Source organism: Falco peregrinus, chromosome 19, assembly GCF_023634155.1.
Source record: "Falco peregrinus isolate bFalPer1 chromosome 19, bFalPer1.pri, whole genome shotgun sequence".
Taxonomy (NCBI): domain Eukaryota; kingdom Metazoa; phylum Chordata; class Aves; order Falconiformes; family Falconidae; genus Falco; species Falco peregrinus.
Window position 1 is genome coordinate 5,723,811 of NC_073740.1, and position 246,829 is coordinate 5,970,639.

General features: G+C 58.1%; 22 protein-coding genes and 2 long non-coding RNA genes across 56 annotated transcripts in view; 13 read left to right on the plus strand and 11 right to left on the minus strand.

Annotated features, from left to right (window-relative positions):
- LOC129782918 (methanethiol oxidase-like) overlaps window positions 1-5,628 on the minus strand; it is a 7,499-nt gene extending 1,871 nt beyond the window's left edge. Inside the window, exons 1-9 of the mRNA XM_055792442.1 lie at window positions 4,148-5,628; window positions 3,673-3,726; window positions 3,194-3,306; window positions 2,291-2,476; window positions 1,650-1,770; window positions 1,377-1,559; window positions 866-1,044; window positions 433-511; window positions 23-144 (exon numbers count right to left, since the gene is read on the minus strand). Of these exons, the coding sequence (XP_055648417.1) occupies window positions 23-144; window positions 433-511; window positions 866-1,044; window positions 1,377-1,559; window positions 1,650-1,770; window positions 2,291-2,476; window positions 3,194-3,306; window positions 3,673-3,726; window positions 4,148-4,151 (1,041 nt within the window). The 5' untranslated portion in view covers window positions 4,152-5,628. The remainder of the gene's footprint in view (window positions 1-22; window positions 145-432; window positions 512-865; window positions 1,045-1,376; window positions 1,560-1,649; window positions 1,771-2,290; window positions 2,477-3,193; window positions 3,307-3,672; window positions 3,727-4,147) is intronic.
- A 4,644-nt stretch (window positions 5,629-10,272) lies between these two features.
- LOC101913636 (methanethiol oxidase-like) lies at window positions 10,273-28,364 on the minus strand. Of its 4 annotated transcripts, XM_055792258.1 has the most exons (13): window positions 25,487-25,741; window positions 24,675-24,771; window positions 20,150-20,203; window positions 19,001-19,113; window positions 17,685-17,870; window positions 15,991-16,111; window positions 15,091-15,273; window positions 14,816-14,994; window positions 13,591-13,669; window positions 12,977-13,098; window positions 12,713-12,805; window positions 11,633-11,751; window positions 10,273-11,003 (listed from the first exon to the last, which is right to left on the minus strand). In XM_055792258.1, the coding sequence occupies exons 3-13, from the start codon at window positions 20,154-20,156 to the stop codon at window positions 10,841-10,843; spliced, it is 1,365 nt and encodes a 454-aa protein (XP_055648233.1). In that variant the 5' UTR covers window positions 20,157-20,203; window positions 24,675-24,771; window positions 25,487-25,741; the 3' UTR covers window positions 10,273-10,840. The 4 variants fall into 4 exon arrangements, with proteins under 4 accessions (XP_055648233.1, XP_055648232.1, XP_055648231.1 ...); XM_055792257.1 differs by lacking the exons at window positions 24,675-24,771; window positions 25,487-25,741 and adding an exon at window positions 28,340-28,364 and having other exon boundaries at window positions 12,977-13,086; XM_055792256.1 differs by lacking the exons at window positions 24,675-24,771; window positions 25,487-25,741 and adding an exon at window positions 28,340-28,364.
- Window positions 28,365-36,388: 8,024 nt separating this feature from the next.
- On the plus strand, window positions 36,389-73,687 carry POGZ (pogo transposable element derived with ZNF domain). 11 transcript variants are annotated; one of them, XM_027796521.2, is made up of 19 exons: window positions 36,389-36,789; window positions 39,644-39,726; window positions 47,826-47,950; window positions 59,216-59,391; window positions 60,133-60,241; window positions 61,190-61,483; window positions 62,261-62,458; window positions 63,191-63,300; window positions 63,714-64,048; window positions 64,782-64,936; window positions 65,476-65,576; window positions 66,445-66,591; window positions 67,526-67,660; window positions 68,163-68,335; window positions 68,902-69,042; window positions 69,518-69,577; window positions 69,925-70,037; window positions 70,605-70,629; window positions 70,770-73,687. In XM_027796521.2, exons 3-19 carry the CDS (start codon window positions 47,827-47,829, stop codon window positions 72,340-72,342), a joined length of 3,969 nt encoding a protein of 1,322 aa, XP_027652322.1. In that variant the 5' UTR covers window positions 36,389-36,789; window positions 39,644-39,726; window position 47,826; the 3' UTR covers window positions 72,343-73,687. The 11 variants fall into 11 exon arrangements, with proteins under 11 accessions (XP_027652322.1, XP_055648003.1, XP_005244352.1 ...); XM_055792028.1 differs by lacking the exon at window positions 39,644-39,726 and adding an exon at window positions 44,029-44,130; XM_005244295.4 differs by lacking the exon at window positions 39,644-39,726.
- Window positions 73,688-75,385: 1,698 nt separating this feature from the next.
- On the minus strand, window positions 75,386-78,165 carry PSMB4 (proteasome 20S subunit beta 4). The gene is made up of 7 exons (XM_055792426.1): window positions 78,027-78,165; window positions 77,608-77,814; window positions 77,045-77,191; window positions 76,797-76,878; window positions 76,569-76,685; window positions 75,978-76,066; window positions 75,386-75,524 (listed from the first exon to the last, which is right to left on the minus strand). Exons 1-7 carry the CDS (start codon window positions 78,131-78,133, stop codon window positions 75,512-75,514), a joined length of 762 nt encoding a protein of 253 aa, XP_055648401.1. The 5' UTR covers window positions 78,134-78,165; the 3' UTR covers window positions 75,386-75,511.
- Window positions 78,166-78,596: 431 nt separating this feature from the next.
- Window positions 78,597-93,897, plus strand: CGN (cingulin). 3 transcript variants are annotated; one of them, XM_055792262.1, is made up of 21 exons: window positions 78,597-78,670; window positions 83,770-84,804; window positions 84,979-85,079; window positions 85,299-85,368; window positions 85,593-85,688; window positions 86,006-86,157; window positions 86,491-86,632; window positions 86,715-86,927; window positions 87,301-87,449; window positions 87,726-87,867; window positions 87,954-88,154; window positions 88,395-88,601; window positions 88,685-88,942; window positions 89,455-89,625; window positions 89,736-89,897; window positions 90,373-90,462; window positions 91,633-91,716; window positions 92,607-92,725; window positions 92,806-92,914; window positions 93,025-93,188; window positions 93,268-93,897. In XM_055792262.1, exons 2-21 carry the CDS (start codon window positions 83,791-83,793, stop codon window positions 93,407-93,409), a joined length of 3,786 nt encoding a protein of 1,261 aa, XP_055648237.1. In that variant the 5' UTR covers window positions 78,597-78,670; window positions 83,770-83,790; the 3' UTR covers window positions 93,410-93,897. The 3 variants fall into 3 exon arrangements, with proteins under 3 accessions (XP_055648237.1, XP_055648236.1, XP_055648235.1); XM_055792261.1 differs by lacking the exon at window positions 78,597-78,670 and adding an exon at window positions 80,512-80,932; XM_055792260.1 differs by lacking the exon at window positions 78,597-78,670 and adding an exon at window positions 83,237-83,506.
- A 1,173-nt stretch (window positions 93,898-95,070) lies between these two features.
- Window positions 95,071-109,734, plus strand: TUFT1 (tuftelin 1). Of its 3 annotated transcripts, none has more exons than XM_055792264.1 (13): window positions 95,071-95,204; window positions 99,512-99,586; window positions 99,867-99,971; window positions 100,381-100,467; window positions 102,337-102,417; window positions 102,780-102,851; window positions 103,477-103,590; window positions 105,110-105,238; window positions 106,010-106,104; window positions 106,737-106,842; window positions 107,368-107,451; window positions 108,265-108,365; window positions 108,699-109,734. In XM_055792264.1, the coding sequence occupies exons 1-13, from the start codon at window positions 95,145-95,147 to the stop codon at window positions 108,751-108,753; spliced, it is 1,164 nt and encodes a 387-aa protein (XP_055648239.1). In that variant the 5' UTR covers window positions 95,071-95,144; the 3' UTR covers window positions 108,754-109,734. The 3 variants fall into 3 exon arrangements, with proteins under 3 accessions (XP_055648239.1, XP_055648240.1, XP_027652329.2); XM_027796528.2 differs by lacking the exon at window positions 95,071-95,204 and adding an exon at window positions 95,824-98,691; XM_055792265.1 differs by lacking the exon at window positions 102,337-102,417.
- A 1,008-nt stretch (window positions 109,735-110,742) lies between these two features.
- SNX27 (sorting nexin 27) lies at window positions 110,743-143,155 on the plus strand. 3 transcript variants are annotated; one of them, XM_055792106.1, is made up of 13 exons: window positions 110,743-111,054; window positions 123,125-123,356; window positions 126,429-126,621; window positions 127,927-127,991; window positions 128,834-128,938; window positions 130,044-130,122; window positions 132,203-132,366; window positions 133,614-133,703; window positions 136,051-136,200; window positions 136,538-136,666; window positions 136,879-136,938; window positions 138,836-138,898; window positions 139,127-143,155. In XM_055792106.1, exons 1-13 carry the CDS (start codon window positions 110,771-110,773, stop codon window positions 139,208-139,210), a joined length of 1,698 nt encoding a protein of 565 aa, XP_055648081.1. In that variant the 5' UTR covers window positions 110,743-110,770; the 3' UTR covers window positions 139,211-143,155. The 3 variants fall into 3 exon arrangements, with proteins under 3 accessions (XP_055648081.1, XP_055648082.1, XP_055648083.1); XM_055792107.1 differs by having other exon boundaries at window positions 143,022-143,155; XM_055792108.1 differs by lacking the exon at window positions 138,836-138,898 and having other exon boundaries at window positions 143,022-143,155.
- Window positions 143,156-144,718: 1,563 nt separating this feature from the next.
- CELF3 (CUGBP Elav-like family member 3) lies at window positions 144,719-154,623 on the minus strand. The gene is given in 15 exon segments (XM_055792122.1): window positions 144,719-146,511; window positions 146,590-146,722; window positions 147,009-147,152; window positions 147,535-147,569; window positions 147,571-147,634; window positions 148,086-148,151; window positions 148,218-148,367; window positions 148,926-149,064; window positions 149,590-149,733; window positions 150,116-150,195; window positions 150,577-150,598; window positions 150,600-150,706; window positions 151,121-151,169; window positions 152,682-152,764; window positions 153,882-154,623. Coding segments are annotated over 14 exon segments (1,356 nt in total). The 5' UTR covers window positions 154,027-154,623; the 3' UTR covers window positions 144,719-146,511; window positions 146,590-146,594.
- Window positions 154,624-154,923: 300 nt separating this feature from the next.
- Window positions 154,924-156,079, plus strand: LOC129782875 (uncharacterized). Its single transcript, XR_008744992.1, has 3 exons — window positions 154,924-155,013; window positions 155,796-155,872; window positions 156,024-156,079. It is a non-coding gene; the product is annotated as an uncharacterized LOC129782875 (long non-coding RNA).
- Window positions 156,080-156,090: 11 nt separating this feature from the next.
- On the minus strand, window positions 156,091-160,079 carry MRPL9 (mitochondrial ribosomal protein L9). Its single transcript, XM_055792146.1, is given in 9 exon segments — window positions 156,091-156,640; window positions 156,642-156,677; window positions 156,680-156,697; window positions 157,440-157,523; window positions 157,922-158,023; window positions 158,291-158,341; window positions 158,735-158,859; window positions 159,197-159,356; window positions 159,924-160,079. Coding segments are annotated over 9 exon segments (735 nt in total). The 5' UTR covers window positions 160,005-160,079; the 3' UTR covers window positions 156,091-156,562.
- Window positions 160,080-160,463: 384 nt separating this feature from the next.
- Window positions 160,464-164,730, minus strand: TDRKH (tudor and KH domain containing). Its single transcript, XM_055792109.1, has 13 exons — window positions 164,626-164,730; window positions 164,206-164,341; window positions 163,807-163,913; window positions 163,505-163,694; window positions 163,161-163,300; window positions 162,804-163,089; window positions 162,283-162,449; window positions 162,013-162,185; window positions 161,703-161,767; window positions 161,466-161,617; window positions 161,224-161,343; window positions 161,006-161,102; window positions 160,464-160,774 (listed from the first exon to the last, which is right to left on the minus strand). Exons 2-13 carry the CDS (start codon window positions 164,327-164,329, stop codon window positions 160,719-160,721), a joined length of 1,677 nt encoding a protein of 558 aa, XP_055648084.1. The 5' UTR covers window positions 164,330-164,341; window positions 164,626-164,730; the 3' UTR covers window positions 160,464-160,718.
- Window positions 164,731-165,084: 354 nt separating this feature from the next.
- RORC (RAR related orphan receptor C) lies at window positions 165,085-169,805 on the minus strand. Of its 6 annotated transcripts, none has more exons than XM_055792115.1 (9): window positions 169,306-169,805; window positions 168,853-168,977; window positions 168,200-168,568; window positions 167,838-167,959; window positions 167,587-167,719; window positions 166,981-167,088; window positions 166,798-166,908; window positions 166,110-166,219; window positions 165,085-165,966 (listed from the first exon to the last, which is right to left on the minus strand). In XM_055792115.1, exons 2-9 carry the CDS (start codon window positions 168,863-168,865, stop codon window positions 165,808-165,810), a joined length of 1,125 nt encoding a protein of 374 aa, XP_055648090.1. In that variant the 5' UTR covers window positions 168,866-168,977; window positions 169,306-169,805; the 3' UTR covers window positions 165,085-165,807. The 6 variants fall into 6 exon arrangements, with proteins under 6 accessions (XP_055648090.1, XP_055648089.1, XP_055648091.1 ...); XM_055792114.1 differs by having other exon boundaries at window positions 166,981-167,151; XM_055792116.1 differs by having other exon boundaries at window positions 168,853-168,994; window positions 169,306-169,387.
- Window positions 169,806-176,994: 7,189 nt separating this feature from the next.
- S100A10 (S100 calcium binding protein A10) lies at window positions 176,995-179,164 on the minus strand. Its single transcript, XM_055792159.1, has 3 exons — window positions 178,982-179,164; window positions 177,652-177,791; window positions 176,995-177,348 (listed from the first exon to the last, which is right to left on the minus strand). Exons 2-3 carry the CDS (start codon window positions 177,781-177,783, stop codon window positions 177,187-177,189), a joined length of 294 nt encoding a protein of 97 aa, XP_055648134.1. The 5' UTR covers window positions 177,784-177,791; window positions 178,982-179,164; the 3' UTR covers window positions 176,995-177,186.
- Window positions 179,165-180,001: 837 nt separating this feature from the next.
- On the plus strand, window positions 180,002-193,063 carry DEDD (death effector domain containing). 7 transcript variants are annotated; one of them, XM_055792142.1, is made up of 5 exons: window positions 180,002-181,431; window positions 181,509-181,686; window positions 186,866-187,244; window positions 190,594-190,701; window positions 191,249-193,063. In XM_055792142.1, the coding sequence occupies exons 3-5, from the start codon at window positions 186,920-186,922 to the stop codon at window positions 191,854-191,856; spliced, it is 1,041 nt and encodes a 346-aa protein (XP_055648117.1). In that variant the 5' UTR covers window positions 180,002-181,431; window positions 181,509-181,686; window positions 186,866-186,919; the 3' UTR covers window positions 191,857-193,063. The 7 variants fall into 7 exon arrangements, with proteins under 7 accessions (XP_055648117.1, XP_055648118.1, XP_055648116.1 ...); XM_055792143.1 differs by lacking the exon at window positions 181,509-181,686 and adding an exon at window positions 186,199-186,410; XM_055792140.1 differs by lacking the exon at window positions 181,509-181,686 and having other exon boundaries at window positions 180,003-180,229; window positions 180,703-181,431.
- Window positions 189,480-191,564, minus strand: LOC129782874 (uncharacterized). The gene is made up of 2 exons (XR_008744991.1): window positions 191,459-191,564; window positions 189,480-189,688 (listed from the first exon to the last, which is right to left on the minus strand). It is a non-coding gene; the product is annotated as an uncharacterized LOC129782874 (long non-coding RNA).
- NIT1 (nitrilase 1) lies at window positions 192,966-195,476 on the minus strand. 3 transcript variants are annotated; one of them, XM_055792138.1, is made up of 7 exons: window positions 195,350-195,444; window positions 194,774-194,857; window positions 194,417-194,671; window positions 194,215-194,318; window positions 194,007-194,140; window positions 193,738-193,863; window positions 192,966-193,542 (listed from the first exon to the last, which is right to left on the minus strand). In XM_055792138.1, coding segments are annotated over exons 1-7 (984 nt in total). In that variant the 5' UTR covers window positions 195,352-195,444; the 3' UTR covers window positions 192,966-193,263. The 3 variants fall into 3 exon arrangements, with proteins under 3 accessions (XP_055648113.1, XP_013160234.2, XP_055648112.1); XM_013304780.3 differs by lacking the exon at window positions 194,774-194,857 and having other exon boundaries at window positions 195,350-195,476; XM_055792137.1 differs by having other exon boundaries at window positions 194,417-194,857; window positions 195,350-195,440.
- A 30-nt stretch (window positions 195,477-195,506) lies between these two features.
- PFDN2 (prefoldin subunit 2) lies at window positions 195,507-196,560 on the plus strand. Its single transcript, XM_055792157.1, is given in 6 exon segments — window positions 195,507-195,605; window positions 195,917-195,931; window positions 195,933-196,006; window positions 196,086-196,116; window positions 196,118-196,210; window positions 196,307-196,560. Coding segments are annotated over 6 exon segments (459 nt in total). The 5' UTR covers window positions 195,507-195,539; the 3' UTR covers window positions 196,487-196,560.
- Window positions 196,561-197,334: 774 nt separating this feature from the next.
- LOC101914658 (V-type proton ATPase catalytic subunit A-like) lies at window positions 197,335-201,871 on the plus strand. The gene is given in 15 exon segments (XM_055792422.1): window positions 197,335-197,419; window positions 197,616-197,747; window positions 198,084-198,142; window positions 198,144-198,299; window positions 198,401-198,538; window positions 198,629-198,780; window positions 199,341-199,503; window positions 199,577-199,685; window positions 199,905-200,027; window positions 200,137-200,251; window positions 200,327-200,390; window positions 200,459-200,662; window positions 201,300-201,394; window positions 201,461-201,632; window positions 201,710-201,871. Coding segments are annotated over 15 exon segments (1,860 nt in total). The 3' UTR covers window positions 201,803-201,871.
- Window positions 201,872-202,562: 691 nt separating this feature from the next.
- NECTIN4 (nectin cell adhesion molecule 4) lies at window positions 202,563-216,092 on the plus strand. Its single transcript, XM_055792162.1, is given in 13 exon segments — window positions 202,563-202,617; window positions 211,205-211,558; window positions 212,215-212,505; window positions 213,062-213,176; window positions 213,811-213,847; window positions 213,849-213,975; window positions 214,768-214,915; window positions 214,998-215,019; window positions 215,021-215,077; window positions 215,338-215,355; window positions 215,357-215,453; window positions 215,674-215,831; window positions 215,833-216,092. Coding segments are annotated over 13 exon segments (1,605 nt in total). The 5' UTR covers window positions 202,563-202,565; the 3' UTR covers window positions 215,962-216,092.
- On the plus strand, window positions 206,424-207,336 carry LIM2 (lens intrinsic membrane protein 2). Its single transcript, XM_055792153.1, has 3 exons — window positions 206,424-206,612; window positions 206,779-206,914; window positions 207,081-207,336. The coding sequence occupies exons 1-3, from the start codon at window positions 206,498-206,500 to the stop codon at window positions 207,316-207,318; spliced, it is 489 nt and encodes a 162-aa protein (XP_055648128.1). The 5' UTR covers window positions 206,424-206,497; the 3' UTR covers window positions 207,319-207,336.
- A 7,777-nt stretch (window positions 216,093-223,869) lies between the features above and the next one.
- USF1 (upstream transcription factor 1) lies at window positions 223,870-228,625 on the plus strand. The gene is given in 13 exon segments (XM_055792145.1): window positions 223,870-224,024; window positions 224,981-225,050; window positions 225,265-225,314; window positions 225,574-225,692; window positions 225,937-226,038; window positions 226,117-226,309; window positions 226,408-226,495; window positions 226,729-226,787; window positions 227,526-227,620; window positions 227,716-227,778; window positions 227,780-227,845; window positions 227,933-227,956; window positions 227,958-228,625. Coding segments are annotated over 12 exon segments (933 nt in total). The 5' UTR covers window positions 223,870-224,024; window positions 224,981-225,042; the 3' UTR covers window positions 228,024-228,625.
- Window positions 228,626-229,358: 733 nt separating this feature from the next.
- On the plus strand, window positions 229,359-234,141 carry F11R (F11 receptor). The gene is made up of 10 exons (XM_055792163.1): window positions 229,359-229,496; window positions 231,534-231,590; window positions 231,894-232,007; window positions 232,103-232,246; window positions 232,428-232,630; window positions 232,707-232,809; window positions 233,264-233,368; window positions 233,453-233,462; window positions 233,656-233,704; window positions 234,036-234,141. Exons 1-10 carry the CDS (start codon window positions 229,424-229,426, stop codon window positions 234,069-234,071), a joined length of 894 nt encoding a protein of 297 aa, XP_055648138.1. The 5' UTR covers window positions 229,359-229,423; the 3' UTR covers window positions 234,072-234,141.
- A 198-nt stretch (window positions 234,142-234,339) lies between these two features.
- Window positions 234,340-241,915, minus strand: KCNJ10 (potassium inwardly rectifying channel subfamily J member 10). The gene is made up of 2 exons (XM_005244301.3): window positions 241,779-241,915; window positions 234,340-236,929 (listed from the first exon to the last, which is right to left on the minus strand). The coding sequence occupies exon 2, from the start codon at window positions 236,927-236,929 to the stop codon at window positions 235,787-235,789; it is 1,143 nt and encodes a 380-aa protein (XP_005244358.1). The 5' UTR covers window positions 241,779-241,915; the 3' UTR covers window positions 234,340-235,786.
- A 1,325-nt stretch (window positions 241,916-243,240) lies between these two features.
- Window positions 243,241-246,103, plus strand: KCNJ9 (potassium inwardly rectifying channel subfamily J member 9). Its single transcript, XM_055792126.1, has 3 exons — window positions 243,241-243,376; window positions 244,308-245,203; window positions 245,725-246,103. The coding sequence occupies exons 2-3, from the start codon at window positions 244,321-244,323 to the stop codon at window positions 246,039-246,041; spliced, it is 1,200 nt and encodes a 399-aa protein (XP_055648101.1). The 5' UTR covers window positions 243,241-243,376; window positions 244,308-244,320; the 3' UTR covers window positions 246,042-246,103.
- Window positions 246,104-246,829: the final 726 nt, after the last annotated feature.

A 246,829-nucleotide genomic window follows, 5' to 3' on the forward strand; every position in this document is an offset into this window, starting at 1 on the left:
AGCCCTTCCGCTCCCGCCTTACCTGCCCCACCAGCCTGGGCTTGCAGGTCTTGGAGAGCTCATACTGGCGGATGTCTCCGTGCAGCCAGTTGCTGAGGTACAGGTACTTGTCATCCGTCGAGATGACGAGGTCCACCGTGAAGGCTAGGGCACACAAACAAAAAGCTCCAGAGAAGGCAGCGCCCACAGAGAATGCGCCTCTCCCTGCCACCCTGGACGTCGTGCCTATGGTGCACGAGAGCCGCCCGAGTGCGCAGGCTGCAGCTGGGGCAGCGGTGCCTCCTCAGGGCTTGCACAGCCCCTGCCCCCTCCGACAAGCCTTCTGCCATCTTTGCGCGGCACGGCGCCGCGGGTCAGTGAGGGGTCTCTGCCGGGCTGCACGACACAGTGCTCTGGGAGGGAAAATATAAACACCCCTCGGGGCACACAGACCTGGCATCTTGGGCATAATCCATCCTGTCACGTCCTTGGCCGGTATCCGAATCACCTCCTCTACGGCCCATTTGTCTCTCTGCACAAGGAATATGGGCACAGCACTGTGAGTGCTCCAGGCTGCTCAGGCGAGAGCGCTGCCCGGCACTCGCACGCCTGCGCAGCCGGCAAAGCTGCCGGAGGAAAGCTGCCGCTGTGCCCAGCTACGGCGAGCAGGCACGGCTGGGGCGGCACCGGCCAACAGCAGCAGCAAGGCTGAGCCTCCTCGCTCAGATGAATCCCCCAGCCTAAGGGTCCGGAGCTGGCTCCGCACGCTGCCCTCTCCACACGCCTCCTCCTTTCTCCCCGCCACCCCGCGTTTCTTCGGTGCCTTTCCCAGTCGCCCTGAAGCTCCCCACGGCCGGGTCTCCCCGGCTGCTGGCAGAACACTTGCCTCGCACTTGTAGAAGCGGTAGACAATGCCGCTCAGGGCACAGCTGACGTATCCCTCGGCAGCATCGGGGTTGTGGAGGAACTTCACGCTCAGGGGCAGAGAGTCCTCCCCCAGGTCGAAGCACTGGGTGAGGGTGTGGCAGGACAAGTTCCACACGTTCAGGCGGCGCCCAAAGACCCCTGCGGAAAAGGAAGACCACATCAGAAGATGAGGGGCCACCTGTGGAGACTAATCCCTCCCCAAATGCTCGCACTCGGGGACAGCCCCAGCAGTGACCAGCCAGAGCCTGCAGAGAAGCCGCCGCGCTTGAGGGAGCAGCGGGAGAGGGCAGGGACTAGCCTGGGGTAAGGACAGGCGCTGCACGTCCTGCAGCCGTGCCTCTAGGACGGGCCGTTCGTGGGGACGTCTGCCTGTCCCCCCTCTCCAGCTCCGGCTCTCGCTCTGACGGCCCCGGCACCCTCCCACCACCCCGCTGAGCTCTGGCTCAGCACTTGCATCCTCATTCCCTCACCTTTCTTCAAGTCGTCAGGATTAAACCCGCGTCCCGCGCGTTTTGGGACCAGTCCGGCAGAGCTGATGAGAACGTTGTGGCGCGGCTGGTACCAGAAGTCGTATCCAGTCGGGGGGGCTTCACACTCATTCTCCCAGTTCCCCTTCAGCTCAAAGGTCTCTCCATCCAGCACAATGAATCCACCTGGGGCACAAAAAGGGGACGCACGATCAATCGCGTACTCCGCTTCCAAAGCAGCCCGTTTCCTTGTGGAGTCATCGCCGGGCAAAGTACCTTTCCCGTTGCCAGCTGGGTCTCCCATGTTGGCAATCAGGATGTCACCATTAGGCAGGCTGTGCACTACGCTGAGGTATCCCTTGTTGCACTTCCAGAAGACATCCACTGGCTCAATCATCTGAGAAAAGGTCACACAGACACACACACCTCAGCCAGCGACTGCTCGGCTCATTTCACGCTCCCTGGCAGAGCCTTTGGCCACCAGAGACTCCTGCAAACCTCCGATGCTTGCGGGAGCTTTCGTTCCAAGGACTCCCACTTGCCAGGGGCTGCTCCTCCTTGCAGAGGAGCACAGAAGCCCCTGAGCTGCCCCTCTGCGCAGAGGAGAATGCAGCAACACCAAACCCATCACAGCCTGTCTGTCCACCGCACTGCTGGGGCGGCAGGTGTGGTGCGGGGCGTGACTGCCCACGATTAGGCTCTCTGAACGCAACAGGCGGAGAGAGAGGGACGCAAGGATGAGCAGAGCCTTCCTTGGTCTGGAAAGGAGAGAGCCGAGCGGAAAACGTGACCCAGCTCCCTAAAACCGGGGTGGAAGAGGAAATGAAGACAGAACCCTTCTTCCCTGTGTATTATCCCAGAAGCACCAGTTCCCAACTCCTTCCCAGAAACTTGTCCTTGCGTCACCTGAGGCATACCTTACACAGCTTGGGAGCCCGGCACTGGGAACCCACATCCACCACGTAAATGCGGGAGGAAATCAAACAGGGAAGAATCAGCTTGTTCCTTCTCGGTGTGGCAGTGTCAAAGCAGGCGCAGCCAGCGCTCCACCCCGAGGAATGCAGCTCGTCTTTGAGGTTGGGCATGGGCAGGCGGTGGATCACCTAGGCAGCCAAGGCAGAGTTAGGGTTCGCACAGGGAGGCAGGGAGAAACGGGGACCCTCACGCTGGCAGATGCTTCTGGCTTGGCAGCCTCCACCTGCGCGCCTGGCACTGCCTGCAGAGCTCCGGGACGAGAACACTGCTCCGTGCACTGGCTGCTGCTCCGCGTTAGGGCACGGCGTGCCGCTGAGAGGAGACCGTTCCCCATGCCGAGCAGCCACCCACAGGCTGATCCAGAGCACGTGCTCAGGAGCTCACTAGCAGCACCAAGACTCTCGGGAAGTGAGTTGGGAAGTGAGTCAGAGCCGACCTGTCCCCAGGACACCGAGCCGGAGACGACTCAACCGCAGCCAGGCACACACAGGACAGCGCAAAGACAGCAGGAAGGTGAGTTTGCAGGCAGACAACAGCCCTCTCTCACACGTACAACCGCGGAGAAGCAAGAGAGAGACCTGTTGTGACAGAACTCACCAGGGGTTTCCCAGATGGGTCTTGGCAGGGCATGACCAGGCAGCAGGAGGGAACGGTGGACAGGAGAGAAAAATGCCCAAGACAAGAAGGTGCCAGGCATAGAGAGACGCCTGGCATCCCAGGGTGGCTATCAAGCAACCTGGAGTCCCAAGCAAAAAGGAGGAAAGGTCCCGAATGCCGAGGCACCATGAAGCACAGAGCCAGCAGCTGGGCACCATCCCAGGCAAGCGCTGCAGGGACACGGGTACCTGGCAGTAACAGGGAGATCTGGGGTTGAGGTCAATGGTGGCCAGGAAGTCAGGCTGCTCCACGCAGGTTTCCCTGTAGGTGCAGGTCACGTAGGCAACCTCCTCTCTAGGAGCTGCGTAGAAGGAAAGCTTGTGTTAAAGCACGCCGTGAACCAGCCAGGCGGGAAAAGAAAAGCTTCAGCAGACCCTCAGAGAAGACTGAACTCACTTTTCTGGATGCCAAGACCTTCCTACAGGCAGCTGAACGCAACGACCTGCAGCTATTCCATCCCTTCCTCCTTGCGCACTGACAACTGCCCAACCCTGGCTCCGTTACCGACCCAGAGGCACGAGAACAACCACAGCGGAGAAGATCTCCACGGAGGTACCGTCCTGCCCCTTTGGGGGAGGGGACTCGGCACACGTTCACGGGGGTCTCCACTAACAGGGAGCTCTCTCCCAAACACCACCCGCTGCACGACACGCTCGAGAGGACTTGCCTTTCACAGCCTCCGGGCAGGTGGGGTACTCGTAGCACTGAGCTCTGCATCTGTCTGGGTTGGGGAGAAGAATAAAATGAGAAACATCCACGTCCCAGACGGTGCCTACTCGGAAGCCTCTGTCCCACCCAAGGGACCTTCTCCCACCCCAGCTCTCAATGGGGACCTCTGTGACCGGCCCCTGCTCCGCTTATGGCACTGACGACCCCCCGACCCAGGAGAGGAATCCTCCCTGAAGCGCCACCAGGGCCGTCCCAGAACAGAGAGAACCTTCGGCCCCAGCCGGACAAGGTGCCACACTCCAGTGCCACCCCTCTCCTCCCTGCAGCGGAACAGACCTGCCAGTCCCCAGCGGGGACTCGGGTCCAAGGGGGGATGTCCGCAGCCCCCAGGCAGTGGCTGCAGCCCGGTCCAGGATGGAGCCACAAGGCTCGGAGCTGCTGTGGGCTGCGGGAGGCTGCAGAGCATCTCTTACCCATGCTGACGGCCTTCTGGTTCACTCTCCTGGAGCAGAGGTGCTGGGACTGGAGGTGCGGCTCGCTGTCTGCCTCGCCGGAGTGGGATGTGCTGTGCCGAGGCTGCTCCGAGGGGGCCTTATATACAAGGCAAAAGGGTGGGGGGAGAAAGCAGCTGCCAAGGGAGGAGCCATCGCTCCTCGGCGTTTGGGAGGTGCCAGACCAGCGCTGCGGCTTCTTTCCGCCTTGCTAACCACCAATCTAGAGGAAAAATCTGCTGGTGCGTGCAGGTCTTTTCCCTAAACACAGCCTCCCGTATCTGATCCTGGCGCTCTGGTGATCTCCAGTGGACTTCTTCAGGCTCTGGAGGCCCCCATGCCCCGGCCGAGAAACAAGCTCATTGCAGCCATCCCCCGTGCCCAGGTGGCTGCCACACAAATGTGCAGCGGCTGCAAATTCCGCACGAGGGATGAGAAGCCCATCTAGATCAGCGTCCCCACCAGCAGGCTCCTGGAGACAACAACGTGTAAACGTAGAGAGGGCACCAAAGGCACCTCTGAAATCCAGACCCCGAGAGAAGGCACGTCTGTCTGGGGGCGAGCTGAAGGCATCACGGGTTCCCTGGGCTCCGCTCAGCAAGCCAGCCCAGAGGCGCCTCTACCCAAAAGAGGCTTCTGGAGCCCTGAGGGCTGCAAACTGGGATACAGGGCTCACAAGAGGAGGCAGGGGGCTCCAACAGTGCTGACGGCAGAAGAGACTGGAGGAGCTGCCGGCATCTCCTGAACAGCGAAGGAACACACCAGGCTGGAAATGGGTGCCTGGGCAAACGCCATCTGCGCCCCTGCTGATGCAGCACCTGCAAGGTCAAGACGTGCCCGTCGCCTCGCAGGTTGGCATCTCCACGGGGGGACGTCAGCCCACCTGTGGGAAATCGGAACCTTTAGGACTCGGGGCAACTCAGCAGAGCAAAACAGTGCCTGGCCAGTAGCTACGTACCCTCCCCACCAGTCTGGTCAAGGAATACCAAAGCCCCACAGCAGGCACCGACACCACAAAGGGCCTGGCACCGGTGCGGCTGTATTACATACAAACTGGACAAAACTGCCACAAAACACCCCTGGGAAGAGCAGAGATCTCTCCTAAAGGGCCTGAGGTGCTGCAGAGAAGAATTTTGGAAGAACGGTCCCCTCCTGAGACCACCAGCACCCTGGCTGCCACCAGCTGCCAAACTAAAGCAGGAAGAAAACACCAAGCGCCACGGAACGTGAATGAGTATCGTATCTTGTGGAAGAACGCCTCAACCAGTGGGCAAATTACACGGGGTACGTAATTGCTCCACATAGGAATGCAGACACATCTGACAGCGCCATTAAAGCAGCCCTCAGGAGATCCTCATCAGAAGCGATAGCCTGTCTCACTAGGGCTGTAATTAATGGCGCTCTGCTTCCAGAACAGCGCTTTTAACGTGCAACAGGCAGACACGGGAGCAGCCTGGCACCAGCGCCCAGCGCTCACGCACTGCCCAGAGGCAGGTGAGACCAGCTGGCCAAAGGCCTTGTTTCAGGCAGCAGAAAAGGAGAATAATGGGAGCCTTTGATGCAGGCTGGTGCTCACTCATTCCACAAAGAGCGGACACTTCATTTTCCAGGCTGACAGGGTGCACGGCCTCAGCGTAGGCTCCAGGGAACACGGACCAGGGGATGCTGCTCACCGAAGGACACCCAGGCCTGACGGGAGGATGCAGCGGCAGCTCTGGTCCAGCAACGAGACCTGTAAGTCCAGCAGCTGAGGCAGGCCAAAGGCAGAGCAGAACACAGCGCGCACTAGCCTGAGCTGAGCTGGAGGCTGAGCGGCCAGCAGGGATCCTGCAGGAATGAGGGGCTGCCTGGCGTTTGCCTAACACCATGGCAGCAAGCCCTCGGTCCGGGAGCAGCTCCACAGCTCGGAGCAGCTCCACACGGCGTCTCCCTCCTCTCTGCTCACCACTGCTCTGAGCTGGGCACAGCTGCCCATCCTTCTCCAACCAAACCCAACAGAGAGGTTCAGGCAGCGTCCCCGAGGTGCTGCCGCCCTGGTCTGCCCGGCTGGTGGGAAGCACGACCCGGGCCAGCGAAGCACAAGAAGCTCCTGCTCCATCAGGGGCAACTTCAAGCACGCAGCTGGTGCCTTTAGCGCAATGCTTCTGCTGTCACGATGTGCATGTCTCACTGCACCTTCTTCTCACCCCTGCACACCTGCTAATTAAAAACTTCATTAGTCTTCCGCTCATTAACAAAGTGCACTGGTCATCCTATTTGGCTTTCCTCGGTGACGTCTTTGGCATCCCTCGCAAAACCAAGCTGCGGGGTGTAGAGTTTTCTCATTAAAACTGATAGTAGGAAGGATAAGAGCAGGCTCAGCAACACCGACGAGCAAGCAAGCGATGGTTAGCAGCGAACGCAGTCGGTGCGGTCTGCTCTCGGCCCAGGAACAGCTCCCTGTGGCAGGCACGGATGGGAAGCCGTGACATGGAGGAGCAATCAGGGGCTTCGCTGGACAGCCCACACGGAGGCGGCAACTGCTCCCCTCCTCCCGACCGTCTCTCCCAACCCTGATAGGGAAGAACACGCTGTAATTTTGATAATGGGCAAGACCAGGTGGCGCAATCTGGCGCAGGCTGGCACAGCACACAAACGCGTCAGGAGAAGACCCTGCCACACCAAGAACACCAAGTCTGCTCTGGATGCCCAGGCAAGAACTCCCCCGACGACAGGAGCACTCTCCAACCTTCCCCGCCTTCCCCAGGGAAGGCGTTCGCTTCCCGACTCACGTTGCATCACAACACACGTCCACGTGCTGCCTGCAAGGTTGGCTGGAGGCAACGTCAGCGCTTCTCCCTCGAGGCGCCTCTCCGCCTTCGCCCCACCGCGGGGCCGGCCACCCCTTCCCCTCCAAACGCGGCGGTTGCTGCTGCTGTGGGACTCACTGGGGAGGGGGCAGGAAGGTCTGGCCACAAGCACGGCAGCAGCGCCAGCCCCCTCCCCAGCACAGCCCACAGCTACGACTGCACAAACCCATCCAAAAGCCACGTCCTTAGGTTGTCATTTCAGACACCGTGGAATGACAAGTGGCTTCAGGCGGCCACCAAAGGGCCCTGAGTGTGCAGGTGAGTCACTTGTCTGGCAGCGCGGTTTTCTGCCGGATCAGCTCCTTCTCCCGCAGCCGCACAATCGCTCCATCTGGCACAAGAGGAGTGCAGGAGGAGTGGCAGCCCCACGCAGCTGGGGAGGACGGACGAGCAGGACCTGCTCTTTCTCCTCTCCCAGGCCTCTGCCTAAAGACAGGCATTAGCACCTTCCCTGAAAGGTCCCTGCGAGCACTGCAGATCCGACCCCAGGCTTACACAAATGAAATAAAACCCAGAACGGTTGACTTTCCTCCGCTGATGGAGAAGGAAATGCAGACTGGGAATACAAACACCGAGCAGAGCAGTTTAACTAAACATTTCAGGTTACACTCCAAGGACTCATGTACGCTTCTCTGTACGTAACAACACTTCCCTGCACTCGTGGACTCAAAAGCAGGAGCTCAGTCCTCACCAGAGAAGATAACTCAAGGTAGCAGACCAAGAAATAGGGGGGGTTTGGTGGTGACTCTCATCACAACTGCTCTGGCTTCACTTCAGCAGTAAATGTTCTCCATTCTATAAGTTTCCCAGCTACTAATTGGGATCCAGATGCTGCTGTCCTCTCACACTTTTTGAAAATATTACAAAGAGAATCTCTTTTTTATATTAACACATCTACTAGTCTTTGATATGTCCTGGTAGCAGAAATATAAATGAACCTGCTATCTCAAATTAACAATCAGTGAGTGAAAACCAGTAAACTGTAACTTGGGAAGGAACAGACAAGCTGCACTGTGCCCTCCTGTGGCCACATGGAAGATCATCTACCACCTTTAAAGCCAAAAACAAGTCACACTGATGCACTCGGAGGCAGTTTGGAAGTATGTGGACTGCAGAAGGCTAGTTTAAACATGGAGAAAACATGTTTACAGGTTTCTTCACAGTCCTACCTACCTCCCAATAGATCATGATTTCAGCAAATAGTACGAAATAGCGTGTGCAGACCCAGAGTTTTGTGTGCCTGTGAGTGAGGATGGGTTTTGGCCAGTGCGTGAAACCTCTACAGTACTGCTGAGGGAACATCTTTTTTGACCCACCAGATATCTGGACCTGCTCTGTGTTCACCAAATTATTTTGTTCCACTGCCTGTGTTTCTTCCACTTTGATAAGTGTGAGAGAGGCAACGGTCAGTCATTGGGTTAAGGTCTCACAACCCCTTCAGAGACTCCCCAGACAGCAGGCATTTGGCTTAATGACTGGAATTCTGGGGTCTGTTTCCAATGGCCTCTGACTGCGGGTATTTACCATGGCCAGGTCCCCCGAGAAGCCTCCTTATAGCCAGTGAAGCTGTCACTACAGTCACGTGAGTCCACGGTAAAGCTCACCTTGTAATAAAGTAAACCCAAACAGACACACATACTAAAAGCAGAATCTCTGCTATGGACATGGATCCCATAGGCACGGTGAGACCCACTGGTTTCTTCCCAGAATCACAAGAAACTCTCTACTCACAGCTTACCTTTTCCAGCACCTTGATTAGCACACATTAGTGAAAATGAAATTTTAATGCAAGCAAGTACCACACTTTGCTTTTCCTTCTGTAAGTACCTTTTTGTATTTAACATTTGCCTTTTACAAGGAGTAGAAGCAATCCGCACTTCAGCAACTGTACACACTCGTATTCAGGGGCATTTCCAACGGGGATTTCAGGGACCCAGACTGGGATGCTCGCTGTAGTTGGAATGAGAGACCCCAGTCACCTTGCAATGCACTGGTGGACTGAGAAAAGCAAGTTGAGAAGACTAACAAGTTTGTGATTTGTGGAAAATCATGGCCTAAAATGGGTAGTAGAGTGAGAGAAACTCCTCGATGTACTTCTGCCTGAAAGCAGGGTGCAGGCTGCCCACGCGTGGCCATGTGGAAGATCATGTACCTTTTCCAATTTTAAATGCTCAGTCATATAGGAAAGAGGTGCAGAAAAAAAATACAGGCTCCAGTAGTACTGGCTGGTAGCAAAGGAATTGCTAACAAAGCAGTGACTTCCTGGGACATGAGGAGATTGTTCAGACACTAAGCACTCGCTGTACCCACTCAGTGTGGACTATTAGTAGCATTTACATCGGTTAGCAGTGTATACTCCATTCTTGAAACCAGCCCCTTTGCAAGGAAAACAATGGGTCCTTGCAGCAAGATGATTTTAAACATCACTCATTTCTAACAGGAAGCTGCTGAAAATGGGATTTTACATCAGAGACAGGTAGCTACAACACCAAGTCAGTTAGAAAGCTTTCTGGCTTCACAAGGTCCTAACAGAACTGCATGTCGCAGGTTTCAAAGAAACCAAGTGGCAGCAGTCCAGCTGCTCTACATTAAAAACACAAATTGAACTCTCAAAGCCTGGTTCCAAATACGTTAGGCAAGACAGTAAGCAGCTATGTACAGAATGAAGTCTTGATCATAAAGATCTGTCAGCTAGATGAGGGTTTTGCTGTGGAAGCACAGTAAAAGTCGGAAAAACATGTAGCCAAAAGGCTGCAGCGGGCAGTCCCATTAACACACTGCTCCTCCGGCATTGCTGATGCGATTCCAGCGTTACAACTGGCAATGCTAAAGCTCAGCAGGAAACGGCAGAGGCTGGCAATGGACACAGATGGGAGAGCAACAGATCCAGAGGCAGAAAAGAGAATCAGACCCAAGAAACAGCTTAGGGGAGATGCAGTGGGAACTGGCAACAGAAGAAAGGATGGACTTGTTAAGTGCTTGTCTGTTCAAGAAGTTGCAAGACACCTGTAAGGCACCTGCTGCTAGCACTACGTGGCTTTGCCAAAGCGTGCAGGAAAGTTTTCTCCAGTCTTAGAAAACAGAAGATAACCTTTGCTTGCAATAATGGGAACAAAGGTGGTTTCAGTGAAAACAAATTCCTCACCAAAGAATTCCTAAGACAGATGACATTGTTACTTTCTGAAATGACCTTACATTTATGTTCTTTGAAACAGAAAATGCTGAAATACTAAAAAGAAAAAAAAATGCCGCTCCACCTGACAGTAAGAACAATTTTATTTTTTTTTTATAAAATCAGTGCACAAATGTTAAAATATAACCCAGCTCCAGAAACACATGGCTTCAGATTAGATATGCATGATTTTTATGCTGTGTCTGCTGTAAAGCACTGATTACTTTATGAGCAAATTAAGCTTTGCAGGGACAGGACACTTGCTCTGGCGTAAACCCATGGAATGGATCCTTCTTATGCTCCTCCACCAACAAACAGTGGCAAGACAAAGTAGCATCAAGCAAGGCAAACAGTCCTTAAAGAAGTGGCGACCTTGGCCTTGAAACCAACAACCAACAGTGATTAGACAGGACCTCATGAAAGGGAAAGGAGTAGAGAAAATGAGGCGTATATCGTGTTTCAGAGAGATTCACTTGGCTGCCTTAGAATGAGAAGAAAGTGGAGCTTCAGTGGCTCACCCTAATGGAAGTCTAAATATAGATACAAAGTTCCAGCTGACCCTATTCACCTATATAAAAGGGAAGTGGAGGGCAGAGAGGAGAGAGAGGGGGCAAGAGAAAAAAACCCAACAAAACAAACAGCTCCAGACAACAATTATATCCAGATATCAGAAGTACTGTCTCCACCAGGGTAACGAATCTCATGAGCTAGGACAGGCCCATCAGGTTCCTTCCCAAAATCCACTAGGAAGTTTTTATTCACTTTCAATCCACCTTTTTCAGTATCCACATCAATCTGCAGCATAACAGAGCCTTCCCTGAAAAAGGGACAAGAAAACAGGTATTTGGAAAAGGATTCATACTGGTTGCTCTTCTCTTCCATATTTGGGCAGGATTTGTCTTTGTTTAATATAAAATGGAAAGAATCCCAGATTAAAAATGGGCCTTAGCAGGTCTCAAAAGTGAGTTACACGGCTTCAGCGAAATCTGCAACCTCAAATTAGCCATGAATGAGTGAAAAGTTGTTACTTATAAAGAAACAGGCAAACTGCACTATGCCCTCCTGTGGCCACCTGGAAGATCATCATCTCCTTTCTTTAATTCCAAAAAATAGAAAGCCATGCTGATACGCTCAAAGGCAGTTTGGAAGTACTACAGATTCCAGGAGGCTAGGTCACATTCACTGCTTTCTTCCCGTTCTCACCTACTTCCAAACAGATCACAATTTCAACAACCAGGGCGTGCAGACCCCGAATTTTGTGTGCCTGATGAGAAGGGATGGATTCTGCCTCGTGGGGTAAAAACATCTAGATTGGTAGGCTGTCTACAAAAAGTTACTGGATTCAGTCTCCCTGTGTGGGAACTTTGCTCTGTGCACCAGTTGGTATATGCATACTGCTATTTAAGAAAGAAATCTTCACCATGGCCTTGCACAAAGTTTTCTTACTTGACAAGATCTGGGTAGAACTGCTTGTCCCATCCACTGTAGAGAGAGCTGGTGACATATAATCTCTTCCCATCCAAACTAAGCTGAATCATCTGAGGTCCACCTGGTATCCTCTTCCCCTAAAATTAGAGAACAAGGTGCTCAAGACAAGCTGCCATGGAGAGTGAACAAGAGAAATGCAACAGCAAGGAGAAACAGAAGAGCATGGCAGGTCCGCTGCTTGGAGGACCATCCAGCGCTCTGAAATCCTTGACACAGTAACACCAAATCCCCTACTGTGGAGAGAGACCAGTTTTTATTTGGAGTCTTATTCCTTACTAACAGGGAGCCTTGAAGCCATTTCAGAGGAGTTCCACTCAATTCACAGAACTAGTAACGCAAGGAAGAAAGGGCTGAAGGGTTCAGGTTGCTGTACTTGGATGGGAGCATCAAAAATCAAGCAAGAGGTGGGTGGTGTAACGCAGCTGCAAATAAGAACACGTCTATGCTGCAGCTAGGTCACAGTTTGCACTACAAAGAAAAGGAGTACGTGGACCTTCCTGAAACTGCCTTCAGTGGCCAACAGATCTTAGCCATGACCGTGTTCCGTTCTTATACATCCTGACACTTTCCATAGGTAGCTGCCTTGACAGTAATAATATTAATGCACATTGATAATGACCAGAGATAATTAGCACTCTTTCATTTTTCTACCATGATGCCAGGTGCTATCAAAGTCTCTACACACCCCACTGAAGAATGAGCTGGTTTCAGTTGTTGAAAGATTATCAGAAGCAATGCTGGCAGTGTGATGAATGCGCACTGCCTTAGCTTTAAACTAACTAGCTAACAGCAGCAGGGAAGCTGTAATTACACAGGCTTCAGTACAGGTGAACAGCTTGTCCAATCCCACCAGGGACCCAGAACATTTACCAGGATTTACTACCTCGAAATGTGATACCTGCCCAGGCTGTAAGCCAAGACACAAACTAGCCCAGATGCAGCTTTACACGTTGTGCATTTGACTGAGGTGTGTAGGGATATTTTAAAACTGATTACAATTAGCAGAGCACTGACAACATGCACGTTAGGAAAACTTACTTTTATCACAAGTGGCTCTGGCTGACACTGCAATTCCTTGTCTTCCACAACAGTTACAGGTCCACCTTTTGTGATGCTGCCTCCCAGAAACACCTGTAACCAGGGGAATGTGTGAGGACAGGCATCGGCTGTTGAAGGAACATGCAAGCAATATAGCCACAATTCTCAAGCAAAAGTAAATTGTCATTTTCTCCTTTTAAAAAGGAAAGAAATAAGCAGACCATACTGCCCTTGCACATGACAGCTTTTCTGATGGTGGCTTACCTGCCCCACCAGCCTGGGCTTGCGGGTGTCAGAGATGTCGTACTGGCGGATGTCTCCGTGCAGCCAGTTGCTGAAGTACAGGAACCTGTCGTCCAGCGAGATGAGGATATCTGTAATAAGACCTTCAAGAAAATATTCAGCAGCAAACTCAGGAAAAGGACAGAATCAGCAACAAACAAGACCACAAGCCTGTTATCTTTCAAAATTCCAGTCACAGTAGCCTCAGAAAAATACGTTAAGATATGGGTTGAACAAACACAATGAACCTTGGAAGCCCAGTACCTACTCAGAGGAGGTTCAGGCTCTACCAGCATTCCCAGGAGCGTTCCTGAATACTGTGAGCTCATGCTGAAAGACCCAAACTCCAAGTATTTTTTCTAGAGAAACTGACCTTGTGCACTGAGCAGTGTGGGAGCAGAGGCCTGGCAACCTCCTACCAGGTAGCTCATAAGCAAAGGCTAATCAGAAGTGTTACACAAAGAACCCAAACAGAAATTTAGTATTTTACCAGGGAAGTGTTTGCCATTTAAGGATAAGATTTTGCAAAAAGCTTACACTGTACCAGGGAACTGAAGACAACACCCCATTTATTTTCCAAGCATGCTCACACTAACCAGGCATGTCAGGGAGAAGCCATCCTTGCACCTTCTTGCTAGGTACTTCAATCACCTTCTCTGCTGCCCAGTCTCCTTTCTGCAGAAGGAACAGGAGAGAACACAGCCTTATTATTGCCAATATGTTAGCCAAGAGGGCTCAGCTATGTGTGACAGAGGGAGGAGAAGCAAATAGTGCTATTTATTTAACAGGGCCTGGTACAGAGCTGATATGCACACTGCAAATAAGTGTTACCAAGGGGTGAGGATGGTAACTATACTGCCAGGGAGAACGTTAATGATTATACTATGCAACATCATCTCAAACCAATTGCTGTAACAGTAGCAGGTGTCCTGTCCATCTCCAGCTTGCCCTCTAAAATGGCAGCAGCTCTACTCCCCTGTCCATGACCCCACCGCTTTCCCTCCCTTCTCTACCTTCTGATCTCCCCTACACTTCCAAACACCGGCTGAGCAGCAGGCAGCACACACTGACACCGGTGACAAGTTCTGCATGTTCTGATTAGCTGTCCAATTGATACATGTTAAAAGATGTGCAGATGTGACACTTAGGGACATGTTTTAATGGTGGTCTTGCCAGTGCTATATTAATGGTTGGACTGGATGATCTTAAAGGTCTTTTCCAACCTAAATGATTCTGTGATTTTATTTTTCTATGTTTGTTGACCAGCTTGCAGGCCAGAAAGCAAGCCATTGAGCTAATGCTGCAGTCCCTTCCTCAGAGCAAGCATTCATTAGATTGCCTCCTGTTCAAGTGATCGCTAATGCTCCCATCATTGGAAAGACCTTCCCCTCTTTCAGATTTTCATTAATTGTGATTACATTGATAGACTCATCATCATGGAGGGCATGACAATTGGAAGTGGGGCTGACAGATCAGCACCATGATCTCTTAAGTCCTGCTTCCTTTCAGGATCAGGCTGTTAAGAGATTTGTATGCTGGACATCAGCAATACCGCTGCAGAGAACCTCAGAATGCCTACCAGCTGCCACTGCTCAGAGATGAGGGACTACACAGTAGCTTCATAAAGCCATGGCAGTGGCTTGTATGCATGCTGTCATTAGGAGGTTTGTTCTCTGACACAACGTTACAGCTCGGTTAGAATTAGACTAGAATTAGGAGCCGTATTATTTAATCTGAATTCTACTATTTGCTGTGTGATCAGTGAATTTCTGAAACAACTAGGTTTGAGCTTCTGTGCTTGCCCCTGCTTTCATTACCTACCTCTGTCTTGTAGAACCGATGCACTGCACTACTCAGAGCACATCCAACAAACCCTTCTGCAGCAGCTGGATTGTGGAGGAATCGAATTTCCAAAGGTATGGAGCCTTTCCCTAAGTCGATTGCCTGAATGTAGGTGCGAGTGCTCCAGTCCCACACATTAATGTGGCAGCCATAATGCCCTAACGGACAAGGTCAGACAAAGATAAGCACAGAAGAGACTATTTTAGCAAAGAGTTAAGTTTTACTTTTGAGAGTTTAAACAAATGCTCCCTCACCTCTCTCTATATCAGCTGGGTTAAACCCATCTGCCAAGGCTTTTGGGGTTCCCCATTCCGTGCTCATCATGACATTATGTCGTGGCTGATACCAGAAGTCATAACCCAGGGGGGGTACCTTTTCCCCATTCTCCCAATTTCCTTTCACTTCAAAGGTCTCTCCGTCCAGCAAAATAAAGCCACCTGAAACAAAAACCAAAGAAAATTGTTTGAAGACACTCACACAGATCCACAGCTTTAACTAAGTTAAATAATATATTAATATTTAAATGACTATTTTCTAAACATGCTGTAAAATGCAACCCTATGCTTAAGGAAAATTCTGTGATTCTGTTGGTTTTGCTTTTGTGGCCTAAAGCAAATGAAAGGTGGATTTTTAAAGAACTTTATCACATTGTAATTAATTTTTTAAGCTTCAGTTTGCTCTTCTTCTACTCAAGTCATTCCAATATATCCGATAGCCCTCCTAGAGTACATTTCAATTAAGGGATATCTTAGAGAAGATGCTGGAGAAGTCACCCCTGATTTTCTTTGCTTGCCACCAGTATCCTTGAATGACGTACGTAATACACATGTCTTCGAGGGCATGCTTGCCCGCAGTCCAGAAGACAAAGACCCTGTGAAAAGGAGCAGGGCTCCCCACTTACCATCTGAAGTATATTTCTTCTAATAGCTAGTATTTCTCTTAGATGTCAGGTGGTTTACATCTGAATAGGTAACAAAATTTATATACAAGAATCCTTCAAAAGTTTTAAATAGGAAATGCAATCTCGAATAGCTGGAGAGGCTTAATTTTCATTAGACGATGAGGATTTAGGTTGGCAACAGCCACCTGTACTTTGGGAGCGTGATACTTCTACGGCACGAGTACTTTTCTAGAGTAATGAAGGGAATTAATACCTTTTCCATTGCCAGCAGGGTCTCCCAAACAGCTGATTAAGATGTCACCGCTGCCCAGACAGTGAGAGGTGTGAGGATTAGCCACGTTACACTTCCAGAATAACTCCACTGGCTCAACAATCTAAAATGAGTACACACAGTCACCTTCACTGAGATCACAAGAGAATACCAGTTCCACCCTTAACAGATTAAGTTTCAAAGAGTGAGGAAGGAGCGTGAATGGAGTATGTGTGAGGGTGACTGGTTCTTTCACTATTGTGTTTTTTGAGTACCTGTCACCTGCTGCTTTCTACTCTGCCCAGTTACACAGTACCAACCATGACACTTACCTGCTCTTCTCAAAAATATAAACAGCAAGAGCTGAATGGTCAGAATCAGTCTAATTTGTGCATCAGTGAGACACTGACATCTGCGTTTGTTTTAATTAGTATCAGCAGCAGAAATACCACTTGTGCAATATTCAGACATCAGCTCTCACTGGAATTCTAGCAGTTCAGAGGCGGGGGGGGATGGAAATCTTAGAGGCTTGCCAGAGACTCAGTGTGAAACAAAATTCACTGTACAAGAAGAGACCTTTGGGGGTTTTATTCCACCGCATTGATAGTTAAAGGCTGGCAAGGCTCTACAGAACTCAAAACTGAAAGACTGAATGGGAGTATTTGCAAGTGGGGTGGGACAAAAAAACACTTTAAAGTTTCCTTACATTCCATGTTATGACCTGTCTTCAAACTGTATTTTTTATAACTAAATTTGTCTCTGCCAAACCTGGATCTCTGTACTGAAGTTCCACACGTTGCTGCACGATTCATCTGACCAAGTATAGACGCTGACAGTATGTGTATTTACATCTGAGCTAATCCTCTATGCTTACTTTATAGTCAGTGAAAAGAAACAAACACTTCAAGACACAATTCCTTTACCCTAAAACAGTTTTCTAAGCCAGGTTAGACAAATCTGACTCCAGCAATGCCTATCCTTTTTCACTGACTGTAACAAGAATCTAAACAGTCAGACATGGAAAAGTTTAAGTCTATATCCAAACCTGTATCTATGCCAATATCTGTATCTCTGCCAAATTAATTCTATTGCAGTGGAAATTTTCTTTTGGGAAAATTCCAATTGTTTTCATGAACAAGGATTTAGAAAAATGTTTATTTCCCTATATTAAAACATTTTCTTTATTTTTTCTTTTTAAAAAAATCTACATATTGCATATTGAGGAACCAAGGATTACAAATCAAGGAAGAGGTGTCCTTTACAGAAGAGATCTGGTTTTGCTCAGTGAAAATCCAATCAAATTTGAACTCATCTCTAAAAAACATACAATCTACATATGCTCAGCTGAATGTGTCATGTAGGAGTTTGCCTCATCATCTTGTAGTCAAAACCAATAACACAGTGTGCAACTACTTTAATTGAAATTCATACTGCAGAGGCAGGCTAAATTCTGGAACTTCCTAATTTTTCAGTGTTTGATACCACATTTACTCACACTTCTTTAGTGCAAGATTTTTTTGGTGTAGTTTATCAATAAACTGTAGGAGTTTCAAAACACCCCCAAGTGCCTAATGCTTGACAAAAATTTGCGTAGCAATTCTGGCTCTCCTATTCTAATTTGAAGTTGGAATCCCTAATATCACCATCTCTTGGTCAAATAAGAAATAAAACCCCATCTTAAAGTCACCTAAATATACCTTACGGATTCTAGGAGCCCGTGAGTCTGTTCCCACATCCACCACATAAATTCGAGAAGAGATCAGACTTGGTAGAATCAGGCAATTTCTTTTCTTTGTGGCATCCCCAAAGCAGCTGCTGCAGGCATTCCACCCTGAATGATGGAGCTCATCCTTAAGATTCGGCATGGGCAGGCGATGGATCACCTACAAAGTCAAGAGACAGACTTAAGATTCAGTCTGGTGTAAGTTTTCCCCTAGGCAAAGAAATGGGTCTTTATGTCAAAGCATAAATTAATAAAGAGCAGAAGGAAACTGCTATTTGTTATTCAGGAAGCACATTCAGCCTGAGGTATGCAGAGCTGAAGCTGTAAAATGGGAGAAGAAGGTTGGACATCAGGATTGCATGGCATTTGTTAAATGTTGTATGCTATTCCATTAACCCCAAAAAGACTCTTATCTAAATAAGGAGACACACAATAATGATATGGAAAAAACTAACAGAAAAAAAACCACCATTTGCTCATGTGCTGCAAGTCTCTGACTGTATAAGATTTACCTAATTACAGCTGGGACTGACTGTACCAAACTGTCACGTTAATTTGCACTCCTGCTTCTGATTTTTACTTTTCCACTGTATAACTAAGAAAATTTGAAAGACTGCAGCTAAGTTTTGTCAAAGTTTTAGGAGATTTGTGTCCTCTACTCCTCCACAATAAAACTCTAAGCAGTAGCTATAAAAAAAATAAGAACAAATTATCAAAATTTTTGTTATCAAACCAGATGTGCTGCTCCTTAAACACACAGAGATCAGAGTCCAAAGTGTCTTCAGTAATTTGAGTCACACAAGCACTGCATGTTTAAATGCAGTTTAGTGTACACTATTTGCAGTAACAAACTGCGGAGCTTAGTCAGTTTTACCAATATTTTGGATCTGGTATATTGGTATCTACCTACACACAGCTTTCCATTTATGCAGTAAATGGATTACATTTATAATGCCTAATGTGTAGAATTTCCCAGGGTATCAGACATCCAACTTCATAAAGTCTGTCTATACTACAAGGAAATTGCCACCTTCTTGAGCTTAATACTCATGCTCAGTATAGATCAGTAATGGTGTTATAAAAAGAACTATTAAAATACTAAGCACAAAAACGCTCTGAAAGCGTCTTGAGACCAACAAGATAAATGTTAGCTTTGAGTAACCCAGTAAGAAAAACACCAGAGGATTTGACTGGTTCTCAACACAACTATCTACTTGAAAATGATTCTGTGAACCCCAATATTCACCACCCTAGGAAACAGAGCACTGGAGCCATTCTACACACAGGTACCTGACAATAGTGCGGAGACTTGGGGTCAATGTCCACAGTGGCCAGGTAGTCAGGCTTCTCTATCCCAGTGTTTCTGTAGATACAGGGCAGATACACAATCTCCTCCCGGGGACCTTTCAAAGCAAAAGTCTTGTTTAATGTGTCACAATAAACCAATTTTACAAAAAGCTATGGTCAACTTTAAGAGAATCTTCTCTGGATTTAATCTCTCTATCTCAAAATTTCGATTCTTCCTAGAAAGCTGAACCTCAATATTTCTATTTGATGGAGAAACACTAGTAGTATGTAGTCTGAGCAGCCGGAAACGGCCAAGAATAAGTGCTTACTCAGCTGTGGGGCCCTTCCACTCCCTTGCCTTCCTAATGTAAGAGGCTCTGGGGATGCAATTATTTTCCTGAAAAAGGACAGTGGTGGAGACCACCTTCCCACCTGCAAGGCCATGTCAAGCCTCTCCTGTCTCCATCACACAAGCGATGATTCCCTGGTGCCAGGGCCTGGATTTCAGTCTACCTATGCCAAAAGCCTACTTATTACAATCTAGAAAATTAAGGCTTTTAAAATATATCAAAGGACTCAAGATGAAATTCAGACGCTATTAAAAGCTACAGCAAAATGCCTCAAGGGCTTTAGTGCATTTCGGGATTTAGCCAGACACTTCTGGGAAGAGCAGAACATAACTTTTGTACAGCTACAAGCAGATGAGGAGCTTGCTGTTAAACTACATCACACCAAATACCCTACGGCCCTTTCTCCTATTTTCCCCTTCTGCCCTAGACAGTCACTTGTTTTTATGGAAGAGTCTCAGGGCATCTATAAAGGTCTCCATCCAAAAAACATCAACAAAACTTTTATTTTTCGGTTAAATACTTGCTCCCAATACTCTGAAAGCTATAGTGTCCTATAGCCATGCACACATCTAAACCCCGACCCACCTTGGGTTTAGTGCTATGATTTAGTGAATCATGCTAACAGAGCTTACATGCTTTGCCCAAAATCAGGTACAAAATGAAGTGAAATCTGACATTTAAATTCTTCTTGGCCTTGCTAATTAGTGAGCCACTCTGGAAGGCATCTACCTAGTCTTCCCCTAATCTGAAAACAATTCCTTTACTGATGGCCTGGATTTAGGAAAGATGTTACAGTACTTGCCTTTCATGGCATCCAGAGGAGTTGCATATCCTGGACCACATGCTCCGCATTTTGCTGATTAGAGGGGAAAAAAAAGAAGTTATTTTAATCTCCAAATTATTTTAAAGCATATCTCTAAAAGAACATTGGTGTCACATTCAGAAATTGACAAATCTTAGATCCAATTCTTACATTGCCAAACACCTGTAAGTCTCACTGACTCCAGTCAGCGTTAGGGTTACTTGAGTTTCTGAAAATGTACACAATGTGACACTCCACACTCAAAAGTGATGGGAAACTGGGGTCTTCATTTCAAGGAGTTCAGCCTCACAATTTTAAAGCACATTCATATATGACAAGGGTCTGGCATTTAAGAAAATTTTGTTAAATGTTTTACAGAGAGCTGCTGAATCACTGCCAGATGAGTAAGTAGACAGATTGCCCAATTTGAACAACTCATTTTATTATTACTGGAAAGCCTCCAGTCTTTCTCTGCATATAAATGTTGAAGAAGTGGTTATTTTTAAGGATTTACAGCCTGGAGAAGAGGTGATACTGCAGGTGTCCAGAAAGGACAAGAGGAAGGGAAATTATGAACCATCCCACCTTCTCTCTATTAAAAACTCAGCTCCCCACCTCTGCTTTCACACCACGGTTGGAGCTGCCAGAAACCTCTCTGGACTGGCGTTCCTCGTTCACCACTTCCCGCACAGCAACTACATCACGAATCAGACAACTGAGTGGGGAAACTATGGTTTTAAGAAGCTAGAAAGGGAATCAAATGTCCTCCAGAGAAGAGAACCCCACAAAAGCAGAAGGACCACGTCTGGCTTGAGGCTAGGCTCTGCACTAGGAGAAACGTGCCATTTTGCAGAAGGCAGAAGACTGAGAAGCAACGTTCTTCTGTACCGGGAGTCGAAACCACCCGACACATCTGGGGGTCTCTACGCACAAACCCTCAACATTTCAACGGGGACAGCAACCGCAGCGGCTGTCATCTACAGCTTCTCTGCCTGCAAAGTGAGGAGTTCCCTGCCAAAAAGACAGGGCTCCTATATTAGGATCTTACAGAATTAACGGCTTGATCCTCAGCAGCCTTAAAGCACTGCCCACTGCAAACCTGTAATATTTACAACCATTTCAGCTTACTTCTAAAAATTGTCTTAGCTCCCTTTGTATCTGTTTGGATCCTAATCAACACCCAAGTAAAAATTACATTAAAACAGCCTCATACACCATGATTTCTACTCTAACATAGTCAACAGAACCTACATGCTCAGGACTGAATCAATAAATTGTTGGCTAGAATTAAGAAAATATTGAGAAAATATTCCTTTAAGGGGTAGTTACAACACATTGCAAGTTTATAAGCTTAACTGACGCATATAAATCTCTACTTTTCTAGAGCCAGGGAGCTGCAGGCCTGCTGAACACAATGCAGGAAGCTTGTGCTCCATTCCGAAATGGAACTAGTATATCATCAGCTGTTTAAAACACAAAAATATACAAGTGCTGTGCAGCAGGATGCCAGCGTATTTTTTCAACATGACATGAAGTGCAATGCATGTTGACAGAAGCAAAACCACAGTATAGTTGCCTCCCTCTGTACCTCAAGTGTCTATAATAAAAATAAGCAAACCAGCTAATTATTTGCCATTCTCTGATATTTAAAATGAGAAATTTATAGCAACAGTTTATTTCAGAATGCCACAGATCTAAGATTTCAGATCCAGAGGCAGTGACAGCTCCAGTGCCCATTTAATTACGGAGCCTTTCTCCGAAGGCAAAATGCTTCAAGCAATCCACTTGCTGCATGCGGAGGCTCCCAACTTCATAGCCAGCATCTTCTCAAAAAGACTAATTTAGTACTTTACGTTTAATTTCACATTCCTTGTGAAACATTTTTATCTGAAAACACAAAATATGAAGTTTGCTTTGTTCCATTTATGTCTAAGCCATAATTTAAACTTTATTCCAATTTTCTCAATCACCTAAATTAGCAGGAACTCAGTATGCATTAGACCACAGCTTAATTAGCATTGCAAATGTAGTTTTCTGCAGATTACTTTGAGAAAAAGATTATTTGTGCCAAATTGTTTTCCAGAGAAAACATACAGCAAGATGATGAACGTTTTATCTTCCTTGTTCTCATACACGGTTTTTACTCCTTTCCCTCTGATCTTGTTCAAACACCCTTTTATTCGGAACCATTGTATCTAACTGCCTGCAGATATCTGTGGATGACGCAAGCCTCTCCGTGTTATACGATGCCAAGCTCATTTGTGAATACAAAATGAGGATTTCCTCATGAAGCTGTGATTTGTACCATCTTGTAGCAACATGTTAACAACAATATTTATATTGCTATGTTAATAATCCATGGTTAAACATGTTAATATTCCTTGTTAGGTTCCAGATCCCCCGTTAATCTGGCAGCTGACCGAGTGTTTTGAATACCAGGAAGTGGGACAGTATATCACATACATGTGGTTTGCAAACTCCAGCAAGGACAAAAGCATTGAGATTTTTTTTCTGCAGTGCATGTTGCACCTTTACAGGCAAATTCTCTTCTGGGTAGCTTCCCAGCCACAAAGTTCACCTTCCTTGTCTTTCTAAATGAAAGAACATTTCTCTACTACAAATAGCTCATGTGTGAGCTGAATGGGAAGAACATACGCCTTTAGCTTTAAGTGCTTCAGTGTACAATTTTCCTTTTTTCACAAATGAAGTTACAATAAGCTCCACTCCTGCTTACTCTGATGCAGTTATTTGTATATATACACCAAGAGCTGATAAAAATATCACTGTTCCTTTTGTTATCACTATCTACAGCAATTCTCTCTTGTGGAGAGCAAAGGGAATGGAGGAATCCAGTCTAGTTTCCTTTTGCTCTAAATTTTTTCATCTCTTTCCATCTGTCCTGTTCCTCTTTCTAGAGAACAGGAGGGACAGCAAACCAAAGGCAAGTGTCCAGTCCTTCATAAGCCACCAATAATGATCCACAGGTCACTCTGGAAAACTCCATGCAAATCAACAACAAGGTTTGGGGATATTTTGCTACACTTACAACAGCTGAAAATATATAAGCCATCATTTCCCACATAAAGCATAGTAAGGGACTCCCTGCAGCTTTCCATCCACTCAGTAAGTTTCAGACAAAAAAGGAGGCAGTTCTCAATGTCATAAATGTTAAAAGAGCTTCTCTGATGGTGGCAAAAACACCACACACTTTCAGGTGGCAGCGAAGAACAAAACATTTCATTTCCCTCATTTTTTTGAGCACCGAGCTGTACCACAGTGGCAAGTAAAATTGCATACTGTGCAAGGTCCAGGACCGATGACTGCATCTGCCAGTCTAGCAGTCACAGCACAGAAAAACAATCCCGACACCTCTGGGTTCATTTGCCGCTGTTACTGGGGGAGCCAATGCACTGTGCTGCTCTGCGCCTCCGAGCACAAGCGCTTCCTTCGTCAGGCAGCAGATAAAGATGCCCCTCTGCCTGTTCAAGGGCTGTGAAGTCTTGAGAAATACCAAGCAGAGAAATATCGGGAAATACAGATCATCCCGAAGGACAACAAACACCACAAAGCATTTTATAAGCAAGATTTAGGAGATAGTTTCATTAAAAACTTTTGAAAGTAGCTTCTTTTTTTTTTTTTTTTTTATAAAAGGCCGATCTATTTATACTTACCTAATCAGTTCGTTAAGTTCTGAAGTGATATGCAAAGCCTCTGTGCAAGCTGCAGCACGAGCAGACTATATGCAGATTAACCTGGAGTCACCAGTAGTGTGGATAACGAGGTTTATAGATTTACAACAATGGGTAGTAGCATTCTAAAAAAATATCCCACCTGATGAAGTGCAGTTTCATAGTAAATTCAGTAACAATTAACACAAAACAAGTGTTCTTTGGTAGTTTGGGTTTAACAGAGTGAAATAATGGAAAGGAGCAGGAAAGACATTGTCTTTTTATTTGTGTATTTTATGGCAGCAGAGCACTTCAGCCACTTAAGAGAAACTATGAAGGTGCCTGAGACTCTTTATAAAGGGAGTTTAGGAGAAATGTGGCAATAAATTAGTTGCCTCTGTTGAGAACTGAAAGTTACATGTAATAAGTCTAGACCAAGCTGGGCTTTTTGTAGAGCCTAAGTAAACAGAAAGTCCTCTGAAGTCAAGATGGATGCATGGCTTAAACACTCACATATTCAAAAATGAAGGTAGGCAAATCTGGTTTATGGTATGATTATGCTAAACTGCTGAAATAAACGCACAAATGGGAAAAAAAAAATTGTGTATCAGCTATACCATACACCTGACAAGACACAGGCCTTACAGAATAAGAGACAGAAGCAGCACATTCTTTCTGAAATAAAGTCTTTTTCCAAGCAACAAATTATGCAAGCAGACGTTAATGATCTGTTCAATTTTTGAAGAGCAGCCTAAGACTTGATCTTCTACACTGCCAAGAGCATACTTTTCCAAACCTTGTGACCAATCAATCACTATCATGCTACTTCAAGTTTTTTGGTGCAGTATTTAACTTACTCTTTCTACACTGCCAAGCCTGACTTCTTGAAGACTGCCACGACCGTTGAGACAAAACTGTTGTTATCACAGGTTACAAAATGAAACCTACAGTTTGCTAGAAAGCAAAGCAAACCAAACGTCATTTATTTTGTAGTATTAGTACTTATAAAAGCACGCAAAGATAAACATTCACCCTAGGCAGATAAACCAGACCAGACACTTCTGCTGAGTCAGAATCATTGTTTTTGTCTGCGTAATAAGGGCTTTTTTTACTAAGGTCTGCAACCTTACACTGTTCTGTGAAATCACAATGTAACAGTGTCCCCCTTGCAAATTACACTATAATACATTCACATGCAAAACAGCTTCCATCTATTTTAGTCCCCTCCCTCTATTTCCTGGCCCTGGATTCAAAACTGAAAGTCCATACAAATTACATGGTCTATCACAAAAATGTAAGCAAAAAGTTAAATTCCTCAGTTCCCCAGCGATCTTCTTAAGCAGCATTTACATTCACATCAACCACAGCAGAAAATCCAAATGCTCATTTCAGTTTCTAAATGCCGAAGTACTAGAAAAGACATTTAATGATAGCATAAAAAGCATTTACTGATAGCATTAAAACTACTCATTTAAAACCACAGGGGTTTTCAATAACTTGAAGTAAACCTTTTAATAGTCAGAGGAAACGCTGAACTTCAGCCCCACGCCTCTCCTTACCAGTCCACCACGCTAACGAACCCACTGGCCCCTGCTTAATGCGTTTCACAGTGCAGAACTGTAACCAAAAGCAGCAGATCCCAGCTGGATCCACAGGCTGGATCTCTTACCCATGTCGGATCGGACGTTCAGGGCTCCCGGGTATGCACAAGAGGAAGGACAGCTGCCTAGGACGGGATGTTTGTGAAGGAAAAGCGTCTCACAGAGGGTCCTATATGCGAGAGTGAAGGGGTGGGCAGGACCAGGGAGAGAAACTGCCAAGGGGAGGATCCAGTGCAGCCGGGAGTGCAGGCGGACAGGGACAGATTCAGTTTCTACTTCCTGGGCAAGAGTGGAGACGCTTTCAAAGCTCAGCTTGAGCCCCTTTCCTCTGCCGCACCTGGCTCCGACACTGCTGCGCTTTCCACCTGCCCCTGTTTATATTCCCGATAAGTTTGTCTGGGTATTTTGTACCCAAATGACTGCCCTCACGCAGAGAGCGCCCGCATGCTTTCTAACAGCAAAGGAGGAAACAGTTGTGTTTAAAACCTCTTGATTTTGGGCAATGTTTCAAGTTCACCAGGAGTCAATGCGTTCCAGACTGGATCACAGGTCTCAGTTGCATCTGGTTTGGCAGGGAGCAGTGTTTTTAGTATTTCATGGCCCTTCCCTCCCTTAAATAAGGCAGCTATAAAATGACACCTTGCCAGCTGAAAACTTCACAGGATTACCTCTTGAAGATGATTATCTCAAGGTTGGCAGCTGCCCTGAGTATTGGAAAATCTGGATTTCACTCTTTATTCTATCTGGGATTCCGCTAAACTGTCCCTAATAAGAATTAGTCTATTATTTCCCATTGATTTTTTAAAGGACAGTACTTTTTCCCAGGCAATATTCCCTCTGTCATTCCCAAAACATTCTCAAGAGAGAATACCACATTTTACAACCCTGTCCCACTTCTTCTCTGCCTTTTACATAAGCCACCGGTAACAGAAACCGAAAAACTAAACAGTGCTGAAACAGGAGAACTATTTCAGCTATTCCCTCCATTAAGCCAAGAGAGCGTCAGGGAGATCTGATAAACAACCTATAAGTAACCATTTCTGGAGATTTATTTAGTGAACTGAGCCTTTTTTTTCTGATCATGAATTACCACAAGCGCAGTCTGTCAATGTGTTTACCGCTTCAGACTGCTAGCTAAATATTTTGTTCAAACAAATTACTACTCAAAAATGCTTTTCTCTAAATTTTGTTTTCAATACTCCATAGCTGTAGTTAGGTACCCGAACTGCCTGATAGCCTGTCCAAGTCACGTCTCTCTCTTTTGATGGGCTAACTGCTTTGAAACAATTTTTTTTTTTAAAGGCATTTTTATTATTTTGTCCACAAATCCTTAGTGTTTGTTGGACTGTTCATCCTTTGTTAAGAGTCCCACGCATATCCATCACTTTTCCTGGTCTTTTCCTCCTCAGATACCGACTTGTCTGTTTAGGAGTTCCCTTTTTAACTTTTCATTTTAAAACGCTACTTTACTAAACATAAGCTTGATGCAGTGGGGTTTTTTTGAGCCACTATTAAAAAATGTGTGATTTATTTCATAAACTCGAGAGACTATGTTCTCAGGAGACACCATGAAGCGCCAACTGAAGATCCACCTCAAGGAATCAGACCTGTGTGTTCCCCACGTCAAAGGGACTCCAGGGTTGAACAGGAGTTCATAAACTTCACTTCAATTACAAGATCTATGACCTGAATTTTAGGCCAAGGGGGTGCGCATGCAGTCATTCTCAGCAATGACCTACTTCTGCTTCCAGCAAAATCACCGGGTGTTTTAGCCCTTGAGGTCAGCAGCAGGACAGACAGGCCAGTCCACGCATCCATTAAAGGCCCATGCAAGGAGTAATACTTCCAGAGAGCAGGGGAAGCACATAATACAAGCAACACAACGATGTGCAAACCCATCAGGCAACAGCTTACTCCTTTCTAAATTATCTGAGCCAGCAGGGAACACACGATGGCTCAGGATGAAAATCACATTACCTTAAATCGTTAGTGCTCTTGGCTCGCACCCCGTGCCACGGTGGAGGCAGCAGGATCCACTGCACACCTCAGGATGTGGCTATCAGAAACACAAAAGCAGCGAAAGGCCAGGACAAGCCTGTACACACCCAGAGGCTTTGGAACAGCCTTGGAGGCAGCCTGAAGCTGGGAAGTTGCAAAAGAGGCGCTCGATGAAAAGAACGGCGTGCCAAAGGGAGCAGTTGGGAACAGCCCCCTGAAAATGCGAGATAAAACCCATCAAGCGAAAGAGGGCTGTGTTAAAAACAAACCCACGCAAGCAGCCACACTTTCATCTAGTCCTTCCCAGCCTAGCCCACGCTGCACCACCTTTCTCCAGTTTCCACACAGCTCCTACTACTGTAACACCCCCTGCTGCAGGTCAGACTCCGGCAATGCTTTCAGCAAGTGCAGGCCCGATTTGTGTACCCTGCATCTAGAAATTAATCTCACTGAACTGTCATCATTGAGATATGCAAACATACGTTATCAGAGTAGAACACTTTTATCAAGAGATCGGCACGCCTTGTCTTGAGAGACGGTTATAACAAACAGATCATTATATTTATAGCAGCATAAAAAGAACATGCAGGGCCAAACACGTATTTCTGGCCTGTACCTTCTCACGGCATCTGAACTCCAAACTACACTTGAGTGAAATTCTGATTTGGTTCAAAGCAATCCGCCTCGATGCTTTACCTAGCCTGTTGTTCACGTGCTGCAGATTCCCCAAAAGCCTCGCTCCTTTGCTCCGCACACCATTCATTAAGCACTGAACAGCACAGAGAACTCCATTTGCCTCCCAATCAAAGCCAGCCTGGAAGCACTGGGCTACACAACGCCCGTCCCACCCCACCTTCCCATTACACTCCACAGCCACACGGAATGACTCCAGGCGCTCAGCCCAGGATTCCACACGCTCCTACCTTTAGCCATCATTGCAAGATGCTGTCATCATTCATTCTCAGCTGCATGTCCGCCGAGTTCGATGTGCTGGTTTTCAGATGTTTGATACAGATTCTTCCAAGGTAGATACAACGTGAAAATTCTTTATTTTCAATCTTTAGATGCTACAATGGATCTACCAATAGAATGCAAAAATAAACTGTGAGCCCTCTAGTTTAACTAATGTCCTACATATTACATATGCTAAGTATGTAGAATATTGGTTCCCTTATCTTTTATTGAAAGTCTTATATAAAAGCACTATAAAAAGAACTAATTATAATCATTAACCATTATAAACTGAATCAGGCATATATATATATATATCAGAAAGTTCATATAAACCAACATGAAATAGCTACATCCAGAGTTAGAAATTATTTTTCTTCACTGCCCCAGACAAGTTTCAAGGTGGCCATCTGTCAACCTTTCTGTCAACCTTACTGCTGATGACTTTTTGAACTCTGTAACATGTTTACAGAATTAAGCAACCAAAAGTTATGTATTTTGTTTGTATAATTTGTCCTGCAATTGCACAAAGTGCAAAACCTCTTCAGGACTAGGTTCAGAACCTTTACTTTGCACTCCTATTTTCATTCTAGTCATACAACTAATACAAAAAACATCTCTCCTCCCTCTCCAAAACGATATAAGAATAAAAATCTAAATGCCATTGTGAAAGAGTACAGCAACTAAGACTTCCCCATTCTGTGTTTGGCTTGGTAGAGTTTAATACCTTTTAATTTTTCTGAAAACATTATGTCAATTTAAATGAATCTTTACAAAATGGGCAAAATCTTGCAAACCTCAGGCAAAAACATCACTGAGAATGTTGCTTGAGTAAAGACTATTGCATTTAGAAGCACAAGGTTAGTTCTTCCTTGTCTTCACTGTACAGAGAGTAGTAAAGCAAAGGAAAAAAAGAAAATAAATCCAAACAAATGGAACAGGAAAATAAAACCCCAAAACAAAACATGCAGCAAAAGAGAGCAATCTACCAGAGACAGATTCATTCACCTCTAAAGAGGATGGGAAGGAAAAAAAATCCACACATGACAAGCAAGAGTCAGATCATCCAATGGGCATCTACAAAATCCTTCAAACACCACAGAGATAGGGCAGAGTAAGATCTGGTAAAGAATTATGACCAGGAAACAGCATTAAGAGGCCATTCTGCTCGCAAAGTCACCCATTCATTAATAAAAGCTACAGCTAAGGGTGTCAATATAAATTAAATTCAATCCTCTTTTATGCTGATATAAATTAAATTCAGTTGCCTTTTAAATGCACATTGTAAATCCTATAGTGTGAAATAAATCACCATTTTTTCTGTAAGATGCACACTTAATTCATTGAGTAGTTAATACGTTTTTAACTAGTAATATTTAGTGCATAACCCCAAGCTTATATAAAAAAAACAAAACAACACATTCCAACTAAACACAAACCACAATTTTTTAAATTGCTGTATATGAACCTTGCCATACACATATTCTATAAACACTATTAAATTTATCTCCGCAATACCCACTCTGTTAGGTGCCATCATTTAGATTATTTGACAACTGCTGACTTAAGACAGAGAATTATAACCCCATTGACCAAAACCAATCATAAATTTAATGTTCACTTTAAAAAAGGCACAAGTATTTAGCTTATTTATACCAACATCTGCAGCTCACTTGTCCCTTCCTGCAAATTTAGCTGCAGATGTTTTATGCTGAGCACCCAAAATGAAAACTACCCATTTACTGGCCCAATTTGCAGTTTAAGTAACTCATCCACAACAACTTTGGGGTGAATGGAAACACTAGAATTTATTTTTTGAGAATTTGTAGAGGACAAATTAGGCTGCAGAAGACAAAACCTACCTCCAAAAGAAGAAATCAGGAAATATACACCATTCACCTTCACTCTCTGGAAAACTGTTGAAGGATTTGTTAGAACCTGAAAAGAACTTGGAAAGAAGTAACCTGGAATTATCAAGAACAAATCGCAATGCACCAGTTTATTTCTATGGTAAGAGAATACTTTGATCAAAAGGGGAAGAAAACATATTTCTTAGTCATAGTGAGAAGTCAGATGTTGTGCCTCACTCCTTCCTCCTAACTACACGTATAGCTTATACAAAACAGCTGTAAGTTTGGTGTAAAGATACCTACAAAACTATAAAATCAAAAAATAGTCATGTAATGATTCACTGACAAATGGGAAGGATTTGTAGCTCTGCAGAAGTCTCCTGCAGATCCACATTAACAAGTAATTTCACTACTGTGTCACATGTGAAACAGAATAGGCACATTAAATCTACAAGCAATAGCAAAGTAGGAGTATCATGGTTTATGGGATTATGAAAGGGAAGGGATTATGAAAAAAATGGAGAAATTTGGAAGTGGAGGCGTATTTTTCCTGAAGTAATACCATTGTTATCAGAATTAGCCTGGAAGCTAGAAACGTCTAATGCATTTTAAACAAGGTTTTCAGAATTCCTTTCTCTGGATATTTGTTCCCAACTTTATGTGGATTCAGAGGCAGGCTGAAAAGCATTAGTGTGAATTTATCTTAAAACAGCATGGAAGCAGGTCTCCGTGCATTAATTGATGTCAAGTTGACGAAGTGATCATCTGCAACACCAATGTTGACAGCCTTCTTCGAACTCACAGATATTTGCAAGCCACATTATTGTTCTTTAACTGTTAAATAAAATCCTACATCTATATGGCAATTCCATTGGCAACCAGAGTTAAATATCTACACATGTAATCATAAAAGATGCTTTTGACAACTTTCAAATTTTATCACAGATCTTACAGGAGAGATTTCTGTTAAATCCCCCAGTCACGCTCTCTGAAGGAATCACAGTTTCTCTTTTTAAGAGGCAATATGCTAAGCCTCATGTTTATGGAGAACTCATGGCTTGAAGCTGAAACAAGTACAAAACCCCACACATTTATTATTTTTAATAATTTCATCATGTTTAAAGAAATTGCATAATCTTGGAGAGCCCAATCTTTTACTTCAAGGTTGATAATAGTGAAATGACAACAACCAGATGTTTAGAGAAACTGCAAAGGGAAATCTCAGCTGGGACTTGACAAGACAAACAAACCCAATGATTAAAAAGACAGACTTTTTTATAGCCACAACAGCTTCCTGCAGAGAAGTATCTTGATCCTGGGCCAAATCCCAGAGTCCTGTAGGCTAGAGGCCTCTAACTCTATTTTTACTAAGACCTCCCTTGAGTAGGCTTCTCCTGCAGTGGCAGCTTATTTGCGTAACTAATTAGCTCCTATTTTGCAGATAATATTGTCATTCTTTCAGGACTAGTAGTATTAGCTATCAGTAAAAATTGCCACGTCTTAGCAGCTTTTTAAGGGAAGGAACCCCACTCTTTCTTTGTACCTCTGTTGCTCAGTCAGGCTCTTTCCAGAATAAAGGAGAGAGACCTGCATCAGCAGCCAAGCTGGACCATAACACTTCAGTATTTCTTCAAAATTTAGTGCCCTTCAAAAGGAAATGTTTACGTTTGTTCTACCTCATTGTTTACTCCTGTTACACAAACATGCATTCAGAGAAGAGCTCATTATTGTCATATATGTTCCTGGCCAAACAAATCCAAAACTTCAGTGTGACCTCTAAGGATATCCTTTGTTCAGAGGGCGGTTTCTTTTCAGCGGGAGCCAAGCACACACCTCCAAGAGTTAATCAAGTCCCCTGGGACCTCATATTGTAACAGCTCATTTAAATTAAAAAGTTTTTTTTAAAAAGGAAAAAAAGACTAAAAATATTCCTCAATGACCAAACAAAATGAAAATGTACTTCTTACCTCTCTGCAACATACTGAAACAGCTGGGCATATTTTTTTACCCTAAAAACAGAAATGTAAAGAGTTTTTAACGATTTAGCAATCTTTTCAAAGACACAAGCGTAACAGGCTTACGCATTTGGTAGCTCTGTGGTGTAAAACTGCTTAAGTAACTCCCGCCACCCATTCCTCTCCTTCAGTAGCCACTAGCTCGTACAGAAACAACAGTGGACAGGGAGGAAATCTGCTACACGTTTAGTTATTGCAGAGAAATTTTAGAGAGAAGGGAGAAATTTATAGCTATAAACAAATGAAAATCTGTGCTCTATGGTACACCTTGTAAATGTAATTGAGTTACAATGTATTTGAGAATTAAATTGAGCATGGAACCAATTAATAAGCATCCTCTGGCATCACAGTGACCTATTTGTGCAAAGTATTAAAGAAAAACATTTAATGGAGGATTCCCCAAATCCAATCTTTTGAGGTAAAACACCACATTTGATTTCTGCTTTGTAAGGAGGCTGGGAAAAGCATTTCAGGAAGAGCTAGAGACATTTATTTCAATGCTTGCTTGAAAAAGTTAAAAGCAAAGTTCAAAACTTTGTATATAACTTAAAATACAGAATGCTGATGTTTTAAACATTCAGATCTAAAGAATGCTAGTTAAGTTTAAATTTATCACAAACAATATAAACTGAACCTAAGTATTAATCTAATGGGATAAATGAAACAGAAACAGTTCTGTAATCAAAAGGAAATAAGGAAATGTCCTGTACTTAGAGAAACAAATTAATATAATAAAGAAGCTGAAAAATATTCAGGGAAAACATCACTTAACAGTAGTAATCTCGGATATTTTGAGCAGCCAGCACGCCGTGCTGCGTAAGCATCTGTCTACCTTGACATACCTGACTCAGTCAATCTGTCACAGGAAAAAAAGAAGTTACATTTGTAATTTTGTTTTCAAACTGTTAGTGGCATTTCTCAAAGCGGATTTCACTCAAACATATTCTAGTAGAAATTTCTGCTCCTGCAAAACTCTTCATTTGTCTTTCTGGCCAGCCCCATATTATTTTTTGAATATACTTAAGAGCTTGGAAAAGTCTACTACATCTTGTTCCACTTTCAGGGCTGAAGTACATCCTTTCAAGGAGTTGCTCAGTTACCCTAAAACCGCATGTTGAAACTTTTTCACTTTTTGCTGCAGGTGTTTCCAATCTTAGAGCCCTGGCAAAAAAACCTGACATGGCAAGCGTCCAAACCACGGGCTACCTGCAGAAGCAAAATCCAATATTCCAACTTACAATCTTTGGAACATGTAATTTATCAATTGAGTTTTTCTACGTGAAGTTTTCTACTAAAACGTACATTAGATTAGGAAAAGGGTCCGTGCGGTTGAGGTGCACAGCTGGACCTGCTTGACTGTCACGCTTAGATCACTTTGTGTGTGCTGACCTCAATGTGGCTTTTTTCCTTGGGTGAGCGAGCCCCAAGGAAAATAGCATTTTGATGCCTTCTCAAGTATTTGCCTTCTTTCTACTTCAAGACTTCTTTCCTGCTTCTTTCAGCCACAGATCATCAATGTAAACACCTGTAGTTCAACAGATCGCCTAGACTGCCCTGAATGCACATCGCTGGTATTTACAGGATGAAACACAAGTGTAAACACTTGTGTGCTGAGTTTTAAAACACAAGTATTCTTATTCCTAAAGAAACAGGAATTTTATTTTTGGAGCAAGAATATCAAACTCCTGGGTTTGCTACCCTTGTGAATTTACGCACTTCAATAGCAACTAAAAATGTCTCATTCCACTGCACTCCCCAGATAGAGAGCTCTCCTTCTGTTCCAGCTGGACACAGCAAAAACGAAAAATAACTCACCAGCGGTGATGTGAATTAAAACGGCTGCATTCACCCTGTCATTAATTTATTTTGAATTTGGTATCTGCAGACCCAGATACACTGGGTAAAGACAAAGCCACGCTGGTGAAATTTTATGGCTTTTTAAAAAAAAACAACTTTGCTTTTTTACCCTAGGTCTAAGAAACATTGCATTTACATTGAAGGAAATAATAAAGTTTGGGATTAGCAGATGGTAATTTTTTCAGTGGTAAACACAATCATTAGTCATCCGTTAGTAATATAAAACTTCATTGGTAAATCCTTGCTGCTATCGACATCTGAATTCCATTTACAAACTTAATTTTTCCCATTTTTAGCAATGCCAGTGCGGCTGGCTGTTTTCCCTTTCATGTAATGAACAAAATCACTTTTTATTCATAGCTTCTGCTTCCAGATTATCTTTTTTTTGAAAAAGCAAGGGAAAATTGCTATTATTATATTAAATAATTAAATAATACTCCATCTAAGGCAGCGGCTGCAAAGTACAATCAGGAATACAAATGCATAACTATCCATAATGATGTTTGTTATTACTATCAGTGGCATAACCACAGAAGAGAATGCAGCTCTTTGTACTGTGTATGTGTATGATTTATAGGTGACAGATAAGACAGTTAAATGAAAACACGTCCCTCCAGCACGAGGTGAAGTAGCCTGGCGCATTCCGTAAACCAGGAAGAATGACTGGTAACTCACGAAGACCATCAGAAGAAAATTAATGTGATTGTTTAATGAACTGCAGAATAATAAATCACGTTCTAGCAACACATGGGTATCACAGCAAGGGGGTCCATTCGGGAAGCACGCTACTTGCCAAATTCAAAAGAGTGTTTTAAGAATAAGTAAAATACTATTTTAAAGTATGCTGAAGATGTGTTAACCAAGTTATAAAAAATGTGTACTTGTACTTCTGTTAAACACGTTAACTATTAAAAAATATGTATTATCTGTTTTAAACACACGATCTTCAGTATTCAGTCTGCACGGTATGCCATTAAAAGCTGTATGTCCCATCATTCCTAAATTGGTCACAATAATAAGATCATTATTAAAGATATAATCATGATACTGAGTTCATTATTAAAGATCTAAACCATTTCAATTTATGCTTGGGAGAACTGTAGTCACTGATGATACGTTGGCTTGACAGCCCAGGAAACTTATATGGCACCAATCCAGCAACGTACTTAAGCAAATGCACGATTTTAAGCATTTATATAGTTGCATTGACTGCATTTGGATTGTTTAAACATGTAAAAGTTAAATATACCCTTAAGCATCCACGGTAGCAAAGCCCTTGCACATAGGTGGGCAGCTCCCGACATTGGCTGCGCTGCCGTGCCCACCCACCTGCCTCCTGACTCCCAGAAAACCTCCAACGAATCCACGGAGAAAGTTTATGGCGATTTACTCCTCAGCCTCCCCCTTGAAGCCATCCAAGGAGGGATGAAACCTGTGCCAACTTTTGCTACAAGCCCCACCGAAGGGAGATTCAATGTGAAAGGAACAGCCAAGTTTTATTAAAAAGGCCTCTAGTGGTTTCTGGAGCTTGGAAGGCTCTTTCAGCACTACACACATCTTCCAATGGCCTGGAGCCACAGGCCTGCGGGAAGGCACTGGCAGTGGGACACGGGGCTTCTCAGGGCTGGCAGGTTTCAGCGCCACCGGCAGCCCTCCTCGCCCTCCCCACCAACACTGCCCACAGCACCAGCCACCCGAATAACCCCGCAGTGAAGGCACCAGGGCGCAATTACGAGGCCAGTAAGGTTAACTACCCCTACACCTATGCAGGGCAGCACAGAGGCCTCACCACACCGCCAACCTACGGCACCTGGGGAGCACAAACGCAGCAGACGCTGCCGGAGGCGGCCAGCCCCGAACACAGGCCAAGCCCCGCGACAGGGCCGCCCACCCCGCACCAGGCAGCGGCGGGGCCGCCCCCCGCCCCACAGGCGCCCGGCCGGCAGGTGCAACGGGGCGGGCAGCCGCCGCCTGAGCCCGCCTGAGGAGATGGCGGCGGGGCGCCAGGGCCCCGAGGCCGCGCTAGGCCGCAGAGCTGGGCCAGGCGGCAGGCCCCCCTCCAACCACCGCGGGCTCCCCCGGGGCCGGGGCTCCACGGGTCGCAGCCCCCCGGGGCGGCGGAGGCGGGGGCGGGGGGAACCAGCCCACCCCGCGCCATTCGTGCTTCACACAAACTTCGTCAGGGCCAGGGCAGCGGCTGCGCCCGCCTCCCGGTGACGTCACCGCGCCGCGCACCAATCCCCGCGCCGCTCCGCGGCCCAGAAGGAAATGACGTCACCGTATCCCTCCGCCGGCCAGGTCCCCTTTTTGTGTGTGTGTGTGTGTGTGTATGTGTGTGTGTGTGTCTGCGGGCGCTTCGCGCGTGTATCAGCCCGCCGGGCGCGCTTTTTTTTTTTTTTCCTTCCCCCCTTCCCTCCCTTTTCCCCTCTCTGCTGAAGGGGGGAGGGGGGGCGGCGGAGACACACGCAAAGCACGGAGCCGCCCCCCGCGAGAACGTACAGAGGGAGAGCAGAAACAGATAATTCCTTTTCCTCCTCCTTCTCCTCAGCATCACGCTCGGGGTTCCCGGGGGCTCATGCCACCTGCCCTCCCCTGCCGGTCGCCTCGCCCGGAGAGCGGCGGAGCGCGGGGGGGGCCCGCACGCCGGGCCCTTTAAGAGCGAGCGGCGGCGGCGGGAGCGCGGCGGTGCCGGTGAGGAAGGTGAGGCGGCGCGAGCCCGTTATGTGTGGGGGGGGGAGGGGGGCGTAGGGAGGGGGGGCGCAGCGCGGGCGGCGGTTGGTGACCGTTGGAACCGGTTCGAACCGCCCGGGTCTGGGGGAGAAGGGGGGGTCGGCCGGGCCAGAGCGCGCCGTACACAAAGCGGCGGCGGGAGGAGGAGGGAGGGCTCGGGGCTGCCGAGGCGGGGGACGGGGAGGAGCCGCGGCGGCGGCTCCCGCTGGGCGGCGGAATGCCCGGGCCGCCGCTCGCCCGCCCGGGCGCTGAGGGGAGGCGGAGGGATCCGCGCACACCCCCTCCGCCGGGCGGGGGGGGGGGGGCGGGCGGTGACGCGGCACCGGCAGCTCCCTCCGCTCCCCCCGCCGCTCCTGTGGGCGCCGCGCACAACGCCCCGGCCGGAGCGGGGCCTCCCCCGCCGCCCGCGGGCCGACATCCCCCGGGGAGGGGGTGGCCGCAGCCCCCCCCGTCCTGCCTCCCCCTCCTCCTTTTCCCATGGCTGGTGCTGGGTGGGCGGCCATGTTGGGCACGGGGATTATTTTTCTCTCTCTTTCTTAGCCGCCACAATACACCCAGGGTGGGTTTTGCGATACTTCTCTGGAGAAATACCCTTTTCTCCTCTTCTTAAGGGAAGCGGATGGTGGGGGGAGTCTCTGCCCACCTCCTTGAGGGAGCGACAATCCCCCCCACCGTGGCCTGCTTGTTCCCCACCCTCGCAGAGGGGTCCCCCTCTCCCCAGAGGTCGGGGCCAGCGGGCCGCCAGCCGGCCCCTCTCCTCAGCGGCCTCCCCTGCCCCGCCGCCCGCCACCCCCTCCTGTCACCCTCGGTGCCGAGAGAGCTCTGGGTGCCGGAGCCCCTGGCCCCGGTGAAAGGGGCTCTTCCCAGGCACATCAGAGGGGAAACTGTTCTTTTTATTTGCTTCCCTGAGCTGGCAGGCCCTCTCCCTGCATTCCTGCCTGCCCCATCCCCTTAGCGCTGCCCAGACTGCCTGGATCACTCGCCACCCTTGGTAATACCTGCTTGCCTGCCCCACTGCTGGGGCAGGGGTTCCCTTCAGCAGGCTCTCCTGGAGAGCCTCTGCATTGCCAAAAGACTTAATGCAAAATACCCCGAGGCTGATTCTTCTGGTGACAGAGAACAAAAATTAGATGGTTGTTATCATCAAGATGTTTGCCTGGCCCTTACTGTGGCCCTGCTCTCTCCGGTACCTGGGGAACCTGGGCTACTATGTTTGGGCATCCTTGCTCTCTGCTTCTTTCCTTGGCTGGCATGCGACATAAAGCATGTGTGAAGATGAAGGAGAGGCATGAGTCCCGCTGCCCAACACCCTTGCTGAAAACATGCAACACATGACAACACACACAGCTTTATTTTTATTAACTTGGCAGCAGTTGCAGCTGTCACCAAGACATACCAAATGGGGCAGGAGTGAGTGATCGGAAGTGGGGGTAGAGGAATGGGGGGTGGGAATGATGTGTTGCTTCTTTTAGGAAATAATTTGCAAGGATAGACAAATTATGCATATTCCCAACTCTGGTTCTCCGTGTATGCTGTCTCAGAGCTTCAGGTTGCTGCAGTTGTTAATTTTCATCCTTGAATGTGAAGCCAGGCTTGCTGTACGCACACTTTTTTCTTTTTTTCTTTTTTTTTTTCCCCTCCAACTGTATTAATTATTAGCACGTGTAATTAGCCCTGTTCTACAGGGCTACCTGCCCGGAGGGTTTGCTCTCTGTTGCTGCTTTAAGCTCTGTCTGGGTGTGGGGTTCTGCAAATGTTATTTACAGTTGGTCTTGCGTTTGTGGATATATATGGTTACATTGTTTGCGCCCCATCCTCACAGCTGCTTAGATACTGTCAAGAGAGCCTCCAACTGTTCCCGTGAGTAGACCTGCATCCACACTGACATGAGTGGAGTGCTCCATGCTGTCTCCTCACAAAAGAGCCCGTTGCAGAAATATAGCTACAGACATGCTCTTGGCCTCTAGAAGCTTCAAGGTAGTCCCATGCTCACAAAATATGCCGAAAACCAGAAAGCGGTTTGTTTTCATCACTCTGCAGTTCAAACTTTAAAGCAGATAACAATCGTTCTAATTGAGTGTGTAATAATACATTTTAATTAGTAGGCATCACACACTTCAAAGCCTTTAATAAAATATATAGGACTTTAAATGATAGCATTTGTAGGAAACGTAACATGCCTTTTGAAATTATTTCAGTACCAGCAAAGTCAAGTCAACCACATCAGTCAACAAAAAGTAAATTTACCTTGGCCTGAAGGATGTAACTGTCGAACTCTGGCATTCAGCTTGCGCCATGCTTTTCACATTCCCCCTTCCTTCTCTTTTTTTTGGAGATGTTGCTCTTGATGAATAGCCCTGTGAACAGTAATGAAAACATCATCCGCTATGGATTTTCATCACTTAGATTGTATCACTTTTAGGCTGTGCCAGTTAGCCATAAAAAGCCACTGAAGAGCATTATCTTTTTTTCAGGGCAGGGATTGCAGCATGTCTTGACAGCAGAAACCTTTATCGTAGGATTCATTTGCATTTAATGTAACCTCATTAGGTTTCTAGGTTCTTAAAAAGTTAAGGTACATTCCTTGCCGTTAAGTACGTGTTATTGAAAGTAAGCAAGAAAATACATAATGACAGCAGTTCCATTGAGGTTGTGTGGTCACCAGGGGAGGACACAATGGAGAGAAGAAGTGGCCATTCAGAAGGAAAACTTGGACAAGAGAAATCGATTTATGCATTAATTTCTATCCTAAAGCGTGCATTGAATCAACTGCTCAAGCTTATTTGTAGGTCTTCTAAAAACAGCCCTCAATCTTGTATTTTAGATCTTCTTTTCGGAACTGACAAGAGGGAAGGAGGCTGTTTTATAGCAAGTGGTGAAGAAAATTTGAGGGTCAGTTAATTCTTGGTATGTATTTTTGGAAACGATTGGGGTATCAATAGCATTATAACCACGATGCAATTAAATCTACAATGGCCAATCTGGGCGGACATAAAAACTGACAAACATTTGGCAAGAAGAACGAAGAAAGTTTATATACTTGGTGCTTTTAAATTTTTAATGTAATCTTCTGGGAGGTAGTCTGTGCACAACCTACCTCTACCTTCTGTTGCAGGGCAGAGTAGCCACATTTCCTCGTTTCAGCGGAGTTGGTAGGATGCAGTTTGCCCTGGGTGAATCCCTTCTTTCCCCAGAAGCCTGGTCGCCAGCCCACAGCGGCTCCTCTCTGGGAGCTGTTGCAGTGATTCCCTGTGCAGATACGTTGCAGGGACTTACTCTTTGTTCTGGGGCTTCTTTGTGCCAGCTGTGTCCCAAACAGCTATGCTGCCAGGTGTAATGTCGGTGAACAAGGTGGAAGCTCTGTACGAGAATGTGCAGGAGCCACCTTTGGTTAGTCGTAGACTTCTGGAAGATGCAAGGCCGGTCTTTAAAGTTCATAAAATACTCTGTCATCACTTCCTCAGCTTGCTTTTGGTCCTTCATCACTAATAATCAGCTGTGACTGTGGGCTCCCCTTGGGAGTCGGCTGGGGCTTTTTTCTTTAAAAAAATTTAAAAACCCACTAGCATATCAGTGCGGTCTGCTATTTGGATTGATTCTCACTGCATATTCACTTGGTTTTCTACATTGTAAATTAACATGAATATGCATATTCTGTCTTGAAAATGGTGAATAAAGATTTAAATTAGGATTTGTGAAGGCTTGGTGTGATCTTTTAGGGTTAGGATATCTGTTAGTTCAAACTACTTAACTTGCTACCTGTTTTGTGATGGTCAAAGTGTAAACGTATGTACATCTGGAGTTCCTTCATAGCCAGAGACAGTACCAGCTGCTCAAATCTGGGCTGGGGAGTGAGAGGTGGGAACGGAGGTGCCTGGGTCCTTCGTGGCTCTCTCAGTACTTCCTACATCTGATCTGGGCAAGGCTGATGAATTCCTTTTCTGTTTTTCCGTCAGTAAAGTACGTGGCTATATTCGTACCTCTGTAGATAACATCATGTTGGAGGGAGGATGCTGTGAAATTCTGGGTAATAGTCTCTGTCCCTCTGGGATAATGGTCCCTGTCCCTCCTCTTTGTTCCATCTTGAAACAAAATTCAGCCTTTTGCTTTACCAAGTCACCTCTATCACGGGGTACGTATTTATTTCTGACCTGCTAGTATGCCCTTAAGAGTGATTGTGTTGCAGATGATTGCACCCAGTAGGCAGAAATTGGGCCACCAGCAGTGCCCTGACAAGTACTGATTTATTTATACTTTTTTTTTAATTAAAAGCCATAGAAAGTGAAGCTCATACAGCAAGAGTAGCGCATCCCATCATGTGAATTTTGAAGAACACTGTGAACAAGTCATTAATTTGAAGTCCTTTTTAAAAAGAAGTGTGTGTGTGTATACAGCATATGTATGTCATAACTTGTTTGCTTTGTGTCAAATAATATCAAGCTGTGAATGGAACTGTAAATATATAACCACACATCTTTTAGAGATCACTTCAATGAGACACAGCTGCCTTACTCTGCAGCTGTCATGTAAAACCTGCTATCCACAGGTGCTTTAGATAATAGAAAACACTTGGGACCTGATTCTCTCTGCTTGCATTGCTAACTCAGTGAAATCACTGAGTTAAAACTCACATTGTGGTAGCAGAGTCCTTTGTTTGCCACCCCATTTAGGTGGCAAAACTGGGCTAAGTGTTTATTTTGTTCATTGAGATGTTTTTTGAAGATTGAAGTGCCGGCGATCTCTAAACCACAGTACAATGTTTTGTCCTTTCTACCTGCTCAGTCATTTTCTCTTGAGAAAATAATGACAGTCTATAGGGATTATAGCTGGTATCTCTCTAACTGTGTGAAAGTGGTTCATTGATAAATAGGTGCAATTGGATCTTGGAATTCAAATCTCAGTTGAAATTACAAAGGAGACTTTTTTTTTTTTTTCAGTGAGGCATAAGAGAAAACAAAAGGATTTCTCCTTTTCTCGTAATGAGGTGATCTGTCTAGTTGTATGCAAATAAAACATCTTTATTGTTGGATTTCCCCTGGTAATGGTGATCATGTCGATCAGAGAATGTAATCAGGTGGCTGGTCTCTTAATACAAGAGTTTAATGGCTGTTGGTTATTTTCCCCTGTATGGCAACAATGAGTATGAACCACATCAGCTGACAAAAAATAAAGGGTCTGTATCTTGCAGTTGTGCCAATTATTTGTGTAAGGCTAATATGTGCTGGCTCTTCCCTGAAGGTCTTCTCCCATTTTCCAGCTAAAGGGGAGAGAAAATATCTTTCGGTCTGAAAGGCTTTATTTCTTGCAGTGTGTCTAGAACATTTTGTAATTTATTTTTTTTTGTAAATTTTTTGGCACCCATATTTTCAACCAAGCATCTGCCAACTATGTGCTGAAAAGCTAAATGTGGAGTATTTATCATTGGGATTAATCACTTTATTGAGCAAAGGCTTCTTACATACAAAAATATTCAAGATCAAAGCTTTGAAAAACAAAGCTGTTACATTATAGAAGAGAGGAGACATTTTCTTAGTTCAGTTGATATGAACAGATGAAATACTATGCGCATAATGTAAGTTAGTGTCAAAAGAAGCTTGTAACTACAGTCTCTTTAGCATTTTGTCTTTGCATCTTCTGAATAATGATGAGGTGTTGAATAATATATCTTTTACAATGTGTGCAAAGACTTCCTCTGTAGTTCTAACCTTCCTGGGCAGACATATGTGCATGCTTTAATTAATACAGCAGGTTATTTATCCTGACTATTTATAGACTGCCCATCGCTAGAGCATTAAGGCACTGTTACTTGTCTGGCGTAGAGTAATATGATTCCAGACAAATAGTTACTGTTGTAAGTGTCACCGGTTTTGCCAGCGAAGAGAAGCTTTGTCCTAGAAGCTTCACAGGATTTTTTTCTAGATGTTTCTCTGAAGGGTGAATATTGCGAATCATAAATACGTAGCTATTGATCAGTTGTAATGGCTATCCATTCAAGGTCTTAGTGTATATCTTGTATGAGATTTTGCTTGTTTTTACTAAGATCTTGTAATTATAAAGAAGTTTATGTTAGCAGGCAGAGAAATAATATTTAAGGTTCTTTCATTCTTGCTTTCCCCTGCTAAGCAGATCTCTAGCATAATCCTTTACTTCAGAGCTTCATTTCATGGAATGTATTTTCTTGCCTTTTGTCATTCAGAATTTATTTTTGTTGGCACTTTTTTTTTTGTCTCTTTTGGTTTTTTTAACAGAACAGGAGGAAGTTTGAGTTTGTGTTCGGTAATGTGAGCAGGGGCTGGGCACTGAGTTTTATTTCCAAGCCATTCACTGCTAGTAGAATCTTTGGCAAGTCACTTAATTTCACTGAACTCTCGTTTCCCACCTTTGAGAGAAGGTTAATAAAAATTTTTACACACTGCAGGCTTTGTGTAAATGAAGAAGCTAGTAATGTCTTTGAAGCATGCAGGTAATGGATGCTAGGGAGGATGTGAGCTTTTTCATGCTTAATGTAATACACTTGGTTAATTGTATATTAGGATTATTCCAGTACTCTTTGATTTCGTTTTTCAATATACTAATGTAATTTTATTTGACAAGTAGGAGACTTGATTTACTTTTTTTTTTATTTAGTTAGCTATTTTTTCTCTGATAACAAGACATTTTACTAAGACTAGTTTTAGGCTGTGTTTCTGTGAAAAAGTTCAATGGACGCGTTTGAAAAGCTACTGCTTCATACAGTGTTTATGAGCAGGAGTTTGTATGTGTTAAGTTGGGGTAATTTGGTTTATGTGCGGTGTTTATTAGTAATGTTTTGTTTATTCAGCAAGATGAAAAGCGTTAACTGTTACCGGAGTATTTAATTGCTTCCTGTAGCAAAAGCCTCAGTGTCAACAGCTGAAGTGTGCTTGCTGTTTGGTGGTAGAGCAAAAATATCTGGTAATACATGTTTAGTTCACGAGTTGCACAATGCTGTAGAAAAATGGAGCCTCAAATGCCCCCTGGCAAGCCATTTAATCCACCTTGCCTCCCTTATAGTATATATACCTTCTCTTACAGATCTGTCTGTTCCCAGGGACATCCAGAACTGGAAATGTCATCAGTTCCCTGGACAGCCTGTTGCAATGCTTCATCTTTATTCCTAGAAGCTTTTTTGGTGTCTGGGTTGGAATATTCTGTTCTTCAGTTTGAGCCCTTCACTTGTTTCCATCACAGGTGTGGAGAACAGACCGCTTCCTTCCACTTTGCGACAGACTTTTACATGTCTGAAGGTTATTGTGCTTTCGGTAGTCCCCTCTATGGATTGAACAACTCCAGGTCGTTCCATCTTTTATTGAAGATCACCTTTTCTAGCTCTTCTGGACTCTGCAGTTGGTTTAAGACTGGCTCGGTGTTACGCTCCGGGCAGTGTTACAGCATGCAAAGCGCAGCCTCCTCAGTTTGCCTGAGGAGCCGTTAAATGTCCCTTTGCTTTCTCCTGCTAGTGGATTCCACTGGCCGACTGGGCAAGCCTGAGCTGTTACTGGGTTTTTCTGAAACGCGTGCTGAATCGCATGCTGGGAAGGCGCGATAAGAGCGAGGAGTAAACAGCTGCAGAGATGTGTTTGAATACCAGAGCAGAGCGCTTGGGGGACAGCTGGAAGAGGCAAGGTCATGTAAAGTTCCCAAAAGAGTGCTTTTTTAGGTTAAAAGTTAACGGAGAAGGACTTGAAACGCTGAGGAAAATACATTATCTCGTTCTACCTGTGTTCAGAGAAACAGTATTTATACTTCCCTTGTAAAAGTCACAATGCTGGATAATGTTTCTCTACCGAGAGTTTTGCCTGATAGCCGAACAAGCCCGTGAGCACCCCTGATTTGAGCAATCTGCTTAGGTCCCCCCAAAAGACTAAAAGTAGTAGTCTTGGTAGGAGTAAGTTATTTGTGAGTTGGATTGGACTTTGGGGGCTCTTTATCTTCTTTTAAAGGCCTCCATAAAGGGCAAATCTGACTTCATAGAGACCAAAAGTGAAATTATGCAGAAATGTTTTCATTTACTGCATTCTTTTAAGATTCTGTGCTGCAAGTACACAAAATTGTGAGACACGGGGATAGCTATTTTAAATATATATTTCAAATTGGCAGGATGTGTGTGAACAGGCATAAACCTGTTTAGGTAGAAGTACTACTGCTCTGCATCCTTGCTGAAGTGATGACAGGACTAGTTGTTCGGAGTTGTGTGTGGGGTAAGATAAATGAGATATAGTCTTTTATCACTATGAATGTTGAAGTGGTGAGCAAAAGAAGATCAGCTACTGAGCACAAGTGGTGTAGTGGCTTCCTTGAAATATTCTTTAGTCTTAAAATGAATATTATTGTGCTTCAAAAGCATAATTAGGAAGTGAGAATTACATGTATTAGTATAACCTATAACCAAGCATAAAACTAAAATGAGCATTTCTTAGTAAAACACCATTGTGTGACAACAGCATCAAAGTATAAGCTCTGAGAATCCTTTTTAGACAAATACAACACAGAAAAATGAGAGGCTGTCTTTGTATCTAGAGGAAAACAACGGTATGTGTTGTTTCAAAAAAAAATAAGTGCTGGCAGTTTGAATTTGGCAAATGTTAACAAGTTTTTAGGATTCTTGGGGGTTTTGAGGCTTATCGGGTTATGACAGTTACTTCAGATCAGCATTTGTCAAAAGTTTGTTTTGGCTTTGTGTTGCATTGCAGGGAATTCCCAATGATGGTGCTTTTGCACTTTACAACTAGCGTGGCACAACAAGGTACAAATAAAAGATGGTATTTGCATAAGGTGGTCGCACCCCTGGCCTTAGCCTTTCCTGTAAATCCTAGCTTGGGACTGATTTACAAGCTGCAGTTTATAGCAGGTGCAGCATTTGTTTGGCCAGAATTATGACTGTTAGGATAAGAAGGGTAGACACAGCTTAATGATACAAGATTTATAATCTAATTGCTCTGTGGTTACATAATCCCGCTTGCATTTTAAAGTTACGTCTCTTCCACTTTTTCAACAGTGAGCTAATAAACGTTACTCTGTGTTTAAGCCTTCTGGTCAGCACTGTTTTCTGTGGCCATTGAAAGCACAGATTGTCTGCACACGAGTTGGATTATTTTTTTGCCTGTCCCCTGTTATAAGCTGTTTATTTTGGCCAGTTTGTCTCAGAACGGTTCTCATCAGACTTTTATGGCTGTCGAATGGTAGTAGAGATGACAAAATGCAATCATAACAGTCTCTTTTGCCACCAAAATGTAATCAAGAAGAGCAAAATCCCTCCTGGACGTCTTGATTCCTGTTCACTCACAGTACAGAACTGCTGCTTGTTCTGCTTGCTAGCCTTTCCGGGGGTTAATAGAAGAGGGAACGAACTGATTCTTTTTTTACTATAATCCAGGTGGGAAATTAAGAAATGCAGGTCTTGTGGTGTCTTATTTCCTATAATAATCCTTATTTCCTTTAAAAAGGCAGTTGAGCTTTTAGAATGAGACCTATCAGTTAAAGACTTCTAAATGTATTACTAAGGAGAATTAAAATTTTGCATAAGCATCATTTATAAGTGAAGGTTAAAACCAGCCAAATCCTGAAATGGTGTGAAAACTAGGTCTGGGAGAAGCTCCTTTCAGCAGCTTGGCTTAATGGCTTGAAAGATGTCAAAGTGTGATTGGAAATGTGTGGCTATTGATTAGATCTCATAACAGTAGTGAAAATCGGCTTTTTGGAGACCTTTGGTGGGAACTCCACCACCTGCTGAGGAGCCATGTCCTGTAGGACACTGGAAACTGTTGCTAATTGTGAATCATCTTGTTTTTAAGTCTGGCATGATTGTCTGAATACTTAACTCTTAACTTTATAAACATGTACAGGTTTATACATCCTTGAGGTCTAGATTAGATGCAGTCACAGGAGAAAGTGTCCCAGTGAAGGACTTTCACTGTAGGCAGATCCATAAAAACTTGTGTTCTGTGCGCAGTGGTGCTCGGAAGAGCAAACAAAGTGGGAAGGTATGTAAACAGTGGAGCAGAAAGTAATACTGTGAATTATAATGGTATAAAGTTGTTACGCGGGCAGTGATACACCCCCTGCTTATCTAATTGCCTTTGTTTCTGCTCCTCTGTCTCACAAAAACGTAGCCAAAATAGAAGTTTTAGAGTTTGGTGGCAAGAATGAGAGAGACTTATTCATGAGGAGAGACAAACAGGCTTGAGTTGGCTGTTGTGTCTTTTCTCTTGAGTAAGTATAGTAATGGTTATACCTAGTGACGAGTAGTGCAGGAAAAGTAAATTGGGTGCTTTGCTCCGGAGATCAAGAGAACGTTCGTTTGGGTTGACAGACAATAACTATGGATCTAATTGCAGAAAATCCCTTTACTCTTTAATTTTATTTTGAACTAGTTCATAATTGTCTTCACATTCCCGGGTACAAGGAAGAGGAAGAGCTGGGGCTGTGGGAGCGTGCAGGGGTTCGGGTACATGCGGGTTCGAGTGGAGGGGTTGGCTAAGGTTAGCTGAGGACTGTCCTGCATTTGTGCATGCATTTTTTACTCATTTAAGCTTGGCTATTCTGTCTGTCATGTGTGTTGGCAGTAATCCTAGAATATTCAAAACCATGAACAGAGCAAAAAGCACGATGCTTCTTTCAGTCACAGTTATACATGTATTTAAAGATACTGGGGTTTGAGGCGGTGACTTTTGATTTCAAAGCTGTTAGGTTGGCTTTCTTATGCAGGAGAGGCAGAACCGCTGCAATTTTTAGTCAAAACTAAGGGGTTTTCAGTACCAACTTCACAGACCTATTTGAAAAGGAAACACAGCCTAATGAAGTAGGATGTGGAATCAGCTCTGTAACTGGAGAAATAAGTAAGAACCTGAAAATACACCTTTGGAATACTAGGAAATAAAAACATTGTTCATATCTCTGGCATTAGAATTTTTCTTACAATGAATGACTGTCGCTGTCTGACAAAATCCTGCTATCCAATAAAGGTTTCTCTTCTCTTCCCTTTGCAGGATGGCGGACACGGACCTTTTTATGGAATGTGAGGAGGAGGAGCTGGAACCATGGCAGAAAATCAGTGATGTGATCGAAGATTCTGTTGTTGAGGATTATAATTCAGTTGATAAAACTGCTACGGGTAATCAACTGTTTTACTCTAGAATTATTCCTGTTACATGTTCAGTTTTTAAAGGGAAATGGCAGTGATTGGGGACATCTTCCAAGTAAACAGTCTTATTTGATAGCTAAAAACCCCATTAATGAGTAATGTAACAAATTTCAATTTCTCTAGTTGTGCGCAGAGCTTTTGAGTGCTGGGTAGAGCTGACAACGATGGCAGTGCTGCATGAGGGCAGGTTTCTTCTGAATAAGTAGTTTAAGAGGCAGGGAACAGGGTCGGTTTTTCTCTGTGCAAGACAATAAGATTTTCGCAGGTGTTGGAAGGAGTGGCCTGTTTGAAAAATGAGAAGGAAACTTTGGCGAAGTTACTCCTGTTCTACAGCCAAAGTAGTAGTCTCTTAAAAGTAGAGAATTTATAGTCTACATAGAAGATGATGCTTTTTCTTTTGTGAAGTGCTTTAGTACATATCAGCATTCAGCGGTTGATTTTGATCCTTCTGGCAGTTTTGAAACGAGTGAGGAAGTCGGGTATTCGATTAGTGAATTGTATTTCCTATGACTTCTGTAATCAAACTAGTGAGATTAAAACTAGTTTATTATTACTTATTTAATCCATGATTTGATATGATCAGTTTCAGTTGAGGGTTGGTTTTTTTTCGTTTTGGTGTTGGGTTTTTTGCTTGTTTTCTGCAAATGGGAAGATGCATAACTTTGTTCAGAGTCTGCATTTAATGTGCCGGTCAGAGTATGTTGTTAACTGTTAGTTGTCTCAAATTATGAGGAATTTGGACCCATAAAAAGCAGTAATTGCTAGATGGGAGGTTTTATGTTTTTCAGATGCTGTATAATCATCCAATTTGTAATGGAGCCCTAACTGAGTAAAGATACAAGGATGATACTTTCTGATTGTTGATTTCTGTTGGCATGAACACAGTGAGTTGGGCCATTGTGCATATACCTATGTGATACAAATTAAGCCTCGATGAGGAGCATTTCATGATTTGGGAGTACATCGTACGTTACTATGATCAGAAAGATTTGCATTCACTCTCCCTTTGGTTCTTGCCACACACTTGAGTCTGGTGCGTGGAAAAAAGAATTCTTACCGCAGTTATGTGTGTGGGTGAGGTAGTCTGGCACGTTTGATAATTTAGGCTTTTGTTCAGCCATTTCAATTACCCTTTTCTTGGTCAAGATCAAGCAAAGCATCAGCTTAATGTCTGGAATAGAGGTGGGACTAAGCCTTGTTGTAGGCCAGGGGTAGCTAATGACAGCGTTTAAACGTGTCTCGCATTTCTGGCTGCTGCAATGCTGAGCACGGATCCTGGTGTGAAGTACTGTGGGAGCATTGGTAGTCAGTGCTGCTAACTGGTAGTAGCTGTTCCACACGACTTGTGGTCGACACAGGGTGTTCATGGAAGTATTCTACAGTCAGGGCTTTGGAAGGCTTGTTGATAATAATGAGTAGGATGAGGCTGTCCCTGCTTAGGGAAGGGCATGCTTCTGCTGCTGTCACCTGCTTCCTCTTGGCCTGCCAACCAGGGAGGATGTGGAAGGAGTTTACTTGGAATAGTATTCAGAGACGTCAAGGTAGGAGGATGTTTGGAAGGAGAAAGTGGTTCAGTCATAGACATGTTGAAATGGACATAAAACTAACAGTGGTCTTGAGTAAGTTGAATTTCTCTTGCTTGTGCTGTTTGATGGAAAATACAGAGCTAAAGAAGTTGGATGCAAGTATGGACTATTTCATGAAGCTAAAAATTTTGCTTAGTGTGACAATATGGTGGTACAGCTGAGAAGCACGCTGGTATGGTGTCGCTACAAACAAATTGTGCTTTCTCTTTCTTTTTTTTTTTTTTTCCCTAAATACAATTATGCCATTCCTTTCTAGCAGTTTCAGTGAGTCTGCAGGCCGTCTCTGCCCCTCTGCCAGCTGCTGCCCATGCATCTGTAGGTGCTAATCTCTGCAGCCATGTCTGTCATTAGCAGTGGGGCTCAGAATAGTGACAGTGCTAAGATGACGCTAGTGCCAATATTTGTGAACAACAATGGTAAGCAGAAATGCCTTCAGTATTTAGAGCGGTTTGGGGTGCAGAGAGGAAATGCGAGGCTCACTTGCGCTCACACTGTGTGAGCTGTGGGCACGTGAGACTTTACAGGCTGAGCAGGGAGGTGTCGGAGCAGTATTTGAGTGGGAGTCATGCTAAACCTTGCAGGGACTACAGGGAGTAGCAGCTGGTTTTCTTCCATTCAAGAATGAATCCAGTGCCCTTACACATTAGTGGAAATTACCATTAATAGTATTACCCTCCAGGTAAGGTGTAAAATGAAGGTCCTGACTACTCAGTGTCACTCTGGTGCATCATGATGTGTTTTGCAAGAGCAGATGTGTTAAACTGGTATGTTTGGCCAAATTCCAGGGTGAATAATTCTGGCCCTTTTTGCTTTTAAAGGGTTGTCACCCTTCATTTCAGAGATAGCTTAAGCAATCTCTCCGGGTAATGTAATATACTGAAATATATAAAGTGGGGTTAGGATTCTTTGGGATTAAGGAGCTGGAAAAATACTTTTCTCAAACTCACCTGAAAGTCATTGTATCATGTAATAAAATATGATCAGACACATGAGTAATGAGGGAGGTTCTATACACTATTTGAAACAGATACTTCTGTTGGGAGTGTCTTAAAAGTATCTTGAATTCCAAATGTATTGGATATCACTATGTAATGCAGTTGTGATGAATATTTCATAGCTGTACCAATAAAAGTAAATTGAGACAGATGTTCTGAATCGATTACAAGAAATTAATAAAGGCTTGGTGATACCAGTGTGCTATAATTAGATTAACAGTTAAGAAAAACAAGTGGGGTTACTTACTGAAAAAACTAATCTTCTGATAGCAATATGTTTATCAATAAAAGATCGTGTATTCTTCTGACAGGTTCAAATATGCCCCTGTAGGGTCGGCTCTCCAAATGATTCCCAGATCCCATGAAACCAGTGGGATTTGTACAGGACTCTAATTTGGAGAGGCTTCTGTCACATCTTAAATTTGAAAGGATTGTGCAGAATCACAACAATCCACGAAACTTTCTTCTTTGTTACTTTTATTTGTTTTCCCTCAAAAATAAGGCTCGTGGTGAGCTCTGGAATGTAATCCAGAGCTCCGTTGTCTGACCTGAAAATGTAGGGAGGAAGGCTGAAAAAGAAAACAAACTTTGATGCTTTTGTTTTCCTTTCTCAGTCCCTTGCTGCATAGTCTGATGATGCCCAGCATCCTCTCAGGGCTGCGAGAGCATTAGAGGTTTAGGAGGATTCCTGCATACTGCTGCTGTAGGCTGGGTGGAAATATATATTTATATTTTTTTTAGCATCTGTGGTACAGTTCAGAGGTACATGGAAGTATTTTCCTAATGGCTTAGTTCCTTGCAGGCTTTGGAGAAACGTTTCGCTGAAAAGCCGGTGTTCTATTTCTAGACATTAATCGCAGTACTCTGTACTAGAGGAATGAAATCATAGGCATAGCTACCTATGGTCATCACCTTTTATATGCTTATTATTTTATTCTGGTTTGCAAACAGCATTAGCGGTAGCTATCAGGGAACCTTCAGATTATACTCCGTAGCTTAAAAAGTGGAGTCAGGCAGGGTCGTTACTCAGTGTGACTTCATCTGTCACTTTCCATAGTCCTTTTTCTTTTGTGTATCTCTAGTAGTGTGTCATCTAACTGTAAATTACCGCTGTGGAAGCGACCTGATGGTGAGTGTGGTTTGTTGGGCAGGAATTGACTGCATTGGTTCAGCAGAAGATTGCTTGACCCATTGACTTCAGGACCGATGCAAACCCAAATTCTTCAGCCTACAGCATGGCCTTTTCTTTCCTGTTATAGTTGTTGAGTCCCAGCTCTTGTGACATGACTTTGACTGGCAGGGGAATCCTTTTTGGCTTGATGCCAGTGAGGATTTTGAGTGGCAAAGTGCCACAAGGACATCTGTCACCTCTTCAATCCCTGCAGTCTCCGCTGGCCCAGTAACTGAGGGTCACATCCCAGTTTAAGTTGTGACTATGTGGAACGCTCATGAAATGAGCCGTGTCTGGAGTCATCCCAGCTTTCAGCAATCTGTTTTTTATGCTCATGGCTGTCGTCTTGCGTTTTGTTTTACATTAATTAAAAAGACTTACAAGCTAGGGCTGAAAAGGACCCATTAAATCTGTCCATTCTCCCAGCGTAAGGTTTTGTTTTCGTTTGTAATTCACTTACGAGCAAGCCTGGAGACTTAAAATTTATCCTTTTCTTAAACAACGGCATCCCTGTTGGTAAATATCTAACTTTCAGGACTGTGTCAACAGACACAGGCTTGAATTCCTTGTGAGGTGTATTGTACCGGTTCTCCTTTGAATGAACAGAGCAGAAGTGCGTCCTGGGCTGGATAGAAATGACCCCATGTCCAAAAATCAAGGAACAAAATTTCCAAACTAAAGGTGGAAATACCTTTTAGCTTCTCTTTTTCTATCTTTCAGCTGGATCCAATTTTTTCCCTGCAGATTAGTTTTAAAATGTCTTGAATTACTGGGACATAAAAGGAAAAATTATTGGAAGCTAAATATATTTGAAGTGACGCTCGGCCTAATTTTTTCTTTCCTTCGAATGCTCTTAGCTGTACCTGTATCCCACTCAAGCCAGTTCTTTCTTATGTTACATAGACATGCATAGCTAGCTGGTGTAACGTGTCCGTCTATTTCTGCAGAGTCCCCGTATCCAAGAAAGCACTGTTGTTGTTGACAAGAAAATGAGATGGGTGCCATGCGGCACATCAGCCTGACAGCTTGACTCCTTTTTAATAATTCCACCATCAGATAAAAATATAACTTACATTCCTGCAATTCCTTTTACCACAAGAATCACAAAGTGCTTTTTGTCCTGAAAATACAGAAACTATAGAAGAAAAATACTGTGCTTATATTTAGAATGCAGCAATTGCGTAATGGTATACGGTTAAGGCAGGCTGGGATGGGAAGTGACAAAATTTAGTCTAGTTTAAATTACTGCTTGCATCAGTGTGATGGGATGCTTGCAGTGCATGCTTGCTCTGTGTACTGCCCTGTGATCCCTCTCTGCCCTAAACTGTATATAACATAGTGTAATTTCTGTCTCTAACACTTGTTGACAAAAATTACATGTTTGTTTGCATCAAGCTCTGCTAGCCTGTCATCTAGGGAGTGTGTAATGGCAGAAGCTTCTCTTAGCTTTGCTCCCTGTGCTTCCCGTGTCTTGAAGTATACGTGTTGGAGCAGTGCTCAACCTGCCATACTTTATGGAAATGGATACAGAGAGCACAGGAGCCACCTCAAGTTGCTTCTCCAAAGAATGGTGGAAGGCTCCTCAGATACCTGCAAGTGTCTGTCCCCAGGCCTCAGTAATCCCTTACATCTCGGAGCACCCTGGTGAGCTGGCTCTACTAGTTTTTCCAAATCACCTGCCGTTAAAGCCTTAAAGGTGTGTCCCTACACTGCTCCTTTTTGTCCCTCAGCCATGGGTGCCAGCTGCCAGGGCCATCAGAGAACAAATCCATCAAGGAATTGCATTGTCCCAGGCTTATTAGTTCATGCTTTGTAAGCCTGAGAGGACCTTTGTTGATGCCTAAGTGCTGAATTCAAACTCTAAAGAGACAGTGACACAGTCCTAACCACTTGGCATGGATTTTAATGTGGATTGTGTTGGTGGTAGGAGCCTTGGCACCGATGGCCCCCTTAGCAGTGGTGTGGCTGCTCTACCTTTGAGGTCCTTATCAACACCTTGGTTGTTCACAGTGCAAGTAACTTGTTGATGGGCCCATCGCTAGCATTCTTCTGTAGGAGGGTTGGCCTGTTGTGAAGCACACGCGATCTGTGTGGGGGTTTCTGGAGCATCAAAGAGGTTTTGTCAGTCCAACCTTTCCTGTGAACAGCCAGGGCATGTCTGACAAGAGTGGCTCCTCCTTTAGAGGAGAGCGTCTCAACTCTGCTTAGTTGAGGGAGAGGACAGAGAAAGTCCTCTTCTACATGTTGATGTTCTGCCTTCTTGGTAGCGTACTGGAAGTCAAGGAGGAGTCCAGGAGGGTTGCTTCATCAGCTGGCATTTAGGTCTGAACAGCCCTCCTCTGAGAAGCTAATTAAGCTATTTCCAGCAAGGTGCTTGGAAGAATCATACGCTTGAGAGGTAGGAGGAGAAGAGAGAGGAATGTGATTTGTTCTTACCCAGCAGCTGATTTCTGCCATGGTCTCCTCATTCTCCCTAGATGAAGTAGTGAGTCTATGCACATCTGTCTTGGCTAGCGAATTTAAAGTGCTCCAAGACCTGTGGAAACCTTAAAAACCTCGTTGGAAACAATCGAAGAGAAGTACTGCACGCTCCTGGGCACGCTGCTGCAGAAGGCTTGTCATTCTCACTTATGAAAGTCTACCAAAGCCGGGCGGCAGGGGAGGGGGCAGGAAACTGGGCATACAACTGTGTCCATCCGGGCCACATTGAAAAGAACCTGCAGTTTCTGGTAAGGAATTAGAATATTTACCTATGCTTCTCCTATTATTTTGTCTAGTAATGATAGTGTTCAGGAGAGCAACGTGGCAGGAACCTGCCAAGTCCACGCTGACTGAAAAGAGTCAAAAATCATTGGACTGGTTTGACTAGAAGATTTTTGTCAGCTGATCTCTGCTTTAAAGTGGACTTAAACCCAAAGTCATCTTCTGTTTGTTAAACCAGTACAAATGTTCCCAGGTTATTTGTAAACTCCGAAGGAGAGCCAGAAGGAATTGGAAACCTGACTGTCACACTCTGTTTGAGGTTGCACAGTGGCCTTTGTACTATCCATGAGGTCGTCATAGCTTCAGTCTTCAGGATTTCTCATGGAAGTTCCAGTGGCAATGTAAGACCTCTCGTCTGCAGTCAGATTTTCAGCGATTGGCAAGGTCTCCGCTCCTTGAAAGATTTGGGGATGACTGTGCGTTCCTTGTTAGCCAAGTAAGATCCTCAAGACACTGAAGAGGAGAAAATAAACTGATGCTCTGGATTTGGGCCTTCATCAGATATTAGGTAGGATGTAAATGTTTAGAACCTGATAGAGCTATCCAAAGATTATTTTTTTCTTTTTTCTCAACTTTGTCTCTTCTTCGGTGATCACCGTATCTTTTCGTATTGTGAAGGGATTACTTCTCTGAATTTTTTTAGATTGCAAATCCAGTCTGTCTGTCCCTAGTTTTCATCCATTCCTTCTCTCTTTCCTATCCCTCTTCAGAGACCGTGCCTTATAAATTAACAGAGGCAAGAAGCATGCCCTCTTTGGTTTTTTCACTTGAGACTAGAGGCAGCATGTACAGAGTTCAGGCAGCAGTGGGTTTGTGCTCGTTGGTTTTGATCTTAAAGAAATTGGTCCAAGATAGGCTGCCAGCCTTCATGATATCTCGGCATCTCCATCCTTTGCCTCAGTTTGAGGTTGTGTTTGCTGATTGACGCTTTTTTCTTTTTTCATGCTTTGGAAGTGGGAGCTGGTGTCTCTTCCCTGCTGTCTGAGGCGCTTGAAAAAGCGAGGCAAGACGCGATGCAGTGTGGGCCAGGCAGTTGTGTGGCTTGGATCTGAACCTTCTGACGTAGTCTTCCATTACCCTACTGTTTCTGCCTAGTATAATCTTCATTAAAACATTTGGATCATATACCCTGAGGACTGCCAGCCAGGCAGCATCCAGACTGTCAGTGTAAAGCATCTTCCATTAACAGAAGCTGGTTTGGCTGTGGGTCAGAACATTTTGGCACGCAGCAGGTCTTTTCCTGGATTCACACAGTTACGTAGGAAACATTTGCTGTTCGGGTACAGCAATCCTTTCCTCTAACAACATCACTGAAGCTGCTGATGGACCGGTTTGTACTCCTGAAACAACCTGAGTGTTCTGTCACTGTCGTGTCATTGTGCTGCAAGTCTGCGGTGGGAAGATTTGTGTGGGGTGTCCTGGATCACACCTCCTTCTGTTGATTTGGAAGCTCTTTGTCCTCAAGCGTGGATTGTAGTAACAACGGGACTGAGTAGTGCAAAATGCACAAATACATGAATGAGCTAAACTTTGTGAAGAAGCATGGTATAGAGGAAGAAGGAATTGAAGTGCAAATAAGTATCCTGTTCGTTTTCTGGAGCTCAGTTTGAAATATCTGTGGCTTGATTATTTTTTTTTTTAATGTTTTTCCCTCCTCCATGATATTTGAAAAAGTAATGCATTTTATATGTGCAGATCACTTGCTGTCTTTAGACCTGGCTGCATGTATTGTATGTGGCTGATGCAGCTGCTACAGGGGAAATTAACTGCCTCACAGTGCTGTGCTGCATGTTGATAGCACCCTGGTGTGTTGGCTGCTGCTGAGCAGCACTCACGGCATCAAGGCTGTCTCTCCCACATCCCCCCTCACCAGTAGATGGGGTGGGCAAAGTTTGGGAGGGGACACAGCCAGGACAGCTGACCCAAACTGACCAAAGGGATATTTCATGCCATATAAAACCTAAGAGAAGGGGAGCTGTGGGGGGTGGGGGGGCATTCATGTTACATATTTGTCTTCTGGGGAAATTCATGTTACGTATTTGTCTTCTGGAGCAGCCACTACACATGCTGAAGCCCTGATTCCTAGGAAGTGGCTGGATGTTGCCTGCTGGTGGGAAGTAAATACACTTTTTGGTTTCCTTTGCTTCTGTGCATTGGCTTTTGCTTTATTAAACTGCCTTTAGCTTGACCAATGAGGTTTTTTCCATCTTATTTTCTTCCCCCTGCTGAGGGGGGAGTGATAGAGCAGGTTGGTGGACACCAGGCATCCAGCCAAGGTCGACCCGCCACACGTCACCTGTAATAGGCATTTGGGAGATGAAGAGGTAGTGATCACCAATGGAAAAAGTAAATTTTTTGCTAAGCTGCACAATGGGATAAAAGTAACTTTTTTTCAGATGACAGTCATAACCTTACATACCAGAACATCCCTCTCTTCGATGCTGCCATCGTATTTCCATCATTTACAGTACAAGAGTTGGGAATGTACAGATGTCGCCTCATTTCCCGCATAGCTTTGCTTTGCTCCCTGACCATCGGCCATCCTGTGCACAAAGTGAGGCAGATTTCTGTGGAAAAGACAGTGTCTGGCTGTAAGTTAAAGTTGGTGTTGGCAGAAGGTGTACACAGGCTGCCGTAGCCAACCTTTGCAGTTACTGCTTAGCTTGATCCACAGCACAGCCTGGAGCTAACACGCTGTGTGGGAGCAGGGAGTTATGTCCCCCCTCCAGCAGACCAGCCTCTGAAGGGGAGCGACATCAGAAGTGTTTGTTGGTAGCAAAGGTTTTGTCTATGTCCTCTAAACCAGTACCTTCACGGTTGTAGACCGCTTCATCCCATCTTTCACTAGCACATTTCTTCACAGCCTCCTCCTTCATCCTCTCTTCTGCTTCTTCTAATTCCTTCCTCATCTCAAGTGCCAACAAACATTGGCAGTAGGTGGAAGACTCTTCTGATCTGTGTTTTGCTGCAACTTCAGCCCCCGGGTTGCCACAACAGATCGGTCAGTATTCCTGGGTTTGGATTTCCTCGTTCTGTGCAAATAATTGCACGTCTGCTCTGGTTGGCAATAAGAGCTTGTGGAACTGGGAGGGCACATGGGACAAATGGGATCTTGACTGAAGGACACAGCCAACTGCTAGTGTCTGCTGGGCTGGTGCACATGGAGATGGCCAGGAGCTGATCAACGTGGATTTTCCTGGAGGTAGTTTGAGATCATGGGAGGCCCTTGGGCAGCTGTGCAGAGGAAAACGTTAAAAGAAGCAAAGGCACCAGAAGAAGCGAAGTTTGCTGTTCTTTAATGACTGAACAAGTCTTGTTCCAGTCTGCCACAAAAAAAAAAAAAAAAAAAAAATTAGGGAGACCTCAGTCTGTACAGTTAGCAGTTGACAAGGCAATAGGATACCTCTTTCATCTGCAGGTAATGGAAGGCATTAGGTAACCCTAGCAGTGGTTGTGGGAAGTTTGCGGTCAAAACTTGACCAGGCGATGTGCACCTGAGGGCAGAACCTTGTGGCAGAGTTACTGGGCAGCTGTGTCTGGAAGCACCAGGTCCACAGTAGATGTACACAGTGAAAATCCGTCGGGGAAATCCCTCTGGGTGCAGTGGTGGGCAGCACCAGCCTTGGAACTCCCTGGCAGCTAGGCACAGTTGCAAGGAATCAGGTTACTGGTGCGCAGCATGAAGTGCAAGTTATTGTCAAACAAGCAAGCACTATGTAAAATCCATTAGTATAAAACCTCATGAAGATGTTTTAAGCTGAGTGGGTTTACTTGCAAATGCAGCTGGCTCCCAGCACCTGCACAGACAGCGGGTCTCGGCTGACGTGGTGTCTCGCTAAGCTGCGGTAACGGAGTTGTTTGCAATTATGCGACCATGCTCTCACACCAAAGGACTTGTGTGGAGTATTCCATGTATCGGGTGATGTTAAGGATGTTGGTTTTAGCAGATAAAACTACTGTCTTTTCCTCATCTTAATTTTTTTTTTCAAGCAGGGTGTTTCACTTTTGAATCAGGAGAATAAGCCCTTTGAACCGCTGTAAGATACTGTTATAACGCAGGCATCGTGAATTTGGTGTGATCCAGATGTTTTGAATCTGGTGGGGGTTTTTTCTCCTCCTTTTGTTGAAGTTTGTCTGCTTCTTCAAAGGTTCAGTCCCATAGTCCTCTTTTCTATCCAAGGATGTTGAAGATAACTTCAGGTTACTTTAGAATTCTTGTGACCTCCTGGTTAACTGAAGCCCTCGGCAGACTCCGGTGTCCCCAGTGGTCTGGTTGTCGATGTTGTTCAGAAACTTCCAGTGTTGCTCTACTTCTGGTGCGTTTCCTATGCCAGGGGTTGTACTGGTTCAGCATAGGTTTTCCCAGTATCTGCCAGCAGGTGAATTTTTACTTAATGAGACTAGAAAAAATATTTTCTTTAGCTGCTGTAGTTGTGTTCAAAGGGCACGTAGGAGCCAGAATAATCAGTCTCTGAGGTTGCTCAAGGCTAAGGCATTTGCACGCTTAGTTCCTAGGCAGCTTGGAAAATCCTAGCCTAAATGTGAATGTTCAAACAATGTATAGAAGGGTTGGATATTGTAGCAGGTTTAGTTTTAAAACATGCTCTGGAAAACTCATTCAAATTCTGAAAACTAAAATTGCCAGCTGAGCATGTGTGAGAAGCAGCAGCCTTTTTACCTGACAGATGTGACTTTTGCTATGTTTCTGTTTTCGTTCCAGCTGGCAATCCTCTTGTTCAGCAAAGTGGACAGCCGCTAATCCTTACCCAGAACCCGACCTCAGGTCTGGGCACAATGGTAACTCAGCCAGTATTACGACCTGTGCAGATCATGCAGAATGCCAATCACGTCACAAATTCTCCAGTGACCAGCCAGCCCATCTTCATAACAACCCAGGTGAGTGCCCTTGCAGCTAGGGCAGCTGAGACAGAAGGGCTAGCGCACTCATCCCTGCAAGACTCTTCTCTGTTAGGAAATAATTAGATGCTTGTTTTAGTTTTTCTTGTGCACTTCAGTGGATTGAGCTGAAATCTGTTGGGGTTTTGGTTTTTAATTTATGTAGATCTAGAACTGGCTTTGTTTGGAAATAGCTTGTGTTCCTAGTCACTTGGCAGTTGAATCTCACTTGAGAAAATTGGCCACATTCCACACCCCAGCAGGTCCCGTGGAGCTAGCACAGGTCTAACAGGGCTTCATGCTGGCTCCCACTGGTAGCCTCACCAGTAGGGCCAGGCTCCTGCTGCGGGTGGGTCTGTCTGCGCTGCGTGACTTTGACGTTGCTGAATATTGAAATACTTCGGTTTATTTTCCAGGGGAACCTGCAGGTAATTTTTTTATTAAATGTCCGCTGGCTTTTTTGCATGTTTGCTGAGACCTGGGAGATCTCTGTAGGTGCTTAGGGAAGGAGCGGTTGAGAACAGGGGCTGCATATCAGAGTGTGGAATATTGGGAAGCACCGCTAGGGTAGGGTGAGGTGCTGGCCCAGGGTGTGTGGCCTCACAGTTCAAATGATCTATAGATGATAGTAGTGTTGGGGTGGGGTTTTTTTTGTTTGTTTATTTGATTTTTGGGGTAGAAAGCTCATGTTGAAAGTGCTTCAGGTTTGCCTGGTATGGTAACGGTACTGTTTGACCGCAGGGATTTCCCGTGAGGAATGTCCGGCCTGTACAAAACACAATGAACCAAGTTGGAATTGTTCTGAACGTACAGCAAGGTCAGACAGTTAGACCCATCACCCTCGTCCCAGGTAAGGACTGGAACAAGCTAAAGTCACTGTCATGTTCCTTTTTAGAGTCCCAAGAGTTGGAGAAAAAAAAAATTATATTTGAAACCTGTATTTCACCTGCCTATCTAGTAGCTCTGAAGAAGGGGGGTTCAGCTCTGTAGTAGGTGAGATTTGTCCATATTTGTGGCTGTAATTCTGGTAATCATTTTGCAGCAGAGAGTAAGCCCTTTGATGGTAGTAACAAACCACTTTGCAGAGTAGGGGACTCCCAGCTGAAAGGAATGTCTGTCTCTTGGAGCTTCATATGATCTAGCCTCTTCAGAAAGCCTCAGCAAAGTTAATTCCAAAGTCCCAGCCCATGACCACCCCTCCCCTCTTCCTTCCTTTCAAAGTCTCCCCATGTTAGTGCTGGGAAACTCCCTGGGAACTGAGCCTCACACTGGGCATGATTTTTCTAGCACCTATTTCTGGTACGGGGTCCTGTCGTGCACCGTCAGGAAGACCAAGAACTCTTGTGTCACCAGGTGCCTGCTTTATAACAAAGCAACCATGCTAGTGATGAGCCACCTTTCACTCTCCCCAGAACACATCTCCAAAGCCTCGTATCACAAACTGATCTGCAACTGTAGGATCACCCTTGTCCTGCCGTAAGAGGCCTTCCACGGGGTTCCTTTGGGCCTAGTGACCAGGACTATGAGCCCTGTGAAACTTGGTGGGATTTATGCTTGTAAGCTACTGGGGCCTTATGGAAAATTCCATCTAAATACAGTCTTCACTCTCTCTGCATCCGTGTTCGGTTTTAGTCTGCTTGGGAAGTGAAATTCAGGTGCTGAAGTCAAAGCTTCCACTGAAATGCTGGGAATTTTGGGAGCTCAGCAGTGTCGGAAAACAGGTTGCCCTCAGTTATTACTGTGCAAGGAAGGGAGCTCAATTACTTAATCTACCTTGTTTTTCCATTTGTTTTTGAAGCCCCAGGTACCCAGTTTGTTAAACCGGCAGTTGGCGTTCCTCAGGTGTTCTCTCAAATGGCCCAGGTGAGACCAGGTACAACCATGCCGGTCCGACCCACCACCAACACTTTCACTACGGTCATTCCGGCCACGCTTACCATCAGGAGCACTGTACCACAGTCCCAGGCACAACAGCAAAGTAAGTCCACTCCCAGCACCTCCACAACTCCTACTGCATCGCAGCCAACAACACTGGGACAGTTAACTGTGCAGCAGCCAGGGCAGTCCAGTCAAGCTACTAACCCCAAATTAGGTAAGAATTGCCATGGAAAAGCAAGGGGACTCGAGTCTGTAACACTGTCTGTAATTTGATCTTCAAACGTATGGCCTAGCAGCTAAAAGGCAGAAGTTGAGTTGGAACTCCTGGGTGCTTTTTTTTTGCCTCTGCCACTGACTCACACTTCATCTCTCTTACCTGGAAAATGAGGCTAGTCCGGTTTGGTTTGAGAACTAGTTAAATTCTGCTTTGTAGAATGTTCTGACACCATCAATTAGAAGTCCCCAAAAGTGAAAAATACTATTTGTAAATCACTTGTATTGTTTGAAACGTGAAGTTAAGTAGATGACGAACACAAACTAACAGTATTGCCTTTTTATTTTTTTGTTGGCTGAATTCATGAGTGAAATGATGGCTCAAGAATAGTGACAAGCAATTTAAAAAGGGAAAAAAAAATACTTCACACAGCAAGTAGTCAGGTTATTTTTAGCTTTAAGTGACCATAATCATATACAGCTGCATTTAGAAAAGAAATACAAATGATTTTTGTGACCATCAGTGTCCTGTTTAGTTCATTGTGGCACTTGGCTCAGTATCTTGGAGTGTGATCTGGAAAGGGCAGGGAAGTTTACTTTCCCGGTCTTGCCAGCCTTCGCATTACTGGGCAGGATAATTGATGGCTTAGTAACCTTTGGTGAAGACTCAAGGTAGAAGAGCAAGAGCCAAGACCTACTAGATGGGGGTGGGATTCACACTGGATCAGATCTTACTGATTCCTTACTAGTGTTCTGGTGTTACCCGTTCCCTTGGCAGTGAGCATCGCAAGCTTTGTGACCGTAAAGAGACCTGGAGTGACCGGTGAGAACAGCAATGAGGTTGCTAAACTAGTGAATACCCTGAACACCATTCCTTCGTTAGGACAGAGCCCTGGCCCGCTGGTGGTTTCCAACAGCAGCCCTGTGCACGGTTCCCAGAGATCTAGTGTTTCAGAGTCGTCGTCGTCATCAAAAGGTACGGGCAGTGGCAGCTGTCCTCACTCAGTTGGTTCTGCTGAGAATGCAGAAGTTTTATTTTCTGGCGTGAAAAAAAAATGCTAACCTGTAACTGCTGGGATTTCCTAATAGGGATAACACTTGAAGAGCTTTGCTGTTAATTTCTTCATCTTTATCCGTACACTTTTAACCAGTGATTATATTTTGTTTGTGATTACTTCTTTGCATACGTTATTTTGCATTCAAAATTACTGGTGTGAGTTCTGCCATGTTGAGGATACACACACCTGAAATAATCTACACAAGGAGACAAAAGAATAAAATCTTTGCTTCTTTTCTTGCAAAAAATCACCTTCCTAAGGTGTTTGAGAAGTAGAGAAGTTGATTTAAGGTACATTTAATGTCATCTGTATATTCTGAGTTTCTTACTACAGCTGGAGGAGATTGGAGTCTGATGGAGAACCAAAGCATGCTATTAAAGAAAAAGGGCAGATGAGTTCAGCTCATTTATTTATTAAGTCTGATTTTGAGGCACTCCTATTCTTACTCTAGGTACTGCGGGGTATGTTTTGTCACACAGATTGTCAGAAGTTTGCATACTTTTGCCTTTTTCATGCCTCTTCCAGGCTAGTTAGCAGTTAAAAGTACGGCTCTTTCAAGTATTTCAGTATGCCAGAAAGGTTGCCTAGATTCGAAATGAAGCGTAAAGATTCTGTTTTTCTTGGTTTGTTTTGTGTTTTTCCTGTTACAGTCAGTTCTTCTCCTATTCCCACGTTTGATTTGCAAGATGGTGGCAGGAAGGTCTGCCCAAGATGTGACGCTCAGTTTCGAGTCACTGAAGCTTTAAGAGGGCATATGTGTGTAAGTAACCTTCCTAGGATGGGTGGTTAATGGATAATTGCTCGCGATTGCGGAGTGCAAGGAAGAGTTCTTCTCCCTAGATCAGGGGCTGCTGCGAAAAGGAAGGGTAGGGCTAGGAGAAGGTGAGAGGCAAAGGAGAGGCCTCTGAAAGACCTTCTAGAGCATTCCTCGCTGGAAGTAGGCGGGACCTGTTTGATGTCCTGTTGGGGCCAGGAAATGACTTTATTTTCTAATCTTACGTATCAGTAAACAAAATGGGAAATCAGATATTGACTCCGCTTTACTCTCTCCTCAAGAGTTCCCTTTCCTTTAATGGTGGTTAGTCTGTATCAGTTTAATAGTCTCTATAGTTCTTCCTAGATAGTTTAACGTGTGTGGTGGTTTTGTCTTTTGTTTTTCTTTTTTCCTTTTAGTACTGCTGCCCTGAAATGGTTGAATTCCTCAAGAAAAGAAAATCTCTAGAATCTGAACCAAATATTCAGTCTGCAAAGCCTCCGTCTCCAGAAAAAACTACAGCTGTTGCTTCACCACCCTCTTCTACTCCTATCCCTGCACTGTCCCCACCTGCTAAAGCTCCAGAGCCAAGTGAAAACGCAGTTGACTCATCCCAAAGCAAGCTCATCATGTTAGTAGATGATTTCTACTACGGCAGAGATGGTGGCAAAGTGAGCCAGCTACTGAACTTCCCCAAGGTCCCAACTTCCTTCAGGTGTCCACACTGCACCAAGAGGCTAAAGAACAACATACGGTAAGGCAATTGTGCCGCAAAAACAGTCTGCAGTGTTCTGACTACCTCTGATCTGCAGGAGGCAAAACGAGTCGTAAGCATCGGTTTCTCAGGCCCGGCAACTTTCCCGTATTGTAGCTTAAGACCAGAACTGAAGCACAAAAGGGAGAGACTTGCCTGTTGTCACACAGTTCAGTCAGGGCAAAAGTTGCAAGAAGATTGCGTGGTTAGAATAATCACATTTGTATTCTTTTTGGTTTTGTTGAGAATTTGAATTCTCAAAAAAATGAGAAGTCTCATTTGCTCTACTAGTCTTAGTAGATAATAGGAAGTAATTGTTCTTGAGCTGCTCCTCTCATCTTTATTCAGTGCTTTTTTAACAGAGGGAGAAAATATTTTTATGAAATAGTGTATTCTTCTGAGCAAGCCACTGTGGTGTTCTATTGTGATAACTGGACTACTGGTTTTTCTTCTAAGTTGAAATGTTTTGTCATTGTCAGATGAATGCCAGGCTGGGGTCAGAAGGGCTCCAAAGCAAGTAGTACAGCCTCTGTACTGCAAATTCCCCTGGAGTTAGGGGAGTGGGAAGCTGGTGGATATAAGGAGACTTCATTGGGTTTTGATGGGAAGAGCAAGAAGAAGCATCTTAGTGCATTTAAAAAAAAAATCTGGTGTAGCATTCACAGTGTTTTCAGGGTTACAGGTGCAAAATGTTTGGATTTCTCTTCACACGCTTTCTCTTCACCTCCCTAAGATTTATGAATCACATGAAGCACCACGTTGAACTGGATCAGCAGAATGGAGAGGTAGATGTCCACACCATCTGTCAGCATTGTTACAGACAGTTCCTTACTCCGTTCCAGCTACAGTGTCACTTGGAGAATGTCCATAGTCCCTATGAGTCAACAAGTAAGTTGATTTTGCTGTTGTTTAGGTTTAAGAGGGTTTCTGTCTTCGCTGTCGTCATTTAGGTTTTTAGAGGGTTTCTGTCTTGTATTAACTGCAGAGCTGTTGGGAAAGGAGTGTCCGTTCTGCCTTGCCCCTTGGTGCGTTTATTTTGTAGGCCACCAGAAAAATCCATCTAGGTTACATTTCTGGAAATTTACTGTCAGGAGTATTTTAAAGATTTAGTTCAATAATAATGTCATATAATTATATTATATACATAATAAAATATTATCAGTAGATTGACATCTGGTTTAAAATCACTTGGAAGTTTCCTCGTTAGGACATCTTGTTGTACCCACTGTTTTGTTTAAGAGACTTTTTGCTGCTTTTTGGAAACCTCTTGGAATATATTTTGTTGTCTAACCAGTTCAGAGAATTCAGAGCTAGTTTTTTTGGGTGAGTAGGTGTTTGGTTTGTTTTAAGGGACAGTTGTTACCAAAGCAACTTGTAATGGTGTTTTTAGTCCCCCAGCTTCTATGTGCTTTTTCTTTCTTTTGCAGCAAAGTGCAAGATTTGCGAATGGGCATTTGAGAGCGAGCCAATGTTTCTGCAGCACATGAAGGACACTCACAAGCCTGGGGAGATGCCCTATGTTTGTCAGGTATTAAAAGTGGTTTAGGAGCTGGACTGCACAAGTGCATACTAAAGAGTAAGAGGGTATCCAGCACTTTTCAGCAAAGCGTGTGGCTCATAGAGGTCTAAAACAGACTTGGGCCATAGAACAGCACTGTGGAGCCCATAGTTTCTTCTTTTTTTCCAGGTGTGGACTTGGAGAAGTCCAGTGGCTGTTAGGGCAGCACAAGTAGCTGAATGTTTGCTGCTAGTTCCCAGCACTCTGGCACTGGACCAGCTTGATGGACATTTGTTTAGTCCCAGGGCCTGCAGGCGAATTGCTGTGCCATTAAGAGAAGTTGTCACTGTGGAGCAAACGAGAATTATGTTGCTTGTGCAATACCTTTTCTTGACACTGTTACAGGAGATTTGTGCTTGCACCCTTTCTGAATATGTCATCTCCACCCAGGGGTCCTAACACTGTCCCTCCAAAAAGAAAAGACAGAGAAGAACTTGTAAATCCGTTTTCACATAACACGTTTGTTCCAAATTCTGCATTTTGCTTAGACCCTGAAGGAACTGCTCTTCAATCTATTCCGACTGCTTTGCCTTGACTGTCTCTCTCTTTACGTTTTTTTTTCTTACTTTCTTGGATCTGGAGCTTGAGTTGTCACTGCTTCCTCTTTATACAAGTAGTTCAAATCTGTTTCTCCAAACTACTCTGAATATATGCTGCTTGATTTGGTATCTTACAGTCGGAATAAGCTATCAGGTTCTTCAGGACCTGGTTCCTAAACTCCACTAATAATATCTTTGAGGATCTGGGCACTGCTGTTAAGACCTCTGTGTTGCAGTGGTGGATGTGAGAGAGATTCCTACGTTCTTTCACTGTTAGTTGTTTCCGTCCACTCCTGTAGGTCTGTCAGTATCGTTCCTCACTCTATTCTGAAGTGGATAGCCATTTCCGAATGATCCACGAAGACACGCGGCACCTGCTCTGCCCTTACTGTCTCAAAGTCTTTAAGAACGGCAACGCTTTCCAGCAGCACTTCATGAGGCATCAGGTACTATGTCAGGGCTGTAGTCTGTCTGTTTGAGGGGGTTCGCTCCCCACAGAGATTCAGCAGGTAGTAAGCACGTGATTAGTCGAGCGTTCACTTGGAATAAAATCAAAAAGAAAGAAAACTGGTTGAAAGAGCAGGTTTTAGTAGATGCTGTATTCACTCCGCAACAGATGCGGTTTGCATGCTGTCATTCCGGACCTTTCACAGGGATTGCGCTGAAGAGGCATTGCTCCTTTGGGGGTGGCACAGACTGTTATTACTTAACAGAAAAAAGAAAAAAAAATGGTTTGCTGGACTGTCTTTGCTTTATGTGATGATTAGCCAACAGTGGGCTCTCTGATATTCACTTGGGTTTTAAACTTTTCTGTCTCTAGGTAATAAATAAATAAACAATACTATATGCACGCAAATGAATGTCATTTTCCTAGCTCAGTGTTCTGTTTCCATATATGTTGGCTGTATTGACAGCATATTTTACGTGGGTGTAGCTGAAGTGTACTTTCAGAATATAGAAATGCAGCGCTCTCACCCAGTGCCTGAGTTGATTTACCCCCAAAGTCCTTTGCTGACTCCCGAAAGAGGCAGAGGCAAGGCAGCTTTTGAAGGAATGCTGCCCCACACACTGCTCTGCTAGTGTGCCTTGCTTGGGTTTAAACATGCTGGGTAAGACTCGTTCCATGGCGCTTCCAGGTCTGGTGTCTTTGCAGAGCCTGATGATTTTAATTAACAAACCAAACCAAACCAAGCCACCCAAGATACGGGGCTTGGTGGGGAGGGACTTTCAGATGCTAAAGAAGAACGGGGCTGCCTGTAGCTTCAGAGAGGGGAAAAGTGTATTTGGGGTTGAGGTTTTTCTTTTTAAAACAAAAACCTATGCTATGTTGTGACTTCTGTTTCTCTAAAATGAAATATATTCCATTTGCATTTGCCTTAGAAGAAGAGTGTTTATCATTGCAACAAGTGTAGACTCCAGTTCCTATTTGCCAAGGATAAAATAGAACACAAGCTGCAGCACCACAAAACTTTCCGGAAGCCCAAACAATTAGAAGGATTGAAACCTGGAACCAAGGTAAGAAATCCAAGTTAACGGCAGGCCTCTGTCCTCTGTTTCCTCAGGAAACACCCGTAGCGTCTGTTTTGGTGTGTATTTATGAAGTGCTGCAAAACTGATGTTTGCATTACCTGCATCACTTAAACCACACTTGCTGGGACAGAAGAACACTTGCACTCTGTCCGTGTTGTGTGTGCTTAGTTGATGAGATACTTCATAGAAACAGTTAGAGAGGGAGGCGAAGGTGGCACGCCAGAGGTTAAACTCTCCTAACTAAGGTATCCGAACTAGTCTGGACGCCCTCTGTAGTCATTAGGGACAAGCAGGCACTTCTGGGGCTCAAGTCGTCTGTCCTCTTTTAGGCTACTGCTGCCCTGGGTGGGATGAATCGTGTCCTAGGAGCACCTGTTTATTCTCTGCTAAGAGCCTGAAAGACTACTCCAAACAGAGGAGTCTGAATTTGGATAGATCACTTCTGCCCTTGTGTTTTAGGAGGTATGGGTGTATCTGTTTTCTGCAGGTTACAATCAGGGCATCTAGAGGACAGCCACGGACAGTGCCAATATCGTCAAATGACATGCCGCAGGGCACTGGACAGGAAACCACTCCGCTGTCATCTTCTACCGATCCCCAGCCCATCTTCCTGTACCCGCCTGTCCAGAGGAACGTCCAGAAGAGAGCGGTCAAAAAAATGTCAGAACGTTTTGCTAAATTTAAAATTCAAAAAAAAATTTATTTTTTTTTTTTTAAAGGATACGTAGTTAGCTTTTTAATGCCACGGTGATGGGTAACGTGATCCTCGGCACTGGACAGCTCTGTCTTACCGGTTGCCAAGGAAACTTTATGCCAGGAGAGTCTAGCTTCCCACAAAACCAGGATTCAGTCTTGTTAAGAAAGCCCCTTAAGGTGAAACTCTGAAATACAGAATTAGCTAGGCACTTGTATGGAAACAATGGAACTTCATCAGCATAAGGGCTTTCTGCCCACCCTGTGTCCTGCTGCCTTGTCTTCAGTATATATGTATATTTTTTTAAGTTATTATCCACTCTTAAATTGTGTACTCCTGACTACAGCAAGTGGAAAATGTTTAGCCTGGCACTGAGGCACCCTAGGAAGCTAGGGCGAAAGATGAGACTAGTTGGACTGCAGACTTCTGAAGGTTTACATGTCATTAATTTCTTCTCTGTCCTGATGCTTGTTATAACTCCAGAGATACCTGCCTGTTCAGGCGCTAACGAAAATATCCCTCTTACCTTCAGGAGCGTCTTGGGGAGGCAGACTTGTCTGGAGTGCAGCTTCGAAATCCCCGACTTCCCAAACCACTTTCCCACCTACGTGCACTGTTCGCTGTGTCGTTACAGTACCTGCTGCTCCAGAGCTTACGCCAACCACATGATCAAGTATGTGTGATTCTTTGAACGCTGCAGTAGAAATTCCTCCTCCCTGAATGCAGTAGCACCTCTGTGTCTGTCTGTCTGCACTGTAAGGAAGGGCTGTCGGGAAATTCCAGTTTGCTGTCGTGGTTTGTAGGAGGCTGGACACGTTTTCTGTATTGGTACAGACATGGGTGGTGGTTCTCAAATGAGGTGAGAAAACTGAGTGCAAGAGCTGAGGTTCTTTCCAAAGTATCAGTATCGTAGCTGACGATATGTGTACCTGCGTGCTGCTGCAGAAAAGGGTCGTTTTCAGTGCTCCTAGGATTTCTTTTGAAATTCTCAAATTTGGTAATACAAAAACTTTATAAAAAGGCAGGCAAAATGTTATTAAAACCAGGACTGGGTCTGTCTTTGTAAATGTGCTGTGTTTTGCATGGGTTTATAGCTCTTCAAATACCCAGAATAATTCTGACGTTTAATAAACTCTTTTGTCTTACAGCAACCATGTTCCCCGGAAGAGTCCAAAATACTTGGCTTTGTTTAAAAACTATACTGCCTGGTAATGGAAAACTTGTCATCTTATTTTAATCACCTGGGAATCTTATGCACATTCTTTTTCTGATCTGCCAGTTCTGTTCTTTCGTGATCTGCTTCTGAAGAAGCTCTGTTTATTTTTCACCACACAGGAAAATATGTTGAATTAAGGGCAATATGTTGAGACTCCCATTGCTTTCCAGTGGGAGTTAAATGTTTCAGGGCGGGGACACTGCCTGTGTGTACTGGAGGGTGACTTTTTCTTTTCTAATTGTTAGTGAGGGGATGTACATATACATATTTTCATATCGGAAACTAAGCTCACTTCTCTCTTTCTTTGTGTTTTTTTCCCTTTTCCTTTTTTCTTTCCAGTGGTGTAAAGCTGTCCTGTTCCTCTTGTCTCTTTGTAACATCTGAGGGTGATGCAATGGCCAAACATCTGGTCTTCAATCCATCACACGAGTTTAGTAACGTTATTTTCCGAGGTAAGAATTCGAAAAGGAGCAGAAAAGTTGCAAAAAAAATAACGTGGGGCAAAATAATATCAGTTCATAGACTCCAGGTCAAACACACCTGTGTTTAGCATCAGCTGAGCACCGGTGGGTTCCTCTGTTCCTCCCAGACATCAGTGTACCTCGGTGACACCGGGTGGGCCTTAAGCAGCTGCTGGTGCTGGGCCGTGTGCAGCGCCCAGCAGTGCCGCCTCTGCCCTTTGTTGTGAGTTACCGCAGCTTGGGAAGCTGGGTGGGCATCGCCTGCAGGGGTCCGGCCGAAGCCTGGCTTTCCTGACCCGGCTCCTCCTGTCCCTGCCAACGGGGGTGGCGGAACGGCTGCTGGTGCGGCTGCTCTGCCTGCCTGAGCGCTCTGGTCTTGGCTGCTGCTGGGGTTTGATTGGCTGGATCAGTGTTGGCTGTTCCTGCCGCATCCTGGGATGCTTGGGAGTAACAGCAGCAGGAGGCTGGTCCTCCTCCCTGAGACCCTCTTTGCTTGCACGGACTTGGTGTTTGTTTGCTAAGCTACAAATGTTTTCATTGTTTTGTTTTTCTTAACAGGGCCTACTTGGATATCACATTCCAGGTAAATCCGTTGGGTTTGGTGGGGCTTTTTTTTTTTTTTTCCCTCCCCTCCCCCCCCCCCCCCCCCCCCCCGTCGTTTGTTTTCCCTCAACAGCTTTATTTTCTGGGTTTTAAGAAGGTCCTGTGCTCTCTCCCTTCAAGGCACATTCAGCTCCAGGACAAAAGCATGAAGAACACATGCCCTACCTATTCCCTAAGTAAAGCTGCTACTGTGAAAACAAAGTCCGTGCTACCTGCGAAAGGTGACCTGGAGCCTGAACTGGCACCAGCAGCCTACAACAGACCTCTGGTCTGCCAGGAAGAGGAGTGCTTAAATATTGATGCTCAAGAAGATGAGCAGCCAACAAAAGAGCCTGAGCCTGCAAGCAAAAAGGAGCAGCTGTCAGTAAAAAAGCTGCGAGTTGTACTGTTCGCTTTGTGCTGCAACACGGAACAGGCTGCGGAGCACTTCCGAAATCCTCAGAGGCGGATCAAGCGCTGGCTACGAAGGTTTCAAGCTTTCCAAGAAGAGAACTTGGCATCCCTGTCAGAGGGCAAGTACCTCAGCCTAGAGGCTGAAGAGAAGCTAGCGGAGTGGGTCCTCACGCAGAGAGAGCAGCAGCTGCCTGTGAACGAGGAGACTCTCTTCCAGAAGGCCACCAAGATTGGCCGATCCCTCGAGGGCGGCTTCAAGATCTCCTACGAGTGGGCGGTGAGGTTCATGCTGCGGCACAACCTCAGCATGCACACGCGGAGGGCCGTGGCCCACCCTCTCCCCAAAGATGTAGAGGACAACGCCAGCTGCTTCATCGAGTTCGTGCAGCGGCAGATCCACACTCAAGACCTGCCCCTCTCCATGATCGCGGCCATCGACGAAATCTCTCTCTTCCTCGACATGGAGGTGCTGAGCAGCGACGATCGGAAGGAGAACGCCTTGCAGACGGTGGGAACTGGGGAGCCCTGGTGCGACGTTGTCCTTACGATCCTTGCTGACGGGAGCGTTCTCCCAACGCTGGTCTTCTACCGGGGTCACGTACAGCAGCCCGCCAACGTGCCGGAATCTATCATGTTGGAAGCAAAGGAGAACGGATACAGCGACGATGAAGTCATGGAGTTGTGGTCGTCCAGAGTGTGGCAGAAGCACACGGAGTGCCAGAACAGCAAGGGCATGCTCGTGCTGGACTGTCACCGAACGCACCTATCCGAGGAAGTACTTTCCTTGCTGAGTGCCTCCAGCACTCTGCCGGCTGTTGTCCCTGCCGGCTGCAGCTCCAAAATCCAACCTCTGGATGTTTGTATAAAAAGGACTGTGAAAAATTTCTTGCATAAAAAGTGGAAAGAGCAAGCCAAGGAAATGGCGGACTCCACGTGCGACTCGGACATTCTTCTCCAGCTGGTTTTGTGCTGGCTGGCAGAGGTCCTGGAGGTCATTAGTGACTCTCCTGAACTTGTGCAGCAGTCCTTCCTGGTGGCCAGCGTGCTGCCCGGGCCGGACGGCACGGCCAACTCGCCCACGCGCAACGCCGACATGCAGGAGGAGCTGATTGCCTCTCTGGAGGAGCAGCTGAAGCTGAACGAGGAGCAGCAGGAGGCGGCGGCAGCCGAGGTCCAGGATCGGACCCAGGCCGAGGAATCTGCAGACCCAGAAATCCTCCATCAGCTCTTCGAAGGCGAAAGCGAGACTGAATCATTTTATGGCTTTGAAGATGCTGATTTGGATCTGATGGAAATCTGAGCACTGCTCTGTGAATCGTGATCCTGAAAGGGTTATTTTTTAAATAAATGTTGGATGAGACCATTACACTTCCCTGTGGATTTGTGGGTTTAGGAAATTCGTAGGCGATCACTCAGATAAATAGCCATTTATGCTGTTCATTTATAAGTTTTGTGCTTTTTTAAAAGAAAAATCACTGTGTTGGTATTTTCTGAAAATATATTGTGGGTGAATATTTTTGCGTTTTCTTTACCTCACTTGTATCATAGTTTTCTGTTTTTATTGTGCAGAAATGTTTTGAATTATACATTGTCAATGTGACCATTTCTAAAGAAAGGAAAAAAAAATATGTAGCTAATGAACCAGTATATAAATCTCTTTGGTTGTCTTAACACAGGTTTTTTTTTTTTTCTTTTTTTTTAACACTTGACCCAGAGATTTAGGTTTCTGTGGAAAATTTAGGTATGAATTACTGCTCTAATGTGTGAACCTTCTATAATTGGCCATTAAGATTTGGGTTTGGTTTCGTTTTTTGTTTTGGGTTGGGTTGGGTGGGGTTTTTTTTGGTTTGGGGGGGGGTATTGGTTTGTTTTTTGTTTGTTTTTTTTTTTTTTTTCTAAGAAGAGTAATTATTTTGCTTGTGAATTTGGACGCAGGGTAAAAACACAAGCAAAAGCATTTTGCCTGTTCAGTGCCAGCGCCGCTTCTTGGGAGCCACGACACTTTGAACTGGGGTTGGACTGCGATCCGGGGTCAGGGAGTCAGGGACAGTGCCGACCCAAACCTCTCGCTTTCCCGGTGACTTTCTGACACGGTGCAGTGGTTCCTCTCCTCCACCCGGGAAACCACCTGGCACCCACCTTGCTCCAAAGAATTACTGACAGAGGGTACATGGTGGAAGAGGAAAGTCAAGTCTGTCTTGATCTTCCTGTACAGTAGATGGGAGTTAAAACTGTACGGACCATTAAACGTTGACCTTTTAACTACCAGTAGTTGATAAACCTGCTTTAACCAGTGGCATCAGACACTACGTTCCTTAGAATTAGAAATCTGGTTTAATGAAACAAACTGTGATGTGCACAAAAAAAAAAAAAAAAGAAGACCTTTGTTTTTATTTTTCACTGCCAGCTTAAATTTTTCTACAATTTGCATGTTTGAGGGTTTTTTAATTGTATGTATTATGGTATAAACGGAAAGCATTTTGACATACAGAATTCAGAAGCACCTGCACCTTTCTGTTTCCATAGAGGTTTTGTGAACCTTCCCTATTACCCAAGGAAAGCAGGAGGCAGCATGTGCAGACCTGTAAATGGTTCATCTTTAAAATGTACATAAGTGGAACATTTAATAAAACCAGGGAAATGGATTTATAAACATGTGTTTTTATTACAAACTATTTAACTCTTGTGATATCATAATGCTTAATATTGCCATGCGTCGCAGATTCCTCTGCAGGCTGGGGTCCTGCTCCGCGCCCTTCGCGGGGGGAAGACGCAGAGTCGTGTCGCATGTCCTGAAGAGTCCCAGAGATGGGACAGTAATTAAATGTGTTTACATGGCATTAACACTCAAGGCAGAGTTCTGTCCGACTGCATTTCTGCCACCCCTGCCTGCCCTTGAACTTCAGTAGGTTCAGTGGAACAGCCTACTCTTCCCCAGTGAGATTTTCTTTTTTTTTTTTTTAAATAAAAGTCTGAAAAATCATTAATAAAATCCTCTCCTGAATAAATATTTTTGCTGTTGTTTATCTTGGGTAGTAGCAAATACCACTCGATATTATTTATTAATTTATTTCATGTAAAGCGAAGAAATACCCAACTTGGCCCTCTCTGAGGTGCACGTAACGGCAGCACAGCACCCTGCCGGGAGCTGTGGGGCGATCGCCGCAGCCCTCGTGTTTGTGTGTCTGCTCCCAGCGGGCAGAGCAGTGGGATGGAAGCGGGGAGGGCTGGCTTGTTCTGATCTGTTACCAGAGAAAACGCTGAAGCAACTAAAACCCACCGCCCCTTTCATCTTTGCCCTCTGTGCTTTCAGCTGGTGCGTTGGACAGGCACTGAGCGCAGAACGTGGATGTTTGTGAGGATGTGGCGTGCGGCACCGTTAGAGACGATGTGGTTGCGTGCGCTGGAGCCCGGCCGCTCGGCAGCTGGAGGAGGCGGTACAGGAGAGCAGCAAGGAGCCAGCAGGTAGGCAAGCTTGGCACCTCCGTCTGGGAACGCTGCCTTCCCCTCCTGGCTTCACCTTCTTGTCCAGCCCATCGCACTGCCTGGCAGAGCTGCTGCAGCACTGTCTGCGCTCACCCGCACTCCCGTCCAACAGCCGAAGGCACCACGGTCCTCGCGTTCCCCAGGAGCGCCAGCGCTTGCTCAGCCAAAGCAGGAGGAACCCATCCAACTCTTCTGCTCAGCCGCATGCTGTTTGCAAATACTTCATTTCTTTTTTTTTAAACAGAAAACAACTTTAAAGATGCGTTTTCCTTCTGTCCACAGGTGGCTTTTAAAGGGTGACCGAGGCTTTTTACCCACCCAGATCAGAACTCCGAGTTGCCTGGACCACAAGCACCCACAAGGTAGACACGGCACGTGCCACACGGTAGCCCAGATTGCTGGAACACCCAAAGGATTACAGCGTGCTTCCCGTTACGGCCGGCAGGTTGTTCTTTTAACTAGGGCAAATCGTGAAGCAACTTGCACAAAACGTGCCAACCTGCAACCAAAACCTTCGCTGGAGACGCGGGGGAAAGCGAGCACTGTCCCCATCCTGGCGGCGGGGAGCACCGTGACCCAGCTGACACACACCCGATCGATCCGGTAAAGGGACTGCCGAGGCCGGTGCATTTACACATCTAACAGAGTACGGTACCTACCAGAACCCCAGGCAAGAAAACAACAAAAGCTTTTTTTTTTTTGCCTTTTTTTTTTTTTTGCTGCTCTTCTCCAGCAAAACTAAAGCCTTGCAGCTGTTAGTAACCTTCACTACCTGAAACTAGGACTAGACTTCCTGAAATCAGTATTTTTGGGGCATCCCACAAACTCCATCCCACCCATAGTACAAACACACAGGCTTGTCTTAACAGGTTTATTTTGTTTCCAAAACAAGTCAGATCAGGACTTCAAAAGGAGTAACAGATTTACAGCATGTATAAAGGGTGATAACGTGGACACACCATCCTGGAGCAGCCCTTCGGAGATCACTCAAAGCCACTGCAAAGGAGATATTTACATAGGTCAGGATACTACACAAAACCTGGGTGCGCTCAACATCTGCACTAACAAAAATCACCGTTTTCACTTTTATCAGGTGCTGCCTGTCAGTGATGCTTGTCCTGAGGAAGCACAAAGGCAGCAAAGCAGGCTCTACACCCACAAAAAACTCTCCCATGCCCGAAGAACTCACACCGATGCCTTCAGGGCTCGGCCGTAAAAGGGAGAGCGGCCAGGCAGACAGTGGAGCCCGAAGCTGCCTCCCAGAGCGTGAGGAATCTGGGAGCAGCAGGGATCAAGGAGACTACTGAGGCACGTGGCAGGGACATTCTCCTGCAACGGCTGCACATCACCCAGCTCTCATTAACCACTTTATTTTGTGCCTTCAGGATCTGCCAGACTGCCAGCTCGCAGGCCAAGAGCTCAAAGCGTGGGTAACCCAGCGAGCATTACCTGACAAGGTGTGCAATGTCCCAGTTGGCTTCCAGGGTCAATGGTCCTTCCACCTCCACGCCTTTCTCTGTTGCAATAGCTACTTCGTACTGAGGACAAAAAAACATTGAAAGTTCTCAATAAAGCCCAAATTCCAGACCTGAGTTTAGGATGGGCCCTGTGAAAGCTCTAATCAGTAAGTCAGTAATTACAGCCGTCCTTTAAACGGGTTTGTTTTAACGTGGCTTTGCATTCAGTAACATTTTCCTCGGTGGACAAGCAGAGGTAGTTGACAGTAGACAGAAAGGCTCCCAAAGCTAAAAGGTTGCAGCCTCTGGATGCTACAGCTGCGGAGACGGGAGAAGCATCATCAGATCTCAGAAAACACCAGAGATGAGCTTTGCTCAGACTCAGAGTGCTCTTCTGAGGCGCAGGGCACCAGGGGAGGCTGGCTCTGGAGGACAGCTTCGCTAACACGATCTCTTACTACACCCCCTCTGCCAACTCAGGAGTTACTGCAAGGTTCCCTGTGACCAGAGGCGACCCTGGGTGAAGACTGGACCAGCAGCCCGCAGCGCGCACAGGCGTGGCAGGGCACAGCTGGGCACTTACTCTGTTGAATGATCGGGCATCTCTGTAATACAAGATTTTCATGCAACGCTCAATCAAGTCACGGGCCTCCTCCTTCGTCAGGCTGGATTTCTTCTCTAAGACTTCTCTCATCAGGGGCTAGGGGGAAAAAAAAAAAAAACAAACCAAAACAAACCCACAAGCCTGACAGCTCAGTCACCCAGCACTGAGGCTGCTTTAGCAGCTGAGCAGAGCAAGAGCGTACTCTACCTGAGCAAGGTACGCTCCGTAACCTGTAGCAAGCGTAGGGGCTTCATAGGCCACGCCAAGCATGTCCACGTAACCTAGGAAGCTGAAGGGACAGATCTGTGAGTGTGCTGGCTGTGCCGGAGAGCAACCTGACTTCTGAGCGGCTACACGTAGCCAGAGAACCTCCCAAACCCCATGCCATGAGAGGCAGCCCTGGGGAAGGACACACTATAACCACCACCTGCTCCACGCCGCTCGTCCTTGCTCACCTCTCGCCATTGTAGTACCCTCCGATGATGACGGTGTTCCAGAGCGGATTTATCTTGGACCTCCGGTTGTACATGACCCTCGTCAGCCACGAATGAATGGCTTTCGGGCTGTAACTGTGGCCATCTCCCAACAGCTCCTCATCGATTCTAATTTGGGTAGAAATTTCATCCAACTAAGAAAAGCCAGAAACCACCCAGAAAGGACAGCAGCATCCCCTGCTGCACCACACAGAGCACCCTCCCGCGAGCTCCCCGCGGGCTGTGTCCAAGCAAGACCTTCCCTACAAGAGGCGAAACAGCCAAAGGCCACAAAGAGCAACTGAAACTGCTCTCCACAGCGCTCAGCGGAGGATTTGGAAAAGACACTTGTACCAAAGGGATTGCCAGCGGACAAAGGGGATTTCAGCCCAGTCCTGTCCCTGCTCAGTAAACGCATTTAATTATGTTTCAGCCCTTTAAGGACTGGGGAAAGGGCAGCACGGCGCCAGCCACAGCAGGGTGGGGGCTGGCCCGGCCCGAGCAGGGCCGCAGGAGCCGCAGCCGGCCGGGGTGAGAGCACTTACACCATCTGGTCGATGATCTGCTTGAGGTACTGGAAATCGGCGTAGTCACCGGACGCACCCAGCATGGTGGTGTCATTCACCTTGAGGAGCCTGGAGATGCTGCGGAAGCGGGCCAGGGAGCCGTAGGAGCCCATCATGTCCGCGGCGATGATCACGCCCCCGTCGAACTTCACTCCCAGCACCGAGGTGCCCGTCACCATGGGGCTCCTGCAGGCCCAAAGGTCAGCGCGGCCGCGGCCTCCCCCAGGCCCTCAGCCCTCGCCCCCCCCGGGCCTCCCCCAGCCCCAAATTCCCCGCCCCAGCGCTCCCCCTGCTCCCACCTCTGCTCCTCCCCGGCTCCCCAGACCCACAGCCCAGCCCCTCGGAGGCCACCCCAGCGCCCCCAGCCCCCTCGCCCCCCGCCGGCCCCACACACTCACAGCGTCCGGCCGGCGGCGGAGCCGGGCGCGCCGGGAATGTACGTCTGCCCCGGGGCCGGGCCCCCGGCCCAGAACGGCGGCGGCGCCCGCGCTCCCCCGACCTCCATCTTAGTCACGGTGCGGCCCGCGCTGCGCAGGCGCTTCGGGGGCGCGGCCCCTCCCGGCCGCCGTAGGCCCAGGCGAGGCGGGGCGCCGCCATCTTGGGTGCGGCCAGGGCCCGCTGGGAGGGTTGGGCGCAGGCGCCATCTTGGGTGTGGCGAAACTCGCCCCTTGGGGCCGAGGGCTCGTTCCGCCGCTGGTCCCCGCGCTGTCCCCGCAAGACAGGGGGCCGCATGGGCCCCTCGAGGGCGCGGGCGGGCGGGCAGGGGCGGGCGAGGCTGTTCACGCAGGGGCCGCCGCCCTGGCCGCAGCTCCCTCCCCAAGATGGCGGCAACCCGCTTCCGGCACTGCGCGCGTCACGTGAGTGCCCTCCCGGGGCCGGCCAGCGCCGGCGGGCGTGGCCGGGGGTGGGGCGTAGCGGCTCTGGTCTCGCCTTGGGGCGTGGCCTGGCCTGGCGCGGTCCAATGGGCGGTCCCGGGGGCGGGGCCTGGGCCAAGGTAACAGGTTGCGGTGGCAGCGGCGAGCGGCGGCGCCGGCGGCGGGCGGTGAGTGGCGGCTGTGGCGGGGTCCCCTATGGCAGCGCCTATAGGGGCGGCTGTGGCGGGGTCCCCTATGGCAGCGCCTATAGGGGCCGGCACATAGGGGTGGCTGTCCAGGGAGGGTGCCCTGCCCTATGGCAGCGCCTTTAGGGGAAGGGTCTGTCGGTGTTGCCCTTCCTGGGCTGTGCCCTGCCCTGTGGCAGAGCCTATAGGGGCTAGTGCCATAGGGGCTGTTATCTCTTCTGTGTGCCCTGCCCCATGGCAAAGCCCATAGGTGCTGGGACTGTAGGTGTTGTCTTTCCTGGGCTGTGCCCTGCCCTACGGCAGTGCCTATAGGAATTGGGGCTGTAGGGTCTCTGCTTCCTAGGCTATGCTCTACCCTATGGCAGAACCTATAGGGGCTGGGCCTGTAGGGGCTTTTCTCTGGGGGGGAACCTTGCCCTATAGAAGATGCTGTGGGGTCCCTTGTCCTTGGCATGTGCTCTGCCCTATAGCAGTCTCCGCAGGGGTTCTTGCCCCAGGGTGTGACCTGCCCTATAGCAGATCCTATAGGGAGCCCTCAGGCTGCTCCCCCAGTGAAGGACCTGGATTGTCCCTGTCGTGCCAGCTCTCCTCCATCAGGGATCTGCTGTCCCCTATGGCCCCTATAGAAGTGCCTTTACCTGTCTGCTGTGGGCACTGCCCCTTCCATAAGGGCTCGGCTTTTCCCTATGGAAGTTGTGTCTGCAGGTGCCCTGTCCTTTGAGGAGAGCTCCCATACAGGGACCCTATAGCATCCCTCCATAGGGCCCGCTATAGGGGTGCTGGGCAATGCTGCCTGGATAGCACGGAGGCGCCAGCCGGGAGGGCAAGCGGCAGCCCGGGCCAGGGGAGCAGCCCTGGGGCCACCGGGAATGTCACTGTGGGGCGGGAGACCCTCAGGCTTCACCGGGCACCCGGGGCTTCGTTTTTAGCAGCCTCTTTAAATAAGAAAGAAAAATGTGGGGCTTGGGTGTCGCCCCCGCTGCCACCCGACTTATGACCGGCGTGCACCTCAAGGTCCCCACTGTGCTGGTCCCGTCCTCTGCCTGCCATGGTCCAGGGGCGCTGGCGGCGGGCTGGGGGCTGCCTGGCCTCTCCCGCCACCCCAACCAGTCCAGCTGGTTTGGAGCCCTGGCCGTGCGTCTCTGTCCGGCGGGGATGAGGTTTGCGGCGGAGCCCCCCGCTGCGTGCGGCCGCGGCAGCATTTCCCCCTCGGCGTCTTCTTTTTTGGGGTGGGGGCTGCAGTGTTGCCTCCAGGCGCTGCCCGGGGATGGAGAGTTGGGGGGTTGCCGAGCCGGTCCTGGCCATGGCAGCAGGACGGTGGCAGGGGGACACACGGGGGTCCCTACTTTGGGGTGGAGCTGGAGCCCCCAAACCCTGCAGCACCGGGGAGCCGCTGCCTCATGCAGAGCCACATTATGTCCCCGCGGCTCTTCCCTGCTCCGTGCCGGTGTCCCCCGGGGAAATATTTATCCCCGTGAGTGTGGGGATCAAAATAATTCCGGTTTTGAAGGCACGACTTGCTTGGAAACCAGTAAACTGATCTGATGGGTGCCATGGTAAACACGTCACAGTGCGGCCAGTGCCGCGCCGGTGGTCCTGGGGCGCTGCGGAGGAGGTGGCCCTCGGCACGGCGATGGTTGTGGCTCTGACCCTGTGGTGTTGGGGTCCCACAGGAGGGGACGGGGCTTTCGGTTCCCGAAACCTGGCCTTGGGAGCGGGCAGGGAACGGGATTTTCAGCATCGGGTTGATGATTAACCCGAGGGCGGATGGGAAGGAATTTGGTTCTTATCAGCTCCCGTGGGAGCCCCAGGGGCCACCGTTACCCCCCCGCCGTGGTGTCCCCTGGCAGCCGCTGCGCCCTGCTGCCATCGCCCTGCTGCCGTCACCCTGCTGCCGTCGTGGCACCCTGGCGAGCCCGTCCCTGTTGCGTGACACAGGTGCCCTGGTTTCGGTTCCTCTGACCCGCCTGGCGGCTCGTGTGCTCGGCTGAGGACTTATCGAGGTTTCGGGCTCCGGAGTTTGCAGGAGAGCAGGAATAGCCGGTCCCTGGCGGTGTCGGCGCGGGCTGGCCTGGTGACGGGCAGGGCACAGGCACGGCGTGTGCTGCCCGCACCCGAAACCATCCCCGGACTTTGGCCCCGAGCAACCGCGTGCGAACGCACCCGAGCGAGCGGCGCGGCCGATGGGGTGGAGGGGAACCCTTGGTGGGAACAGCCTGAACCTTGCTGGGAGCCAAAAAACAGGTGACTGGGGAGAAACACGGGCTTTGTGCGTCCCTGCTGGCCCTTTCCCTGCCATGTCGGTCTGGGTCGAGGTGCCGTGGGATAATCCAGCGGGGTTTGCTCCCCACACTCGGGTGCTGCAGCCACCGCATGAGCTGCCCGGTTCGGAGCAAGGTGGCTCGGAGATGGGTGCTGGTGGCAATGGGAACGGGGCCGGCTCCTCGGCGTGTGGTCGAGTTACCTGGCTGACCTTGATGGAGGAGGAACAGCCTGAGCCGGCTGCCGTTGCCTTCCCTACCTGGCTGGTTTTGGCGCTGGCAGGGAGCGCAGAGCCCCGCTCAGTGTAGGAGCCTTTTCCAGCACCGCCTGCGAATTGCAAAACAACTTTCTGGGTTAACGTCGTCGGCACAAAGGGCTTATTGTGCCGCTGAGCCGGGCGAGCGGAGCTGGCTGCTCGCCACCCCGGCACTGCCGGCCGGCAGCGTGATGCTGGAGCTGCGTGACTGTGGTGAGGGTCCTGTCCTGCCCCATCGCTGCCCGCCCCTGCCCGGCTGCAGGACCCCCTGCCCGGTGCCACCGCCACCAGCCCGACCCGGGGCAGGGTTGGGGTGTTGGAGCAGGTGACAATAACCCGCCTGGTTTATCCCCAACTCTGCGACCCCCCCTCTGGCTTCCAGGCTCCTTCCCTGTGGTTTCCAGTGAAATCCCCTCCCGGGGCTGTTTCCACAGAGGAATGTGATCTGGCTCCAGCCCTTTATCTGCGAGCTGGAGCCGGGCCAGGAGGAGGGAGGCATTCCTGGCAGATTACCGGCCTGGCTCACCTGCTCCCGCTGCTGCCAGAGCCCCCCAACGCCGGGAGCGAAGCCAGGCACCTGGGGCCGGTGCAGACCCTCAGCCAGGCAGACCCCTGCGGTCACCGGCCACCTGCCTCCCGCCTGTGCCAGGGCAGGGCAGGGGGGCAGAGCCACGTCCTTGGCCAGCGGCAGTGCTGGCACAGCCGGCGCTTTGCTTGCCGAGCCCCAGTGCCGCGCGAGGATGCCGTGCCACCCCTCGCCGCCCATCCGAAGGTCTTCCCAAGGCGGGTGCTGTGCTCAGGCCTCATGGTGCCCAGCCCGGGGGCTCCGGGGGCTGAGCTTCCTCCTCACCAGCCGCACTTTGGACACTGGCAGCTGCGGGAAACCCCAAGTCTCATTCCTGCAGCCGGTTCCCTCTCCACGGTTCCCCGCGGGAGGTTGGTGGCTGTCCTGCTCCCCCCAGACCCCCCCATCCCGATGGCTCGGAGGACCGGTGGGATTCACTGCAGGGGCTCTGGCTGCGGGCGCTGGGCTCAGGGTGTTGTCGCATAGGCTGGTGTTTGTTGCTGATCTCGTTAGCTGGACACCATGCAGGGATAACGAGCTCATGGGGGGGCTCTTCTCCCATCCCTTCTGCTGGCTCCTGGGTTCCGTCGCCTCTGGAATAAGCAGCCGGTGCTTTGCAGGCTGCTGCCCTGGCTGCTGGGGCCGGGGGGCTGCAGGAGACCCCAAGGGCTCGTGGTGACTCCAGCAAAATGGAGGAGGCGCAGGAGCTGCCCCTGCCGAGTTTGGCCAGGGGATGGGAGCAGACGGTGGTGGCAGGGAGCTGGCACGGCCGGGGGAAGCGAACGGCTCGTCCGTCCTGGCACTGCCCAGCGGGGTCGGCACAGCACCTGCTGCCGCCTCCGGCCCACGCGGCTCCTCCGGCCCCGCCACCGCCGGCACCTTCTGTCTCCCCGCAGAACACCAGGTCCCACGCAGCGGGGCTCCGGCCCCAGCTGCTCCGCACAGCGGGTGCGGGAGGGGAGGTGGGCTCGGCGTTGGCGCGAGGCTGTGGCAGCATCCAGCTGAGCTCAGCACCCCGCGGTCCATCCCTGCCTCCGCTCTGGGCTGCGGCAGCTCTGGGGGCAAAGACCTAAGCTGAAAGCGTGGGGGTCTGGGTTGGCAATTTTGTTTTTCTCCATGCACGGTATGTGTTTAAGCACACCCCCCCACCCAGTTTGGGGTCCCCTTGCATCCTGGGGTGCCCCTGGGACACTCACCAGGGGTGCGGGTGCAAGCTGAGCGCTCGGCACCTCGCATCGCTCCTGGCATCCCGCTTAATCCGGGGAAAGGAGCCGCTGTGGGTGCTCGGAGTCGGGGTGAGCACGGTGCCGTGGGGCGAGGCGGCTGATCTGGGGCTTTTCCATCACTTAACCCCCCCCCCCCAGATGCCGTAGGTGAGCTCCTCCCCCCCCCCCCCCGCGTCCTCCGGTCTCCCGCCAGCCGGTATCACCGTGGGTGCCGCCGGGGCCGAGGGGGAGGGTCACATCACGCTGTTCCCAATATGTCACTGCTCATCTCTGTCCCTCCCCACGGGACGCGGGCGGCTGCCCCGGCCGCGCTGGGGGTGATGCTGAGGGGCGCCCGAGCTCCGGCTGCAGCGAGGCTGCGGCGTTCCGCAGGCGCCTGGCAGGCAGCGGGAGCAGCGCCCGGCTGCGGAGCCCGGCTGGGATCTCTGCGATCTCCGGATCTCTGGGATCGCCGCCTCCCCTCCGCATACCCGGGGTCTGGCTGCCAGGGGCCAGCGGCACAACGCGCGGTGAGGGTCCGGCTGCCGATGCCGGGTGTGGAGTGGGGGGGGGGGGGTCGCTCTCCCTGCCCTCCCCAGCATCCCCCCGGGAGCAGCCGGGTGATGCCGGTGCGGGCACAGCGAGCCTTGTCCCCATCCTTCCTGGGGACGCTGCAGCGCTGGCACCGGCTGTCCTCTGGCACCCATCCTCGTGGGGTGGGCAGGTGCCGCCAGACCCTCGCCGAGCGCTGCCTCTGGTCTGCGGGTGACTCTGTGCCCTCCCCCCTCCCCAGGACCGCGTGCTGAGCCCTGGGATGGAGTGGCCGGCGAGTGCGGCGATGGAAGAGAAGCAGAGCCCCGTGGACTACGGTGTCCAGATCCGCTTCATCAATGACCTGCAGGAGCCCCGGAGACCCCCCAAGACACGCAGCAAGCCCGGCTCCTACGGGGTGGCCGTGCGGGTGCAGGGCATCGCGGGGCAGCCCTTCGTGGTCCTCAACAGTGGCGAGAAGGGCGGCGACTCCTTCGGGGTGCAGATCAAGAGCCAGGGCTCCTACCCCAACCCCCCCGCCGGCCCCTGGCTCTCCGGCTCCCTCAGTTCTGACTCGGACCTGCCGGAGAACCCCTACGCTGGGCGGCCGCCCCAGCGCGGCTCGTCCTGCAGCACGTCGGATGAGGAGGTGAGCAGCGCCTCGACGGCCCCCAAGGCTCCGCCGGGCAAGCGGCTGCTCCGGGAGGAGCTGCGGAGGTCGCAGTCCCACGGGGATCTGCTCAGTGCCACCATGGACCAGCCCTTTGCCACCGGTGCTCCATGGGCCGGTGGCAGCCGGCAGCCCCAGGCCCTGGCCGGCAGCAGAAGCAGCAGCATGATGAACATCGCGCCAGAGCGGAGCAAGGCCGCTGGCTCCAGGGCCGTGGGCAAGGACGCCTCCTCGGACACGGAGGCTGCAGCAGCCGCCGGCGGCAGCGACGTAGACACCAAACCCCTCTCCTCGGTGGATTCCCTCATCAGCAAATTTGACGGGAAGGTGCAGCCGCGAGGGCGGGCGGCCAGGAGGGGCCGGATCCCCTCGGAGGAGAGGAAACGCTCGCAGAGCCTGGACGGCCGCATCTCCCACCGCGACGTGCCGGATGCTGGGGAGCTGAGTGGTGCCCAGCGCCAGGCTGGCAGCCTTCGCCCCCAGCCCCCAGTGCCCACCAGCAGCCTGGGCCGCCTGAGCAGAGCCGGGGGGATGGAGGACAGGGGGGCGAGGAGCCCACGGCCAAGCCGGGGCGTGGAGGAGCCCATGGCCGAGCGGCTGCAGAGCAAAGCCCGTGCGGAGCTACAGGTACCAAGGGGCCACATCCTGCTGGGATCACAGGGGTCACAAGCCCCTTAGAGTGGGGCACCCACACGGGCACAAAGGCGAGCATCGGTGTTCACCCGAGCAGCAGGACCCAGGGGGTGGGGGGGTGGGACGCATGTCCTTGCTGGAACTGAGCTTTTTTATCCCTCACGGCAGCTCAAATCCACCCCGGACCTGCTGCGGGACCAGCGGGAGGTCACCCAGCCTGGCAGCAGCGAGCACCCCAAGGAGGTCATCTACAGCATCCTGAAGGAGGGGTGAGCCCCCCAAAGCCCCCCCCCCGAGCATTCCCATCACTCCCTGCCCCTTTTCCAAAGCCCTGGTAGCTGTGGCCAGGGGGCTGTAGGGTGGTTGGGGAGCGGGATGCCCCCGTAGCCAGCAGGAGCTCAGGATTTTGGGGGAGTGAGCAGCAAAGCCCCCCGGCTCGGCTGCGCACCCCCATCCCTGAGTGCTTCCCTCTGCTCTGACACCCACAGGAGCAGCGAGAGCGAAATCTCCCTGAAGAGGAAAACTGCCCGGCTGCTGGAGAGGATGCAGGAGCTGGCGGTGAGTTAAAGCTATCCCGGTGCCACTCCCTGCTTGCGGGGTGGGGGGAGACACCGGTCCCCAAACGCCCCCGGCAGCTCCTGCCCTCCCAGTACCGTGTCCCAGTGTGCCAAGGGCAGGACCCCAGCGGTGTGCAGCTGGCAGGCAGTGGCTGGGGACCCGGCTGAGGCCCTGGGGGGTTGCAGCACCCCGAACCCATGGGTGAGCCTGGGGGGTCTCTCCAGGCACCCACCAAGGACGCGGCGTGTTCCCAGCCCCAGCACCGTGAGCTGGCCAAGAAGGTGGAGGAGCTGCAGGAGAAGCTGGACGAGGAGACCAAGGTGAAGCCGAGCGGGAGGCTGGGGGACACGGGGTGGCAATGTGCATCCCCGCGGGGGGGGGAGGCGCAGTGGGTCCCTGCTCTGAGCCCCCTTCCCTTGGGCTCGGGTGCCCAGGTGAGACCAAACCTTCTCCTGGCTGCTTTGCAGCCCGGTGGGGTGCCTCAGGGATGGGGGGCTGCAGCATCCTTCCTGTCCCCACCAGAGCTGGGGGATGCTGGGCGGGGGGACCGGGAGCATCGCTGCAGTCGCTGGCTGATCTGCCCCCAGGAGGGGACATAACTGATGTGCCCCCCACCCCGGTGTCCCCTCTCCCACAGCTGCGCCAGAAGCTGGAGCTGCCCAGGGAGCCGGCGAGGAGCAGCTCTGCTCGGGCGCTGGAGGCCCGGCTGCGGGAGGCCGAAGGGGAGAGCCAGCGCCTGCGTGAGGCCCTGGACAAGAAAACCCAGGAGCTGCAGAGAAGTTTGCAAGAGTAAGAGCCACCAGCGGAGTCTGCAGCCACGCTGCCGAGCGCGCCAGGACTGGGGCCATTTGTCTGTGCCGCATGTGGGGATGCAGATGGATGGGTGGGGGGAGGGTAGCCGAGGCGTTTGGGGATGCAGAGAGGGCTGGGGGAGAGCAGGGTGAGTGGCTGCCACCCCCGCTGTCCCCATCCCCTTTGCTGTGCCGGGATGAGCCGCTCGCCAGTGTGGATGCTCGTAGGTGGGTGCTGCAGCCCCAGCCCTTCGGGGCGCAGGTGTGGCTGGGGTCTTGGGGGGAGGGCTGGTCCCTGCCCGGCTGCCAGGGGCCCTGTGCTGCCCCCCAGGCTGAGCGAGCTGAAATCGGCCAAGGAGCAGGCGGAGACCCGGCTGGGCGACTGCGGGGAGCAGCTGTTGGTGCTGCACCAAGAGCTCAACCACCTGCGCCAGGGCTCCGGCACGTCCCCGGACGGCGATGCCCTGTACAAGGTACGGCGCTGGTTGCGCCAGGGCTGAGCATTCCCTCCGTGCCGCTCGGCTGCCACCGAGCCCGGCTATCCCGCTCGCCCAGGAGTTGCTGGAGACCAGGGAGGAGCTGGAGGAGGCCCTGAGCTCCAAGCAGCGGCAGGAGGAGCAGCTGCGGCTGCGGGAGCGGGAGCTGACGGCGCTGAAGGGAGCCCTCAAGGAGGAGGTGGCCAGCCACGACAAGGAGCTCGACCGCGTCCGGCAGCAGTACCAAAGCGACATGGACCAGCTGCGGCGCAGCATGGAGGACATCTCACAGGTCCGGCCATGAGGAGGGCTGCTGGGGCGAGCCGGGGGACGGCACTTGCTGGCTGTGGCTGGGGAGGGTCTCGTCTTGGAGTTGGTGTCCTTGAATTCCCCCTTAAATAGTCCTGAGCTGGAAATGGGGTTTGTGTCCTGCCCCAAACTGACCCCACTGGGGCACCCAGCTCTCACTCCATCAACGGACCCTCCAGGGTGGAGGTGCTGGGGGTGGGTGGAGCCAACGTGCGGAGATGTGGGAGCTCCCCAGGTCCCTGCAGGGGTTCCTGGGCTGGTTCGGGGGCAGCATTAACCAGGACAGGACCTCAGCACCGTTGGAGCATCCCGTGAGGATGCCACTCTGTGGGTGAGCGCTCAACGCTTCCATCCAGGATCAGGCCAGCCTGGAGTCAGAGAGGCAGAAGATCAATGCTGTGGTGAGGAACCTGCAGCGGGAGCTGGAGGAGAGCACAGAGGAGACGGGACACTGGCGGGACATGTTCCAGAAGAACAAGGACGAGCTCCGCAACACCAAGCAGGAGTAAGTGCCAGGGCTGTGCCTGAGCCAGAGCCACGAGCAGCTTTCAGGGAGGCCCAGCCGCTCGCAACCATCCAGCATCTTTACTTCAAACCCCATTAAAACGTGTCGGGAGCTGGGATGGGGCTGGTTCTCCTCCTCCTACCCTGGGCACGTGGGGAAGAAGGCGATGGCCGAGCCGGGTGCCGCTCTCCCAGGCACATTGGGACCTGGGAACGGGGCTGTGGGACACGAAGACACGGGGATGGCTTTGGGTGGCCTCATCCTGCCTCTCTCCAGGCTGCTGCAGGTGAAGCTGGAGCGGGAGGAGTTTGAGGAGGAGCTGCGGGAGCTGCGGGAACGCTTCGCAGCTGCCCGGGAGGAGGCGGACCAGGCGCGGAGCAGCGCGGTGGACCCCAGCGAGCTGGAGGCGCTGAGGAAGGTGGGTGAGCAGGGAGCAGGCACACGCAGCACCAGGGACCGTGTCCAGCGCTGAGGGTCGCTGACCCCCTGTCTCCTCCATCCCAGGAGCTGCGGCAGGCACGGGAGACGCAGCGGGAGCTGGTGGCGGAGAAGCAGAGCCAGGAGGAGCAGCTGCGGCAGCGGGAGCGGGAGCTGGCGGCGCTGAGGGGCACCATGCAGGAGGAGGCGTCCAGCCGCGATGGGGAGCTGGAGCGGTACCGCAGGGACCTGCAGCAGCTCCAGCAGGAGCGGGACGAGGCCACCAAGGTGAGCACCAGGCAAAGGGGTTTGCCCCTGCCCAGCCACGAGCTGATTCCCCACTGTGGGTGCCCTCACGCCTTCCCGCGAGCCCCAGGTTTTGCAGCTGTGGGGGCGATGAGGCAAATCCACAGCCCTGGATCCACCACCCTGGGCTCCTCCCGATGGATGCAAGCCCCAGCTGGCCTCCAAGCCCACCTGGCTCAGCAGCTGACCCCGGGTCCACCCCGTGCCATGGCTGCATTGTAGGCAAAGGCATCCCTGGAGAGCACGCGGGAAGCATCGGAGCAGGCGAGGAAGACTGTGGAGTCCAGCCTGCGGGAGGTACAGGAGCAGAATGACGACCTGAGGAGGAAGATCCTTGGGATGGAGATGCAGCTGAAGGAGTACGAGCGCCTGGGCGAGAACTGGGAGGGCTCCCAGGCACGGCTCAAGGAGAAGGTCACCAAACTGGAGGTACTGGGGCTGTAGCCATTCCTGAGCTGCCCTGAGCTGTTCTCCTGCCACGGGAAGGAGTCCGAATTCCTCCCTGCTTGCAGGCAGAGCGCAGGCAGATGGAGGAGTCGCTGGGCGAAGCCATGGAGCGGGAGCAGGAGCTGCTGATGGCCAAGCGGTCGCTGGAGACCCGCTTGGAGGAGGCACAGCGGAGCCTGGCCCGGCTGACGCAGGAGCACCAGGAGCTGAGCGTGTCCTACCAGGACGAGCAGCGGCAGAAGGAGCAGCTCAAGCGCGCAAAGAGCGAGCTGGAGGAGCAGAAGCGCCTGCTCGACCGCACCACGGAGAAGCTGAACAAAGAGGTTGGCCACATGGGTGGCTCCAGGGCCACTTGCACCCCCAGGTCCCCTGTCCCATGGGGTATCGTGTGCCGTGACACCTGGTCTCTGTGCCACAGGATGGGGATCTCTGAGACGCCCTCGCTGGGTTGGGGCGGGGGGATTCAGGACTCTGGGCATGGATCTGGTTTCCCTGCAGAGCCGGTTGGGACTGATCCTTCCCCGATGGCCGGGGAGACTCTGCAAAACCACGTTGTCCCCAGGGATCAGCATCCCCAGGTGTCCCAGGGCCAGGTCATCCCCTGCCCTTCTCCAGGCAGTTCCTCAGGAGCTTGGTGCCTGCTCAGAGCCTGGAGTCATCCAGGCTGCTCTGGCAGGGCTTGCACCCCTCTCCACGATGCTCCTGAGCCCACAGGGCCGAATTGTCCCTGCCGGCTCCGTGCCCACGGGTATCTTCTCCCACCTCGAGCATGTCAGCTCGGGACAGGGTGCAGAGGCTGGTCCCCAGCTCCTGAGCTGTCCCCACTCTGCCGCAGCTGGAGCAGATGACAGAGGAGTCACACAGCTCGCTGACCATGCTGAAGTCGCAGCTGGAGGAGTTCAAGGAGAAGTCGCGGAAGGAGATCACGGACTCCCAAAAACAAGCCAAGGATCGGGGCGCCGAGGTGGAGAAGATGCAGTTCAGCATGGGACGGCTGCAGGACGAGGTGCGGTGAGGGCTGGCGGGCTGTGGGTGCCCACGCTGTCCTCTCCGACCCTCCATGGGGAGCCCGGGGACACGTCCCGCATGGTGACACTGTTGCCCTCCGTGCCACAGGTCGCTCGGCTGAAGCAAGCGCTGCAGGACAGCCAGGCGGAGCGGGAGAGCGTGTTGCTGGATAAGGAGGTGCTGCTCCAGCGCCTGCACAACCTCGAGCAGGAGATGGAGACCAAGAAGCGCTCCCAGGACGATCGCTCGCGGCACGTCAAGGCGCTGGAGGTGGGGAGCGCGGGCACCCCAAAACCGCTCACCCCATCCCTGCAGTGCTGTGTGCTAACAGCAAGGGGCAGAGCTCGCCCAGCCATGGGGAGTTACGCAGCCTGGCAGCGCTGCGGGGGGCGTGCTGCTCCTAATATTAATATTTATTAATTGCCAGCGCAGCCGGCTTTGTTTCAGTTCCGTCCCGGCATTGCCCCGCGGCTTGGCTTGCTGCTTGCCCTCGCTTTGCGGGTTGCTCTCCCCCAGCGGGGTGGTGGGTGCACGGGGGGCTGCACAGCATCAAGCTGCCGGGTCTCATATCCGAGCATCTCCCTTCTCCCGCCTGCCGGAGCCTCCCGGGCTGCTTGGGTTGGGTTTTGCAGGGCTGGGAGCGTTGTGGGGGCAAAGCCCCTTCCCCCAGCACCCGGCTCGCTGGCCTGAGCCCCTCCTGCTGCCTGTCCCCCTGCCCATGCTGACCCTTCCCGTCCCCTTGCAGGAGAAGTCCAAGCGCCTGGAGGTGGAGCTGGACGAGGAGAGAACCACAGTGGAGCTGCTGACGGAGAGGGTCAACCGGAGCAGAGACCAGGTAGGGCAGACGGTGCCAAACCTGGCTGGTGCCGTGGCAGAGCCACCCCTGGCTCCGGCAAAATAGTGCTGGATAACTCAGGTCCTCGGGTACAACTGGTCACTGGAGTTAAAACCCCATTAATTAGTTATTAGCAAGCAAGCTGGAGCCCTCTGTCACTCTAAACACAACCGAGATGACGGTGTCTGGAAAGCTGGTTCAGGCACAAACGGAAATTATACAAGCTTGGAGAAAGGAAAAAAAAAAAAAAAGAAATCCCCTGAAATTACAGGGTGAGGTTTGTGTTCGTGCAGGAAGTTGGGGCGTAAATTACGCCGGTCTCGAGGCTCTCCCCTCCCTCTCAACCCACCTGCTTATTACCTTCAAAGCGGAGCCGGTGTTTGAGCTCTGCGGGCGGGCAGGAGGTGCCCGACGAGCCTCCCGGCATCTGGGGCAGCTCCTCTGCTTACAGCCTGTGTCCCTCCTGCCCCGCTGGGATCCAGCCTGGGGCTTGGAAAGGGGATTCCCACCCCTCAGGGGTGGTTTTCCTATTTTTCCATCTGGGAAAGCGGCGCATCCCAGGGGGAGACTTTTCCCATAAATGCTGGATGTGTCTGCGGAGCTGGGGTGTACACAAAACCACAGCTGGGTTCGGCTCAGAGGGGGCCCCACTGGATTTTGGGGCTGCTCCAGTAAAGTTCAAGCAATTTTTTGTATAAACTCTGATTTCCTTTGCTTGAAAATAACGCACAAAGCTGTGTGTTTCGCCTCGGTCAACCTGAAGAAGGCCCCTGGGGTGGTTCTGGTTTTGCTCCATTGGTGGCTCAGACCCATTCTGTGCCCTGCGGTGCCAGGCAGAGCTGGGAGCACACCCGGATCCCTGAGTCCCAGTCCAACCAGTTTAAACCCTCCAGTGGAAAACTGCAGCCCTCATCTCTGGGCTGCTCGCCAGAATGGTGGTAACTGATTTAGGAAGGAGCCAAAATCCTCTTGTCGGGGGTTTTTGGTGTCACCGACACCGGCTGTGTGCCACGGGACAGCCACCGTGCAGCTGTTGGGTGCGTTGAGTCTTCCTGTGCTCTGCAGCGCCAGTGGCACGGGGAGAAATTGCGATGACCCTGGCCTCTCACCAAGCAAATGCAGCGGCAAAGGATGTGGCAAAGCCAACCCGTGCCACGTCCTTGTCCCCAGATCGACCAGCTGCGGGCAGAGCTGCTGCAGGAACGCTCCAGCCGGCAGGACCTGGAGTGTGACAAAGCCTCGCTGGAGAGGCAGGTAAGGTTGAGCCGCGAGGGTCTGGGTCTAGCCCGTGGCCGTGGGGGTGGCCAGACCCCTTGTCCCATGAGAGATGCAGGGCAAAGCGTCTCAGCGGGGCCCCGCTCCTCTCCAGAGCATCCCTGGGAGAGGGACTGTGTTCCCGAGGAGCTTTTCCTGCTGTGAAGTTCCCCCTCCTCCTCCCTGCTCTGGATACGGCCCGTCCCATCCTCCCCATTCCCCATCACTGGCCAGAGCATCCCTGGAGCTGTCTGGCATCTCCCCAGGGTGGCTCTCCTGCTGGATCCTACCTTTCCTCACGGCTCCCCGCCAGCTTGCCTACCGATCCCTTCGTTAGCTAACCCCAAGCTGGCTCTTAACGAGACAGATCGGTGGGAACTAAGCTCCTCGAGCTGTTCTTGTTCCCGGTGTGGAATTCCCATTGCCAAGAAAAACACGGGGCTCCTACTGCTGATGCCGCGGGGCCTGGCCCAGCAGTGGCTGCCATCGTTACCGGTGCCGGCTGACGAAGCTGGGCGATGCCGCTGTGCGGGGCGGGGTTTTGTGGTGCTTTTGGGGTTGGTTTGTGGGTTTTTGGTCAATAAGGGTGTTTAAGAGCAGAAACAGGGGTGTCGAGCGGGGATGGGCATCGCGGAGCTGATGCTCTTGCAGACCAGTGGTCCCCAGTACATCGTTGTTCCCTCCACTCTCGCCTCGTGCCCCGGCTGGTGCCAGCGCGGCTAATTGCCGTTACATAACCTGGCTCGTTAGGTCTCCTCCTTAGGAAAGGGATTCTGGGCCCTGACTCACTGCCGGGATTTACATAAGCCGGGCTCTGCGCCTTTCCCACCGGGGCTGGGAGCCCCGCGGGGGTGACTGGGACGGCTTTGGGGTTTCTTCTTTCCCTGTAGAACAAGGAGCTGAAGAACCGCCTGGCCAGCTCGGAGGGGCTGCAGAAACCCAGCAGCAACGTCTCGCAGCTGGAGGCGCGGGTGGAGGAGCTGCAGGACAAGCTGCAGGCAGAGGAGAGGTACCGGGCACAGAGACCCCCGCCTCGGGGGTGCCTTGGCCCTCGCCGGGTGCCATCCCCCACCCCGTGCCTCGCCGTAGGGAGAAGAGCGTCCTGCTGTCCTCCAACCGCAAGCTGGAGAGGAAGGTGAAGGAGCTGACCATCCAGATCGATGACGAGCGGCAGCACGTCAGCAACCAGAAGGACCAGGTAGGTGGCGGGTGGGAGCCCTCAGAGATGCCGACCGGCCTCGGGACCCCTGGGCGCCTGCCCCGCACCGGCCATCCCCATCCCATGGGAGCTGCGCCGTCTCCCCACAGCTGAGCCTGCGGGTGAAGGCCCTGAAGCGTCAAGTGGACGAGGCAGAGGAGGAGATTGAGCGGCTGGAGGGCGCCCGAAAGAAGGCGCAGCGAGAGCTGGAGGAGCAGCACGAGCTCAACGAGCAGCTGCAGAACCGCATCAAGGCGCTGGAGAAGGAGGCTTGGTAGGGGGCTCCAGGCTGGGGGGGGGGGTGTCCCAGCCCCAGTGCCAGGCAAGGGCTGACCCCTCTTCTCCCTCCTCAGGCGCAAGGCCGCCCGTTCAGCCACTGATTCCTCCCTACAAGACGACCAGCTCAGCTCAGATGAGGAGTTCGACAGCGCCTATGGGCCCTCCTCCATCGCCTCGCTGCTCAACGAGGCCAGCCTCCAGACCAGCTCCTGCTGACACCTGCCGCGCTGCCCCGGCCGCTCCAGCCCAGAGCAGAGCTGCGTCCCAGAGGCCGGGTGACAGGCTCACCGCAGCTGCTGCCACTCGATGCAAAAACTCTTCCAATAACACCACCGTGAAGGGAAGTGCCGCTCAAGAAGCGGTGGGATGGGGGGACGCCCCCATCCCTGACACTGTCTTGCCTCTTGGTCTTCATACGGGTCTCAGGGTGTGTTTGCACCGTGATGTTTTGCTGGGGGAAGCCGCCCACTGCGGCCGCCGCACCCCTCGGTGACCGGGTCCCGCCGGACACCATGGCCCTGGGGTCCAGGATGCGGCCCCAGGGATCAGGCTCCTGTGGGAGCAGCCGGAGCACGGGGCCGGAGGGGCTGGGGGCACCTGCGGCTCCGGCCACCCTGGCTTATTTTTATACGCAGCCGCCCTTCGTCCCCCCACTGCCCTTTCCCCTCTCCAAGTGATATTTTAAATAAAATCGAGCCTTTTAATGCCTGTGGCTCATCGGCCATCTGGGGCCCAAGGGGTGGCGCAGGCTCCGGCACGTCGGGCTGTGCGGCACCAGGCTCCTGCCCAGCTCAGGGAGCACAGCTCCTTCCCCGCTCTGCTGGATCTGGCCTGGAGATAAATCCTTGTTATCGCTAATTAACGAGGATGGGAGTCTTGCCAACCACTAATTAGTGCCATTGCGTTGATTGGCAGGTGGTTACCGCAGTTCCCCTCCATGGCCTCGAGCAGGGCCGAGCTGGCTCCATCCCGGAGCCAGCACGGGGCTGGGACAGCACCCAGTGACCCGGCCAGCCCTGTCCCTGCTGCCTCAGTTTCCCCTCCCGTGCCCCAGTGACATTCAACTGGGAGGGAGCCAGCAGGGATGGGACACGGTGACGACAGCAGGGCCACCTCTGTCCCCTCTGGTCCGTGTGGGCTGTGGCTCTGCATCGCCACCGCCCAGGGCTGTGCCAGGCTCGGCGTGCCCAGCATCCGGCCCACGGCGTCCCCGCTGCGGCTGAGCCAGCCCGGCACAACCGGTTCTGCCCTCAGCTCCTCCTGGACACGCGTGTCGGGGCCGAGGTCAACCGCCGTCCCCACCCTGTGCCTCGGTTTCCCCAGCGGCTGCTCGGCCCGGTAAGGCGGCAGGGCCCCGCCGTGCCCCAGTTTCCCCCATGGGCACCGTGGCGGGGGTGGGGAGCGGGGGCTCGGGGGAGGCGGCGCTGGCTCCCATGGCTGAGCGTGACCCCAGTTTGGGGCAGAGCTTGTCACGGCTTGGCACACCTCGGCAGGCCTCAGCACAGCTCTGTCGTGGCTTGGCATGGCTCTGGCATGGCTCGGCACGCTTCAGCAGGCCTTGGCACAGCTCTGACATGGCTCGGCATGGCTCAGCACGGCTCTGGCATGGCTCTGGCACAGCTCAGCACGGCTCTGGCATGGCTCTGGCACAGCTCAGCACGGCTCGGCACAGCTCTGGCATGGCTCAGCGGGGCTCGGTGCGGCTCAGCGGGGTTCGGCACGGCTCTGGCCCGGCTCGGCACGGCTCGACAGGGCACCCCACCGCTCGGCGCTGCCGGGCAGGCCCTGGCTTGGCTTGGCGAGGGCTCGGCGGGGCTTGTTGTTGCCGGGCTCGGCGCGGCACGCCGAGGGGCGGGGGGCGGGGCCGGGCGGGGCGGGGGCGGGGCCAGGCGGTGGGCGGGGCCGGTAAAGGCGCGGCGCGGCGGCGGGGCCCGGCAGTCGCGGCGGGGCCATGAACGGGCTGAAGGGCTGGTGCGCGGTGCTGGACGTGCGGCCCCACGGCGAGAGCCCGGTGAGCTGCCCCCCACCCCGGGCCCCCTGACCCCCCCCCTCCCCCCGCCCCAGGCCTCCTCCCGCCGCTCCCGGGGGGGCGGCTGCTGCCCGCGGGGCGTCCCGGGACGTGTCGTCGGTGGAGCGCGGCTGTGCTCACCCGGTCCCCAGCCCGCCCGGCAGCCGTGAGGCGGGTCCGGGGGTCTGTGGGGGGCCCTGTGGCCCCTCCCTGCTCCGGGGGGCTCGGGGGTCCCATCCCTGGGACCTTTGCTGGGCTGCGCCGCAGGGTCCCGGCTGAACCCCAGTGGGGCGGGCGAGGACAGCGAAGCACATGGAGGTGCACCCCGGCGTCGGCGTTGGGGTCCCGCCAGCCCCCCTTGTGCTTACGGGGGACTCCTGGAATCCCGGCTGGCACGTGGTCCTGCGTGGCCATCAAGCCATCCCTGGATAATGTGTTTTTTTGGGTAGTGCGCCCCTCGAGCAGCTGCCGGGGGCAGTGGGGCCAGGGTGGTGGGAACAGCCGGGCTGTTCTGGCGCTTTCCTCCCTGGGTTGTGGCAGGGCCTCGCGTTTTTCCCTTCCTTATCGTTGGGTTTTCCCCGTCGCCGTCGGGAGCCAGGCCATCACCGCGAGGACGGGTGCTGGGTGGGGCTGGCAGCACCCCGAAGCCAGCGCCACACCGGCGCGGCACCCCGGCTTGCCCGCCACAGCTCGGTGCTCCAGTTTTTTGCTCGGGTTTTAGCCACCGGAGGGATCCCCCAAAAGACCGAAGCACCGCGCCGGTGCTCGGCTGCCGTCTGCCATGCCAGCGGCTGCCCGGCTCCCCGGCCCAAGCCCTGCCGGGTGACTCAGCTCTGAGTCTCCTTAGGAGAGTCCTAATTCCCCGCAGCTTTCCCGGCCTTATAAGGAGTGATTGCAGCGCTGGGTTCGTTTGGTTAATGGGTTATTACGGTGATAAGCGCCTCTGTAACGCCGGTGATCTCCAAACGCCAGAGCTGTTTGCTGCTGAGCCTCGGCGATACCCTCTGGGTCAGGTCAGGCCTGTTTTTATTTAACAGTCAGGATGGACAGACAGACCGAGTGCCTTCCCTGCGGTTGCAAAATGCCGCGTCGGGATCGCCAGCTGTGGGTCAGTGCCGCCTCTCCTCCGCCCGGGATGTGGTCGGGATTTGCGTGGTTCCCTCTTCCCCAGGAGTGGAGTTGGGGTCTCTCCCTCCACCCAAAGTGAGGATTTTTGGGCTAGATGATGCAAAATAGACCAAAAGATTTAAAACTGGCTTTGGCGTCCCTGGTTGTCCTAGCTGATACTGCTCACCCTCATTTCCCGGGGATTTGGCTCTGGCCGGGTGGTTGGACCCAAAGGGCTGCTGGGATTTCGGGAACGCCTCCTGGAAGGGCAAGATGGGAGCACGGCCGTCCTGCCGAGGAGCCTGCAACTGCTGGTGCTTCACCGCAGCTGTTGCCCGAACGTGGCCACGTTAATTCATGGTTAATTCCCGAGGCTGGTAGTAAAAGCCATAAACACGCGCTGCCAGGCTGGAGGACCTCTCGGGGTGCACGGTTGGGGCGTTAAAGAAGCGTTTTCTGTGCGAGGAGGGTTTTTTCTAAGCAGGAGATGAGTGTGAGGTACTCCATCATCTTCCCAGTGTGGGCCACGTTGCAGGCGCTCCTGCCTTCCTTGGAAAACAACGGAGGGAGTATAAAACCCAGTGCCCCCTCTGCTCCAGGGCTGGAAGCAGGTGAGTGTTGGCTGAGTGGATTTTATGCCAGCCAGGAGGTAAAGGAGCAGGTAGGGGAGTCCCTGTGACTCCACTACTCCTGTCCCAGCTGAATTTGACACCTCGGAGGGGGAGGACAGCATGTGCCAGCTGCAGCGTCCCTCTGGGTCACTCCGGCTTTGCGTTGGAGGAGCTGCTTCTCCTGGAAACTGCCCCGGCACTGGCAAGGAGCTGATGAAACTCTGGCTGTGGGACGGTAAAAGCAAAGCCCAAAACCAACCCTGCGAGGCCATTGCCAGGGACTGCCGTGCTGGTGGTGTGTGAGATGAGAGCCAAACGTCTCCTCTTCTCCATCCACCCAGTGCCGACCAGGCGCAGCTCACCACAGCTGAGGCTGCTGCAGACAAACAAGCTGGGCAGGGAGTGGTTTGCTTTAACCCAGCCATGGCTTCCACCTCCTGCACCTGCCTCAGCCTCCTTAAAAGCATTTGCCGAGCTGAAAAAGCTGGTTTTCTTCCCCAGTGGGCCAGAGAACCTTTGCTCAAACATCCATCTTGTGTCTGGCCATCCTGCTGCCTCCCCCGCGCTTCCCCAGCGTGGAGGAGGATGGAGACGGCGCAGCCTTCCCCCGCCAGCATTTGCATGGGTGGTTTCCTTGTTGTTTGACCCGAGGTTTGGTAGTGCCGGTGCTGGTTGGGAAGGCACCGGCAGCTCTCAGCTTCCTGCTGCAGCCGGTTTGCATTGGCTCGATGGTGGGTTTCCCCAGGAGCAGGTTTATTTGGGGTCTGCTGGGACAGAAAGCACCCGCGTGCCGACTCCGGATAGTTTTGGCTGCGGGGATGGAAATAGGCTGGTGCTTGTTTCTTATTGCAGTGGATCTTCCCCGAGTGAGCGATTTCCTTGGCAGCCTCCCACCCTTGCCCGGGCTTGACGGGATGGGGATGGTGAGCGTGAGATCCTGGCGCTTGTAAACAAAGCTGTGAGTAAGGACGCTTGAAGGGACTGACATGTGGCTGACAGCTCTGCCAGGCTCGTGCCATGCCAACGCTCCTGCCCTGCCATCGGCGGCCCAGGTGGGAGTGGGCTGCTCCACGCTCTTACCCCCGGCCTTCTTCTGCATCCCGCTTGCTTTAGGCAACAGTAGGATGATGAGTGATGCTTCGCATGCGGGCACTGCCGTGAGCCATTTTCTCTGCCATAAAACCTGAGTGCTTCTTGCATCTTCCCAAAACCACGGAACGTGCTACATCCAGCTGCTCTTAAGTTTTTGTGACCAAAGTTTCCAACTTCTTGGGTCTTGCCAAGGAAAACATTCCCTGGAGTAAGAGTTGCAGACAAGTATCTGGTTAAATGATCCGTACTGCTGAGTGCTAGCAGAGCCCCAGTGAAGTTTCTCTTGGATAATTGTCTTAACAGGGGAGCGAAGGGGTCTGGCTGCATGTTTGTGATCTGTAGGAGGGCTCCACGTTTCCTTGGGAGCTAGAGTTTGTGCAAGCAGTGTATACAAAATATTTTGGAAACAAACAGATGGCTTGTCGAGACTTGGATGGCAAAGAGAGCGCTTGGAAACGGGGAGGCAGAAATACTTTGACGTTGCTTTTGGAGAGCAGGAGGCTGACGTGGCCGAGGTGTGGCGAGGGGCGGGCGCTCAGCACTGCGCGGGCACCTACCTCAGCTCTGCAGTGCTGCCGCCCAAGAGCCCACTGCCGTGGCCACCGCGCGCCAAATAGCTCCCGCATCCGGGGTCGTGTTTAATAAGGACCATGAGCAACAGCTACCTGGATGCTGACGAGGTCTGTTGGGAAAAGGGGGGTTCCACACTGCTGCGGGTGCACGGTGCCGGTGTTGAGCTGCAGAAGGAGAGTGGGCAACCCCATGGAGCGTTTTGGGTGTCTGTGCGGTGCTTTAGGGCTCTTTGTGTGCTCCGGGCATCGCCTCGAAAGCCAGCTGAGCTTTGCACGGTGCTGGATGTGGCTGAAACGCCGTGGCACTGGTAGGAAGGCTTTGGGTGAGGAGTTAAGTGGTAAAGGCAGACCAGCCCCTGGCTGTGGCTGGAGCCTCTGTGGGTGCTCGTGGCCCTGAGCCAGGGAGCGCCCTGCTGCTGGAGTGGGCTCCGCTTGGCCGGGGCTGTGCCTGCAGAGGACAGGCAGAGCCGTGGTGGCGCAGAGAAGGGTGAATCCAGCAAGGTCCCAGCGCATGAGCTGGTAACGGCTGCTTTTGCCCTTCTCCAGGGCTGCTACTGAGTGCTGTGCACTGGCCCCACCGTAGCCAGCTACCGTGACGAAGGACAGCCGTGACGCCTGGCAGCGGAGGGCAGTGCACAAAAATGAGCCTGGCAGTCGCTTCTCCAGCCCATCGGCATTACCTCAGCCTTGGCTGGGCCACGTCTCCTCCAAGCCCTGATGGGTTTGATAAATGTAGTCGTCGTGTGCTTGCTACAACTCATTTTAATCCCAGCGTTACTTCGCCAGCTGCAGCTCAAACCAAGGGGGAAGGCAGCTTGTCCACACGTCTGCAACGATGCTGACCTGGCTCTCGGCTCGTACCAGAGCTGGATGTAAAGAGACTTCCAGGGAATCTAAACTTAAAACTAAATCCCACCTCTTGTTTTAGGAAAGCGTGAAGGTGCTGCGGCTGACACTGCCGAATGACCTCCCCGGCGAGAGGCGCGAGCAGGCGAAACAGAAGGTGGGTCTCCCCTGCAGCTGGGTTTGGTGTTGAAAATACGAGTGTTTGAGCTAACTTCAGGAGGGGGGAATGGGTGTTTGGTGGAGGATCGGTCACTTATGCTTTGTGAATCAGAAAACTCGCCTCCTGGTCTGTTAAACCCTTCGGTGTCCGTTCCCAAGGCTGTGCTCAGTGCTGCGTTCCTCTGCAAAAGTGCATGATGCTTGTTTGACTGGAGCCGGGCAAACTGTTCCAGCTCATCCCACCTCTCTGAAAGCCCTGCCGCTTCTGTCTCTTGCAGCCGGTGGGAAAAGCCTTTGCCATGGTGGCCAACAGATCCAGCAACGGTCACTCCCTGGCCTCCGAATGCATCAAATCCAACGATGGCGATGAGGAGATCATCAAGGTACAGCCACTGGCTCCCTGCCTTTGTGGCAGAGCGATGTTGTTTAATAAGTGGGGCCAGAAAAAAGGTTTTGTCTGAAGCTATGCCGGCAGAAACCTCTCCAGGGCAGGACTGGTGCAGTGCAGCTGGCTGGCAGCACCAGTTTGGTGGGCTTCCCTGGCTTTGGGGGGATGCAGCAAGAACCTGGGGCAGCAGCAGGGGCTCTATGGGGTGGGGGTCACACAGGAGGAGGAGCAGCTTCTAAAAATGCCAGGGAATTAACCGCAAATGGGAAATCTGTGGACAACATGCCTCGGGAAGCAGTGGGATTCCATGTCCCAGTCCCTGCGGAGCTGGGCTTGCTGCTGGTGTTCCCGGGCTGGCCGGAGTCGGGACGGTCTGACGTGCTGCCACTGTCTCTCCTGGGCAGGTTTATCTCAAGGCGCGGGCTGAGGGTGGCATGAACCACGACGAACACGTCAACCAGCTGAAAAGTGAAGTTCGTTACATTCAAGAGGTAGTTAACATCTGCAAGGGGCTCTGGCTTGCGCAGGGGCTTGCGGGTGAGGGTCTGGGGCACTCTGCTTCCCCCGGGGACATCTCCTGGGGTTTCCCCGTGAGCGGTGGCAATGCCCGTGCCAGCTGTGGCACTCGAGCCCCAGCTGAGCCCCAGCCACTCTGGCAAACTGGCAGCGGAGCTGAACTCTCCAGTTTGTTGACTTGCCTGTACAGGGCAGTAGCCTAATCAAGCGCCATAAATTAATTCAGCCTGACTAATTGCTCTGCTATATGGACTGAATTTGAAGAGAATTGCGTGATGACTTTCCCCCAAGGCTGTCCCCTGCATGCCTGGGTGCGGCACAACTAGAGCCTCTTGTTAAAAGGCAGTTTCTTTGGTATGTCTCATCTCCCAAAGTAAACTAGATGATGAGGCTCTCGGAAGTTTAACCCTTGCCTCTGCTCCTGGTGGGGATGTTATTTCTGGAGAGCTGGTTGCAAGGCACTGAAGCGGTTGCATGCATGTTCTGGAAAGCTTGGCCTGAAAAAAAAAAAAAAAAGCAAAGCAAAAAAAAAGAGAAAAAGTGGAGGGAAAATATTAAATGTGAGTTTTCTCTCATGGGGCAGTTTCTGTGCTGGGTGCTGGCCCCAGGAGCAGCGAGGGGCAGATCTGGTAGGGCAGCCTTCAGATCTTCTACGTCATCCTTCTGACTCCTCTGCCAAAACGCATGTTTTTTCCCTTCCTGAAAGCAAACAGCCTGTTCCCGCTGCCTGCTGCGTGCAGCCCAGACCTGCCTGGCTCCCGCCTGCCCCGGGCTGCAGCGCTCTGGGGGTGTTGCTCACCCAGACCTTATCTCGCAGCTACCTGGATGCTGCCGTTTTTCTGTGTGAGCCTTCCCACTCCTGGGGCTTCGGCTTCAGCTTTTCTGATCGGAGCTTTCCTGTAGCACCCCACAGCTCAGATGGAGACAGGAGCTGGCTTTTAAAAGGGCCTCTTAGCAAGAGCTGAGCAGGACTTGGACCTCGTCTGGCCACAAAGGCTGTACATAGCCTTATCAGAATAGCTGAAGCAGCCTAACCGTGCAGTACAACTTAATCCTGCATGCGAAACCCAAGGGAATCGGCTAAACCAGTAAGTCACGGTGGTGGTACCAGTCCGCCTGCATCCAAGAGAAGTGCCCTGCGCTGGGTCGTGGTACAAAAACTGGGGATGACTCAATCCAGCTGGATCAAAGTCATGGACTGCTGTCCCCATGGGCTCGATTGCTGACCCGGGGGCCACACGTGCTCTCACCTTGCCCTGCCGCTGCCCAGTCTCCAGCAAACTGCTTTCCCCCAGCGCCTCAGGCATCTAAAATCAAGAGGTAGGGATGAAGCCATGCTGTTAATGCTTCAAGAAGGCTTTTCTTTGAAAAGCGTTGGGACAGCATTTGCTGTAAAAGCCTGTAAATCATTCCGCTGGCTCACTTGCTCTGACTAATTTGAGTAGCTGCAAGTCAAGACTGTACTTGTCGGCGTCCTGCAGCAAGGCAGAGAGGGAGCTGGGGAACAGCAAGGGTCTTCTCAGCCCTTCAAAGGTGAAGAAGACCAATGCATGAAAAAACAGTAGCTTCTCCAGATTGTTGCCTGGTTGTGGGGGTTTTTTATTAATTTTTTTTTTCCTTCCCATGATCGTGTGGGACAGCTGCCTCACAAGGATGGTATCTGCCAGAGACGGTGCTGCTTGCAGGCAGGGCTATAGTAAAACTAGAGGGTCAGGCTGGCAGAGAAGCCATCGACTGCATATCGGCGCAGGGCATCATAGCAGCCATCGTGCCTTTGTTTGATTTCTGTTAAGCTGAGTGACACTGTCCATGCAGATCAAGCTAAATTGACTTGCCTTTGCCAGGCTAGAAGTTCTTTGAAGAAGCTGCGGGAAGACTTAAGTAGTAAACTTGAGAACAGACAAGGAGATAAACAGCATGCACAGGTAACGGGAGCATTTCTCGGGCATTAAATGACATTGACTTATTAAAAAGATGTCATCTTCGGGTCCGGAAAATGATAGAAGGGGCCTTAAAGATCGAGGCGCTTGTGGCAAATGAAAGCTACATCAGCACCGTTTACACGCAAAATTCAAAACCTTGCACAAGCCCATAACGAGGAGTCAGTAAGCAAAACGCATTGGCTGGCCAAATGCACTATTGCATGTTCATTTGCAGAAAAAAACCCCCTCAGTCTTGAGTTGCTGCGGTGCCCCAGAGCTAGCTGTCTGCATGTGACTGTGCTCTTGCGCGAGCGGCCATGCCAGCCAGCGTTACATCCTTGTCCATCTGTCCTTTGCTTACGCAGGTTGTGCTGGAAAAGCAGAACGGGAGCTGGCTGTACCCTGAGAGGCTGCGTGCCGATTCCTGGGAGGAGCAGGTATGGAGCTAAAGAGGGGGACTGCAGCACTACGGAAAGAAGTATCGGGTTTAGTTTGATCCATTCCTCCCAGCAGGTAACTTCAAACCTCTTCAGCACACGATCGGGTGCTCCTGCAGCAAACCCTAGTCCTTTTATCAGGGTCAGATCAGAAATGGAGGGCAGCTCTATTAAAGCAATAAAAATGTGCATAATGGGTTTTTAAACCTCTGCACACAAGACGTTTTTAGCAGAAGGGATAACAGGAATCTTAAGCTGGTAAATATTTCTCCAGCTCTTTGTCTTTCCCCTGGCTGGGGCAGATGCTCTGGGCTGGGGTTTCAGGCTGGGTTGCTGTGGACCTGGTTCATGTTGCGGGGTTTCAGGTTGCCCAAGTGCAGATCAGGATGGCATCCTGCAAACAGGGCTTGGAAGGCAACCAAAGGATACTGTGTGCGTTATCTTGAGGGCTGGAAGCTGTCGGCTTGAGCGTGGGAGGTGAGGACAGGAGCGCCTTTCGGGTTTTTTTTTCAAGCTGAGAAGTGATGTTACCGGGCTTTGTCACCAGCAGCGCTGCCCACATTGGGGTGGAGGGCTCCTTTGATACCTCCTGACTGCTCATCCTGTCCTGTTACCGTCTCTGCAGGAGGAGGACTGCTCAGGTGAAGACGTCGAAAAGATCCGACAGACGGCAAAGAGGCTGTTCACAAAGCTGCAGGAGGCTGAAAAGCGTCATCAGTTGGAAAAGAAAGCCTTTGAGGTGACTCTGCTGTGCACTTCTCTGCTGGGAAAGCATGATTTTTATTTTATTTTGGTTTTTTTTTTTCTTTTGGAAGCCTGAGGAGCCACATGGGCATGTGAGTTTGGGCTGCTGGAGGTGCCTGGCTTCTCCTCGCAGGGCAGTGGGCTTGGTGCACGCTGTTAAAACACACCAGGGAGTCCAAACGTGGGAGGCAAACTGCCTCCCTGGTTGCCCAGATGAGTCTGAAGACCTAAGTGCTTTCCCAGTTAAAAATCGCATAAAGTAGAAGCAGCAGCCAGGTTGGAAGGTGGTCCCCCCAGACTCTGCCGAGTCTTTCCAACTGTAGCCAGGCTCAGTGTCCAAGAGAGGTGTTTTGTGGGGAATGGGGACCAGCAGAGCATCCCTACAGGTTGCGCAGGGACAAAGGCTGTGGTTCCCCACCACAGTGCTGGGCTGCTGCGGCAGCGCTGGCTTGGGTGGTCTCTCTGGGAGCTCAGCCCCTTCCTCTGCAGGGCTGTTTGCCATCGAGGCGGGCAAGCTGACTGGGAGGCACCCGAGCCCTTTGCACGGGTCTCCTTGGCTTCTGCCTGCCGCGTGGTGCTGACGAAGCTGTCACATTCACTTCCCTCCCTTCTTCAGCCCTGTGATTAATTGTCCCTTTCGGTGTGTCTTCTGGTGACTGCTCATGTCCCGGATGGGCTGGGCCTGACTGCGTCACCTCGCAGCTCTGAGTGTTGGTGACAGCGGTGACGTCCCGGCTCGCATCCTGTCCTGCAGACCAAACTGGTCCTGGCCAGCCTGGGGGGTTCCCTGCAGCAGGTCAGGGGACAACGTCCGCTGGGGAAGTGGGTTTGAGCGACGACCGCTTCCTCCGGCACAGAGATGTCTGTCCGCCTGCCGCGGTGGCACGCGCCCTGGGGATATCAGTCCATCAGTCCTTGCACTTGGGAAGTTGTGGTTTGGTGGCATTTTGTGGCATTTTGGGGTCTGGGGTCAGCTATGCTGCCGGCTGCAGGCTCTGAGCCTGATGGACATCCCCGGGGGTGGCAGAGGAGGGGGTTTTGGTGGTTGTTGATCCTGCCAGCGCTGCCCAGATGTTCTCAGTGTGCCTTGTTGTCTGAGCCTGCTCTCCAGCTGCCGTGGGGACCCCCGGGGACACCCTTGTCCCCTCTCAGTCCCTGAGCCGTTGGTGCAGGTGTGGGGCTGGCTGAGGTCAGTTCCTTGGGCAGGTGGCCCGAGAGGAGCCTGCAAACAGCCCCAGAGCGCGTGTGGCTGAGAACGAACATGTCTCTTGCGTTTGAGGAGCCTTTATTGCTACAGCGTTTAAGCGCTGGCTCCTTTGAAGTGCTTTGAAGCCGGGGAGTTTTCTAAAGAAGCTTTTCTCTCTGAAGCATGTCGGGCTGTTTGCCGAGACGCCCGGCTGCCTGCAGCAGGATCTGCTTGCCAAGGCTTCGAGCACCAGTGCGGCTTCAGGAGAGGGCTCGGGTGTCCAGGCGCGCGAGGGTCAGGACTAAAGGCATCTCCATCTTGCTTGCAGAGGACAGTCTCGCAGTACCAGGAGGAAGTGGAGCAGACAAGCTCTGCCCTGCGGAGAGCAGAGAAGAGCATGGTGGAGAAGGAGGTGCAGATGGATGAGCTGCAGAGACTCATGGCAGGGATGGAGAAGGTACCGTCCCTGAAGCCATGGTGGGGGGCTGATGGGATTAGCAGAGCTGCCTGGTCCCGCTCTGCTGGGGCGGGGAATGGAAGAGCCCAGTGGTGATGAGTTTGGCAGTGCTCAGCGCAGACACCGCAGCGGGTCTTGGTCTGGCTGCAGAGTACCCACCGTACGGAGCATTTGACTTCCCAACCAGGTTTAACCCAACAGCATCGGGCAAAGCCAGCTGCTGGGAGCAGCTGAAAATTGACTGTTGCCAGTTTAGACTCACATTTCCCAGGTCTAGAAGATCTGGTTGGTCTGTGCAGACTCTTCCAGGGATCCTGGAAACGAGTACACAGTCTAGACAGCCACCCAGTTCTTCTCATGGGGGCATGAACACAACCTCCAGCCTTGATTATATATATTTATTTTTTTTTAGCTGTGGTCTGCTCGTAGTACTATTAAAGTCATAAATCTAACAGTGCAGTGCGAGCATGATCTGGGGCTGCGCTCCCTGGCCTGACAGCAGGGAAGGAGATGGGTTGGTGCCTTGCCTGTATCCTAGGGGTAAAGGAGTGGGACGACTGCTGTCGGTCACCTCTGTGGCTACCCTGCCTGCCTGTCTCTTGCATGTAAATTTAACGCTCATGAAAACAACCCGCAGATTCAGCGGGGAGGCTGAGCTGAGCCTGCCTGGCTCCCTGGGTGTTTCTAGCTCCCTGCTGTGCGGCAGAGGCCAGGGAGCATGTGTTGCGACTTGTTTCCGCGTGTGTAACTCGGCCTCTCACTCCGCCACAGGAGCACAGGAGTTTGCTGCTGAAGATGAAAGAAGGTGAAGCAGAGCTGGCGAGGCTGAGAAGCGTGGAAGGTGACAAGCTCGCCGAACAAGACCGGTGAGGCTTGGCCTCTGGCTCGGCTGCCAACTCCAGAGCAAGCCCACGCCGCTGGGTCGGGGTGTCAGCTCGCTGGGGCATGACTGCACATTCCTGTGAAGGGCGTGCTTGCTCTCTGGCTTGCAAAACAGCACCCTACTCCCAAGAGCTGACTAATCTCCAAATACCTCTTGAAGTTTTGCTTTGCTCGGAGAGATCCAGAGCTCTGGAGCTGGGCTGCCCGGAGACCTCTAGCGGCCCCGCTGCAGGCTGGGAGCTCGGGGCAGGTCCTAGGGAGCCTCCGGAGCAGCCGATTCTTCCCATAATGTCAGATTCATTCCACCCAGCTGGTATCCTGGTGCTCCAGGGGCTAATTGGCAGTGGCTTGTTTCTGGAAGGCCTTGTTTTGTGGTCTGACTCTTCCTGATGTTCCTGTGTCCCTGCAGTCTGTGGTTGCTAGTCTTTGTGGCTCCTGCTTGAATAGGTTTTGTCTCTGCCTCTCCTTACCTTGTCTAGCCAAAATATTTCAAGACCTGTGTGGCTGTAGAGGAGACCTGGCTGATAAAAAGCTGCTCTGGGCATAACTGGGTGGGTGCTCCCTTTCTGGGAAGCCATCAGATGGCTCCTGGACTCTCGTCCTCTCCTTTTCCCAGGTCAGCACAGCTGGAGAAGGAGGTGGCCATGCTGCGGGAGAAGATACACCATCTGGATGACATGCTGAAAAGCCAGCAACGCAAAGTCCGCCAGATGATCGAGCAGGTGAGAGAAGTGGGGCTGAGGTGGGAGGACAGACAGGGGACAGCCTAGGAGGACTTGGAGGGGTCAAAAAGAAAAAAAGAAAAAGAAAAAAAAAATATAAGCTGCTTGAAAGCAAAGAACTGGTTTGTGGGGCTGAGGGACCAGAGGGACACAAGTTCAAAGGCAGCCCAGAGCCCTGTCCTGCAGCAGGGACTGACCCCAGGGTGACAGCCCACAGCGCTGCGGCGCGAGCTGCCCTGGGCTGGGGAAGGGAATAAAAGCAGTGTAAAAGGAGCGCTGTGCACCCAGCTTGGCCTGCTGAAAGAGTTAAATCTCAAGCCTGTGAGTGAAGGCTCCTTCACCTGGGGCTTAATTCTCAGACTTAATTTGAGGGGGTTTTTGATTTTTATGCAGACCTCGGAGTTAATGTTGTGGGTGTTAACAGGCAGAAGGGTGGCTGGCTAAGCTGCCCTCCTTCCTAGACATTTCCCTAGCCCAGCCATACACAAGAGGGATTTTCAACTGCTGTGAACTTTTCTGTTACAGCTCCAGAACTCCAAAACGGTGATTCAAGCCAAAGATGCCATGATCCAGGAGCTCAAGGAGAGAGTCGCTTACCTGGAGGCTGAGGTGCATATTAGCAGGGATGTTTCAGGGGGGTGCACAGGGTCTGCTCTGAGCTGGGAGCCTCTCACTGAAACCTCCTGTGTGACAGGTTTGTGTGTGCCTGCGGGTCGTGGCTGCGCTCCCTCACGGCAGTGAGCTTTGCTCTGGGCAGGGTGGCTGGCAGCAAAGCCCTTCCCTGGCACTGACACCTGCTTCATGTAGGAAAACATGCCCTCCGCAGCCCCAGGGGCTGTGCTGGTTCCCCAGGCTGGTGTGGTGGTTTCCAGTGCAGCCTGGGCTGCTGGAGCAGCTGTGAACTGAAGCCGAGTCCAAAATAATCTCATCAAGCACATTTCTCTGGCAGCAAAACCCTCCTTGCTTACAAAGCTGCAGCTGAGTGCATGCGTGTCAGAAATTAAAATTGCATTCCAGCCTCTAGGATTGTAACAAGTGTCAAACCTCTCCTTTTTTGGAGAAAAACCAAGACTGCACTGGCACTTTTAGCATTGTCTTCCCTTCTTGGTGACACATTCTGGTAATTTCTGCATGGGGGCAGTGTGTGTGAGCACAGCCCGCTGTGAACCCAGGTGGAAAACAGGGTCAGGATTGGAGATTGCATGCTGGCAGGTTTCTGGTGGGTGCCCAGCAGGTCTTACAAACCATCCCAGCTCTCCTTTAGTGAGCAGTCCTTCCATGCAGCTAGATTTCTTTTCCCTCAAGAAAAAGCTGCCCCATTGCAAGTGATTATACCAGAGTGTTCCTCAGCAAGCATTCCGTGTGCCTGCAGCCTGCCCGTCCCCAGCTCCTCCTCGCTAACAGTGCCTCCATCTCTTGCAGAACCTGGAGATGCACGACCGCATAGAGCACCTGATCGAGAAGCAAGTCAGTCGGGGTGGCCACAGCTCCAGAGCACGCTCGAAGTCGGAGTATGTGAGCAGGTGTGTGGGGAGCAGGTGCCCTCCAGCGATGGGGGGAAGCCTGTCTGGCTGCTCAGGGTCCACATTCTACCTGGGGCAGCAGGAGCTGCAGTCTGGGAGGTGATGCTGGGACTCAGGGATGTGCATTGTGTGGGGTTTTTTTCTGTTTGCAGAGAGGTCTCTGTTCCTGCATCCCTCCTTCAGGGGAGTACAGGGGAGGAGAGATCCCTCCTGTGGCCGGTTTTGGGGGGAGCTATTGTGACCAGGGCTGGGGCAGGACCCTCTCCTGCAGGTTTTCTCCCCAAACCCCATCCAAGTTCTTCTAGCTGAACAAAACCCCTCTGTCTCTTGCAGCAAAAGGCTGTCAGGCCCCAAGCCACTGCCTCTCATTCGAGTAGTGGAAACATGAGTTTCGAGGGCTGGTCCGAGCTGAAGACTCCCCTTGTTATCGTTGACTGGATTTCCCTGCTTGACTGCCGTCCTCTGGCCTCTGTGCTCCCAGAGTCTCCCCGGAGCTGTCGGCGGAGGGCTGTGCCCTGGAGAACTGTGGCAGCCGAGGACAGATGTAGCCGGGGCGGTCCTGGCAGAGGAAGGAGGTTTGGGAAGCGTCCACATTGCTGTCTCCATTGGGTCCCAAGGTCACACGGATGCCAGTTTGGAGGCTGGGACCCACCAGCCCCGGCGTGGACAAGGTGGCGCTCTGGCTGGAGTGCCAGGCTCGCCTTCCCTGGTCAGTCCTGGGTTTGCTGGGGTTGCTCTGTGAGAGCAGCCTTTGCTTCTGAAGGGCCTCATCCAAACAGAGCCCCCCCTTCAGCTTGCAGCTTGCCAACATGGACTTGGGGTTACCATTTTTTGGTTTAAAAAAAAAATAAATTAAAAATTCACTGTTTCAAAGAAGAAAGAAATCCTCCTTAAAATGGACTCCTTCCTACAATGAAGCCCAACGCATGACAAGTTGGGAGCCTCCACCTCCGATCTCCAGCACGTATCTGGCTGCTCCAGACTTGGCCAAGGCTCACGTGGCCAAAAATCAGTGTATCACCATGCTTTTCCCAAGAGCGTAGAGAAATTGTACCTGACATACGTGTAGTGTTTAAACCCAGAGGCTGTTTGGTTTGTTACCTGTATTTATTTCAATAAATTATTGGTGTTCTTCCAATGATGTGGTGACAGGCATGATTGCTGCTGTCCACCTCCACAGGAGCACAGTTGAGGACTGCCTGTCCCATGTTTGAACTGGAAAATACCAACCAGCTTCCTCTGGGTTTGAGAGTTATTACCTGTCTCGTGTGTGCCCGTGCTCAGGAAAGGAGCTTGGGTACCTCTAGAGGAAAGTTGTTGGCGTTTGTACTGACCATGTTAATACAAAAATACATGTGCCTTAATCCCTCTGACTGTAGTCCATTGAATAGATGTAAACAGTGGAAATGTACGGGGGTGGGTTTGGTGGTTTGGGCTGTGCTGGCTGGGCTCCCTGCTTCTCTCAGTGGCTGTGTGCACCTTCTTTTCTGTTCTTTTTTTTTGTCTTGCCCCTGTGTCAAATGTCACACTCCCAGTCCCATGCTCCACAGGAGTGAGCTGCTGCTGTGTGCTGCAGTGGTGGGTGCTGTGGGCTCAGCTGGCTCCTTTTGGATTGGAATTCAACAGTCCCCCATGGCTGCCCTCTCCGTGCAGCCTGGCCCCAGTGCCCCGGGGTGGGAAGGCAGCTGGGCTTGGGTTGAGGTGTGGCACTCTGATCCAGAACTGGAGCTCCTCCATCTCTACCATAGCGCACCTCCTAGGCAGTTGGAGAGCAGCCTTGTAGCAGCCCCACTGGCGGGGTGTGAGCTGGGCTTGAGGCCAGAGCCTGTGGTGTTTCAGTGCCTCCTTGGTGCTCCTGCTCCACACGGTGGCCTCTGCCACCCACCACTGTGGCAGCCAGGGCTGTGGCTGTGACAGAAGGGAGCCACGGAGAGCGTGGGCCTGCTGTGGCGTATCTCCTCCCTGGGGACAGGGGTTTTCTCCTGCCCTGCCCTGTGTCCCCCTCATGGCCAGGATGCTTGAGGCCTGCAGACCCCCAGGGGCTGGCAGCGAGGCCTGTGGACCCCCAGGGCCCACAGCGAGGCCTGGCCCCAAACTGCCCTTCCCCACCCTGCAGTAAGGCCCCTCTCTGCCACCAGTTGCCTTATGGTGCCGCGTGACGTCACTGCTGTGACGTCACGCCACGGCGCCGCCGGGCACAGCGCCCCCCCCCCCCCTTTACCGCCGCACTACGGCTCCCGGAAGGCCTCGCTGCGGACTACCCTTCCCGGCGTGCCCTGCGCGGGGGGGTGTGGCGGCGGGACTACATTTCCCGGCGTGCCCCGCGCCCGGGAGGGGGGCGGTGCCCTACGGCGGCCGGCGCGGCGGTGGGCGCGTGACGGGCCGGCCGGGTGCTGTTCGCCAAGATGGCGGACGAGGAGGGCGAAGGGCTGCCGCGCTCGGCGGCCGCGCCGCACCGGAACGGCGGCGGTGAGGGGGCCCCGGCGGGGCCGGGCGGGCCCCGCGTCGTCCGTATCGTCAAGTCGGAGTCCGGTTACGGCTTTAACGTACGCGGTCAAGTGAGCGAGGGCGGCCAGCTCCGGAGCATCAACGGCGAGCTGTACGCCCCGCTGCAGCATGTCAGCGCCGTGCTGGGCGGCGGGGCCGCCGACCGCGCTGGGGTGCGCAAGGGAGACCGCATCCTGGAGGTGTGAGTACGGGGGGGGGCCGCCGCCCGCCCTGCCCGGCCTGGGGGGCTGCCTGCCCCCGCGCCGCCGCCACCCCCCGCCGCCGCGGAGGGCCGAGCCCTGGGGGGGGGCTGAGCTTCGCTGGGGGCTCGGTGGGGGTCGGCCGGCCTCCCTGCGTTGGGGACGTGGGGGCTGGTGGGGGTGGTTGGACCCCAGCAGGGGCTTGAGGGGTGGGATTGTTCTGCTCTCACCAGGGGCTTCGGGGGGGGCCCCCCGGGAGGCCGCTGCGCTGCTGCGGGGGTTCCTGAGGAGAGGCCTGGTGTTTGCTCCCTGAGGGCTGGGGGGGCTGCGCTGGGGTCCTCTCACCGGGAGCCCTCGGGGGGCCTGGCCTCCCCTTAGCGGGGGATTTGGGGACCCCTCACGAGGGAGCCTCACATCCCGGGGACCCCCTCGTACAGCGGGGGTGGGGGCTGCCGGCACCCTCTCACCGAGGGTTTTAGGGGGCCTCTTCCAGGGAGCAGTGGGCCGGAGCCTTCCCCGCTGAGGGTTTGGGGTGGAGGGGGCCAGGCTCCGTCTCCTTGAAGGCGAGGCGCTCGGTTTTCCAGGGGGTTCGTCAAAGGATCCCCTTCTTCATGGGGTGTGTGGTGGGGTTGTGGGTGACAGCCTCAGGAAAGAGCCCCTTCCCCTGGAGGGTGAGTGTGGGCTCCCCTTCACCCCCTTGCCCCTGGGGAGGTGCTCCCCCACCGTGATTTCTGGGGGGCATCCCTCGGACGGCAGAGCAGGGAGGGCTCGCAGGCAGCAGGAATATCTGTAGGAGCCACGTCCAGGGATCTGCCTCCCCGGCCGGGAAGGGCTGGTGGGAGAGGGTGGCCACAGTGGGGAATTTGCCTGGGGAGGCACTGAGCTCCTAGAGAAAAGCTGTTCTCGGGAGAGATCCCTGGTAAGGAGGGGAAGTAGGTTAGGAGATGTGAAAGGAGGTGGCTGGAAGGAAGGGGGAGCTCACCCTGAGGAAGTCTGCGGGAGGGGGGAGAGGCCCACAGCTGCAGGAGCTGGGCTGGGTGAGCCCACGGGTGCCCTCGCAAGAGAGCTGGCTGGGGCCGGGATGAGGGGTGCGAGGGTGCAGACCCTCCTCTGATCCGTGGGACCCTCGGTCTTCAATGTAGAGACCCTCCTGGGGGGGGGGGGGAGGTACCTCTGGGACGAGACAGGGGTGTTCTCTGGAGTTGGTGGCCTGCCTTTCAGCCATGTGGCCTTGCGGGAGGCGGCAGAGATGGACGTGCATGCTCAGGGATGGGACCAGCTGCTTGGTTTTGCTTCCTCTCGGTCACTGGGAGCTCTGGTTGTCCAACACTGGGCGGTAGCTGATTCTTGACAGCAAGAATTGTAATGTGAGCCTGAAAACATCTTTCCATGGGAATGCTTCAGCTGTGTTGAAACTGGTCTTCCCCCCTCAAAAAAACCCAACAACACAAACCCAAATCCACAAACCTTTAAACTTTGAGCCTGTGTTTGTGGACTACTGACATCGGTTAAATCGCTTTGAGGGATTTCTGTAGCCTCAGCATGTCAAGGTGTATTTTTCTTAGCGTGTTCCCCTTCGTCTTGCGGTTCTTGGTGTTGGTTCTGCCTGTGCTGAGCTGTGCGATACCTCCTGATCCTTACGTATTTGTACTTCATGCCGAGTTGGTTGAGTTCAATTACTTATTAATTACAGGGATTTCATAGCAGCAGGAATGCTTTGCTGCCAGTCTTTGCAGGCTGCAGTGTGTGAAGGACAACAGCATGTGTTTGGGCCCAGCAGAGGAGATCTGTTCTGACTAGCCCGTGGCTAGAGAGCTGGCCGTGCCTTGCAGAAAGCTTGCTGTTGGGATTTGGCGCTCTCCCGTGTGACCCAAATACTTTACACTTTGATTTTTCTGTGCAGAAGAACCATTCAGGGGGTGAATTCTGCACCTGGAGGATCTACTTGAAAGAACAGCGCTTATTGACCAAGGGGAAATATTTTGCATGCGTTGCAAGGTGCCGAGCTGAAATTCTTCCTTATGCCCGCTGTGGGGAAACACTTAAAATGCCATGTTTGAAATCAGAGGTAGGTTTTGAGGCTGACGCTGGAATGGGGTTCGGTCGCCGGCACGAGGTGAGGGCCTGACCTTTAGTCTGTTGCTGAACCGTGCGGTGGTGTTTGAAAGAATTAAGACCTGCAGATAACGACAGTTAACGAGGGGGCACGAGGGGTGTTTGCTTGTGGCTCTCTGGACCTCTGGCTTCCCCCTCTGCAGGGCAGGGAGCAACTGCGGCTGGAAGGACGGGGGATTTCCTCTTGCTTTATCTGTCACTTATCTCCGGGGAGAAGTTGCTTTTAATTTGGCCATGTATCTTCTTGTCCACTCGCTCTTTTCCAATCTCAGCCTTTGCTTTTGTTAACCTGGCTGCATAAATCAGCCCCCAAAACCACTACGTGGTACCAGCCATGTTGTGGCGGCATCAAGTCCCACTGTCTCTGTATGCTCTGCCAAGAGGACGCTCCTTCTCCCTGGGTCTATTAAAATCCAATTCCTGCAAGTAAATTGTGGCATGGTTGTGAGTTGGAGTAGCAAACAATAAAACAAGACTCCAAAAATAGCTCTGATTTCCCTTCCTTTCCACAGCAGCACCCTGCGCACAATGGTGGGGGTGGGGTTCCCTGGGAGGCATGGGGGCCCATCCGCTGCAGCAGCTGCTTCCCTGGCACAGCAATCCGGCCCCAGCACACGGTTCGTCTGCCCGCAGGACCCACAGCAGGTTCAGCAGCGGCGGTGAACTCGCCAAAAGCCGGGCTGCCGGGCTGGAGCTGGGCAGTGGGGCCTCAGGAGTAACTGCTGGCCGTCAGTGTCTTTGGAGATCTCACGTTGTGTCTGAGTGCCGAGAGCACGTGCAGGGTAGGTGCTCTCCAAACAGGCTGTTTATTCCCAAGTGGGACTTTGTTTCTACCTCCTGCAACCCGGAGCAAACTGGCCTGGGAGAGAGTTTTGTGGAGAGGCTTTTTGAAGCTTGAGAGGTGAGGCTTCTCCATGGCCTTGGTGGAATTAGTGAGGCTGCTGCAGAGTAATGGGGTATTTAGCACGTGGTAACTCTTGTCGCTGGGGTCTGTTGCCCCACGGCTTTTCCCAAGCCCACTCTGGAGATTCATGGTGCTGGAGGACCCAGAGACCTCCCGTCCCTGCACAGCTGAGGGCTCCGGCCACAGTAACAGCAGCGTGGTTTTTCTCTGTGAGCTGGAGCGCAACCTGCTTCCCAGTCCTCATCCAAAATCAAAGGGTGTTTCAGGTGTTGTCTGAAGAGTTTATTTAGGGTCCTGTGCCCGCTACACGGTTCTTCCTTGCCATCCTTCGCTGCATCACGTTCCTGTATCTAGCGTCTAGCTCAGACCTCTTGCTTTTGAAGGCTGGTTTTGCAACATAGCTATGGTGTGCTCTCTAATCTTCTTAGCTGGTTGTGTGTTTGTGGGTGTTGAGGGCATTGGAGACAGACAATGAAAGCTAATTTAGTTCTTGATTATCACCCTGAATGACAATCATAACTAATCTTGACAGAAGAAAATCTCACTAGCGTTTGCTTTGTTTGCAGAGAAGCTCACTCAAAAATAATTGAACAGATAAAAGAAGGGATTTGTTCTCAATATTACTGAACTGTGCGCAGCGGAAAACTGGTCTGATCTAGGTGTGATTGCGAGGGAAGGGGGATACCGTACCAGAGGATCAGTCTCCATCATTCGTTCCTGCATCAGAGAAGCGTCTGAAACGGTCGCAGCACTGGCTGCTTCAAGGGAAGGTGTCGTACCCCTCGATACAGGGCTTGATGGATTAACCCCCACCAGAGACTGCTGCTTCTGAACCTGAGTGGGACTGACTTGTTCCTGGTGTGCGGGGTAAAAGGTATTTCCTTTGTGAGATTAAACTCTTTATCACTTCTTGGTCTAAAGTCTAATTTTGTGATCAACTTGGAACAGAAAAAGCTGGTTTTGCTTTGGATAAGTCCAGAACAGTCTGTAGAAAGGAGGCAGCAGCCGCATGCTCTGCTTATTCGCAGTATTTTGCTGCTTGCACACAGGGCCAGAAAATTCACTATACAAAATGGTCAGCGGGCTTTACCTTGGTCAAAGCCTTTAAGGGTGCCCCTGTCCTTAACCTCAGATAATTTAGGAAGTGGATTGAATCGGTGTTGGAAGCTTTGTCTTATGCGCCTGGATGTGGTACGAAGGTGGAAGACGTGTGGGGGTGCACAGCCCGCTCGCTGCCTCAGAGGTGGGTTGTTGTTCGGCTGTAGCTGCAGCAGTGGGAACTCACGAAACGTGTTGAGTATGGCTGGTGGCCTTGGCGGACCTAAAACCCCTCTGATGGCCAGCTGATCGGTGTCTTTGCTCCCCCTGCCTCTTAAACACACCGTCTTCCCGGCAGCATTCCTGAATTCACCCCGGCTTTTCCGGGCTCCGTCCCTCGCTTTCCTCTGTGTGTTTTTGGAGCATTTTACCATAGGTCAGCATCTGTCCCCCGCTTATGAACAGGGCTGCTGAAGCACAGGGAGTGGATTTTCCTGGTTAAGGCTGTAGATTAGAACTGGGAATAATTCGGGTCTCCTGATTGCGCCTTTCAGCCTCTGCTGGGTGTGCTCAGTAAGGCTGGCATTGGCTGTTTGAGTGAAAAACTGCAAATGTATCTCTTCTTTCTTGAGAGATAACAGCAGTGGGTAAATGAAGAACCCTCGTGTGCTGGGTTTTCCATTAAGTGTACAATTAGATAAATGCAAGAGCCTTTTTATCTACCCTGGTTTAACACTTCTGCAGTCTATTTAAACAGAACTCTGTATGTGCCTAGGAATGGGCACGATGACTGAAGCTGGAGAAATTTAAACCCATTTCTGCCACCTACGTGCTCTGCTCCTGCTTTGTTTGGCTCAAGATAACAAAGCAAATGGGTCAGTCTCTGTAGGCTCGGTGGAAATGGCTCCTGACAGGGAAGAGCTGCTGGGGATGTGTTGGACATTGGTGCCTGGTGTGGTGTCGGCTGGATTTTGTACCCACTGTTTCCCTTCCTCGTTCACCAGCCTGAGTGCTGAGGAAGCAGCGATGGACAAAATACAAGGCAGGGGAGAGTTTCTTTTTGCTGAGAGTCAAACCTGTGCTCACAAAACGTAAGCTGCGGACCAAAAGGTGGTCGAGAGGCCTCATAAGTGCCCACGTGCCGGGCTGCTGTGGGACTGGGATGCTGTTTTGAAGAGCTGGAGTGCGAGACCCTGCCAGGCTTTTCACAGACCTCTGGAGGCGCATCCTGTGACGGTGGTTTTCAGTGTGTGGTCTGCAGAGTCCTCGGGGGCTCATTGATGCTGCTTGGAGCTCTGTGGAAGAGCACGGCTGGGAAAACAAAGCTGCTGTCACGGGCTTGAACTTGGTCGTCAGCAGCTTGAACTGAGCCGGAGAAGAATCTGGGTCTACAAAAAGAACAGATAAAAACCATTGCTTTGATGTCAGTCAGAAAGGTTACGCCGAAGCAGTCCAGCTCGGTGCTGGCAGGCCTGTAGTCTGGCAGCTCTGTCCGTCTCTGCCCTTCTCGGGGTGGTTTTGCTGATGGTTCAGGGAAGGCAAACCCAAGGAGGCCTTGACCTGCATTGTGTCTCCCATTGCCAGTGTAGAAGCTGATTGCAGTTAACTGCTCCTGAGTTTCCAGGGTGGATTTGATAAAGATTTGGTTTCTGAAGTGTCCAAAATGTTGTTCCTTTTTCAGCGAGACTAATAGCTTTCCACCTATTGAGTCACTACTTGTTTGCTTTTCAGTAATACTTAGTTTTTAACCTTCTGAAGTGTTAACATTCTTTGTTGTCTTTCAGGGTGTTTCAGAAGTGTTAATTTGCAAGGAATCGTTGCTCTCATGATTGAAGCGGGTGAATGACAGTCACACTGTTTGCCAGAGCAATGCATGTAAATATGCACAGGCACATTAAAACTTCCTTAAAATGTTGTAAGAGGCTTCAGTGAAAATGGTAATTATCCCAGCTGCCTTCTGGTCTCTCCCACATCAGAGAAATAGGAAAGGTCACTGGAATTGCATTTGTTAGTCTTCCTGGGTTTTTAAACCTGTTTTGAATAGTGTTGGACAGGGTCTGGATTGCTCAGCTGTAAAAGAGGAAGGCTGGCTTCCCTTCCTTTGGGTGATGACAAATGGAGAAATACTGCTTCGGCCTCAGCTGAACAGCCCCGGGATGGTCAGTGTGAGCAGGGCTTGCACCGGCAGCTGCGTGGCTTTGGGGACCGAGCGGTTCAGGGCTGGAACACGCTGCCTGTTGGAGAAACCGTTTAGCTTGAATGGTCTCGGGTGTATCGTGCAACAGAGAAACTTAATGCTCCTCTGGGATAAGCTGCAAGGAGCTGGGTCTGTTCAAGCTGCTGTGGATCGCTCGGGCGAATGCGTTGTGCTCCCAAGGAATGGTGGAAGGGAGCTGGCACTGCAGCTGCCCCTTTGCAGACGCACCCTGTCAGGCATTGCGGGTGACATTGCATGGAGCTGTTTCGGTGGTGGGCATCAGCTGGGTTTGAGAAGGGAAACGAAGCGCCTGCTCCTGCAGCTATGGCAGGCCTGGAGAGGCTGTCCCGCACTGCTGTGTCTGGTAAGCTCATTAGCCGTTCATCTTTAGTTGCAGAGCCTCTCCCGAGGAGGCTGCTGATCCCAGTGGTGACTGCCCTTGTTGCTGGATCTCGGCTTCACTCTTCTTCCTTCATCAGCCCTTCTCAGAGCAGAGAGTAGTCTGTCACCACTGCTGTTGCCTCAGCACCGCGCTTGGAATCTCTCCTGCAGCTGAATATTGGCGAGAACAGGTGTGCTACAGAAGAACTGAGGAGCAGGGAGCTTCTTGATTACGTTTGGAATTTTATGGGCTTGATGCGCAGAGCAGGAGCTAGATGGAGCTGGAAGATGTGGAGCCCTGGGTGGGGGGAGATGAGGACTTGGCAAACCGTCCCCATTGGGACAGGTGACACGTGAAGTTGTGGTGTGGATAGCTGCTGCCAGCCTTGCTTCTGAGGCCACATCTACGTGGCAAGGCTCTTGCCAGCCTGGTTCTGTCGCACCGAGGTGGGAGGGCAGTGTGATGCCAGCCCGATGCAGCTGTGCTCGTTTTACCTTTGCCGGTCTTACCTTGACTGCAGAGCCGGGCTCTGGCTGCGTTGGTGCTGCTGAGAGTGTGGGATGGCAGGAGGTGTTCACCTGCTAAAAGGCAAAGCCTTAAGGATGGCTGGAGTACTTTCTGGGATGTCTTTCCCTGGACGGTTTGTCAGCTGGGTCAGTACTTTGCCTGAACAAAGACAGGCTGTGGTCTTAATCTCCAGGAAGCTTATTGCAGACTTTCTTGCAGTAAATCGCCTTGTCATCTCTTGACAGACAGATAGTTGGGAAATTTTAAGAAGTCGTTGCAGAAAATGAGTCATTTGGCTTACAAATGGGAGAAGTGAAATGTTCTGCTCTTTGTCTTGGGGATCTTGCTCATTAGCGTTGGCACGATGGGAAATTTTCCTTGGTCAACGCGTGCTTTGTCCTCAGGATCTCCCAGTGTTTGCCAGCCGTTCCTGTTCTTGCCGATGGGCGTTCCTGGGGTCAAATGCAGCTGGTGAACGAGACTGTTTCTGCCCGTGCTAGCGGAGAGAGCAGGCCTGGGGGAGCAAGTGGGGTGCTTCAGCAGCTCACCCTCCTTCCAGTCAGGGGACTGTGCCAGCCTGCAGCTGCTGCTCACCATCTTTGGCCTAGTGCTTTGGAAACTCTGTCTCAGAGAGGCTTTTAAATTCATTAGGGTGAACAAACACCAGTCTGCTCTGCCCCCCAGCATGTATTTTTTGTGGCAGGAGCTTGCCGAACCACAGGCTGAAGATCTTTTGTTAAACATAACCTGCTGTAATTCCCGGAGCTCAGCTTCGCCTGTAGCACCAGGCGAGCCCCGACGGGCGAGTGCCAAGGCTGGCAGCTCCTGATCCTGCCCCACGCGTGCCAGGGTTTCTGCCCTCGCAGCGGTGTTGATGGGCAGTGTAGCGTGCCACTGCCTCGGGTCACAGTCCGGAGTCTCAGCCTGTCTTGGCAGGCATCTTCAGCATCGTGCCGGACTGTGGGCTGCCACAGGGGTGTGTGTTCCCTCTGCCGCGGCGAGACGGTTGCCGACAGAGATGTGATAATGAGCTTGTTGGGGTTACGTTGTCTTCAGCTTATCCAACGTGAGCTTTTAGTCATGGCAAATCTCGAGCTAGACTGACTATAACCAGCACAAAGACAGCTTCTTCCCAGCTTCCGGGAGGGGATGGCGAGAGCGTTTGGGAGCCCCCTTGCAGCCCTGTTTGGGAGGGGATGCCCCTGCTGGAGGGAGAGCATGAGAAGGCTCTGCACTGCCCAGTCCAACATCGCCTCTTCCCACCAGCTTCAGAGCTTCTCCCACGGTAACCTTCCTGCAAGGCAGCTTGCATCCCTGGTGAGGCGAAGAGGAAGCAGGGCACCAAGGGAAGGAGACTTGCCCACTGTCCTGCCGTGGAGGGTGACAGAACCTCATGCTCCTGGTTTAACCACCTCCACGTTTGGTGCTGGACAGCTGAGAGAAGGGATTTGTTGGGGAAGTTGCTCCTCGAGTGCTGCTGAAGTCTGGCAGACCTTGCTGGGGGTTACATGGCTGTGGTCTCCATCCTGCAGCAGTTTGCTCCACTGTGAGCAGAGTCCTGTTCTTTTTCCCATCCCGCGTGGAAGAGAGCCCTGTGCCACCTGCGGTACCTCCTTCGTGGAGGGGAGGATATGCTGGGTCTGGTCGTCATCTGCCGCTGCTGTACCTGGATGTCCTTTCTGTGTGGTATGGAGGGACCCAGCCCTGCGGTCAGCTCAGCAGCCCTCTCCTGGGATCGTGTGTACTCCCTGGAAGGGTAAAGGTAATGCCTGGATCTTTTTTCCAACTCCAAATGGAGGCAGAACCTTGAGGAGCAAAGTAGCCAAGTGTCCCGTGGTCTTGGGAAAAGTGCATTCTGCTCTCGGGTCCCACAGGTCCGTGGCTGCGCAAGCAGCACGTCATTCAGCTGTGCTCCTCTGCCTTGCCAGCTGCTCCTGATTTGCCCGTGTAGTGTGATTTACCGTTCCCTTTCTTTGCCGGTTCCTCGCTGATGATTCCAGCCTGAGTTGCTATGGTGACTTTATTGCAAAGGTGCGAGTCCTCCGGCCCCGCGTGCTGCGGTACTGACTGCTCCTTCCCACCGCGCCACAGCAAAGGGGCGAGCAGGGCTGCTGTGACAGCAGCATCTGATCGCAGAAAGACCTGCTGGGAGCGATGGAGAGACAGCAGTGGGTGTTACCGCTTTTTTTGTGAATGAAATGATGCATTGCAGTCATAATTTTGGGAGTCTCAGGTCCTGTCCTCACCCCCTCCCAGGGTTTGGTGTCTGTTTGGGGAGAAAATGGGTGACAGCAGACGTCACCCGGGGCCGAGGATGGTGTGGGCGAGGAAGAGGAGGAAGCCAGCAGCACGTTTGTTCTCGTTCTGCTGGCAGAAGGGAAAGGGCAGTGCCTGAGGTCTTTGCTGATGGGAAGTTAATATTAAGATGAAGTTCCAGCCTAGCTGGGGCTGAGTGACGAAAAACCAGCCTTGACTTTTGGAGAGCTCAAGCGGCGTGTCCTGCAGCCTGGGTCAGCCAGGAGCCCCCGCTGCCAGCTGGAGGGGGCTCTGCCTGCCGTGGCTGGAGGTGGGCTCGAGGTCGGTGACTAAACTCCCCTGCCTTTATCCTCGTCCCTTCAGGGCAGGACTGGGATGTGTGAAGGAGAGCTGGTTTGGCCTGCTGTGCAGCAGCCCTCGCGCGACTGCAGTCTCTGGCTTTCCATCCCCATCCACCCAAAATCTCACCTGGGCAGCGGCGGTGCAACCTTGTGGACAGGGCTCGTTCTAGGCGAGTGGAAGTGGTCTGGGATAAGCCAGCAGCATGTGAGCTTCGGTCAGGTGGAACGAACGTGAATGTGGCTTTAGTGTGGTGATGCTGGCGGCTGATGGCTCGACTCGGTGACGAGGGCTGCCCTCTGCACCAGACTCGCTGCTTTGGGGGCAGAGCTGGCTCCCGGGGAGGGGCTTTCCCCTCTTCCTGAACTTAACGGCCTCTTTGCTATAAAAAATGTGCACGGCTCCTCAAGTGCCCTTATCGCACACAGCCTGCATCCGAGCGTTCCTTCGTTATCCCTTCCCTGAAGCGATACAGGAACTCTAAGAGTTGGTAGCCATGGGTGGTGGCCACTGGGGGAAGCTTGCTTGTCCGACTGCTGGCAAAGCACAAGCACTGTCTCTGGCTCGCAGGAGTTTAAATTTGATTCAGAGCCTGGGATCTCTCATCTAGATTTGTAAGCTGAGGTCAAACCTTTCTAGGGTGACTTTTCTAAGTAAAAATTTAGATTAAAAAATGATCAGTGTGAAGCGGTAAGAGCTGTTCTCTTCCCTTTGAGAGCTGGGGATTGAAAGCTAAATCCCATGTTTGATTTAAGGCAAGTTGGGGTGATTCTGTGACCAGGGTCTTTGGTGGCGAGCTGATGACAGTCTGTTCCCAGGCTCTGGGAAGGAGTAGCTCGTTGCCAGAGGGAGTATCTGAGCCCTTTCTTTCCCTGCATGGTTGGGATTTGTGGCTGGGGAAGTGCAGGCTGCTTTTGTCTTGCTCTCCTCTGACGCATCAGGTATCGGCCATAGCCAGCAGTGCAGAATAAGAATAAGCTGAACTTTCTGGTGGGGAAATTCCTTGGTGCGAGCAAAGGCAAACCGAGGTTGAGGCATGGTTGCTTCAGCAGCGGTGAGAAACTCCTTGTGAGGAACTGCTGGTTTGTTCCAGGCTCGCCCTGGGCAGCTGCTCGGGAGGCAGAGGTGAAGGGACCTGTCGTCTCCGGTGAGCTACGGGCTCTCCGGCAGCCTTGCGAGAGCGTGGCCGGGCTGGCTGGTAGGGATGCGGTGGGTGAAGCTCTGCCTGTTCCTGTTTATACAGGGAATGTTTTGGATACCGAACTCTTCACGGAGACGCTTGTTTGACTGCAAGTTTATGGAGGCTCACGCTAAATTTAGCACTTATCGGGAGGAGAAGCAGGCTTGCCCTTTTCCAGATTTGGAAGAGAACCTAGCAGCTCTCTTCATTTTCAGATCAAATCACAGGTCCAGCATCTTTCCACGCTGGCTGAGGCACGGCCTGTATCCTCTGGGCAAAGCAAGAGCCAAGGGATCGTTAACTGCCCAGGGCTCACAGGAATTTCAGGAGTGCCGGAGGGGTGGCTTGGGTATGTCTTGGGTCTTCAGAGCTTCCATGGGGCTCCTGGAGGGTTTGGGGCATGGCTGGGAGGAGCTCCTGTGATCAGGTTGGAGCAATTTAGGAAGCAGAAAGGTGTTACTCGCTGTAGCAGTGCTCCTGAGCTGCTTGGGGCAGGGCAGAGCAGTATTCCTCGAAGTAACTGAAGCAAACGCACATCTCCTTTACATTGCACCGAAGCAGGTGCGCTTGTGGCTGCCGCGTCTTGGTGGATGGGAGCACTGGCTTCTGAAATAGCTTACCTTTGCTCTCGGAGCCTCCTTGCCTGCTTTCTCGTTCTTGTTCACCTGGAAGCTTCGATTCAGATTTAGGGAAATCCACTTATGTTTTGGAGCTGTAGAGGATCAGGAGGTGGGCTTTGTCCTAGCAGAGTAGTATGTATTACGCGTCCAGTGTTTTCTTCCCGAGTTCTGTGGTCTCCTTGCATTTGCCTTTAGCTGGCAGGAAAAGGCTTGCTTTCTGGGTACAAATGTGCCATGTCACAACGTTGGGAAATAGTAAAAACTGCAAAACTTGTTTTAAATATTCAAGGGGGTGCGTGAAAGAAGCTTTGGCTGTGTCTGTAATTCAGTAACTAATAACATGAGAAATCATCGATAGGAAAAATTAGTGAAGTTGAGACCAGAATAAAACTGGAGCAACCAGAGCAGTTGAGGTTGGAGGGATTTTCAAGGGAAGCAAGTGTGTGATGGATCTCTGGGCTCGTCCTGGCAGGATTTGAAGGCTCTGCAGTCACCTCTGGCTCGCTTACGGCTCTTCTGCTTTCTCTTTCGCAGGAATGGGGTGAATGTCGAAGGAGCAACACACAAGCAAGTGGTGGACCTGATTCGCGCAGGAGAGAAGGAGTTAATTCTGACAGTGTTGTCCGTGCCTCCCCACGAGGCAGATAATCTCGATCCAAGCGATGACTCTTTGGGGCAGTCATTCTATGACTACACGGAAAAACAAGCTGTGCCCATCTCCATCCCCACGTACAAGCATGTGGAGCAAAACAGCGAGAAGTTTGTGGTTAGTATAATCTTGGACAGTGTTTTCTGGAAACAGGATGCATCCACACCCAGAACGGACGCGCTTCTTGCTGTTAGTGACAAGTTAGCTCTCTGTCTTCAGGATGGAGGCATGCTAATTTATTACTGGTTTTGACACTGTCTTATTTAGGCTTGCCCATCTTCACTCTTATTGCACTTGGTTATTCTTTTGCAGCTATTTCCTATGTGCTGTGAAGCTTTTTATTAATGTATCTGGAATAGCTTGATCTCTTGTGAAGATTAAGTAGGAAGCTATTATTTTGTTCGTATAAGCTTTCATATTTGTATCTCCTGTTTTACACCAAGTGTTAAGGACATCTGTGATAGATGTAAAAGCAAAGGGAACAGATGTCTTGAAGCATAACTTCCCATCTCCAGAATTTCTTTTCCCTTTAGGGAGTGTCGTGGGAAATAGCTGTAAAACGTCTTTCCTTTGGGTTCCCTGCCTCTTTTCTCACGTTTACTGGGGAGGCTGGCAGTCACTTTCCTAGACAGGGTGATCCGTCCTCTAAGTACCTGACACGAGTGCATCCTCCTGAGGCTTAAGGTCAATACTGGCTCACCAGGGATGAGGCTGACTGCGGCTGGTAAGGAAACGTTTGGAGAGAGAGGCCCAGAATGGGCTGAACAAAGACATTCGTCTGCAGAACTGCTCCTTCTTGCAGCATTTGGGGTGTACTTAACCTCCTCAATCAGACTGGCCTTGCTTAGCTCTTCTGCTTCCTTGCCTGGCTGCATGGCGTTCACAGGCGCTCAGCAAACTGTCTCAATGGCCCTGTCCTCCAGCACCCTGCGTCTCACTGCTGGCCGCTTGCTCCGGGAGCACGCCTGGGGTCCGAGCTGCGGTGAGGGTCGGCAGAGCCTGTGGCCGAAGCCCAGCTGGCTCCGGGTTTCAGTCAGCGACTGGTAGAGATGGAAGGCTGCCACAAGCACAGTATTCTTCCCCTGCAAATAGCTGCTTGTTGTTAGGAGCGCAGTCCTACCCATGTCCAGATCATGTGTTTCTTCTTCTCGGTGTGCTGTCTCCGTTGTTGCAGGGCCAGGGAACTGTGTGGCCGCTGGTGGGGGTGGAAGATGAGGTGGAGGGACTTGGGATGAGATGGGGAGTATCAGGCGCTCTAGTTACACCGCTGCTTTGACTCGTGGCTGGAAGGTGTGTGCTGTATGCTGGCTGCCTTCACCCTCCCAGACTGGGAGGTAGGTTTGGCTGGAGCAGTCGCCCTCGGGATGTGATTGTGCTGTAGTGCGAAATGCCGGGAGACAGATGACAAACTGGCTCATCACTTTTTCCTCTCCTGGATGAGGATGGAGGCATTTTCCCAAGGAGGACCTAAGCCAGTATCGGTGTTGCAGAAGCAGCGTGTGTGTGTGTGAGAGAAGGATGGAGAGGGTTGAGGAACGCTCAGCTTGCCAGAAGAGTCAGGCTCCTGTGCAAAGTGTGTGACTTCAACATGTCCCTGAAGGGGACAGATGGGATCCTTGCGGATCCACAGCCTCCTGGGGAGCGTGTCTTTCCCTGTGCCCTGCTCTCCCAGCCCCAGCAGGAATCCTGTTGGGTAAGGTGTGCAGTGTGGAGCAGGAGAAAAAGGGGCCTAGAAAACAGGTTCTTCAAGAAGCGCCGTGCAGGGAGGGGGCCAAAGGGAGCCACCTCTCTAGACTGACAGTAGGTGCTGCTGTTTGGATCCAGCCCCAGCCTGGCACCGTCTCTTGAGGTGATGCCAGAAGGGCTGAATGCATGCTTTTTAAGGAAGAAGCTGGGGTTTTGTCGGAGCGCTTTTGCCTTGTGAAGGCTGTCGGGCGGGTACCTGGAGCGCGGGTGTGGAGGGTGAGCGAGGTGGGGCTGCTCCGGACCCTCGTCTGGGGAGAGGTTGGGGTTTTGAGTTTCCTAAACGCTGCTGAAGCCACCCTCGATGCATCGTTGGCACATGCCTCCTGCCGGACTGCACCCCAGCACTCTGCCAGCCCTTCGGCTTTGGGAGCGCGGCGGAGGGTGATGCTCCTCAAGAGGAAAGGTTGCGGTTGCAAACCTTCCCTTGTGCAACGTGAAAAAGCGTGAACCTGCTCTCTTCCCCGCTGCATCCCTTTCCTCGTGTGAAGCCAATTAAGGTAACGCTGCTGTTTGGGACCTCCTTATCACTGAGGGCATATTAGCAGTGCCTAGATAAGAGCTTGTTTTAACTTGCCTGCGAGAGTGAGCAGATTGGCTTAAAAACGGAGGCAGCTCATTAATGAATGGGAAGGGAATTCCCTGAAGAGCATCGCAGTGCTGAGAAGTGTCCTGTGACTGTAACTCTGCTCCAGGTTTTCCCCTATTTGGGACAAGAGTTCTCTTTTCTTAGTGGTGTCCGGAATGAAACTGGAAGAGTGCATGTGTAGCAAAGAGACTAGTTAACATGGGGTGATCCTAACAAGCCTCATGCTGCCTCTCTCCTGGGATCTGCCCCATGGTTGGTGCCTGACGGCTGCTAGGGGCTGTCCCCAAACACAAGCCTCCTGCTCTCTGTGCCTCTCAGCAGAAGTAGCTGTGAACGTGAATCCAGAGCTCTGGGGCTTTGGCTGCGACACGAGGCTCAATTCTGCAACGGGCTGGAAATTCAGCAGTAGCATCAAGCACACCTGGAAGGTGATGAGGCTCTTGTCACTGCAAACAACTGATGCAGTCAGCATGGTATTGCTGTGGCATCAGTCCAGCGGTGGCTTGGTGCATCTTGGGGACCTCCTGTGTGCAGGATGTGATCCAGGTGATCCAGGTGAATGCCATGACGGCTACACAGGACCTTTTGTAAAGGGTTTGGATGTGTTTCCCCTCCTTTTGGAGTATAAGGAGCTTGGAACTCATGCCAGTCCTGCTGCTGTCGGATGGAGGTAGTAGCTGGGACATCCCCCAGCTCCAGGGATAAGCAGTGGCATATTTAGCTATTCATACTGGTTTCTCATTCTAGCTCAAACCCTCCCAATTTAGTCTTGCACTACATGGGTCTGGGAAGGCAAAGCTGTGCCAGTTTGGATTTGGTTTTTCTCACCCCAGTGACCCTCTTCTTCCTCCCTGCAGGTCTACAATGTTTACATGGCGGGCCGCCAGCTCTGCTCGAAGCGGTACCGGGAGTTTGCCATCCTGCACCAGAACCTAAAACGGGAATTTGCCAACTTCACTTTTCCGCGTCTCCCGGGGAAGTGGCCATTCTCTTTGTCGGAGCAGCAGCTGGACGCCCGACGGCGAGGGCTGGAGGAGTACCTGGAGAAAGGTACTCAGCTGGGAGCTGGGATGCCGCCTTCCTTGCAAGCAGGGAAGAAGATCCTCAGGGCACATCCTTCCATGGGTGGTCCAGAACTTCATGGGCATTTGTTTACCTGGGAGGGAAAGAAGCTCATTTGTAGCTGGATCAGATTTTATGGCTGAAGTGGTGAGAGGGAGCTTAGACTTGCCATAGCTTAACGATGCGTGTGTTACCGGCTTGCAGTGCACTTCCAACAACAAAATGTGTAATTAGGTTTTTAACGCACAACAAGCTTTTATTTATAGTGTTGTATGGCTCACCAGTGATCTTGGAGATGAGGGAACACGGGGAGGAGGAAGATGAGGGAAGCTCTGGAGCAGGGAGAACATCATGTTCGAGGCTGTTCTCATCAGGGGAGCTCGGCTCAACCTGAGCTTGCTCACAGCTGAACGTTTTGGTCCTTTTCAATCACAATCGTAACGCCTGCAGCAGGACTTTCCTTTCGGTTGAGATCCCGTGATGGGAAAGGGGATGCAAAACCTTACCTCTGCATCAGGGTGCCTGGCTAAAAGATCTGGCCCCACGTTTTGCAGTGAAGAGGCTGTAGATGGGGCTTGGGGAGCACTGACCCCTCGTCCTCTGATGCTGTGTATTTTCTTAATTGCCTGGAAGCAGCTCCATTAGTTTGTGTGAGGTTAACGGCCTCTCCCCTTGCCCAGCACCTGGGAGGGAAGCTGCCTCTTCCCATAAGATGGACGTGGGTCAGGTTTTCCCCACCCCACTGACATCTCGGTGCTGCCTTGCCCAGTTTGTTCATCTTCACCCTCGGTTACCAGCTGGCTGGAGGAAGGGGCAGACTGCCTGCATCCTAGAGGCAACACGATAACAGTTCAGGTCCACGTTATTGGCTGAACTTGGCCTAAATTCCCAAACACTTTTAATCTTTCTGGAATAACTTTTTTTTTTTTAGAGGCAAAAATACTATTTATCAAATTCTTGCCCACTTTTAAGTATAGCCTAAACCTCCTGTTGGCTGTGTGCCTGGGGCCTGGATTTCACCCACAGGGAATATCTCAGCGAGTTACTCGGCACCGCTGTTCGCTTGCTATTGTCGGGGATTCAGGCTGGATCAGTCTCCATGCCAGGACACCTGACACAGCCCAGAGAGCACTTGCTTTGAGAAGCTTTTTCTGGGCTGGAGATAGCGCCCTTGTTTCACGCCACCCGCAGAACAGACAGTTGTTATTTCCATGTCGCCTTTGGGTCGGTCCTGGGAGGGGAGGGCTCCCCCTTCCCCGGGCACCCCCCTAACCTGCACTCTCTGTCCTGTAGTGTGTTCGATACGTGTCATTGGGGAGAGCGACATCATGCAAGAGTTCCTGTCGGAGTCGGACGAGGTAGGCACGTAGGCGACGGCACTGAAGCTCTGGCGTGACCTTCCCTGTTACAGAGGCTGTAAATGCTTGGTAAAACTGGATCGGAGAGCAGAGACACTCCCTGCCAAAGCCTTGCTTGGTTGAATAGAAAATGGTGGCAAAAAATCAAGGCTGCAGTCTGCTGTCTGTTATTGCGCTGTTATTATGGGAAACCTTTTCCCCATAGCAGCAGCTACGAGCAGCTTTGCTGCTGCTCTCAGAGGTGTGCACAGAGCAGAACCAGCCATGAGGCCACGCTGCGTACCCTGGCGCTCTGGCCAGGGGAGACCCAGCAAGGCACCCACATTCACTGACCGTCCTGCTGTTTTCTCTGCTGGTGGCAGCCCTGGTAGCTTTGCATTTGTGAGCTGTTTGTATCTGTCAGCCTTTAACCAGAAAGGCAACGGGCACTCTGAACTCCGGCCTGTTCAGCGTGCTTCTCCCCAGATTGGAGCTGCAGGCAGCATCGGCGAGTTTCTGGTTGCCATTCAGCTGCTCTTCTTTTGCCCACCTTTCTGTGGTTCATGAAGTTGCCCTGTCACGGAGCTTTCTCTTGCTCTTCACTGGCAAACCCGTGAATGGAAAATCCTCCCCCATCGTGGTCTGAAGCAGTTTGCTCAGCTTCCTGTCTCGGAGCAGAGCTCACATCTTCCTCCTTTCAGAATTTCTCTGGTGCAGACTGGAGCAGGATTCTTGAAGCTTGCAGAGCAGCAGGTGGTTAGAAGTGACCATGTTAATTAGCCAGTGTGAAGCAATAAACAGCCCGCAGAGCTTGGGGCTCGGTTTGTGTGAGGCTGATTTCTGTCTTCTCTTCCCTCTTTCAGAATTACAATGGCGTCTCAGATGTGGAGCTCCGAGTAGCACTACCAGATATAACAACAGTGACAGTAAGAGTCAAAAAGAACAGCACTACAGACCAGGTGTACCAGGTGAGCTGCTGCTGCTTTTGGGGTTTTTTTTTTGCCTTGACTGGAAGATTTAACATGATACAGACATCATCCACGACCCTGTGGGCACTCGCTTGCTTCTCTCCGTTCCTCTCGAGCGCAGCTGGGCATAAGGGACGTTGTTTTGCTGTAGCAGGGAGGACAGGGACGCTGCAAAACTCTAACCTTATGCCGTGCTGAAGCAGCGCTTTCACTGGCAGGTTTGGCTGCAAGGACGGAGTCATCGCTGAATTAATTTTCACTGATAATATCTTCAAGCTGGTGGCTGGCTCTAAGCGCTGGGCAGATTGTGTGTTACGGCTCGCAGTGGCTGCAGCGGAGGGGTTGGATCCAAGAGCTGCCAGCAGCCAACACACGAGCCTGTGGCTGCGTGGCAGGACAACAAGTTGGGTATTAAGGGCAGCGCCGGGTTACAGGTTTGCAGGTGGCTGGAGGCCCTCTGCTTTCAGTGGAAAACTAAGGAGAACTGACTTCAACCAGCACTGCAAGAGGAAAGTGGAAGCTGTCAGTGGATTAGGGGGAATAAGATGGTGCAGGGGAGACTCTTTTTGAAAGGAGAACTAAAAATGTTGCTGCAGGCGAGGGAGACGGAGTGTTGCGAAAGAGCAGGCTCTCGGGAGCTTGAGATCCGCACGGCAGAATCCCGCGGGTAGACGGGATTGGCAGCACAGGGTGCGTCTGGGACACAGCCTATTGAATTTCACTTCGCCGCCGCCGAGGTCTGTGAGTTTTGACTGTGGTACTAGCGTGCAGGACTGAACTGTTGTTGGAGAAAACTCCCCGGGGGGGTGTGCACGCCTCTTCTATTAGGAACTGAAGCTGGCGGCATCAGAAGAAAAATGACCTAATTGTCAGCCGTGGTGGCACTTCAAATCTAGATCAGTTTACAGGAAGGTGAAAGCAGGACAGTCTAAGCCTTTGCTTAAGAAAACGTCTGGTTTTACTGGAAGAGTAAAATTCAGGGTTTCCGTGGTGACTAACACCTCGGGAATACTTGGGAATAATCTGTATGAAGCTGGCTTTGCCCCAGAGAGGGATGGACAGCTGCTGGCTCCTGTTTCACTCACCCCTTTTTCCCCTTCTTTAGGCTGTGGCTGCGAAAGTTGGAATGGACAGTATTACCGCAAACTACTTCGCCTTGTTTGAAGTGATCAATCACTCCTTTGGTGAGTCTTCTAATCCCCTCGGTGCTGACGAGCAACCGAGGAGAAAGCTCTGCAGCGCTCGCAGGGCCCGGTGGCGCTCTCATTTAGGTCTTATCTCGACTCGCAGAATCAGGAGCCCCGGGAGGAACGGGGCAGGCACAGCAGGCTCTGATAATGAGGAGCCCTCCAAGTTTGATGGCTTTTTTTGCTGCTGCTTGACTTTCCCTTTCTTAAGCAGTTCAAGGAGACGAGCTTTTTGTTAAACTGAGAGATGCGTTTTACTTTAGTTCAAAGGGTCCGGCGAGCTTAGAAAAAGCAGGCAGCGTCACTGCAACGCGGCAGTTTCTGGAGAGGGGGGCAGCGGCTCGGGACGGAGCGAAGGTGCTGGGGAGCAGACTGAGGGCACCCTCGGTCTGTATGCACGTGGGTGTGGGGCAATATCCACGTCCAGGGTGGCTGTGTGCTGCGAGCTGCATCTTAGCACTTCATCTCTCCTTCCGTGGTTAAATCCTAATGGTATTTGAGGCTTGACTGTGGGATTCTGGGCAATCATTTCAGCACTTAAGTAATTGCCATCCTTCCAGCTTAGTGCATGCTGGGGTCTCCTGGCTGCTGTTCAGGTCCCTGGCCACAGCAATCTCTGATTTTTTTTGCCTGGCTTCACGTCGGGTTCACTGAAGCTGTAGAGAGACCAAAATGTCGTGGCCACACCACAAGATGGGTGTAGTGGTTGGTTCATGGTTTGTATTTTTTCCCTGTGCTGGGTTTTACGCCAAGTGTATTTCTCATTCCCAGCTGGGTACCTTCATCTCTGGATTGTCGTCTGTATGCCTCAAACTCGTCCTGTTGTTAGGGCAAACTGTGTCTTGTAGGAAGAGATTTCCTCAGGCTGTTCCTTGTCCTCGCAAGATTCTGGCTGAACAGCTGGGGCAAATTTTAGCTACTTAAAGCCCTCCTAAAGTGACTCATCTCACAGAACAAGCTAGGTTTGCATTCAGATGCTGACTCTGGGGCAGCTGCTATCACCGGTCTCCTATAAAACTGTTGGCATCGCAGAAATGCCTCTGCGACAGGGTCTGTGGTCGCTTTTTGAGGGTTACCAGGTGCTGGTGTGTCGGAGCAGAGAGGGAAGAGCAGGACTGGAGGGTTGACGTGCTCTGAGATTGCTGAGGCCGAGCAGGGCTGTGCAGGGAGCCTCGAGCAGGGAATACCTGCTCTGGGAGATGGGACGCTGCAGTGTGCTGGCACAGTCTCACGCAGGAGCTTTTATGGTGCCAGACTCTTAACTGGAGCTATTAATTCCTCGTTCCTGTGAGTGCCACACTTCTCAAGCTGCGCTGGAAAGTAAAAGCTCCAGTTAACCTTTATGGCTTACGCTTTCTGGGCGTTCGCTGTGAATGTTTATTCCTGTCTGGATACACTCCACTTAATTTCTCTGGAAACTGTAAGCTCCATCTGCAGTGAGATGGTGACCATATCCCTACCTGATGAAGGAAACATGCTGGCACTCGCCTTTTTTGTCCCTCATAGCTGGGTAAAGCAGATTTGAACGCAGTCGATGTCTTGGCAGGGTCTCACTGGTGGCCCAGCTGCTGCGGCTTGGCTGAGCAATGCGGCAGGTTTTGTCTGGGCACTGGTGGCAGCGTGCCAGCACAGAGGGGACCTTCTCCAGCCCCCCCCCCCCCCCCCCCCCACTGTGAGGACAGCGCATAGATCCGGGACACTGTGATCCTAAGGCCTTGGGCAGGGTGGACCTCCCCGTGCACAGCCGGGGATGAGGTCAGGCTGCTGTGCTGATCCTGGAGAGCCGCGCTGAGCTGTCCGACAGCCGAGGGTTCAGTCGCACACAGATTCCTGCCTGGGCGCTAGAGGCGATTGCAAGGGACAGGTGTGGTCTGACGCTGTGGGAGCAGGTATTGGGAAAAAGCTGGATTTGGTCAGGGAGGATAGGAAGGGGCCTTGGAGCAGAGCTGGGGTCCTGATCCCAGCTGGCTGAGCTAAAGGGCATCGCCGACGTTGCTCTGTACGGCAGCCAGGCTCCAGCCACAGATGCTGATGCCGTGCGGCGGTGCACTAACCTCATGTCCTGTGCTTTTTCCAGTGCGCAAACTGGCACCCAACGAATTCCCCCACAAGCTCTACGTGCAGAACTACACCTCGGCGGTGCCGGGAACGTGCCTGACCATCCGAAAATGGCTCTTCACTACAGAGGAGGAGGTTCTTCTCAATGACAACGACCTGGCAGTCACCTACTTCTTCCATCAGGTAGGTGCCCAGGAGCTGAAGACCTTTAAGATCGTAGAGTCCAACCTTAAGCCAAGCCCACCAATTTTTAACTGGACTTAAAGTGCCCAGCTCCTAGAACTACTGCAGACACCGCTGTCCTTTGGCGTTCTGGCAACAGAGCGTGAAATTGAGGGCCAGTCGTGCTTGGGTGACTTCAAGGAGTAGCATTCTGTGGCTGGGTGAATTGGCAGTGGTGTGGTGAACTTGTGGCCAAGTTGCAACCGGACTGGGAGGCAGGACTCCTGCTGTCGTCATTGTGAGAAGCTGCCTTCCCAGAGCCAGGTGAAAGGATCACGGCAGGCTGCACTCCTTGGGTCAGCTGTGTTTTCCTCAATTCCATGTGTAAGTCCATGAAGATGGGGAGCAGACTTGTCCCGGTTCACCCTAAGGAGATGGGACGTTTTGGCCCGTGATTTGACTTTATGCAGATTCTCTGGGATGAATTGAGTCCAGGAAGAGCCACCGTCTCCCATTACCTGTATAAAGCCAGGCGAGGATGGCCAGCTCAGAGGCAGATATCTGCAGAGTTCAGTAAGATGAATCTTGCTCTGTCTCAAACCCAGCGTGCTCTGAACCGAGCCTGTACTGGCCTCTGATACAAATGGAAATAAAAATAGTAGTTGTCAAATTCTTTGATTGCCAAGACTGGATCTTTACTGACCAGCAGCTTTACAAGCTGCTTTGTGCCAAGGGCAAGAGCCCTTGCTGGGGTGTGCAGCTGAGGAGCAAAAGGAAGGGGCTGTGTACCTCCTCAGCCCTGAAGGAAAAACACATTTTCATGCCGGCGCTCCAGCAGCACAGTGGGTAAAAGCCAGCACTGCTCTGCTGCAGGCAGCCGTGCCTGTGTCTGGAGCGGAAGGGTTGTACCGACCTGTCCTTGCCTGAGCCTGAAGGCAGAAGCAGGATTCCAGGTACCAGCATTTCCAGATCCATACTCCTCTGCCAGGGGACATTCTTCCAGAGTCTGCCTAGACGCTTAAGCATCTGTATGCTCCCCAGGGCGGTCAGAGGCTCGTGGCAGGAGTCAGCAGCGAGTGTGAAGAACCACCTCTTTGAGCCTCTCCATCCCTCTGCCTCTCTGGGGACACTGGTCACCTTCTGGGGCTGTGAATTTGGGTGGCTGTTCAAAGCAGCCTCAGGGCCAGCCGGGGCCAGCGCAGCGCTGTGACTCAGTGAAGAGCTCTCTAGTCTGACCTCCTGGGTTTCCTTTCCCTTTTTCTCTTTAGGCTGTTGATGATGTCAAGAAAGGCTACATCAAAGCAGAGGAGAAGTCCTACCAGTTACAGAAGCTGTGTGAGCAGAGAAAGATGGTCATGGTGAGTTACCCTACCTGTCCTGTTGGCTTTCCTTCCTGTTTGGAATGCTGTGTCTGGAAAGGAGGTGCTGGCACAGGCTGCCCAGGGAGGCTGCGGATGCTCCGTCCCTGGAAATGTTCAAGGCTGGGTTGGATGGGGCTTGGAGCAACCTGGTCTGGTGGACGGTGTCCCTGCCCACGGCAGGGGGTTGGATTAATGGTCTTCAAAGGTCCCTTCCAACCCAAACCCTCCTGTGCGCACAGCCTTGAAAAACACATCTGTCTTTCTTGGAAAGCAGTAACCTTGGAGAGCCATGAGGTGTGGGTTTAGTGCAGGAGGGATTGGCAGGGCGTGAAACACGCAGGAATGCCAGGCGCAGGGCTGGGGCGTGCCCGAGGGTCGGCCGCTGCGTGAACCAACACCACCCCATGTGCCTGGCGCATTTGAACGGCGGCTCGTCCTTGGCAGGATCACCCATTGACTGCTCCAAACGAGGCAGCGATAAAACCTTGTGGGTTATTGCTGGTGTTGAAAGGTGAGGTGCTTAACATGTGGTGTAGCAATCCTTCACCTGCAGCCCTTCGGGGACGGCTCTTTCTCCCTAGTAATTGGGAGGCAAAGGTCTCTTTCTGCTCCAGACTGCCTCCGAGGTGGTGGTGCTGGGCTGGCCAAGGGAGCCATGGGTCCTGGCCCGCTCGTAATGTGAGTTGCTGCCCTCTCGGTGCCTTAGTTTCTGGGGTGTTTTGTCCAGCAGAAGCCTTCGCAGATAGCAAATCCTGTGCCAGAGCTCCATGTCTGGTCAGGGATTTTCTGCCTCTTACCACTCTGCCCAGCGAATGCTTGGGGGGTTGGTGTGACTCGATGAGCCTGCCTGGCCTGGACCTGGGGGAGCGAAGGGGATACCCTGAGATCATCTGCCCGACGCAAGCTTGGCTTGAAGATCAAACAGCAGAAGATTCTGACTTGTAAATAACTTTCTGGCTCGCTCGGGGCTGCTGGTACGGAATGAATGCAGGCTGCCCTTTCCCTGACTCGCTGCACCCCGCCTGCCTTCTTGTGGCCAGCTTGGCTGCTGTCGAAGAGCAGGGGCCTTGGCATTCCCTTCTCCAGCCTGGCTGGTTTGGTTGGACCTCCTCAAAGCCTGTGTGGCTGCAGTAGCTCTTGGAGGTCCCTGCTGGGGGACTACCTTGGGGTGGACACCAGAAGGGTCGCTTGAAATGCTAAGCCAAGAAGGTTAATTATCAACTCGTGGTAAAGATCAGTAAATAGACGCTTCCTTCTGTGGGTTGTCTCATCGTTCTTTTGTTTCTGCTCACCTTGCTGGCTTTCTAATGACCAAAGAAAGATCTGAAGCTTTGGAAATGATATATCACAGCATGTGTGTGTGTGTATATATATATATATATACACACACATATACACAGACAGACATACACCAGGTGTAGTAGGGCCCTGGTCTGGCAGGAGGTCAAGAAGATGATGTCTGTGTCCCAAAGAGCCTGTGAAGTCAAAGTACTTCATCCTCTACATCGCCCCATGTTATTAAGGGTCCTGCCTGGAGCACCACACTTGAGAATTTGACGTCTTCCTCTGGTCTGGATGTGGCTTGTTCCGTGGTTAAAGAGTCACTCCAGGCTTTGTTGTAGTTCTGCCCTGCGTAAACCTTTCTCACATAATGAGAGGTTGCAGGGCTCTGGAGTACCAGCCCTTGGAGAAGCTGCTGGCTTCTTCCATGTCCTGACCTGTGACCCCAAGTGGCCGGTGCTTCTCCGGTGTTCTCGCAGCCCTGCTTTGTCGGGGCGACACTCGGGAGGAAAGGAAGAGCCAAAATACCTCTTTGGACCTTTCCGTGAGCTGTAGCACTTGCATCGAAGGACTCAGAAAGCCAGATCCCACGTCTGCCCGGCAGGCCTCGTTGGTCTCGTTCAGCCTGTAGCGATTGGGAGGACGGCTCTAGTGAGGATGCTCCATCCCGGCGCTGCTTTAGCTGTTTGCTCAGATCATGCCCTTCCCAGGGCAGCGTGGTCGTGCTGGTCGGCGGCTCTGGCTGCACCAGCTCTCCCAGAAAGGGCTTTTGGCGTTCAAGGCCACAAGGAGCTCTGTGCACGTCTGGGCGGATCCGTGTTTTGGGGAGGGAGGTTGAGCAGCTGGAGGGGTCTCCTTCCTTCCCCTAGCCCAGTGCTGCTGCTGCCGGGGGGGGTGGGGGTGGGGGTGGTTTCCTTTGGGGAGGGGATCCAGCCTCCCTGGGCTGGGGCAAAGCCAGGGGTTTCCAGGGGGACAATTGGTGCTGCGGGGTGTGAGCAGCAGGACGCAGGGCTCCCCTTCCTTCCCTCTGGGCAGGCTAACGCCCGCGGCTTTCTCTCCGCAGTATTTAAACATGTTACGGACGTGTGAGGGTTATAACGAGATCATCTTCCCCCATTGCTCCTGTGACTCCCGGCGGAAGGGGCATGTGATCACAGCCATCAGCATTAAGCACTTTAAACTCCACGCCTGCACGGAGGAGGGCCAGCTGGAGGTAAGGGGGCTTGTGCCTTGAGGTGTCGGGGAGCTGGGCTCAGCCCTTGGCCTCCCCCTCGGCTTTGCACCAGCACCGTGTCCCTGGAGCTCTGGGGCTCAGGGCTGCTGAGAGGCCTCCGAAGGGGTTTGGGCAGCGGCTGGGAGCGCAGGGGTTTACCTGGCTGCTCTGTGCGCCTTTCAAAGCTGCCTCCCCAGCCCGTCGCCGTCCCCGCAGCAAGGCTGTCGTCAGAGGCATCCTCGTCCCCCCCTTTGTGCAGCTTCATTTTTGCTGCTCCATCTGCTGTAATCCTGCCCTTCCTGAGCTCCGGCCTCACTGGGGCTTTGTCTTCCTTCAGAACCAGGTAATAGCATTTGAATGGGACGAAATGCAGCGGTGGGACACGGACGAAGAGGGAATGGCGTTTTGTTTTGAATACGCACGAGGCGAGAAGAAACCCCGATGGGTTAAAATCTTCACCCCCTATGTAAGTACCCCCTGTTCTTTGCAGGTTCGCTCAGGAAAAGCCCAGAGCTTGCTGCTTCTCCTTCTGGAAGCTGGGGGAGCAGGACTCTGTGCTCCAGCTTCTTGGCCAGGAGGTGACAGGGGCCGGTGGCCACCAGGAGGAGTCCACGCTCGGGGCTGGGAGCCAGGGCGGCTCTGGGGCTGCTGCTCTCAGACGCCGCTTTCTCTTTGCAGTTCAACTACATGCACGAGTGCTTCGAACGGGTTTTCTGCGAGCTCAAGTGGAGGAAGGAGGTAAGAACCCGTAACTGCAGGGAAACGGCTTCACCTTTCACAGGAGGATTTAGTGGCAAGCGTTTCTGCTGGGTCCTTAGCAGCTTGTCCAGGGAGCGATGGGATGCTTAGAGCAGCGATACCGGGTCTCTGGGGAGCATGGGGGGAGACCGGCTGGCTTTCAAAGGCCTGGGTTCCGTAGGGGGAGGGTGTTCCATGTCGTAGCTGGAGCAAGGAGCTCCCTGTGCTGGGAGAACCTCGTGCAGGTGTACCTGACCAGGATAACCAGGTCCCAGGCTGTGCGAGTGTGGCCAGTTGTTCCCCGGCATCTGTTCGTCCTCCGGAGAGATCCTGCAGGTTGCTGAATTATTCAGAAAAGGTTGTGAGAGCCTCCGGCGGAAAGCTGCTGAAAAGCACAGAGAGGTTGTGGGGTTGTTGGTTTTTTGGGTTTTTTTCTGAATCCCAGCCTGAGGTGCCTGCTCGGCCTTCTCCTGTCAAAGCTGCGCTTAGACCTGGCTCTGAGCCCCGGGCGGGGAGATGCATGGAGCCAGCCCGCCCTGCCTTCTTCATCCCTGCTGCTGCGCTTCCCCTGTCCTCTCCTCCCACTTGAGGGAGACGATTTTCACCTTGTGTCCATCTGCTGCTCCTTGGGGTTGCCCCACATCTGTCATCCCCAGGGACTGCTCCCCTCAGCTTTGCTTGTGGGAAAGAGGGAGAGAGCAGCTAGAAAAGCTGCGTGCCGTCAGCTCGCTTGGCCGGCCCCGGGGTGCTTTGGCCAAGGTTCGCCCTGTGTGTGCTACTGAATCACCATCCCGTGTCTCTGCTGCCCCAGAGATGTTGCTCTCCCTTGTGGGGTCAGAGATAAGCAACCGTTGGAGGCTGGATCCTCTCTTGTTGCTCTTGATCTGATCAGTGCTGTTGGCGTCAGCCCTCCTCTCTGCTGATGGCTTGTCTCTGCCAGCTGACGGATTTGGGTACCTAAAACAGAGCTTAAACGCAGCAAGTCTGAAATGGTGATCCAGGAAAATCTGCCCTGCAGCTGCCTGGTTGTGGAGGCTTCTAAATGGGAACGGTGCCTCCCTCTTTCCTTACCTGGAAGCTTCCTACCAGCTGGGCACTGGCCTGGGGCAGGGGTGTTGGTGCTTATCCTCGGCGTGGCTGGGATCCAGGGTTGGCACCGTGCTGGGTGTGGGAGGCGTGCTGGAGACGTGCAGAGAGCACAGTCTGGACCGCGGCAGCTGTGCTCACCGGAGGACGATAACAACAGGAGGGAGAAGTACAAGCCTGGAAGAGTTTTCCAGGAAATAAGAAAATGGGATTCTTGACTTGCCTTAGCTTGAGGGGTGGAAGCTGAATCTCCCATGAGTGACCAGGGATCTGCAGGCAGGCAGGGGCAAGGAGACCTCCTGGTGCTGGACTGTGCTCCGGAGTCCGTGGGGTCCCAGATCAGCCTGTTTTGTCTGGTGGGCGGTGGCGGGAGCAGTGGTCAGGAGCCCCTCCGGAGCCCAGACCGCTTTGTCCCAGCCCTGAGCCTCACAGGAGGGAGGCAGAGAGGCTCGATAGCGTGTGCTTACACAGTTTGACGGTTCGGCTTCATAAAGCACCGAACGCTCCCCGTGCACCATGTGTGGAGCCGAGGAGCTTGGCTCTGGGGTTTGTGTCCCAGCTGGGGGTGACCTCTCTGTACCACCGAGCACCGAAGCCTTTGTGGCTCTTGCTACATGAAGCAGAAGCTGCTCGAGTGGGTTGCCTGGCTTATTCTCTGAAGCCCAGCTCCTCCGTAGCTCCCCGTGTCCAACATCTGTGGAGCACCCTGGATCCCATCCCGATGCTCCAACACCAGCTGTTCAGTCTCCTCCCATCCCCCCCAGCTCTGCTTTCTTATTTATACCCTTTTTTATTTTTTTCCCTTGTAAAGGTGGAGGAGGAAGCAACAGACAAGGATAACAAGAACTGCAGTAAAGACAATATGTGCAGCAAGGTAATTGGGCTGAAAACAAACAGCATCTGTGCTCTCTGAGCCAGCCTGGCTGCTCTGCTGCGGACGTAGTGTCCCTCCTGCTTCTCTGCTCCAGTTCCTGTTAGCGTAGGACAGTGTCCTTTCGTAGTGGCTTCTCCTTGGAGGGAACCCGCAAAGTAAAATACCCTACTGCTGCTTTTCGTGGGATAGAGATGGCTTTGCGCTTAAAGGCCTCTTTCCTGACGGTAGAAACACGTGGTCCCGACTTGCCTGTCTCCTGGACTCTGCCAATCTTTGGATGACCTGGAATGTGACGCTGCAGCTGATGGCTGAGCTCCGAGCCCTTCACCTCCCCGGAGGAGAGGGAAAGGGCGCAGTTGTAAAGGGGACAAACGCTTTGGCTCTGCACTTCTTTTAAAGGACGACAGACTTGATCCTGCAAGCTGCAGGCTAGTGGCGCGTGGTTTTTCTCTTTTGTTGTTCTGCAGGGGTGGAGCAAAGACCTTTAGAGATTGACAAATGCCGTTCGCAGCGCTGCTTTAACAGCAGGGAGCACAAACACTTGTGTTGTAGCACCTCGTAAACGCGCCTCTCTCCTCCTGCCGCTCTCTGCCTGGCCTTTTTCGCATTCAACCTGGACGGGATTTAAAGCTAAACACTTTAAATTGCTTCAAGATGCACCAGGAAGCATCCGTGAATGTCGCCTGCCCGTGTCTAGGATATCTTCTTGTAGGCTTTTATCCCAGCACCTTTGCCATAGCGTGGTGCCGTAGCCGTGGAGGCGGCTTGCAGAGAGCCATCCAGCGCTGCGATGCCGGCACGGTGGGGTGTGCCGAGCGCCGCAGCCCCTGTGGATGCCTCTCTGCAAGCGTGAGGGCTCGTAGCGTCCTCCGCAGGGATGCGGGAGTGCCGTTCGTTCGTTCCGCCACCCTGGACCCAGCACTTTGTCATACTCCCACTTCAAACAGTACTTCTTTGCTCGGGCGTCGGAAATAGCTGCGGGTTATTTAGCTTGTGAGAGGGAAAGCGCGGTTGTGTGTAGCGGAGCTGAAAGTTGTTAACCCCAGCGGTACTGGTAGGTGCTTCTCTCGGGTAAGAGTTGTGTGGTGTTGGCTAGAAAGTGTTGGACATCAAAGAGGGCAGGAGCCCCCGTCTGACTGATCCGAAAGCTGTAGCAGGCGGTGTGGGATATGTCGCCTGTTCGGAAAAGAGCTGTGAAATGTGGGGGTGTGGGAGCCTGCCGCCCCGTGTGACACTTCCTCTGCCAAGCAGATCCTGTGCGATAACGCTCCCCGCAATCGCGCTGGGGTAAACCCTTGAGTCCCAAAACGCCGAACGTGTGCTGCACGGGGCGTGTTTGAGGAAGAACAGGCAAAGGTTTTGTGTGCAGTCACGCATCTGTTCCTGTGTTGCCCCTTCAAACTTAAAAGTGGGTGTTTGATGTCTTCTCTACAAAGCCTGGAGACACCGAGAGGGATTCTCCCGTGCTGCTCGCAGGGGAACAGGGCGGCTCGGCAGAAACAAAGAGCCGCAGTTTGCTGTAGCCGCGCTGCGGCTCTGCTCCTCTTCGCCTTGCTCCGGGCGAGCCCGCGGGAAGGGACTGAGGATTGTCTGGCTCTGGAAGTTAAACAGCCTCGTTGAGCGGGAGAGCTGGTGGGTGAGTCAGGAGAGCTGGGGGCAGTGGAAGAGCTGTGCTCGGAGCTGCTGGCTCCCAGGGACTGTGTAAAACTTGGCCCTTGCTTAGCCCTGGCAGCAAGCGAACCAGTTTCCCTCCGGGGAGGAGGAGGAGGCGACGGCAGTGGCGCTGAGGGCGGCAGACCTCCCTGGGAGGCTTTGCAATCCGCACAGCCACGCCAAGGAGCGAGCTGGGCACTGCGAGCCAGGCGCTGGGCTTTGCACCGTGCCCTCTGGACGCAGCAAAAGCCGCAAGGAACAACCTCTGCCATCGCGTCCCCCCTGCCCGCCGCAGCCCCGGTGCCGACAGAGCCCCAGGAAGCGGCGGGAGCCAAGCGGCAGCGGCCGCCGTGCCAGCCTGGCTCGCTGCGGGTTGCTCGGTTCTGCTTCCTGCCGGGGCTGGTGCTCCAGGGCTCGGGTGGCTCACGGCGCTGGCTGAGCATCGCCTCTTCCCCGCAGCCCATGAGACGCCTCCTCCTGGGCCTGCAGTAACGGCTCTGGAAACGGAAACCAGGGGAATTGCTTTTCCTTCCTTCTTAAATCAGTTGTTCCTCAGTACTAAGCGTCCCATTACTTCCCTGCCAGGGAAATAGATTTTTCTCACACTCAATTTATGTGTGTCTGCATGATTCGGCTTGGCGTAAGGAGACGAGCCCTCGGCTGTGGCTCCGGGGTGGTGCCTCCCCCGGGCTGAGCTTTGTGGGTCCCGATGCAGCTCCCAACACCCCCCTCAGGGCACGGGGCACCCCCCAAATGCTGCCTGTTCTGACCGATCCTGTCTCCAGCCTTAGGGGAGGGAAAGCTGTTTGCAGATCAGGAGGATTTCTGACCAGTCACTTGGTAATTTTCCCTCTCCAGCATAAAATAAAAAGATTGATGGAATTTGGCAGATACTTTACAGATATATTTAGTGCTCTGTAAACTGCTGACTTGCCTCCCAAACCGCAGATGCTGGCTGATAACGCTGGGTGTGCTCAGGAAGAGCAGGTTTGAGGCTGAGCTGCTCTGCCATCTCGCCGAGAAATAAAAGCCTGGCCCTTTGTGGGACGCCTCTTGTCCCCGCCGGGCGCTGAGGGGACGTGGTGGGCCCGTTGTGTCACCTCCCCAGCGGGGTGCACGGCTCTGTGGAGGCTGTGGCTGGCTTGCTGCAGGTGATGAGCTCCCTTTGGGGCTGTCGGGGGGGGGCTGGGACCTCGTGGCTGAAGTCGTGGTAGGGGGACTGTGCTGTGGGGCAGGGGGGGCAGTCGCTGGTGATGGCACCAGGGCAGGGGGGACGCAGGGAAATGGCTCCGTCCTGCTTTCAGGAGAGCTGAGCTGCTGCTCGGCTCGGCTTTGCTCTTGCAAGCGTAATGTGGGTTACGTGCAGCCTCTGGCCCTTTTCTAGGGGGAGGGATGCTCGCGGAGCCAGGAGAGCGAGGGGCTTCCAGCGGGAGCCCGTCCCGGTCTGAGCGCTGCCACCGGCCTCCTTCCTGCCCTCCTCGAACCTGCTGAGCTCCAGCCCTGGGGCTGAGCCACCTTCCTGCAGGGCGTTATTTGCCTCGTCTGGCCCCACGTGCCGGGAGGATTCGTTAGCGCTGGGATGTGCCGGATTGAGGCTTCCAGCCAGCGCCGCGGCTCTCCGCAGCCGCGCACCCCAGGCAGGAGGACCCCGGCGTCTCTCAACCCTCAGCGCATCCTTATCCCGGAGCTACCCCCGGCTCCGGGGACCCCTCCAGCCTCCGCCGGGACCGCTCCTCCCCTGCTGCTGGGAAGCCGGAGGATGCGGTGGGGCAGCACGGGATGCAGCAGGACCATCCCTTGCCGCCTGGGATCTTCTCCCATCGGAGCTGGCCCGGAGCAGGGCGGCAGCAGACCCATCCCAGCTCGGCATGGCGCGGTGGGTGGCTCCCTGAGCCGCCCCTGCCAAAACTGCTGGGCCAGGAGAGACCCATCTACGAACGGGTGTCTGAATCCCGCCTGCTCCATAAGACCCGGCTCTCCCCAGCTCTGCGCTGAGCTGAGACCCTCTCCCCTCCCGGGGGCTCACAGCGGGCCGGGACGCAGCAGCGGGAGCTGGAGCTTGGCACCGGAGCTGGGATGTGACACACGTTGGCACCAGGAGGGCTCCTTGCTCCTGGAGCATCACCCTGGGGGCAGCTCGCGGGGGGTGTAGGATGCGGTTTGGCTACCAGCCCCTTGGCTCCTTGCCCTGCCGGCTGGGGGGCAGCCCGGGGGCCGTTGCCCATCGGATCAGGGTGCAGAGGGGCTCGGGGGAGCTGCGGGCCGTTTGCCCTGCAGAGAGCCCCCGGCTTCAAGCGGTGTCAGCAGCAGTGCTGGCCCGCCCCCGGGCCTAGGTAGGGGACAGGCAGACCCCCACAGGTCACCCCCAGCCCTTCTGCGCTCACAGGGCTGCGGTGGGGCTTGGCAGGAGTCGGACCCGGCTCTTCCCGAGTGATGTCGTGCTTTTAATGTCCTTTTTCTTCTCTTTCAGAATATCTTTCAGATGGTCAGGTCACAGCAGAGGGACGCGGCCACTTAGCCCCTCATCATGGAAGAACGTAAACTTCCCCCCCCCCCCAATTAACACTTAAAATTCTGTTATCGTATTAAAGCCCTTAAACTAAATATTATTAATAATAATACCATTTGTGAACTTCATGTTTATGGAATTAAGCAACTAGGATAAATGGCAGGCTTAGCCGAGAAAAGAGGGGAAAACAGTGTTGGATGGCAGAGGAACCGCCCGAGGGTGTTCTGTCTCTTCCTTCCGCTTGGGTCCTGTTCCAGAAGATGGACTGTGCTTTTATTTTTTACAACTGGAACTAGAAACGTCATCCATTTGCACTGTTCAGACATATATATGTATGTATGTAAAAAAACAAAACCAAATCGACCAACAACCACCCCTAAAAAGCTATATATATATATACAAATACTGTGCACGTATATACATATATATATTTCTTTTAAAATTTCATATCGGTGGCAGTACCTTTTTAAGCTTGCGTTTTTACACGCATCTCTCTTCCCAACCCATCGTGTTTTTTTTAAAAACTAACTTTAGAGAAAAAAAAAACAGCAAAAAAGGAGGAAAAAAAAAAAAAAAAAAGCGGCAACATTACAGGGAAATACCTCTCCTGGCACAAGGACCTCTACACGTTTACAAGCTCTTGACTTTCTTTTCTTTTCCTGTGTTCCGGTTCGGTTCTGGGTGTTTTCACGTGGACTTTGAGCGACGGTGGGGCCCGTCCAGCGCCGGGAGCGAGGGGAGCCCGGCGGCGTGGCTGGGATGGGATCTTGCAGGTTCCAGGATCCGTCCCCTCGCTCCGGGTGGCCGCCCGCTCCCCCTCGCCGCCGGTGAGCCGAGACCCTCGGGCTTTTTGGAGGAAACGGGAGAGTGCTTCCGAAAACCGGCCGGCTTCAGCCAGACCGAGGAGGAGGAATAAGGTAGAAAAGCTGCTTTCCCTGGCTTGGGGCTGGTTTCCGCGTCGCTCCCCCAGGCAGCCGGCAGTCCGGGGGGGCTGCTCCCCCCGAGGAACGGGACACGAGCGCGGAGCTCGGCTGAGCGTCCCACCGGGCACCGTGGGCACGGGAGGGAGGCGATGCCAGGCGGGGAACGGCGGCCGCTTGCTCCGCGCGGTGCTTTGCCCTCTCCGTCGTCTGCTGGGATGGAGCCGGGAGCGGCGGGAGAAGCCACAGGGAGAGGACGGGCCCGTGATGCCGCCGGCGGAGGGGCTTGGCACGGCCCTGGCGGGAGCCTTTGGCTGCCATGACCCCGGCTCTGGCCATTAAGGAAAAAAAATTAGTAATAGATTTAAAAAGCCCAGTGGGGGAAACGCCGTCCCACGCCTGCCCCAGCGCCGTGCTGCCAGTGTTCCCGGCCTCTGTGGGGTGCTGGGGACGCGTTCCCGGTTGGAGCCGGGGACTCCGGGAGAGAGCGAAGGCGAGGGCTGGGGAGCGGGGAATTAATTACTCCAGCGCCGAGAGTAATTGGATTTGCGCTGGGGCCGGTGTCCCTCACCCCCCCGGGGCCGTTGTCCTCGGGTGCCCTGGTGGCCCCGGGGGGGGTGGGAGAGGCGCGGGGACCCCCCTGTCCTCACCAGCCCAGGCAGAGCCCCCACGCCGGGGCTCACCAGTGCCACGAGCCGGTGGGGCTCACCAGTGCCACGAGCCGGTGAAATGTATCCCCCCCCCGCCCCGATTTTGCTGCCATCCACATCCTCTTTAATTTATTTGAGAGAACTCTTAATTGTCTTTTCACTGCAGTATCTGTATTTTTATTTGTGAGTCAGAAATGTGAAGAAAACGGGGAAAAAAAAAAAAACCTGCAAAAAGAAGATAAAAAAAAAGCGCCCCCCCCCCCCCATTCCCTCCCCCAGCTGCTCCCGGTGTTTCATTCCTTGGTCTCTAACCATGCCGGTTGTTTGGTAAAGTCACTTAGTGTAATTAATTGTAACATATTCTTTTAAATAAATTGATTTATTGATGCAACTACTGGGAACCGTGGCCGCGCTCCTTCCCCGCAAGCGCTGGGTCTGATCCTGCCCAGCTCCCTCCCCCACCCCGGTACCCCTGGGGGGGCTGCGACTACGTCAGAGTCTCCGTTAAGCTTTTTTTTTTTTTTTTTTTTTTTTTTTAAACTTATTTTATTTAGACAGAAAAAAAAAAAAAAGAGAAAAAAATAAATTATCCAAAGTAACTGCAATAAATAGCAAATAAGTTAAGCAGCGGCATCTTAACCGCAGACGTCAACTCCCGGGGGTCTGCATCCCCCCCGCGCTAACGGCCCCGTGCCCCCCCACCCCATCCCACCCCCTAAATGAACTCAGCAGGTACCAAACCCCCCAAAAGGGGGGGAGAGAGAGAGAGGCCTGGCCCCCGCGCCCCCAACCACCTTATTTACAGCGGGGAGCGGCGGGTGTAAACGTGGGGCTGGGGGATGCCGGGGTGGGGGCACCGGTCCCCTTTGGGGGGATGCCGGGGGGCACTGGCCCCATGGGGGCAGCTGCGGGGCTGGTGGGTGCCGGACACGGCCCCATTTTGGCTGGTGGGTGCCCGGTGGGTCCCGGCTTCGGCCGCCGCGGGTCCGGGCAGCGCCGGAGGCCTCGTGTCCGTCCAGCTGCCCTGGCACAGCCCCACTCCGGCCGTGCCCGACTCCCGGTTTGGCTGGTGGGTGCTCGGCGGGTCCCTGCTTCGGCCGCTCCGTGTCCATCCGGCACCCAGCACGTTGGCGCAGCCACGCCGGCCACGTGCGGCACCGGGCGCATCAGTCGCAGCATCCCAGTGTCGCAGCATCCCAGTTCTGGCTGCTCTGTGTCCCTGCAGCGCCTGGCGTGCCCCGGCTGTGGCCGTGCCGCGGGGGGAAGCCCCCTCCCCAGGCCAGTGCGGGTGCAGCCGCCGGTGCCCGTGGGCAAGGAGGGGGAAACTGAGGCAGGTTGGGGTGGGGGCAAAGCGGGGGTGGCAGTGTGTGTCGGGGAGGGGGTCCCACTGCGCCCTGGCACGGCCACCCAGGGGACCTGGGGGGGGTGGCGGTGCCGGTGCCAGTACCCCCAACCACAGGTGTGTATCTCCCACCTCGGTGGGATCCCCCCCCCCCCCTCCTGGGCTTGGAGCTGGTTTTGGTCCTGTTTGGTGAGAAAAAAGCTCCAAGCAGGGTCCCTCCCCGCGGGGGGGGAAGGGGGGGGCAGGGCCCTGCAGGGAGCGGGGGTCTGCGGTGGGGGTGGGTGCCCCCCCAGGGCAGATTGGACCCAGGCGCTGGGGGGGTGCTGGCACCCAGGGCCCACCCAGCCCTGCTTGGACTTGGATGGACGGGGGAGGGGGTCCGGATCAGTCCTGGAGGGGGGGTCCATCCTTCCTGAGCATGTGGGGGTCTGTGTCCCCCCCCCAGCAGGACCGAGCCCCCGCGGGCACCGCTGGGGGGGGGGGCTGCTCTGCAATAGGGCAGCATGCAAGGGTGCTGCTCCAGAGCCTCCGGACCTGGGCTGGGGCGAGAGGGGGGGCATTAAGCAGAGCTGGGGGCAGGCGGGGCTCAGTGCTGGGGGGGTCCCGGGAGGGCTCACCAGGCTCAGTACGGCCGGTTGGCGTCTTTGGGCCTCTTGAGCTGCACCTTGAGGCGCTTCATGCCGATCTGGAAGCCGTTCATGGCCTGGATGGCCGCCTGGGCGCTGGCCGGGTTGTCAAAGCTCACGAAGCCTGTGGGGACATCAGGGACATTGGGGACCATGGGGCCAGGGGTGGCCACAACCCTTCCCTGCCTCTGCCCAACAGCCCTGGGGGGCTCTGCTATGGGGCAAGGTGGCCCTGCAGCACCTGGCTGTGGTGGCCCTGGCCCCCCTGTCCTCACGCCTTGGCCGTGGTGGCCTTAGCTATGGTGGCCCTGGCCACTGTGTCTTCATGCTATGGTGGCCCTGGCCACTGTGTCCCCACACCCTGGCCATGGTGCCCTTGGCCATGGTGTCCCCGTGCCCGGTGGCCCTACCGAAGCACTTGCTCTGGTTGGTGGCGCGGTCCACGAAGACCTTGGCGGAGATGACGTTGCCGAAGGGCAGGAACATCTGCAGGATCTCGGTGTCGGCGAACTCCTGGGGCAGGTGGTAGATGAAGATGTTACAGCCCTCGGGGCCTGCGGAGGGAGCAGCGTCACAGCGGGCACGGGGGGCACCGGCCCCGCGCCCCCACACCTGGCCCCATGCGTGTGGGCACCCTGACACCCAGCCCCACGCACCCATGGGACCCCTGCCCCCCCCCCAGGGGCACCCCAAAACCCAGCACCCAACGTCCCCATGGGCACCTTCAACCCAAAATCCCCCTTCCCAGTGGGGCACCCCCAAACCGCGGGGGAGCACCCCAACACCCCCTGATGCTCTGGGGCACCCCAGCCCCACAGCACGGCGCACCCCAAGCCCAGCACCCTGGCAGAGGGTGGTCCCAGGGGACGGGGGTCCCGGCCGTGCGCCCCCAAGCCCAGCACCCTGGGGGCGGGGGGGTCCCGGCCGTGCGCTCACCTTCACGCTGCTGCTGCTGCGGGGGGGGCGGGGGGGGCGAGCAGGGGCCCCGGGGGGGCGAAGGCCGGGCTCACCAGCCCGTAGGCTGCCGGGTAGGCGGCTGCAGGGTGACATGGGGTCAGCCTGGCACTGGGGGGTGGGGGGCACAATCACACACGCCCCCCCCCCCCAGCCCTTCCCAGTGTCATCCAAGGCCATGCAATGCCCACCCAGTACCATGGTCCCCAGTGCCCTCGCAGCACTCCATGGTGCCCCCCAGTACCTGCCCCAGCCTTCCAGTGCTCCCCCAGCCCGGAGTACCCCCCGATGCCATGCAATGGTCCGCTGCTGCTACCCCAGTGCCCCCCAGTGCTCATCAATGCCCCCCAAGCCCCCCCAGTACCATGTGCCCTGCACTGCCCATCCAGTGCCTCCCAGCACCCACCAGTGCCATGCGATGTCCCCCCAGTACCATGCAATGCCCACCCAGTCGTCCCCCCCCCAGTGCTTCCCAGTGCCCCCCAGTTGCCCACCCAGTGCCCACCAGCGCCCCCTGTTGCCCGGGGCCAGACCTGTGTAGTGCTGCATGCCGGCGTAGGCTTGCTGCAGGGGGTCCCCGGGGGCGGCGGGGCTCTGGGCTGGGGGCAGAGGGGGCCGTTAGAGGGGGCAGGGGGGGGCGGGGGCGCAGGGGGGGCGGCGGGCACCTGGGAAGGGGGGGACCCCACTGGCGTAGACGGCCTCGGGGGCGGGGGGTCCCGCGGGCTGTGCCGGCACCGGGCTGTAGCCATTGACACTCAGCGGGGCCGCGATGGCAGGCACCGGCGTGGCAGCCATGGCCGGCGGTGTGCTGGTTCCTGCAGGGACACCCGCGTCACCCTCCTGGTGGCACCTCCTCACCCACAGTCCTCATGTGCCCCTGTCCCCCCCACCCCAGGTGGCCCCCTCCCTCCGTGTCCCCCTCCCACGCGTCCCTGAACCAGGCGTCCCCAGCCTGCGATGCCACCGCCACGTCCCCATCCATGGTGCCACCCTCCCTGTGCCCCTGTCCCACCCCTCAGTGTCCCCATTCCCTGGTGTCCCCCATCCCCACCCCTGGTGCCACCATCGCTGGTGCCCCTCACCTCCCGCTGCCTCCCTGTCCTGTCCCTTGTCCCCCCATCTCCCCTCGCTGCCCCCATTTCCCCGCTCCCATCGCCCCCACCCAACACCCCCATCTCCAGTGCCACTCTCGTGTCCCCACTGCAGCTGCCCCATCTCCCAGCACCACCCTGCCACGTTTCCCACCCCTGGATGTCCCCCATATCTTGGGGTCCCCCATGTCCCATCCCCCATGTCCCCCATTCCCGGGTACCCCCACATCCCATGTCCTCATCCCTGGTGTCCCCATCCCCCCCGTGCCAGGTGCCACCTACCTGAGGAGGGGGGCAGGGGGGTGGCGATGAGCCCGTTGGGGTTGACCGTGCCCATGTGCTGCATCTGGACGGCCATGGTGGCCATGGGGCTGAGGTAGGCCGAGTGGGCGGCCACCAGGGCCGCCTGCTGCTGCATCAGCTGTGGGGACAGCGCCTGGCACCGGGCACCACGGTGTCCCCCCCCCAGGGCCCTGACCCCCACCCACCGGGAAGAGAAGCTCCTGGTCCCAGTGCCCCCCTGGCGCTCAACGCCCACTGTCCCACCCTGGGAACGGGGTCTGTCCCCCCAGTGCCACCACCCTGGGCCATGGAGGTCCGTCACCTCCGCAGGAGCAGCCCCCTCAAAACGCATTACCCCGGTGTCCCCATGCGGACATGATGGACCATGAGGATCCATCATCTCCCACCATCTGTCACCCCGCGGTCCTATCCCGGACCACGGGGGTCCCTCATTGCCCCCTGCCCATCACCCGGCGCCCCTATCCTGGGTCACAGGCTCCATCACCTCCCAGCATCCGTCACCCATGTCCACATCCACCATCCGGCGGGCTCATCATCTCCCAGTGTCCATCACCACCCCGATGACCTCTCGCTGGACCACAGCGGGGGTCTAACACCCCCCATGACCCTCCTGCCCCCCCTGGGTGCCCCCTGCCCACCCTACCGCCTGCGTGTAGGCGCTGTAGGCCCCGAACTGGAGGGCGATGGGGCTGAACATGCCCAGCTGGCTGGCGACCTGCTGCATCCGCCGCAGGCCCCGCTCCTTCTCTGTGTCTGCAAACTTCACCACCAGGCTGGAGGACGCACCCTGTGAGGGGACACGGTACCACCACCGTCACCTGGCCAGTGGCCACCTGCTGGGACCCCCAGGGCCCGACGGGGTGGGGCGGTGGTGGGGACCATGAGGGGGACAATGGTGGGTGATAATGGGGATGATGGTGACGACGGTGACAATGGGGACGATGGTGGGGACAACGGTGGTGGGGATGGGGATGACGGTGGGGGGGGATGGGGATAGGGATGATGATGGGGATGGTGGTGAGAATGAAGATGAGGGTGATGGGCTGAAGGTGTTGGGGATGGTGATGGCGAGGTGACAGGTGAGGATGACAGGGATGGTGATGGGGACAATGGTGAGGCCGGAGGTGAGTATGATGGTAGGTGCGTGCGCCAGGCGGTGCTCATCTCACCGGCAGCGTGCGGCTCCCGTGGAGGGCGGTGATGGCGGCCTGGGCCTCCGCGTGGCTCTGGAACTTGACGAAGGCGCAGCCTGGGGGTGGCGGGTCAGGGCCGGCAAGGGGAGGGGGGCACCCGCCTCCCCCCACAAAGGGCATCCCTCACCCGGAGACCAGGGCACCCCCTCCCCCAGGCCTCCCCCTGCCCATGGCACCCCGGGACCCGGCCCTGGGCACCTGCAGACAGTGTCAAGGCCACGGCGTGGGGTGCCCTGAGTGCCCCCGTTCCCTGTGGACCCCCTTGGGCCACCCCCACCCCATCACCCCCCTGCTCCATGGCCCCCCTGGAACCCTCTCCAGCCCCCACCACAGACCCTCTTAACCCCATCCCTCCCCCATGCCTGTGCATCCCCCCCAGTTCATACCCCTGCCCCACAGAGCCCTCGGGGACCCCCGAGGCCCCCCAGCCCCCCCACCTTTGCTTGTGCCGTCAGGCCCCGCGCAGCACCGTGCACTCGTCGATGGTGCCGAAGGGCTCGAACATCTTGCGCACGTCCTCGTCCGCCTGCTGCTTGCTCAGCATCCCCACGAAGAGCTTGCGGTCCTCTGTGGGGACGGGGGGGGTGGCACGGGGACACCGGGGTGGGGACACCACCCCCACCCCCTACAAACACACAGACTGGGATGCGACCCCCCCACCCACACACCGGGGACACCATGATGGGCTGAGACCCAGGGATGGGGATATGGGGACAGTGTGATGGGCCGGGACCCAATGGGGACACCCCGCCGGGCTGGGGACACCCCTGGAGAATATGGACATGGAGGGGGGGGACAGGGATGGGGAGCCCCTGCCCTGGGGGCAGACCCCTGGGATGAGGACAGGGAGGGGGACCCCCAGGGGGTGGCCATGGCTGTGGAGCGGCCCTGGAGGTTGCAGGGGGAGGGGCATAGGGGTGGTTTGGGGACACAGGGAGTGGGAGGGGGCCAGGGTGGTGGGGGGTTTCGGGGGGCTGGTACCTCCTCGGCTCTCACTGTCCGCCGGCTTCACTTGGATGGGCCGGTTCATCTGGGGGAGGATGGGGGGGGGGATGGGGACACGGCCCCCCCCCACCCCCCCCGGGAGGGACCCAGGTGTCCGGCCGGGCACCCCCCTCCATCGTAGGTGCACAGATCCGCCCCACCGCCACCCCAGCACCCCAAAGATGCTCCTGTCGTCATGGCAACCCCAGCCCTGCATCCTGTTACCCGGCAACGGGTGCTGCGGTGACCGCCATGGGGGGGGAAGGGGGGGGGGGGCCTGAGGGGCCCTGGTGATGTGCTAACGAGCCCCCCGGTAATTGGGGGGGGGTATGAAGCCACCCCCGCCCCCCAAGCCTCGTAACCCCCAGAGACTGGGGGGGGGGGAGGGGGGGGGGCGCGGGGGGAGGGCGCTGATGCCTGGTAACCATGGCAACGGCAGAATATGCTCCATGGCAACCGCCTACTCATCCCCAATTTACCCATCCCCGTTGCCCGGCAACGCTGCTGACATCATCAGCGCTCGCTATAAACAATGACGGGGATGGGGGGGGGAGATTGGGGGGGTGACAGGGAAGGGGGGGACCCCCAGACCTGCCGTGACCCTGCCCCTCCCCCTGTGCTGAGGGGGGTTGATGGGGGGACACGGGTGGTTGGGGGGGGGCAATATGGGGGGATGTGGGGGGCGGTTTCAGCCCCAGCTGACCCCAGGCGGCCCCTTTCCCCTGCCGAAAGCGAAGGTGCCCCCCCGCCCCAGATGGTGTGGGAAATGCCCCCGCGGGGGGCACTAATCCCCCCTAATCCCCCCATGGGGCCGGGATCAACCCCGGCCGGGGCGGGAGGGAGGGGGGGGGGCACAGAGCTGGGGGGGGCACCCGGCACCCAACACCCCAAACTGCCCTGGGGTCCCCAGCATCGCCCCCGCCCCGAGGCCTGGGGGGGTCCTGCCGCCCGCCCCGTGCTGCTGCAGCGGGGGCAGCTGTCGGGGCGGTGCCGCCCTAATCCCCCCCCCCCCCCCCCAGCAAATCCCCCCGGGATTTACAGCCCCCAAATCCCCAGATTATCCCGGCGAAGCCAAATCTCCCCAGGGCTGGCGGGACACGCGCAGCCCAGCTGGGGGGGCCACCGACCCCCCTTGCTCCCAGGGACCCCCAAACTGCCCCACACCTGGGACCCCCAGACCAGCCTCGCGCGGCCTCAACCAGCCAGGCTGGGGGAGGTGTGGGACCCGGGTGCTGCCCCCCTGCCCCCAGCAACAATGGGGGGGTGGGGGGCACCTGGACCCCTGGATGTGCCCCCCCCCGTGGCTTTGTTAGCTCAGCTGCCCAGTGCCCGCTGCTTGCCCGGCGACACTTCGTTAGCGCCAGGCCCTCGTTAGCGCCTGCCCGCCATTGATAACTGCCCCCCCCCCCGCACACGATTGTGGGGTGTCCCCCCTCCCCCCCCCATCACCCCCCAAAGGTGGGACCCTGGACACCCGGGTGCTGCCAAGGGTGGGCATGGGGCCACGGTGGGGTGGGGGTCCCCGCGGAGGGGTGGGGGTCCCCGCGCCCCCACTCACCCCCGGGAGGGTTTTCTGCTCGTGCAGGGCGCTCTGCGCCTTCAGGGCCGACTCGCGGGCGCAGTAGGTCAGGAAGGCGCATCCTGGGGGAGAGAGGGGATGGGGGCGGCGGGGGGCGTGGGACGCACAGCCCCACCGAGCACCTGTAGCCTACGTGGCACCCAGCCCCCCCCCATAGCACCTAGAGCACACGGACCCCCTGTTTCAGGGGGTGGCACCCCAGGACCCTCAGCTCTGCCCCCCAGGCCTGGGTAGGGGCTGGGTCCCCGAGGCCCCCAAGCACAGGGCAGGCCAGGGGGGAAGGGGGGGGGGGGCGGGGGTTGTGCCCCCCTCCTGCCCCGAGGGTCCCAGGCACCCAGGCACAGCCCCCCCGAGACCCCCAGCTCCACTCCCCGTGGCCCATCACCGCGGCCTCGGGCCCGTGCTCGCCTGTCCCAGGCGGGGCCGGGGGGGGGGGGGGCTGGGGTCAGACACCGGGGGGGTCCCTGCCTCGGACAGACACCCCCCCCTCCCCGGGCGGCACAGCTACACCACCGCCACCCCCCCGGCTGTTACACCCCCAGCCGTCACCACCACAGCCCCCACCCGTCACCCAGCACCGCAAACACCCACCCACGCAACACCCCCGCGCTGGCACAGCCGCCCCCGGCCACCCCCGCACCCCCCCAGGCCACCCCCGCAGCCGGGCAGCACCCGCCGCGCACCCGCACACCCCCCGGACACGACACCCCACCCCCGCCCCGCACAGCCGCCCCCCCGCCCCCGGTACCCCAACACCCGCCACAGGCTGTACCCGTGCAGAGGTAAACCGGGGCTGGGCCGGTACCGTACGTGGGGCTGTGCCCGGTACCGGGGCTGTGCCTCGAGCTGTGCCCAGTACCGTACGTGGGGCTGTGCCCGGTACCGTACGTGGGGCTGTGCCCGGGGCCTGCGGCTGTAGGTTGAGCTGTGGGTGGTGCTCAGGGCCTCCGACCGTACGTGGGGCTGCGCCCGGTACCGGGGGCTGTATGCGGGGCCGTGCCCGACGCCGAGGCCATTCCCGGTGCCGAGGGCTGTACGTGGGGCCGTTCCCGGTGGCGGGGGCTGTTCCCGGGGCCCGCGGCTGTACCCAGCTCCTGTTCCCTGGGGCTGTGCCGGTGCCCGATGCCCGGTCCCGGTCCCCGACGCCCGACGCCCTGCGCGCGGTGCCCGGTGCCGTACCTTTGTGCATGCCGGTGTACTTGTCCTTGATGACGGTGAGCTCGTAGATCTTGCCGAACTGCTCGAAGATGGGCTTCAGGTCCTTCTCCTCCAGGTGCCGCGGGATCTGCCCCACGAAGAGTTTGATGGCGTCGGGCTCCTTCATGGGGCCGCCGGGGGGGGGCTGGGCCCCGGGGCCGCTCCCGGTGCTCGCTGCGGCTCCCGGTATCGCCGCTGCGGTGGCCGGGGCCGCTCCCGCCGCCTGGGCTCGGCTGCCCGCGCGGCTCCCGGTGCCCGGTGCCCGGCCCGGCCGCGGCGCACACAAAGGACGAGGCGGCCCCGGGGCTCGGCTCGGCTCCGGGGACGGGGCGCGGCGGGGCGGGGGCAGCTCTGCCCGGGGGGCGGCGCTCCCGGTAGGTCCCGGCGGGTTCCCGATGGGGCCTCCCGTGCGGCGGCCCCCGAATCCCGGCGGCTGCCGTCAGCGCCCGCCCCGCCGGTACCGCCCGCTCGCCGCCCCGGAGCCCCCGGGGAGGGGTCCGGCCCCGGTACGGGGCGGCGGGGGATGGGGTGGGGTGGGCTCAGCGCCCGGCCCGGCCCATGGCGGCCGCGCTCCCCCGAGAGCCCCAGCACCGCCACCGGCTCCGGTCGGGCCCGACCCCCGCTCGCCGCTTTTCTTCCGCCGCCGGGGCCGCCCCGCCCCGCCCGGCGCTGATGTCAGAGCGCACCGGGCACCGGCACCGGCTACCGGCGGGAGCAGCGGCACCGGGACCGGCACCGCGCACCGGCCGTGCCCGGGGCTCCGCCGCGGGGCTGGGCTGGGCGGGGGGGGGTCTCACGGGGAGCGCGCGCACGCGTGCCCGTGCCCACCGGCGGGGGTGCGCGCACGCGGGGGGCGGTGGGGGTGGGGCCGGCCCCGCGCGCCCGGCGCTGTCCCCGGTGCTGAGCGCGAGGAACCGCGCGGCGGGGCCGCCCAACGGGCACGGCGCGCGCCGGGGGGACCCCCCCCCACCCCCCCCACCCCCCCCACCCCCCCGGCACGGGCACCGCCGCCCCTCCGCCCGCCCCCCCCCCATCCCCGCCGTTGTCATGGCGACGGCCCGCGACGGGCGCAGCCAAGATGGCGTCGCCGCAACCGCCACGGCGGCCCGCGCAGGTGCGGGGGGGGGGGGGGGGGGGGGGGGCGGGGGGGTAACACCACACGGGCTGGGCCCACGCACCCAGCAGAGCCCTCCACACGGGGTGGGGGCGGGGCGGTGACCCCCCCCGGGGAGTGTCCGGGTAACACCCCACAGGCTGCGGGCTGGACACGGGGGGGCTCCGGGTGACACCCCACAGGCTGGGGGGGGGCACACAGGGGGGCTCCGGGTGACACCCCACAGGCTGGGGGGGGACACACAGGGGGGCTCCGGGTGACACCCCACAGGCTGGGGGGGGACACACAGGGGGGCTCCGGGTGACACCCCACAGGCTGGGGGGGGGACGCACAGGGGGGGCTCCGGGTGACACCCCACAGGCTGGGGGGGGACGCACAGGGGGGCTCCGGGTGACACCCCACAGGCTGGGGGGGGGACGCACAGGGGGGCTCCGGGTGACACCCCACAGGCTGGGGGGGGGACGCACAGGGGGGCTCCGGGTGACACCCCACAGGCTGGGGGGGGGCACACAGGGGGGCTCCGGGTGACACCCCACAGGCTGGGGGGGGGACGCACAGGGGGGCTCCGGGTGACACCCCACAGGCTGGGGGGGGACACACAGGGGGGCTCCGGGTGACACCCCACAGGCTGGGGGGGGGCACAGGGGGGCTCCGGGTGACACCCCACAGGCTGGGGGGGGACACACAGGGGGGCTCCGGGTGACACCCCACAGGCTGGGGGGACACGGGGGGGGGGGGGGGGCTCCAGGGCCACCCCACAGGTGACACTCCCCCCCCCTCAGGCCACACTCCGGCTGAGCAGTGAGAGGTACCTGCGGGCCCAGCCCACCCTCCGGCCGCTGCTGGGGGGCTTCCTCAGGTGAGACCCCCCCCCCCGGAACAGCACCACACCACCTCCGTGGGCAGGAAACAAAAACACCCATTTTCCATTGCGGGGAGCCACACCAAAACAGCCTCTATTCCTCCCAAACCCTGTGTGCCCCCCCCCCCCCCCCCATCCCCCCTTCCAGGGAGCTGCTGCGCCAGCGGCCGGACGATGTCCTGGAGTTCGCCACCGGTGAGTGGGGGGCACTGGCGCCAGCGGCCGGACGATGTCCTGGAGTTCGCCACCGGTGAGTGGGGGGCACTGAGGGGGCCCCACGGCACGGGGGGGGGGAACCCACTCACCCCTCTGTGCGCCCCCCACAGCGTACTTCAGCCAGCCGGGGCTGCCGGGCCGGATCCAGGAGGAGCTGAGAGGTGGGCAGCGGGGGTGGGGCACGGGGTCTCACCCTGACAACAGGCAATAAGACCCCCCCCCACCCGCTGCTGCCCCCTCCCCGCCGGTGCTCGTGGGGGACAGCAGCAGGTGGCAGGGGGCCGGGGGGGCTGCGCCGGAGCATCCCACATCCCAGCCGGCCCCCCCAAGCTCCAAACCACGCCGAGCCCTCTATTCGGTGACAGACCAGGCTCCCCCCACCAAGCTGCACCCCGCTGTCCCCCCGGCACCCACTGGAACCAAAGCGGGGTGCTGGGGGGGTGCCGGGGGGGTGGCAGCGGCCCCCCCCACTCAGAGGAACTCCTCCTTCCGTGCTGCCAGCTGGGCCTGCTGCTGCGCCAGCCAGTGCTTGTAGCGCTTGGTCTTGGGGCCGCAGGAACTTCACCACCGACATCGGCACCCCGGACCGGTCTCCAACCCATTCACCTGTGGCACAGCACCCGGGGGGGTCACAGCTGGGGAACGCCCCCCACGTCCCCCTCTGCACCGCCCTGGCACCCCCCCCACCCCCCCCCCCCCAAGGAGCGGCTGCTGTGCTCCAGCTTGTGGCCGCTCCCGCACGTCTCCCCGCACGCTGTGCCCAACCAGAGCTTCATCCCCAAATCCCGGGGGGACCCCAGCTTGGGAGGCAGGAGGGAAGCCAGAGGGAAGGGGGGGCCCTTGCCCCTTCCCTTCCCCGCCTGCTGCAGGAGTTCAGCGCAGCAGGGGAAGCGGGGGAGCCTCCGCCAAGGCACCCGGCAGCGGTGACACGGATTCGGAGCTGCGGCAGGCGGCTTCGGAGCCAGCTCTGCTCCCTGGAGGGCCGGGAAGGACAAAAGATGAATGGCGACGGGCGAGGAGATGCTCTCATCTATCTAGGTCGTGGGGATGGGGGGGGGGGGTTTGCTGTTTTTTTCTGGTTTTCTGTTGGGGTTTTTTTGTGTGTGTGTTTTTTGTTTTTTTTTTTTAAATAAAGTCTTTCTGCTCCTCACACCCTGCGCCAGAGAATGGGCACCACCAGTTTGGCTCCGTGTTTCTCTGTCACGGGCACGTGGGCATAGACCGCCGGCGCTGGCTGCCCGTGGGAGGAGGGGACGGGTTGTGTGGGGTGCCGAGAAGGGGAATGGGAGGCACGGGGGGGCACAGAGCTGGGAACACAGAGTTGGGGACCGAAGGGCCACTCGCTCACCGTCACATCGCACCAGTACTCGCCCCACCTGGTGATGGGCTCCTCCGGCAGCTTCAGCGCGTGGGGAGGCACGAAAACCCGCAGCTGAGAAACAAAACAAGGCCCCGGGAGTGAAGGCCGGGGAGCAAGGGCAGCTCGCAGCGAGCTCCCCGGCTCCTGCCAGCGCTGGCCTGGCGTGTGCTGTGGGAGCCACCACAGCCTCATCCCCCGATTTATCATCTTCCTTTCTTAATCCCTTTAAGGTTTTAAACCCTGCGCTGAGCCGCTTGCGGCACGTGCCCCCGCACCTCAAACCAGCCACGATGCGCCGCTGGCTCTGCAAACCCCAGCAAAATCCCTTTGGGGACATCCCCCACCCCCAGATTTGGGCCCCCACAACCAACTCCTGCAGCTCCGCTCGCACATGGCAGCTCCCAGCACCGACAAAGAGCTCCCAGCCGGTGCGGAGCCAGTTCCAGGCAACGCTGACAAGAACCACTCACGTTTTTGAGGAAGTGGCGAGCCACGATTTCGTTGCTCAGCTCCCACTTGACGTTGTTTTTCATGCCCACCTCGAGGCGGCAGCTCTTGAGGAACTTGATGGTCTGTGAAGGTGGGGAGGAAGGTGTCGGGGAGCAGAGGGGAGAGCACCACGCTCTCAGCGCTCCGGCTGGGAAGTCAGTGAGGTCCCGAGGGGCACGGGCAGGTGAGCAGTGGGGTGCCGGGGGTGCAGGGCTGCCCACATGGGTAGGCAGCTGCCTGCTCGAGCCGCAGTGGGAGGGAGACGGATCCCACCTCTGGCTTTGCACCTGCCAGGACTCACAGATTTCCCTGGAACAACTTCACAGACTCCCTGGAGCCCCTCCGCTCACCTTCTCACCGCTCTGGGTTTGGAGCATCTCCAGTTTCCCTTCCTGGTGCAACTGCAAGGAAAAGAGGATTGAGGAGAACAAATGAAAGGAAAGCTCGGCAACGCTGTGTGCTGGGCAGCCCTGCTGGCATGCTGCCGGGGCAAAGGCGGCTCCACGGAATCCCAGAGGGCTCGCCCATTGTCACAACCCCTGTGGCGTCTGTGAAGAAATTTATTAATGAGCAGGGCGCATCACAGCACTGCGTTTCTAAGGCGATCAGCAGATCTCACCCCACAAAACCACAAACACGTGGGTAGAGGGAGGCACGGACGATCCCAGAGAGCAACCAACCCTCTTAAACCAAAATCCCCACTCCTTCTTTAAGTTCTCCTTGTTTCAAAGCACAGATGGATGGGCTAAAAGTGCCCCAGCCAAGCTGGGAGCAGCCCCTTCATGCTGACTCACATTCTTCTCCTCCTCAAACATCTTCCTGTTCTCCGGTGACGCATAGACAGCCAGCCCTTGGGGCAGCAGCTTGTTACGACCCAGGAATTTCTTCACACTGACCACGTCTCCCCGCTTCCCCAAACCTGCAAGGAGAGGAGCGAGAGGTGACATTAGTGAGGCGCATGCTGGACAAGTGCCAGCCCCACAGCAGCTTTGAGGCTCCATCTGAAGAAAGTTTAAGAAAAAAAGAGCCAAAACACCACAGTGTTATGGATTCCAGGGCCCTGCAGCCCTAAATCACCCCACAGCCCAAGGGGTGAATCCCTGCTGCTACCATATCGTTGGAAACAGGGCCTAAGGGCGAGAACCCTGCCGCTCCTCTGCGCAGACAGGGCAAAACTGGACAGAAACCAAATAAACTCTTGTGACCGGCACGCGGCTCTGCTGCAGGAAGGCAGACACCCACGAAAAGGAACGTACCCTCCACGGCCTGGGTGAGGATCAGCTCCATCTCCTTCTTGGGCAGGTGCTTGGTGTCCTCCACCAGCCTGTAGATGCGGTGCCGCCGGGGGTGCAGGCGTGGCTGCTGCCCCTCTTTGCTGAGCGGGACCTGCCACCACCGCTCCACCACCACCGTCCCCTGGCCCGGGAGGCAGGGATGAGCCAGGGCCGAGCAGCTCGGGAGCTTCCCGGCCGTGAGCCCGACTCCACGCTGGGCAGGAGCGACCAAGGCGAGGGGAGACTTCCCCCCGCTACTGCAAACTTGGCGGCCACCCCAGCTGTCCCCACCCGGCACCAGAGCCACCCCTCCTGCTGGACGAGGGGGCTGCCCCCTCCAAAACCTCCCCGGGTAACCCCCAGCCCCCCCCGCCCCCCCGCCGCCCCCCCGTGTTTTATTAAGCGCTCCCTACACCCACGAATCCTACACCCCCCGCCACCCCCCCGCTCCAGACACCCATCGCCCCTGTGCGGCCCCCCTGCTCCTCAGCCCCCCGCTCCCCGCACCGGCACCCCCGCACCCCCCAGACCCCTCGATACCCCCCCACTCCCCTCACCGACGCTCCCGTAACCCCCAGACACCCCCCACTCCCCTCACCGACGCTCCCGTACTCCCCAGGGCCCCAAGCGCGTACCCAGGTACCCGGACAGCCCCGGCAGCCCCCCGCAGAAGCCCCCAAGGCCCCCGGTGCCCCCCCCCGGCCCTCACCCGGCTGTGGCTGAGGCTCAGGGCCCGGCTCGCCGCCCACACCAGGCGGCCGCAGCCCCCCGCCGCCCCCCGGCCCAACATGGCCGCCCCCGCCGCGCTCCCGGCGGCGCCCGAGGACCCCGCGGCCGAGGACCCCGCGGGGCTGCCCACAGCGCGCCTGCGCCCTGCACCGGGCTGCCCGCGGCGCGCCGGGCCCCAGCGCGCACCGGAGGCTGCCCCGCGGCGCGCCCGCCCCAGCCCGCCCGGCAGGGAGCCCGGCAGCCCCCCCGGCGGGCAGCCCCCCCGGCGGGCGGCCCCGACCCCGCGCCCCGGGCTGTGTACCCAGCACGGGAGCGACCCCGAACCGGTGACTCCCTCCCCCGCGCCGAGCTGGGGTTTTCCCCCGGTCCCAGCGCTCCCCCGACTGGTCCCAGTTCACTGGCCAGCCCCCACTGCTTCCCCGTGGGAACACAGGGGTAACGCCCCCCGGAGCTGGGGGGGTCCCTGGGGAGCATGGCGGGGGGGCTCTCAGGAAAACAGGGCACGGAACCGACAGGGAGCTCCAAAACCTTCCATTTTATTGAACCGGGACACCAACGTGGTTCCTGCCCCTCGCCACGAAACTGGGCTGGGGCGAAAACAATCCAACTGCAACCAGAGGGAGCCAGCTACCGGGAGCGCGGCCAGCCGGGAACTCCCGGAGAGAAGAGATACAACCGGCAGCAGCAGCCGTGCCATGCGTCCACGAGCAGAGACCCCTGTCTTCCCACTCTGCCCTCCCATGGGTCTCTGCCAGGACAATCGTGCTCACCGGTGTCACCGGGAGCTCCTCTCCATCACGCCGCTATTCTCGCCGCTGCCGGAGGCACCGTCTGCATGGAGCAGGGGGTCAGTGCCCGGTTTGGGGGACACCATCCCACCCCGGGGAGCCTCACAGCCTCCGGGCAGCAGTGCAGTGCCAGAGGGAACTGACAGCTCCACGCCACGGGGGCCAAAAGGGGTGTGAGACCCCCCAGAGGCCCCGGACCAGGTGTTACCAGCGTAACCAGGTGCATTCCCACCCGGCACCTCCTCTGGCACAAGGGGTCCGTGCCCAGGCTTACTGGAAAGGCTGACGCAGGACAGGGTCAGGGGCGTCTCGCCGGGACTTTTCCGGGACTCCGACAGGAGGCTTTCGAGGGAGATGCAGGTGACGCTGTCCTGTACCGGGAAGAGCCGGATTAACCGTCCCCAGCGCACCATTCGGGGATCCAGGGCTGGCTCCCTCCAGGGAAGCTGGGTGGGAGAACAAGCCATGCTCTCCGGTCCCGTGTCTGCTCACCGGCGTCTCGGCCGCAGCCTCCTGTGCTGGCTGTGAGGGGATGTCCTCCGCCACCTCTTCCTCCTGGGGACAGGGGACGGCATAGCCCAGCCGCACCAGCTCTGCTCCCACATCCAGGTTCTGCATGGAAACGAGATGGGGCCGGAGAAGCCGGCAGCTCAGGAGAGCCGGACAGGTGGGGAAGCGCCAAGGAGGGGGCCGGGGCACCTCTGAAGGAGGCAGGGAAAGCGACAGGAGCTCACCTCTCCATGGTGGACAGCGTAGAGCCTGACATTCGGCCAGGTGCCGAGCCCAGACTGGACGTAACTGGAAAGCTTTGCCACCACAGGTTTCCACGTGGCACAGTGGGTGAGCCGGTCGAACTCATCCAGGGCTGCTTCTGCCCAGCCATCTCCTGCAGGAGACGGGCCACTGGGTGAGCTGGGTGCCAGCCGTGGGGAAGGGGCACAGCCAAATGCGGACCCCCTCCCCGGACTCACCAGCAGGCATGATCCCAGCCAGGCTGCACTCGATGGCCTGGAAGGGAAGGCTCAGGAAGTCGCTCCTGGCAGGGAGAGAAAACCACAATGATGTCACGCCGCCAGCCCGCCTCAGCCGCAATCCCGGCTCCTCGGGGCTTTCCGCAGCGCTTTACACCACAACCACTTCACAAAACACCAAAGGGCCTCACCGAATTCCTCTGGTGCCACAGCTGTGAGCCCTACCGCAGCCATGCTGCCAGCTTCCCCGGGAAACGTTAAACCACAGCCCCACTGTCCCCCCGAAACCACCAGCAATAGCCACGCTCACCGCAGGGCTCGCAGCGCCTCGCAGGGGGCCTCCCCGTTGTCCCCAAAATCCACATAGTAAAGGTCAAAGTTGCCGTTCTCCAGAGTGCCCAGGACGCGGGCCCGGTACCAGTCTCTGCCATCCATGTAGGGAGCAGCCACAATGTCCCCTGCTTGGACAGCCGGGAGCTCTGCCTGGGGAGGGGGGGGACAGGGCAGGTGACATCCCTGGGATAACGGGAACCCACCGGGGGTGGGGGGAACACGAGGCTGGTGCCCCGTGGGGTCTCACCACACGGTCACTGCTCTGGTAGTACTGCCGCATCTCTGTGGTCAGCTTGTCCAGCTGCAGGCTGCGGTGGCCGATGATCTGGATCCAGAAGTGGTTGGGGTTTTCAGCAGCCGAGACATAAACTTCCAGGTATTCATCAGCGTGGAAGCTGAAGTCAGGGCTGGGAACTAGGGGAGAGGGGTGGTGAGAGCCAGGCAGGGCAGCCGCGGGGGCCCCCAGTCTCCCACAGAGATGGGGAGAATGCGAGACAAGTCGAGAGCAGAAACCAACCCGCAGAGACGCATCTCGGACCATTCACAGGGTAGACGACCCCCGTGAGAGCCCAGGAGGCAGCTAAGCTGGCCTCGGCTCCAGCCACAGAGCAGGGACAGAGGGACCAAGGCCAGGGGACACACCCGCAGGCAGCCCGGGGTGAGCCAGTACCATTCAGGTGGCTCCCGACGCTCTGCAGGCTGAGCAAATATGCTCCCCGGCGCAGTTTTCCGGTTGCACCCAGGGGACGACGCAAACGCTTCTCTTACTCTCAAATTTTGGCACTGCTGCGTCAGGCCCTGCCACCAGCTCCTGCAGCTCCTTGCTCTCATCCTTCAGCTTCTCTGCCTCCTCGAAGGGAGCCTGGCCCAGGAGGGAGGTTTCACCCCAGGACAAGCCCTCATCCTCTTCCGTGTGCTCTGGCACCCTGGGTGGGAGCGGCTCCTGCTCCCGCCGGATGCCCAGGGGCTGCTTGCGCTGGCACCGCATCACTGTCGACTGTGCCAGCTCCTTGTGGAAAGCATTGTCTTCCATCAGCTTCTCCATGATGAGTTTCTTGCGGGGAAAGAGAAGAGCATTGGGCTCGGGGGCCGAGCCATCCCCCAGTCCCTCTGCCTCCCGCTCACCTTGGCGGCTGCCACCTCCTTCCGCGTCCCCAAGAGTTGGATGACCCTGACTGGGGCCAGGCCGGTGTCGGCCTCACGTTCACAGAGCACCTTGGCACCCGACCTGTGGCAGATGCCCCGCACAGTCTCACCACCCCGGCCTGTGGGAGACAGAGCCCCGGGAAACTGAGGCAGAGCAGACTCAGAGCAGGAGCCAGCCTCCGTCCCAGAACCAGAGCAGCTTTCCTGCCCCGACACACTCGCACCATTGGGCCTTTGGACAGCAATTTGCCACCGCAGGCACTGACCGGGTAAATCTGTGACACCGCCCACCACCCCTGCCTCCCCAGGGTGGGCAGAGGTACCGATAATCCTGCCAACGGCTCTCTGGGGCACGCAGAGCTGCTCCGACACCGGGGTGCTCTCTGCCACGATCTGGTGGATGGCGGCTTTTGCCTGGCAGACTTGGCTGGGGGAGCCAGAGATCAGCAGCGCCGTCTCCTCATTCTCATCCTCTCCCTCCACATCGATGTAAGCCCCTGTCTCTTGGCTCAGCTGCGGGAACAGGGCAGGGGGACAGCCCCCAGCTGCCACTTACTGGGGCTCCCAGTAAACTCGGCCTTTCCCCGTCATCCCCACAAGCCAGGTGGCCTCTGGCATCGCTCACCTTTTTGATGGTGGCTCCCTTCCGGCCGATGATGGATTTCACAGCCGCCCGGGGGACTCGCATCTCGATTTCCAGTTCCTCATCTCCCACGAAGACCAGCCGCTCCTCTGAGGGAAAGCAGCGGAGCGATGGCAGTGGCCCCCCACAGCCCCAGCCACCCGCGCAGGGCGAGCGAAACCCTCGGGGGGCTACATACAGCACAAGGGGAATTCAAAGTGGATAAAGCTACTCCAACAGCCTCTCCAGCCCCAGGGAAGGGGCCCACAGCAGCTCTGAAAATCCCAGGGGTGTTCCCGAGCGCCTGGGGAAGGCGAGGGGAGGGTGGGTGCGTGGGAGGCGGCTGAACACTCAAGCCCACGCGTGAGGGGGCGCGAAGGGCACGGGGGCTGCGGTACCCACCACGGCTCTCCCGGTACCGGCGGTACAGGATGTAGAGGACGGCGGCACCGGCCGGGACCCCCAGGACCACCGCAACCTTCTGCAGGGTCGTCAGGTGGCTCCAGTAGCCCCGCTCCGCCGCCATCTTCCCCGCGGCCTGAGGACGGAGAGGTTTCACCGGGAGCCTCCCCCCACCAGGCCCCTGCGTGAGGCGGGGGGGGGCCCAGGCCGCGGCCCCCCAGCCCCGAGGCACCCTCCGCCGCCTCAGCCCGGCTCCCAGCCGCCGCAGGAGGCTCGGCCAGCCGCCGAGCAGGCGCCCAGGCTCAGCCCCGGCCCCGCCGGAACAGGCCGCGGCTCCCGGCGCCCCGGGACAGAAGCCGCGGCGGCGGGTGGGCGCTGACCCCCGCGGTCGCACCGCCTCCCGGGGCGGCCTCAAGCTACCTGGGAAGCCCGGTCGCAGCGGCGCAGCCCCCGGGCCCCAGCGCCCGGCGGGTCCGGCTCTCGGTGTCGGTCTCGGTGCCGCCCCGGTTCCCCCCAGCCCCGCCGCCCCCCGCGCCCAGCGCCGCCGGCCCCGCCCCTCCCGCCGCGCTCCAATCGTAGCGCCCCCCCGCCCCGCCCCCCAATCACCACCCGCGGGCGGTGGCCAATCGCCGGGTTGCCTCCACGGGAGGGGGCGGGAGGAGAGGGGTGAGGGGGCGGGGCATAGCTCCGGCCTGGGAATAAAGAGACTAATCCGCGCCGCGCGGCGGCCGGCTGGAGCCAGTCAGCGAGCAGCGGAGGGGCTCGAGCCTGCCCCGAGCGGTGAGTGACGGGCGGGGGGGGCTCCGCCCCGCCGCACAATGCCCCGCGTGGGCCCGGAATCCCCGGGACACCCGGCACGGAGCCCACGGACGCGCCGTCCCCAGCAATGCCTTTATTCGCCTCGGTACAGCCGTCCCGCCGCTCGCCCCCGCCGCCCCACCGTCGCGCGGCGCACGCGTGGCTGCCTGGGCCGTGGGGGGGCCCGGGGATGGGGGCGGGGCCACGGGCTGGGGTGGGGGGCGCCCCCGCGTGACGGGGCACCCACGTGGGATGGCGTGTCACCGTGCAATGAAGGCCACTGGGTAACAGACCCTCCTGGGGGGACAGAGCCGGGTGACGGAGCATCACTGGATGACGGGGTGCCACCGGGTGATGGATCCTCCATGGGTGACAGACCATCACCAGGTGACAAGATCTGGCTGGGTGACAGAGTGTCACTGGGTGTTGGATCCTCCATGGGTGACAGACCATCACTGGGTGACAGACTGTCAGCAGGTAACAAAACCCCACTGGGTGACAGACCATCACCAGGTGACAAAATCCCACCAGGTGACAAGAACGTCACCAGGTGATGGATCCTCCATGGGTGACAGACCGTCACTGGGTGATGGGGTGTCACCGGGTGATGGATCTTCCATGGGTGACGGAGCATCAGTGGGTGACAGACCATCACCAGGTGACTAGATCTTGCCAGGTGACAGACCATCACTGGGTGTTGGGGTGTCACCGGGTGATGGATCCCCACGGGTGCCAGGGCCCCTCGGGGTGCGGGTGCCGGCCTGGCTGCGGCAGCACCCCGGTGCAGGGGTCCCAGGCAGGGGCTCAGCGGGCAGCACCGGGGGTCTCGGCCTCGCCAGCGAAGAGCTCGCGGTAGAGCGGCGGGAAGGCGACGTGCAGCGCGGCGGGGCACAGGCGGCGGAAGGCCTGGAGCTGCTCCACGTGCTGCGAGCACAGCGCCCGCAGGTGCCCGGCCGGCGGCAGCTGCCCGGGGACACGGGCCGTCACACGCCTGCTGGGCGATGCCACGTGCTGCACACGTGGGGGGCCGCGCGCGAGGCACCCACCCACCCTGTCCCTCGCTGTGCCCCCCACCCCCATCCCCCGCCGCGCCCCCCGTGCCGCACCCTGGCCAGCAGCCCCTCGCGGCGTGTGCGGCGCAGCAGCAGGCGGAAGGCGACGTCCAGGCGTCCCTGCAGCCGTGCCACCTTCGCCGGCTCCTGCAGCCACGGGCGGCCTGGGGACAGGGGAGGGTGACGTGGGGACGGGGGAGATGGGGGTGGCATGGGGACGGGTCTGGGCTGGGCTTGGGGACAGGGGTAGCACTGGCATGGGGACGGGGACTGTGTGGGGACAGGGATGGGGAAGCAACAGGACAGGGACGGAATATAATGAAGACAGGGATGGGATGGAGATGGGGACGGGGACAGGGATGGGATGGGATTGTCATGGGGACAGGGATGGCGGTGGACAAGGATGGGGACAGGAATGGGGACAGAGGCAGGACTGGGATGTGGACAGGGATGGGGGGGCATCGGCACGGGGACAGGGATGGGGATGGACAAGGATGGAGACAGACAGGACAGGGATGGGGTGGGATTGGCCTGGGGACAGGGTGGGAACCACACCGGGACAGGGACAGGAACAGGGCCAGGGAGCAGGGCAGGAGAGGCTCAGGGTGGGGACACCACGGGGACAGGGTGGGGGACAGCAGAGGCCGGCTCAGGACACCCCAGCACCCAGCACCCATTTTAGGACGAAACGCCAGGGGTTTGGGCAGACCCTCGCTGGGGCTGGGGGGGGCGGGGGGCTCACTGGCGTTGATGAGGACGAGGGCGCTGAAGAAGGCCACCTCGCTCTCCGAGACGTGCAGAGCGCAGAGGCTCTGGGCGAAATCGAAGATGGAGCCGATGAGCTCGTGGCAGCCTGGGGGGAGTCCTCGTCACCACGTGTCCCCCCCACACCCCCCGTGTGTCCCCCCCCCGTCCCCAGCCCTACCCAGGGATCGGAAGAGCTCGGTGCTGGCGTACTTGCCCTCGAAGAAGACAGTCCGGTTGTCGGAGTTGAAGGCTCGGCACATGCGCACCAGCACCACCTCCATGGCACCTGCCACCGCCCGGCAGCGGGACGGGGACGGTGGCACCGGGGACGCAGGGGCCCACGGTGCCACTGCTGCAGGTTGGGTCGGTGCCCCCGCAGCACCAGCCCTGGGGTTTGTCACCTCCCCGGTGGGGTTGGGGTGGCCCTTGGGGACTGTCATCTCCCAGGTGGGACCCGTGGGACTGTCACCTCCCTGATGGGACCAGAGCGTCCCATGGCCTGGGGACACCAGGGCGGGGGAGATGGGGCAGCAGGGACTGTGGGGCTGGGGACGTGGTGGCCCTGGGGCTGGGGACAAGGGGACACAGTGGACCCAGGGCTGGGAACAGGGGACAAGATGAGCCGAAGTCTGGGGACAGGGGGACATGGTGGCCCCAGGGCTGAGGACAAGGGGACATGGTGGCCCTGGGGAGGAGGACAAAGGAATGAGAGGAGCCCAGGGCAGAGGACAAGGGGGGCATGGTGGCCCTGCGGCTGGGGACAGGGGACGTGGTGGCCCCGTACCCGCTTTGAGGAGGACGATCTGGTCGTTCTGGCAGAGGTCCATGAAGCCACGCAGGCGTTTGGCGAACTCCACCACGTACTGGATGGCCTCGGTGATGCGCCCGGCACAGCACTGCCACATCTCCTCCATCGACTGTGGGACCGGCCGTCACCCCCGCCACCCCCAGAAGGTCCCCATGGCTCCGCATCGGAACCCCCAGCATCGTCGAGGTGCCCTGGGGACACCCCTGTCCTCTCCCCGGTGGCCTCACCTTCTTCTGGTAGGCGCAGACCTCCTCGCGGGAGAAGATGTCCCAGCGCCGGAGCTGCAGGTCCTCGGCACGGAGCTGGCACGTCTCCCGGTACGACTTGAGGACATTCTGGGTGAGGTGCTCTGCAGGGGACAGGGGCTTGGGGATGGGGCAGGCAGCCCCTCCCGCATCCCCCATGGGCAAGGTCCCACCGCCATCCAGCACCCATGGGTGGTGGAGCCCAGCCCTGCTATCCAGCACCCATGGGTGATGGAGCCCATTCCCACCACCATCCAGCACCCATGGGTGATGGAGCCAGGTCCCACCACCGAGCACCCATGGGTGACAGACCCAGACCCCACACATGGCACCCAGTGACTCACCGATCTCCAGGCCGGAGGATGTGGGTGACTCCAGGAGGCTGCTGACATCGGGGTGGGGGTAGAAGTCAGGGTCGTCCCTGTCCCCCTCCCCGTCCCTGTCCTTGTCCGGGCTCTGCTCGGTCCCCTCTGGCCGCCCCAGCTCTGCCTCCACCATGGGACCAGCCCGGCCATCCGTGGCACCGTGACGGGTGCCGGGGCACCCCGGGGTGCTGGCAGGGGTCAGCGGGTGGCCCCGGCGCCCCATCACCTCTGGGGGGCTGGCAGCCGCCCCCTCAGCCGCCCGCTCCTGCTGCCGCTGCTCCAGCTGCTGCTGAACCTCGGCGTGCAGCCGCTCCCGCTGCTTCTTGGACATGCGGCCGAACTTGACGGCTGCGGGGCGAGACGGCGGGACACACGTGCCACACACGTGCCACACGTGCTAGCACCAGTCCGGCTCCCCACCACCCACATAGCTGCGGCCATGGGGCTTTCTGCCCCCCGAGCCCACTGCGGCAGCCCCCCACAGTCCCTCCCGGGGACACGGTGGCCCCCCGAGACGCTCCCCGCTCCCTGTGTGTCCCCTGGCGTGGCAGCCACAGCCCCCACGGGTGGGAGCGGGGCTGTGCTGGGGTGCACCCTGTGTGGGGAGGGGCCTGCGGGCGGTGGGCACCCACCGTCGCGGGACATGCCGAGGCGCAGGCACTTCTGCAGGCGGCAGTGCTGGCAGCGGTTGCGGCTGGCCCGGTCGATGGGGCAGTTCTGCTGGCGGCTGCAAGCGTAGCTCAGGCTGCTCTGCTGGCTGCGCCGGAAAAATCCCTGCACTGGGGGTCACCGCCATGCCGGCGCTCCCTGGCACTCACCGGAACCCCCCAGCACCCCCCGGTGCTCCCTGGCACCCACCCGAACCCACCGGCACCCCTTGGTACCCACCGGCACCCACCCGTGCCCACGAGCATCCCTTGGTACCCACCAGCGCCCACCAGCACCCATCAGCACCCCCTGGCGCTCCCTGGCACCCACCAGTGCCCTCCCCAGCACACCCCAGCACCCACCAGTGCCCCCCTGGCGCTCCCCAGCACCCATCGGCACCCACTGGCACCCACTGGACCCCCTGTGCTGCCGCCCACCTTGCAGCCCTCGCAGGTGATGACGCCGTAGTGGATCCCCGAGGATTTGTCCCCGCAGATCTTGCAGGGGATCACCTCGATGTGGGCTGCGGGGGGAGGGGCGGCTTGGGCACCCACCTGGGGTTCAGTGGGGGCTCACAGTCCCCCCGGGCCCATGTGGCACCCACAGGACCAGCCATGCTGCCTGCAGCCTGGTGTGGCACCCATGGGACCAGGTGTCCCCTATGGCCTCCTGCGTCCCCTCTGCCTTCACATGGCACATGCAGGCCCGTGCGCCCTGGTGGGCTCTGCTCACACGTCCCCCGTGGGACACTGTCCCCTCGGTGGGCTCTGCTCACACGTCCCCTGTGGGACACTGTCCCCTCGGTGGGCTCTGCTCACACGTCCCCCGTGGGACACTGTCCCCTCGGTGGGCTCTGCTCACACGTCCCCTGTGGGACACTGTCCCCTCGGTGGGCTCTGCTCACACGTCCCCCGTGGGACACTGTCCCCTCGGTGGGCTCTGCTCACACGTCCCCCGTGGGAGACTGTCCCCGATGGCCTCACGTGGCACCACACGGGCCCATGTGGCCGCTGTGGGCTGACGTGTCCCCTGTGAGGTCCCGTCCCCCATGAGCCCACACGTCACCCTGCGGGCTCCCGTGTCCCCACTGGGCTCCCACGTCACCCCACGAGCCCCGCGGGACAGCGTGTGCCACCCACACTCTCACCAGGACCCCACGAGCTCCTGTGTCCCCTGCAGGCACCGGCATCCCCCATGGACCCACACATCACCCAGGGGCTCGTGTGCCCCCAGGGGCTCACCCGGTCCCTATGGATTTACATGTCCCTCGTGGGCCCCCGTGGCACCCCGTGGGCTCCAACGTCCCCACAGGGTTGGGTGCCCCCCAGGAGCCGTGGGTGCCCCCCGGGTGTCCCCCCGTGGCCGCCACGTGGGTTGGGCCCCACCAGGCACCGGGGCTGCCGAAACCACAGCGGCAGCGAGCACCGGCAAAGCCACAACTGGGACACGGCCCCACCTTGCAGGAAGGCGCCCGCTGCACCGGCACAGCCCAGCATGGCACCGGCATGGCCCTGGCATGACACCGGTGCAGACCAGCATGGCACCAGCACAGCCCGGCACAGCACCAGCATGGCTCTGGCATGACACCAGTGCAGCCCAGCATGGGACTGGTGCAGCCTGACTCAGCACAAGTACAGCCCAGCACAGCACTGGCACAGCCCGGCATGGCACCAGCATGGCCCTGGCATAACACCAGTGCAGCCCGGCACAGCACCCGTGTGGCCCTGGCATGACACCAGTGCAGCCCAGCACAGCACTGGTGCAGCGCAGCATGGCACTGGTGCAGCCTGGCACAGCACCAGTACAGCCTGGCACAGCACCAGTACAGTTCAGCATGGCACTGGTGCAGCCCAGCATGGCACCGGTGTGGTCCTGGCATGACACCAGTACAGCCTGACATGGCATCGGTACAGCCCAGCATGGCACCAGTACAGCCCAGCATGGCACCAGTACAGCCCAGCATAGCACCAGCACAGCACCACTGCACCCTGGGTGGGCCAGGGACCATGGGGTGCAGTCACAGGGATGGGAGCACCAGAGCGGTGAGAGTGGGGGACACCGGGGGTGGGGAATGGCTGAGCACAGGGGGACACCAGAGCCAGGGGGAGACACCGGAGCTGGGGGGACACCTGAGCTGGGGGGACACCGGAGCTGGGGGGCCAGGGCAGCAGAGGGACACCAGAGCAGGGGGACGGTGTGGGGGGGACACTACAGCCAGGGTGACCCCAGCCCCAGAGCTGCCCCACAGCCCCCCAGAGACACGTCCCACCCCCCCACTTGTCACCCCCCACCCTGTGCACGCACATGCACATCCGTGCGCTGTTCCATGTGCTTGTGCACACTCAGATGCACCTGAGCCAGCTCCTGCCTGCTCGGAAGCGCTTGCACACTCACACCCATGGATGAGCACGCTTGTGCACATGCGCATGTGGTCATTCAAGCACAGGGATGCCTGGGGGGCTGATTGCACGCTTGGGCATGCTTGGACACGTGTGGGTACACGCACACACCCGCAGCCGCACATTTGGGCACACCTGCCTGTGCTTGCGCACATTTGCAAAGTGTTGTGCAAAGCTGTGAACGCTCGCGCTTGCCCATGCTGGCTGCTGCACGCTTGCCCATGCTTGCGCACATTCACGCCTTCTTGCACACGGTCACAATCGCTAGTGCACACCCTTGTGAGCTTGCACACGCTAGTGCACACCTGCGCCTGCTCACGCACGCTCAAGGGTCTCGCACGAGCTGGTGCATGTCTGCCGGAGCTCCTGCGTGGCCTCGCACCCTCGCCTGTCTGCCCACAGCTGCTGCATCAGGTGTGCACACGCGTGCACACGCGTGCCCACGCCCGCACACCTCTTCCTCTAGGGGCCAAATTCGCTTTGTCGGCTTTTTCCACCCGCCCCAGTTGTGGGGCCCGGCGGCCGCCCGCGCATCCGGCGGCCGGGCACCGGGGACCCCCGCAGTGGCGGCCGGGGGGGGGGGGGCCGGGAATTCGGCGCTTTGAGTCACCCCCGGCCCCGGCACCCACATTAGTCAACGGTGCCGGCGCCGGCAGCTGCCAGGAAGCACCGGTTTCGGTGCTGGTGCTGCTCCTGCCGGGAACCGGTGGCAAGAGGTCGCCGAGGTCTTGCCTGGCCCCACGCCTCCCCGCCGGCACCCGCCGCTCCCACGGCACCTGCCAGCACCACCGGCACCCGCCAGCACCACCAGCGCTATGGGTACCCACCAGTACCTGTCATCTCCACCAACATCCACCAGCACCCACCAGCACCCATCATCCCCACCAGCACCCCACTAGCACCCACCGGCACCCATCATCCCCACTAGCACCCACCAGCACCCATCATCCCCACCAGCACCCCACTAGCACCCACCGGCACCCATCATCCCCACTAGCACCCACCAGCACCCATCATCCCCATCAGCACTCACCAGCACCAAGAGCACCCACCAGCACCCACCTGCCCCACAAGCCCCAGGGACACCCACTGATACCCATCATCCCCACCAGCACCCATCATGCCCACCAGCATCCCTCAGCACCCACCAGCATCCCTCAGCACGCACCAGCTCCACCGGTACCCACCAGCACCCATCATTCCCATCAGCACCCGTCATCTCCACCAGCATCCCTCAGCACACACCAGCTCCACCAGTACCCACCAGCACCCATCATCTCCACCAGCATCCCTCAGCAAGCACCAGCTGCACCAGCGCCCACCAGTAGCCACCAGCCCCACAGGGACCTGGAGGCACCCACCAGCCCCCCCAGCACCCCACAGGGACCCACCAGCCCCAGGGCACCCATGGGCCCCCACCAGCCCCATGGGCACCAGCCCCGGGGACACCCACTGGCACCCTCAGCCCCCCCAGAACCCACAGGGATCTCCTGGCACCCATCGGCACCCACCATCCCCAGGGTGGGGGCACAGCCCGGCACTCCCAACCCTCCTGGCACAGTGTCATGGCAAAACACGCCACGCCACGGGCTGACACGTCACGGCACAGGCCAACATGCCATGACGCAGAGGGGAAGGAGGGGACCCCAGCCACAGCACCCAAGGGTGCTGGCACCCCTGTCTCCGTTTCCCCAGTGCCAAAGTGGGGGGGTTGCGGGGAAGGGGGGGGGGGGGGGCAGCACTGGAGTGGGGCCACCTGTGTGTCCCTGTCTGTGTCCCCGTCTGTGTCCCCATCGGTGTCACCTGCGCCAGCCCTTCGCAGCTGCCAGCCCCCACCACATCTGAGCGCCAGCACCCAGCCCGCAGGTGCGCGGGGGCACCCATGGGTGCTGGGGGGCACCCGCACCCCCTGCCACGGGCGCTTGCAGCCACAGGTGCAGGCACGGGGGTGGGAAACGGGGCTGCCCAGCACTGCGGCACTGCCGAGACACACAGCAACATGCAATAACACGTATGCATGCCCTGCAACATGCAGGCACATCACACTGCAAGCACAGCCACCTGGAGCCGTGTACAACACCTGCACATGCTGCACCACCCTGCGACATGGGCGCACACACCATAACATGTGTGCATGTGCTGCTACAGACCATAACACACGTATACATGCAGCAACATGCTGTAACATGTGTGCATACATAGCAACCCACCGTGACATGCATGCACAGACCCTGTAGATTGTGCAGATGCAGTTACAGAGCCGTCATTACACGTGTACCCCAAAACATGCCTGCACACACCACAACACACGTGGCTGTGCTGGAACATGTGCCAACACACCTGTGTGAGCTGTACAACATGTGTGATGCTGCACCATGCTGACACACGCAGCCCCTGTGCCCCAGCAGCTCCCAGTGCTCTCTCTCTCACACACACACACACGTGTGGGCAATCTCGTGTGCAGTCACACACGTGTCCACATACCTCTGTGTGCTCTCACGGGTGTGCACGGGTATAGTTGCACACGCGCCTGCCTGCACCCTGCCTTGGCACCCACACACATGCACACACACGGACCAACATGCTCACACACACATGCACATGCACCCAGCCGTGCCCACACATGTGCACACACACACGCACACCCGTGTGCTCCCACACCTTTACACATCCACCTGCTTGCATGTGCACCCGTGCCCACACACAGCCCTATCCCCCCACATCCCCGCACACACACACACGCATCCCCTGCTTGCACACACGCATGGATCCTCCTGAGCGCCCCTGCCCTTGCACACCCACTCCTGCCTGCTCCCCCTGCTTGCACGCCTGCTCCACACACCACCTCACCCTTGCACATGCACACACACTCCTACAGGCTCCTACACGCCTGCACGCACACGCGTCTGCTCTCACGAGCTTCCACTGACTGCACACGCACACTCGTGTGCTCCCATGGCCTTGCACACACGGGTGCACACCCCAGCGCACTCCCATGACCTTGCACACACGTGTGCACACCCCAGCGCACTTCCATGGCCTTGCACACACGCATGCACACCCCAGCATGTTCCCAGCTGCACGCATACCCACTCCCACGTGTGCACACATCTGCTCTCACATGCTCCTACACTCTTGCACGCTCCCACACGTGTGTGCATAGCACACGGGCACTCCCGCCAGCTCCCACCCTTGCACACACATGTGCCCCCTCCCACCCTCTGCCACGCGCAGCCCCCACTGCCCTGGCCATCCCAGGCAGCCCCCCGCCAGCTCCCCCCCTTGCACACGTACGTGCCCCCCACGAGCCCCCGTGCCGGGCCCTACCTCGCATGGCGGCGGCGGCGGCGCGGGTGGCGCGGGCGAGCGTTATAAGGGCGCCTGGGCCCCCCCGGCATCCTGCCCCCCCCCCCGGCATCCTGCCCCCCCGGCCCCACGCACTGGAAATTTCCAACTTTCCACAGCGCAGCTGGGGGGGAAACTGAGGCACGGAGGGGTAGCGCAAGGAGTGGGGTGGCCGGGGGTGCCCCCCCCGACCCCCTGACCCTGGTGAGGTGCAGTGGGGGTCTGGGCGGGCACTGTCACCCTCATCCCCAACCCCCAAGGGGGCTCCAGTACCCCCAGGCCCTGCAGGACCCTGACATTCCCAGCTGTGGGGTGCAGCCATGGGACCCCGACGTGCCCGGGTGTGGGGTGCTGCTGTGGGACCCCCCGGCACCCTGATGTGCCCACCTTTGGGCACAGCTGTGGGACCCCCCCGGCACCCTGGTGTGCCCACCTTTGGGGCGCAGCAGTGTCACACCGACACATCCACCTCTGAGGTGCAGCCGTGGGACCCCGTGGGACCCCAGTGTGCCCACCTTTGGGCACAACCGCAGGACCCCGAGGTGCCCGGGTGTGGGGCACAGCTGTGGTCCCCCCGCCCCAGGTGCCATTGGGGGTTTGGGTGCTGCCAGGCCAGGGGCAAACCTGACCCCCCCGCTGTGGCCACTCGGGTGCAGGGGTCCCCAGGTCCCCCTGCCCGGCCCTGCGCCCCCAGTGTCCCTTGTGACCCCCCCCCGTGTCCAGTGTGTCCCATGTCCCCCCACAGTGTCCCTTGCCCCCGGCCCCCAGCTGCCCCCAAGGAGGCGCCTGGCCCCACCCCGGCCCCGCTGTTGTAATGGTGTGACACCCGGTCACTGCGGTCACAGGTGACATCACACCCACTCTCGGGGGGGGGGGGGGGGTGTCAGTGATGATGTCACACCTGGTCGCTGCTGCTGGGCAGTGATGTCGCACCCTGTCAGTGCCGCCAGGCTGGAAGCCAGCAGTGACATCACCCCAGCAGTGACGTCACCCCAGCAGTGACGTCACCCCAACAGTGGCGGCACTTACAACAGTGACGTCATCACAGCAGTGACGTCATCACAGCAGTGATGTCACTCCCAGCCGAGGGTGGGACAGTGACATCACTCCTGACGCCCCCACCCTGGGACCCCAGCAGGGTCAAGGACAGGGGGGCCAGAGGTCAGTCCGCTCCCGACGCCCGGCCCAGGAGCGCCCCCCGACCCCCACAACCCCCGCCCCCCGCTGCCGCGAGGCCCGGGCGCCGCCAGGGGGCAGTGCGGCCACCGCGGCCACTCTCACGTCACCGCCGGGGCGGGGCCTCCGCGGACCCCCATGGACCCCCTACAGCCCCCATGGACCCCCTACAGCCCCTATGACCCCCTACAGCCCCTATGGACCCCCTACAGCCCCGCCGGACCCCCTACAGCCCCTATGGACCCCCTACAGCCATGCGGACCCCGCCCCGTGCGGCCCTATACAGCCCCGCCGGCCACCCCCGCGGGTCGATGCTACCCCCTATAGCCCCTACACACCCATAGGCAGCTTCACACACCCCTACACAGCCCCTATGGCCCCCCTATAGATACGGATACCCCCCTACAGACCCCCCCACAGCTCTATAAAGCCCCGTACAGCATCTATACGCCCCTATGCAGCCCTGCGCAGCCCCTACAGATGCCCTGTATGCCCCTATGCCACCCCATACAGCCCCTATAGGCCCCCATATGTCTCCTGTGGTCCCCCATACGGCCCCTACACACCCCTATGCAGCCCCGTACAGCCCTGCGGCCCTATAGCCACCTCACGCGTACGTATATAGCCCTGCGAGGACACCTACACGTGCCTATACAGCCCTCTGCAGGCCTTACGCCACCCCGCCCGCCCCGTATGGCTGCTTGCGGCACTCGCAGGTCACCTATACATCAACGTACACCCCTGCAGGGGTCCTATGGGCCTCCACACCCTATAGACCTCTGTACAGCCCTACACCCCAACGTACCCTATAGACCTCTGTACAGACTCCTATACCCCCCCGGGGGCTGCTGCAGACCCCTCTACAGCCCTGGGCGGCCCCTATAGGAGCCCAGTGCCCTCCCTATACAGCCCCCCCAGCAGCTCTGGATGCCCCCAGCCCCCCTATGGCCCCACCCACCCCTACACCCCCCTACACCAAGTTGGGGGACCCACCTCACCCACCAGCGGCAGCGTTAGGCAGCTTGAGGGGGCTGGGATCACCCCATGGGCAGGGCTCGGGTGGGCAGGGGGCTGGGGACCCCAGGGGGCTGGGGACCCTGGGGTGACCCCAAGGTGACCATGGTGGGGCTGGGAACCCCAGGGTGACAGGAACCTTGGAGTAACCGCAGGGGGCTGGGGACCCCCAGGAACGAGACAGCTCCAGCGTAATACAAAACACCTTTATTGGGGTGGGGGGCAGCAGGGAGTGGCAGGGCAGCGCCCATGGGTGTCAGAGCAGCACCCAGGGCAGGGGTAGCACCCATGGGTGGGAGCAGCACCCATAGGGAGGCAGCAGCACCCACGGGTGGGGGAGCAGCACCCGCGGGGGGGGGGGGGCAGCACCCACGGGTGCTGCTCTCACTTCCTGCCCTTCTGCTTCATGTGCAGGACAAAGTAGTCGTTGCAGGCGATGGTGAGCCCGGCCACCAGCGAGAAGAAGCCCTGGAAGCCCACCTTGCCGTCCCGGCACTGGTCCAGGTCCTTCATGATCTTGTCCAGGGCCATCGGGTCCTGCTGGTTCTGCGGCACAGCCCCCGCCTCAGCACCCCGCGCCGGGGGGGCTAGGGGTGACCCCGGGGTGCTGGGGAGCCCGATCCCGGGGTGCTATAGTGCGTGCTCCCAATCCTGGGGTGCTATAGCGCGCGATGCTGGGGCGCTATGGGGTGTGATCCCAGGGTGCTGGGGGGCCCAGTCCCGTGGTTCTATAGGGTGTGACCCTGGGGTGTATAGGGCCCGATCCTGGGGTGCTGGGGGGCCCAATTCCCGGTGCTATAGCGCCCAATCCCGGGGCGCCGGGGGGCCCGAGACCCGACCCCACCTCACCTCCAGGAAGCCGGGGAACTCCTTCTCCATCAGCGCCCGCAGGTCCTCCTTGCCCAGGTGGTTCTTGTCACCCGCGTACTTGTGGAAGGTGAACATGAGGGTCTCCATGGCGTGCTCCATCTGGGACGGCATGGTGGGGGCTGCGGGGGCACACACAGCTCAGGCCCGCCGTGCCCGCGGGCTGAGGCTGGCACCGCTCATCCCATGTGTGAGCAGTTTTCCAGCCACCAGGAATGACTCAGCTCCAGCTGCAGCCGCGGGTGGGGCTGGGGGACACACACACACACACATGTCCCGCAGGCGTGTCCCGTGTGTGTCGGCCCCCCCCCCCGGCTATGGGGTGCCCTAGGGAACCCCAGTGAGTCACGGGGGGGGCATTGCGCAAAGCCCCCGGTCCCCGCCCGCGGCAGAGCACGCCCTGCCTCAGTTTCCCCGTGTGTGTGTGGGGTCACAGGGGGGGCAGCCCCATAGCAGGCTCCCCCCCACCAGGGGTTACCCCCCCCCCCCAGTTGCTGGAGGGAGGGGTGCTGGGGCCTGGCAATGATGGAGGGTGATGGCAGCGTGGGGACACGCCTGCCCCCCCTCCCCTCGATGTTTCCCCCAAGGGCTCTGGTTGGGGGGTTTTGGGGGGGGGGGGTTGGGGGGAGTTGGGGGGGGGGGGCGGTGCCACACCCTGGCGCAGCCACTCGCCGCTGAAACAGGAACTGGCTCAGCCTGTGGCTTCGCCTCCCAAAACCTGGGGGGACCCCGAGGGGGGTGGCAGAGCTGCCCCCCCCCCTCCTATTCAGCACCGGGATCACCAGCAGCCCTGCCCCAGCACCCCAGCCTGCACTTTGCCCCTCCCCCTCCCGGCAGGATGCGGCCCCCCAAGGCACAGGGGCATCTCTGGGGGAGACACATATCCCCCCCAACGTTCCAGGGGTGCTAAGGAGGGGGGAGCAGGACATGGGGAGGGGACAGGGGCCCCCATGACAGGGACATGGCCCCGGGGCCCCCTCCCTAGCGGTGCAGGGCTGCGCTCCCCCCCCGGGGGGGCAGGAGGGGTGTACCCCTAACGGGAGGGGCAGGAGCGGGGTCCTCCACGCAGGGGGGATGCCTGGGGGAGCCCCCCTCTAAATGAGGAGTGCAGGATGAGCCCCCCACAAAAACGGGTGCGGGACACCCTGCAGGGTGGTGTCTCGGGGGGGAGCGGGGCAGCCTGGGGGTCCCCGGGGGGGTCAGGACGGGGGATCCCCGGGGGGGGGCTGGCAGCCCGGGGGATGCCCCGGGGGGTGGGGGGGGCAGCCCGGGGGATCCCCGGGGGGTGGGGGGGGCAGCCCGGGGTACTCACGGCGCGGTGCGCAGCGGGCAGCGGCGGGGCGGGCAGTGGCGGGGCGCGGCGCCGCCCGGGATAGGCACGGCGGGGGCGGGCCGGGGGGGCTCGGGGGGGCCGGGGCGGCCCCGCTGACTCACCCGCTCCCGCCCGGCCCGCGTTAACCCCTTCCCTCCGCCGGCTGTCCCGCCCTGCCCCCCCGGACCCCCGCCCGGACCACCCGGGATCCCGCCCTGCCCCCCCCCCCCCCCGTGACACCCCGGACCCCCGTCCTGTCCCACCGGGACCCCCATTCTCACCTACGGGATCCTCCCCGGGACCCCCCCGGATCCCCGCACCTCCCCCTCCCCCGCACTCCACCCTGCCGCCAGCTCGGCGCGTGCCGGCTAATTACAGACTAATTGGGTGCCGCGACCGGGCCCCCCCCGCCCCAGTCCCCTACTCCAAAGCGGTGCAGAGAAGGAGGGCGGCGGGGACCCCCACCACCCATGGGGTCCTCCACCGGGTGCCTCTTCCTGGGGAGGGACCCCCCCGGACCCCCCTCCCCGTCCCCAGGGGACGCCCTCAGCCCCTCCAACCGACCCCCGCCAAGCACCTCCCCTTCCTCATGGCCCCTCCAAGAATCCCCAGGGCCCCCCGGAATCAAGACACCCCCCCCCCCCTCAGCCCCAGGAAGACCCCAAGGCCCCCCCGCAGCACCGCGCCCTCTTCCTGTCACTTTGCCCACAGCCAAGATGGCGGCGCCCCTCATGGCCCGCAATCGGCGCGAAGCCGCGGGGGACGGACCCCGCCTGCCCTCTCACAAGATGGCGGCCGCGGCCCCCACGTCTCCTAAGGGCGTGGCGGCCTTGCCAGCTTGCCCTCAGCCAACATGGCGGCGGCTCGCCCACGCTCCCGAGGGGCGCTGAAGCCGGCGGCCGGTGACCCGGATGAGCCCGCCCCGCTGCCCTCACACAAGAAGGCGCCGCGGTGCCCGGCTTTCCCAATAGGAGTGAAGGTGGAGAGGTGCGCGTGTCCCGGATGTGGGCGGGGCCGCGGCCCCGGATGTTGCGTCACGCTGGAGCCGCGGCGGCTGCCTGCGAGCGGGGAGCGGAGCGGACGGAGCCAACATGGCGGTGCCGAGCCTGGGGCGGCCGTGAGGGGCAGGCCGCGGCGCCCTCAGCCCGGGCAGCCCCGCAGTGCCAGCGGGGCCCGCACAGCGCAGCGGCGGCCGAGCCGGCGGGCATGGCGGGGGCGGCGTAAGGGAGGCCTCGGTGGTCCCTGTGGGTGAGGGGCCGGGCCCAGGCTATCCCCCCCCCCCCCCCCCCCCCCCGCCACCTCAGCGCGGCCCGGTACCGGGCAGGGGCAGCACAGGAGCAGGCCTCGGGCGCTCGGGGGATGGGGGCCTAGGGGGGCCCGCAGTGCCGTGCGCGGGGCCGAGCCGCTCCTCGTGGAGCCCCCTGCTCGGGCCGGCGGCCCCTCGCCGCCCTCCCCGCCCCTGCCGGCCCCGGGGCCGTGCAGGGCAGGACGGGGCCGGCCCCCAGCGGCGGCTGCCGGACTTTGGACCGGGAGGCTGCGAAGAGCCGGGCGCCCCCCCGGCTGCGGGGGGCCGGGGCCGCTGCGGCATGGGCCGGTAGCGTGGGGAGCAGAGCCGAGCGGGGCCTTCGCTGCCTTCGGGCAGCCCTGTCGGCTGATCCCGCGCTGTATTTTTCGGGAGCTTGAAGTTTAACAGCTGGGAGAGCCCAATTTTTATTTTTCAGTGTTCAACAGGGACGCAGGGCACCGCGGAGGCCGCGACGAGCCTGGCTTCTTGAGCAGGCTCCCCCGGGAGATACCCTAGTCCTAGGGAGCTGGTGGGGAGGAGACGAGCGCTGTCATTGTGAGTGAAGGCGAAGGTATGGGCTGAATTCTCAGAGAGTAACCCAGTTCAGATGACCTTCTCTTGGCTTTTTTTATTAAGGTTTATCACTTAACCCGGTCCCGTTTCTGGAGGAGGTGCTACACTAAAAAGGCCAATCGAGGTTTAATGTGTTCTGAGCACCCTGCCTGCTGCCTGGGTTTGTGAGGGCGGCGTTCAGTCCAGCTGGGAAGAAGGGAACAGGGGAGTTAGTTCTTCAGGAATGGTATTTTTAAAAAGAGAATGACCTAGGGAGTGCAGGGTGAGTTCTGGACTTTACTTTTCCTCCTCCCTGTGTCAATAAATTATTGAGTAGGGGGGGAAAAAAAAAAAAAGGGTTTTTTTGGGGAAAAAAATTAGGTGGCTTCTGGCAAGTCGACCAGCTTTAACACTGACCACCGATACCCGACGCTGGAAGTTTGGCTTCCGTGCTACAAGAGCCATACGTGACACTCTGTAGGAGCTTCCGCGGTTTTATTGGGTAGTTTATTTAAAAAGTCAAGGAGAAAAGGGGATAGAAGATTTAAAAACACTCTCTTGGCTGCTGTTCAAATCCTGGATATAAGCAAGACCAGAAGAGCTCCTCGCTAAGGTGGGTGTTCCTGTACGTGTATTTATTTTTTTTTTTCTAATGCACTAATGATTCACCCATGCCTCCTCTCCCGTAAGGAGCTGCTTGTGGGAGCCTCGTGTTGTTGAGACGGATCAGGAAAGGCTCAGTCCTCTGCACGCGGAGTCCGGCCTTGCTGATTTGTATCTCGGGTCGGATGGGCGCCTGCCTGTGTTAATAACTGTGTGGTTGGGCTAATTGTCCTGACTCAGAAAAGTTTAGGAAGCTTGGCTGCAGGTAAATCCTGATCCAGGTGTCTTTTTGGTGTTGGTGATGGAAAGGGCGAGATTGGTAAAGCCGGGTGCGATCCAGGGCTCCGGCAGGCACTGCCTGGCTGACGTCGGTGCCGGCACATCCCCTGCCTGCGCTCCTGTTTCCATGGCTTGAGCGTTGCGTGCGGTTACGTGCCAGCGTAGGGGAGGCTCGGGGAGAGCAGCTTTGGGATTTTAGGTAGGATTTTGCTCTTTCCCCGCCCCACTGGCACGCGGTGGCTCAGGTGCCAGTCCCAGGGGGCAATGTTTGGCTCGGCACCCCAGTAGTAACCCGAGGGAGTTGTTTTTGTGGGGTCCATTTGCTGGTCAGCACAGGCGTTAGTGGCATTGGAAATTAGATGGGGAGATGAGTTGAAGTGAAAAGCAGTTTCTGCACTTAAAAATAAAAATCCCCCTCCCCTGGCTAAACCCATGCACCAAAAAAAAAACAACCCCAAAAAGCCAAATCCCGGTCCTACCCCAGAACAGCTGCTAGCAGAACTGTGCATCTGGCTCGTTCTCGTGGGCTTATGAATACTTTGTCCGGTGACGCAGCGTGGCTGAGCACTTCCTCCTCCTCTTCCTCCGGCCTTCCCTGCTGTGGGGTGGCTGGGGATGGCTGGGCATGCTCATCTTCTGCCGGTGAAACCAAACGTATTTTGCTGGACTGGGACTGGTGGGTTTGCTGTAATTGGTGGTGGACTTAGGATTTTTGTGTGCCTTATAGGTGTTATTGTACCAGCTCTGTCCCCTTGCCAGTGCTGACACAAAGTGCTGCAGGGGGGAGGTAAAAAAAAAAATTCTGAAGAGGACAATTAGGGATTAATCTTACTTCTTCTCTGCTCCCTTTGATCAGTTCATCCTCTGCACAGCAGGAACCGTTTCTCCACTTTTCTCATTAATCTTTCTTGTCCTGTAACGATTTTGTCTGCTGAGTTTACCTGTCCCGTGGGCGTGATGCTTTGGGATGACGAGTAGGCTGGGACAGGCACTGGGGCAGCCGCACCATGGGCAATCTCCCATCCATCTGCCTTCCCAGAATTGGGAAGATTTGCTGACCATGTGGCTGGGTATTTGGTTCCCACGAAAAAGCAGCAGCCAAGTGGCCTTGGCACACGGCTCCCGAGCTCGTGGCCCATCCAGTGCTGTCCCAGGCTCCCAGGAGAGGAGCCAGCTGCAGGTGGAGGTTTGGGGCCAGGGCTGCCGTCCCGACGGTGGGATCCGTGCCCTCCACTCGCTGTGCATGCACGGCTAGCTGCGGGGTGGCTGAGCTCTTTCCCGAGGAAGGAGAGGAGAAGAAATGCATGCTCGGCGTGATGCTCAACTGCAGAAGCTGTTGGGAGGAGAGCTGGGGCAGCCGGAATGACTCCAGACTAATTGCTCTTTGCAAAGGCAGTTTCAGGTTGATGGCGTCTGAAGAGGAGAGGAAGAAATCTGGCTAACTGCTGCCAGGGCAGTGAAAGCAAAGCGTTGGGCTGTTTGTTTCTGTTTGCGTTTCCCTCTCTTTGGAAATCCAGCGTGTTGGGAAAGTTGGTGTTTGGGGTCTGATTCTGCCTTGGGCCTCGGGTGTCTGCCAAGGCTCCTCGGTGCTGTTCAGCCGGCTCTGCCACAGCCAGGCCTCACCGAGTCGAGCAGGATCAGGTCTGGTCTGCAGTGAAAACGCAACTAGGTGTCTCCCTCGCAGCGCACCAGACAGGGCTGGGATAGGGCTGTTCCAGAAAACTCGTCTCAAAGCCAATTTTTGACTTGAAGCTGGTATTTGTGACTCCCGCGCCCGCCCGGGCAGGACTGCGCTGTGAGGCGGTGGGTTTCTGTGGTACTCAGTCGAACTCCAGTGGCAAAAATCCCCACCACCCGCGTGGGTGAAGTCAAATGTCCGAGTAAGGCTTGGATTGATTAGCTGCGGTAGGCACCAAAAGCTGGTTTTTCCTGTTCACCTTCAATTATTTTCATGATCTTGGAGCGCTGAGGGAAGTCTCCTCCTGAGGAAAATCCACTCCTAGCGGGTGCGATCTGCTGCTGCCGAGGGTGGGCAGGGGTCTCTGCGGACGCATGTGTGGGGTCTTGTCACTTCTGCCACAGTGCCGTCGGCTAGCCGGAATACCGGCAGCTCCTCGCCCTCTGCCCGGAGATCGTTCCTGCTCCCTGCGCTCACAAGGGGGCTGTTACTTGAGTAAAATCAAAGGATTTCAGGTTTTTTTAATGTATGTGTGCAGCAAAGCGCTCCAGCCTTCCGATCCTGTGGGTTTAAGGCGGGAAGAGAGCCAAAGGCGAGGGGAAGCAGGGATCTCTTCCAAGTAGCGGCTGCTGGAATCCCCTGCTTGAAAATAAATTTAACAGCTTTTTGTGGCTTTGGGTGGTACAGCTATAAGGAACTGCCCCCCGGGACTCAGCACTTCCCCACACACATGAAGCCCGTCTCTGCTCGGTCTCTTCTTGTTGTGTTTAGGCAGCACAATGTCAAATTGCTTTTTTTTTTTTTTTTTTTTTTTTTTTTGCTTTTTTTCCCCCTCCTCCCTGGAATTAAAAATGCAGTGTAATTCCAGGGTGGTTGCTACTAAACAATCAAAAGATAGCATCTGCCGAATTTCTGCCTTGGGTTTCTGCAGTTGGGTGCTGGGTGAACCCGCGTGCGGAACAACGAGCCGCTGGGATTGAAGCTGTTATAAAAGCGGGTCCTGGAGTACGGCGCCGGGCGCTGGCTCCTGCCCAGGTTTGGGTGGTTCCTCCCGGTTTCTCAGTGTCGGGCAGGTGGAACAGGCGCTGCCTTTGGGGACAGAGGTCGGGTTTCTGGCCATGATGCTGTAAATATCCAGGCAATTAGCTGTTAAGTGGGTGTGTGGGTTTAAGTTCATGGGTTTTTATCTTGGAGCTGCTTACAGGATGCTGGGAAGAAAGCAGAGACGTTGCTTTGCACCCCGTGTCCTCATTTCTTGTGTGTTTTACTCTGTGCAGGAATATTTGTAGCTGCCGCTGCAGAACCCCAGGTCAGAACGTGTGCGCAGCCCCTACAAAACCCGGCCACAGGCACGAGCTGAGCAGGGCTGGCTGCTGCTCGAGCCACGGGCTGTAAAACCAGCGGCACGTGGCTTCGTTTACCAGTCAACACCAGTGCCACGGCACCAAAACCGGTCTGGACGTGGCCGAGGAGTGCTGGGCACTTCACTGGCAGCAAACACTTTGGTTGCTGTTGGTGTTTTTTTTCCATTCACGACAGCGATCGTCAAGACTAAGGATGGTTTGTCTTACTGGGGTTTTTTTTATGCTTTTATTCTGTGTTCACGCAATTGCTGCGTGCTGCCTGCTGGTTGTCTGTTGGATGCAGCCGCAGCTCCCGGTAAAGGCCTCTCCATCTGCCTTTTGCAAGGTTTACAAGACCGGAGAAATCTCTTTGCTCTCTGGGATGTGCTGGACTGCAGCCCAGCATGCTCCGACTTCCCAGTGGAGATGGTGTGGCTTGGCTGCTGGGGCAGGGGGAGCGGCTGGAGAAGAACCAGGGTGCTTCATGCTGATTTTTCTCCCCTCTGTCTGGCACGGAGATGGCTGCAGGCTGTTCGTACCAAGAAATAGCTTCAGCAGAGTCTGCATTTACACGACTTTTCTACTTGGTATAGGGAAGCTACGTAGTATGTGGTGCCGTCTCCTCTGTGGCCAGAGTAGTCGGACTGTTTTCAGAGCAGCAGTCACTCAACATGTTTTTAATTGAAGCTATTTGCATTTTAACGATAGGAATTGAAAAACCTTCCATGGGGTTCTGGTGGCCGCTGGAGCAGAGATGGGCCCCGTCGAGGTCGAGGGCTCCCTGTTCCTCCGCGTGCCTGGGGCCAGAGCGTGAGTCACTGGCCGTGCCGGGAATAGACGGGAGATTCCTGCTGGTATCCCGTGTTTACGGGCGCCGCCGCCTCTGTTTTGGGAACTGTAACTAAGGCGGGCTGCTCCGCTGGGTGAGCTCGCTGGAGGGGTCAGGGGGCCGGGGGTCAGTGCCGCACGGAGCAGAGCGCCGGGGGCTTCAGGGCTGGAGCCTGCCTGGAAAACCGCAGGGGTGGGCTCGGACTGCAACCTTGGCGCTGCAGCCCCCAGTCCCGCGGGGGGGAGGGCTCTGGAGCCGTTAACCTGGGAGGGCCGTGGTTCCAGGGCATCCCCCGCAGCGTGTGCCAGCACACCGGGGTGCCCAGGGCAGGTGCCTCTTTGCCCCCCAGAGCCCGAGGTGGGCTGCGGGGGTTGAAATATACCTGGGGGGGTCCAAAGCTCCCCCAGGCAGCTCTGTGGGAGCTCCCGGCAGGCAGTGAGTGCACTTTACTCCTAACCCGAGTGACTGGCATTGCCGAACGGCTTGTCACCGGCTCCCGGCGTGTCTGGCAGCTGACTCTGTGCAGTGGCACGGTGCCATCCCCAGGCGTGGGACACCTTAATGTCACCTGCTTCACTGTGACACCACTCGATCCCCAAAGGAGGCTGGCCACGGGCTGTGATTCCTGCGGGTTCCTCCTCTTTTCAGCTGGGTGTGCGGCTCCGTGTGGCTCCCAGTGAAGAAACGAAGGTGTCGGTGCCGCTGAAGGAGAGCCGGGCGATGGCAGAGCTACAAGGAACTTCCCCAGGGGGGGCCGTAACCGGGCAAGAAACCTGCTGAGGCGAGGAGGGTGAGCCCCGAGTCAGCTGCTGAAGCCAGTCTGACAAGGCTCGCTCGTCTCCGACTTTGAAGCTGAACAGGTCGGGGCCTGCTGGGTGGCTGATTTCCTTCTCCCTTGATCTTTCAGCACGATACTGGTGGCTGCGCCGAATGGCTTCATGCAGTCAGTGCCCACCGGTGCAGTGGCAGAGGGTTTTGCTGGGGCTGCCGAGCTGCCTGCGCAGCTTTTCCAGGCGATGTGGGGACTCGTTTTGCTGGGGTGGAGGACATCGGTCCTTGCCTGCTTCACAGTCTGGAGCCCTGTGGCTTGCAGGTGTCTCTGCCAGACGGCGTTTGGGTTCATGAGTTAACGTGGCAGGGCCCTGTGCCTTTAGTCTGGTACCCAGCCCTTGATTTTTGGTGTAAGATGCTCCAGTGGAGGAGAGGACGAGTTGCTGCCAGACATGGAGATGTGGTGGAGGGATGCAGAGTGGTGTTTTTTATCAAGTATCAGCAAGGAAGGGATTAAATGCTGTTGGCCATCTCTGTCTTCTAGGGTTGCAGCGCTGAGAGGAGGCACCGGCTCGGCACGTGCCGGCAGCGGTGGAAGATGGCCACCTTCAAACGGAGCCGAGCGCAAGCCTGGCCAGAGGAACGGGGCGACCGGGAGCACGGGCTGTACAGCTTGCACCGCATGTTCGACATCGTGGGCACCCACCTGACCCACCGGGATGTGCGGGTGCTCTCCTTCCTCTTCGTGGACGTGATTGATGATTATGAGAGGGGGATGATCCGCAGCGGCCGGGACTTCTTGCTGGCGCTGGAGCGGCAGGGCCGCTGCGATGAGACCAACTTCCGACAGGTGCTGCAGTTGCTGCGGATCATCACTCGCCACGACCTGCTGCCGTACGTCACCCTCAAGAGGCGACGGGCTGGTAAGTGGCGCCGCTGGCAGCCTGGCCCACTTTGTTATTCAGCCGCCTCCTGTTTCTCCTCACTGATGCCCTGGAGTTGCAGCGGTTAAAGGGCTCTGAGGCTTGTCAAGACAAACGGCTGCCAGAATAGCAGGGAGATGCAGGCAGAGAAGGCAAAGGGGGATTTTGTAGGGTTTTAGCAAACGCCCACACATTGTTTCGCGGGGGGGGTTTAAACCTCACTTGGTTTCTGGCCAGCGCTGAGGTCTCGTCCTTTCTTTAGCAGCAGGGACTTGGGCTTCCTGCTGCCTGCTGTGCAGTTCCACGACTCCCAGCTCTTCCCAGCTCCCTGCCTGCGACTCCCAGCTCCCGCTGCTGGTCTGGAGTTTTTAGGGAAATGATCCTTTCAGCCCGAATTCCAGCCTGGGGTGGAGTGCCATGGGTGATCCCAGGGCTGTGTCAGGAGCAAGGAGCTGGGTGGGTCCAGGGAGACTCAGGGCTGCTGCGCTTGACATGCTGATGGCTTCAGGGCAGACCCACTCACCCTCTCGGGGCCAAGGCAAGTTTGCGAAGGTGACCTGTGTCCTCCCTGAACTGTTGCTCTCAGTCCTGTGGTGTGCAGGATGCAGAGAGGCTGGAGTGAGAAATGTCCAAATTCAGATGGTTTTTTCCTCACCCATTTTTTTATTGGGATGCCCCAAACCCTTCATTTTTGGCTGCCTCGTTTCCCCTGGTTCTCTCCTGGCTTAGCGTTTGGCTGAGGCCCTAGCAGTGACCTGGCCCTTCGGTAATCTGGTGTTTTGGTTGCTTTGTGGAGCTGTCAGGCTGAGCTGACCCCCTGCCCTCCACCAGCTCCGGCCTGCACCTTTTGTGTTGTGTTTTTTTTGTTTCTTTTTTTTTTTTTTTTTTTTTTTTTACCAGAACCCTCAATTTACAGTTCAAAGAACATAAGCCAGATCAACCAGAACCAGAGGAGTTGTGAAGGAGAGAGCACTTGTTGCAGGGGCTGTGTAAGGCGGCCGCTCCAGCAAGATTCAACCTCTGAAATTTGCATCTTTGCTTTAAATTAGGATAATTGGGCTTTCTTGGCAGTTTCAGGCTGCTGAGTCTCTTTGGTTTCTGCTCACACCATGGGCAATGGTGCTGTTCCCTGCCAGCGCTTGGGAAAGCGGTGAGCGCAAGTAGAGGCAGGCATTCAGAGCTCCCCATTTTTGGGGGCGAGAGGAGGAACGGCAGCGCTGCTGTGAACAAACCCTTTGAGCTGGGAGCATGAGCCGGGGCTGCCTGTGGTTCTGTCCTGCTGGGGGGAAGCTGGAGCAGGTGGCTTGGAAATTAACAGGTGTTTGTGTTTGGTTGGTTTTTTTTTTTATTGCTCAGTTGCTTCTTCACCAGCATTGGGCCAGGGAGGGGATGGGGACGCTCCTTTTGGTAGCAGCTGCTGCCTTGTGCCACCCCAAAATGCCAGAAATTTCCAGCCCTGGTGGAGCCTGAGCACGGGGCAGCCCTGCCTGCACCTACCCCCGCACCCGTGCAGGCTCAGACCAGATGCCGTGAGGATTTTCCCATTCTCCAGCCCCTCCTGGGAGCCTGCTTTCTGCCCTGTGCGCCACTCGTGGATGTGTCTGTGCCAGGGATGGACCCCAGGCTGTTCCCTGCTGTCGCTGCCCGCTTGGCCGCCCGCGGAGCCCCTCGCAGGGCAGTGGCACCGCGGCTCGGCCTGGGCAGGGGTGTAGGAGGCTGTTTGCCGGTGTCGCCTTCCAGCGCTCTTCCCCTGCACCAAGCCAAGAAAAACCAGAGGAAAAGGGAAAGCAGCGGGTGGGTGCATTACGCAGACCACTTATGTGGTGCCTGCACTGGGGGAGTTTTCCAGTGATGTGGATTCCATGGGGCATGTGGGTGACCCGTGGCTCCGTGTCCCCAGGTTTGTGTAGGGTTTGGGGCCTTCGCAGGAGTATTTTTGTTCTTCTTGAGCAGCTTTTTGCTTGTTGGGTGCAGAAATCCAACCTGGAGGGGCCCTTGGCTGCTGTACCTCGGCCAGCTGAAGCTAGGTGAGCCCTCCCCATGTCAGGTTTTGGCGTTTTCAGAGTGTGAGGGATGGATTGATGTTAAAACGTGGTACCCGTGTGGTCGGGGAGCTGGAGGTTGATGTTCTCGTCTCCGTTGTGCGAGGAGCGATGCTCTGTACCTGTGAGATCTTGTTCTTGTGATGTCTCCAGCTGCGCTTGGGTGGAAATGGTTTAATTAAGTGTGCAAAAATAGCATTTCAGAAAGCTTTATTAAGAAAGGCACCTTACATGTGGTTTATAATGTGCAGCGCTTTGCATTCAAAGAGGAGGGATCGATCGGTTAAAGGAAGTCTCCTCCAGACTTAACGAGTTGATGCTTGTTTCTGGTTCCCATGTCCTTCCAGGCCCCACAGCAGCCAGGAGGTCTCGTCTCCTTCTGCCTCATTCTTATTCATGGCTCTGAAAAGGAGTGAAACTCTGTCCCAGCTTAGCTCTGCACAGCCAGTGCTGGCTGGACAAAGGCGGAGAGCAAGGGGGGGGGGGGGTGCCGGGGAGACCCACAGCCTTGGCCAGCTTCGGTCCGGCGGGGATGGGAGGGACCCTGCCCAGGGATCTGAGCTCACCAAACAGGACAGAAACAACCCACAGAAAATGTCCCAGCCCTCAAAGGCAGCCTTGTTTCACCCTGTAATCTTTGCTCAGCGGCTGCTTCTGCTCAGCAGCCTGGCTCGGTACAAACCCCTGTGTCCTGCCAGTGTGTTACTTAAAAGCTTTGATTTGCAAAAGCTGTATAAATAATGTAGGCTCAACGTTTCGGGTATACACCAGTTTATCCTAAAGTGCTTCAAGCAGCTGGGTCTGTCCCGTGGCTCTGCTCCGCAGGGATGCGGAGGAGGGGGAGCAGTGGCTGCACCCCCAGACCTTTGGGCAGGCCAACACGAGCCACAGGAGCTCATGTGGGACCACGGGACAGATTCAGGGCTGGTCTGAGTGATCACTGGGTGCTGAGTGGCAGCAGCATTGGAAGCGCTGCCTGCCTTGGCCGGGGTTTCTCCCGGGGGGATTGCATGTGTGCGATGCTGGCGGTCTGCTCTGAGTCCGGGTGTTGGGATTATCTATGGAAACGGCCTTTCCTGTGCTGCGGGTGGGAAGTCTTGGCTCCCAAACGGAGATTTTCCAACAGGACTGGCTGGAGAAACGGCTGCTGGACGTGCAGCTGAGCGGGGGGGGGGGGGTGCAGAGCAGCTGAAATGTGCGTCAGCACTGGGGGAGATCCGCCCTGGCCTCTCCAAAGGCACCCCTGTTTGTGTCCCAGCCCCCCCGACGCCTCCTCAAGGAACCCCTGTGTCCCCTCTCTCTTCCAGTGTGTCCAGATCTGGTGGACAAGTACCTGGAGGAGACATCCATTCGCTACGTGACGCCCCGGGCTCACAGCGAGGTGGAACACGGGCTCGGCCACCCCCATAAATCAGGTCGGTGCCACTGCCAGGTGGTGGGGTTTGGTCTGGGGGGATCCAGGCTGTGGGAATTCATCGGGACCGTCCTGTTTTCTCCTTGTCTGCTCCCACTGGGAGTACAGGGACTTGCCTCTGGCTGCTGGTGACTGTTGTGTCACTGCTGAAGTGACATCTGACCCTCCTGCTGCAGGCCCTGTAGTTTGGGGGACGATCAAGCACAGAGCTTGACACCCCATAACCATGGTGCTGCGGGGAGACTGTTGGGTCTTGGGGTGTAATTTGGGGGTCCCTTCTCAGGGCTTGCACGGGTGCCAGGTGCCCCTTGGGACAAATGCCCCAGGATGGGGGGGCAACTTGGAGGTGCCGGTGCCGTGGGAAGGGGGGGGAGGGCTGGACCCTGGTGTGGGGGATGGAGCAGAAGCACCCAAGTGCAGATTTGGAGCGTGAGCAGCCCCAGGAGCTTCGGCAGGGCCAGGGATGGGGAATGGCTCCTCCGAGGTGACCCCGGGCAGGGTGCCAGGGGGGATCAGTGTCCCCTAAGCCCCCTCCTCTCCCTGTGCAGTGCCTCCCCACCACCCCGTGGTCTGCTGCTCCTCCGCGGGACCCCAGATCTGTACCAAGAGGCCCGGCCGCAGCAGGACCCTCCTCAGCAGCCAGCGCAAGAGGAGGAAGTCGGCGACGCCGGACCCGAAGGAGAAGCAGACCTGTGGTAAGAGCCTCTGGGGGGGGGGGGGTGCCTGGGGGGGTCCTGGCCCCTCACCGGAGCACTCACCGCCCTCCCTGCTTCCCTCAGACATCCGCCTGCGAGTCCGAGCCGAGTACTGCCAGCACGAGACAGCGCTTCAGGGCAACGTCTTCTCCAACAAGCAGGACCCCTTGGAGCGTCAGTTCGAGCGCTTCAACCAGGCCAACACCATCCTGAAGTCCCGGGACCTGGGCTCCATCATCTGTGACATAAAATTCTCAGAGCTCACCTACCTCGACGCGTTCTGGCGCGATTACATCAACGGCTCTTTGCTGGAAGCCCTCAAGGGCGTCTTCATCACGGACTCACTCAAACAAGCCGTGGGCCACGAAGCCATTAAACTGCTGGTCAATGTGGACGAGGAGGATTACGAGGTCGGGCGCCAGAAACTCCTGAGGAACTTGATGCTGCAGACGGCTCCCTGATGCCTGACGGCTGCTCGGTGGGATCCAAGCTTTCACCTTCTCCTTATGTTTTTTCTTTTTTTTTTTTTCTAAAAGAAAAGGAAAAGATGATTGAAACCCCCGCCCGGTACTACGTAACTCTGGGTTCGGAGCCGGGCTGGAGCCGCGGGGAGCACCGGAGGCTTACGTGATTCCTCACCCCTATCCTGTCCTGTCACCTCCTCTCTTGCTTTGTTTTCCTTTTTTTCCTCTTTTATTTTATATCCATTAAAAACAGAAAAAGGCAAAAATCCCGCCTGGGGCACCTCCGTGATGGGGCTGGGTGAGCTGGGGGCGCTTGGCAGAGGTTTGTACCAGAGTGGGCTTGGCCCCGTGGTGCCTGTGTGAGGGCGGCTTTGCCCCCCTCCTGCCCCTGTGTCACTGTCTGGGGGGGGGGGGGTCTCAGCATGCCCAGGGATGCCCCTTGGGCAGTGTCCCCCCCATTTCTCCCTCAAGTAATGTCCCCCTTGCCTCAGCGGGTTTCTCAGGAGTAAAACCACCCCAGTGGCATCCCCTGGACCATGTGCCTTCGTGTGCCCCTCCCCTGCAGGGGCCGGGGGGGAGGACCAGCGCCGAGGGATGCCCCGAAATCTGTTGTTGGTTGTCGGTTCCCGCCGCAGCTGCCTGGCTCTGTCCCTCCCCTCTCCAGTTGGCAACTGGGATAAACTGGGATAAGGGGGCAGGTTGGGGCATCCTGATCTGCCTGTTGCTGGCAGCAGGCAGCCCAGCCTCTGCCTGCACATGCTGAAGGGTGGCCAGCAGCGTGTGGTCTTTGGTGGCCACCTGCCCTGCGCCCTGGCTCCCTGTCCCGGGGGAGCCCCCAAAATGGCTGTTCACCCCCCCGCAAACTGCTGCCTGTGGCTCCCCAGTGTGTGTGGGGGGTGTGGATGGTTTGGTTTTGTTGGTTTGTTTTTTTCTAGCTCCATCCTGGTTTTGTGGTTTTTCTCCCTGTCCCTGCTCAGCTGCTGGGGGGTGCAGACCCCTCCCAGGGTGTGGGGCAGCCCCCCAGGACTCATGGTGTGTGTGGCCCCTCCCTGGGGCACACAGCCCCCCCCACCCCTCTGCTTACGGATGATTCTGGCACAACTTGGTGTAATTTCTGTGACTTCTGTATTTTTTAAACTTCAATATAACGGTCATATTCCCTGTGTAGCTTTCGGGTTTCTTGAAATAAACATCTACCACAGCACCTGGCTCCTTCTTTCCATGCTGGGGGGGCACCCTGCCCCCCCCCCCCAAGAGTGCAATGGGCACCCAGAATGCCAAGGGGACACCCAGCTGTGGCACTGGAGAGCCCTGAGCACATCACGCTGCTGTGTTTTGGGGAGAAACTGCCTGAAATGGAGTAAATCTGACCCTGCTATGGATTCCACTATGGCAGGGAGGGGCTCATGGTGCCGGCACCAACCCTGCGGCCGCCACGGTGCCGTAGAGGTCGGGCCGGCGGTGACCGTGCACTGGGATCTCCCGGCGGATGCGGTGCAGGTAGTCGAGGTCTATCTCAGCGTAGCAGAGCCCGGGTCCCTCGTGGCACTGGGCCACCACAGCACCCCAGGGGTCCACCACCAGCGCGTGGCCGTAGGATGTCCGGCGCTCGTGGTTTTTCCCAGTCTGGGCGGCTGCCACCACGTAGCACTGGCTCTCGATGGCCCGGGCCCGCAGCAGCACCTGCAGGGGGACGTGGGGCTTGGACGGGGCACTACAGTGGGGCTGGCTGTGCCACCTGGCCCTTAAATACCAAAACAAGAGGGGTTTTATCTTAAATTTGCCCCTCTCAGCTGCAAGATTTGTCCCTGCCAGCTTGGGGCTGCAGGCAGCTGGCGTGAGGGCTCAGCCACAGTGTGTCCCCCACCCCACGCTCACCTCCCAGTGCGCCGAGCCCGTGGGAACAGTGAAGGCCGAGGGGTAGGTGAGGATCTCGGCACCGGCACGCCGCAGCGCCAGCGAGATCTCAGGGAAACGCAGGTCGTAGCAGATGGAGAGGCCGAGCTGGTGGGGACGAGGAGGGGACGTCAGTGAGGATGCAGTGCCCAGCCCTGGCAGAGGTTAGGGGACAGTGGAGGGGTCACTGTGCTGGAGCCAGGGGAGCCCCCCACCCCACAGGGACCCCAGAGGTGCCGTCTGTCCCCTACCTTCCCCACTGGCGTGCTGACTGGGGCCACAATCTCGGTGCCAGGGTTGGTGAAGCTGCTCTCCTTCATGGTGACACGTCCCTCCAGCTCCACATCACACAGGTGGGTCTTCCTGTAAGCGGCCACAAGGCGACCTGGGGACAAGGGGGTGTGAGGGGGGCACATCCACGGAGGCCTGGGACCTGCGGTCAGCTGCGGGGGCCCTCACCTGTGGGGTCCAGCAGCACGTGGCAGTTGTAGATGCGCTGCGTGGTCAGCCAGTCCTGGCCGCGCTCGTGGAAGCCACCCAGGGACAGCCACACGCCACAGTCCCTGGGGACAGGGACCCAGGGTCACCTGGCTCTGCTGGGGATCATGCAGCCAGTGCCCCAGCGTGTGGGATGAGCACAGGGGGGTGTCCCCGCGGGTACCTGGCCAGCCCGGCATAGCGTCCCATGATGTCCCCATCCAACCCCTCGGCCAGGCTGAGGGTCTCTGCCATGTTGGAGCCGATGTAGTCGAAGCCTTCAGGGAGGAAGACGAGGCAGGCGCCGCGCCTCGCCGCCTGCCGCACCAGCCCAGCGCAGGCCTCGAAGTTCTGCTCCTTGTCGGGCGTGGAGGTGACCTGGCCCACGGCCACCAGCGGCTTCAGCCCTGGGGGACCCGCCATGGCGGCGGGGGGGCAGCTGCAGCACAGCGCAGTCAGTCCCAGAGCTGCGGGCAGCCCCCAGGGACCGCGGGCAGCCCCCCGGGGCCAGCACGGGTCACCCCCCGCGTGCCCGGGGTACCTGCCCGGGGTGCTGGTGCTGCGCAGGCATCCCAGGGGGGCCGGGAGCAGGCGGCGCAGCAGGGGCTGGGGCAACACTCTCAACCTGGGGCAGGGGTCCCCGGGGTGGGGAAGGGGATGTCACGGCCGCTGCCTGGGCCCTGTGCCGGGGGGACACAGCCCTGGGGGGGCCCATGGCTGAGGAGACAGCACCGGCCGGCCCCCACACAGGTGCCTGGGGCGGGGGGCTGTGACCTGCCACCCCCTCCTGCGCCCCGCCCCCCAGCCCCCAGCCCCCAGCAGCACCCAGGGCAGACCCCAAGTGCCCCCCCAGCACCCCCCAGGCAGCCCCCCTGCACCCCCAGCTCTGCCCCAGTTCAGACCCCAAACTGCCCCAGCACCCCCAAACCGCCCCCGCTCCGCCCCACGCCAGACCCGCCTCCCCCCAGGCCCCCTCAGCCCCCCTCAACGGCCCAATTCGGCCCAAAACTCGCCCCCGCACACCCCAATACGTCTCCTGCGCCCCCAGCTGCCCCCCAGCCCCTGCACGCCGCTCCCGGACCCCCCCTGGACCTCCCAGACGCCCCCCGAGCCATACATGACCCGCGGAGGCACCGAGGGGATGCGGGCAAAGTCCCCTCCAGCCGCGCCCTCAGCAAAGATGGCGCCGGTATCGCCTCACCGGGAAGCACCGCTGCCCTCAGCAAAGATGGCGCCAGGCCGGGCCCCGCCCCGTTTCCGGCCAGGCCCGGAAGGGGCGGGTCTATGGCGCGGGAAGGTGGGGGAAGATGGCGGACAGCACGAAGGGGCGGCCGGCGGCAGCGCCTGGTGGGAAGGCGCTGACAGCGGAGCAGGTCCGGGCCGGGGAGCGGTGGGGGGCCCGGGCCTGGGGCCTTGGGAACTGGGGGGGCGCCCGGGCAGGGCCCTGGCAGGTGTGTGGGGATCCCTGGCACCAGAGGGCCTGGGCAGGGCCTTGGCTGTGGGGGGGTCCCCTGGCCTGGGGGGGGTGGCTTGGGCAGTGCCTTGGCAGCGGGGGGGTGTTCCCGGGTACCAGGGAGGTCCCAGGCACCAGGGAGGTCCGAGGCAGGCCCCCTGCAGTGGGGAGGGGGGGTGTCACTGCCACCGGGGGGGGGTCCCAGCCCCGTCACCGTCCCTGTCTGCACAGGTGGTGGCCCGGTTCAAACCGCCTGCGGCAGGAGCAGCGGGGCCTGGCCTCGAAGGCGGCCGAGCTGGAGCTGGAGCTGAACGAGCACAGGTGGGGTGGGGTGGGGAGGGGGCCGGGTGGGGTCTGGGCCGCCAGCGCCTTTGCCACCTCACTCTCCTCTTCCTCCCAGCCTGGTCATCGAGACGCTGCGGGAGGTGGACCCCCACACGTAAGTGTTACCGCATGGTGGGCGGCATCTTGGTGGAGCGCACAGTCAAGGAGGTGCTGCCAGCCCTGGAGAACAACAAGGAGCAGGTGAGGGGCGGCCCCGGGCCCCCCGGCCCCCCCAGCCCCTTCCCTGTGCTTCTTCCTGACCCCGCTTCCCCCCTGCACATTCCTGCTTTTCCTCAGATCAGCAAAATCATCGAGACGCTGAACCAGCAGCTGCAGGCGAAGGGCCGGGAGCTGAACGAGTTTCGGGAGAAGCACAACATTCGCTTGGTGGGGGAGGACGACCCTAAGCAGCCCCCCAAGGAGGGGGCCGAGGGGGCAGGGGCCAAGGGCAGCTCAGCCGGTGTCCTGGTCTCCTAGCTCCCCTGCTCACCCCGCTGTCCTTTAGTGTTGCTTGTGTCATGTTTTTGTTAAATAAATGTCTTTTTTCTTTCCTTTGGTCATGGGCCAAGCATGGGCATGAGGGTGGCTGCTGCTTCCCAGGCTCCGGCCTGGAGGGGGTGGGGGGGCAGGAAAGGGGAGTGCGGCCCCAGGGGAGGCCAGAACAGGGCCAGACCCTCGGCTTGGCTCGCCACAGGGTGACCCAGTGACACTGGTCCCCTCCCTGGAGGAAAGTGGCACATCGGGCAGGGGCAAGTGGTGGCTTGTGCTGGCCTTGGCTGCTGTTTTCTTGCTCTGGCCACTGAAAATACTCCGTGCTGATTCCCTGGGGGTGGGGGCCACCAGCCTGGCTTGGGTGGGGGCACCCCCTGGTCCCCCCGCCAGCAGCCATGGGATCGCAGCCAGTGCTGGAGCTGCTGCCACAGCCTCGTGCAGGGCTTCAGGGGAGGAGAAACACACACACACACACCCCCCAGCGCCTGAAACTCTGCAGCAGGCTAGAACTGGGGTGATGGGTGTCACAGAGGGGGCACAACCTGAAAGGCAAGGACAGGGGATGCAGCAAGGAGGCAGGGACCCCAGCGCATGCAGCCAAGGGGGCGGCCCGGTGGTTGGCACCGGGGAGGGAGGGTGTCACTGTCACCCTGAGCGAGGCAGAGGTCGGTGTGTGCCGGTGCGTGCCGGCGTGTGGCACCTGGGGCGCGGTGGGGGATGGGAGGGGACGCGGGGTTGTTGACTGTACACAGCGTCACCCGCTGCCAGGCCTGGCCGGTTCCCCGCGGCTGCCGGCCCCATATAATGCGGGGTGACACCGGGGCTGGCAGGAGATGCCATGGAGGGGGCCAGGGGGGCCACGGCTGGCGGAGGCCGAGCGGGAGAGTCTGCTGGGCTTCGTCCATGGAGTCTCAGGGCCCCGGTACCGCTGCAGGGACAGGGGGACCCCAACAGCCGCCTTGTCCCCAAAGCAGGGCCTGGGGAGGGGACAGGGGACCTCCAAGGGCAGGCTGTGGAGGGGGGATTGAGGACCCCCGGGGCAGGCTGTGGGGAGGGGCCCAGGACCCCGGTGGGGAGGTTGGGGCCAGGTGGGGATGATGGTGACGTGTCCCCGCAGTGGTGACGGCCACCCGCATGGCGGGGGCGGCCATGTACGAGCTGGTGCGTGTGGGGCACGCGGAGCTGGTGGGGGAGATCATCCGGCTGGAGGGGGACATGGCCACGCTCCAGGTGTACGAGGAGACCTGTATCCTGCCAGCACTGCCTCCCCCGGCCCCGCCACCTCCTGTCCTCCCCTGGCCCTCCCATCCCCCTCCCCACCTACCCCTGGCCCTCTGGTCCCCCCGCCCTGTCCCTGCCATCGTCCCCTGTCACCTCCCTGGCCCCCCCAGCCCTCCTGGCCCTTCCCTGGCCCCCTACTCTGTCCTGTTCCCTCTGTCCCCTGCCATGTCCCATCCCCTCGCTGTCCCCTCCATTCCCTCGTCCCTCCATCCTGTCCTGGCCCCCCTGTCCCCTCCCTGTCCCCTCTGGTGCCCGTCTCTGTCCCCGCCTGGCTGGTGGCCTTTCCTGAGCGCGGGGGCAGCGGGGGTGCAGGTGGGGGACCCGGTGCTGCGCACAGGGAAGCCGCTCTCGGTGGAGCTGGGACCCCGGCATCCTGGGCTCCATCTTCGACGGGATCCAGCGCCCGCTGCGGGACATCGCCCAGCTCACCCGCAGCATCTACATCCCGCGGGGCACCAGCGTCCCCGCGCTGCCGCGCCACCTCTCCTGGGACTTTGTCCCCAGCAAGGACATCCGGGTGCGTGTCCCCACGTGCATCCCAGGGATGCAGGGACACCCCTTCTCCCAGCACCGCCGCTGGGATCCCGCATCCTCATGGCCACCCTCGCCCCACACCAGGTTGGGAGCCACATCACCGGCGGTGACATCTACGGGACGGTGGCTGAGAACTCACTCATCCAGCACAAGATCATGGTGCCACCGCGCAGCCGGGGCACCGTCACCTACATCGCGCCCCCCGGGCACTACGGGGTCTCGGTAAGGTGGGTGGTGGGTGCCATGTGGTGGGTGTCGGGGTGGTGGGTGTCCCCTGTCACCGCTGCCTGTCCTGTCCCTTGTGTCCCGCAGGATGTGGTGCTGGAGCTGGACTTCCAGGGCAGCGCGGAGAGGCTGAGCATGCTACAGGTCTGGCCTGTCAGACAGACCCGGCCCGTGGCCGAGAAGCTGCCAGCAAATCACCCACTGCTGACGGGCCAGCGGGTGCTGGACGCCCTCTTCCCGTAGGCACCGGGACACAGGCAGGAGTGGGGGACAGAGACAGGGACAAGGATGGGGACAGGGACAGGGACGGAGATAGAGCTGGAGGTGGGACCTAGGGACAGGGAGAGGGGATGGGGACAGGGATGGGGACGGAGATAGAGCTGGAGGGGGGAACTGGGGACAGGGAGGGGGACAGGGACAGGGTTGGGGACAGGGGTAGGGATGGAGGTAGAGCTGGAGATGGGGACTGGGACAGGGAGGGGGACACGGGATGGTGATGTGGGACAGGGATGGAAGTGGGGATGGGGCTGGAGATGAGAATAAGGGACAAGGATGGGGGACTGGCACAGGGCTGGGAACACAGGTGGGGTTGGGGCTGGGGACAGGGGTGGGGACAGCCCTGCTGGGGAAAAAGGGGATGGGGGGGGACACTGGTGCAGTCACACTCACTGCAGACAGTCCTCAGGAGGGACAGAGACAGGGATGGGGACGGGGGTCCCTCCTGCCTCCATGGGGATGTAGTGGGCAGGGGGAGGGACCATCCCCCTCCACAGCTGTCCCCACGCGTCCCCATCCCCAGGTGCGTGCAGGGTGGCACAACGGCCATCCCGGGTGCCTTTGGCTGTGGCAAAACCGTCATCTCCCAGTCCCTGTCCAAGTACTCCAACAGCGACGTCATCGTCTACGTGGGCTGCGGCGAGCGCGGCAACGAGATGTCTGAGGTCCTGCGGGACTTCCCCGAGGTGGGGACGGGTGGCACAGTGCTGGGGTGACACGGGGCCAGTGGCTGGGTGGTGATGGCGGTGTCGCCCCCAGCTCACCATGGAGGTGGACGGGAGGACAGAGACCATCATGAAGCGCACGACGCTGGTGGCCAACACCTCCAACATGCCGGTGGCTGCCCGTGAAGCCTCTATCTACACCGGTGAGCCGGGGGACCACCATGGCAAGGGGGTTGGTGGCACGTGTGAGCGTGCACGGGCACGTGTGAGTGTGCACGGGCTTGTGTGAGCGTGCACACATGTGCACGCGTGCCGCGAGGCTGCTCGTGTACCTGGCCACGTGGCACAGGTGGGCACGCGCAGGCAGCCACGAGCTCACCGGGGTGCACGGCGAGCGTGCGAGCCATGTGCTGCCGGCGCAGGCATCACGCTTTCCGAGTATTTCCGCGACATGGGCTACCACGTCAGCATGATGGCCGACTCCACGTCCCGCTGGGCCGAGGCGCTGCGTGAGATCTCGGGGCGCTTGGCTGAGATGCCGGCGGGTGAGCTCCAGTGCCAGGGTGCGGCGGGAGGAACCCCTCGCCCCTCTCCCAGCCCTGAGGCCACGGTGAGGGGCTCTGCTCCCCCCCGGTGATGCCACGCTTCCCACAGACAGCGGCTACCCGGCGTACCTGGGCGCCCGTCTGGCCTCCTTCTACGAGCGTGCGGGGCGAGCGCGGTGCCTGGGGTCCCCGGCCCGCCAGGGCAGTGTCAGCATCATTGGCGCGTGAGTGCGGGGGGCTGGCAGGGGGGACCCCCGCCTAGGCACCCCACTGAGCCCCCCGCTCGCTGTCCCCTGCAGCGTGTCCCCGCCAGGAGGGGACTTCTCAGACCCTGTCACCTCGGCCACGCTGAGCATCGTGCAGGTGACTGGTGCACACTGGGGTTCCCCCCATCCCAGCGCGGCCCCCCCTGACCCCCCGTGTCCCCCCAGGTGTTCTGGGGGCTGGACAAGAAGCTGGCGCAGCGCAAGCACTTCCCCTCCGTCAACTGGCTGATCAGCTACAGCCGGTACCTGCGGGCGCTGGAGCCCCACTACGAGGGGCTGCACCCCGAGTTCCCTGCCCTGCGCCGCCGCGCCAGGGAGATCCTGCAGGAGGAGGAGGAGCTGGCCGAGATCGTCCAGCTGGTCGGCAAGGTGGGACGCGGTGTCCCAGGGTGGGGACAGGCTGGGATGTGGGATGGGGATATGGGATTGGGACAGGGGACAGGGATGGGGGATATGGGATAAGATAGGATGGAGCTATGGGATGGAGATGGAGTGGAGATACGGGACAGGCGTGGGATGGGGATGTGGGATGGAGGTGGGATGGGGATATGGGATGTGGGATGGAGATATGGGATGGAGATGGGATGGGGATATGGGATGTGGGATGGAGATGGGATGGGGATATGGGATGTGGGATGGAGATATGGGATGGAGATGGGATGGGGATATGGGATGTGGGATGGAGATATGGGATGGAGATGGAATGAGGATATGGGATGGAGGATAGGCGATGAGGATGGGATGAGATGGGGGTATGGGATATGGGATGGAGGATTTGGGATGGAATTGTAGGGACAGGGATGGGGATATGGGACGGGGATGTGATGTGATGGGTGTGGGATGGGGGATATGGCTGGAATTCTGTTGGGGGTGGAGATGAGGATGGGGATACGGGATGGGAGGGGGTAGGGACATAATGGATAGGCATGGGGAAGTGGATGGGGATATGGGATATGGAATGGGATGGGAATGGGGATAGGAACACCCCGGACCCGCCCCCCTGCAGGCGTCCCTCGCTGAGGCTGACAAGGTGACGCTGGAGGTGGCCAAGCTCCTCAAGGATGACTTCCTCCAGCAGAACGGCTACTCCTCCTACGACAGGTACCACCAGCCCCCCAGCCCCAAAGCCCCAGCCCTGACCCTCCCTGACCCCCACTCACCCCCCAGGTTCTGCCCCTTCTACAAGACCGTGGGGATGCTGCACAACATGGTCACCTTCTATGAGCTGGCACGGCATGCCGTGGAGGCCACCGCGCCGGGCGAGCGCCGCGTCACCTGGGCCACCATCCGCGAGAGCCTGGGGGACATCCTCTACAAGCTGAGCGCCATGAAGTTCAAGGTGGGTGTCAGGGGGGGGCTGTGACCCCCGGTGGTGGGGGGTGGGGGGTGATGCCACCGCGTGCCACATGTCCCCAGGACCCAGTGAAGGATGGAGAAGCCAACATCACGGCAGCCTTCGCCCAGCTCAATGAGGAGATGCAGACGGCTTTCCGCAACCTGGAGGACTGAGGCGGGGGCAGGAAAGGTGGGGGTGCGGGATGGGGGGATCCCCCTGGGACCCCCCAGCCACCCAGTAAAGGGCCTGAGGCATTGCTCATTCTCCAGGTGTGGTTTCCCTGTGGTGAATGGGAGCATCGGGTGTCCCCCTGTCCCCCCCCACCTGCCGGGTGCTGGCACCAGATCCTTGCCGGGGGGGCCCGGGGGAGGGGGGGGGGGGCTTTTCCTGCTCCAGCCTGGGAAGGACAGAGGAGGAAAGCCGAGGCGGTTGAGGGGGGCAGCACCTTTGGGCCCTGGGGGGATTTTTGGGGGGGTTGGCACGATGGTTTGGGGGTTCAGCTGCCCCCTGGCAAGGAGCCACCTTTCCCCCGGCTGAGACCTGGGGGATTTGGTGCATGTGTGGGGCACTCTGGGTGGGCAGTGGTGGGACTTGGGGGTGACAGTGATCCCCCAGGCCAGAACTGCTGTGACAAGGGGGGGACACAACACAGGGACTCGGGGAGGGGAGGATGCACAGTGGGTGCATTTGGGGGCCACCGAGGCAGATATCGGGACGGTGCCGTCCGCCACGTGGCAGGATTGGTCCCTCTTGGGGCAGTAGGGGGGTCCCTATTTGTGTCCCCCCGCCGGAGCTGGCAGAGTCTCTCCGGGTTCGCCCCACGCGCCGGGGGGGTCCTGTGTCGTGTGTCGTCCCCCCCCCCCGGTGCCGCCCTCGTCCGCCTCCTCCTCTGCCCCGTCCCGCCCCCGCCCCCCCCGCCGGAGCCGCCGCCCCGAGATGTGGGTCCTGCTGCTGCCCCTGGGGCTGGGCTCGGCCCTGCTGCCCCCCGGTGGGTCCCGCTCGGAGGGTCCGGGGGTGCTGGGGGGGCCCGAGGGGGCTGGAGGGGCCGGGGTCTGGGAGGCGCAGGCGGGCCGGGACGTGCCGGGGGTCCGGAGGGGTGCCGGGGGATGCCGGGGGGTGTTGGGGGGTCCGGGGTGTGCCGGGGGTCCGGAGGCGTGGGCGGGCCGGGAGGTGCCGGGAGTCCAGGGGGTGCCGGGGGTCCGGGGGGTGCCGAGGGGTGTCGGGGCACCGGCAGCAGCGGGGGGCTGCGGGAGACGGCGGGGCTGGGGGCCGGGGGAAGAGATGTCCCCGCCCCGGTCCCGGTCCCTTCCCACGCCCGTGTCCCCGTCCCCGTCCCGGTCCCTTTCCACGCCCGTGTCCCTGTCCCGGTCCCTTCCCACGCCCGTGTCCCCGTCCCCGTCCCGTTCCCTTTCCACGCCTGTGTCCCTGTCCCGGTCCCTTCCCACGCCCGTGTCCCCGTCCCGGTCCCGGTCCCTTCCCACGCCCGTGTCCCCGTCCCGGTCCCTGTCTCGGTCCCTTCCGCGAGCCGTGGCGGTAACGGCCCCGGGGGTCCCACAGCGGCGAGTCCCCGGCCCCCGCAGCAGGGTCCCCACGGCCACGGGACGGTGGCGGTCCTCGGGTCCCCCCTCTGGCCGCACCACGGGCGGGTGCCGCTGCCACTGACACCCCCCCCCCCCCTCCTTGTCCCCAGGCCCCCCGGCGCCGCCCCCCCGCCGCGGGGACACCCCCGAGGGCTGCCGGCCGTGCCGCAGCCCCCACCGGGGCCGGGCGCAGGCCAACGGCACGCTGGGCGCCGCCGTCACCCTGGGGTGCCCGGTGGCAGGAGCCCCCCTGGGCCGGCTGCTGGCCACGCACTGGCGCTTCGAGGGGGCGCCCGGGGGGGCCGGGGCCGCCGTCTGCAGCCGCCCCCGCGGCCGCCCCCGCTGCGACCCCCGGTACGGCGGGCGCGCCGAGCTGCCGGCGGCCGGGGGGGGCGCGGGGGGGCTGGTGCTGCGGCGCCTGCGGGACGGGGACGCCGGGACCTACAGCTGCCTGCTGGTGGGCGAGCGGGACTGCGCCTGCGGCGAGGTGGAGCTGCGGCTGGGCGGCGGTGAGCCCCTCACCCTGGCGTCGGGGCGGGGGGGGGGCGCGGGGAGCCCCTCACCCTGGCGTCGGGGCGGGGGGGGACGGGGGGAGCCCCTCACCCTGCGTTCAAGTAGGAGGGAACCCCTCACCCTGGCATCGGGGCGGGTGGGGGGCGTGGGGAGCCCCTCACCTCGGCCTTGGGGCGGGGGGAGCCCCTCACCCTGGCGGCGGGGTAGGGGGGCGGCGGGAGCCCCTCACCCTGCTGGGGGGACGGCGGGAACTCCTCACCCCGGTCTTAGGGCAGGGGGGAGCCCCTCACCCTGGCATTGGGGATGGGGGGAGCCCCTCACCCTGGCGTCGGGGCGGGGGGGAGGGACGGAGGGAGCCCCTCACCCTGCCTTCAAGTAGGAGGGAACCCCTCACCCTGGCGTCGGGGCAAGAGGGGGGCGCGAGGAGCCCCTCACCTCACCCTGGCATTGGGGATGGGGGGAGCCCCTCGCCCTTGGGGTGGGGGGACAGTGGGAGCCCCTCATTCCGCTCTCAGGGCAGCGGGAGCCCCTTGCTCTGGTGTTGGGGATGGCGGGAGCCCCTCACCCGCCCGCGGGGCGGTGGGAGCCCCTCACCCTGGTGTCAGCCCAGTGGCACCCCCCCCCCTTTCCACAGGTGCCCGCTGCAGCCCCTCCTGCTCCGGGTCCCCCCCCCTCAGCGACTTTGGCCTCAGCCTCCTCCTGCTGCTGCCGCTGGCCCACAGCCTGTGAGCCGGGGAGCGCGTGTGCCTGTGCACACGTGTGCGCACGTGTGTGTGTGCCTGTGAGCCTGTGAGTGTGCATGTGAGCGTGCGGGGGTGGGTGAGGCTGCGGGGGGTGCGCGCACAGGCACAGGCGTGAGTGTGTGTGTGCACACGCATGTGCGCAGGGACGTGCATCTGTGTGTGCATGGGGTGTGTGTGCAAAGGGTGTGCACATGTGTGCAGGGGTGTGCACACACATGTGGGGGGGGTGCTGAGGGTTTGTGCCTCAGCGCGTGCACAGGGACGCTGTGTGCAGCGCATGTGCCCCCCTGTGTGTGCCACCCAGATGGTGGCACCAGCGGACAGCCCCAGCTGGCACCTCCTTCGCCACCCCCCAGGCCTCACACTCCCCGTGTCTCCAGTGGCCCTGTCCCCAGTGTCCCCAGTGCCCCTGCCCTGGTGTCCCCAGTGTCTCCCATGTCCACAGTGTCCTTCTCCCTGGTGTCCCCCCCAACCCCAGTGTCCCCCATGTCCCCAGTGTCCCCATCCCTGGTCTCCCCAGTGTCTGCCATGTTCCCGATGTCCCCCATGTCTTTAGTGTCCTGTCCCCAGTGTCCCTGTCCCCTATCTCCCCAGTGTCCCCAGTGTCCTGTCCCCAGCACAGCCAGTGCTGCCCATGGTGTCCCCTGGCTGCTGGAGGGGACCCAGGGTGGGACCCCAGCTGTGCCTCTTGCCCCCCCGTGGTGCCACCCCGGGGGCTGACGCTGGCGGGGACAAACTTCTGCTGTGTCAGCACCTGGGTGGCAGCAGCACCCAGAGCTTTCCCTGCATTGTGTCCCCAACAATGGCAGTGCCACGTGCACCCGCGGCCTTGAAACCCCCCCCCCCCCAGAGGCCCCTGTCCCCACCCCAGAGGGACAGAGGGACAGGAGGCCATGGGACACCCAGCTGGCGGGTGCTGAAGGCAGGTGAGTGGCCAGGGGTGGGTGCCGGGGAGGGGGGGTGTATGTCCCCAGTGTCCCCACCCACCTTCCAGAGGTGCCACCCCTGGGTGTCCCCTGGAGAAGCCACCCGTGTCCCCCAAGGTGCCACCCCACGAGTGCTCTGATGTCCCCAGAGGTGCCATCCCCGGCTCCCCCCACATCCCCCAGAGATGTCCCCATGGGTGTCCCTTGCATCCCCTCGTGCTGCCGCCTCCGGGTCCCTTCATGTCCCCATGGGTGTCCCCTGCATCCCCTGGTGCTGCCACCCTCAGGTCCCCCCACACTCCCCAGACATGTCCCCATGGGTGTCCCCTGGTGCTGCCACCCCCAGGTTTCCCCATGTCTCCCACAGATGTCCCCCACAATTGTCCCCTGTGCCCCCTGGTGCTGCCACCCCCAGGTCCCCCCCACCTCCCCCAGACATATCCCCATGATTGTCCCCTGCGTCCCCTGGTGCTGCCACCCCCGGGTCCCCCCCCCGAGGTGGCAGCAGTCCCCACAGCCCCTCCCCGGCACAGGGGGATGCCGGCGGGCGGGGGGCTGCTGTGTGGGGCCAGCGGTCTGGCCCTACTCCTGGCCGCCACCGCCACCCACTTCTGGCTGCAGCGCCGGGCGCCCGGTGGCACCGCCAGCCTCGGGCTGTGGCGCACCTGCCTCGGGGGGCACTGCCACCCCCACCCCAGCACCCCAGGTAGGCACCGGCTGGGGTGAGCTGTGCCCCGGTCTCTGTGGGGTGGGATGGGGGGGCATCAGTGCGCTGAGCTGTGCCCGGTCTGTGTGGGGTGGGATGGGGGGGCATCAGTGCGCTGAGCTGTGCCCGGTCTGTGTGGGGTGGGATGGGGGGGCATCAGTGCGCTGAGCGGTGCCTGGTCTCTGTGGGGTGGGATGGGGGGGCATCAGTGCGCTGAGCGGTGCCCGGTCTGTGTGGGGTGGGATGGGGGGGGGGGATCACTGTGCTGAGCTGTGCCCGGACTCTGCGGGCAGGGTGTGGGGCAGTGTCCTGGGCATGCACTCGCCCAGGGTCCTCTGTCCCCCCAAGTGTCCCCAACACCTGTGTCCCCCCAGCCTTATGGGAAGCCACGCGGGTGCTGATGCTGCTCTCGGTGCTCACCGCCGCTGCCGGCCTCGCCTTGGGGCTCTCTGTTGTGGCCAGTGGTGCCCGGCGGGCGCGTGCCCGGGGGGCCGGTGTCACCCTGCTCCTGGCTGGTAAGTGGGGACAGGCTGGGGGGCAGCGGGTTGGGGCACACGAGCCTCGGGGACTGTCCCCAGGGGAGTAACCGGTGCGCTGAGCTGTGCCCGGTCTCTTCCTGCCCGGCTGGGGCCTCGCAGGCTGGGCTGGCCCGTGCCACCGACCCGTCCCCTCTGCCCGCAGGTCTGCTGGCACTGCTGGGGCTGGCGGTGTACACGGCCGGCACGCTGAGCCTCCTGGGGCCGACCCGTGCCACCTGGCGCTTCTCCTGGTCCTACATCCTGGGCTGGGGTCGCAGTCGTCCTCACCGGCTCAGCAGGTACTGGTGCCCGCCAGGCCTGGCCACCGCTGCGCTGAGCTGTGCCCGGTCTCTGCAGGGCTGGGCCGGGCCTGGCCACACACCACGGGCACCCACGGGTGGGGGGCAGCAGGGAGGGCCCCCAGGCCCACACTGAGCTGCCCCACAGCCTTCTCTCTCCCCCCAGGGCTTTTCCACCTCTGTGCTGCTGCCAAGGACCCGTCTCCAGAGAGCTCCGAAGCGGCGGGTGCCTGAGGGCACCTGGGGGGCCCCCGCTGCCACCCCCCCCTCCTCCCCGCAGGAGCCGGGTCGGGGCACGCCGGGGTGCGGGGCACTGCTGTGCTGAGTTGTGTCGGGTCTCTGCAGGGCTGAGCTCCCCCTGCTCTCCTGCCCCCACCCGTTTTGTCCCCTTTACTACCCCCTGAATCCTGCTGTGCCAATAAACTGCCATGCTCCCCCTCGCGGGATGCCCTGTGGGATTTGGGGACCCCAGATTTTTCGGGGGGGGGGGTGGGTCGGTGCCAGCTCCCAGCTGCCTCCAGCTCAGGGTTTGGGGGGAAACAGGAATGCTTGTGGGGTCTCATCCTGGGGGGGGGGGGGGGTGTCAGAGTAGTCAGAGTAGGAGGGGTCTAGGGGTTAATGGGGACCGCGAGGGGCATGAGGGTGACGGGGGAGGCACGGGGGCGGGGGATGGCAGTCACCGGGAGCCACCCGGGAGCCGCTGCCCGACGCGGGGCGGGGGGTGTGCCCCACCGCTGACATCGCCACTTTAAGGCCGCGCCCTCGGCCCCGCCCCTGCCCCGACCTGCCGGACCGGTCCGCCCCGCCCGGCCCCGCCCCGCCCGCCCCCGGCCCCGCCCCGCCCCGTGTTGGCTCGGAGCGGTGCAACACCGGCCCCTCCGCCGCGCTCGGCCCGGAGCCGCCCGGTTCGGCCCGGTTCGGCCCGGAGCGGCCCGGTGCAGCCCGGCAAAGTTCTGCCCGGTCCGGCCCGGTGCAGCCCGGTTCCGCCCGGTCCGGCCCGGTTCCGCCCGGTTCGGCACGGATGGTGCTGGCCGGGGGCCGAGCAGCGCCGTGACCCGCAGGTGTCCGCATGGCCCCCCGCGGGATGCGGCCCGGGACGCCCTTCCTCCTCCTCTTCCTTCTCCTCCTCGCTACCGGTAAGGCACGGCCGGCACCGGGCAGGGGCCGGGCGGACCGGGGCGGGGGGGAGCAGGACCGCGGGGTGGGGAACCGGCCCCAGCTGCTCCGGGCTGGGGGGGGGTGGGGGGGGCGGGGGCGGCCGGGGGCACCGGCAGTCCCGGGACGGGGGGGAGCGGGCAGGGCCGCGGGAAGCGGGGCGCACACGCGTGTGCACTGGTGGAGCGGGGGGAGTGCGTGTGTGTGTGTGCGCGCACACGCGTGTGTGCGTGTGTGTGTGTGCGCGCACACGCGTGTGTGCGTGTGTGTGTGTGTGTGCGCGCACACGCGTGTGTGTGCGTGTGTGCTTTCGCGTGTGCACCTGTGGCTCCGCGCACCTGTGTCTGCGCGTCCGTGTGCGCGTCCGTGTGCCCGGCCGGGGTCGCGCCGTGCCGGGGGTTGCGCCGTGGGCGCCGCACACGCGTGTGCGTGCACCCTTGTGCGTGTCCGTGTGCGCGCACCTCTACGTCCGCGTGCCCCCCCCCCACGGGGGAAGCTAGGCGGGGGACCCTTCTGGGTACACGCGACACGCACACACGACACCGTGGGAACTCGGTACAGCCCACTGGGGACAGTGCGGGGACACCGGGCTGCCTGGGGGGGTCCGCGCTCCCTCCCACGCTTTGGGGGGTGGGCTAGCACCCCCCCACCGAGCTGTGCCGCGCTGGGTGCCGCACCCAAGGGGGCGGGGGGGGGGGGGGGGGTGTCAGCTGCCGGCCTCACCCCCGGTGCCGTGCCTCAGTTTCCCCAGTGGTGCAGGAGCCGTGGGAACGGGCTGGGTGACGTCACCGCAGGGGGTGCTGCCCCCTCCCCCCACCTCGGGGGGGGTCGGGGGCACGGAGCAGCATCGTGCCCATCGCTGGGTGTCAGGCTTATGGGCCCCCCGGGTGTGTGTGCGTGCACACGCGTGTGCACTGCGCGTGGGGCAAGGACGCGCGTGTGACCCCTTTGCGGGGGGGGGTGTGTGTGTGTCCGTGAATGCGCGTGTCCTGGGGGGGCTGCACACGCGCGCGTGCGTTCACGAGGGGCACAAGCGTGCACACGCGTGTGTGTCTGTGTGTGCGCACAGCCGCAGGTGCCAAGGGGCAACGCGGGGCCGCGCACACGCGTGGGCATGTAGCCCCCGGGACCCCCGCCCCCCGGGACCCCCGCCTCCCCGATGCTGATCCCGCGGGCGCGAGCCCGGCCGGGGCGTGGGGGCCGCGGGATCCGGTTGAGCCGGTTCCCGGCTCCGTTCCCACGCGCTCGGCCCGGTTGGGCGGGGACGCCCCGCGGCGGGGGCCACCCGCCAGCCCCGACGGCAACGGCCCCCACCCCGCCGGGACCCCCGGCCCCCCGTCGCCACGCAGGGGGAAACTGAGGCAGGGCAGGAGCAGCGCGGCTGTGACTCACGGGCCGGGCAGCGCCGCAATTATTTAATTAATCCGGCGACTAATCGGGGGGGGGAGTGGGGTGGTGGTATGTAATTAGGCCGGGCACGGCGGGGGGCTCGGTGGGGAGGCCCCGGGGCCGGCGGGGGCGGGAGCCCTCCGCAAGCCGCGGCAGCGCCCGGCATCCGCGCCAGCCGGTTGTTCTGGCCGCGCCGGCCCAGCCGCTTCCCCCGGCGTCGCCGAGCGGCTGGGTGGGCCCCAGCCCCGCCCCGACACCCGCCACCTTGCACGCGCGGCCAGCACACGGGAGCGCGCCCGGGAACGTGTGAGCGCGTCAGAGCGAGCATGAGCTGCCCTGAGTGTGTCTGGGTGTGTGCAAGCGTGCACAAGTGTGCCCGAGCACAGGTGAGTGTGGGGTGGATGTGCCTGCCTGTGGGTGCCTGAGTGAGTGTAAGAGCATGCACAAGCATGTGTGGATGTTAGCGTGTGTGTGCGAGCATGCACAAGTGCACACGTATGTCTGCAAGTGTGTCTGTGCCCGTGTGAGCGTGCCCAAGTGTGTGTGAGCGTGTCTCTGCTGGCACAAGGATGCCCCATCATACATGAGCATGTTTAAGCATGCCTGAGCGTGCAGGAGTGTGCACAACTGTGTCCAGGGATGTGCAAGTGTGCCCAAGCATGATGGGCATGCGTGAGCACACCCAAGCATGCATGGGTGCTTATGGGCACACGAGTGTGTGTGAGCATGTCCAAGCACACATGAATGCATCTAAAGGTGTACACGCATGCATAAGAGTGTACGAGTGTGCTTTGGCAGGCAGGAGCGTGCTCAAGTGTGCATGAGCATGCCTGTAAATGTGCAAGCTTGCCTAAGCAGACATGAGCACATGTGAGCATGCCCAAGTGTGCCAGAGTGTGTCCAGGTGTGTGTGAGCACGCATAAATGTGCTGAAGCGTGTGTGAGCTCATCCAGGTGTGCATGAGTGTGCGGAAGCTTGCCTGAGTGTGCATGAGCATGCGCAAGCACACCCAAGTGCACCCCGGTGTGCATCAGCATGTATATGAGAATGTCAGAGCACACAAGTGCGCACGAGTGTGCAGGTGCACCCAAGCTTATATGAGCGTGCCCAAGCGTATGCGACTGTACCTGAGTGTGTGAGTGTACTCAGGCATGCAGGCACAAGCGTCCCCAAGTGTATGTGAGAGCACCTGGAGAAACACACGGACATGTGGAAGCACAAGGGTACGCGTGCCGGAGTGTGCGCAAGTGTGCCCAAGCATGCCTGTGTGCATGTCAGTCCACCCAAGTGTGTGCAAGCGCAAGCGTGCGTAAGTGGGGTTAAGGGTACCCAAACTTGTGTGAGTGTGCCTGAAGAAACGTGTGGATGTGTGCAAGCACAAGCATGTTCTGAGTGTGCCAAAGTGTGCACAAGCATCCCCAAGCATGGCTGGATGTATACGAGTGCACTCAAGCACATGTGAGTGTGTGCAAGCACAAGTGTGTGCAAGCCTGCCCAAGTGTGGACGTGTGCAAGCACAAGCGTGCTGGAGTGTTCCTGCATGGGTGTCGGTGCCAGCACAGGTGTGCACAAGCGTGCCTGAGTGTTCCTGCACGGATGTGAGTGCAAGCGTGTGCCCAAGTGTTCCTGCGTGGATGTGAGTGCCAGCACAAGTGTGCGCCAGCACGAGTGTGCCCGGGGGAGGCGCGCGGCGGCGGCACAAGTGTGCCGAGCGAGGCGCACGGTGCCAACCTGGGTGCCCGCAGGCTGCCGCTCCGGGGTGGTGGAGGTGGAGCGCAGCGTGACGGCGGTGCTGGGCCAGGACGTGGTGCTGCCGTGCCGGTACCGGGCGCAGGAGCAGGAGCAGGTGGTGCAGGTGACCTGGCTGAAGCGGGGCCCGACGGGGGAGGGCGCCGAGGTGGCCGTGCTCAACCAGCAGCACGGGGAGCACGTGCTGGAGCCCTACGCTGGGCGGGTGCTGCGGCGGGCGGGCGGCGCGCTGGAGGACGGTGCCATCATCCTGAGGAACGCTGTGCAGGGGGACGAGGGCGATTACGAGTGTCACCTCATCACCTTCCCCCTGGGCAACTTTGAGGGGCGGCTCACCCTCAAGGTGCTGGGTGAGTGCCCGGGGAGGGGGGTGGTGGGCAAGGGGCAGCAGGCATGGGGCGGGGGGGTGATGAGGATGGGATGATGGTTGTAGGGCAGCAGACAAATGGTGATGGGCACGGGTGGTGGGCAAGGGGCAGCAGGCACAGGGTGATGGGTGGTGGGGAGTGGGCAGTGGGGTGGCGGGCAAGGGGTGGTTGGTATGGGTGCTGGGCATGGGGTGGTGTGCAATGGGCAGCAGGCACAGGGTGATGGGTGGTGGGCAGTAGTGGTGTGGTGGGCAAGGGGCGGTTGGCATGGGTGATGGGTGCAGGGTGGTGGGCATGGGGCGATGGGCTGGTGGGCAAGGGGAGCTGGGTATGGGGCGGTGGGCAATGGGCACAGGGTGGTGGGCAAGGGGCAGCAGGCATGGGACGGTGGGGTGGTGGGCATGGGGTGATGGGGCAGTGGGCAAGCAGTGTTCGGCACGGGGTGGTGGGTGATGGGCGTGGGGGCAGCGGGGGTGGCGGTACAGAGCGGTGGGGTGATGGCTGTGGGGCGGTGAGCAATGCCTGACGGGCACGGCGGGTCTGCAGTACCAGGCGCCCATCGGCTGTGCTGGGGATGGGGTTTCGGGCCAGTGGCTCTGGTGTCACCAGTGCGGGTCTGACGCCGGTGCTGCCTGCAGTGCCTCCGCTGCCCATCCTGAACCCGGGGCCACCACTGGAGGAGGGGCAGGGCCGGACGCTGGCGGCCTCGTGCACGGCGGAGGGCAACCCAGTGCCATCGGTGCGCTGGGAGACGGAGGTGCGGGGCACCAACGCCACGCGCCGCTCGGCGCACGCCCGCTCCGCCTCCGTCACCAGCGAGTTCTTCCTGGTGCCTGGGCGCAGCATGAATGGCAAGAGCCTGACCTGCGTGGTGGCCCACCCCGGGCTGCGCCACGAGAAGAGGATCACCCACCTCCTCAGCGTCGCCTGTGCGGCACCGGGGCACGGGGGGGTGTCGAGGGATGCGGGGGGGCATTGGGGACATGGAGGGCACTGGGGACATGGGCAGCGTTAAAAGATGTGGAGGACATGGGGGATGCAGTGGGCGTTGGGGACATGATGGGTGTGGGGGGCATTGAGGGAAATGGGGGACGCGGGGAGAGGCGAAGGATGTGGGCGTGTTGGGGACATGGAGAGCGTGCGGAAGGTTGGGGGACACGGGGCATTGGGGACAATGGGCATGGGGGACATTGAGGGATGTGGAAGACATGGGGGGCGTTGGAGACATGGAGATCATGGGGGGCACCGGGGACACTGGGGACAGGGAGGGCTTTGAAGGTCACAATGGGCCTCGGGGAGGTGGAGGGTGTTGGGGACATGAAGAGCATGGGGAGTGGGGACTGTGGGTGGCGTGGGGACATGGAGGGCAGTGGGGCACATTGCATGGAGGACTTTAGGGACATTGGGGAGATGAAAGGCCCAGGGAGCGCGCTGAGGCCATGGGAGCTGTCCCTGCTTGTCCCCTCACTGTCCCCTTGTCCCCAGACCTGTCGGACGCCTCTGTGCTGGGGCACACGGAGGAGTGGCAGGAGGGCATGGAGGGGGCCACGCTGACCTGCCTGGGGGATGGCAACCCCCCGCCCGCCTACAACTGGACACGGTGAGGCCACCAGCCCTGCTGTCCCTGCTATGCACTTGTTGGTGTCCCTGCCGTGTCCCCGTGTGCCTCTATCCCTGCCAGGCATCCAGAGCATGTTCATGTCCCTCCTGTGTCCCCTGCCCATGTCCCTGCCGCATGCCCTGCCCGTGTCCCTGCTGTGTCCCCCCTGCCCATGCTGGTGTGTCCCCTGCCACATCCCCTGCCTGTGCCTATGTCCTTGCCATGTCCCATGTCCCTGCTGTGTCCCCCCTGCCCACGCTAGTGTCCCCTGCCATGTTCCCTGCCTGTGCCTGTGTCCCTGCCATGTTCCCTGCCTGTGCCCCTGTCCTGGTCACATCCCATGTCCCTGCTGTGTCCCCCCTGCCTGTGCTCATGTCCCTGCCATGTTGCCCTGTGCCCGTGTCCCTGCCGTGCCCCCCCCCGCCACGTCCCCACCCGTGTCCCTGCCCAGGCGTGCCTGTGCCGAGGGCCGCGGCGGCGGCGAGCGCGGCAGGTGGTGCCATGCCCGGGCAGGCCCTGCCAGGGCCGGGGCAGGGCGTCAGCCGTGGGAACTGGCAGCCCCGGCTTTGATGGCGGCGGCGCTGCTGCCGCCCGCCCGGGCATGCCGGGGGCTGATGGTGCTGTCGTGCCGCAGGCTGAACGCCCCGCTGCCCGCCGGCGTGCGGGTGAAGGGGGGACACCCTCGTCTTCCAGCGGCCCCTCGCTGCCGCTGACGCTGGGGATTACGTCTGCCGCGTCTCCAACCGTGTGGCCACCAAGGAGGCGCGAGCCAACGTCAGCATCAAGAGCAGGGTGGCAGGTGGGCACCTGGGGGGCGCCGGGGTGGGTGCACTGGTGGCGGGTGGGCATTGGGGTGGGGGTCCCAGGGTGGTGCCGGTGGGAGCCTGGGGGGTGGGGGGTGGGGGGTGCCGTTTGGTGCAGCTTGCGCCAATCTGTCTGTCCATCCCAGGGCTCTCTTCCACCTGCCTGCCCTTCCTGCCACCCGCTTGTCCATCTGTCCCCCCCCCAGGTTCTTCCTACACCCATCCATTCACCTGTCCTTCCCCAGGTGCTCCTCTGCCTCTTCACCCATTTGTCTGTCTGTCTGCCGGCCCATCCATCCTTCTGTCTGCTCTCTTGGCTGTCCAGCCGTGCACCCACCCCACCCACTCTGCCCACCCAACTCTCCCTCCATTTCTTCATCCATCCACCCATCTGCCCACCTGTCTGTCCATCCATCCATCCCTCCTCCCCCTTTCGTGTCTCATTCTCCATTTGTTCGTCCACTGTGTGCCCGTCCATACACTCATCTGTCCCCTCAGCCACCCGTCTGTCTACTCATCCGTCTACTCATCCACCCACCCATTTACTCATCTGTCTACTCATCCACCCATGTACCCATCCATCTGCCCATCCATCCCTCTGGCACCTCTGTCCATCCATCTTTCCACCCATTGTTCATCTAACCACCCATCCACCCATGGACCCATCCGTCCATCCACATACTCATGCATTTACCCACCCATCCACATACTCCTATTTCCGTCTATCCACCCCCCATCTTCTTGTCCCCCCCCCGCCATGCCTTCCCACCCCACGGGTGTCCCCGCAGACAACGAGGTACGCAGGGTGGACCTGGTCTCAGCCTCGGTGGTGGTGGTGGGCGTCATCGCCGCTGTCCTGCTCTGCGTCCTCGTCGTTGTCGTTGTTGTCATGACCCTCTACCACAAGCGCAAGACCAAGCGCATCTCCGAGAAGTAGTAAGAGGCAGGGAGAGGGGCAGGGGGTGGGGGGGGGACATGGGGGACCTGTGCTGAGGCGTGTCCCTCACTGTGTCCCCAGCGAGGAGGAGCTGACGCTCACCCCGGGAGAATTCCATCCGCCGCCTGCACTCCAGCCACGGCACCGACACACGCACCCAGGTGGGGTGCCCAAGGGAGGGGGTCTTGGGGTGTCCTGGGTGGTGGGGTGCCTGGGGTGGTGGGCAGTGGGGTGCCCAAGGTGGTAGGTCTTGGGCGTGCCCTGGGTGTTGGGGTGCCTGGGGTGAAGGATGCTGGAATGCCCCAGGTGCCGGGTGTTGGGGTGCCCTGGGTGCTGGGTGTAGGGGTGTTGCAGGAGGACCGGGGAGTGGGAGGCATGGGGGCCCGGCTGTGGGGGGCTGGGTCTCATGGGGCTGTTTCAGCTGGAGGAGACGCTGCAGCTTGCGTGCGGAGAGCCGGCAAGGCAGCCTGCGTGGGGACAGCCTGCGCGGCACCCAGCATCTGCTCCGCCATGGTGAGTGCCACAGGGGGGGTGGGGGTCCAGCTCAGCCCCACACCCAGCCCAGGGGCTGTGGCTCCCGGAGTGTCCCCTCCACTGCTGGCATGCTCCCGACACACCCCTGTGCTGGGTGTGTGAAAGCCCTCCCGCCTTGCAGGCACCTTTGCGTGCCCGTGCGCTGAGCCCTCGTGCACCTCCCTATGCCCCACGGCAGCGCCCCGTCCCCATGAGGGTCCCTGGGGGGTTCGTCCGTCCGCAGTGACGCCTGTCCCCTTGTCCCTGCAGAGCGAAGAGCCCGAAGGGCGCAGCTACTCGACGCTCTCGACAGTGCGGGAGATCGAGACGCAGACAGAGGTGCCGGCAGCACCGCTGCTGCCCACCCTGGCAGGGAAGGAGCCGAAGGAGGAGGAGGAGGATGGTGGCGGCAGTGGGGGGGGACGACCCCATCAAGCAGGCCATGACCCACTTTGTGCAGGAGAACGGGATGCTGCAGGCCAAGCCCACCACCAATGGCATCTACATCAATGGCCGCGGGCACCTGGTGTGAGCCGGGCAGGGCCAGGGGGGACACCCAAGGGACCCCCGTTCCCCCCTGTGGCTCCCCCGGCTCTGCCTGCCCACCGGGCTGGCTCCGGTCCCCGAGCGTCACCCTGCTGCTGGCACGGGGTCAGGGACATGCACCGTGCCCCAGGACAGGGCTCCGGTCCCCGAGCGTCACCCTGCTGCTGGCACGGGGTCGGGGATATGCATCGTGCCCCAGGATGGCTCCAGTCCCCGAGCGTCACCCTGCTGCTGGCACAGCGTTGGGGACATGCACGTGTCACCTTGCTGCTGAAGTGGGATTAGGGACATGCACCGTGCCCCAGGGCGGGGCTCCAGTCCCCAGGTGTCACCCTGCTGCTGGCGCAAAAGTGGGGACGTTCACTGGTGGCTGGCCAGAGGAGGTGACAGCAGCATCCAGGACCCACGGGTGTGGGGACACCCCGAGGACAGGAGAGGGGCAGGAGCCCCCCGGCTGGGATCGTTCGGACTCTGGGTCGGCTCCTTCCTGCGCGGTGCTGGGGACACGCGGCTGTCCCCGGCTCAGGATGTGGTTTGCCGGTGGCACTTGGGACGCTTGTGTCCCCTCTCCCCACCCCCCGGCCCTGAAAAAAAACCCCAAACCCCCGTCGTTGTCCCCCACGCTGCTGAGGGGACCCCCCCCTGGGGCCGGGGCCCCCAGGCGTGGGGCTGGCAGTGGGGGTCCCCGGGGGTGCTGCAACCGACGTGTACATACCTGTATAGGACAGGGGGCCCCCCCACCCCCCCGCTGCTGCCTGGCCGCGCTTGTAAATAAACCCCCCGCGCGGGACCCTGGGGCCCTGTGTCAAGTGCGTCTGGTCTCAGCCGGGGGCACGGGGGCTGGTGCACGCTGCAGGCACGCGCGTGTGCAAGGACAGCCACACCTGGGCACTCCACACATGTACGCGGCGGGCGCGTGGGTGAGCCATGTGCGAGTGCCTGCACAAGCGTGTCAACGTGCGCGCGGCCTCATGTGAGCGTGCCTGAGCAAGCGCACACGAGCGTGCCCCGGCTCGCACAAGCGTGCGGAAGCGCACACGAGCGTGCCCTGGCTCGCACAAGCGTGCAGAAGCGCACACGAGCGTGCCCCGGCTCGCACAAGCGTGCGGAAGCGCACACGAGCGTGCCCTGGCTCGCACAAGCGTGCGGAAGCGCACACGAGCGTGCCCCAGCTTGCACAAGCGTGCGGAAGCGCGCAGGAGCGTGCCGCCTGCGCCCTGCCCTGCGGTTTCGACGCGCCGAGGAGCAGGAAGCGGCCTCGAAGGCGGCCACCGCCTTCCTGCTGCCGCTGGCGGACGCCCCAGGCCTCGAGGCTGTGCCGGGGCCCCCCCGGGCTGCCGTGCTCCCCCCCCGGGGGCTGCTTCCGTGGGCCTTGGGGTGCTCGGGCCATGGGCAGGGCCTGACCCCGCTGCCGGGGGTCCGCGCCGCCTCCATGTCGCTGGCGCTGAAGGCCCGGCAGAAGGCGAGGCGCAAGGGCGGCACCAAGGAGCGGGTCTTCGGCTGCGACCTCCTGGAGCATCTCCAGCAGTCAGGGCAGGACGGTAAGCGCCCACCGCCCGCGCCCCGCCGCCCGCTGAGCCCCCCAGCCAGGGGTCGTGCCCGTGGCTGCCAGAAGGCAGGAGGGTGCCCAGCGGTGCCGCAGGGAAAGGACCGGGGTGACTCACCCCACAGAGTTGCATCACCAGCCGTTGAGCAAGCGCTGCAGCCGGGGCGCCCGGCGAGGCCCCTCCGAGATCTGGGGGGTCCTGGTGTCTCCGCACGGCTCCAATCTGGGAGCCCCACTGCGACCCCCGAGGGGACAGAGGGGTGGCCACAGCCCTGGGGACTCAGTGGCTCCAGTCTGCTGGGATGTGCCTGGTGTGGGGACCGGCCACCCCAGGGAGACCCCGTCACCAGGTCCCTGGGGGGTGGGTGGCCCTGCTCTACTCTGACGCCCTCGACTCCCGACAGGAGTGGAGCTGGGGCTGGGGGGAGGTGGGCGGTGGCGGACCTGGGGTCCCATCCTGCAGTGCCCCAGGTGCTGAGGAGCTGCACCAAGTTCGTGGAGCAGCATGGGGTGGTGGACGGCATCTACCGCCTCTCGGGCGTCTCCTCCAACATCCAGCGGCTGCGGTGAGCGCGGTGGGGCGGGGATGGGAGGGGGCTGGACGGGATGGAGATGGGAGCAGGTGGGATGGGGATGGAAACCAGACAGGATCAAACAGGAGGGAGATGGCTGGAAGAGAGGGATGGGATGGAGATGGGAGCAGACAGGGTGGAGGTGGATGCTGCTGGGACATGGGAAGGGAGGGAGGTGGGGAGGGGACAGAGCTGGGACCAGGTGGGATGGAGATTGGGAAGAGGACAGGAGGGAGGTGGGACCAGAAAGGGTGGAAATGAGGATGAGATGAGATGGGACCGGGGTGGGCTGGACGTGAGATCGGTGGGATGGAGGCGGGACAGAGCCAGGGCGGGATGAGATGGGACCAGACAGGAACAGGACAGGAGGGCGATGGGGTGGGACAAGGCTGGGACCACGCAGGAGGGACAACTGGGACGGGGACCGGACCAGCCAGGCAACAGGGACAGGAGGGGGAGGATGGGCCACAGCCTGTGCAGAAGCCGACCCCGGCGCTGAGTCGGCTGGATCCAGCCCCCCGGCCCCTCGGGTGCTCCGCAGCCCCTTCCTTCCCCATCCTGCCCCCCCGCAGCTCCCAGCTCCATCCTGCCCTCGCCACTTCAGCCCTTCTTCCACTTGCTCCTTTTCTTCCTTTCCCCGCGCGCCCCCCCCCCCCCCCCCCATTTATTTTCTTTTTAATTCTTTCTTTCTTTTTGTCTTTCATTCTTTCCACATTTGGTTCAGGTGTTTTTCACTCCTTTGCTCTCTCGGTTCTTCCCTCGAGTGCTTCTTTCCTCCCCTTTTCCCATGTCCCCAAGAACCCCAGCACTGCCAGTGTCCCCAGGGTCTGCAACGTCCCCAACACCCCCACATCCCTGGTATCCTCGTACCCCCTGTGCTCCCCACCTCCTCGTGTCCCTGGCACCCGCAGCATCCCCCAGTCCCCAGCAGCAGGACCTGGCTGACGAGCCCACCCCTTGGGGCTGCGTTGGGTCCCACCACGGTCCTTGTGCATCCCCCCAGCCCTGTGGGGACCGGCCCAGACACCCTCCCCCACCGCCACGGGGACACGTCCCAGCCCACCCTAGTGGAAATCCCCCAAGCAGGGCCGGGGAGGGATCCACGTAGCCGCCCCCCACGCCAAGCCGGCCACCTTGCTCGCAGGCAGGAGTTCGACAGCGACCGCTGCCCCGACCTGCAGAAGGACATCTACCTGCAGGACATCCACTGCGTCAGCTCCCTCTGCAAGGCGTACTTCCGCGAGCTCCCCAACCCCCTCCTCACCTACCAGCTCTATGACAAATTTTCCGTGAGTGTCCCACCCCTGCCCTGGTGCTGCTACCTGTCCCAACCCCAGAAGGTGGCTGGCACTTGTCACCTCATCCTCGTCCCCCGGGCAGGACGCGGTGGCTATCCAGATGGAGGAGGCTCGCCTGGTGAAGATCAAGGAGGTGCTGAAGGAGCTGCCGGTGCCCCACTACAGGTAAGGGGGTGCGGGGGGGAACCCCAAAGCCAGTGTCCCCCGTGGGCACCACTGTCCCTGATGCACCCTGGTGCCCGCAGGACGCTGGAGTTCCTGATGAGGCACCTCCTGCACATGGCGTCCTACAGCAGCCAGACCAACATGCACGCCAGGAACCTGGCTATCGTCTGGGCGCCCAACCTGCTGCGGTGAGCGCTGGGGCACGGGGGGTGATGAGCATCCCCCCTTTCCTTGGGGGGAGCCTGAGAGAGACCCCCCTGGTGTCCCCGCGGCAGGTCAAAGGACATTGAGGCGACAGGGTTCAACGGCACGGCAGCGTTCATGGAGGTGCGGGTCCAGTCCATTGTGGTGGAGTTCATCCTCACCCACGTCGAGCAGCTCTTCGGGGACGCGCCTCTCCGTGGTATGTCCTGGCCTGGGCTGGGGACACACACGTGGCAACGGGGGGGCCCCCCGGTGCGAGCCTAACGCCCTGTCCTGGTGGCCCGCAGGTGGCGAGTCCTCCCGGCGATCCCTGCTGCTAGGCGGGGGGGGGGCCGGGGGATGGGCAGCCCCCACCGTACCATGTGCCGGCCGTGCTCAGCCAGGGCGATGGGCCCCCCCCGATCCGGCCCTACCACACCATCATTGAGCTCAGCGACCACAGGTGGGACCTGCTGCCACCCCCCCTCCCCAGGGACCCCACGGCGACCCCCACGGCCTGGGCGGTGCACGCGTGTTCTTACACACACAAGCGTGGGCACACGCTCTCTTGCACTTATGCCTGTAGGCGTGCACGAGCTCTTGCATGTGTCCAAAGGCACCGCGTGTGCTCCTTGCACGCACGTGTGCCCGCCGCCCCTGACACCCTGGGGTCCCACAGGAGGAAGGGGGTCCCTCAAGGCCAAGAAGTGGAGGTCCATCTTCAACCTGGGCCGCTCCAGCCACGAGGCCAAGCGCAAGCTGGTGAAGACAGAGGAGAAAGGTGGGGACCCCCGGTGCATCCCCACCACAGGGGCCAGAGGGAAGGACCCCACGCTCGGGGGACGATGTGTCCCCAAACCCAAACTCCCCTTCTCCTGTCCCCCACCCTCAGATGACAAGTGCGGTAAAGTGAGCTTGCGGCCAGCCAAGAGCATGGACTCGCTCAGCTCCGTCCCCTTCGCCACTGACGGTAAGAGGGGTGCGCGGCGGTGCTCCGTGGGAACTGTCCCTGTCCCCAAGGCGGGATCATCAGGACAGGCCTGGGGATGGAGGGGACACGGATGGGGACGGAGGGCACAGCACAGGGATGGAGAGGGCAGAGCGGGGATGGTCCCCCAGCTCAGCAGCTCCCATGGTGCTGACCAGCCAGGTCCCCGGCGCGGGGAGGTCTGGGGACAGGGGCCACCTCCATGCCCCGACTCTTCCTCCCCGCCAGGTGCAGATGACCCTCGGCTGAGCAAGAAGCGGTCAGTGAAGCAGCCGCTGCAGCGCCGGGAGAGCTTCGACACCTGCCCGTCGCCACGGGAGAGCTGCCCTGAGCTGGATGAGAGTCTGGAGGACCAGCTGAAGGGGAAGGAGGAGCAGTGGGGCCCTGAGTCGGAGGGTGAAAGCAGCACCAAGTCAGAGCCCACCACCCCCAAAGCCGGCCAGGCCTCACTGGTGGCCCCCGGCCGCTCACCCCAAGACCACCCCGCAGCCGTGCCGAGAAGTGTGCGGGGGTCCACATCTCTGGCCCCTTCTCCGTCACCGTCCCCTTCCACATCACCTCCAACCTCTCCCGCCTGACGCGGGGGCTGCCGTGCCCAGTGCTGGCCCAGGCTGCCGTGGGCAGAGAGCTGCCCGCCAGCCCCCCGCCGCCCCCCCCGCTGCTCAGCTGGGGAGCCCGAGGCACCGGAGCACCACAGTGGTGAGAAGCAGCCCCTGGGAGCAGCCGCTGCGGGACCCCCGGGGTGCCGGGGGGCTGGGCTCAGTCCCCTCTGTCTCCTTCCACAGGGGAGGAGAAGGCGGACGCAGAGGAGACCCGGCTCTCCCTGGAGCTGCGGGACTCCTTCGCCTTCCTGGACAGCCAGGAGACGTGGCTGGAGGGCGTCGGGGACATGGAGCCAGCGGCACGGTCCCTGCTGCCGGACACTGGCCCCGGGGACGGCTCGGGGTTCCCGGCCATAGAGGAGGGGATGGAGAGCGCGTTCATGAACGTGAGCCGACAGCGCCGTCGCCACGCTTTGGGGGCTGGGGGCAGGCAGAGGGTCACCCGTCTGTCCCTGTCAGGGTGGGGACAGAGGGGGTGCAGTGGGGATGGAGGGGACAGGGCTGGGCTGGGGTATGGTGGGGAGGGGGTGGGGATGTGGGATATGGTGTTGGATGATGGGGAACAGGGTGGCAACAGCGTGGGATCTCGGGGCCATGCAGTGCTCCACACCCAGGTGGGGCTGGGGGGGGTCTCCGGCGTGGCCGTCACCATCCCGCCCATCCCCGTCCCCAGCCAGGGGAGCCCCTGTGGAGCAGCCTGCCAGCTACCTCCTCCATCGAGGAGTGCATGGATGAGGAGATGTTCTTCATGGCTCCCAGCGGCTCCGACGCCGAGGACCCTGCCGGGGATACTGACTCGGATGACATGTTCCTCAGCGCCCATGATGACCTCAGCCCGCTGGTGGTGTCACTGGAGCCCCTCGACCAGCTGCCAGGCGAGGGTACGGCCCCAGAGACCGCATCACCGCCCCAACCCGGTGCTGACAGCACCGTCGTGCCACAGGACAAGTCTCCAGCGCCGGGGCCGGCAGGGACATGCCCCGTGGAGGAGGATGGTGAGGGGGGAGCACCCCGGGGACCCTGCTGGGGTGCCAGCAGAGGTGGGGGCACCAGGCACCGGGCAGCCCCCAGGGGAGGGGAGTGGAGGGGAGGGGGCTGCGGACAGAGGCTCCAGCCCCAGCAGAACTGACTCCAACACTGAAGCCAGCCCGGAGGGGGAGGCCGGAGGAGTTGGCAGCCATGTGGGAGCAGGGCTGGTTCCCGACACATCGGCTGGGGAAGTCGAAGAGGATGGAGCTGGCTCTGGTCCCCCCACCTCAGAGGAGCCTGAGGAGGACAAACCCCAGCTTTTTCCGGCGTCCCTTCCAACCTCCTCCCTAGAGGAGCCCCCCGAGGAGCCAGAGCAGCCCCCATGCCCGGGGCCTGTCCCTGAGGCTCTCCCACTGCCTGCAGCCAGCGCGGCAGGGACCAGTGCTACCCCCGGGGGGCAGCCCCAGGTCCCCCTCGCTCTCCGACCTCGGCCCCGGAGCTGTGCGGCACCCCCCCTGAGGGCCCACAGCTGAGCCGGGCCGAGCCCCCCGGGGGGCTGGGGCACGCTGAGCCCGCGGCTGTGCTGCGCCGCGACGGCAGCGCCCCGGTGCGCCTGGCTGCCCGCACGGTCAGGGTGCAGCAGGCCCGCTCCGTGCCCGTCGTGCCACCCAAGCCGCAGTTTGCCAAGGTCCCCCCTGCCCTGCAGCCCTGCGCGCCCCTGACCGATGGCGCAGCCCTGGCCACGGCGGGGGATGCAGCCCCCCTGCCCCAGTGGCTCCCCAGCCCCACGGCGCCGGAGGGGTCCCCCCCAGCAGCCCGGGGCTGGCAAAGCAGCGGCGGGGGCAAGGAGAGCAGGCTGGCGGGGGGGCGGCAGCATCTCATTTGACGCGGCGGTGGCCATGGCTGCCGAGCAGCAGCTCGCCCAGGCGCCGGTGAGGAGGATCCAGACCTACGGCGGGGGGGAGCTGGTGCCTGCCGCCCCCAAGGCCCTGCCCTTCCACCAGGCCCCCCTGAGGCCACGGCTCCTGCGGCCCCTCAGCTGCATGGCGGCCCCTGAGGGCGAGGCGCCAGGGAGGAGCCGGCTGGGCCTGGCCCGGCCGGCAGCGCAGGTGGAGGGGGCGGCGCTGTCGCAGCTGCAACAGCCGGTGGGCACTGAGGGGGCAGCGGGTGAGCGCTGAGCTCTGGGGAAGGGCGGCGGGTAGGCGTCCGTGCTCCTGCTGGGGAGGGGGGCACGGGGTTAATAAAGGCAACGATGGGCTTCGTGTACTGCTGTGACCTCCTTCAATGCAACATGGCAGCGCCCAGAGCGAGCCCGGGCAGGGCGGGGGGTTGCTTCCCCCGAGGCGGCGGCGAGCCGGGCCGCTTTTGGCGAGCGGGGTGTGAGGAGCGGGGCGCGATGCCCGCCCCCAAAATGGCGCTGCCCTCATCCAAGATGGCGCCGGGCAGAAGCGCCGCGCTTCGCCGTCTAAGATGGCGCCCGCGAGGCCGGCACGCACTGAGATGGCGCCGGCGGGGAGGGGCGGGGAGGCCGTGCCCGGCGCCAAGATGGCGGCGGCGGCGGCGCACTGCGCTACGCGGCGCCCCTGCCCAAGATGGCGGCGGGGGTGGATGCGGGGCGCGCTTCCGCCCGGGCCCGTCATGGCGGGGCGGCGGCGCCGTGCGCATGTGCGGAGCTCCATGGCGAGACAAGGGGCCGAGCGCGCGCAGGGCGGCCCGGCGCAGCGAGGTAACGGCGGGGGCGGCGGGGCCGGGGCCGGGGGCTGCGTGGGGCCGGGGGCGGCGACAAGGGCCGGGCCGGGCAGCCTCCCCCCTTTCCCCCGCCCGCGGGTCGCGGGGCTCGGGCGCGGTGGCGGCCGTCGGTGGGCGCGGGCCCGGCCGCGGCCCCCGGGCCCATCCGCCGCTGCCCCCGGCGGGGCGCGGGCCCCCCCTCTCCCTCCCCCGGGCCCCGGTATCCGCCGCCTCCCGCCGCCCTCCCCCGGGCCTGTCACCGCGGCCGGGCCCTGCCCGGCCTGTCAGCCGCGCTGCTGCCGGCCCGGCCCGGCCCTGTCACCCCCGGGAGGGCCGGCCCGCCGCGCCCCCGCACCTGACACCCCCGTTTCCCGGCCCGGCGCGGGGGTACCGAGTGCCGGGGGAGCCGCGCCCGCCGTGGGGGGGGGACCCGGTGCCGTGGGCTGGGCGGAGGGTACGCGGGGCCGAACCCCGCGGCGGGCTTGGGGCGGCGGCGGCGGGGGGGGGGGGGGAGCGCCGCCGCCGCTGTCGGTGCCCCCGGTCCCGGCTGCCGCGGCGGCCGCCGCCGGGTGACAAAGGACCGGGGGGAGCCGGGTGGCGGCGGCCGCCCTCGGGGTCCCCGGCACAGGCCGAGCCCCAGCGTCCCCGGAGAGCGGGGTGGCCGGTGCCTGCGGGGACAGCCGTGTCACCCGCGGGGCGGGACCGGGGCGGGGGCGCCCGAGCGCGGCGGCCGGTGTGCGGCTGTGGGGCCGGGACTGCCGAGACCACCGGGACCCGGCCTCGCCTGCATGCCTGCCCCGGGGCCCGGTCCTCGCTCCCGGGCGCCAGTGACAGCGGGGGGATGTCCCTCCCGGGCTGGCGCCGGTTCCGCTGCGGCGCAGAGCGGCAGGTCCCGGGCAGGAGGAGGAGGAGGGGGAGGCTGGGGCGCGTCCCTGAGCCCCCCTCTCCCCGCAGGGCTGTGAAGGCCGGGAGGCTTCATCTGCGACTGCCCCGCTGATGCCTGTCGGAGCGGAGCGATGAAGGGGTGAGTGCCGGCATGCCGGGGGCACCGCGACCGTGCCGGACCCGCCGATCTGCTCGCCGGCGCCCGCCTCACGTCTGGGCTTTACCACGGTGACGGGGCCGGCCGGGCTGACGCCGGGCTGGTGCTGCTGAGGGGGCTGGGGGATGGCCGGGTGGTCCTGGCTCCCGCGCGGTGGGGGACCCCAGCCCTCACCCACCTCCCCTCGCCCTTGTAGGCAGCAGAAAGCAGCCGAGACAGAAGAGGGAACGGTGCAAATCCAGGAAGGTGAGTGGGGACCCCTCTCCACGCTGGGGGGGCTTTGGGGCTCAGGCTGCCCCACAAGGAAGCCCGAAGCCCCAGCTGGGCCCAGTTTAGACCCAGCAACTGGCGCCTTGTGGCTGGAGGCACGTGCTGTGACAACGCGGCACCCTGTTCTTGCCCCTGGGAGAGGGTATGGCGCTGAGGTCCCTTGGCAGCGTGGGGAGCCCTGGCCCTGGCCCCTTCCCGTCATGGGCTTCCCGCCCCCCCCTCTTCTTGCCTTAAGGTGCAGTGGCCACAGGTGAGGATCCCACCAGCGTCGCCATTGCCAGCATCCAGTCCGCGGCCACCTTCCCTGACCCCAACATCAAGTATGTCTTTCGCACAGAGAACGGCGGGACGCAGGTACGCAGGCCCCTCCAGCTGGGTTCCCTCTGGACGGAATGCCGAGGGGCTGGGAGGCTTTTTGGGGTCCAAGTGGGTTTCAGCTCTGCTGGAGCGCCCGCTGGTGTCGCAGCCAGAGGGGGTGCGGGGAGGGAAGCGCCAGGGCTTGGTCCGGCACTGGGTGGGTTGGATGCCGGGGTTGGTCCTGGGCAGGCTGAGCCGCTGCCTCGCCCGCCCGTTCCCGCAGCCGCGGCTCTCTCGGTAGGTGATGTACAGGGTGATCCAAGTGGCCGACGGACAGCTGGACGGACAGACAGAGGGCACCAGCGCCATCAGCGGCTACCCCGCCACCCAGTCCATGACTCAGGTGGGTGCTGGTGCCAGATGGGAGCAGGACCATCGCCTTGGCTGGACGCGAGCACCCGCTGTTGTCCCTCCCCTCCAGGCTGTCATCCAGGGCGCCTTCACCAGTGAGGATGCGGTGGAGACTGAGGCCACGGCCACCGAGACTCATTACACCTATTTCCCCACCACGGCCGTGGCTGACACCAGCACCTCTGCCGGCGCGGGGACCACAGCCACCGCTGTTGTCACCACGCAGAACTCGGAGGCCCTCCTGGGGCAGCCCACCCCCACAGGTACGGCCATCGCGGGGAGGGACGTCATGTCCCTGTTCCTCGTGGGGCCTGTCAGGGTGCTCCCCACCTGATCCCCTCTCTCATTTGGGGCCGTTCAGGGCAATTCTTCGTGATGATGTCACCCCAGGAGGTGCTGCAGGGCGGAGTGCAGAGGTCCATCGCCCCCCGCGCCCACCCCTACTCCCCGTGAGTACCGGACCCCTCCCCAGCCCCCCTGAGCACCGGCGTGTCACAGCTGCCCTTTGCTGTGCCAGCACCGGTGCAACCAAAAGGAGGATGTTCTGGTGGTCCAGCAGTGGGTCACCCCCACCTGCTGTGGGAGCAGGAGTGAGGCCTCCCCCGTGCTGGCACAGGGAGGCTGGCACGCAGCCGGATCCCTGCCGGTGTCACCGGGACCGACGCTGCTGCTCTTCCCACAGGAAGTCAGAGGCGCCACGGGCCACCCGGGATGAGAAGCGCCGGGCGCAGCACAACGAAGGTGTGGGCAGCAGGGTGGGGGGGATCATCCCGTCCTTGGTGCGGGGGGGGGGGGGGGCTGTGGCGTGCAGCAGCGTGGGGAGCTGAGCCATCCCTGGGTTAACGCTGTCTGTTCCCACCTCCTAGATGGAAAAGATCTTAAGGACGTTTCATAAAGCTCTTGTCAGTTAAGGGTAAAAACCTTTTTGGGGAGAGCTGTAATTAGCAGCAGCAGGGGAAGCCAGAGCTCGCAGGATTAAGCTCAAACCTCGGGGAGCTCGAGCACACCCAGGTAAGGCACCCAGGCGGCCCCTGGCTCCGCCATCCCGGGCCAGGAGGAGACGGCACAGGCGGCCCTGGAAGTGCTGGGCAGCGTTCTCCCTCCTCCGGCTTCAGAAACGGCTCCTCGGAGATGCCGAAACGGGGTGTCAGCCCGGTTTTACCAAAAAAAACTGGCGGTCCTGTCCTTGCCCCCCGGGCGTGGGCAGAGCTCGGGCCGTTTGGGTGCTTTCCCAGGGGGGCTGGTGCTGGGGGGGGGTGAGCCGGGCAGGATCCGTCCCTGCCCACCACGCCTGCCCCTTTCCTGGGGGGGCCGGGCTCGGCGCAGTCAGGGATGGTGGCCCCCAGCCCCACAGAGGAGGGAGCTGGTTTGGAGCAGGGGGGGGGTGCTGGGCTGAGGATCTGGGGCCCTGGCATGAGGCTCGGGTGCCTGCTGGGGGTCTTGCGATGGTGCTGATGCTCCCCCCGCTCCGCCTCGCAGTGGAGCGCCGGCGCAGGGACAAGATCAACAACTGGATCGTGCAGCTCTCCAAGATCATCCCCGACTGCTCCATGGAGAACACCAAGTCGGGACAGGTAGGTGACCCCCTGGGGGGCTGCGGGGCTTGGGAGAGGCTCGAGGGGTGCCAGTGCCCCCTGGCCTCACCTGCCTGCCGTGTTCCCCCGCCCAGAGCAAGGGTGGGATCCTCTCCAAAGCCTGCGACTACATCCAGGAGCTGCGGCAGAGCAACCACCCGCCTCTCCGAGGAGCTGCAGGGCCTCGACCAGCTCCAGATGGACAACGAGGTGTTGCGGCAGCAGGTGAGGCGTGGGGGGGGGGTCCCTTCGGGGGTGCTGGGGGGTTTCTGTGCTCGCCCTTGTCCCCCCAGCACCTGTGTCCTGCGTCAGGTGGAGGATCTGAAGAACAAGAACCCTGATCCTGCGGGCGCAGCTCCGCCAGCACGGCGTGGAGATAGTCATCAAGAATGATAGCCACTGACGGGGACGGCGGGGATGGGGCCTGGCGGGGGGCCGGGGGTCACCCCCCCTACGCCTAACCCCCCCTGCCTAACCCCCCCGGCAGCGAGCACCTCCCCGGCGTGACATGAGGACCCTCCCATTTGGTTTGTGCCCCCCGCCCCATCCCCACCACCACCTCTCCCATCCCAACCCTTTGCCCCCACCCCGTGTCCCTGGGGGTCCCCGTGCTCCCCCCGGTCCCGTCCCCCGTTTTCCCCCCCCCCCCCCCCCCCCCCCCCCCAGCGCTTCGTGCACACGCTCTCGGCCAGGCGGGCGCCGGCCCCGCTGCCCCCCCCAGCACTGCCTCAGTCTCCTGGCCCCCCACCTGCGCCCACGACGCCCCCTGCTCCCACGGGGCCCACCCTCCCCGGGGGACTGTCCCCTCGGGGGGGGGGGCTGTGGCGACTCTTGCCCCTCCCTGCCGGCCTCGGGCACCCGCTGGGGGTGCGGGGGGTCCTGGGGTGCTGTGGCCCCCCCCCTCCCTGCCCGCTGTGGCTGGCCCGGCCTAGTGGGGCCAGACTTTTTTTTAAAACTATGACTTTAAAAAGCGAAAATAAATAAAAATAGTGATTTGTTTTTCCAGGTCCTACAATTTATTCCCCCTCCTTTCCCCCACTCCAGCACCCCAGCCCCCCCCCCCAGCCGTTGTGGGGGCTCCCAGCAACCCCAAATCTGCCCTTTCCCCCCCCCCCCAGCCACCTTGCAGCACCCATGGGACCCTCTGCCATGGGGCCGGGGGCACCCAGAGGACCCCTGGCCCCTTCTGCCTCGGGCCCCCCTATTCCCGGCTGAGCCCCCCCCCCCCCCCCCCCCCGGGATGGGACTTCGTGTCCCTGCGGTGTCACTGGCGTGATGTCACCGTGGTGTGACAGCGCGGTGCCACGATGGCTCCGTGGGAGCAGGGGAGCGTGGGGGGTGTGGAGGTGTGCTGGGAACACTGGGGCCGTACTGGGAGCCCGTCGGGGCCCCAGGAGGCCGCGGTCCCGTCGCTATGGCAACGCCCGGGTCCCGCCCGAGGGCCGCCATGAAGGACGCAAAGCGCGCCCATTGGCCAGAAGTTAAAGTGCTTCCCCTGATTGGCCGGTGAGCCTCGCTTTCTCCACACCTGTCGCGCGCGCGGCCACTTCGCCTCAGCCAATCGAGGCGGCGTTGCGGGGCCGAGCCGGCCAGTCGCTGGAGCGGGCCGGGCCCTTTGGCCGAGTTGACAGGCGGCGCGGCCAATGGGGCAGGGGCAGGGGCGGTGTTGCCCAGCACCTGGCGGAGGGGCAGTCCCGGGTTGGCCCAGCCCCCGTGGGCGGGCCGGGTGGGCGGGGCCCACCTGGGCGGGGCGGGGCCACACCTGGGCCGGGCGGGGCGCGCAGTGCGGCGGCGGTGGCGGTCATGGCGGGAGCGGCGCGGCGGGACGGCCCCGGGCCCCGGGCCCCGGTCCTGCTGGTGCTCGGTGCGGCGGCCGGTGAGTGCCCGGGGGGGCGGGCAGCCACGAGGTGCCTGGACAACGGGGCAGTGGCGGTACCGGGGGGCCGCGGGTCGCTCTGGGGGCGCCGGGGCGGTTGCGGTACCGGTACCGGGGGGCCGCGGGTCGGTGTCCGGAGACGGCGGTGGGCTGCCTGGAAAGGGTCCCGGTACCGGGCGGTGGTAGCCCCGGAGCCAGCGCCGTGTGTCCCGCTTTGTTCCCGGGCGGGGAGCAGGTCACGGAGGGGCCCCGGTGCCGCCGTACACCGCGATAACGGGCTATTAATAACACGGCCGTGCCCGCCCGCCTCCCGCGGGACCTCTGGCCCCGGAGCGGCGGGGGGGCCGTTAGAGCCCGGAGCCGCCGCTGCCCCGTTATTTACGGTTCGTGGTTGATTTTATGGGTGCACAAGTTTTTCACCACCCGGGTCACCCCACCGGGGAGGGGTCGCCGGCCCCGAGACCCCCCAAAGGCCCCCCGTGGCCGTGACGCCCGGTTGAGCCCGATGGGCGGGCAGGAGCTGGCCCCTGCTTTTGGCCAGACATGGGGCAAGAGCTGTGCTGGTGTCACCGACTCCATCCTGGCACCTCTGTTCCCACCGACCCATCATCGCTTGTCCCCGACACCTGGTAATTTGGGGGGGGGGGGGCTTCAGGGTACCGGCGGCTCGGCGGGGCCAGGGGTACGGATGCAGCCGCTTCCTGGAAACCCGCTGTGGGAAAACATCCCGGCCGAGGGCTGACGGCTTTCCTTGTGTCACGGGCTCCGGTGAACCCCCGCCGGCGGTGGTGGGGTGTCCCGGTCCCACTCCCCACAGGGCAGGCATCGGGACATGCCCCCCGCCCCAGGTTAAGGAGCAGCCGGGGTCACCGACGGCCGAAGTTACAGGGTTCATCATCGTAGGCTCACGGGCTGGGCTGGGGGTGGCCTTCCTGTCGGCCCTGACGTCCCTCCATTGTGCTGGAACAATCCTGGAGTGGGCTGGGGTTAACCCCATCCCAGCTGATTCGGACCTGGAGCTGGCAGCGCCTGTGTCCTGGCGGCAGCACCCACCCCGGCAGCCTGTCCGGCTCCCCCCCAGCACCCCCACGATGATCTCACGAAGCTGCTGGGGATGGCACCTTTCCGCTGTTTCTGCCCCAAATCCGCCCAGACACCCCCCAGATCCTTTTCCCCTCCTTGCTGCGCTGTGGTGTGGTCCGTGGCACGGCTGTGTGGGGGTCCGATGGCATTCCCAGCTAGCGCTGTGCCACTGCACCGGCCATCAGGAGTGGTGCCAGGCCCCGCGCTGGGAAGCGCTCTTTGCCTGCGGACACCAGATGCCCCGTTCCCCCACCATTTTCCCTCCAAAATCGCTATTTCTGCCCCTACCCACCCAGGTTTCGCTTGGCAGCGGTTTGCGGTGCAAAGGTGCAGGTGGGTTGGGGACAAGGCCGTGCCACTTCCCGGTCGCCTTCCCCCGTGACGTGACTCACCGGCCGGCGTCACCGCCTTCCCCAGGCCCAGAACTGGGAGCCGGGGTGGCCAGGCTGGGAAGCGCCGGCTTTGAGCGGCCTTGAGGGAAGCGCCGGCTTTGAGCGGCCTTGAGGGACCAACAGCACCAGCCCGTGCTGCCACTTGCCATGGCCTGGCAGTGGTGACAGCTGCCGGGAAGGGCAGGAGACACGCGTGTGTGGGCTGTGACGGGGCAATGTGCGGAGAAGCGGGGGTGTCTCTGTGTGTGTGCGCAGAGGGCAGGGAGTTGCGAAACGTCCTGGCAGTTTCCTGCGAAACCAGGCAGAAACCGGGCAGGGCAGGAGGTGACGTGACAGCACAAGCAGCACCAGGAGCAGGCAGGACAAGATTTTCCGGCTCCCAGGGCCGTGACATGCTGGGCAGCACAGCACAACATGCCATCACCCCTGCCAGGGGAACGTCACCCGCTGCCTTGGGGCTCCTGGTGACCTCCCTGACCCAGCCACAGCTTCCCCTGCTTCCTTCTATGCCATCGCTGGGGGCCCCTCTGGATTTCTTAATGGTGTCCTTTCCCCCCTGCAGTGTCCCTGGTCGGAGCCCAGGTCACCTCTGAGAACAGAGAAGTGCCTGAACATAAGCGTGAGTGCCCAGCTCCGGCCCCAGCACCCCCCAGCTCGCTGACGGTCCCCCCTGCCCCGATATACCAGTGGGCCATGGCCAAGCTGCGGCCCCTGGCACCTCAGCACTGCAAATGGGCTTCACCCCCGGGGTCCCCCAGACTCCTGGGGAGCACAACACCTGAGGCTGGGGGTGGATTTCCCGTGTGGGGCTGGACCAGGGAGGGTTTGGGGCTTCCCCGGATTGCCGCCCACGGTGGGATGCAAGCGTGCTGCTGCTCCAGCGCGCCGGCATGCACCCACAGTGCCGCTCTCCCCCCGGCAGCTGCTGACATCCCCTGCTCAGCGTATCGGTTCGGCTTGAGCAACCCCCGCATCGAGTGGAAGTTCCAGAAGGGCTCCTCGCTGGTGCTTTTCTACTATGGGGGGGAGCTGACAGGTATGTCCCCGGGGACCCCCCCGGTGTGGGGCATCCCACCCCATCGGTCCGTCTGTCGGGGCCGGTTCCCAGCCCTGTCTCCGCTTTCTTGGCAGACTCGTACAAGAACCGGGTCCAGTTCTCGCCCAACGTCATCCACTTCAGCACGGTGACGCGGGAGGACACAGGGAAGTACATCTGCGAGGTGGTGGGGAGCGGCAACCAGATCGCCAAGTCGGAGGTGAACCTCATCGTCCAAGGTGCGGCCGCCCCCTGAGCCCCCTGCCCTCCCTGGCCCCCGTGTGGCTCGGCTGCCCCAGGACCCGTTTCTCGTCCCCGTAGCTGAGCCCATCCTTGTCCCTGCCATCACGTGGGGACAGCCAGCCACGGGGAGGATGCTGGCACCGCTGTGCCGTGCCCTGACGCCATGCTCTCCTGCAGTGCCGCCTGCCAAGCCGGTGGCCCATGTCCCCACCTCGGCCACCATCGGCAGCAAGGCCGTGCTGCGCTGTACCGAGACGGATGGCTCGCCGCCCCCCACCTTCCGCTGGTACAAGGACAGCATGCTGATGCCTCCCAACCCCAAAACCAGCCCGACCTTCAGGAACTCCTCCTATACCCTGGACCCCGCCACGGGGGAGCTGGTGAGTGCCGGGTGCTTCAGATGTGGGGACCCCCAGCCCTTCCCCACCCCTCACTCATCTCTCTGCTATCATCTAGATCTTTGAGCCTCTCAGTGGCTTCGATACCGGCGACTACTACTGTGAGGCAACGAACAACGTGGGATCCCCGCAGAAATCGGCCGTTGTCCACATGGAAGCCAGTAAGGAGCAGCAGCAGAGACCGGTGCCACGGGTGTCCCCCCATCTGGCCCCAGTGTGGGGCTTTTTCAAGCTCCGCTTGGGCTGCTTCTGGCACAGGTCATGCTCTGGGGGGTGCCAGTGCAGGGCGATGCTGCCCTTCCAGGTTCAAAGACATTAATTAGCTGTGACGTTAATGATACTGCTGTAGTCTCCAACAGCCCGGGGTTAAAGAAGCCCTCGGAGCGATGCTGGGGGGTGGGAAGGGGGAAAGCCGCCCTTGGGGTGCGTAAAACTCGACCAGGCAGCCCGATCCCCCTCTGAACCAGATCCAGCTTTGCTGCGGCCCCACTTGGAGCGGAGGCTGGGCTGGGGGCTCGCTCCGGCCTCTTTCACGCTGGGATTTCTGCGGGATCCAAGCTGGGGATTTCCATGCCGGCATCGGCCACCCTCCAGCGTCCTGGTCCCTCTTTCCAGGTGAAGTCAACGTGGGCGGCATCGTGGCTGCAGTCGTGGTGCTGCTGATGGTGCTGGCGCTCGTGGCCTTCGGCATCTGGTTTGCCTACAGCCGCGGCTTCTTCAGTGAGTACCGTGCCAGCCGCCTGGAGCCGCTCGCCCCGGTGCCCCCCCACCCCTCCCTAAGCCCCCTGTTCTGTTTTATTTCAGAGAGAAAAGAGTAAGTGAAGCTGTAATGCTGCTGCCTCCCTTCCGGCTGCCTCTTCTTCCTCTGCCAGCGGGGACGGGTGGTCTCTCCCTCCACCAGCCCCTGCCCGCGGGCTGGGAAGGTGCCTGCGGTGTCACCGGGTGCCCGGGGTGGGGACGAGGGGGACTCTGGGCAGTGTGACATCTACCACCCTTGCCTTCCGCAGCACCGCCGGCAAGAAGGTGATTTACAGCCAGCCCTCGCACCGCAGCGAAGTGAGTACGGGGTGGGACGGGTGGGTGGTGACAGTGCCACCAGGCTGTGTCACCTCCCAGCAGGGTGTGCAAAGCTGGGTGCCCAAAGGGGGTGAACGGAGACCCCAGTGCCCCCATGGGTTGGCAGGTGCCACCCCTGTCCCCAGCATCCTTTGTCCCTGTCCTGCTTCCACCCCTGTCCCCAGCATCCTTTGTCCCTGTCCTGCTTGGAGCAAGCCAGGCTCCTTGGGGACTGTGACCTCCCTGGGGACAGTGGCACAGCCAGCCAGCTGCTCCCCGCTTGTGGCCCTCATTGCACCCACCACCATTAATGTCCCCCTTCTCCCCACAGGGAGAATTCAAGCAGACGTCCTCCTTCCTGGTGTGAGGCTCCCGCGCCGCCAGCTCTTGTAAATGTTCCCCAATTACTGTAGCTACACCGTGATTTTTAACTTTTTTTTGTTGTTGTTGTTTTTTAAGTATCACCCAGTGCCTTTGCAGTCACTTCAGATGTTTTGGGGGGGGGGGTCAGGCTCCTGTCCCCTCCCCAGCAGGACCCGGGTCCTGGCTGTGCCCCCACAGAGGGACTGCTGCCCTTTGGGGATGTCACCGTGTCCCTGGGGGGGGTTTCTCAGCCACGTCCTCAGAGGGGACAGGTTTGCAATGGGGGCTGGTATAACCCTACACCCCCTGGCCGTTCCCGGGGGGGTGGGAGCACATCTCCCCCCAGTGCCAACCCCAGCTGCCCAGTGGTCCCAGTTGCCACCCAGTATGGGGGCGGGGGGGGGACCGGACTGAGCCCCGCGGGGTGACGGCTGCGGGTAGTTGCTGCTGGAAATAAACCTGTGTCTTTGTACCAAGCACCTGGTGCCCTTTGCTGGGGGGGAGCACAGGCTGGGGACGGCTCTGCCCCCCCCCCACCTGCTGCTGGGGGCTGAGGGGACCCTGGGGTGACACAGAGCCCCCGCGGCGCTGGCGCAGGCAGCAGAGCCCTTCCCCACCATCAACGTAACCTTTATTTAGTAACTGCTTCGCCTTTTCTCCCCCCAAATTGAGGATGAGACCCCCGCAGCACCGTGGCGACAGCGGGACTCGAGCCAGTCTTTCCGGGGGGGGGAACCTTCCTTCCCCGTTATATATATATAGATTAGTCGCACTATATATATATATATGTATGTGTATGTATCACCTGGCCTCAGCACAGTGAGGGGGGGCAGCCGGGGCCGCGCGTTAATAGCAGAGCTCTATGTTAGCAGCAGCGACGGGCTCGAGTGGGGCTGGGGGGACGCCCGGCCCGGGGGGGACGCAGCACCGCAGCCGTGTCCGATTATCGGTGACGCCCCGGTGCGACCCCCCCCCCGCCCCCCGCCACGGCCTGGAGCAGGGGGTCAGCGCAGGGAGGAGGGCCTGGCTCTGGGGGGTGGGGGGTGTGGAGGACAGGGGGGTGGGGGGGCTTCTCCTGCCTCAGTTTCCCTTGTTGAGTGTGCGGTGACCCTGGACATGGGGGTGCCCCCGTGGCCCCCGGTGGTTTGGGTGCTGGGGGGAGGGTGCCAGGGGCGGATGGCTGGGGAGGGGGTTGGCATCCCTGGCCTGAGCCTTCCCAGGGATGGGGGGGTCCCATGAGCAAGGGGAGAGGTCCCCCGAGGTCAGAGCCTCCCGCTCCCCAGCCCAAGTGTGCAGTGAGCGGCTCGGGTCTCGGCTCCAGCCCACCAGGGTGGGATCGGGCAGCGGGACAGCTCCCGGCTGGCGAGAAGTGGGGGCTGGGGGTGGCCGTGGGCCCCCTAGGACAGCATCTCCAGGCAGGATTGTGTCCTGCAGCGGGGCTGGGGGTCTCTGGCTGGTGTTAGAGCATGAGGTGAGGGGGCACAAGGACAGCCCTGTCCCCAGGTGGGCGGCTGGGGGGACAGACAGCCACCTGCGGGTGGGCAAGCACCCACAGGGCTCCCCGAGGGAGCTGCCCCGTGCCACGAGGAAAATGGCCCAGGAGGATGGGATGGGGGAAGAGCCGGTAGCACCTCCAGGGTGGGTGGCACCTCCGGGGCTGGTGGCACCCCTGGGCCCTGGTGGCACCTCTGGTGGTGCTGGCGGCATGCTGGTGGGCACTCAAACATTGCTGATGCGGACACTCAGGGGTGCTCCCTCCCGCTCCCGCTCCGCTGCCTCCCGCAGCGACTCCTCCAGCTTCACCTTCTCGGGGTCCCCAAACCGGACGGTCTCGTGGAGACAACAGGGCGCCGTCACCTTCACCACCTGGTCGAAGAGGCTGAAGTCGGCCACGTACTTGCCGCTGGCTGAGAGGGAGATGGCCGGGGTGAACTCGTAGCCCCAGAGGATCTCCTCGGGCAGGTAGGAGGTGCGGACCTGGCACGTGGCGCTGGTGGACTCCACCGTGCCACTGAGGATGACCACCAGCTCAAAGTCGCCTTCACCCGTCCGTAGGGCCATGTCCCGGAAGGGGCTGGCGTCATCCACCACGTGGTAGAAGGTGAGGGGCAGGATGAGGAAGGGGCTGTCGGAGGAGGTGTCCACCTGAAAGTCCACGTTGACCTGGTTGAGGCGGACGCTCTCGCCCTCCTTGGTGAGATGGGTCTGCAGGAGCTTGCCCGTCACCTGGCAGCCAATGAGGAGGCTCTTGCGCATGTTGGCCACGCGGATCATCAGGCAGGTCTTGCCATTGTGTTGGGCCACCACCGCATTCTGGCTGAACTTGATGGTCTCAGCGCGTTTCTTGGGCCGGGCGATCTTGGCCAGGAAGGTGCCAGTGATGAAGATCTCCATGATGGTGGTGAGGACCAGCTGGGTGATGAGCAGGACGATGGCGAGGGGACACTCCTCGCTGATGTAGCGGAAGCCATAGCCAATGGTGGTCTGGGACTCCAGGGAGAAGAGGAAGGCGCCGGTGAGGGTGTGCACCTGCATGACGCACGGCGTGTGGTTGGCCGGTGGGTCGAACTCCAGCAGGTCCCCGTGGACCACAGCCACCAGGTACCAGATGACACCAAAGGCGAACCAGGTGCCGGCAAAGGTGGCGGAGAAGAGGACCAGCTTGTACCGCCACTGCATGTCGATGAAGGTGGTCCACAGGTCCTTGAGGTACAGGAAGCGCTTGTCGGCGATGTGCTCCATCCGCACATTGCTGCGGCCATCCTTGGTCATCACCCGGCGCCGGCGCAGCCCCGAGCCGATGAGCGGGCGGCTGTCGGTCTGCGTGGTCTGGCTGTAGTACACCTTGGTGGCAGATGTCATCTGGGAGAGGTGATGGGGGGTCGTGAGTCAGTGGGTGGAGGGAGGGAGGCGTGGGTGTAGAGGAGGGATGAGTGGGGAGATGGATGGAGGGGATGGAGGGATGGATTGAGAGGAGGGATGGGTAGGAACATGGATGAAGAAGAGGGATGGAGAGGATGGATGGGTGGGAAGACGGAGAAGACAGGATGGATGGAGAGGATGGGCGGATGGAGAGGATGGATGGATGGATGGTGTGTGCAGAAGGATGGGCGGCTGTACCTGAGGGATGGGTGGAGGGACAGGATGGACGGGGGCGAGGACGGCGTTAGCTCGTTGGGCAGGTGGGACGGAGCTGAGGCCAGTGGAGAGGAAGGACACGGGGGATACGGATAGGTGTGTGGGTGCACTGGAGTGTGGGTGGGTGGGAGCACTGGGAGGAACCCCCCCCTCCACCCCTCCCCAGGGCTCCCACCAGCCGTGCTGCCTCCCACCATGGCAGCAGGCAGGGGCCGAGGCCGGGAGGATTCATCTCACGTCACAGGGGCACTGGGGGGGCTCACACAGAGCCCCCACACACTGTCCCCAGGCAGTGCAGGGACATGGGGCATGTAGGGGACGCAAGGTGACCTGACGGACTGGTGGCACTTCAGTAGTGGCAGGGGCTGCTAATGCTCCCACCTCTCCTGCAGCCTCCATCCGTCCGTCTGTCCAGCCTTCCACCAGCCATCTGGTTCTGTCCCTCTCTGTCCCCTACTGATTAACCCGCCCACCCCCCTGTCTGTCCGTCTGTCCTCCCGCCTCACCACAGACCATCGTCTCACCCCTCCCACTGTCCATCCACGCATCCATCCCTCCAGACTCAACCCACCTGCCTGCCCATCGCTCCTCCCCAGCTGTCTGTCCATCCACCCGCTGATCCCTTTATCCACCTGCGTACACGGATCCGTGCACCTGCCTGTCCACCCCTGCGTGTGTCTGTCTGTCCAGCCATCCCTCTGGCCATCCTGCCACCCATGCAAGCTCTCACCCACCTGTCCCCCATCCCTACAGAGGCACATCCACACAGCTGGCTGGCTGTCCGTCCATCCATCCATCCGTGCACCCACCCACCCACCCACCTGTCCGTCCTCCGTCTGCGTGTTCGTCCCTCTGCGAACTTGTCCCCTCTGTCCCCTGGCAGCTCCTCCCGCGCCCCCTGTCCCGTCCCGGGGAGGGGACCCAGGCGCCCTGGCCAGGCGGGAGGAAGAGGAAGGAGGATGAATGGGAGGTGACAGGGACAAACGGCTGGTGGCAGCGCCAGGCGCGTTTCCGTCCCCGTCCCTGTCCCCAGCCCCTGCCAGCCCCGGCCACCGCCGCCGGCACTGAAAGGGCCTTTCAGCCCACGCCAGCGTTTGGCCTTGCCATGGTTTCCGCCACGGATGCGGCAGGGCAGCGTGCCGGGGACACCGGGGGACACGGTGGCACCATGGGGGGTCTCCTTGGAGCCTGGTGTCCCTCTGCTCGCCAAAGCCAGGGGATACAGGTGGCACTGCCACTGTCCCACCTGCGCTGTGTGCCCTCGTGGTGAAAGGCACTGCAGAGGGGACGGTGACACTGGGAACGCCAAGGTCACAGACCTGTCCCATGTCAGCTGAGCTGCTGGGGGTCTCCAGAGCAACCATGTGTCCCCAGAGCCACCATATCCCCACAGACACTGCGTGTTCTTGGAGCTGCTGGAGGCCCCCAGAGCCTCTGTGTGTCCCCAGAGCCACCACGTCCCCAGACCTCTGCCTATGCCAGGCAGTGATGGGGACTGGCACATCCCCAGGGGCACAGTGGTTCCTTCAGCCCCTTGGGGTCGCTGCACCCCCCAAAGTCCTTCTGCTCCTCTGGGGTCCCTTTGCCCACCTCCCTGGGGTCCCTGCACCCTCCCTGGGGTCCGGGCACCCCTCTGTGGGGGTTTTCCACCCCCAGGGTCCCTCCATCCATCTTTGGGGGTCTCTTCACCCCCCCGGGGTCCCCACACCCCACTTTGGGAGTCTCTGTGCATGCCAGGGTCCCTTGCACCACTTCTGGGGGGTCCTGACCCCCCTCTTCAGGGACCTCGCGCCCCTCCTTGGGGTCACTGCATCCCATAAAGCCCCCGTCAGTGGCCGCGTGCCCCTGTGCCCCCCGGCCAGGTTCCCGTGCTGGGACACGGGTTGTGACAAGCCGGCGCTTGTTCCCGGCTCAGGGACGGTGCCCGCGGGCAGAGCTGCTGCCGCCACAGCCGGGCCGGTTACCCATTAACCCCCCTCGCCCCCGTGCCTCGGTTTCCCCCCGGGGATGCTCGGCGCTGGGGCTGAACGCAGGGGTCCAGCCCTGCCTGGGGGGTCCGGTGTGGGATGGGGGGGGACACGGGGGGACGTCCCCCCCTCACCATGTCCTGCTGGCACCGCCAGCCCTGGCACCATTCCTGTGCCCGCACGGTGCCAGCCATGACCGGGCTTCCTGCCAGCAGCATCCCCCCCACACATCCCAAAACTGGGGCGCTGGGCTCCATGGTACTGGTGGCCACCGGGAATGGGGGAGATGGCACCCCATCCTCACAGTGGGGTCGGGGCAATGGGGGGCCGTGGCGTGGGGCAGGTCCCGTGGGGCTGGGGGTGTGGGGCGGCGGCGCAGGGCTGGCGGGGGGGTGGGGGGGGGACGGGGACAGTGGGGCCATTGTGAGCCCCGGAGCAGAGGCCTCAATGGAGCTGGCGGGGCACAAAGGCGCTTTGACGAAGCCCTTCGTTAGCATGCAGGGCCCTGCGTGCCCCGCAGCCAGCACGGCCCCCGGTGGGGGTCCCGGGGGGCCCCCTGCCACCCACCCTGCTGCACCGGCGGCCACTGGGCCCCGGATGCCTGGATCCCCCCTGCCACCCCCTCCTTGCCCAGCGGACCCCCCCGCATCCTCCCCTGCACCCTGCTATGGAGGCTGGACCAGTCTGAGCCCAAACTGGGGGCTGGTGGGGGGCCCTCCGGGGGATGACCGTCCCCGCACCCTTCACGCTGCCACCCACACCCGGGAAACGCTGGAGGAGGCATGAGCCGCAGCCCCCGCCCTGGCCATCGAGGTGATGAGGACCCCCATCCCTCCCCACAGATTGGGGGGATGCCAAAATGATGGGTTTTGATTCCCCACCCCCCTCACACCCAGTGCTGCCCAGCCCTTGGCAGCCATCAGCGGAGCTCGCAAACTGGGGCAAAAAAAGCCCCTTTTACCCGTTTTTCGAGCTGCCCCCCCAGCACGCCCGACGGGTCCATGGGCGTGGGGCTCCCACGGGACCCCCGCAGCCATGGGGCAGATCGGGGGGGCTGGAGGTGGCGGCGGGGCGTCCCCACGGCCACTCAGCTCCCCGGGGGGCGGCTGGCGCCGGCGTGGCGCAGCCCTCGGTAGCCATCGAAGAAGCCATCCACTGCACCAGCCCCGGTAACTGCAGCGCCGGTAATCCCGGTAAACCCTAGCCCAGTTAACCCCGGCCCGGCTAACCCTGTGCCTTGGTAACCTGCCAGCCCAGGCAGCCCACAGCCCGTCTCACCCCCAGCCCAGTTAACCCCCACTGGTTATCCCACAGCCTGGTCAACCCACAGCTGGGCTAATCCACAGGCAGGTTACCTTGCAACCAGGATAACCTGCACCCCGGGTAACCCACGGCCCAGCTATACCAGCATGGCTAATCCAGCCCAACTAACCCACAGCCCAGCTAATCCAGCCCAGCTAATCCAAACCAGCTAACCCACAGCCCAGCTAATCCAGCATGGCTCATCTGTGGCTCCACTAATCCACATCCCAGCTAATCCAGTGTGATAACCCACAGCCCAGTTAAACCCACAGCCTGGCTCACCCACAGCCCAGTTAACCCACAGCCTGGTTCACCCACAGCCCAGTTAATCCACAGCCTGGTTAACCCACAGCCCAGTTAACCCACAGCCCAGCCAGGGTCACTAACCCAGAGCCTGGAGGTGCCCCTTGCCCACCACAGGGGCCTGGGGAGGGGGATGCTCCAGCCCCCTCCCCCCCAACGCCCTTCAAACACCCTGTCCCTGTGGACCCGAGCCCACGGAGGGGCTGGGGGGAGCTGAACATCCCCAGCGCCAGACTGAGACCACCCAGCATCGTTACACCGGTGAGGGGACCCAGGAAGAAGGAGGTGTCGGGGGGGGCGGCTATTTGGGGGTGACATCCTGGGGTGGGGAAGGGGCCACCCCCGGGGCCTCAGGCCTCATACCCTGGGCTGTGGGGACATCTCAGGGCTCAGGGACAGGTGGCCCTGGAGATACCTGGCAGGGGAAAGTGGGGTGAGCACAGCTGGGGGCTGCAGTGCCCCTTCATCCACTGTCCCTGCGGGTCCCAGGGGAGAGAAGGGGGACACCCACAGGGAGCAGGGACATGGGAATACGTGACATCGGGACTTGGGGACATGGAGATACAGGGATATGGGGACTTGAGAACGTGCAGAATGGGGACACAGGGGCATGGGATACATGGGGACACAGGGATGTCATGATATGGGGATACAGGGACATGGGGCTATGGGGACATGGGGACATGAGATGCAGGGCTGGGGTGTACCTGGGACTATGGGAACATGGGACACAGGGGCACGGGGCTATAGGGGATGCAGGGAGATGATGGGGACACAGGGATGCAGAGCGATACGGGACACAGGGACGTGGGGCTGCGGGGGACACAGTTCTATAGGGACGTGGGGCTGCACACATGTGGGGTTACAGGGTCCTGGTACTGGGGACTGCGGGGACCCGGGGAACAATGCAGGTCCAGCAGTGCCGGCAGGTGCTCGCAGCCCTCGGGGCACCACGGAGGGAAACAGGGGACCCCCGGGACCCCCCCCCCGGCCGCCCTTACCTTGCTCGGGGAGGGCCCCAGGGCACCCGGGGTCCCGGCCTCGCTCAGCCCGGCCGCCGCCGGCTCCCCATGGGCTTTATGGCTCGGCGGGGCCGGCAGCGGCGGGACGGGACGGGCCCCCCCGCCTGCCCCCCCCCCGCCCCCCCACCCCCCCGGCCCGGGCCGCCTCGCCGGGGCCCGGCTGGCACCGATTGGCGGGGCCGGGGAGGGGGCCCGGGGCGGGGAGGAGCCGCCGGGGGCGGGACGGGGGTTAATGGGGTGGAAAACGAGCCGGCCCGCACCGGGTCACGTTACCGGCCACGGGGGGGGGGGGGGGGGGGGGTTGGGCGCGGGGACCCCGCCCGCAGCCACCGGCATCGGGCAGAGTCCCCCGCCCCGTCCCAGCAGCACCCACCTGGGTGGTCCCCCGGGCATCTCCCGGCACCCCCCTTCCCCGCCCCGGAGCATCCGTGTGCGAGCGAGCGTGGGGTGACAGGGGCCCCGTGTGCACGGACACGCACACGCGGTGACCCCCCCCGCACCCCCGTGGGGGCAGCGCCAGCCCCGGGGCTGCCACCGATGGGGCGCAGCGCGGGGTGCGGGGGTGCGGGGCCGTGGGAGCGTGGGCCGTGCCCCCCCCCGCACAAGGCCCCGCTGTTCCCGGGCCGGGGCCGGTTCCCCGGGGCCGCGGCACAAAGCGCCTTTGTCCGCCCGGGGGGGCCGGGGGGGGCAGGGCTGCGCGGGGTTCCCGGAGGCGGCCTCAGGCACCGGGGGAGGACCTGGCCAGCGATGGGGGTGGCTAGTGTCGCAGAGCCCGGGCTAGTGATGGGGGTCCTGGCCAGGGCAGGGAGGCTCTGGGCTACCGATGGGAGGGCATGGGCTAGTGAAGAGGGGTCCTGGGCTACTGATGGGGAGTCCTAGGCTAGCGATGGGGGGGGCCTGGACTAGTGGAGGGGGACGGGGCTAGTGATGGGGACCCGGGGCTAGTGATGGCGGGGGCCTAGACTAGTTACGGAGACACCGGGCTAGTGAGGGGGGGGCCTCTGGGCTAGTGATGGGGAACCGTGGGCTAGTGAGGGGGGCTCTGGGCTGGCGGGGAGGGTGGGACCTCGTGTGCACCCCCACCCGCCGTGCCCTGTGTCACCCCCCACTGCGCCCCACGTCACGCGTGCCCCCCCCCAGCCCGCAGCGCACAGGTGTGCGCACCTGCCCCCCCCCGCGCCCCTGCACACACGTGTTCACACGCTGGTGTGTACGTGTGGGGGTGTGTGCGCTTCCACACGCGTGTGCACCGCACCGCCGCCTTCCGGGTCCCCGCCCGGGGCGGGGGGTCACGCGTGGGGGGCCGGGGGGGGCGGGGGCCGGGGGCGGGCGGGGCCGGGGGGGGCGGGCGCTGGTCGGTATTTTTAGCCGCGCGCTCCCGGGGCGCAGCCGTTGCCGGGGAACGACGGGAGCGCGAGGGGGGGGGGAAAGAACGGGGAAGGGTGCGGGGGGGTTGATCCGGGAGCGGGCCGGGCCGGGCGGGAGCGGACCGGACCGGCGCTGTGCTCGCCCTGCGCCATGCGCGCAGCGCACCGGGGCTGCGCGGCCCGGCGGGAGCGGCGGCCGCGGGGCGAGCGGTGAGTGCGGGGAGGGGACAGGGGACGGACACGGGCACGCACACAGCCTGGGGGGGGGTGGGCCTGCTGTCCTCCCATCGCCCCTGCTCCCCTCCCCGCCACAGCACGCGGGGGGTGGCACCGGGATCCCCCCCCCCCGCCCGCCGCACACACGCGCTCCGCGGGTGGGGGGTGTTGGGGGCACGCGGGGGCCCGGCCTGCCTGGACGGGGCTCCCCCTGCACAGACCGCTGGGGATGCGCCCCCCCCCCCGGCAACGTTCTGCCCCCAGGCTGGGGGGGGGGATCCATCCCCACGAACCCGTGTGGGAGTGGGGTGCCCCACAGTGGATGGGGGGGGGCACAGTGGGGTGCTGCAAGGTCCCCCCAGGCTGGGGGGGGGGGAGGCCATAGGTGGAGGAGGAGGAGGGGTATGCATGTGTGCGTGTGCAAGGAGGAGCTGTGTGCGTGTGCGAGGCCTGGCAGGCGTGCATGCGTGTGTGCATGCAGCCCAGCCCGTGTGCATGCGTGTGCCACCAGGGGCCTGGTGCGTGTGCGCAGCGTCGTTGCACACCCTGTCTTGGGGACACGGGAGCGTGCATGGAGCCCCTCGGGGGACACACCTGGGCCTGCACATGCTGCATGCAGACGTGTGCGTGTCCCCAGGGGTTGTGCGCTTGTGTGCATGTCTGCTTATGCGTGTGCGCCAGGTGTGCGTGCTCTGGTGCTGCATGCACACGTGACTGCACGCGTGTGCATCTGCAGGCATCCGTGTGCAGGTGTGTGCTCCTGGGTGCTCCTGTGCCTCAGTTTACACCACGCTCTCACTGGGGCCCCGGGGGGGTACCCAGGCATCTGGGCAGGCCCCCCACAGCTGGTGCCATCATCCCTTCCCAGTCTCCCCAGTCTGGGGGGGAGTAAGTGGCACCATTAACCCCTTCCCTCCCCCCCCAGCCTCTGAGGGGTGATGGCGCAGGACAACGCCGCCTTTTGTGGGGTCCCCGGGGAGGCAAAACCCCCCCTGGTGCCCCCTCGACGGTGGGGGGCCAGCGCCCGCAAACGCCAGCGTTACGTGGAGAAGGACGGCAAGTGCAACGTGCAGCACGGGAACGTGCGGGAGACCTACCGCTACCTCACCGACATCTTCACCACCCTGGTGGACCTCAAGTGGCGCTTCAGCCTCCTCGTCTTCATCCTTGCTTATGCCGTCACCTGGCTCTTCTTCGGCCTCATCTGGTGGTTCATTGCCTACTGCCGGGGGGACCTGGACCACTTGGAGGACCACGCCTGGACTCCCTGCGTCAACAACCTCAACGGCTTCGTCTCTGCTTTCCTCTTCTCCATTGAGACAGAGACCACCATCGGCTATGGCCACCGTGTCATCACTGACAAGTGTCCTGAGGGCATCGTGCTGCTGCTGCTCCAGGCCATCCTGGGCTCCATGGTCAATGCCTTCATGGTGGGCTGCATGTTCGTGAAGATCTCCCAGCCCAACAAACGGGCCGAGACCTTGGTCTTCTCCTCCCACGCCGTGGTCTCCCTGCGGGATGACCGCCTTTGCCTGATGTTCCGCGTGGGCGACCTGCGGGACTCGCACATTGTGGAGGCCTCCATCCGTGCCAAGCTCATCAAGTCCAAGCAGACGCAGGAGGGCGAGTTCATCCCGCTGGACCAGACCGACCTGAGTGTGGGCTTCGAGACGGGCGACGACCGCCTCTTCCTCGTCTCGCCCCTCATCATCAGCCACGAGATTGACGAGCGCAGCCCCTTCTGGGACGTCTCGCGGCACCAGCTGGAGAAGGACGATTTCGAGATTGTCGTCATCCTCGAGGGGATGGTGGAGGCCACAGGTAATGGGGATGCCACCAGCGGCTGAGGGGTGGGGGGCGGGAGGTACTTGGGGACACCTCATTTCTGTGGGGACACCTCATCTCCATGAGGATACCTCCATGGGGACACTTCACCTCCATGGGGACATCTCACCTGCATGGGGACATCTCACCCCTGTGACCCACAGTGTGTTCCTGCCTGGTCCTGGCTGGGAGGTGACCCCCCAATCCACCCTCAACCCCAAGTTCAGCCTGGACATGGGTGTCCATCCCCCCCCAATAACCCCACTGCAGGATGGGGGAGGGGGGAGCCTTCGCCCAGCCTGGCCCCGCGAGGGGACCCTGATGGCTGTGGCAGCCCCAGTGCCCCAGCCTCTCATTGAGGCGTCCCAGGATGGGGGTGCCCCTCGCAGTGGGTGCTGCACAGCCTCCCCGGCCGGGGTCAGGGCACACCTTGCACCTCCCCATTGCCGGGGGGCACCCTGCCTGTGCACCCCCGACCCCGGGCTGGGCAGGGGGTGCCCAACAGCTGCCCGGCACAGGGATGACGTGCCAGGCTCGGAGCTCATACCTGGCGGACGAGGTGCTGTGGGGTCACCGCTTCACCCCGCTGCTGAGCCTGGAGGAGGGCTTCTACGAGGTGGACTACGGGGGCTTCCACCAGACCGTGCCGGTGCCCACCCCGGCCTGCAGCGCCCGGCAGCTGGCGGCGGCGGCTGCCCGCCGTGATGCCCATCTCTACTGGTCCATCCCCAGTCGCCTGGACCAGCCTCTGGAGGAGGCGGCGGTGGCGGCAGGGGGGGACCCCGACACTCCCTGGGAGAGCAATGGCACCCTGGCCAGCCCCGAGGCGCGATGATGGGCTGCAGGGGTGCTGAGTGCCCTGCTGCCCCCCGCCGCACTTGCTTTTAATAAACCACCCGCCCCTTCTGATGGTGGTGGTCGTCTTGGGGTGCGGGGTCTTGAATTTGGGGCGTGTGCCTGGGTTTGGGGGTGCCAATCCCGTGTCCGCGGAATTCCGAGTGAGACAGGGGCTGGGGGCTGGCAGGAGGGACAGAGGGGACAGTGAGGAGTGGCACCGCGCACCCTGTGCTTTCCCCCCCCCACTGTATTGCGAGCCCCGAAGCTCTGCAGGCACGCAGACCCCCAGGGTGGGCAGGGGGCTCTCCACGGACACGGGGACCCCCGGGGTGCGCAGGTGGCACCAAGACCCCCGGGACACCAAGGGCATGGGGTCACTAAGGCGGCCAGGGGGTGAATGCAGAGCCACGAGCCCCCCCTGCCCCCCCCAGCAGCAGGGGGGTGTGCTTGGGGAAGCGGGCGGGGCCGAGCCGGGGCTGAGCGATCCCCCCGCCCCCCGCCCCGCCCCCAGCCCGGCCGGCGGCCGCCCACGACGCGGGTGAGGCGGGGGAGCGTGGAGCTGTGCCCGCGCCCCAGACACCGTGCGTGGGTCCCCGCGCCCCCCCATCCGGAGCGGGGCGGAGCCCGGCCCCCCGCGGGGCTCCCGGGTCCCCACGGGTGTGTGTGCACACGCGGGTTGGCAGGGGGCGGGGTGTGTGTGTGTGCGCGCACACGCGTGTTGCCGTGAGCGGCGGGACACACGGACACAGACACAGACACACACAGAGACACACGGACACACACACA

Bases quoted from the DNA above. Each gene is read 5' to 3' on its own strand.
- LOC101913636 (XM_055792256.1), bottom strand. The intron at 13,099-13,590 runs GTTAGTGTGAGC...ATTTTCTTGAAG, and splicing joins GCTTCTCCCTGACATGCCTG to GTCTTATTACAGATATCCTC. The intron at 12,806-12,976 runs GTAAGCCACCAT...CCCTGGTTACAG, and splicing joins AGCCCAGGCTGGTGGGGCAG to GTGTTTCTGGGAGGCAGCAT.
- POGZ (XM_055792028.1), top strand. From the start codon at position 44,075: ATGTCTGAAGGTTATTGTGCTTTCGGTAGTCCCCTCTATGGATTGAAC. The intron at 44,131-47,825 runs GTCGTTCCATCT...TTCCCTTTGCAG, and splicing joins TATGGATTGAACAACTCCAG to GATGGCGGACACGGACCTTT. The intron at 62,459-63,190 runs GTACGGGCAGTG...TTCCTGTTACAG, and splicing joins GTCGTCGTCGTCATCAAAAG to TCAGTTCTTCTCCTATTCCC.
- PSMB4 (XM_055792426.1), bottom strand. From the start codon at position 78,133: ATGGAGGTCGGGGGAGCGCGGGCGCCGCCGCCGTTCTGGGCCGGGGGC. The intron at 77,192-77,607 runs GTAAGTGCTCTC...TACCCAAATTAG, and splicing joins CAGATCATCGACCAGATGGT to AATCGATGAGGAGCTGTTGG. The intron at 76,879-77,044 runs GTGAGCAAGGAC...CTGTCCCTTCAG, and splicing joins GGGTACTACAATGGCGAGAG to CTTCCTAGGTTACGTGGACA.
- CGN (XM_055792260.1), top strand. From the start codon at position 83,252: ATGTCACTGCTCATCTCTGTCCCTCCCCACGGGACGCGGGCGGCTGCC. The intron at 84,805-84,978 runs GTACCAAGGGGC...CCCTCACGGCAG, and splicing joins AAGCCCGTGCGGAGCTACAG to CTCAAATCCACCCCGGACCT. The intron at 89,898-90,372 runs GTGGGGAGCGCG...GTCCCCTTGCAG, and splicing joins GGCACGTCAAGGCGCTGGAG to GAGAAGTCCAAGCGCCTGGA.
- TUFT1 (XM_055792264.1), top strand. From the start codon at position 95,145: ATGAACGGGCTGAAGGGCTGGTGCGCGGTGCTGGACGTGCGGCCCCAC. The intron at 103,591-105,109 runs GTGACTCTGCTG...TCTTGCTTGCAG, and splicing joins TGGAAAAGAAAGCCTTTGAG to AGGACAGTCTCGCAGTACCA. The intron at 105,239-106,009 runs GTACCGTCCCTG...ACTCCGCCACAG, and splicing joins TCATGGCAGGGATGGAGAAG to GAGCACAGGAGTTTGCTGCT.
- SNX27 (XM_055792106.1), top strand. From the start codon at position 110,771: ATGGCGGACGAGGAGGGCGAAGGGCTGCCGCGCTCGGCGGCCGCGCCG. The intron at 136,201-136,537 runs GTAAGGGGGCTT...GTCTTCCTTCAG, and splicing joins CGGAGGAGGGCCAGCTGGAG to AACCAGGTAATAGCATTTGA. The intron at 136,939-138,835 runs GTAAGAACCCGT...TCCCTTGTAAAG, and splicing joins AGCTCAAGTGGAGGAAGGAG to GTGGAGGAGGAAGCAACAGA.
- TDRKH (XM_055792109.1), bottom strand. From the start codon at position 164,329: ATGGCGGCGGAGCGGGGCTACTGGAGCCACCTGACGACCCTGCAGAAG. The intron at 162,186-162,282 runs GTGAGACCCCAC...CCCCCTCCCCAG, and splicing joins ACCAGAGCAGTGACCGTGTG to GCAGAGCTCCCGGCTGTCCA. The intron at 160,775-161,005 runs GTAAGCCTGGGC...TGCTCCATGCAG, and splicing joins GTCCTGCGTCAGCCTTTCCA to ACGGTGCCTCCGGCAGCGGC.
- RORC (XM_055792110.1), bottom strand. The intron at 167,960-168,199 runs GTGAGTCACTGG...TGTCCCCTGCAG, and splicing joins ATCCTCCGGCCTGGAGATCG to AGCACCTCACCCAGAATGTC. The intron at 166,909-166,980 runs GTAGGGCTGGGG...GACTCCCCCCAG, and splicing joins CGAGCTCTTCCGATCCCTGG to GCTGCCACGAGCTCATCGGC.
- S100A10 (XM_055792159.1), bottom strand. From the start codon at position 177,783: ATGCCGTCCCAGATGGAGCACGCCATGGAGACCCTCATGTTCACCTTC. The intron at 177,349-177,651 runs GTGAGGTGGGGT...GCTGTGCCGCAG, and splicing joins AGTTCCCCGGCTTCCTGGAG to AACCAGCAGGACCCGATGGC.
- DEDD (XM_055792141.1), top strand. From the start codon at position 186,920: ATGGCCACCTTCAAACGGAGCCGAGCGCAAGCCTGGCCAGAGGAACGG. The intron at 187,245-190,593 runs GTAAGTGGCGCC...TCTCTCTTCCAG, and splicing joins CCTCAAGAGGCGACGGGCTG to TGTGTCCAGATCTGGTGGAC. The intron at 190,702-191,248 runs GTCGGTGCCACT...CTCCCTGTGCAG, and splicing joins CGGCCACCCCCATAAATCAG to TGCCTCCCCACCACCCCGTG.
- NIT1 (XM_055792137.1), bottom strand. The intron at 194,319-194,416 runs GTACCCGCGGGG...CCCTGTCCCCAG, and splicing joins CGCTATGCCGGGCTGGCCAG to GGACTGTGGCGTGTGGCTGT. The intron at 193,543-193,737 runs GTGAGCGTGGGG...GTCCCCCTGCAG, and splicing joins CGGGCTCGGCGCACTGGGAG to GTGCTGCTGCGGGCCCGGGC.
- LIM2 (XM_055792153.1), top strand. From the start codon at position 206,498: ATGCTGCTCTCGGTGCTCACCGCCGCTGCCGGCCTCGCCTTGGGGCTC. The intron at 206,613-206,778 runs GTAAGTGGGGAC...CTCTGCCCGCAG, and splicing joins TGTCACCCTGCTCCTGGCTG to GTCTGCTGGCACTGCTGGGG. The intron at 206,915-207,080 runs GTACTGGTGCCC...CTCTCCCCCCAG, and splicing joins CGTCCTCACCGGCTCAGCAG to GGCTTTTCCACCTCTGTGCT.
- F11R (XM_055792163.1), top strand. From the start codon at position 229,424: ATGGCGGGAGCGGCGCGGCGGGACGGCCCCGGGCCCCGGGCCCCGGTC. The intron at 232,008-232,102 runs GTATGTCCCCGG...CTTTCTTGGCAG, and splicing joins CTATGGGGGGGAGCTGACAG to ACTCGTACAAGAACCGGGTC. The intron at 232,631-232,706 runs GTGAGTGCCGGG...GCTATCATCTAG, and splicing joins ACCCCGCCACGGGGGAGCTG to ATCTTTGAGCCTCTCAGTGG.
- KCNJ10 (XM_005244301.3), bottom strand. From the start codon at position 236,929: ATGACATCTGCCACCAAGGTGTACTACAGCCAGACCACGCAGACCGAC.
- KCNJ9 (XM_055792126.1), top strand. From the start codon at position 244,321: ATGGCGCAGGACAACGCCGCCTTTTGTGGGGTCCCCGGGGAGGCAAAA. The intron at 245,204-245,724 runs GTAATGGGGATG...TGCCCGGCACAG, and splicing joins GGGGATGGTGGAGGCCACAG to GGATGACGTGCCAGGCTCGG.